Consider the following 239,666-nt stretch of genomic DNA (forward strand, 5'->3'; position numbering starts at 1 on the left):
TTAGGAATTGGCTGGCTGGAAGAAGACAGAGGGTAGTAGTTGATGGTAAAGGTTCATCTTGGAGTGCAGTTACTAGCGTGTTCCGCAAGGATCTGTTTTGGGACCATTGCTGTTTGTCATTTTTATAAATGACCTGGAGGAGGGGCTAGAAGGTTGGGTGAGCAAGTTTGCAGATGATACGAAAGTCGGTGGAGTTGTTGACAGTGAGGAAGGATGTGGCAGGTTACAGCAGGATATAGATAAGCTGCAGAGGTGGGCAAATGGAGTTCAATGTAGCTAAGTGTGAAGTGATTCACTTTGGTAAGAGTAACAAGAAGATGGAGTACTGGGCTAATGGTCGGATACTTGGTAGTGTGGATGAGCAGAGGGATCTTGGTGTCCATGTACACAGATCTCTGAAAGTTACCACCCAGGTAAATAGTGCTGTGAAGAAGGCATATGGCATACTGGCTTTTATTGGTAGAGGAATTGAGTTCCGGAGTCCTGAGGTCATGTTGCAGTTGTATAAGACTCTGGTGCGGCCGCATCTGAGTATTGTGTGCAGTTCTGGTCGCCATATTATAGGAAAGATGTGGAGGCACTGGAACGGGTGCAGAGGAGGTTTACCAGGATGTTGCCTGGTATGGTAGGAAGATTGTATGAGGAAAGGCTGAGGCACTTGGGGCTGTTTTCGTTGGAGAAAAGAAGATTTAGGGGTGACTTGATAGAGGTGTACAAGATGATTCGGGGTTTAGATAGGGTTGACCATGAGAACCTTTTTCCACGTATGGAGTCAGATATTACGAGGGGGCATAGCTTTAAATTAAGGGGTGGTAGATATAGGACAGATGTTAGGGGTAGATTCTTTACTCAGCGAGTCATGAGTTCATGGAATGCCCTGCCAGTAACAGTGGTGGACTCTCCCTCTTTATGGGCATTTAAATGGGCATTGGATAGGCAAATGGAGGATAGTGGGCTAGTGTCGGTTAGGTGGGCTTGGATCGGCGCAACATCGAGGGCCGAAGGACTTGTACTGCGCTGTATTTTTCTATGTTCTATGTTCTATAATCAAAGTGAGTTGCAGTGACTGGTGCCAAACCCAGGTGGTACCAAACGATTATGAATGGACTATCACAAAGTCAATGCAGTTACAAAATCTGATTCATATTCCATTCCACATTTGGCAGACAGTATTGAGAACTGGGACAAGTAACCTATATTTCTAAGTTGGACTTACTCAGGGGATACTGGCTGTGATTCCTTTATCTGAAACAGCAAAGACAGTTTTGGCTTTTGTAACTCTGAATGGACTGTATCAGTTTAAAGTGATGCCATTTGGTATTGTTACAACACAGAGTAAACCCTCCTGTTAAATTTAAACCAGCAACACAGAAAAGATTTATCTTACCCCATGCAGTAATCTGTGAAAATTCAAGAGGCCAAGAACTATTTAAAGTAAAAATTAACGACTTTATTTCTTAAAGTATAACAGAGAATAATTAACAACTATTTACAATTCCTTCCTCTAACTTATTTTTTACCTTCCCTTCTATAATACTAGTCCGATAACATTCCCAATAAGATTTACAGTAAAAGTCAAAGTTTAAAACTAGCTAGCAGTCGAATCTTCTCTTTATCTTCGTTGGTAGATTTGCTCCCCAGGTCAGTGTTGACGTTTTTCTCTGTGCAATCTTCTCTCGACAGGTACCTCCCAGAGAGTTCTGACTAGCAGTCTGCAGCTGTTGGTCTGCTGGTAGTTCCCCTCCCAACTGTTCAACTTTGCCCAGTCTTATAACCCAAAGTATCAGATTATGTCATTGGCTTTTAAGATTGTCAATATAATCAATTCAAATTTGATTGGAGTTTGGTATTTTTCATGGTATAATTTAAACTGATTGGCCAAATTCAAATCTGTTTTGTCGTGTCCAGGCAATTAGCTGCCCCAGTAGCTGGAGCACATGTTACATTGCGTCTTTTAAGAACACTTGGTGCTGTCTCTGCTAGCTTTCACTCTCTTGAAGGTATAGTACACCCACATCTTCAGAACAGAATGAAAAATGCACCAGCCACATTTCAAATATTAACCAATAAAATCATTTCTGGTTTGCCCAATTGTGTGGTGTTCATCAATCTCCTGGTGATTTGTAGTTATACATGGAAGGAACATTTGCAGCATCTATCAGAATTATTTGATTGGTTTTGGGATGTAGACTAGGTGATAAACGCAGCTAAGAATGTGTTCGTAAAAACCCAAGTCACATTCCTGGGCCACGTTTTTGGACATGGATGGATGATCCCTCAGGATGTGAAAACAAAGTTATTGGAATTTCCCATACCTTCAACGAAGACAGGAGTAGTATAATTTCTGCAATTGAGTGCTTCTTATTGGAAGTTTTCCCAAATTATAACTGTGTGGTTGCTCCACTGACTGTCATATTGCAGGATTACAGAAATGTTCAGTGGAAGGAGGACAGTCAGAGGGCATTTGACAGCCTGAAAGCTGTGTTAATAACTGCCCCAGTGTTAGCCGCACCTAAATTACACAAAGCCAGTCAAGGTGGCTTTCGATACAAGTGATGTGTGTGTCAGTGCTGTACTCTTACAAGAAGAAATTAAAAGATAGAAAGGGTATTTTTCCAGAAAATTGAATGATCATCAGCAGAAATATTCCATAACTGAGAGGAAAACCTTGAGCTTGGTGTTGGCGTTACAGTTTTTCAATGTTCCCAGTAATGTGTCTTAGACAATTCTATATATTGATTCTAACACAGTGAAGCTTTTGGAGAAATATGAAGACAAAAAATCCAAACTGTTTAGATGGACCTTATTATTGCAGCCAATCAATTTGAAAATTATACATGTGGTGGGATGAGAGAATGTAATTGCCAATCCATTGTAGCAACTTTGATGAAGAAAGGTGGAGGTATTGAGTGGTAGGAATAAGCGGACTGAAATAGACTGTAGTAAGTGAATGCTTAGAGTCAATGTAATGTATAAGTATTGCAGTGTACTGATAGGGTAAGACTAATGGTTTTTAAAAATGAAGCCATCTTTATATGTTAATGCTTCATTTTTAAAATAAAGGGGGGGGGGGGTGGTGTATCCATACTGCAACTTTAAGAGGTATCTTTTGTCCTTTTGTTTGTAAAGAAGGGGTTTTAACACAGATGTCAACGTATCTACTTCGAAAGCCAGTAAACAGCCTGTGAGACCTTGGGGATATTTTAAATCAAAGTAGATGGGTGTGGCCAGCTCTCACAGGCCAGGATTTATAGGTTTGTTTTAGTTTTTAGGTTTAGCTTTAAGCAGTTGCTCTTGGAATTTCAACAGGGCAGAACCTGTTGGAGTTTTGAAGAAACAGAAGCTAACATTTCTCTCTCTCAGTTACAGCTGGGATTTCTATTTCAGGCAAATCTATTTTCTGAATTTGCCTTTCTGCCAAGGGGGTGTGTTAATCGGCTGTTACTACATTGGGGAGAAAGTGAGGACTGGAGTTGCTGGAGATCAGAGCTGAAAATGTGTTGCTGGAAAAGCGCAGCAGGTCAGGCAGCATCCAAGGAACAGGAAATTCGACGTTTTGGGCATAAGCCCTTCCTGATGAAGGGCTTATGCCCGAAACGTCAAATTTCCTGTTCCTCGGATGCTGTTACTACATTGGAACAGTTAATTACTAATCGTTACTGTATCTATTATTCTGTTAAGGTATCAAATAGAGTTAAGTTCTTTTCTCTTTTGTTATATTTTAACTGTATCATTTAAAGAAATTGTGTTTTGTTTAACGTCGAGTAGTTTGACCCATCAAACCGAATCTGGAACACTGCACGTTACATTTCCCTTTAAAATAAGAAAAAGTTAGTATCTAGGCTATCTTCTAAAAATATTTTTGAGGGGGTCTGGTCTGTAATACATCCAAACAACCAAATCGTCAATCTTCCTTCAATAACACTTTCCAAACAAATAACTTCTACCTCCAAGATGAACAAGAGCAGCAGATGCAGAACACCACTCACCTTCAAGATCCCCTCCAAGCTGAACATCATTCTGACTTGAATGTACATGCAGTTCTTTCACTATTACTAGGCCAAAACCCTGGCTGTTGCTTCTTCACAGCTCTGCAGGTATATCTACATCACATGGGCAGCAGTGTTTCAAGAAAATGATTTACCATTTTCTCAAGAGCAGTTAGAAATGGACAACAAACGCTTGCAAATGACGCCCACATCCCATGAAAAAATACGAGATGAAAGATAACAGTGAAATAAAGGAAATGCTATATTAGTTCAAAGAATAATGTCGATCTAGGCGCATAGGGGTGATGTAACGAATAGCAAATCAAGACAAAAATAGACCTTCAGGAAGACATACAAAAGAACATGTGAGGTTTATCAAGGTTAACATACAATTTTGCAACTAAAAACAATTTGCAAGCAATGTGAGCTCTAAAATTGGATGAGTATTATTACGACTATAAATAAGAAAATGGCAGATCTGTTGAGAAATAGATCATTTTTCTCAGCTTTGAAAACTCTGTTTACAGCGTGTGAATAAGCCTTCGTCTATCCAATACAAGAACACAAGAAATAGCAGCAGATGTAAATCATACAACCCTGCACTGCCATTCAATATGATCTCGGTTGATTGAAGATTTCCCCTTGCCTGCTCATCTCTCAAATCCCTTGAATCCACGAATGATGAAATTCTGTCCATATTGCTGTTAAATGTATTGTATGATTGAACATCTGAAATGCTGTGGGGTAAAGAATTCCAAAGATACACAAAACTTTGAGTGAAGTCATCTCTGACCTAAAAGGTCGGCGCCTTATCCTAAGATTTTGCCTGTGCTTTGGATTCCCTGACCAGCAGACACAGCCTCTCAGCATCAACCGTTTCAAGTCCCTTCAGGTTCTTGATTGTTTCAAAACAAATTCCCCTCAGTCATCTAAACTCAAAAGAACAGAGACCCAATTTAGCTGACCCTTCATCACAGAACCACTCTCTCTCACCTTTGGTGCCAATCTCTTGAACCTTTGTTGTTTTGCTTTCAAAGCAAGTATCGTCTTCTTTAAATATGGAAACCAAAACTGCATACAGTATTCCAAATGAGGCCCCACCAAAATCCTGTACAATCGTAACATGATTTCTTGTACCCCAATCCCTTGTATAAATGCCAATATGCAATTTACTTTTCTAGTTGCTTGCTGTATCTAGGTGCTAAGGTCCTGCGTTTCTCTTGCAAGTACATACAGGTCTATCTGAAGATCAACAATTATATTTTCTCAACTTTAAAAAAAAATTACTGTTTCCCATTCCTACCACCAAACTAAATAATCACATGCTTGGCCACATTGTACTCCAGGTGCCATTTTGTTGCCCGCTCACTTATTCTCCCTGTTCTCTTTCTGTGCCCTTCTCTTAGCTTAGATTGCTGTCTGGCTTTGTATCATCACCAAACATAGACACAGTACGTCATCTCTTCATCTTACTCATTAATAGACGACAAATAGCTGAGTTTCCAGCACTGATTCTTAAAGAACAAGTCCATGTCTGCCAATTTGAAACACCCATTTCTATCCACTCTTTGCATCTGTTGAAAAATCCCTGAAAAATCTTAATGCATTACCCAACTCCGTGGGAATCTTACCTTTTGAAGTCTACCCTGCATATTAGTAGTGTTAGGTGTAGCACCTTATCAAAACCTTTCTGGAAATCCAAATATACCTTATCTACTCTACTATACAAATATAAATGGATATCCCTTCCCAAAAGTCATGTTGATTAGTTCGAATTAAGTTGTGTATTCCTGCACTGTAAGAACTTCCTTAATAAAAGATTCCAGCCATTTCTCAACAATTGCTGTTAGGTTAACTGGCCTTTAGTTTGCTTTGGATTTGTCAGATTTTAGTTCTGTAAGGCTTTTGAATACTCCCGTGCTGATAGTGTCATAGAGTCATAGAGATGTACAGCATGGAAACAGACCCTTTGGTCCAACCTGTCCATGCCAACCAGATATCCCAACCCAAACTAGTCCCACCTGCCAGCACCCAGCCCATATCGCTCCAAACTCTTCCTTTTCAGAAACACATCCAAATACCTCTTCAATGTTGCAATTGTACAAGCCTTCACCACATCCTGTGGCAGCTCATTCCATACCTGTATCACCCTCTACATGAAAAAGTTGCCCCTTAGGTCTCTTTTATATCTTTTCCCTCTCACACTAAACCTATGCCCTCTAGTTCTGGATTCCCTGATCCCAGGGAAAAGACTTTGTCTATTTATCCAATCCATGCCCATCATAACTTTTTAAAACGCTATAAGGACACCCCTTAGCCTCCAACGCTCCAGGTAAAACAGCCCCAGCCTATTCAGCCTCTCCCTATAGCTCAGATCCTCCAACTCTGGCAACATCCTTGTCAATCTCTTCTGAACCCTTTCAAGTTTCACAACATCTTTCCAATAGGAAGGAGACCAGAATTGCACGCAATATTCCAACAGTGGCCTAACGTGTCCTGTACAGCCACAACATGACCTCCCAACTTTTGTACTCAACACTCTAACAAATAAAGGAAAGCATACCAAATGCCTTCTTCACTATCCTATCTACCTGTGACTCCACTTTCAAGGAGCTATGAACCTGCACTCCAAGGTCTCTTTGTTCAGCAACACTCCCTAGAACCTTACCATTAAGTGTATAAGTTGTGCTAAGATTTGCTTTCCCAAAATGCAGCACCACGCATTTATCTGAATTAAACTCCATCTGCCACTTCTCAGCCCATTGGCCCATTTGGTCCAGATCCTGTTGTAATCTAAGGTAACCCTCTTTGCTGTCCACTACACCTCCAATTTTGGTGTCATCTGCAAACTTACTAACTGTGCCTCTTATGCTCGCATCCAAATCATTTATGTAAATGATAAAAAGTAGAGGACCCAGCACCGATCCTTGTGGCACTCCACTGGTCACAGGTCTCCAGTCTGAAAAACAACCCTCCATCACCACCCTCTGTCTTCTACCTTTGAGCCAGTTCTGTATCCAAATGGCTAGTTCTCCCTTTATTCCATGAGATCTAACCTTGCTAATCAGTTTCCCATGGGGAATCTTGTTGAATGCCTTACTGAAGTCCATATAGATCACATCTACTGCTCTGCCCTCATCAATCTTCTTTGTTACTTCTTCAAAAAACTCAATCAAGTTTGTGAGACATGATTTCCCACGCACAAAGCCATGTTGACTATCCCTAATCAGTCCTTGCCTTTCCAACTATATCTACATCCTATCCCTCAGGATTCTCTCCAACAACATGCCCACCACTGAGGTCAAGCTCACCGGTCTATAGTTCCCTGGTTTGTCCTTACCACCTTTCTTAAACAGTGGAACCATGTTTGCCAACCTCCAGTCTTCAGGCACCTCACCTGTGACTATTGATGATGCTGAAAATGTATTGCAGGAAAAGCGCAGCAGGTCAGGCAGCATCCAAGGAGCAGAAGAGTCAACGTTTCGGGCATGAGCCCTTCTTCAGGAGTCCCTGATCAGCTCTGATCTCCAGCATCTGCAGTCCTCACTTTCTCCTGTGACTACCGATGATACAAATATCTCAGCAAGAGGCCCAGCAATCACTTCTCTAGTTTCCCACAGAGTTCTCGGGTACACCTGATCAGGTCCTGGGGATTTATCCACCTTTAACCGTTTCAAGACATCCAGTACTTCCTCCTCTGTAATCTAAATATTTTGCAAGATGTCACCATGTATTTCCCTACAGTCTATATCTTCCATATCCTTTTCCACAGTAAATACTGATGCAAAATATTCATTTAGTATCTAACCCATTTTCTGTGGCTTCACACAAAGGCCGCCTTGCTGATCTTTGAGAGTCCTTGTTCTCTCCCTAGTTACCCTTTTGTCCTTAATATATTTATAAAAACCCTTTGGATTCTCCTTAATTCTATTTGCCAACGCTATCTCATGTCCTCTTTTTGCCCTCCTGATTCCCTTCTTTAGTATACTCCAACTTTCTTTATACTCTCCTAAGGATTCACTCGATCTATCCTGTCTATATCTGACATATGCTTCCTTCTTTTTCTTAACCAAATCCTCACTTTCTTTCCCTATACCTACTAGCCTTTCTTTTCACCCTGACAGGAATATACTTTCTCTGGATTCTTGTTATCTCATTTCTGAAGGCTTCCCATTTTCCAGCCACCCCTTTACCTGCGAACATCTGCCTCCAATCAGCTTTCAAATCAGCTTCAAAAAGATCTGGTCTATCTTTTTCCATCACGATTTTAAAACGAATAGAATTATGATCGCTGGCCCCAAAGTGCTCCCCCACTGACACCTCAGTTACCTGCCCTGTTTTATTTCCCAAGAGTAGGTCAAGTTTCGCACCTTCTCTAGTAGGTACATCCACATACTGAATCAGAAAATTGTCTTGTACGCACTTAAGAAATTCCTCTCCATCTAAACCTTTAACACTATGGCTGTCCCAGTCAATGTTTGTAAAGTTAAAATCCCCTACCATAACTACCCTATTGTTCTTACAGATAGCTGAGATCTCCTTACAAGTTTGTTTCTCAATTTCCTTCTGACTATTAGGGGGTCTATAATACAATCCCAATAAGGTGATCATCCCTTTCTTATTTCTCAGTTCCACCCAAATAACTTCCCCAGATGTATTTCTAGGAATATGCTCCCTCAGTACAACTCCAATGCTATCCCTTATCAAAAATGCCACTCCCCTCCTCTCTTGCCTCCCTTTCTATCCTTTCTGTAGCATTTGTATCGTGGAATATTACGCTGTCAGTCCTGCCCATCCCTGAGCCACGTTTCTGTAATGGCTATGTCATCCCAGTCCCATGTTCCTAACCATGCCCTGAGTTCATCTGCCTTCCCTGTTAGGCCCCTTGCATTGAAATAAATGCAGTTTAATTTATTAGTCCTTTGTTGTCCCTGCCCTGACTGTTTGACTCACTTCTGTTCTCAGCTGTACCAGTCTCAGATTGATCTCTTTCCTCACTATCTCCCTGGGTCCCACTCCCCCACCTTACTAGTTTAAATCCTCCCAAGCAGTTCTCGCAATTTCCCTGCCAGTATTTTAGTCCCCTTCCAATTTAGGTGCAATCTGTCCTTCTTGTACAAGTCACTTCTACTCCAAAAGAGATTCCAATGATCCAAAAGTGTGAATCCTTCTCCTACACACCAGCACCTCTGCTCTACACCAGCATTCATCTGCTCTACCCTCCTATTCCTGCCCTCACGATCTCGTAGCACTGGGAGTAATCCAGATATTCCTACCTTTGAGGACCTCCTTTTTAAATTTCTGCCTAACTCTCTGTAATCTCCCTTCAGAATCTCAACCTTTTTCCTTCCTATATGTTTGGTTCCAATGTGGACAATGACCTCTTGCTGGCCCCTCTCCCCCGTGAGAACATTCTGCACCCTGCCTGAGACATCCTTGATCCTGGCACTAGGGAAATAACACACCATTCTGCTTTTTCTCTGCTGGCCACAGAAATGTCTGTCTGTAACTCGGACTACAGAATCCCCAAACACAATTGATCTCTTGGAAGCCTACATACCCCTCATTGCATTACAGCCAGTGCCTATACAAAAACTTGGCTGTTCATGCTATGTTCCCCTGAGAATCTATCACCCCCTACATTTTCCAAAACAGCATACCTGTTACCTCAATTTCCTCTATTTCTGGTCTACTGTGAAGATGATCATAAACTATTTGTTCAATATTGTGGACAGTTATTCATTCTCCATGATAATTTCTCCTGTACATGCTTCTAAAGCAGCTGCTTTCTCTCTTTTTATATACTTTTAAAAGCTTTTATAGCTATTCTTCTATATTCCTGGGTAATTTGCAATCATGCTTTTCTTCCCCTTACCAACCTTTTGCTGGTCATTGTTTGCTTTCTAAAACATTCTCAATCCTCAGATTTGACATTATTCTTTTGCAACATTCCTCAGCTTCTTCTTTTAATTTAATGCTATCTTTAAATTTCTGTGAGAAATTAATGGGTTTTTCTTGCTGACATATTGTCTCTAAGAATTTATTTATGGTGACCTTCTTGAATTGTTTCCCTCTGTTTATTTGCTGCCAGACTTCTACCATTAGAACTTGTTCATGCTTGTGCTCCACATAGGCCCCTTCCACCAATGCACCCCTACTCCTTCATCCAAGCCCATCAACACATCCTATTCCATTCTCTCTATTGTATTTATCCCAGCACATAAGGGGTCTCCTCAATACCTCTCAGTAGTAGTGAGTTCCATCCTTCCAATCACTCTTGCCAAAGAGATGTTTGCAGAATATCCTATTTGATGTATTCAAAACAATTTTGTATATACGGTCCTGGGTTCTAGTCTCACCCTTATCCTACAAAATCAATTTATAAACTTCAAAAATTTATATCCAGTCTTTTTTCCAGAGAAGAAAACCCACTGTCCAATTTTGCCTGATGGGCCTGGTTCTCGTATCATTTTTGTAGAATGTTTTTGCATCTTTGAGGGTTTGTACCATGTTTTTCATAATATGAAGACCAGAACTACTCATAATACAGAAACTACTCTTAATATTGGAGCTGCATTCATGAAAAATGCATCATTTAAATTAATCAGAGTTTTCCATTACGAAATAAATCTGCAGTTAGGATCAGTGGGATCTTTCACATAAAAATGTAATTAGAAGATTGTGCCTGTAATTTGGAATACTTTACTAAATTTTTCTATTTATAAATGAAATAACTTGAAATAAATTTTAAAATATAAACTAAATATGCTCATTCTTCATACCTCCAGCTCACCCCCCCCCCTTTCTGTTCCGCCAGGTTGTTGATTCATTGGCTTGTTGCTATGCCAGCTCCCCCACCCTCCAGCTTGCCATCTGTCACATGCCCGAACCCTCTGCCGCAGCCTTGACCTTTTAGCTCTCCGTCTTTACTAACTGTGTTCACCAAACTTTTCTTCACGTTGATCATCCCTCTCCTAAACTTACCTTTTTCGATCTCGCCCACTCACCGCTTTCCTCTCTTGAATCCTCACCATGAACATGATGTGAAGCAAGAGGGAGAAAAGCAGCATTGAGTGGCTGGGTTATAGAGTAATTAAGGATGTTGGGGAGAAGGGTCAGATAGAGGGTAGGTCAGGAAGAGGGAACTGCAGCAGTGAGCAAGACAGTTGTGAATGTGTCATGGTCAGCATGTCTTTAAAAGATATGGTCATGATATCATCACTGTATAATAGCATTTGACCAAGGAGTATAAAGATCAAATGTTCCATTATAAATCAGATCACTTGAAACATGACTCACTACTAGAAACATGTTACTTTTTGTCAAGCTTAACATTAACCCAGACATTGATGTGCCTGTGAATGTCATGTTTGCATATAATAGCTAGCCGTAATAAACATCTGCTGGAGTCTTCAATATTACGTTACCCATGTCCAGTTACTCATGCAACAGCTGCTGTCTCAAGGATTTCTGCATCAGAGCCTGAAATGTTCTGCACTTTCAGCTGTGATTCCCAACCAGTGTTCCTGTCTCCAGCAGCTCCTCCTAATGTACTCTTTATTGTGCCACCCTTTCTGTCTGAGGTACCTGGATCTAAGGGCATGCAAGGGTCATGTGGCAGTGTATCTTCAGATTGTTGGTCCTTCTCTGAAGTCTTCATAGGCACCTCCCTCATCTCTTCTGTCAGGACCAATGATGCAAAAATGGTGAAAGTCAGGCATTCATGCTGATTATAGATTATAGGTCAGCATAATGCAAATCATAACATTTAACATATTGCTGACATCGATATGATTGACAGTGAAGTGGAAAGTGTCAGTACGCTAATGCTATAAGCTGACCGAGCTCTCCACTGGCAATGACCTGCACACTATGCCAATTTCCAGGGCTTGCTCCTCAATCAAAGTTAATGTGGACTTAGCTGCAGCTTCTCACTTTGATTCTTTGTCTCTCACTGAAGCTGTGAACGTTCCTTCCCAGGAATGAGGAAATGCTGAGTGTTCGGAGTGTAGTCAGTGAGCTAATGCTGAAAATGGAAGGCAATAATTTCAGGAAGTAAAAAGTGAGGTCTGCAGATGCTGGAGATCAGAGCTGAAAATGTGATGCTGGTTAAAGCGCAACAGGTCAGGCAGCATTCAAGGAACAGTGCTGCTGGATACACTTTCCTCATTCCTGATGAAGAGCTTATGCCTGAAGGGTCGAATTTCCTGTTCCTTGGATGCTGCCTGACCTGCTGCACTTTAACCAGCAACACATTTTCAGCAATAATTTCAGGAAGGTTACTTTAAGGAATAAACATGAGAGGGTAACTGAATGAGCTTAAATATGAACATTTACAGATTTGAGTAGAAAGTTGGAGAAAAAGGAATGTGTTTGATAATGAGATGTGCAGGTCAGAGGTCAGCTGTGCAGGAGACTGCTAGGGAGAGTAATGGCTGCTCAGGCGGGAGAATGATGGCTGCTCAGGCAGGAGAGTGATGGCTGCTCAGGTGGGAGAGTGATGGCTGCTCAGGCGGGAGATGCAGGACTCACCTCACCAGACCTATCGAGATAATTAAACCATTTCTGCCCCAAGATCCAGGTCATGATATCATACTTCAGGTGCTGTTCACCTCTTACAGCCATGTCTGCTTGAGTAAGCCTGGCTGGCTTCATCCTGCTATCCTCAGGGAAGACACTTGGTACCCTCACTTCATCAATTTATCACCTGTGAATCAATTTGAGGGAGGGTGGATTTATTGCTTTCTCATGATTTTCATCAACTCTGTAGGTCTACCTTCCTTCACACTCTTATCAAATAAGCATTTGAATTAATAGCAGGAATAAGTGATTTGGCTGTTTAGCCTGCCCTGACATTCAACAAGATCATGGCTGCTTTGATTGTAAGCTCGGTTTTATATTCCTGTCTACCTCCCGGTAGCTATTGACTTCCTTGTTCATCAAGAATCTATCTACCATGTATACTATAATCATTACATTCACAGGCATAACTGTTACCATTGACAATACTGCTGGTTCCCTTTAAATGAAGATTCTTCGTCATTTGGTGAGCAACAAAGTCCATTCCCCGAGTGGTCAGAAAAGCAAGTGAAATCACTCTGAGAAAGAGCAACTACGAGGCACACAAAAGTAACGTCTTTTTTATGGGCTTTTGTGGTGCACTGGTAGTATCATTCTTTCATCAAGTTCCTGATCTGCAGGCACTAAGTTCACAAGATTCTGCTCAGTGTCCTAGGCTGATGATCCAACAATCACTAATCAGTTATCATTCTGAAACATTAACTCATTTTCTCTCTCCCCAGATGCTTCCAAACTCATTGAGTGTTCCCAGCATTTTCTATTTATATTTCAGCTTTATAGCATCTGCAGCATTTGCTTTTCAAAGAAAATATGTTGACTGCTATTTATGCAATTTTGTTTTACTCTCAGTAAATGAAAATAACTGAAGCCACAGAATTTTATTGATGAAATAAGTTGACATGATTAGAACTGAGCTGCATTTCCGAAAGGTAGTGCAACTACAAAAGCCAGACTCAGTTTGTTGTCTGTTACAGCAGAGATTGTCATTGTTGAACCCTGTTAGTCCTTACTTTTCACAACATACATAACATTCCTGCATTGAGATTTATTAAAATCAAGCATTTCAATTTAGCTAAAGTGTTGTGCAAATATATATTTTTGAGATGCTGGTGCAAAGTTCATGCCTTTCTAATGTTCCATCAATGTATTTTGATGGTTATATGGCATTCATGTAAGTAAAGAACACAAGAGCTGATACCCTTTGTACAGTCATGATAAACTTCTCAGCTCCATCATTATACAATTATAGCATGTTACTATATTGATGGGACAGGTATTTGCTTTGTGGAAGTATCATCCTCCTGCACAAAATCTGGTACTTTTGCCATATGGTGATGAATGGCAATGTGTGAATTTGCAAATTCACAGGTAGAGTTTACCGGCTGCAAACTATTTGGGGTGCTCACTTCCTGGGAAGGACTGCTGTTATAAATGCTGTAGTAAGGCTCAGTCCGTGTGTTGATAGGCGTTGAGTTATTCCGTTCATAATGCTGCTGGCCAATTGACAAATTGGGACTTAACACACTGTCTCTTGAGTGACTGGGGCCACAAGCCTGGTCCACCAATCTTCTCTGTGGCTTGGATGACAACATACAAGCTGAATTTGTTTCATGATGAGGTGATTTGTTTCTGTTCATATCCAGGCTCCCTTTGCCCACTGCTTGCAACCGAGTCTTATGCTTGCAACGCATGCAGCCCAGGGTCACATGCTGTGTATACCAAAGAATTCTTTTCCTGAGTCCAGCACTGTTGCGTGAGTATATAAAAGGATTTAGTCCCGATTTTAAAAATATTAATGTGAACCCACACAGTTTCAGCTGATTTAAAATAAAACTGCTCCCTGGTGTCAAAACATCTTGCATGAGGGAGATGCCCAAAGGTAGGCAGCAAACAAATACTGAGAGTACAATGACAACACATGTCACCACAGCCTTTGAATCTTTTGCCCCAGAAAGGTTCACTGAAGATACAAGTTGCAACCTCTTTGCAGCACTTTGGACATGGGTCAGAGTTTTGCCATAAGGGTGCATTTGCACATGCTGGAGTTTGTTGTAATTCTGAATTCGGTAAAGGTGCTGCATGCCTGGCTGTAGATCATCAATCGCTGTGCTCATGAGAGCCTTAGGTCTTGATGTATCAACCTTAATGACAGCACATTTCCTCACTCGTGCATTCTTGTTCAGTGCATAAGCTATCATCATATAGGAGACTGCCACAGTGCCTGCACAAAATGTAAAATCAATAACATATAGATATAATATGATTTTATCATCTTCCTTAATGCATCCAAAGAGGGGAACACATACTTTGGATCTCTCTGGATATGTCCTCATGGTAGCCAGGGTAGCCAGAGTAAAACTTACTGTCCACAGACTGATGCTTAGAATAAGTGAACAGGGTAAATAAGCTGTTGTGTTGGGTTGATGGCCCAACACCGTCCGCAGACGATGGAGTGCTATTACTGCCACAGATTTGAGGGACATTATTACGAATCCAGCACTAGTGAGATGAAAAGTGAAGCAGAAAGCTTCAGAGACGCTGCTGTCTGAATCAAAAATTAAAATGAAAGCAAACATGGGTGTTGTCACACAACAGATGAATAGGTCACAAAAGGAAAGGTTTAGGACCATAAAGTCAAAGTTAGTCCGGAATTTCCTAAATGCTGGATCAAAGAATGACAAGAAGACAATCAGGTTGCCGTACGTTCCCAAACAGAATACAAGTACCAGCAGCAGTGTGCATGTGACAAGAGTAGTGGTGTGAATGAGCTCCTGGAGATGTGCTACTGTTGTGTTCACAGCAAACGACACAGATGAGGTGTTGACATTTGGAAAATTCTGGTCTAGTGAAGACAAGGTCAAATTCATCTTTCAAAATGTATATTTGGAAAACCTGCTTGGAAAGTGTGAATAGGCAGGTGTCTGTTGAATATTGTTTGCCCTCTTTATGACACCTACATACAATCACAGGCTGTAGGTTAGAAGTAGGGAAGCCATGTACAGGAATGTGCAATTATTCTGGACATAACAGGAAGACCTGGTTCCCCATTCCTTACCAAGGTTCCTTCCTGGGTTCCCATTCTGTGACCGCCTACAGCCCACTGAACGGTTGTAGTGCCAATCAACGGAGTTAAATACAAGTGAGATACCAGGAATTGAAAATGCTGCACAAAATGTGTACTTTATGGCGGAACATCCTCGGAATATTTGAGTCTCTCGGATGGAAACGTGTGGCCGGTTGAAGGGCAGGTTTTTGTACAGTAGGCTCCCCCACAGTGAGAGCCGGCTTCCGTCAGGAAGAGGTTTTTCCAGGACCACCTTCTCCACTCTGATCTCCAGCATCTACAATCCTCACTTTCCTCCCATCAGGAAGAGCCCAGTCACGGCGTCCTTACCTTGCGGCAAACCTCCGGGCGGGATGCTCGGCCTCAGTCTCCGGGAATGAAAACAGATCAGAGAGAGCCGACTGTAAACAGCTGGGCGAATCCCCGACATCCCCCTTTATCAAATTGTGACCCCCCAAACCCGTCCTGGGGCCGCGGTAATTCCTGCTCCATCTTCCTCCTGCTGCCCAGCCTGGTCCCGGCGCAGAGACACCGGGAGGGCGGACCTCCACCCCCACCCCCCCTGGCCTGCCTGCCGCTAGTGGGGGGGGGGGGGGGGGCGTTGATCAGCCTGATCTGGGACGGGGGTGGGGGGGGAAGTGCAAGTCAGCACAGCGGCGCCGCTCTGTCCTTGCTCCGCACTGCAGCAAGCTCCAGCCCCTGCTGCTGCTCCTGCTGCAGTCCGCACTCACTGGACAGCAAAGCGGCCCTGGCCCTGCTCCCTCCCCCGTTAATATTCACAGCGCCTGCAGCAGCAAGTGTACCGACCGAGGCACCAGTTCGGAGCCGGAGGCAAGGGTTAATCCTTGGTATCCCAAACTGCATTAAACCGGCTGGCCGAAAGTACATCCAGCAGAAGGGTCCAGGGGACCGGAAGCTTTAACTCTGGTATCTCTACACAGATGCTGCCAGACCGGCTGAGTGATTTTTTTCAGCAAGTTGTGTTTGTTTTTGTATTTGTTTGTGACACAACACTTGGGCATTAGGCGTTAAGAACAGAGCTTGTAAAAGTACTAGAAAAATGAAGCAAGAGTTAAATAAGTCCAATTTAATTAAATTAAGTCACACCTCAAATTATAAATTCTGAATGATTCATTTCAGCAATGTTATTTCTACTGCCATTAAACCTAATGTTTCTAAACTATAAAAATGGAAAGTCTTATGCTCAGAGCAAGTATTTGATAATAAATCCAGAGTCCACGTGAGACCACCGTAAATGTTTATTCTCCCAATTACATTAGGAATCAATATCCAGTGCTTTGTAGGAATGAGAGAATAGAAAATGCTATCTAACTGATGTGGACTAGAGGTAAATCATCCGGGAGAAAAGTTGGACTCTCAGGTCTATTCCATCTTGGGAAGCGAAGACTAAGAAGGGACACAATACTAAAAACAAACTAGATCTAAGTAATGATTTGGAGATGCCGGTGTTGGACTGGGGTATACAAAATTAAAAATCACACAACACCAGGTTGTAATCCAACAGATTTAATTGGAAGCACACTAGCTTTCGGAGCGACGCTCCTTCATCAGGTGATTGTGGAGGGCTCAATCGTAAGGTTTTTTTGCCATGTACCAAATTCAAGTACCAGGAATTATGTGGACAAATTCATGAAAAACAACAAACATAGGAAATACAAGAGTAACTTTATTTAAAATAGATACATATGGTACAGATTAACAGGGTGGGTGGAAGAGAAATCTTAATGTGTGTCAAGAAGGAACTAGGCAAGTTCTTAACAACAAATCAGAATTAGTGCAGGAATACCTGGCATCATAGCCCTACCAGACCACTGGGCTGCTCATGAGACACAAAACTGGTGGTGGTTTAACCGGAGGGTCACCACATCTCAGGCGAAGGGAGAGTTCGAGGAGAAGAATCCTTCATGGTAACTTCAGCCAGTGCAGAAACTGAACCCATGCTGTTGGAATCATTCTGCATCACCAACCAGCCATTCAGACAACTTAGCAATTTCTATGATACACGTTTTCTGTTTCCTCATAGCAACTGAAATCTTGTGACAAGTCAAGGGATCAAGATGACAAGAAGGGCATGTAGCAATAATGATGCCAGTAGTAAGCAGGGTAACTAGTCAGAGAGACGTAAATTACGGAAACTGACTCTTCAGTCCAACTTTCCATGCTGACCGATAGACAGTCAAGACAGGCATGTAGTAATAATGATGCCAGTAAGCAGGGTAACTAGTCAGAAATGTTCAGCACGGAAGCAGACCCTTTCTATCCAACTTGTTCATGCTGACCACATACCCCAACCCAATCTAGTCCCACCTGCCAGTACTTGGCCTATACCACTCCAAACCCTTCCTATTCATATACCCAACTGGACGCCTTTTAAAAGTTGCAATTGTACTAGCCTCCACCACTTCCTCTGGCAGCTCATTCCATACACATACCATTCTTCACATGAAAATGTTGCCCCTTAGGTCTCTTTTATATCTTTCCCCTCTCACCCTAAATTATGATCTCTAGTTCTGGACTCCCTGACCCCAGGGAAAAGACTTTGCCTATTTACCCTATCCATGTCCCTCATAATTTTGTAAACCTCTATAAGGTCACCCCTCAGCCTCCGACACTCCAGGGAAAAACAGCCCCAGCCTCTCCCTATAGCTCAAATCCTCCAACCCTGGCAACATCCTTGTAAATCTTTTCTGAACCCATTCAAGTTTCACAGCATCTTTCCAGTAGGAAGGAGACCAGAATTGCATGCAATATTCCAACAGTGGCCTAACCAATGTCCTGTACAGCCGCAACATGACCTCCCAACTCCTGTACTCATACTCTGACCAATAAAGGAAAGCATACCAAAAGCCTTATTCACTATCTTATCTACCACTTTCAAGGAGCTATGAACCTGCACTCCAAAGTCTTTTTGTTCAGCAACACTCTCTACAACCTTACCATTAAGTGTACAAGTCGTGTTAAGATTTGCTTTCCCAAAATGCAGCACCTCGCATTTACCTGAATTAAGCTCCATCTGCCACTTCTCAGCCCATTGGCCCATCTGGTCAAGATCCTGTTGTAATCGGAGGTAACCCTCTTCGTTGTCCACTACACCTCCAATTTTGGTGTCATCTGCAAACTTACTAACTGTACCTTATTTGCTCGCATCCAAATCATTTAAGTGATGAAAAGTAGTGGACCCACCTAAATAAATCTAGTCCCATTTGCCAGCACTTTATCCATATATCTTTAAACCCTCCAACTCATATGCCCATCCTGATGCCTTTTAAATGTTGTATTTGTACCTGCCTCCAACACTTCCTCTGGCAGCTCATTCCATACATGCACCACCTTCTGCATGGAAAGATTGCCCCGTCGGTCCCATTAAATCTTTTCCTCTCGCCCTAAACCTAAGGCTGTTTAGTTTTGGATTCCCCCCCCCCACCCCCGTCACAGGGAAAAGACCTTGTCTATTTACCCTATCCATGCCTCTCATGATTTTATAAAATTTCCATAAGGTCACCCCTCAGACTCTGACACTCCAGGGAATTAGCCCCAGCCTATTCAGCCTCTCCTCATTTGAAGCATTCTCACAGACAGCAAACAAGGAAGTTCATATAGCACCCAATCTCTTTTAAATTTAAATTAAATGTAAATTGGAAATATAAAGAGTAATTTTGGAGAAATGTGTAGGATCATACTCTGGGTGCCAGCTAAATCTGTCATAAGAGTGTAGAATTTGCTAATGATAAGTGTGAAAATATATATACTGAGGTAATGAATATGACAGCAGAAAGTTCCTTTAGTAATGGACTGTATGAAAGAAAACATGTTGTAAGAGGTGAAATGGTTCATAAAATTGCAAATTAATGTCCACCCTGGCCTAAGAAGTCCATACAAATGTCACTGCAAATGGTACTGTCCATGTAGAATCATAGAATTTTACCAAAGTTTATTCAACCCATCATGTCTGTATCAGGTCCTGAAAAATTCCTAATTCTGTTCTCCAGCCCTTTCAATTAATCACTTTAAATTATATATCCAACTCTTTTGGAATCTCCTATGGAATTTGCCTTCATCACTCTCCCAGGCAGCGCATTCCAAATCCTAACAACTCAGTAAGAATGTTTCTCATTTTCTGTCTCTCAGTCTCGCTGACAATCTTGAAATTATAACTGTTAGTCTTTCCAACTAGTGAAAAAAAACAAAAATCCTTTACCCTGTCAAAACTGATCATTATTTTGAACACCTCAATTAGGTCACGTCTTAATCCTCTCTGCTTCAAGGAGAATAAACACAATTTCTCTGATCTTTCCTCGTTTCTAAAATCCTTCATGCCAGGAATCATTCTAGTAAATCTGCTTTGCACTCTGCAGGACATTTAACATCTTCCCTGAAATAGGTGCCCATACTGAAAACAACACTCCAAATATGGTCTGACCAATGATCAGCAGAGATGTAGCATCACTGCTTTGCATTTATACTCTACCTATTAACTCAAGGCTCCTATTGGCCTTCCTAACTGTTTCAACTTGCCCAGTCACCTTCAAAAGGTTATGCACCTGACACAGAGGTCTCTCTTCACCTGAATGCCCCTCAATGTTGTACTATTGAGCCTGTCCTGTCCCTCCAAGTTTCTTCTACCGAAATGCATTACCTCACATTTCTGTGCAATGAAATTCATCTGTAAAGTGTCTGCCCATTTGGCCTACTGGTCAATGTCACTCTAAAGTCATTCAGAGTCACCATCACAATTCACTATCCACAAATTTTCTTTTGCATTTTTCTCAAAAGTTCCTTTGGAGGTAAGTGATTGCCCCTGTTTTGGGAAACAATTAGTTCCTATTTTCAGAGCACTTAAATGTTCTGCATGCACAGAGCAGGGCATTCATGAACGAGGGAGAAGTTTTAGGAATTACAAACAAACTTGAAGGTAAATGAATAAAAGGCGAACAAAGTGTTGGGTAACTGAAAAGAATTGTATGTACTGGATATGCCAAGATACGAGAAAATAGCCAGCCAAATTGTAATGCACCTGATGGGTCAGACAAAGCTAAAGCCTGACCAGGTTCAGGATTTTGAAGGAAGATTCAATGACCAAGAGTTTAGACTAGAGTCTATTTCTCAGGAAAAGTGATTGTAAAAATCATCATAGGTCCTTTAGCAACGTACTCATGGAATGTAAGTCAAATGTTATAAAAGCTGCATCTCTGCAGGATGAAAATGTAAAAGGCAAGTACTTTTGAAACCCACCTACAGAAATGGACAATATTGAAGCGAGGCTGTGGAAATTAAACAAATGTGCTTCTGGTTTGAATGAAGCGGGAAGGGTTGGGCATTTCTCAGGTGCCTCTTGCTGAAAACAGATAATATCTGGTTTACAGCAAACTCAGCAATCTTGTGGTCTCTTAAAACATACCTGCTAACTTTATACTACACACAGATGATTTTCTCTGTTTAAATTCCATAGGATTGCCCTAGTGTAATAAATAAAAAGGAAATTTAAGATCGAAAGTCAGGCTATGGGTGTCTTTAAATGGATAGGAATGGACAAAAAGTAGAATAAATCAGGAATGAATTTGGATCAGTAGTTGTACTTAGAAAGTACTCAAATGCATCTCACCAAATCTGACCAGATCCTCAAAGAATGAATTTTTGCATCCTGGGAAGAAACAGACCTGCTAAATCTAAGATGGTTAAACTGGTTGCACACCCAGACTAGACTTGCTGCTGGGTATGATATATTGGAACTGAACACTCTGGTGGAACTTGCTACTGTTAATGAAGTCGAGAGCAAATAAATGTTAAAGAAATGGAGTTCAGAAAAATACAAACTCCGATTGTCCCGTCTTGGGGGACCCAGAAAATATAAAGTGACTATTTTTTAAGTGATATTACACATTCCAATGGTCCAGACTGCTGCTGACTAGGGTTAATTGATTAACTGAGTAAATTTAAGGGGGGGGGCGCAGGGGAGAAGACAAAGTGGTATGTGGAATAAGTTGAATAAATAAACTCTACCCACCAAAGAAATGCCTCGAGTTCTCATCCACCAACAGGTTTAGATCCAAACGAACCTGAGATGCAAAAAAGTACAAGGATTCTGCTCCCCTGTTCAACGCAATGTTTTTCAGAACCACAATTAAGATTCAAAGCCTCCAGCTTTTGTAACTACAAATGCAGAACACAATAGTCTCTAAGAATCATCAGTCTGTCTCCTAAAAATATGAGCAAGGGGTATACCAAATAAAGGAGGTTGTCACTAGCCTCCAGTAACTTCCTACCTGTTAAAATGAGAATATATTCCAACAACTGAATACATGATTTTATCAACATATGGGTACAGATCCATGCATGGAACGAAGGTGAAAAAAATCTGGCTTCCAGCAAACTGTAGGGATGGATGTGAAAGAACCTATTTGACCAAATCCAGAACAATGTTACCAGGTGAAGACTGAAGGAATACTGAAGACCGTTGTCCTCCTACGGAATCTGTTTTAATGTCTTAAAACTTATCTAAAAATAGACATAAATACGTATCTAAGATAGAGACATTCTCACAAAGTAACACAAATTTGTACAAACAATCCATTTATTGGCTTTAAAATAACCAAATAGTACATCAAAAACCACTTCTTTTCAGCACTATCCTATATAGTGGTTAAGTCTTTGACATGTTATAATGAGCAACTGCACAATAATATGATCTGACATTTTACCCATAGTTTATCATAAAGCTAATCATCCAAAGGATACATGTAATGCCTCCACACATCATATGTAACCAATGTTTACTAGCTGAAAAAAGCAAATATAGGTAAAAACAAATTGGATAAAAAAAACAGAAAATATTGATACACATTAAAATTATTTAAACACACCAAGACCGACAGCACAATAAACCCTCTCAAGTTTAGCAAAGCTGGGGCTAAAACATTTTCTCGAAAGCATAAACCATATAACTATGAGTAAAGCACATGACTTGAAGACAAAACCACTATTAAGTTTACACCATTCTACAAATGAATCTCAAGATCACAAGACTATGTCTTTAAAGATTACATTTTGTACAAATGTATTAGCTCATCTCCTGTTTCTACAGTTTTTACATTTCTTACAGCTCTACATATAAGTTATGAAATAGCCACTGGAGCTGTCATAAGAGCAGTCAAGAAATTGAGGAAGTTGAGCCAAAACTGTACAAGAATTTTACAAATTCAGCAGAATGACTTTTGTTTAATTACAATGTTTTTGTAAGTAAGCAAAAAAACTGTCTATATATTAGTGAAAATCTACTAAACATTTACATACGTACACATTTTCTGCTGTTCTGTAAATTTGTATGTATTTGGACTGAAAAAGATCCGTGTCTTTAAGGGAACAAAAAGATTATATTTGCAGCTTCTTGGGTCTTCAGAAGATTGATACGGCTAAAGGGATTCTCAGGCGTATGTACAAAACAAATGTTCTCCTTAGTTCATTAACAGTAGCACCAAGACTCCTTTCCATCTGTGTCAACAGAACTACTATCTACGAAAAAAAACAAAAACGTTGAGAGATCTAAATTGGTCTGATTCAAAGACAGATCAGGTTTAAAGTTGGAACAGAAATTAAATATTTACACTTTTCTACACAGACGTTAAAAAAGAACTGAAAATATACTTCTGAATGAGGTACTATAACAGGGAAGTATATCAGAAGGAACAAATTTGAAATATTAAATATTGCAGCATAGAACATAACAGCGCAGTACAGGCCCTTCGGTCCTTGATGTTGCATCGACCTGCCATATCAATCTGAAGCCCATCTAACCTACACTAATCCATGTACATCCATATGCTTGTCCAATGACAATTTAAATGTACTTAAAAGTTGGCAAATCCACCGTTGCAGACAAAGCATTCGATCCTTACCACTCTGAGTAAAGAAACTACCTCTGACATTTGTCCTATATCTATCACCCCTCAATTTAAAGCTATGTCTCCTCGTGCTCGCCGTCACCGTACTTGGAAAAAGGCTCTCCCTGTCCACCCTATCTAACCTTCTGATTATCTTATATATCTCTAATAGGTCACCGGTCAACCTTCTTCTCTCTAACAAAAACAGCCTCAAGTTCCTCAGCCTTTCCTCGTAAGACATTCCCTCCATACCAGACAACATCCTAGTAAATCTCCTCTGCACCCTTTCCAAAGCTTACACATCCTTCTTATAGTGCAGTGACCAGAACTGTACACATTTGCGTAATACCTCTTTGAAGTAAAAAGATTGCCCCAAAGTGCATCATTAGGGATAATTTAAAAAGAACAGATACATTAGGAGGGTTCAAACAACACAAAACTACAGATAATCTTTTTAAAAATTCAGTAATAAGGGCATCACTGGCAATTGCCAGCATCTATTGCCCATCCTTATTTTTCCTTGAACTGAGTTGTTTGCTAGGTCATTTCAGAGAGCAGTTAAGAGTCAACCAAGGAGTTCGTGTGGTGCAATGGGTTCTGTCACTATCTCTGAACCAGGAGACCCAGGTTCGAGTCCCACTTGTTCCTGAGTGTGCACTGTAATTTTTTGATAGGGTAATTAGAAAAGATTAGGTGTCTACCATATTATAGTGAATCTAGTGTCATATGTAGGCCATAACAGATAAAGATGGGAGATTGCCTTCCTTAAAGAGCATTAGTGATAGGTTTATGAAGAAGAATGATGGATTCATGGTTACTATTACAGAGACAAGCTTTAAAATTTTATTAATAAAGACTGCAATATAAGGTCCATCAGCTACCATTGTAGGATTTGAACCTGTGACCCCAGTCCAATAGTTTTGACCTGTAGATTATTTATCCAGTGCATTACCGCAACCACCATTTCCCTTGAATTAGGAATTTGAAGGAAGAAAAGGAAGCAGAGGGAATACAGAGGAAACTGCAAATGGACTCTTCTACACAAAAGATTTCATGGTCAAGGGAAAGAAGAGGTAGCAGCAGGAACAGTTGAATGGATGATTTCTAACTTTATCAAAAAGTACAAGTTGTCATATTTAATGTTAATGAAAGGAAGGGAAGTCAAGCAGCAACTGTAATGGCCTGCCTTTAGCCTTGTGTTCATTGCAAAATGTACATCAAATGGATGCAAAGATACATAGGAAAGGCAAGTAAGCAAAGAGAATATCTTGGTGAAAAACTGATGAAAGGATGGAGATGAATCATCAAACCTGAAAACTGAGGATGTGTTGGGATAAAACTGACAACAGAAAGCATGGTGCTTTGTTTACATTTAACACAGCTTTCTTTATATTCTATTAAATATTAAGCCCTGATTTTAAAATAGCTGCAACATGGGTTGGTACCTGGGACTTTGATGCTGTGGCCATTTCAGGGGCATGGGTAGAGCAGGGACAGGAATGGTTGTTGCAGTTCCGGGATTTAGATGTTTCAGAAAGAACAGAGAAAATGGTAACAGAGGGGGAGGTATGACATTGTTAATCAAGAACAGTATTAGGATGGCAGATTTAAGGTCTCGTCTACTGAGGTAATATGGGCTGAGGTGAGAAACAGGAAAGGACAGGTCACCCTGTTGGGAGTTTCCTATTGGCCTCCGAACAGTTCCAGAGTTGTGGAGAAAAGGATAGCAAAGATGATTCTGGATAGGAACGAGAATAACAGGTCAGTTGTTATGGGGGACTTTAACTTTACAAATATTGACTGGAAATACTATAGTTTTGAGTACTTTCGATGGGTCTGTTTTTGTCCAATGAGTGCAGGAGGGTTTCCTGACACAGCATGTAGACAGACCAACAAGCAGCGATGCCACATTGGATTTGGTACTGGGGAATGAACCTGGCCAGGTGTTAGATTTGGAGGTAGGTTAGCACTTTGGCAATAGTGACCACAATTCAGTTATGTTTACTTTAGCAATGGAAAGGAATAGGTATATGCCGTAAGGCAAGAATTATAGCTGGGGTAAAGGCAACTATAATGTGATTAGGCAAGATTCAGGATGCATAGGATGGGGAAGGAAACTGCAAGGGATGGGCACAATTGAAATGCGGAGCTTATTCAAGGAACACCTACTGCATGTCCTTGCTAAATATGTACCGGTCAGGCAGGAAGGAAGTGGTTAAGCGAGGGAGCCATGATTTACTAAAAACGTTGAGGAGAATATGGAAACTAGATGGAACTGAGGTTCACAAGGAGGAGGTGTTAGCAATTCTGGAAAGTGTGAAAATAGTCAAGTCCCCTGGGCCGGATGGGAATTTGTCCTAGGATTTTCTGGGAAGACAGGGAGGAGATTGCTGAGCCTTTGGCTTTGATTTTTATGTTGTCACTGTCTACAGGAAGACTGGAGGATAACACATGTTGTCCCCTTGTTCATGAAGGGGAGTAGAGACAACCTGGGAATTAGAGACCTTTTATTTTAAGTAGTGAGCCTTACTTTGGCTGTGGGTAAAATGTTGGAAAAGGTTATAGGAGATAGGATTTATCATCTAGAAAGGAATGCATTGATTAGGGATAGTCACAGTTTTGTGAAGTGTAGGTCGTGCCTCACAAACCTAGAGTTCTTTGAAAAGGTGACCAAACAGGTGGATGAGGGTAGAGCGGTAGATGTTGTGTATGGATTTCAGTAAGGCATTAGATAAGGTTCCCCACAGTAGGCTATTGCACAAAATATGGATGCATGGGACTGAGGGTGATTTAGTGGTTTGAATCGGAAATTGGCGAGCTGAAAGACGACAAGAGGGTAGTGGTTGATAGGATATGTTCATCCTGGAGGTCAGTTACTAGTGGTATACTGCAAGGATCTGTTTTGGGGCCACTGCTGTTTGTCATTTTTACAAATGACCTGGAATGAGGGCACAGAAGGATGGGTTAGTGAATTTGTGGATGACAGTAAGGTTGGTGGAATTGTGGACAGTGCCAAAGGATGTTGCGGGTTACAGAGGGACATAGATAAACTGCAGAGCTGGGCTGAGAGGTGCCATATGGAGTTTAGTGTGGAATGTGTGAGGTGATTCACTTTGGAAAAAGCACAGGAATAAAGAGTACTGGGCTAATGGTAAGATTCTTGGTAGTATAGATGAACAGAGGTTTAGGTGTCCAGGTACATAGATCCTTAAAAGTTACCACCCAGTTTGATAGGGTTGTTAAGAAAGCATATGGTGTATTAGCTTTTATTGGTAGAGGGATTGACTTTCGGAGCCATGAGGTCATGTTGCAGCTGTACAAAACTTTGGTGGGGCCACACTTGGAATACTGCCTACAGTTCTGGCCACCACATTATAGGATGGACATGGAAGCTTTGGAAAAGGTTCACAGGAAATTTACTAGGGTATTGCCTGTTATAGAGGAAAGGTCTTATGAGAAAAGGCTGAGGGACTTGAGGCTGTTTTCATTAGAGAGAAGGCGGTTGAGAGGTGACTTAATTGAGACAGAAGATAATCAGAGGATTTGATCGAGTGGACAGTGAGAGCCTTTTTTGGAGGATGGTGATGGCTAGCACAAGGGGACACAGCATTAAATTGAGGGGTGGTAGTTATAGGACAGATGTCAGAGATAGTTTCTTTACTCAGCGAATAGTAGGGACATGGAACACCCTGTCTGCAACAGTAGTAGACACGCCACTTTTAAGGACATTTAAATGGTCATTGGATAAACATATGGATAATAGTGGAATAGTATAGATTAGATGGGCTTCAGATTGGTTCCACAGGTCAGTGCAACATCGAGGGCCAAAGGGCCTGTACTGCACTATAATATTCTATGTTCTATAATTGCTTAAGAGCTGTATCATAGCACTTCCCCCCCCCCCCCCCCCACTCTTTATTGGAATATATTAATTTGTAACTTCCATCTCCATTCCAATATTTATTATTAATGCAGTTGACAATTTTCTGTTTAATCTGAATATGGCCCCATTAAATTACATGATATATATTTTAATTTCACCAAGCATCCTCATCTTCACTTTTTCTCATAGAACTACATTATGATCACCAATTCCTCAATGATCCTCTAATTTCACTCCTTATTACCTAGAAGTGGGTTGAGGAATCCCTCCTTGAAGGAACAGCAATATTTTAAATAAACAACAGAAACTAGTTCCTTTCCTCACCACAAAATACTCGTTATTCTGGTCCAGTAGCAGATGATAGAAATCACAATTTTGATTTTGTTGCTAATCATAGAAAGACAAATTCATGCAAAGTTTAGATATTTTTTCCCCTATCTCAGAAAACCTCCTTAGTTTGTCTCCGTCATTTTATGGAGACCAGCATTTAAATCTTTACTGCCCTCTTGAGCCACCCCTGTAGTAAGGATTAGCAGGGCAACCAATAAACATCCTGGGAGCATTTTATTGATTTTTATATGCAAATAAGTGCTATGGAAAAGCGGTGGAAGCTGATTCAGAGATTCACATGCTTGAAAAAAAGTATATAGCAGTGGCCAGTCATTAGTGAATTCCACATTTATAAGAAGTTCCTCAAGTCAGTAGAGTAATGCTGATTCTCAACTACCACAATTAGAATGATTAGATTTAGTGCTCAAAACTAGGGTGCAATGAAAATAAAACACAGAATTGACGGTATTAATTAATAGTTTTGAGATAACTCAATAACACGAGATATTTCTCTGAATTCACTGCAGAATTACTTGCTCATTTATTTTAGGACCATACTGACGAAACTCTACTGAGTGCATATGCATCTGATCAGGGAGAATTAATCAAAAAGGCAGTGTGCCATTTACTTTCCCAGCAAAGGCAAAGGTAATCTAATCAATAATCTATCCCAAGACAGTATTCAATTTGTGCAGGTACAGAGATGAGGAAGTAAATACATAAATCATTCAAGGGAAATTACAAATGCATTATTTAACAAAATAGGTGCAGGCTATAGTGATCCACTCGTTTAAGTTTTACTTTGCTGCTCAACTCACGTTCAAGTGAGCCAAGTAAAACTACCTCAGTTCTTGTATTAATATGAAGCTACATCTTCATTCCATTACAGTCTATTGCTTGAGACCAACTGCTATTCCAAACACACTGCAATGCTCCAAATAATTTTGCACAATACAGAATATAATCTTGAAGCCCAATTCGCTGCCTCCCAAAGATTCAGCATTTTTGTATTTGTGATATTCTAATTATTAGCAATAAATTAACAAGTGATAACAGGATGTGACAAATATCAGATTTTGTAAGTATTTGATTTCAATAGCTTTTATACCTTCTCAGGCATAATAACATGGTGACACAAGGAGATCTGCAAGAATCACCAACTGATCATCTGTGAATTGCTGCTTGTGTTCTTGCCAGTTATCGTGGTGAGTTCTTCGAAAATTGGATAAAGTTTTCTTCACTGTCATCTGCAGAAGCAAAAAAGTTTGAAATGTATAATTGCAAATTATTAAGGACAAAATTAATCTAATATAAATCAATACGGAATTGAAAAACATGAGCTGGTGTGTGCTGAAAAATAACAGCATCTGAATAATACAGAATAATAAAACATCGACTAGATTGAGCACAAAGTAGCAAAAAAAATTGAGTGGTGGAACAAATCGGTGTTAGAGAGATAAAGTATGCATTTTGAAACAGAATTCAGGACCAGAAAGGCAATAAAGCTGCATGGAGTCTCAGCAAGAGGCTAGAGTCAAGAAAGGATGCACTTCTTGGGGAAAGTTGAAAAAAAAAATGACTTTGGCGCATCTGATGAACCCACAAGAAAATGATTCGGCAACAGTCGGAGAGCAAACTGATCCTGTGCTCAAAGATACCAGAAGTCGGGGCAAATTGTACATAAAAACAGATGTTTGCATATGGAATTATTTGTGCTAGGAGAATGTTTTACTGAAGATGATGTGCTGGCTAATCCACTACATTAAACCAAGCTAAATGCTGAGGGGTCCACAGGACCGAAGGTTTACATCCTAAGGCCATATGAATATGACAAGCATATGAATTAGGAGTAGGAGTGGGGAATTCAGGTCCTCAAGCCTACTCAGCCATTTAGTAATATCACAGATGTGATTGTGAACTCTTTTCTGTTGATACCCACTACCCTTTGACTCCTTTGTTAGTCAAGAAACTATTTGACTTAGTCTTAAAAGTATTCTGTAACCTTACCTCCACTGTTCTATGGGGAAAAGTTCCACAAACTAATCATCCTTTGGGCACTGCACTCTGTGGTTCTAGTCTCTTCAGCACCTACCCTGTGAAGTCCACTTAGGGTCTTAACGTGCTTCAATAAGATCACCTCTTGTTCTTCTAAATTCATGAACACAATTGGATCCAAGATTTCCTCATAAGACAAACCAATCATCCCAGGAATCAGTGGAGTGAAATTGTCTGCACTTCTCCTAATGCAATTATATCTAAGATTTGGGTGCAAGTATAAGGTGAGAAGCAAATTGGTTAGAGGGGATCTGAGAACCAGTTTATTTCACCCAGAGGGTGGTAGAAATATGGAACTTACTCTCTGAGAAGGTGGTGTACTTAAAATTGTCAGGGCATAGTAGACTATAGATTAAGTGAAGGTAACTGGGATTAGTTTAATGTTTGTTGATCAGCATGGCACAATGGACCTGTTTCTATGTTAACTGACTTGCTGACTCTAAAACGTCATTATCCAAATACAAGGGGGCTAGAACATCTACTTGCTCATGACTTCGTGGAACCATCGCCAGAGACCAGAACATTATAGAGGCAGATGCAAAGCTGTACCATCTACTATCACAATACCCACTGCTACAATGGATAGCATGGACAAGTAGCTAGCCTGCAACATGGCAAAAATATGCTGGCCCATGGAAGAATGTCCTGTGGAGGGAGCATACAGGGCAAGCCCCAATTCAACAACTGTATAAAGCACCTTCTCCACCAGAGAGAAGCTTTCATTTCTCTACAAACTCAGCCTGAACCTTGGATTTCTTTTCCCTGCTCTCTTATTTTTGGTTCCCAACCCTAGTAAACACTATCAAGGTTTGAAATGTTTTGAGATTTTGTAATGTCTTAAAAAAAACTTGTTACTAGTAAAAGTTATATTTCTCTTTAGTTGTTTATGTTCTTATACACTTTCTGCCCATTTTCTGCTCGCATTACTACCGAGATCCCTGCTTATGTGCAAAGCTAACCTGAAACTGCACAATGATGTACCAGCTATGCAAGTGGACAGAACAGCACACTTCCATTCAAAGCAATATAATAGGTTCAAATCACTCAGATGTAAGATTTACAGATACCAGAAAATGTAGTCTATATTGCCAATCTAATACAATTTAATATTGGGTGATATGAATGGAGATATGCAGTTGGAGTTCCTCATGGAATTCGAAATAGGTAATTTGAGGTTTTTGACATTACCATATTCACAATTCAACACAACATCTGAAAATGCAGTGTATTTAAATAATTGTTTCATTTTACCTCGATAGGTTGTGGATCATTAAGGTGAACACTGAGGTTCATCAGAAGTTGTGGCATCCAAGTTGGCACTTCATACGGGCTTGATAAAATGCAGGCACTTAGTCCCAATACTCCAGCATGTCGACGAACCAAATCTACAGGGGTGGGTGAAAACCATTAGACATTTTATCAAATCTGCATCCTCAAAAAAAACTCAGTGAATTTTAACTTGTGCTCATTTATTGCACGTTCGTCTTCCAGACAACCAAAAGGGAAAACCAAAATGTAAAATATTAGATGATTAGCCTCTAAGTAGCTTCTGAGACACAGGCTAATTCTTCTTACCTGCTGGAGGAATTGTATCCACTGCTATGCCTGGGTCTCTCTTTCTCTTCTTCGGAAGTCTGGTCTTGCAGAGCTGTTCAAAATGACTCTGCATGGAGGAATCCATGGTCAGGAAGTTGCACTGTAACAGACCACTCAGGGTGGTGGCAGCCATTTCTCTGGTCTGTAAGCAGAAAACAAAAGCTCATTAGTTGATATCCACTGTTCACACAATGTTCTCAACACACCATCCTGCTTCATGTCCATTCCTTCAGCACAACAAAGACTAAAATTCCAAAACATACAGCAAATTACTAGCTTAATATTGATAACAGACCCATTTGTAAACTTTGCAAAATGCCTAAACATCTTGCTGCCACACTGTCTGAATCCCGATAAGAAGGTTATTTCAAAATAACCCCAAGTTATTAATGAAATTCTGTGCTTGGACAAATGCATTGTGCCTCTTTAACCTCTCTGCAGCTTTTAGCATAGTCAACCATATTATTTTCTTAATCATCTGAGATGGTTTTGTTTGGATCTAATCCTAACCCTTCATGCATTGCCCAAGTGCCTCCAGGAATTTTATTTCTCTTCCCATGCTTCCACCATCACATGTAGAATCCCTCAAGTTACCCCTGCTTCCTTTATCTAATTTACCAAACCCTTGACAATGAGGTGAAGTGACATGGACACTCTATGTCTGACAAACTTGGGCAAGCTGCAACTTCCTCCAGCAAATCACTGTCCCCATCACAAACTCTGTATTTTCTAGTGAAAAGATGACAGAATGATCTAGAGCGTTCAGAACTTGCGTGCACTATTTTGAACTCTAAGCTGTGGTACTGACCACTTTCTAATCATAACAAAGATGTGGAGATGCCAGTGTTAGATTGGGGTGGACAAGCTTAGAAGTCAAATGACACCAGGTTATAATCCAACAGGTATATCTGAAATCACAAGCTTTCAGAGCACTGCTCCTTCATAAGGTGAAGTGCTTTACTTGACGAAGGAACAGTGATCTGAAAGCTTGTGATTTCAAATAAACATGTTGAGCTATAATCTAGTGTTGTATGACTTCTAATCATAACAAATACAACCTACTTCCACTTCTGTAGCACTGGAGAAAGAAGGCAGAACCCAATAATGAAAGAAGACAGTTGAAGATGACAGAGATTACATTACATTCCTTACAGTGTGGAAACAGTCCTTTCGGCCCAACCAGTCCACACCGACCTTCCGAGGAGTAACCCGCCCAGACCCATTTCCCTCTGACTAATGCACCGAACATTACGGGCAACTTGGCATGGCCAATTCACCTGACCTGCACATCTTTGGACTGTGGGAAGAAACCAGAGCACACGGAGGAAACCCATGCAGACACAGGGAGAAAGTACAAACTCCACACAGACACAGTCATCAGAGGCTGGAATCGAACCTGGGACCCTGGTGCTGTGAGGCAACAGTGCTAACCACTGAGCCAATAGGGTCACAAAATCAACAAACATAATCCTGATCACATAAGGCGGTATCTTTACAAGCATTAGCACTGAAATCAGCTGCAAACAACATTAGAAACTTTTGATAGAGGTTAAAAATTCCAGCTCTCAGAATGGATGCCAACACAATGAAAAATGTTAATTTGGCTGTGTTGACCATGAGCTCTGCAACTGCTGTCAAAGAAATGTATAGTATGTTACATAAATACAGAAAGGAATAATTTAAAAACTGCTTACAGTGCAATGTTAAAAAAAGTTCTGAAAGCATCGGACTTGACACAGCACATCACCCATCCCTAGCTATACAGTATAACAAAGGTTGGAGGTGCCGTTGATACTATCGAAGGCTATTGCAGGCTGCATAGACAGGATCGATGCAGCAGGTCAGGAAGAAGGGCTTATGTCCGAAATGTCGATTCTCCTGTTCCTTGGATGCTGCCTGACCTGCTGCGCTTTTCCAGCAACACATTTTCAGCTCTGATCTCCAGCATCTGCAGTCCTCATTTTCTCCTCCTGCATAGACAGGATGCAGAGCTGGGCTGAGAAATGAGAGATGGAGTTCAACCGGGATAAATACAAAGTCATGCACTTTGGAAGGTCGAACTAGATTGCTGAATATAGGATTTAAGTCAGGACTCTTGGCAATGTGGAGGAACAGAGGGATCTGGGCGTTCAAGTACATAGATCCCTCAAAGTTGCTACCCAAATGGATAGGGTTGTTTAGAAAGCATATAGTGTTTTGGCTTTCAATAACAGGGAATCGAGTTTAAGAGATGCGAGGTTTTGCTACAGCTCTACAAGTCACTGGTGAGAACACATTTAGAATATTGTGTCCAGTTCTGGGTCGCCCTACCTTAAGAAAGATACAGAGGCTTTGAAGAGTGTGCTAAAAAGGTTTACCAGGATGCGGCCTGGACAGAAGGGCTTGCCTTATGAAGAGAGGTTGACTAACCTCGGACTTTTCTTTCTGGAAAGGAGAAGGAAGACAGGTGACCTGATCGAGGTATACAAGATAATGAGAGGCATGGATAGAGTCAATAGCCAGAGACTTTTCCCCAGGGAAAAGAGGGGTCAGAGTTTTAAGATATTAGGAGAAGGGTATAGAGGGGATATCAGAGGAAGGTTCTTTACGCAGAGAGTTATGAATGCATGGAATGCGTTGCCAGCTGTGGTGGTGGAAGCAGAGTCACTAAGGACATTTAAGCGACTGCTGGACATACACATGGATAGCAGTGAATTGAGGGGTACGTAGGTTAAGTTATTTTATTTTACATTAGGATTAATCCTCGGCACAACATGGTGGGCCAAAGGGCCTGTTCTGTGCTCTACTTTCCTTTTTCTATGTTCTATAAATTTTATACCATAATTCAACTTTGTCACATACCCAAGTTACAACCACGTGTGGATGGTTGGCATCAGATGCCCTGCGGAAGTATTAGTTATACAACAGGTTTAGGTGATTAGTTATTACAGGACAAAATTAATCCTGACATCAGAGTAACTATAAATTTTAATATTTAGTCTTCTTTCATCGCCAATGTGTCAAGAACCTAAAATAACAAGTTTAGACAAACTGAAATTTCCTGGATTGCCAGAGGATAAAAATTAGCATGTTCCTTGGAGTCTCTGCAACAAAATTGCAAAAGAATACACAGAAAATTTTTATATCAAGTATCAATTAACTTAATCTATTTTCAATGGTACTTTGCATACAACCTTTCAGATTAAAATTTAAAATAATGAACACAATATTCTGATATTCGGCCACATACTGAGCGATGCTTCAAGCACCATGCTAATTAAACTCTATAACAACAGGAATGTGTGGGTTACCAATACACTTTATTTGAAATGGCATATTAAACAAAAAATATAAGAATAGTTATCTGAGTAAATATTGAACCTCTATGTAGAGGTTGCTTCCTGCAGGATATTTTACCTGATGCAGAAATGCTGATATCGTCCCTTATAACGCATAAATCTAGGCATTGATAATGATGATATTGAAGAATCCAGTTGTTTATTATAACTGGCTATTATATACAATTATTAAATTCTCAGGCACAGAAATATCTGGGCTCGTATTAAGCTATTCGGCTACAGAGCAGCATGTTTATGATACGTTGCATTTCTAGCGATCCCTTCATTTCCTCAAGTCACATGCTGTGACAGTGATGGCACCATGAGCGCGCCTCAAAAAGGTAGGCTTTAAATGGGAGATAGACAAAAGATGGGGAATTAAAGACCAGTTAACTTCTGTAGCATGAGATGCTTGAGTCTATTATCAATGAAGAAATAGCAAGGCATCTAGATAGAAACTGCCCTGTTCGGCAGACGCAGCGTGGGTTCATGAAGGAAAGGTCATGCTTAACTCATCTTTTGGAATTCTATGAAGACATTACAAACACAGTGGACAACAGGGACCCAGCAGATATGGTGCATCTAGGGTTCCAAAAGGCATCCAACAACGTGCCGCATAAAAGGCCACTGTATAAGATAAAGACGCAAGGCATTACAGGCAATGTATTAGCATGGATAGAGGACTGGTTAGCCAACAGGAAGCAAAGAATGGGGATAAATGAGTGCCAATGAGTGAAATACTGCATTTGTACTAAAATCAATTAACTACAGTGTGAAATAAATGACAGCAGGCAGTTACATATAGCTATTTGTACATTTTTGCAATTAGGTGAATGCCAAAGGTTACTGTTCATGTATTATGTTTATTCACCGTTATCAATTTTGTGGCAAGATAAAAATTAAGACAACTGACTTTAGAATTTAACCTCAACCCTACCCCCCAACTCAAAGCAGTTACAGAAGATAGCCAACAAAATCAGTCACTGCCTTTGTAAATCATATGAAGCATTAGATAAATTTCATTAAACCAGGGGTTGAAGACGTTGACACTTAAAGGTAGAGTTTCTAGTTTCCATGCTGATGGAAGTAGAGGGCCTGTAAATTCCATACTTTTCTTCACTTTCTGTCTTGCAACAATAAAAGGGCGGCACGGTGGCTCAATGGTTAGCACTGCTGCCTCAGAGTGTCAGGGACCCACATTCGATTCCAGCTTCGGGCAACTATCTATATGGAGTTTGCACATTCTGCATGGGTTTCCTCCGGGGGTTCCAGTTTGCTCCCACAGTCTAAAGATGTGCAGGTCAGGCAGACTGGCCATACTAAATTGCCAATAGTGTTCAGGATTAAATGCATTAGGGGTAAATAGGATAGGGGGAATGAGTCTGGGTGGGTTACTCTTTGGAGGGTTGGTGTGGACTTGTTGGTCTGAAGGGCCTGTTTCCACACTGTCGGGATTCTATGAACTGTGGCGTTTTATTTAATCCCAGGAAGATCTTCCAATCACCACTGAGTGCCTTCAATAACATGGCCTGAGCTCAGCCCTATTTCAATTCCTGAAATTAAATTCATGCTTTCGTTATCTCTAGACTTGATAATTCCAATTCACTCCTAGGGGATCTGCCATATTCTAGATTCTGTAAATGCGAATTTATTCAGAAGTCCACTGTGCGTACCTTAACTCACACCAAGTCTAAATCATATCACCTGTGAGCTCATTGATCTGATTGTGATCACAGAATTCAGTCTTGTTTTCAAATCACTTCATTCCTCCTCATTTCTGTAAACTCCTTCAGTCCACTAAGCCTGATTGCTGCACTCTTGAGAATCCAAATTTTAAATCACTCCACTACTGTCAACAGCACCTTCAAATCTAGTCCCACTTGCCAGCACTTGGCCCTCTAAACCCTTCCTATTCATATACCCATTCAGATGCCTTTTAAATGTTGCAATTGTACCAGCCTCCACCACATCCTCTGGCAGCTCATTCCATACATGCACCACACTCTGCATGGAAAGGTTGTCCATTAGGTCCCTTTTATATCTTTTCCCACTTACCCTAAACCTATGCCCTCTAGTTCAGGGTCAATCCATGTCCATCATGATTTTATAAACCGATATAAAGGTCACGCCTCAGCCTCCGACGCTCCAGGGAAAACAGCCCCGACCTATTCAACCTCTTGTTATAGCTCAAGCCCTCCAACCCTGGCAATATCCTTGTAAATTCTTTCAAGTTTCACAACATCCTTCCAATAGGAAAACCAGAATTGCATGCAATATTCCAAAAGTGGCCTAACTAACGTTCTGTACAACCACAACATGACCTCTCACCTCCTGAACACAATACTCTGACCAATAAAGGAAAGCATACCAAACGCTTTATTCACTACCCTGCTCTCTGAGTTGTCTTTGTTCAGCAACACTCCCTATGACCTTACCATTAAGTGTATAAGTCCTGCTAAGATTTGCTTTCCCAAAATGCAGCACCTTGCATTTATCTAAATAGTCCTACAAACTTATCTCCTTGGTCAAACCACTTGACATTCTATCATGTTTGTTTGGGTTATATCATGTTTTACAATGCACCCTCAAAGTACTTTGGGACCTTTTAGAACATTAGAAAGTGCTACATAAATTAATGTTAGCAGGCCCCAAACTAGAAATGCCAAAACTCCATCTTACATACAAATTGGAATAGAAGGACCCACTTGGTTCTTTCAGGCTGCTCCAACATTTAATGAGATCATGACTGGTCTAATGATGGCCTCAACTGCACTTTCCTATTTACTTCAGATACCCCCTGACTGTCTCCTTGGTCCAGAAACCTCTGTCTTAAATTATTTAGTTACTCAATCATCTTACAAAGAGACTGTCAATTCTTACAACATAATTTCTCATCTTCATCTTAAGTATGAGATGCATTTTTAAAGGTGTCTTCTAGTTCTAGCATCATCCACAACGAATTAGCTTACATGGTTGAGATCTTGTGCAAATTTTTTGTTGTTTCATGAAATTAAGTAACTTGATCATAGTTCACAAAGGAAAGCCACGAAACGACACGACCAGCTATCCCTAGTAGCCATACACTCAGATGACAAACAACATGAATTCGATTGGGACAACACCACTATTATAGGGCAGGCCAAACAGAGAACAGCCAGGGAATTCCTAGAGGCATGGCACTCATCCACAAATTCTATCAACAGACACATCGACCTAGACCCTATATATCGGCCACTGCAGCGGACAGCAACTGACAACCGGAAGCGGCAGATTCAAACCATTATAAATGCCGGAGGAATCAGCACAGAAGCGCTTCACAGGAGGCTCCCAAGCACTGAAGATGTCACCTAGAAAGGGGACGAAACGTTTGCAACAAAAACTCCCAGCTCGGCGAACAGAACCACAACAACAAGCACCCGAGCTACAAATCTTCTCACAAACTTTGAACACCTACGGGCGAGAGACGCTAAGACAAGCCAGGAAATGGGAATCCTATGCTAACTGCCTAAGCGCCACATATGAACAACTCCGATTCCTGCATGAATGCCGAAAGAATCGAATCCTTCCACCATATGTCAGATACAGACCACCAGTCAACAATCCACAAGCCAGGGACACAGCCAGACAGAATGGATTCAGGATGATCCAGATAATGATTACAGATGCTCACAACAGACTCCACAAATACAGACAAGAAATTGCGCGCCAAAAATCGTTAATTTCAAAAACTACCAATCAGAAATGGACCCGGACCATAGAACAGGCTGTCACCATAGGACAGAACAGGACCACACACCGCAAAAAAACGGCACTAAAAGAAAAAAATGGCCAAACTAACACACAACGAAAAGGACACCACAACACACTCCTGGGTTAAAAACCTCTCCCACAGACACGGAAAGAACAATACTGGCCAAGGGACTTAACTACAACCACAGGGACGCCAAGACAGCAGACTTCCTAGCAGCACTAGAATGCACACTCAGGAACAATGGATTGACAGAAGAGACACAACAAACAGTGAGACAAAGTATCATACCTATGATAACAAGGAAAAGACAAACACACAACCTAAACACCAAGAGAAAGAAGCACTAAAATCACTAAGAAACGATAAAACCATAATCATACTACCAGCAGACAAAGACAGAATGACTGTGATACTGGACAAATCAGATTACATTCAAAAGGCAGAACAACTACTCGCAGACACCAACACCTACCAAAAGAGGGAGTTTGACCCCACTCCACAGCTCACCAATAGGATAAACAACACACTGAGGAATCTACAAAAAAAACGGACAGATAACCAGGACTGACCTACAAAGAATGAAACCGGAAAGCAACAACACCCCCAGATTCTATGGACTACCTAAAGTACACAAACCAGACATCCCACTCAGACCCATAGTATCACTACCAGGAACACCATCACACAAACTGGCTAAAGAGCTACAACAGAAACTGAAAACACTTGATCAGCAGATCCAGACACACTATACAGTCAACACAAGAATTCTTGGACATCATCAGAAATATACACTTAGACAAGGAAGAAACCATGGTCTCATTCGATGTAACGGCACGGTTCACTTCTATTGACAAAACCCTAGCCAGAGAAACAATATCCAACCTGCTGGACATACATAACAGACAACAGGACGCGGAACCTATTAACAAAGACGGCATACTTAAACTACTGGACCTGTGCCTCACAACACACTTCACATTCAACAACCAGATATATGAACAAATCAACGGAACACCCATGGGCTCACCGATCTCCGGACTCATAGCAGAAGCAGTAATGCAAAGGTTAGAAAAAACAGTGTTAACGCAATTACAACCCAAACTCTGGGTCAGATACGTGGACGACACCTTTGTAATCATTAAAAACACAGAAATAGAGAACACACACCGGATCATCAACGCCACACTCACAGGAATCCGATTCATGAGAGAGGAAGAAAAGGACAACCAGCTCTCATTCCTAGACGTGATGGTACAAAGAACACCGAATGGAGAATTCACCATGAAGGTATACAGAAAGCCACACACACAGACCAAGTCCTGAACTATGAAAGCAACCACCCCAACACACACGAACGAAGTTGCATCAGGACATTATTCAAAAGGGCCACAACACACTGCAGCACACCTGAACTACAAAACGAGGAAGAACACCACCTATACAAGGTATTCACCAAAAACAGATACCCGCGCAATTTCATCAACAGATGCCTAAGGGAAAGACAACGAAATGAGGACATGCCACAACCCAAAGGACTGGCCACACTCCCATACATCAGGAGCATTTCTGAACTGACAGCTAGACTGCTGCGACCACTAGGACTCATAACAGCACACAAACCAACAGCCACTCTCAGACAACAACTCACCAGGACAAAGGACCTGATACCCAGCATGAGCAAAACCAACGTAGTGTCCAAAATCCCATGCAAGGACTGCACAAAACACTACATAGGACAAACAGGAGACAGCTAACAACCCGCATCCATGAACACCAACTAGCCACGAAACGACACGACCAGCTATCCCTAGTAGCCATACACTCAGATGACAAACAACATGAATTCGATTGGGACAACACCACTATTATAGGGCAGGCCAAACAGAGAACAGCCAGGGAATTCCTAGAGGCATGGCACTCATCCACAAATTCTATCAACAGACACATCGACCTAGACCCTATATACCGGCCACTGCAGCAGACAGTAACTGACAACCGGAAGCGGCAGATTCAAACCACTATAAATGCTGGATGAATCAGCACAGAAGCGCTTCACAGGAGGCTCCCAAGCACTGAAGATGTCACCTAGAAAGGGGACGAAACATTTGCAACAAAAATTCCCAGCTCAGCGAACAGAACCACAACAACAAAAACCTCAAACATAATTCATTAAAACTATCAATTCATTTTAAAGAAATTGTCGACAAGGAGCGAGTGAGTTACATTTCGCTGGTTCAAGGCACCTTTAAGAGTGCAACATTGTGGCCTTTGCTTCACTGCCCTCATCAGTGCTATTTTAGCAACATTGCTTTTGTTACACTTTTGGCCATGTCCATTGGTAAATAACCTGCCTAAACATTTGGCCTTTCCCGTTCATTCCTAAAAGCAGCAAAGTAAGTAAACATTTCAAATTTTATTGAAATATCTAAAATTTAGACAGAACAGAATAAAACACAATTGATAAAACTTTCAAAAGACCACAAAAGATACACATCAAGGGCAAGACAAATTAGCTGCAGATGAAATGCAAAATTATTGAAAACGAATTTAGCTTCCTTGTGTAAAGGAAGAGGCGGCAAGCAAGAGAAATGCATATTATCAACAAGACAAAAAAAGGAATGTCAGCTATTTAAGAAGTGCTACAATGACTACTGGATTAGCAGATAAGTGACCTCATCACAAAATTTCTATTTCAGATCTGGATCAATTCACAATGTTAAAAAGAGTATGTACATATATGTGTGCATACATAAATTAAAATGTAAGACAAAAACTCAAAGACAATTGAAAGGCTTAGCATAAATCTATAATTAATATTAACCATGAAAAATGCCCAGTCTATCTCAAACATCTTGGAAGAGCAAAATATCTCAAAAATCGGAACATTAGGTTAAACAAGCTGCTATTATGCTGTCTGAGTTAATGATTAGATTAGACTTACAGAGTGGAAACAGGCCCTTCGGCCCAACAAGTCCACACCGACCCGCCGAAGCGCAACCCACCCATACCCCTACATTTACCCCTTACCTAACACTACGGGCAATTTAGCTTGGCCAATTCACCTGACCTGCACATCTTTGGACTGTGGGAGGAAACCGGAGCACCCGGAGGAAACCCACGCAGACACGGGGAGAACGTGCAAACTCCACACAGTCAGTCACCTGAGTCGGGAATTGAACCCGGGTCTACAGGTGCTGTGAGGCAGCAGTGCTAACCACTGTGCCACCGTGCCGCCCACAATGATATTGTTGTGGTTCTGTTCTTCTGGTAATACCGGAAGAAACACCAAAGCAGCGCTTCACAGGAGGCTCCAATAGCACTGATGATGTTCCCTAGCCAGGGAACGAAACGTTTGCAGCAAAAACTTCCAGCTCGGCAAACAGAACCACAACAACGGACACCCGAGCTACAAATCTTCAACCAGACTTTAATGATATTTTCCATAAACAGGAAACTGTGATCAATTTGAACAGAAATGCTTCTTTCCACACAATTGAGCAAAGTGGTGTATGAATTTCAGAACTGTTGCAATATAAAGGACAAAGGTCATATTGTTCCAATGACTGCTTGATCAAATCGAACAGTATGCTCTATTGGTTGTTAGTAATATGTAGACTCCCAAGTGCACTCAACCAGGTCACACTTGCAAAACAAACAAAATTTCTGTTGCTTGTAATGTCATTCCACGACTGGACAGAATGGGCTAAAAAAAAAACCCCACATGCATAAATAGCTGTACAAACAACAAATCCATAATAATTAGTTGAGTACGATTGCTATAAGTGACATATGCAGAAATCTACTGTCTGCAAATAAAAGGAAATGAATAAGCCCTACACCTTAAATTACCCAAAAGCCTAAGCAGCTAATAGGGCCCTATAGATTTCTTACGATCAGAATCAGCACTTTTCGCCATAGTACAAATTTTTATGATTGTGAACAATTTGCCACTCGTGTTAATTCTGATGAGTGCAAGACAAAAGGTTTCAACTTCTTACTTCTTCCACAATGTTCATACACTAGAAGACAAAGTGACCATTCAAACTGAATCAATGCTTCCATACTAGCAATAACAATGGGAACAAAATGAAATAGGGAAATTACATATTTTCATAAAATTTTCATATATTTGTCCAAACTTTCCAGCAAATGAGTGCATTGGTGTGTGTCATGTGGCACACTAAATCAGTGTTACTAATTTACTTCAAGCTTTTTTGTGTTCTTTCTTTTTTATTCATTCACAGCATGTTTGCATCATTTATTGCCAATCCCCAAAGGTAACCCTATTGCTGTGTACCTGGAACCACATGTAGTCACAGACCAGGTAAGGACATCAACTTCCTTCACTAAAGCACATTGGTATACCAGATCGGTTTTTCCAACAATTAACAATGCTTTTGTGGTCATCGTTAAACCTCAATTCCAGAGTTTGGTTGAATTCAAATTCTGTCATCTGCCCATTGTAGGATTCGAAACAAGGTACCTTGAACATTTCCTGAATCTATGGAATAGTAGTCAAACAATAATACAATTAAGCCATTGCCTCCCACAACTAGAACATTCTGGGAAAAGTACCAGAAAATTAGACGTGACAAAGTCAAAGACTTTGCAATAACACCTCCACAATTGATTCAATTTCATGATCTTAGAATAAATTTGCTACATTAACCTAACGATTCTACTGAATTTCAATAAATTTTCATAATCTGAAATACTACAGAAAATAAATCTCCAAATGTGTTTGTTGAACACAAGTTCTGTGTCTATGAAACAACCTCCACTTACAGAGAGAGGGCAATATTGTAAAGACTGAGAAGGGGAAAATTGAAAAAAATACATGAACAGCAATTTGAACATCTTTAAATGCCTGCCTCATTTTATCCTTGAAAGTAACCAAGTTAGAAATTGGTACTTTAAAAAAGTGTTGAATAATTTTAAGATGTGTTGAACCTACAGACCTCAACATTGGCTGGTCTGAATAAAGCGAATATGGATTTTGAGTATGTTTATCATTTACAAATTATATCTAGAATAAACAAATTGGTCAGTGATATCTTAGACATCTGTTCCAATTTTTAAAATCTAACACTTGCACAAATACTTACAATTTAATATGAATGGTGCACAGTGCTAAAAAGTAGTCATCAATAAGTCTTGCTATTTTTCATACTTAATGAGTGTTATTTAGTGTTAATGAAACTTAATTGGTATCTGTGGGAATTGCATCCCCATTACAGAAACTAACTGCAGGACACAAAGTACTTGGGATCATATTAAAGGCTAATTTGATAAACTGGAGATATATTGTGCTGCCTAATTGGTATTTCAACAAGAGTTATCAGGGTGACAAACTGACCTGTATTTGAAATGGAACTCCCACATCCTGGCTCCTTTGCTGCTGCAAAAATCTTTGTACAATATTTTGAGATTTACTCTTTGCACTTGGACAGGATGCACCTTCACATGTGAATAGCAGCTTTCTCCCAAAAGCCTGGGTTACAGGATCAGCAGCTTCCACAGGCTTGGCAGCAAATCTTCCCACCTAGCCAGCTGAATCCATACTCAAATTAACAGCCATTGCCACCCAATACTGACCCCGATGAACAAAGCAGCCCTTACCTTTCACCTTTCCTACACACCCTCAAAAGTTAATCACCATGGGAATGATTGTGATACCAACATGCCTTTTACTTCTCATTAATTATATGTTAATAATATGCCCTATTTTATATTTATTTATATATCTCTCTCTCTCTGATTTGCACAAATATTGGAAGGATTCAAAGTGATAATATAGAAAACATAGTTTAAAAGTGAACATATGAACACAGTTACCAATGATGGAATGTTCAGTATAATTAGGAGGCAAAAAGAGAAGTTGTAGTTAAAGGTATAGAGCATTTGATGAAAAGATTAGTTCACCATGAATGCTAATGCATCAACTGAAATTTCTGGCCTTAACTGGGTCTCAATTTGTATATTCTGGAAGAGCACAGCAGTTCAGGCAGCATCCAAAGTGCAGCGAAATCGACGTTTCGGGCAAAAGCCCTTCATCAGGAATAAAGGCAGTGAGCTGGAAGCATGGAGAGATAAGCTAGAGGAGGATGGAGATGGGGAGAAAGTAGCATAGAGTACAATGGGTGAGTGGGGGAGGGGATGAAGGTGATACGTCAGGGAGGAAAGGGGGGAGTGGATAGGTGGAAAAGGAGATAGGCAGATCGGACAAGTCCGGACAAGTCATGGGGACAGTGCTGAGCTGGAAGTTTGGAACTAGGGTGAGGTGAGGGAAGGGGAAATGAGGAAACAGTTGAAGTCCACATTGATGCCCTGGGGTTGAAGTGTGATGAGGCGTTCTTCCTCCAGGCGTCTGGTTGTGAGGGAGCAGCGGTGAAGGAGGCCCAGGACCTCCATGTCCTCGGCAGAGTGGGAGGGGGAGTTGAAATGTTGGGCCACGGGGCGGTTTGGTTGATTGGTGCGGGTGTCCTGGAGATGTTCCCTAAAGCGCTCCGCTAAGAGGCGCCCAGTCTCCCCAATATAGAGGAGACTGCATCGGGAGCAACGGATACAATAAATGATATTAGTGGATGTGCAGGTAAAACTTTGATGGATGTGGAAGGCTCCTTCAGGGCCTTGGATAGAGGTGAGGGAGGTGATGTGGGCACACTTTTTACAGTTCCTGTGGTGGCAGGGGAAAGTGCCAGGATGGGAGGGTGGGTTGTAGGGGGGTGGCGTGGACCTGACCAGGTAGTCACGGAGGGAACAGTCTTTGCGGAAGGCGGAAAGGGGTGGGGAGGGAAATATATCCCTGGTGGTAGGGTCTTTTTTTGAAGGTAGCGGAAATGTCGGCGGATGATTTGGTTTATGCGAAGGTTGGTGGAGTGGAAGCTGAGCACCAGGGGCGTTCTGTCCTTGTTATGGTTGGAGGGGTGGGGTCTGAGGGCAGAGGTGCGGGATGTGGACGAGATGCGTTGGAGGGCATATTTAACCATGGGAGAAGGGAAATTGCGGTCTCTAAAGAAGGCGGCCATCTGGTGCGTTCAATGGTGGAACTGGTCCTCCTGGGAGCAGATACGGTGGAGGCGGAGGAATTGGGAATACAGGATGGCATTTTTGCAAGAGGTAGATGGCATTTTTGCAGGAGGTAGAGTGGGAAGAGGTGTAATCCAGGTAGCTGTGGGAGTCGGTGGGTTTGTAAAAAATGTCAGTGTCAAGTCGGTCGTCTTCAATGGAGATGGAGAGGTCCAGGAAGGGGAGGGAGGTGTCAGAGATGGTCCAGGTAAATATAAGGTCAGGGTGGAATGTGTTGGTGAAGTTGATGAATTGCTCAACCTCCTCGCGGGAGCACGAGGTAATGCCAATGCAGTCATCAATGTAGCGGAGGAAGAGGTGGGGAGTGGTACCGGTGTAATTACGGAAGATCAACTGTTCTACGTAGCCAACAAAGAGACAGGCATAGCTGGGGCCCATACGTGTGCCCATGGCTACCCCTTTGGTCTGGAGGAAGTGGGAGGATTCAAAAGGAGAAATTGTTAAGGGTGAGGACCAGTTTGGCCAAACGAATGTGTGTGTCGGCGGAAGGGTACTCGTGGGGACGTCTGGAGAGGAAAAGCAGAGGGCTTGGAGCTCAATTTGTATATTCTACTTATACCTTATCAAAATACACAATATACTTGTAGTTTCAAAATTTGAAATTATAAACAATCCAGAAAATCCAGTGTAATGAAACCAAATTCTTTGTTCACAGTTATATATGTGACCTTGCTGATAAGTTCAATATCCACTACAGGTATCCACAAGTCTTCTAGACAAAACCAAACAAACCACATTTGTTTGTCATTCCATTTACCCTTTTTAAAAAAATCATTTTCCTATTTATCAGACTGTGCTTTAAATCCTTGATCAATGCGTCATATGAAATGTGCCTAGTAGCTTTAGTAGGTAGATTACGACTGAACCTTACACACACACATATCACCATTTGTGAGCAAGAGTCACTTTAACCCAAATAACAGGAGCCTTAACATTACCACCAGGTGTTAGGCGTTGATCTATGCTTTGTAGACATAAATACATCACTTGCTGAGATAAAAGTCTGGATCATTGCAGCAATAAACACTCTGTTACTGCGTTTTGAGAAGATTTGTAGCGAAGGTTGAAGTTCTGGACGTAGTTTGCTCACTGAGCTGGAAGGTTTGTTTTTAGATGTTTCGTCACCATACTAGGTAACATCAGTGAGCCTCTAGTGAAGCACTGGTGGTATAACCCACTTTTTGTGCTTAGGCTTCCATGGGCTGGTGACGCCATTTCTGGTGATGTTTCCTCCTGTGGTGGTGTCATTTTCTGTTCTTTTTCTCAGAGGGTGGTAAATGGGATCCAGGTCAATGGGTTTGTTGACAGAGTTCCGGGTTGGAATGCCATGCATTTAGGAATTCTCGTGCATGTCTCCTCCTAGGATGGATGTGTTGTCCCAGGCGAAGTGGTGTCCTTCGTCATCTGTATGTAAAGATATTAGTGAGATTGGGTCATGTCTTTTGTAGATAGTTGATGTTTGTTTATCCTGATAGCTAGTTTTCTGCCTGTTTGTCCAATGTAGTGTTTGTTACAGTTTTTGCAAGGTATTTTGTAAATGATATTAGTTTTGCTTGTAGTCTGTATAGGGTCTTTCAAGTTCATTAGCTGCTGTGTTTTAGTGTGTTGATGGGTTTGTGGGCTACCATGATGCCAAGAGGTCTGAGTAGTCTGGCTGTCATTTCAGAGATGTCTTTGACATAGGGGAGCATGGCTAGGGTTTCTGGACATGTTTTGTCTGCTTGTTGGGGTTTGTTGCTCAGAAATTGGTGGATTGTTTTCATCGGGTAAGTGTTCTTTTTGAATACACTGTATAGGTGATTTTTCTCTGCTAATCATAGTTCCTCTGTGCTGCAATGTGTGTGGTGACTCATTGAAATAATGTTCCAATGCAGCTCCATTTGTGAATGTTGGGATGATTGCTTCTGTCGATTAGTTCCGTATGTGTTGGTTTCCTGTAGACACTGGTTTGAAGTTTGCCATTGGCTGTTCGCTCTACTGTGATATCTAGGAATGGCAGTTTGTTGTTGTTTTCCTCCTCTTTAGTGAATTTTATTCCAGTAAGGATATTATTGATGGTCTTGAAGGTTTCCTCTAATTTGTTTTGCTTAGTGATGACAAAGGTGTCATCCACGTAGTGGACCCAAAGTTTGGGTTGGATGGTTGGCAGAGCTGTTTGTTAGAGTCTCTGCTAAGAACCCTGATAACGGAGATCCCATGGGTATTCTGTCGTCTTGTCTGTAGATTTTGTTGTTGAAGGTGAAGTGGGTGGTAAGGCATAAGTCCACTAGCTTGACGATACTGTCTTTTTTGAAGAGGTTGGTGGTGTTTGATGTATGTGCCATTGTTTCCTTAGCCAGGTTGATGTTGATAGATATAAACAGGGCTGTTACATCAAAGGAGACCATTATATCATCCTCTTCCATCTTGGTGTGTTTGATGATCTTGAGGAATTCTTGGGTGGAGTGGATAGAATGGCATGAGTCTTCTATAAGTGTTTTAGTCTTTGTTGTAGCTTCTTGGCTAATCTGTAAGTTGGTGTTCTGGGTAGCAACACTACGGGTCTGAGGGGTGCTCCTGGTTTGTGAATTTTGAATAATCTATAGAAACGTGGTGTGTTGGATCCGTCTGGTTTCATTTTTTGGAAATTGGTCTTATTTATTTCTCCAGATTTCTGAAGTTTTTTGAGTAGGACTATGATTCAGTTCTCTAGTTGTGGGATTAGGTCTGTTGCCACTTGTTGGTAAGTGTTGCTATCTGCAAGCAGTGCGTTCTCTTTCTCAATGTCGACTCTGATTTAAAATGACTGTCAAGTGTCCTTTGCCTGCAGGATAACAATGTTTATATCATTTTTTTGTCCTTCTAGTGCTTTCCTTGCTTGCATATTGAGTGTGTTTCTTCCTTTTCCTGTTGGTGCAATTGTCTGTCTGGTGGTATGCTGGGGTTCTTCTGTGAATTCATTGTCTTTCAGTGTTGTTTCTAATGCTGCTAAGAAATCTTTATTCACATCCTTGAGGTTGTAATTTAATCCTCATACTAAGATGGCTTTTTCAGTGTCTCTTAAGGGTCAGTCAGATAAGATTTTTATCCATGCTTCTGTGTTGTTATTTTGTCTCAGTTTGTCTAGTTTTTTCTGCAGGTCTAGTTTTCTCATTTTCTGTGTTTGTCGCTGTCTAATGTTTAATGCCTTGTATTGTGTCTATCCATTCATGGTCTGTTACATTAGTGAGTAAAGCTTGGTTGTATTTACGGAGTCTGTTATGGGCATCATTAATAATTTCTCTAAGCATTCCGCGGCCATTTTGCTCTGCTATTCTTTTGGCTAGTGAGGTGTTAAAGGGAGGTTTGTATTTAAGACATTTAAGTGATATCTGTTTCCTTAGACATTTGTGCAGGAAATACAGCTGTTCGAGGGTGGCACTCTGTCGGATGGCATTGGTTTCCCATTTTCGGGCCAGTTTTAGCATATTACGCCCACAGGTGTTAGCAAGTTTTGAGAAGGTTTGTAGCTCAGGTTGAGGTTCTGTCACCACAGGATATGACATCACCAACTTAAGGAAACCTAAACACATAAATATCACCAGTGCTTCACGGGAGGCTCACTGATGTTACCTAGTATGGTGACGAAACATCGACAAACTATCCTTCCAGCTCAGTGAGCAAACTTACATCCAAAACACCCTCAATATTTAGGAGGGCAAAGTATGCTCTCTGGTTTCAAAGCCTCAATCATATCTGTAAACACAGCTTTTACCACAATCTTCCACGCGTTGCAAGTGCACTCGGGCAGTGGATCGCCTGTCCTGATACCAAGATGGAGGAAGAGGCTATACTTGTTCATAGGATGTGGGTGTTATTGGCTACATCAGCCCTTACTGCCAATCCTTAACTGTAGTGGAGAGGCACTATTATTAACAGTAATATATTAGCAGACATGAGAGTTTATTAATCACAATACTTGTACATCATCTGCAATCATTCGCTAACGAGTATGATTATTTAGCTAAGAAATTCCATGTCAATAGTTAACCTGTATATAATTCTTGTTTGATTGAGTATCTGTATGCAATTACTTCAAGTGCATGACTATTTGACTTCACAAAATGGGCACAATTTTAATTCTGAATAAAAGGTATAATTTGTTTGTCAAGAAATTACTTCCTCACCTGTGCATTTTAAGCCTTTGATGGTATTTGTTCCAGATCAAAAAAAATTTTTCATATGGTAGCAACAAGTTAAATAAATCAAATATCAAAATCTAAGTCAGATATGCAGGTCAAAACTGCCAGTGTATACCATGTATCCTGTAGGCTACAAATTTTTTCTGAAGGCTATGCGGAAATAAGTGCTCCAGAACATCATTAGGAATTCATTATGCATTAAGAATTGTGCATGCTGTCATTTACAGAGAAGGTAGCATCATTTACTGAAGTGGTTGGTGACGAAAGTTTGATCCTTCAGACTATACTTAGGGACTAGATAAAGGAACATAATTGGCACCTGCAGGTCTTCTAAACATTGAGCCATCAGTCATCGGAGATTTGAAAGACAGTCAAAGGGTTTCAGCAATAATTCAAAATAGCCTTCTGAACAGGAGCTGGGTTGGTGCTAGCTTGGTCAATACAGCCTGGGCCAGCAAGTCTTGGTTGATGCAGTGATTACATTCTCTTAATGCTGCATACCCATGTAGTGTAACGGTGCAACATTTGCAAACTCAGGTAGCAGAGATGCCAGTATCAGTAAAAGTGTACAGGTAATAATTATCATATTCACCTCTCTGTCAACAGATTTGTAACTCTGATATGACAGCCATGTAGCAGAACAATATTTCACTGTACAGCATCACAAAGTTGAGTGCGGTCTAATAAAAGATTCAATTATCTGCTTTTTATGATATATTTAAGATGACCTGGATTTGATATAGGACTTTTGCAGATGACACAAACTTGTACATAATTTGAACTGTGAAGATAACAAGTTACAAAAGGACACAAACAGACTGATTGAATGGACAAAATGAGTTGAAATTTAAAGCAGAGCAGTGTGGTGACACTTTATATTGCTGTAATTCCCACTAAAATGCAAGTGATTTTGTTTTAAAGGAAAGAAGGGAGAGCTACCTTGGGATATAGACATATCAATGAAGATGGTAGGGAAGGTAGACAAAATGGTGAAATAGACATAGAATCTTGGATTTTATAAAAGAGACAGTTTACAATGGAAAGAAAGCTAAAATGAAGCTTTCTAAATCATAAATCCATCCTTAACTGGAGTATTAAGTCCAATATTGGGCATCACAATTTAGAAAGGATGTGAAGGTTTAAAGATAATAAAGAAAATAATCAGGAGATGGGGAATTTCAGTTTTGTCAATAAATTGGTTGAAGCTGGGTTGGTCTCTTTAGAGAAAGTTGTCAGGACATTTGATAGTAGTGTTCAAAATCATGAAGCGTAAACAGGACGAAAATATTCCATGACAGGATATAGCAAGTTTTGAGAAGATTTGTAGTTCAGTTTGAGGTTCTGTATGTAGGTTTGCTCGCTGAGCTGGAAGTTTTGTTTTCAGATGTTTCATCAACATACTAAGTGACATCATCAGTGAGCCTCCGGATGAAGCACTGGTGGTATGGTCCACATTTTATTTGTGGGGAAAAAGAAGAGGAAATGACACAATCACAAGAAACTACGTCACCACAGGAAATGACATCACCAATCCAAGGAAACCTAAACACAAAATAAAAGCAGGCCATACCAGCTTCCAGCTCAACGAGCAAATCTACATCCATAACAGGAAATATCAAGAACAGAAGGTGATAGAAATAGAATGGCAAAAGAATCAATGGCAATATGAGGAAAAGCACGTGACTAGTATCTGAAATGTACTACCTTGGTATGTGGTGGTGGAGGAGATTCAGTTTTGACCTTCAAAAACCCACGAGGAAAGACATTGCAGTACTCTGGGGAAAGGGGGAGGGGGGAGGGAAACTAACTGAATTTCTGCTGCAGAGCCTTCACTCTTCTGTGCTGTAATTATTCTATGACTCTTTTCCCCATGTATATTTGTTAAATTTCTGAACCATGCTAATCTGCTATGTTTTCCTCCCAAGGTTCTGAAAATGCTGTATCTACATTTGTAGAAATAACCTTTACCTCTTGTGCCACAAAAAGGTAACCTCAGAGTTTAGTTTACTTAATTTATGTTGAAGTAGAAATTTGAAGCAATTACATTTTAAGGGTTTGGCAAAAATCACTGTCAATGAAAGTAAGTCCACATGCTCTATAAATCAGTGGCCAGGGTTTCCCCAGTATTCAACAGATTCTCTGTTTCTGAGGCCAAGACCATATCCTCTGCACATTTTCAGGTTTTGCTGAATAATGACAGTCTTCTCACGATTGACTTTATTATGTATAATCTTAGATCACAACTACTGTCACCTCAAAAAGACACGTTTGCTGAAATCTGATTCCCATTGACAAATACAAGTTAAGCAGCTCTCTTGATACTGCAGTGATACAATTTGTTTGAGTTGATTGAAATTTGACTAATTTTATTATTATTTCATTTAGCAAAGCAATGAATGAAAAAATGTCAAGATGCATTTGGTTTTAAAACCGCATTGTTGACTTCCTGGTCATGTTTCTAAAAATTCGGGAGTACCAACCTTTCAAACAGAAAAGCTAAACTGTTGTAGGAACACTCACTTACACAGAAGGAACCTCAATTATCCTGCATTTGATTAACCGAATTTCGGATTCTCCAAACAAAATCACAAATCCCAGATGCTTGGCTAACTACGTTATCCGGCATTCAATTAACTGAACGAAATACTACCCCTCACCTGTGTCCTTCAGATAATTGAGGTTTCTCTGTACTATCAGTTTCTCATGCACATTAGCTTACTTTGAATGTGCCCTTCAGTGATCAATCTGTGGGCAAGTGTGAAAAACAATATGACAACAACAAGAAGTTGTCACATTCTATCTTGGAGGATGAAGAAAGACATGTTCAATATGAATTCCATTATTTAAATTCACCTGAGTAGTGAAACAAGAAGACATCTGTATTTAACATCTGACTTGAAGAATCACAGCTCAACATCACAGCATTCTCCCACCACTGCTCCATTAGAATTAGCCTAAATTTATTCAAGTCTAGTTCAGAACTTGAGTGTATTTTCCAATTCACAAATAAGTGCTCCCAATTAGACCCAGCTGACAAACGAAGCATGGTTTTCAAATTAAAAGGTTACAACATAATGCATTTTATCACAGGGGTGAATATAAAAACTACTGTTACGACTCAGACTAAAATTTATCACCATTTTCCTCTGTAATCTAATTAAGCTTACCTCTAACTGTTCATCTTCCAAGAGTTTTATAACCAGCCATCTCACATCTTTGACTGCCTGTTCATTGTCCAAAAAAACAAACAAATTGTAGAATACCATGGTTTGAAGGTAGGTTAGGACAGTGTACTTTGTATGCCAAGAACTGCTCTCTGATATCTGTGCAAATGAAAACAAATAATTCAAAATGATAACTGATAATAGAATTCTGCAGGTTAAAAAGCGGCAACCAAAATACAAAAGTTAATTAAATAAAAGTAGGTTCCAGTACAATAGTTCTCAAATATCCTACAATGTAACATTTTATACACAATCAGTGCTTTCCACAGTAATCCAATAACTACTAATAGTGCTCCCATAAGTCAGTTCTGCAGTTAACACATCCAGTTGTGAACAGTAGTGGGCAATTAAGTACTTAACAGGAGAAGACTCCTAATTATCCTCAATGTTGAAAATGGATAAAGTTTTAAATTATTTGGAAGTGGCCACTGAATTCTAACTGCAGCCTCAATGATATTTTTACCAGTTTGCTCTATTCTCAGCCCACAATAGATAGAATTCCAATTCATCGTAAACAAATGCAGTTGAATGCTTTGTCTAACTGTCAAAGATTTGACTCTGAACCTTTAGATGTTTACTCTTTAGCTCTTAAATACATGCAAGGGGAGGTGATGACGATGTAGTGGTTATATAATTGAACTGGAAATCCACAGGCCCAGACTAATACTTTGGAAACAAATCAAAAGATATCATAGCAGTTGGTGGAATTTGAATTCAGTTAACAAAGCTGTTATAAAGCTAGTGGCTGTGATGGTGACCATGAAACCAATCAGCAATTATTGTAAATTACACTAGTGCCCTTGTCTTACCAGAACGTAACACCTTGCAAATATCTAAATTAAACTCTACCTGCCATTCCTCAGTCCAGTAGCCCAGCTAATCAAGATCCTGCTGCATTTTCACTTAACAAATCCGTCTCAGCTTTCCTTAGTTAATTTGCATTTACCAAAGTGATAAATTTGTCCCAAATTATTATTTCTAAAAATTTCCTCACTACCACAATAAAACTGATTGGCATGAAGTTTGTTTGCTACTTGCATTGGTAGCAATGGGCAGGGAGAAACTAGACATTGCATTCTCTTTGGCCTTCATTGAGTCATATCTTTCTCTGCCATGAAATTTAATATCACAAGTAAAAGATCTGAAGAATAAATTAGAGTTGCTAGAGCATACAAATTAAAGTGAGACTTGCAAAATTAGGGCTATCTGCATGAGGTTATTCTGAAAGTAGTGTGTGTCAAAGATGATTTTAAAAATAGTGGGGATAAAGAAAAAAGCAATGAGAGAAATGCATTTTAAATATTAATTTTACAAGTAGCAGGTAAAGTCAAGAAAGTTAGGGCCAATCAAATTGTTAAAAAAAATTTTCTTAGAACACTGCGGCTATTTGAACTAAAGAATACGAGAAGGAAGAGTGGAAATAATTAAACTGGATATCCATAAATAAAAAAAAGGCTCCAACAAAATGCATTAAAAGTGTTGCCCAAGAATGTTGTTTCATGGCAGATATTGCATTTATTGTCTAAGTGGAAACTCACATGGTGGGGTACAAAAAAAAACTTCTCAAAGCAAGTACTGCTTTTGCACTAAAACACTTGGCCCTAGGTTTCTAGCTACTAGAGCTTTTGCTTCAAACAAAATGTTTCTAACAAATAGTTATTTAAGAAACAACAGTATATTTCTAAAAGAAATGCAGGACATGTTTTAATACAGGGCTTAATAAAGAACTAAATTAGTTTTCAAATAGAACTATTGCACGCAGTGTTATACAGAACATTATATTATATGAGGGGATTTAACTGAAGGCCAAATTATATAAGTAGAGATTGTGATTTTTTTTTAGCTGCAGAAACGTGAATAGTGATAGTCTTAACAATAATTGGTAAGGTTATCGCATCATATTATCCTGACACCAACAATTAAACATATTATAAAATGCTGAGGGAAAAAAGAATACTTTATTCAGAGATATAGTAAATATTGATTGGTTTGCAAAGACCACAGACATAACTGGTTAATCACTCATGTCACTGATGTCCTTCGTACTAGTTCAAGTCAATTTATCCCATACCATTTAAAATAGTGACAGATGTACAGGCCAAGAAAATAGCACTACCTTTGACTAACCCACACAGCCAAGAGGACAAAGGTGGAATGTGCCAAAGGCAAATCAGTGTTGCTGGAACAGCCCCTTAACTAAAAGTGTTGTGAGAAGTTATTCATCACACAGTCAGAAGTTGAAGAATGTGACTCAATAACACCTACAAATGCAGCTAGGAAAGAATACTGGACATGCAAGCCACAAACATTCCAAAAGAAAACCTAATTAAAATGGTTCTCAAAAGCTAGTTTCAATGAAGAATGCCATATGTATTCTGGCATTTTCCTTAGTTTGTCCTGAACATTGAAGTTTCCTTCCTAAATTCCTTAGTAAAATATATACTTACAATAGAGATATTAAAATGTATAATTTACCTGTTTTATAACATCTAGCACCATGATCACTTGTTCAGGATACAACAATCCCTGAGACATAAGTGATAAACACATTTTTGCATCCCTTTTAAGTTCATCATAGTTCTCATCATTTTCCACAGGAGCAATCTAAAATGAATGAAACAATTGAGAAACTAATTTAAATATTAAGTAAACATAACTCAGAATGCCAACTGGACAGATTACTTTGGCAAGAAAAACGATGAAAATAAAACTGGTACAAATGCAACCGAAGAACCAAGTTTAATCCAAATTAGCATGGACAGCAGTGCTTTTTGAATTTTAAATAAATAATTCAGAAACAGTGATAGGACATCAACCTTACAAGTGGCTATGTCCACTTTAAGCTTCAACCAATTCAGGCACCAAATATCAGACCAGAAACTAGAACACTTGTGAAAGGGAAAGGACACCTAAATTTCAAGCCGAGGTCTAAATTTCATAGGAACCGACAATGCAGATACAGGCTACTCAGCCCAAGACTGCACTGAGTCTTCAAATAGCATTCCACTCAGATTCACATCCCCACCCTAAAATTCCACATTTACAATAATCCACCTAGCTGCACACTATGGGCCAATTTAGAATGGCTAATACACATAACCTGCACATCTTTGCACTGTGGGAGGAAACTGAAGCACCCAGAGGAAACCCACACAGACAAGGAAAGAACATGTAAACACCACACAGACAGTCACCCAAGGCTGGGATTGAATCCATATCCCTAGCATTGAGGGGCTAACCACTGTGCCACAATGCCACCCCAACTTGTTCAGAGGTCTAGATTTATGTCATCAAGCTGGAAACGGATCACTCCAAATAAAGTCAGGTGATTATGACAAGGTTTGAAGTATGTATGTATGATGAGTTGGTTCATTCATTCAGTTCTAGATTTGAACCGACATTCGTTGGGGAAGTTTGATGTTTTGACTGGACAGTACATTTTTCTCATGTGCAAAAAAAAAGCAGGAAGGATCTTGAATTTCAGTGGTAGTGTCCCTAACTCTAGGCCAGGAAGTCTTGGTTCAAGTCACACCTGTCCTGGAGATGTATCATAACACATCCAAACAGGGGTAATTAAAAAGAGAGGAAAAAAAGCTATTAGTGCAGGAAGACTTTTTTGGCAACACGGACATGAAACCAAATATATTCCAAACTAAATAGGATTGCTTCAGTATAATTAAGAAACAGGTTAGAACATGTGCTAATTTATTTTGCACAGTTTAGAAATTCATGTAAACATTACAGTCGCAACATACCTTGAATAAAAGCGGCATGAGTTGGAGCTGCTCTGCAACTGCCGTAGAGAATGACCTTCCTGCGCTTGCCATTAACCATTTCAGCACTGTGAAGCAAAACAAACCATGCAGTTGATTGAGATATCAGTATCTTGACTATATTCACTGAATTTTAATTTTATGTTCCAGGAAGTAAAGGAAAAACCACAGTTCGTTTAAAAAAAAGCTAGTCCTTTTAAATACCCAGAATTTGTTATGCAAGGGAATCAAAGACTATCGGGGGTAGATGAGAATTTGGAATTCAAAATAGAAATAGATCAACAATGATCTTATTGAATAGCTGAGTAGGTTCGAGGGGCTAAATGGCCTACTTCTACTTCTCATTTGTATTCCTTAAAGCTGCCTTTTTAATATTATTTTCCATTCTGGTCTTATTAATGCTTACTTTTGCTTCATGTGTTTTTCCAATTTCACTTCCTCCTTTTCTACTTCCCTTCAATTTTGCCACCTTCTTAGGTTTCCATGCCTCTGCCAGACTAGGCTAAACCCTCCCAACAGTAGCAGCAAACATTGCCACAAGGATATTAGATCCCAAAGACACAATCTACTCACACTGTATGAATCCCAGCTGTCCCAGAGCCTCAGAAATCGGATGCCCTGACATCCACAGAAAATTAATGCAATGCATTCATGAGCTAATTTGACTGCCTACCTGTTTTCAGAAGTTTAATGGCTTGTGTCCTTTCATCCTGCTCCCCAAAACCATTTTCTTCAACAACGTGATTTTGAATTTCTTCGTCAATTTCTATAAGGGGCTTAAGTTGCTCTAAGATACGACTGGTGAATTCAGATACGTGTGGTGACAGAGTTGGATTTGAATTTGGTAAAGTGATGTCGATCATAAATAAATACGTTAAAACGCTGTGGAGAGAACATTTGAGAAGTAACATGAAATAGGATGTCATAAGTTATATTGTAACATGTTAAGTTTTTATCATGAAACATACTTAATAATTTGAGGATTGTGGAATTGCTATTGAAGAGTGTGCAGGATGTTCTACCCTAAAAGGATGCTCTTAAACCAGATTAGTTTTTACAATAATGATAGATATCATAGTTATCACCAAAAAAGAAATCATAGCAACAAGCTCCTGCGTTCCCTGGCCCAAACCCTTGACTTGCCCACAGTTTTCTCATTAATTTCAACCTGCTTTTAATAATCCTTTCTAAAATGCAAAAATCATTACCCTTTGCTAGGACAATAATGCACAACTATCATCTTACTGTCTAATTATAGGGAACAGCACAGACATAAGTCCGTCTTTGCTCAGGAATTGGTTTAATAACTTCATTTGCAGTAAAGTATAGGGGTTATCAGCAATGCATTACACAAGAGGCATCTTTTGAACTGGTCCTGTCAGACCAAATGATTCCAGTTACAGGCACTCCCTTGTCCTGTCTTGGTCCAGTACACATCTCCTTTACACATTTTAAGACAGACACCTCGTTCACATTCCAATGGAACAAAACTGATTCATCTTTTCTTTTATTTTAATTTTCAGTTCAAAAAATTTAAAAGCAAGGCTGTTGCAAAGAACATTTGTGTTTTTACTATACTAGATCAAGTATCCTGGAATCCTTGGCTCCAAAATGTCCCAAGCCAAAGATACCTCTATCTCCTCCCTGCACCGAGCTGTAGTAGCTTGCAAAGCCAAGTAGCTTTGTTTATTTGTGCTAACCACAGAACTACCATTTGTTCATAATACCCACTGACTTTCCTGGAAATCTGTATCCGATTTAAGAATTGGCTCCCTGCTCTCTTTACATTGCAAAATGAAACACATTAACTTTGCATTCAGGTAGAAATTTTAATTAGCTATTCTTGACCCCATCCATTTCCCTTTCATGTAATGAACAATTTACAACCCAATACTTAAAACACCTCTCTGGAATATTGTGAAACTTGGAATCTACTCATGGTAACTTACACTGCTGCATTCTTTCCAAGTGTAAATGCCTCACACCCAACTCCCCATAAAACACTCCAAATATTCCAATGATCCCTCCAATCAAACCATCCAGGAGTGCTGTCCAGCATTAGAACAAGTCCATTCATTTACTCTAAATTTAAAGACAAAGTCCCAAAATAATTGAATCAACCTAATTAAATCAGACTTCCTAAAGTCAAAGATATCCTGTAATTAAACAGTGTTGACAACAAATAAATACTTTTAGCACGAGCTAGGAAAAACAGACCACTCCCCCATGTAGCATTTTCAAACAAATCTTAAGCTGATCATAATCGCTCCATCCATCTGTGATTAACTGGCTGACTGTGTTGCTCACCTATCTTCACCAACCCATGACCACCTACTGTCCCCAAGAATTCCCAGTTCTGTCTTCTTATCAATGGTTTTCCTGTCAGCAGCTAACCAGCCTGTTACTTCAATCAGTTGCTGGGTAGGAAGTAAAATAAATATTATTGTACTATTAAATTGAAAAGGATCTCTAAAGCCCAGACTTGCCAATCTTTTTGCTGTCCAGACCTTACTCCAAGTATTTTTTAAATACTGGGGCATGTTCTCCGAATTACTTTAGATCTCTGACTTGCTAATTTAGTCACATAGTTAATACCACACCCTATTCCAGAATGAGCATGGAAACAAGAAGGACCGTGATACATTTAATTCAGTATGAGCTATATGAAGGTATTATTAGGTTTTTCAGTTCGTTCTGACCATGGACATCTATAAATTAATGCAAAACAAGATGACAAATAAATAGTAAACATTTGAACTGCAATACAAAATGGAAAATAAGCAATTTGCTCTAAAATACCATCTCAAATTATGACTGATATACTCTTGGCCATGTGTTTTAGTATCAACAAAAGCAGAGCTCACAATAAATCTTGAGCTTGTGCAATTCAATACTTAAATTCAAATGTATAAAAACGTCAAATCCACATGTGCATACATTTCATAAGAATAAGAAATCCTAATATTTTAAAATCTTATTCAAATCTCGAACTCTCACCTTCCGATTCTTTCTCGCACGTTTTTATAAACTTGAGTGAGTTTCGGCTCAAGATATTGAAGGAGCCTATGCATTAGTTCAGGCACTCTCCATTCTTGCTGCGCCAAACCACCCTGCAAAACGTAGAGTCGGCTAGCAATAGAACACAAAGAATGGGATTTTGTAGATTATAATGTTTTCATTCCTTACAGATATAGATCATTACATTCACAATTTTCTTTTTAATGGTCACATATTACAGCCGTTAAGTTTGTTACTCCTTTATTGGCGTTAATTTTTCACATTGTGATAGTATCAATATTGAAGGAAGCGAATTGGCCTACTGCATGCGGACATATTTTTTGAATGAGTACCATTACCTTGTTTATTCCCCATAAAAATTTAAATGTCTCCTTTTCCAAGTATATATCCAATTTTCTTCCGTAACATCACTTGAATCTGCTTCCAACATGTTTTCAGGCAATGAAATGCACATGATGGAAAATATTACACTGGATCTGGATGCAGGTTTGCTCACTAAGTGGGTAGGTTCATTTTCAGATGTTTCGTCAACATACTAGGTGACATCTTCAGTAAGACTGCAAATGAAGCACCAGTGGTGTAGCCCGCTGTCTATGTTTGAGTTTCCTAGGGTTAGTGACGTCACTGCTTGTGGTGACGCCATTTCCTATGGTGACATCATTTCCTGCTCTTTTTCCCGGGGGGGGGGGGCACAAATGCGATCCAAGTCAATGTGTTTGTTGATAGTAGCATGGCATTCCAACCGGAACTCTATCAACACATTAACTTGGATCCCATTTACCATATTCCCCTCCCTCCCTCCCTGTGCTCTGATGGCTCTATCCAGTGTAGATAGGAGGTTCAAGATCTGATCCTCAGCATGCCATCTAGCTACCAACACACTCAAAGCTTGGGAGGTATGAAAACAGAAATCCAGGTTTCCACTGGCATCTCCTGTTGCCAAGCATGCATGTGGTTGTTAGGCAAAAATAGAACTGAGTTTAGTGGTAACACTGCCAAGGGCAAGTTTAATTGAATTTGCTCATACATTTCTGGGAAAGTTACCACAGGACGGGTGAAAATAACAAATGTTATTTGTATATATGTAAACTTCGCAAAGCAGCTGTAGTAAGTAGAAAATGAAAGAAAAACTATCTTTCAAAAACAACCTACACTATATTTCTAGTCTGTTGTAAACAAAACTCAATTTCTGAAACTGAGGTTTTAGCAGAGAACTCAAATGGCACAAACTATTACAGCATATAAGAACACTTGCTCCAAATTGTGCCAAATCAGAGTCAGAATTGAACAGCAGAGGACCAAGGATTCGGGGGGTGTAATGTGCTATGTAAGGGCTCCACAAGATGAATATCAAAGATTAGTCTGGAACATTGAAATGTCAAAACATTATTTGACTGTTTTCTAACAAGGCAGCTATACTGCTAGGAGTATTGAGGCATACAGTTGTTTTATTGCATCAGGAACAATTGTGATATGATGATGAATATTGTGGTCCCAAAAATAAGTCTCCACTTTTTTTCCTGGCAGGTCCTGTCTTTTTGAAGAGTGAGATTGTCGTACATTTCACAACCCACTTGGAGGTAATTGTCATCTGTTTGGAAGGTGCTGTCTAAGGATCTTTGGTGAACTTCTGCAGTGCATCTTCTAGACAGTACACACTACTGCTACTGAGCTTCAGTGGGGGAAGGGAGCAGATGTTTGTGGATGTAATGCCAATCAAGCAGGCTGCTTTGTGCTGAATGGTATTAAGCTTAAATGCTATTGGAGCTGCACTTATCCACGCAAGAGGGAATTATTCCATCAAACTCCTGAGTTGTGCCTTGTGGATATTTGACAAGATTTAGGGAGTCAGATGATTTATTTGCTGCAGTATTCCCAGCCTCTGACCTGTTCTTGGAGCCACTATATTTATGTAGCAAGTCCACAGTTTCTGATTAATGGTAACCCCCAGAAAGTTGACAGCTTGGGATTCAATGATGATAATGCCATTGAATGTCAAGGGGCTATGGTGAAAGTGTCTTTTACAGGAGATGTTCATTGCTTGGCATTTGTGTGGTGTGAATATTACTTGCCACTTGTCAGCCCAAACCTAGATATGGCCCAAGTCTTGCAGTATTTGAACATTAATTGCTTCAGAATCCAGGGAGCTGTGAATGGTACTGCAGATCTGCAATCAATCATGAGCAACAGTTGAAACCCCGCTTTAGACCTTATGGAGAGAAAAGGTTATCTTCTGGTTTGATGACAAAGGTTGGGTATATGCTGGGTCTTGGGATTGCAAGTTGGAAAACAATTCTGCTGCTAATTATGGCCCACAGCACTTCATGGATGCACAGTCTTGAATTGCTAGATCTGTTGTGAATGGTGAATTCAGCATTGTGATAGTGCCACACAACACAATACAAGATAATCTCAATGTAGAGACAAAATTGACAAGGACAGATGCATCTGCGGCAGGCTAAATGGCAAGGAGGTCAAGTATATTTTTCCTTCCTGTTGGTTCCTTCACCATCTGCCACAGACCCAGTCTAGTAGTTAGGTCCTTTAAGACTCCACCAGCTCAATCAGTAGTGCTGCTGCCAAGACACTCTTGGTGGTGGACATTAAGTCCCTCACTCAATGCATATTGCACTCTTGCCATCCTCAGTTCTTTCTCCAACTGAGGTTCAACATGAAGGACTGTTGGTTCATCAGCTGAGTGAGGATAATATGTTTCAATTAGGTTTCCTTGTCCATTTTAACGTGATGCCAGGAGGCTTCATGTAATCCAAAGTCAATGTTGAGGAATCCAGGTCAACTCACCCCTGACTATATGTCATTATGCTGCCAAATCTACTGGGTCTGTTTCTCCAGTGGTACAGAATGTATACAGGGATGGTGATTGCTATGTCTGGGAAATGGTCTGTAAATTATGATTCCATGAGTATAACAATGTCAGACTGTTGCTTAACTAGTTTGTGAGACAGCTCTCCCAATTAAGGCAATAGCCCCCACTTTAGATAGAAGGACTCTGCAGGATGAACAGGATTGTCATCTTTTATGGTGCATAGGTCAATACCAGGTGGTCTTGTGGTTTCCTTTCTTTGCTGAGATTTTAAGTGATTGATACAACTGAGTGGCTTGCTAGTTAAGAGTCAACCACATTGCTGTGCTCTAGAGTTACATGTACCTTAGACCAGGCATAAATGGCAGATTTCCTACCCTGAAGGACATTTGTGAACCATGTGGACTTTTCCAATCATTTTGTGGTCATGAGATTCTTGATTTCAGTTTTTTTTAAATATAGAATTCAAATTCAAAATTTATTCAAACCAGAGTTCCCAGCACATGAGCTGAGCTTCTGGAATAATAGTCAGCAATAGTAACTAGGCCACTTTGCCTTGGTTCAAATGAAACTAAACTGTTGAGGTGGTTTTGAATGCATTGTAAAAAGACTCCACAGAACTTCATTCAAGTGATATTTCCTCGAAAGGAGGATTCATCCAGAAGACAGTGACTTTGCTAATAGTTTCCAAAGGTGGGAATTGCAAATTGAATAAAGGTAGATAGGAAATTAGTCCTTTAACCTTATAAATTTAAGATCAAATGCATAATAAATCACTTTTCTCATGGGTTTAAAATAATATTGTGTACATAACCTTGACCACATTTTATGAACTCTTAAATATGCACCTTTTGTGCTACAGGCAAAGAGGGAGAAGGTGGGATAGATCTTTTCTGGACACTGGACCAAATGGACTTCTGCTGTCACATAAATCTTTCTGCACTTCTATGAGGTAGGTGTTGAAACTTATCTGACGATTTTCAGAAGCTGGTTATGTTAACTTAAAAAATACTAATTAGCATAGTGCACAAGGAATATTCTCAACACATGTTGAATATGCCTTATTTTAATACAACCAGGCTTAACACTTTCATTGCAGTACAATAAGGTGATCAAGAAAGAAATTACTTTGACACGCCAACTTCCAATTGTACTTGAAAAAAATAAGTGAAGGAACTATCCAAATATCAGTTTAAGGCACAGTATTTCTTAACATTTATCTTCAAACTACTACAAAGGTCTTTGCAAGAAACGGAGTACTTTAAACTTGAGCAACAAAGCACGTTACAATAAGACAGTCACAACATTTTTAACTAAACTGTCAATCAAGCGTTAAACCTTACAAAAATTACTGAAGAGTAAGCAACTTGGTTTTAAAAAATGTACAATAAAAAGGGCAATAAATACACAGACACACCCGCCCAAGGCATATTGGAAGGAATCTTTCCAACCTTAAAAACTAATGGATCAGTTCAATATCCAGATCTCAACCACCTATATGCTAACAACATTTTGCCATTAGGCCTCATCATTCGTTGCCTGTGTCCTGAACTTTCAAGACCGCAGCCCCACCAGGTATCAATTTTTTGTGTACTGCGACTTATACTGTACCATCTAGAAACCTCTCCAAAGCTTGACCTGCAACAGCAATTGTGTCTGCTGTTCCATCTAGTTTCAGTAAAGGAATGCATGCGCATCTAGCTGGATGCTTCGGCCTCAGTGTAAGGCTCATCCTCTGCCACGCTGATCTGCATTTGCTAAACTACCCACATTCAGGGACTTAATTATGCAGATTGACAAACTGCCGTTACTGGGTAGGTTATCCCTTGTTGCTTCCTCCAAAATCAGCCCCAGGAACGAACTTGTCGGTACTCCCCCATACTGACACTTTCCCATCTTACACCACGCTCCAGTCCAGCATCAAGCACAGCTCTACCGTTACAAGGAAGATTCCACCCATCACATTCTCGTCAGCCTTTATTTCAATTTTATCTTGAACTTAGTAAATATATCACAACTACATTTACTAGATTAATTCACGTCTGGTGAATTCTTTCAGTTTCACAGCTGTACTTGATAATTCCTTACCAATTATCAACCAGAATTAAACTCATTTGTGTGTCGAAAGGCAGATTAATCTGCTATACAGGTACTTGAGAATTCAATGGAACTCAAGTGCTTATTTTAAAAGCTTAATCTGGAGTACATTTAACTCTCACTGTTATTCATGTTTTAATAAAAAGAATCCAACTTGGTGAAATTAACCTACAAATGACAAAATGTTGAGTACTTGGTGCAATGTCATACTATGTGGCGACAGGAAACTCTACATCTTGCAATGACCAAGCAGAGACTTTTTTTTAAACTTTGTGAAGCAAAGGTGAACATATACAAACACGGCAGAATTCTAATATAGATTGCAAAAAACTTGGCATTGCAGCCATCTACATCAGACCATCTTGCAAGTTATCACAATTTTGGTTTCTTTGTGCTCCAAACACCTTTCTTCGGTAATGCAATGGAGTCATCTAAAGGATTTTGCTCCTTTCAGTATATTAACTATCAAGGCTGAATTTGGATATCACTGTTTTTAAAAAGACCTCCAATGATGTTTGGAAGGGACTGAACAAGTATTAATTAATGGTGCGTGCAGCTTTCAAACATTGCTGGCAAATATATCCCTTCACCATATACACAGTCCTCCACATCAGATTATTAAGCACTTTTTTAAATCTGGATACATGGAATGCCTCATAAGAATGGAGAGAGCATTTCAGAATACCAGTCTTAACAAAGCCCACCTGATTTGGAGGTATTAACGTTGCTAGTACTTCTTCCATGTCTTTGCCATAATTTTTGCAAAATGTGTACACCTCCTGCAGACATGGGGTCCATATCTGTTTATAAAAGCTGAGAATGCTGCCCTGTTCAAATTCAGAAGCAAGATTTATTTTTAACTCGCCTCATTATGGAATGTCAGAAGTCTCAGCAACACTTTCTGATAAGAACTAAATTAAGATTTCCTACAATGACAGAGACCAGGGTCAAAGAACAGACTAAGTGGCCTTCAATGTCTCAGTTAAGTTTATGACCTTCCCAATGTGATGTTATTGTCATGTGTAATAGAAAGACTCGAAGTCAATTGAATTCAGTTACTTTGGATTTGGAAATTTTTGTAAGAAACACAAACCATCAAAATACCACTTAAGAATTTTATCGTGAAATCCAATTCAAGCTTTCTTTTGAAAAGCAGACTGAACTACACCCTAATAAAAATTTATCTTTAACAAACATTTCCATTCTGTAATTTCTAGTCTTGGATAAAGTTGCTCTACTTCATCCAAAGAGATCAAGCTTTTTCACTACATTAGCCTGTTAGGGCAGGGACTCATTTGATCTTTTCCCTAGAGACTTCTTTTGATATTAGGATGGAGCATTAGAAAGGTGGATACTGTTTGGAGGATACAGTCAGATTAGAAGAGAGGCAAACAGATGACAAAAAAAAAATCACAAAGAAAATGAGAGAGAGAATATATGTTGAAAGCAAGATAAGGAATAGAAGTACGAATTCAAGTAGTATAGTGATGAAGGGAGGCTTGCAAAAGCAGGTAGCCCTCACAAAGTTCCTGAAGGTACCACTTGAAGGGGAACTTGAAGTGAATCACTGGTTCCCATACAAATCAACTGGTTCCTTCAGACTGTTTCTTGGCCAGAGAAAGAGAGCACAACTTGAAACACTATCATACAAATAATACAATCTGCATTGTCAGTTTAAATAACTCACAAAAAAGCACATAATTAAAAAATATAATGTATACAAAGAAAATACTTTTATGTAGTCAATTTCATCTAGTGGCAGAAATTCAGCTTTTGCAGATAAGAGAAAAGGGCGAGAGTGGCGATGCTGGAAGGAAGCAAAGCAAAAGAGAAAGACAATGCTGGGAGGCAAAGCTTGGGCAAGGAGAGTAATAAGATTAAACTAGAAATGTCAATCGAATTCAAAGAATCAGGCTTTAAAAAAATAAAATGCAATTCAAATAATGCTAAGTAGTGCAACATAAAACAAGGACCAGCACATAATTTCATGAAGGGTCTTTGGGATTTTCGAAAATGTCCGCGAAGTGCATAAACACTAAAATTTATAGAATCTTAGTATCATTAAGGTGCAGAAGACGGCCACTCAGCCTGTTGTGTCTGAACTAGGCCTCAAGCATTTTCATTTGGTGCCAATCTCTTGCCTTTTCATCACAACCCCGCATATTGTTACTAATTAAATAATCATCCAACACCATCTTAAATGCCTCAACTGAACCTGCCCCAATATACTTCTGGGCAGTGCATTTAATACCCTGACTACTTACGATCTTTTTCTCAGCTCACATTGCTTCGTTTGAAAAATACTTTGAAATTACCCCTCTAGTTTGTGATCTGTTTATGAATGGTAACAGTTCTTCTCTATCAACTTTGTCCACATCTCCCATGACTTTGAAAAGTCCTATCAAATCTCCAACTTGTCATCTCCTCTCCAAGGAAAACAATCCCAAAGTTTCCCATCTTTCATCCCAACTGGTGTCACACTCCTGGAAATATTCTGCAAACTAGGAGAAAATGGAAGACTGCAGATGCTGGAGATCAGAGTCAAACATGTGGTGCTGGAAAAGCACAGCTGGTCAGGCAGCATCTGAGGAGCAGGAGCATTGGCGTTTTGAAGAGCTTCTGCTCAAAACTTCAACTCTCAGGCTCCTTGGATGTTGCCTGACTGGCTCTGCTTTTCCAGTACCACACTTTTTGACTCTGATCTCCAGCATCTGCAGTCCTCATTTCCTCCTAGTTTCCTGGAAATATTCTTGCAAACTAGGAGAAAATGAGGACTGCAGATCAGAGTCAAGAAGTGCACTGCTGGAAAAGCAGAGCCAGTCAGGCGGTTTTGGAGGAGCCCAAGAGTCAGTTTTGAGCAGAAGCTCTTCAAAACATCGATGCTCCTGCTCCTCGGATGCTGCCTGATCAGCGGTGTTTTTCCAGCACCACACATTCTGATTCTACTCTTGCAAACCTCTTCTGCAGTTTTTCATGTGTGTGTCCTTCCTATGTGGCATCCAGAACTGGACATAATACTTCAACTGAGGTTTAAACAGTCAAATTATACAAGTTCAGAAATACCCTATCTGCTCTTGTACTCCATGATCTTACTTGTAAAGCCTAGAATAATGTATGCATTTTGAGTATTAGCTTTCTATCTGTACTGCAACATTAATGACTTATGCACTGAGACAGCCACGTTTCCCTGCTCCTGCACACCATTCAGAACAGGACCCTTTGTTTTCTTCTGTGCCTCCATTTTCTTTGTACCAAAGGGCATCACTTCTATGCAGTGGATTTTATCTCCCACCTATTTATCCACTCACCATGTCAATATCTTTTTGAAGATTCAGATAATAATTATTCCACAGCTCTAGATTGTGCAGTGTGTTTTGGGTACCCCATTACAAAACGGATAGTCGTCACAATGATTATATAAGCAGAATCACTACACAAAGTTTCAAAACTACATAGTTATGAGGAGAGATACCAGAAGTATTTCCCATTAAAGTAGAGAAGACAGTATATTTAGAATTATCACTAGGAGAGGAAAGTACTTTTATCAATACAGAGAACAGGTTGAGCATGGATTACTGTTGTTATGTGAAGTCATCTACAGTCACACTATTAAAAGAGAGGGTTTTTTGTAAAAAAGAAAACAGGGAATGTACAGGTTTGTGGAAAGAGTAATCAAGAAAGAGAAGTCTTGGATTGATCTAGCAAAGTGAAGAGACGTACCTGATGAATCAAAAAACCGAGCGCAATCATTTTTAAGAATCATTTATATAGCAACAGTTCCTTAATGTTAAATTGCAATTGTGTACAAAACATTTTAGCCAATCTAGCCAATTGTCTTCCACCAGATTACTCTCCCAGCTAAAAGAATTTGAATACCAAGATATCCTGCATCTTATTGAAATATCTCAGGAAAGATGTACATTTTACCTCTCTGAACACAAGACCAACAGGTAAGTCCCAGTGCATGTTAACCAGCTTTGTTTTTTGGAAATTTATGCTCAAGATTACTGTTCCCTGGCTACTTACTGAATTCGAGAGCAAATATTATACAATAACATCTTTCCCATGAGCAGTTCCCCAAAACAGTATCACTTTATTTAGGCCCAATTTCCATTCTCCTTCACAGAGCAGATAACTTGCTCCCAATTATGGATGAGCAAGAGATGACTAGCAGGTTCCCTAGCTCCAACAACAAATTTACCCTCAATATTCTGAGATTAGAGATTGTTTTGATAAGTCGCTATGAGAAGCTGTATCATAAACTGCTATAACCACCATAACTAGCCCATGACAAACTTACTGTTTTGCATCATATTGGTTTCTGCTTTATGCAATGCAACTATCGTGGAATACGAACATTTTAAATTATGGTTCTGTATGTGCACAGCAGTGGCTGGCAAAGCTAAAGGATTACAGCATGACAGTATTATCGTCTTTACAGCAGATTTCAATTTTTCAACAAATATTTTAAAAGTACACAACTTTGTTAACAATTTTCCAATTTGTGCCAATTAAAGTAATTTAAGTTCCTAAACCGTATGCAAACATCCAAATATTTTTTGCTTGGCTGACAACTCCAGTCAATAAATAAATGTTTTGTTCAGCCTTTTCACATAACACATAGGATGAGTTACAGAGATAGTGAATACATTGGTTCAATTTTCCTTGGAGTTGTACCAGAGCATGGGAAAAATGTCAATGTGACACCCCTACTCAAAAAGGGAGGGAAGGAAAAAGTGGGTAACTATAAGCTAAACTAAAATCTGATGTTGGAAAAGTATTGGAATCAATTCAGAAAGTAAGAGCAGAACATTTGAAAAATGGTAATCTATTCAAGCACAATGCTGTTTCATGAAGGAAAATTAGCATTTAACTAATTTATCAGAGCTTTTTGAGCAAGACTCAACCAGAATGGATAAAGGGGAATGGATAGATGTATTGTATTTGGTCTTCCAGAAGGTATTCAATATAGCATCTCATAAAAGGCTAAGTCATAAGAGCCCACAGTGTTGTAGACAGCATATTGACATGGACAGAGAATGGCAAATGGACAGGAAACAGCAAGTAGGGATTAGGGGATCTTTTTCAGGTTGGTGACCTGTGACCAATGGGTATTCCACAGGGACCAGGACTGGAACCATAACTGCTTACAATATATATTAATAATTTAGAAGGAGGAATTGAATGCAGTGGAGTCAAATCTGTTACACGACACAAAAAAATAGGCAGAAAGGCAGGCTGAGAGAAGGCCACAAATGACGAGTAAAAGGGCAAAAAAGTTGATAAATGGAGTATAATGTGGGAAAACAAAGATATTCATTTTGGAAGGAAGAAAGCTGCAACACAAAGGGACTGAGGGGTCCTTGGATATGAAACACAAACACACTGTTGCAATAGGTAATCAGGAAGGCTAATGGAATGGTGGTCCTTATTCCAGGAGGGTTGGAGCAGAAGAGTAAGGAACTCTTCCTGAAATTGCACAGGGGATTGGTGAGACCACATCTGGAGTACCATGAGCAGTTTTGAACCCCTTACTTAAAATATATTATTTCATTGGAGTTAGTTGAAGAAAGTTCACTAGGATGATCCCAAGTATGCAGGTACTGTCTTATGAGCAAAGTTTAAACAGGTTGGAACAGGAACTCAGAGTTCAAAAGAATGAGGGGTGATCTCATTGAAACATATGTTATTCTTAAGGGCTTGACAGGGTAAATGCTGAAAGAATGTTTCCCCTCATGGAACAGTGAGACCAGAGGGCACAGTCTCAGAATAAAGGGGAGACTGAGATGAGGGGGAATTTATTTTAAGGGTTGATGGCCTTGGAACTCTGCACAGAGCTGCGGGGATACAATCTATGTATATTTAAGACTGAGAAAGATAGCTAAATTCTTCATCAGTAGGGGAATCGAAGTTGAAGGAAGGGAGGAAAATGGACGTGAGGAGTGTCAGATCAGCAATGATCCTACTAAATGGCGGAGCAGGCTGAAAGAGGTCAAATGGCCTTCTCCTGTTACTATTTTGTACAGTCTTATGGAATCCTTTTCTTAGGAACAGAAGCCAACCATTTAACATGCAGGCCATTTAACGTAATATAGCTAATCCGCAGCTCAACTATCTTTTCCTACATTTGCTCCTTAGACTTGGATGGCTTTACCCAACAAAAAAATTTTCAATCTTGAAAGTTCCAATAGCTCTCGAAACCACAGCTGCTGACTGGAGTAGCAAACAGTTCCAAATTTCTACCATCTTTCTTAGAAAAATATTTCCTGATGTCATTCGTGAATTTTCCAGTTTCTGTTTTATCATACAAAAACAGTAATTGCTGGAGAAACTCAGCTGGTCTGGCACACACTATGGAGAGAAAAACAGATAACATGGAGTCTGGAGACCCTTTGTTCGAACTGAAAATAACTGAGAAAGGATCTTATTTATACTTATCTATGTGGGTGTGGCAGAATGAAGAGTACATGGAGACCGAGCAGACAGCACCATGCAAGAAAAGAGAATATGGTAGGGAGTGAGGTGGTAAATGGACAAGCGTTATTCTTCTGCAGTTACATGGCAAGGTGCCACTGGGATATGAAAGGAGTATTGGCAGTGGAGTAGAAGTCGATCAGAGGGAACAGATTGGTGACAAGGTGGCAGTGGCAGCATTTTGGGGGGGGGGGGGTGGCAGGATGTGTCTTTGGTAGTGGTATCCTGCTGGAGGTAGTAGAAATGGCAGTTCATGATCCCTTGGAGAGGGAGGCTTGTAAGGTGAAAACTGACAACTGGGGAACCCAATCTTTGGTGTGGAAGGGAAAGAAGGGATGAGGTGAGAAGCACAGGAAATGAGTCAGACCCAGTTATATTTTGGTCCTCGGCTCTTGAGTTGGTATACAATTTTTCAGTATTTACTCCATTGAATATTTTGAACATGTTAAACATTTTAGTCAGACCATCGTCAACGGCTTGTACTCAAAGAAATGCAATTCAACTTTATTCAACCTATCCTTTAGATAACCATCTAAAGCCATCATTCCAGTTAACCTACCCTGGAGCCTCTCCAAATCTAAAATATCCTTCCCAAGATTTAGTGCCAAATTCAACACAATGCTCCAGAGAGGGTATGACTAAGGCTCTATAAAAACTGAAGCACAACTTTCTCACTCTTCACCAATCATTTTTATGCCAAACCATTTAAAATAAAAGTGAACATTCCACTCACTTTATTGTTCGCGCTTTATACCTGCTGATTGGATTTTAATGGTGTGAATTTAGATTTACAAGTTGTTTTGTTCCTCAGTATTTAAAAAATACTTCAATTTACATTCTTGAAGCCCAAATGAATGACCACAAGATTGACTAAACTGAACTGATTACAATACTTCTGTCCACTCAACCGTTGCAATGTTTTGTTCCTATCTGCACCATCTATCTCTTTTGAATTTTAGTTTTCTTTTCAGGGTAATAGCCATTTCCTCAAATTCTTAAGTCCATTTTTGAAGGGAGAAGGGAATTTATTAATCACTTACCAAGCATCTGCAAATGATCCTCCTTCTCCACTCAATGGGGCTTCCATTAACAATTCAAATAGCCAATGAAGTTTACGAGGGTCCCTACTCTCCTGTGAGAATAAAATTAAGTGATTGTTCTTTTGATAAAAGCAATCCCCTTTTTGATCTACCGGTCTGACAATAATGCAACAGAAAAGCAAATACTTCATCATGAAACTTTTAATATAAACAAAAATAAGTTATGTCAATTTGAAGGAGAAATAGATGATTATGCTGATCAGTCTTTGAGGAACAGGGTTCAAAAGTAAACAAAGACAAAGATCTGTGAATATTAGAAATCTGAAACAAAAACAGAAATTGCTCGAGAAGCTCTGCAGTCTGGCAGCATCCATGGAGAAAAAAAACGTTAATATTTCTGGCCCAGTGACCATTCTTCAAGGTCAAAGGATGTGGGTTAGGGTTCAAAGAGTCTAGATAAATCTTAAACACTAGCATTAAACAGTTGCTCTGAACAGTCTGTACGATGCTGCTCCTTTAACAAAGTTATGTTGTCCTTTTTTTCCCCCTCAGAGTGGTCATAAAGAGGCAGGCTTCAGTATGTTTAGATTTGGAGATTTTTCCGCCCAATTTGATTATAACAAACCGATACCTCCTCATGCAAAAGACTTCCAAGTTTAAAATAAAGCACTTGTACAATGAAAGGGGAGTGCTTGTTCTCCCAGCTCAGTTTCTTTTGTCTGGTTTGGTTTTAGCAAGCAGTCAGTGGCAAAGCTGCTGGACCCAAAGAAGCAGATCCATGTGGATCCTCCCTCTCTCTGACATCTCTCCTCTAAGACCGTGTTTGATTTTACCTTTTCCTAGGGCGTTTATGGGGATTGTTGCAGGAATTTGGAACAGCATCATTAAGTTGGGATAATCTGTTAAGTTTTTGGATAAATTAAGTTATTCTATATTTTGACCTCTTTTGTTTGTATTTCATTCGGTAATCTTGCAAATAAATTCCGATTTGTTTAAAAATCTAAGTGGTTAGGCCAGCCACATCACTCCTGCAATATCCAATTACACCTATTTAAACAACTAACAAATTTCAGATCCGGGCTACTTTCTTGAAATGTTTTGAGGAGGTCTGGCCTGGTTCATAACATGTGTGATATAAATTTCCATGTAATATTGCCTTATAGGTTTACTGCTTTGTACATATTTTCACTTCTCTCAATATATTGCTTAATGTTCATAAGTCGAATAACTATGAGAGAAAAAGTATAGGCAAATTAATAGGATGATAAGTCAATAGGTCCCTAGATTTGATGGGTTATACCAGAGGATATTAAAGAAATTTGCTGTAGAGATAGTGTAATCTTCTCAGAATCCTTAGATTCTGGTAAAGTCCCAGAGAATTGGAAAACTGCTAATCTCTCATTCAAAATGTTATAGAAACAAAATGACTTACAGGCTAGTAAGCTTTAACATATCTCATTCAGAAATGTTAAAGTTTATCATAAAGGATTTAATAGGAGAGCAATAGGAAATACATAACATAAAGCAGAGGTGGCATGGTTTCATGAAGGGGAAATCATGCCTATTAAACTTATTACAGTTCTTTGAAGAGATAGTTAGCAGGATGGACAAAGGGGAGCCAGTAACTATAACATTTTGGATTTCCTAATGTGTTTAATAAGGTATTGCATTTAAACGAATAGCCTGTATTGTTGGAGAGAGTAATAGAAGGTAGATTTGGGACAAATGGGGGAATTTTCAGAATAGTAACCTATAACAAGGGTAGTGCATTTTGGTTCAGTGCTGTGGCCACAATTATTTACAATACATATTAATTATTACTACAATTTAGTTTACAGATGCACAACAGGTGGGCGTACAAGTGGTGACAATGGCAGTGTCTACAGAGGTTAAGAGAGTGGGCAAAACAATTGCTCTATGGAAAATAATGTGGGAAAATGAGAGGTTATGCAATTTGACAAGTAAAGGAACCAAGCATTACTAAATAGTAAAAAACTGTAGAAAGATGCTGGAGTGGGATTTAGAGACCTTGTGCATATATCACAAAAACTAGTATCCATGTTCAGCATGTAATAGGGAAGGCAAATGGAATGATGGCCTTTACTTCAAAAGGAATAGACGATAAAAACAGCTTTCTACCCTGAAAATGGTCCCTTTATCCCAATTCTGTTTCCTTTTACTACCCCCAGTACCATGGACTGTTAGCTAACTAAGGAGCTATACTATAGGGGTCAGGGATGTCTCAGATCGACTGCAGAAAATTCTCAAGGGGGAGGGTGAACAGCTAGTTGTCATGGTGCATATGGCAGCTATGATATAGGTAAAAATGAGATGAGGCCCTACACGAAGAATTTAGGGAATTAGGAACCAAGTTAAAAAGAGGACCTCAGAAGTGGTAATTTCAGGATTGCTACCAGTGCCATGTGCAAGTCAGAGCAGGAATGACAGAATATTCAGGATGAATGCATGGCTCGAGAGATGGTGCAGGAGAGAGGAGTTCAGACTTTTGTGACATTGGGATCAGTTCTGGGGGAACTGGGACTATTACAAATTGGATAGTTTACACCTGGAACCAATGTCCTTGGGGTACTTTCACTAATGCTGTTGGGGAGGGATTAAACTAATGCCGTGGGGGATGGGAACCAAATGGGAATGTTAGTGGATAGGAAGGAAGTAGTAACTAAAGCCTCTAAAGGTAGTAGCTAATGAAGTCAGCGTGACTAAGGGGAAGAGTGTAGGCAAGAAACGGAGGATGAATACAGAGGGACTTGTGGTCTGAGGTGCATTTATTTTAATGCAAGTAGTATAGTAGGTAAGGCAGATAAACTTAGGGCTTGGATTAGTACCTGGGAGTATGATGTTATTGCTATTACTGAGACTTGGTTGAGGGAAGGGCATGACTGGCAACTAACAGCCCAGGATATCGATGCTTCAGGCAGGATAGAGAGGGAGGTAAAAGGGGTGGAGGAGCTGCATTACTGGTCAAAGAAGATATCACAGCTGTGCTGAAGGTGGGCACTATGAAAGACTTGAGCAGTGAGGCAATATGGACAGAGCTCAGAAACAGGAAGGGTGCGGTCACAATGTTGGGATTGTACTACAGGCCTCCCAACAGTGAACGTGAGATAGAGGTACAAATATATAGAGAGATGATAGAAATATGCAGGAGCATCTGGGTGATGGTGATAGGATATTTTAATTTTCCCAACACTGGCACATCGTGAGCTGAAGGGCCTGTTCTGTGCTGTACTGTTCTATGTTCTATATGTTCTATGACTGGGATTCACTTACTGTTAGAGGTCTGGATGGAGCAGAAATTGTAATGAGTATCCAGGAGGGTCTAATAGACCAGTATGCAAGTAGTCCAACTTGGGAAGGGGACATACTGGATCTGGTGTTAGGAAGTGAGCCCGGCCAGGTGGTTGAAGTTTCAGTGGGGAACCACTTGGGAAATAGTGATCACAATTCCGTACTTTGTGGATACGCATGGACAAAGACGACAGTGGCCCTAAAGAAAAAGAGTGCTAAACTGGGGGAAGGCCAACTATTCCAAAATTCAGCAGAAGCTAGGGAATGTGGCTTGGGTGCAGCTGGTTGAAGAGAAATCCACATTTGATATGTGGGAGGCTTTTAAAGAGAGGTTGATTAGATTTCAGGAGAGATATGTTCCAGTGAAAATGAGGGATAGAAATGGCAAGATTAGGGAACCATGGATGACAGGTGAAATTGTGCGACTAGCTAAGAGAAAAAAGGATGCATACAGAAGGTCTAAGCGACTGAAGACAGACGAAGCTTTGGAAGAATTTTGGGAATGTGGGTCCAATCTGAAACAGGAATTAAGAGGGCGAAAAGAGGTCATGAGATATTCTTAGCGAGCAGGGTTGAGGAAGTGTTGTATATTCTAAAAGACATTAAGGTGGACAAGTCCCCAGGACCAAATGGGATCCTATCCCTGGTTTCTGAGGGAAGCCAGAGGGGAAATAGCTGGAGCTTTAACAGATATCTTTGCAGCATCCTTGAAAATGGGGGAGGTCCGAGGGGACTGGAGAATTACTAATGTTGTTCCCTTGTTTAAGAAGGGTAGCAGGGTTAATCCAGGTAATTACAGCCCTCTCTGAGCTGGACATCAGTAGTAGGGAGGCTCCTGGGTAAGATATTAAGGGTTAGGACATATATCCATTTCTAAGAAAATGGGCTTATCGCTGATCGCCAGCATAGTTTTGTGCAGGTAAGGTCATGTCTTACAAACCTAATAGAATTTTTTGAAGCGGTGACAAAGTTGATTGATGAGGGAAGGAATGTAGATATAACATATATTGACTTTTGTAAGACATTTTATAAGGTTCCCCATAATAGGCTGATTAAGATGGTGAAGTCGCATGAGGTCCAGGGTGTTCTAGATAGATAGAGAACTGGTTGGGTAACAGGAGACAGAAAGTAGTGGAAGGGAGCTTCTCAGAATGGAGACCTGTGACCAGTGGTGTCCCACAGGGATCCGTACTAGGACCACTTTTGCTTATGATATACATAAATGATTTGCAGGAAGGTATAGGTTGCCTCATTAGCAAGTTTGCAGATGACACTAAGATTGGTGGAGTAGCAGATAGTGAATGGGGACTATCAGAGAATACAATACAATATAGATAGATTGGAGAGTTGGGCAAAGAAATGGCAGATGGAGTTCAATCTGGACAAATGAGAGGTGATGCATTTTGGAAGATGCAATTCCAGAGTGACCTATACAATAAATGGAAATGTCCTGGGGAAACTTGATGTACAGAGAGATCTGGCTGTTCAGGTCCATCATTTCCTGAAGGCGGCAATGCAGGTCAGGAGATTGGTCAAGGTGGCATGCTTTCCTTCATTGGACGTATTGAGTACAAGAGTTGGCAGGTCATGCGACACTTGCATCAGACTTTGGTTTGGCCACATTTGGAATACTGCTAACAGTTCTAGTTGCCACATTACCAAAAGGATATGGATGCTTTTTGGAAGAGGGTGCAGAGGAGGTTCACCAGGATGTTGCCTGATATGGAGGGTGCTAGCTACAAGGAGAGGTTGAGTAAATTAGGATTATTTTCATTGGAAAGATGGTGGTTGGGGGGGGAACCTGATGGAGGCCTACAAAATCCTAATGGGTGTAGACAGGATGGATAGCAAGAAACATTTTCCCCCAGAGTGGAGGACTCAATTACTAGGGATCACGAGTTCAAAGTGAGAGAGGAAAAGTTTAGTGGAGATATAGGTGGAAAGTTCTTCACGCAGAGGGTGATGGATGCCTGGAATGTGTTGCCAGCAGAGGTGGTAGGGGCAGGAATGATAACATCATTCAAGATGTATCTAGACAGATATATGAATGGGCAGGGAGCAAAGGATACAGATCCTTAGAAAACAGGCAGCAGATTTAGATCAAGGAAATGGATCGACACAGGCTTGGAGAGCCGAAGGGCCTGTTCCTGTGCTGTAATGTTTTTTTTTCTATACATGAAACCTCAACCTACACAAGGCACAGATGGAATAACTTCAGTCACCTTATTAACAGGAAGATTCACTGTCATTGGAGACAGTGCAGAAAATGTTTACAAGGTTTACCCCAGATATGGAGGGAATTTCTTCTGAGGATAAGTTGAGTATATTTGGCCTGTACTCATGGGCTAACCAGAATAAAGAGAGACAAATTACTAAAATACAACATTTTCAGGGTGTTTGATGAGGTAGATGTTGAGAGGATTTTCCCCTTTTGGGAGAATGTAGGACCAGAGAGCATAACCTCAAGGTAAGTGTTCACCCATTGAAGAGGAGGAGGAGGAATTTCGTCTCTCAGAAGTAAGTGAATCTGCAGAATTCTTTACCAGAGAAGGCTGTAGAAGCTGAGTAATTAAAAGCATATTCAAGGCTGACATTGGCAAATTTTTAACCATGAATAGTGTCAAGGGTTATGGGTTAAGGGAGGAAAAGTGGAGTTAAGGATCATTAGATGAGCCTCGATTCTTGTTGAACCCCAAAACAGACTGATACTTCTGCTCCCATGTCTTATGGGGGCCAACATTCAAACCTCAAACATCAAAGGATGGCCAATTATTCATCATATACTGTTTGTTGAAGTTTATGCAATTTCCTGAGTAGACAAAGAAGCTGGAAGAACACAGCAAGCCAGGCAGCATCAGGAGATGGAGAAGTCGACGTTTCGGGTTGAGACGCTTAATCAGGACGAAGGATCTCGACCTCCTGATGCTGCCTGGCTTGCTGTGTTCTTCCAGCCACTGTCTCTACTTTGGATTCTAGCATCTGCAATATTTTTGTTGCTATACCAATTCCCTGCCCACCTTTCTTACAAACTATCAAAATATTCCAAATGTTATTCAGTGGCTACGAATTACTTGAGCATTCAGACGGTGTGTAAAAAAAGATGAATTTCAAATTTTTCCTTCACATATAATTAATATCAATTTCTTTGTAAATTGCTGAATACATTGATTCAATACATTTTGTTGATAAAAATCCTCCAGAAACTGAGAATGCACACAGGAGCATACAATGTTTGTAAAGAAGTTGTAACTGTATTTAAAATTGTCTCAAATATTTGCAAAAAGCACGATATGAATAGTGTCATTTCACAATTAAGTTTATATACTGGCTTTCTTGTGCATAGAATTAACATGCAGAATACTACTCAGTTTCTTACACTATAATGGTTTACACTTTGCATCAGAATTTAATACATATACCGAAGCACCAAATACTCCAGGCAGTTATATTTTAGAATTACTTAACTGGTAGTTAATTTAAGTAACACACCAATTTAGAACACAATTTTGATTTCACATCAAAATCAAAGCAAGGGCAGATGTTAAATTCAAGTGTATGCATGTGTCACACAGTTTAGGTAAATAATTTGCTTTTACTTACACAAGCCGTGGCAATGCATGTTCCCCAGTCACTGTAGGTCTCTACTGTGATGTTGGACAAGGCAGTTCTCAAAAACGGACAGAGAATTTTCCATAGCTGTTCCACCTAAAATCACCAAAAAAAAACTATCAACCTCTTTTCAGGGGTTGAACATAGTATAAAATTCAAAAGTCCATTTGTCAACAAAAGGAATATTGCAAATTAAGACTGGATGGCATAAAATTCAATTTCAATTTTCCATCATAATTTAATTTGCACAAACTGTACAAACAAATTGCTAAAGTATTATTTGCTAATTACAAAGTCTATTTTTGTTGAATACAATAACTTGTTTTGGAATTTGCATCCAAAAATAGAGCTAGAGATAGATTTTTGGTTTTCAATTTTGTGCATGTGATTTTTTTTAAAACTGACAGAAACTATTTCATTTTAAATGACCAAATAAACTGCCTCTTGAGACAATTGTTTATCTTAACTGAGATAACTGAAGTATTCATTAAGTTGAGCTTTTATAATACAAGAGAGACCAGAAGCAGATTCACTTCAGAAGAAAAAATGAGGGGCTATCTAATTGAAACTTGCACAGTACTGAATGGCTTGGACAGAGTAGATGTTGGGAAGATGTTGCCATTGGTAGGAGAGACTATAGGACCAGAGGGCATAGCCTGAGAGTAAAGGGAAAACCTTTTAGAATGAAGATAAGGAGAAATGTCTTCAGCCAGAGAGTGGTGAATCTATTTGATTAGATTAGACTTACAGTGTGGAAACAGGCCCTTCGGCCCAACAAGTCCACACCGACCCGCCGAAGCGAAACCCACCCATACCCCTACATTTACCCCTTACCTAACACTACGGGCAATTTAGCATGGCCAATTCACCTGACCCGCACATCTTTGGACTGTGGGAGGAAACCGGAGCACCCGGAGGAAACCCACGCAGACACGGGGAGAACGTGCAAACTCCACACAGTCAGTCGCCTGAGTCGGGAATTGAACCCGGGTCTCAGGCGCTGTGAGGCAGCAGTGCTAACCACTGTGCCACCGTGCCGCCCACTATGGAATTCATTGCCAGAAAAAGTTGTGGAGGCCAGGTCATTGAGTATATTTAAGACGGAGATAGATAGATTCTTGACTGTCATGGGGATCGAGGCTAAAATGGTGAAGAAGTAATTATCAGCCATGACTGAATGGCAGAGCACACTCGATGGGCTGAATGGCCTAATTTCTGCTCCTATGTCTTATCGCCTTACTAATACCAGATGCGATGTTTAACAACCTAAAATGTTTGCAAAAAAAAGGAGAAAACCTTGCAGCTTTTTCCTTTCAGAGTTCAGTGAGAACCCTTTGAGATAGCCTGTGTCTGTGCTTCTGAAGACTAGACAGAGAATCTCATCTGGTGAATGTGCACAAACTCACAAAGTAAACACTTGTGGTCTTGTCAGTCAATAAGAAATTAAATAGCAAAGATAGGGTTTATACTTCAAAGAGAAAGGATTGCTGACTATGATGCGATCCTTATAAATTATCCCATATGTAGTTATTTTTGTAACATACTAATGCTGTTTACGTGAATATATTCAGTCACTGACCACCATGGTAACGAAAGTGCAAAATAAAATTGGTGGTGCATCGAGTAAAGTTTCACTCTGGAATCTGACTTGTCCAGTATCAATTCAGCTGGGATCATACGACTCCGTGTTAAATGCACCAATTATTTTCGACAGAAATGGAATTCAGTTAGCTCAATACCTTGTATAATTAAAAGGGGAACATATTTATTGAAATAGTCAAGCTTGTTGAGAAACAAAATAAATTTGCAAGTACAATAGAATCTTATTATATCAATGCTTTTGGTTGTCTCAAATAATTGAAGGCAACTAAATTATAATAAATCATTTAATCCAAAATTCAGGCAAATCACATTAGCATGGAACATTTTCTATAAGCAAACACTATACCTGTTTTTCTTTTCAAGCACCAGAGCCAGTTTGTACAATTGAAATTGCAGCTAGCATAACAATGACAGTCAAAATTAATCAACTATCCATTTAAAATGGATATGAATACAACTGACAATAAAAAAGTAAGTCAGGGAATTAAGTCGGATCGTTATTAAAAGTGTAAATTCTGCAGAAATTTAAATATTTATCTCACCTCAGATTTAACTGTCTAGAGTATAAAACCAATGGTATTACCTCTTCATACCCCCAGTGTTTACAACCTCGGATTAGTCCAGCAATGATTTCAGCGACACACCGCTGTGCACTTTCATGAGAATCTGAGACAAGACGTTCCATATGTGGCTTTAACACTGATAAAAAGGCCATATCAAAGTTTCTGAACAAACCCTGTCATGGAAGAAATTAACAAATTTATTCAAAACATGATATTGAACTTCAAATTTATTTCAAGTTTAGTTTGCTTTATTTTACATGAAAATCACAATCTAAAGGTTAGCAAATGTAATCACAGTCCTTATAATCAAACTTGAAAACACCAAAACACTGAAGAAATGATTTTGCTTCATGCAGTTTTCATTTCTCTTCATGCCCCCCGACTCAGCCACAAGCAGTAAACATACAGTTTGACCCCAAGCATAAATCCACAGTGCGAGTGTCTATTAAAACTGGGAATTCAGCTCAGAAACTGCAGGTTGAAAATCTAAAAATTTCCTTTTCCTGCACTGAACGAAATAATACATGCAATTAGTTCAGGTGATTTTCTTTTCAATTACCTTTCTGCTTGGATCCAGAAAGACTCCACGTAGACGAACTCATGCAATGATATCTTAAGACTTAGATAATGGACTTACAGCAATCATAAGTATTTTCCTTTGCATTGCATATGACCTTAATCAGTGATAAGCCAAATGTTTAATGAGTTCAGGCATGAGTGGCCCTTGTGGAACCAAGACACAGTATCAGGTCATCACTGAGCTGATGCTGCTTGATGGTACTATCAACAATCCCTAAAACTTTGCTGATGATCAAGATAATGGATAAAAGTATAATGGCACATAATTGACCAAGTTTGATTTGTCTTACTTTTTGCGAAAAGGGCATGTTTGGCCAGTTTTCCACATTGTCAGTAGATGCCAGTGCTGTATTTGTACTGGAATAGCTTGCTAGGGGTGTGGATGATGTTGGAATCTTCAGTACAATTGCCAGAGTTCTGTCAAGGTCCATAGCATTTGCAGTATTTAATGCCTTCAGTTGTTCTTTGATATCATGTAGAAGTAATCACATTGGCTGAATATTGACATTTGTGATGCTGGGGTCATACACTTCTGGCTGAAGGAGGCTGCAAATACTTCAGCCTCATCTTTTGCAATATGTGCTCATCTCTCCCATCCTTGAAGATGGTGGCATTTGTGAAGCTGCCTGCTCCTCTCGATTTCTAACCATACATTACAATTCATGGCTGGATGTAGCAGGACTAAGTTCAGATCTGATCCAACAGTTGTGGAATCAATTGCATGTAGCTTCTGCTGTTCAGCAATCTAGTCACCCTGTTTTGTAGCTTCACCATATTGATCCCTCATTTTTAGTTTAATGGACAATTTAAAGTACAAATAGAGTCATAGAGGTGTACAGCACGGAAACAGACCCTTCAGTCCAATTCTTCCATACTGACCAGATATCCTAACCCAATCTAGTCCCACCTATCAGCGCCTGGCCCATATCCCTCCAAACCTCCTTATTCATATACCCATCCAAATGCCTCTTAAATGTTGCAATTGTACCAGCCTCCACCACTTCCTCTGGCAGCTCATTCCATACACGTACCACCCTCTGTGTGAAAAGGTTGCCCTTTAGGTCTCTTTTATATCTTTCCACTCTGACCCTCAACCTATGCCCTCTAGTTCTGGACTTATCCCACTCCGGGGAAAAGACTTTGTCTAATTATCCTATCCATGCCCCTCATAATTTTGTACACTTCTATAAGGTCACCCCATAACCTCCAATGCTCCAGGAAAAACAGCGCTAGCCTATTCAACCTCTCCCTATAGCTCAAATCCTCCAACCTTGGTAACATCCTTGCAAATTGTTTCTGAACCCTTTCAAATTTCACAACATCTTTTCAATAGGAAGACGACCAGAATTGCATGCAATATTCCAACACTGGCCTAACCAATGTCCTGTAGAGCCATAACATGACATCCCAACTCCTGTACTCAATACTCTGACCAATAAGGAAAGCATACCAAACGCCACCTTCACTATCCTATCTACCTGCGACTCCACTTTCAAGGAGCTATGAACCTGCACTCCAAGGTCTCTTTGTTCAACAACACTAACCATTAAGTGTATAAGTCCTGCTAAGATTTGCTTTCCCAAAATGCAGCACCTCGCATTTATCTAAATTAAACTCCATTTGCCACTTCTCAGCCCACTGGCCCACCTGATCAAGATCCCATTGTAATCTAAGGTAACCTTCTTCGCTGTCCACTACATCTCCAATTCTGGTGTCATCTGCAAACTTATTAACTATACCTCTTATGCTCACATCCAAATCATTTATATAAATGATGAAAAGTATTGGACCCAGCATCGATCCTTATGGCACTCCACTGGTCACAGGTCTCCAGTCTGAAAAACAACCCTCTACCACCACCCTCCGTCTTCTACCTTCGAGCCAGTTTTGTTTCGAAATGGCTAGTTCTCCCTGTGTTCTATGAGATCTAACCTTGCTAACCAGTCTCCCATGGGGAACCTTGTCGAATGTCTTACTGAAGTCCATATGGATCACGTCCACTGTTCTGCCCTCATCAATCCTCTGAGTTTTTTGAACAAATAACACAATCAAGTTTGTGAGACATGATTTCCCACACATAAAATGTTGACAACCCAACACTATCACTGTTCCTCTAGGACATTGCAGTCTCAATCAATCCAGTACTAGAATGTAGCCTATTGCTATTGCCTCCGGATAAAAATATTTTGCATCTTCTTCTCAGTAAAATAACCTTCAGGCAAACTGCAAATCAAGTCACAGGATGCTTCATTTTACCTTAACTCTAAACACAAAGTACAACCTTGCACCTGAAACAATCTTGAAGCTGAAGAACAATGGAATTGGCCCAAGAATAGGAACAAAATGGCCAGAATCTCTTCGTGAGACAGGAGAGCAAGGAAAAGAATGTTTCCAAATTACGTAACAATTGGAACTAGAATTTCTACTGAAGCAGAAGAGAGGCCATGGTGAGACAGATGTTACAAAGATTTGATCTCATGTCAAAGTTGTTAGTTTATAGAATGTACTACAGCCCAGTGCTGAGAACTGAATCTTGCAAAATATTAAATGGACATCATCAGCATTTATGAAGGAGAATGATGGAGGAAGTGTGTTGAACATCAGGTGATGCGAACAGGATTTGCCACTAAATTAAAAAGCAGAAGAGAAAAGAAACATCCCATAAATTTATATTATGCGGAAGCATCCATCACACTGACTGAGGTTATGCTAGAGAGCTGCATGTCAATAGTATTTATCAAGCTGCCACATTGCAGTGACCTTCAAATATTTATTGAACATGAATGTTTAGATTTGTCACTTGTGGATGATAATTGTTTAGGAATAATGTTCCTGCAGAGGTCACTCATGCCAAAAATCAAATGCATTAAGCTGATGTTTCATTTTAGTTTACTAATACTATTGCATACCTTGAACAGACAAAATCTGCGTGGATTAAATTTGTCCTTCCCTTTTCGGTCTTCCAAGGATAAGAATTTAATCAATTGCTCCATAAATTGTGGGTCAGAGAAATGGTCATAAATTACTTGTTCTGCCTATAAAGGTAATTGTTTGGAAGTCATTAGCAATGCCTGTGCAGAGTTTTAGAATCATACATGTGACAAAACCATAGTAAATTAAACATAAATAATGCCTTTCTTTGCAAAGGAAAAACATCTTCAAATGGGCACTAGTTAAAATTAAACTAAATCATAAAAGATGTACGTAAATATTAAACTGATTTTCACTCTACCATAACTTTAACGACAACATCAGTACTAATAAATAGTTAACAAATAGTGCGTACAGATATACCAATTATGGAAAATTTCAATTACATTGATTTCAAAAGTAGCTGAGTAAGCCTGTAATACATGATTGAAAGCCGACAAGATATGTTACCATATTCCAGACAAAGGAAAATATTTGAGGAGGTATGGGGGGGGGGGAAGGAGGCAGAGATATTTAATATAAACAAAGTATCAGTGTGGGAATCAATATTCTTCTCAGTATTGTTATGAAGTTGAAGGTGTGTACTGTTACCTTTAAGAGAGAGTAAATACTGTTTTTCACAGACCTTACAAGCATGTGTCATATGACTACTGTCACAAAGCTAGTCCCTTTTTTCCTAAATGTTGTTCTTTGGATCAAGAAGACTCTGTCCTTGATTTTTTCAGAGGGGCAATAAACTGGGCTGGACTCCGATCAGTCTGGTTTGGTACAGAGATGAAAAGGATTTTAAGAGGCCTTTTGTTTCTATGTAGTCAGATGAGACTGCAGGCCAAAGTGGGCATGCTTTAGAAATGACCTGTATAAAGAAAAGGGTGTGGGTCAGCTCTCTAGCTGAGCTGAGCAGTTTTAGTTCAGTCTTAAACTGGGAAGTTCAACAGGGAGCTGTGTGGAAAGTCTCTCTTTTCTGCCCTTCAACATCAACTTGTAAGCATGTGTTCCATTTATACTGGGTTTTAAACGGAGTTTGCTTATTGGAACTTATTCGGAACAGCATAATTAAATCTAACTGGATAGTTTGAGTTCTTTATTCTGTTATTTGTGTTTCATTGTGTAATTTTGTGAATACATTTTTGTCTGTTTTAAAATCTAGTAGTCAAACTAGCTACCTCCAGGTAATTTTCACTGTACACTTACCAAAACAAATTGCCAAGTTAGGTCTAGGGCTGCCTGCTTAAGAAAGTTTTGAGTGGTCTGGCCTAGTCCATAACACTACCTAGCAGTCTCAGTGTACTGGAAAATTGAAAATATGTAACATTTTGTTGTGAAATTATTACGTGAGTTGGTTGCTGTTTTGACAACAATTCAAATTTAACCAATTTAAATTATGTCCCAGGATACTAAAACCTACTCTAGTTTGAATTTATTGTTTTTGTCAACATTGAACCAATGAGACAATCCGACGTCAAGGTAATTAGGAAAACTGCTAAGGAAACTTGACTGGCATCCTCAAACCAGAAAAAATTAAGTGCTGCACTACTGCTTTAGAGTTGCTTGCTGATAAAATCATATTTGACACTAGTCAACTGTCTTTTGTATGGATTTCAGAACTGATTTCTGGAAAAAGAACAGATTTACCCAGGAGACCCTTGAGCTCTATAGACTCTTTCTTCATAACAAGATACTGAAGAGGAAGAAGCTGTATTGAACTGAAGGTGCTCTTTCATTACAATAAAACAAAGTTCATAAAATAAAGTAAAGCCATTGCACAACTATGCTGCTCTCAGGGCACGTAAACAGCAATGCGGGTACTGATCGGAGATCCATGACCAATGTTGGCAGCATTCAGGCAAAATTATTCGTAAGACTTAAGCTAAGATACAAATTATACAGTGCAGTTACACAGTAGCCTTGCATAAACTGTTTGTTATACTTTGCTATTAATGTTCACTTCATTGGGCTTTCCTACTTTGTCTTCTGAATCTGACAACAAACTTGAAATATTGGTTCCCAATATAAAAACAATGTTAGTCCAAGGTCCATACAGGCCAATGATGTGCAATACTAGCATATTAAGGAAAGTGGTGACACAACAGCAGGCGAAATAGTAAATACAGTTCTAAAACTTCATTATTTTTCAAATGGGATCATACACTCTTGCTTTGATGAAGATTGCTCACTTACTTCAACTCATGCACTCTTATTATTTCAAGCTCATCAAATAACCCTGAATTGATAACTAGAAAATGCTAAAAAAAAAACTTTTGACAAATAATTTTTACCTCTGACATTTCGCTTTGACTTCTTCCTAGTTTAGGTTGTTGATCCACTGGGGCATAAACAAGCAGCTTCCTAATTAGGAAAAAATGTCATTAGATTTTCTCTTGCATCTATGCTTCAACTGTTCTTTTAAGAACACTTCCCAAATCCTCACTTTCTTTACAACCTATTATAATACTGTCTATTAACATACTAGACATAAATTAATTACATGACTAAAATAAAGTCAGGACTACAGCTGCTGATAAAGAGCTTAAGCCTGAAATGTCAAATCTCCTGTTCCTTGGATGCTGCCTGACCTGCTGTGCTTTTCCAGCGCTACACTTTTTAGACAGTTTAACGATGTACATTATATGCATGAGCAATGCTTCTAATAATAGAATATTTTGACCCAATTCGCTGGTCTTGAAAATATTTCTAATTGCTTAAATATTGGAATTACAAATCACTCGTCATTTGTTCCGTTAATCAATAGACAATAGGTGCAGGAGTAGGCCATTCTGCTCTTCGAGCCAGCACCACCATTCATTATGATCATGGCTGATCATCCTCAGTTAGTATAGTGTTCCTGCCTTATCCCCATAACCCTTGATTCCACTATCCTTAAGAGCGGTGTCCAACTCTTTCTTGACAGTATCCAGAGACTTGGCTTCCACAGCCTTCTGGGGCAGAACATTCCATGCACTCACCACTCTCTGGGTGAAGAAGTTTCTCCTCAACTCTGTTCTAAGTGATCTACCCCTTATTTTTAAACTGTGTCCTCTGGTTTGGGACTCACCCATCAGCGGAAACATACTTCCTGCCTCCAGTGTCCAATCCTTTAATAATCTTATACATCTCAATCAGATCTCCTCTCAGCCTTCTAAACTCAAGCGTATACAAACCCAGTCGCTCCAATCTTTCAGCATAAGATATCTCGCCATTCCAGGAATTGACCTCGTGAACCTATGCTGCACTCGCTCAATAGCCAGAATGTGTTTCCTCAAATTTGGAGGACAAAACAGCGCACAATATTCCAGGTGCCGTCTCACCAAGGCCCTGTACAGCTGCAGAAGGACCTCTTTGCTTCTATACTCAATTCGAGAAGAAAGTGAGGACTGCAGATGCTGGAGATCAGAGCTGAAAATGTGGTGCTGGAAAAGTGCAGCAGGTCAGGCAGCATCCAAGGAGCAGGAGAATTGACGTTTCAGGCATGAGCCCTTCTTCAGGAATGAGGAAAGTGTGTCCAGCTTGCTAAGATAAAAGGTAGGGAGGAGGATCCCTTGGGGGTCTGGAACAGTTGAGGAACCCAGAGTTTGGGGGCAAATACATGAAAGTGTTTGGTACTTACTGTCTTTAATTTCTGATATGGCTAGGAAGAACTGTTTGTTTAGTGTATAGCCCCAAGGGATCCTTCCATATCCGCCACAAATTCACCTGCACCTCCACACACATCATTTACTACATCCGCTGCACCCGACGTGGCCTCCTCTATATTGGGGAGACAGGCCGCCTACTTATGGAAAGTTTCAGAGAACACATCTGGGACACCTGGACCCACCAACCCAACCACCCTGTGGCTCAACACTTCAATTCCCCCTCCCACTCCACCAAGGACATGCAGATCCTTAGACTCCTCCATTACCAGACAATAGCAACACGACGGCTAGAGGAAGAGCGTCTCACCTTCCGCCTCGGAGCCCTTCAACCACAAGGGATGAACTCCGGTTTCTCCAGTTTCCTCATTTCCCCTCCCCCCACCTTGTCTCAGTCAAATCCCTCAAACTCAGCACCGCCTTCCTAACCTGTAATCTTCATCATGACCTCTCCGTCCCCACCCCCACTCCGGCCTATCACCCTCGCCTTGACCTCCTTCCACCTATCACATTTCCAGCACCCCTCCCCCCAAGTCCCTCCTCCCTACCTTTTATCTTAGCCTGCTAGACACACTTTCCTCATTCCTGAAAAAGGGCTCATGCCTGAAAAGTCGATTCTCCTGCTCTTTGGATGCTGCCTGACCTGCTGCGCTTTTCCAGCAACACATTTTTAGCTCTATACTCAATTCCTCTTGTTATGAAGGCCAGCATGCTATTAGCTTTCTGCATGCTTACTTTCATTGACTGATGTACAAGAACACGTAGATCTCGTTGTACTGCCCCTTTACCTAGCTTGATTCCATTTAGGTAGTAATCTGCCTTTCTGTTCTTGCCACCAAAGTGGATAACCACACATTTATCCACATTAAACTGCATCTGCCATGCATCCGTCCACTCATCTAGCCTGTCCAGGTCACCCTGTATTCTCCTAACATCCTCTTCACATTTCACCCTGCCTCCCAAGCTTTGTCATCAGCAAATTTGCTAATATTACTTTTAATACCTTCATCTAGATCATTAATGTACATTGTAAAAAGCTGCAGTCCCAGCACTGATCCCTGGTCACCGCCTGCCATTCCGAAGGGGAGCCATTTATCGCTACTCTTTGTTTCCTGTCAGCCAACCAATTTTCAATCCCATGTTAGTATTTTACCCCTAATACCACGTGCCCTAATTTTGCTCACTAACCTCCTATGTGGGACTTTATCAAAGGCTTTCTGAAAGTCCAGATACACTATATCCACTGGATCCCTCTTGTCCATCTTCAGAGTTATATCCTCAAAAAATTCCAGAAGATTAGTCAAGTATGATTTCCCTTTCATAAATCCATGCTGACTCTGACCTATCTTGTTACTACTATCCAGATGTGTTGTAATTTCATCCTTTATAATTGACTCCAATCATACTGAGCAATCTCCAAGGATTTGAATGGAATTACTCTGATGGCTTACATTTCACCAATCCCATACTTACTGAGGCCATGTATAGTACCCCCAGTGTGTCTTTTCCACAAATAAGCAGGCTTCCCATTCATCCTTAGTCCTTGGCAAATTGGAGCTATCGTAATGAAGCCACTTGTTATCAGGCCTGTCTCCTGGCTGGGTTATTGCTGGACGAGAGCCATCTAGTTGGGAAGTTCATACAATTAAAAATGTGGAATATTTTTAAGGGCTTCAAAAAATAATAAAGCAGAAGGTTCAAAAGACTTGTTTAAAATTTTCACTAATAAATAAAACTGTAGAAAATGAACTTGAAAACAACATTCGAAGTAAAGATTAATTACTTACAGTGTGGAAACAGGCCCTTCAGCCCAACAAGTCCACACCGACCCACCAAAGCGCAACCCACCCAGACCCATTCCCCTACATTTACCCCTTCGCCTAACACTACGGGCAGTTTAACATGGCCAATTCACCTAGCCTGCACATTTTTGGACTGCGGGAGGAAACCGGAGCACCCGGAGGAAACCCATGCAAACACGGGGAGAATGTGCAAACTCCACACAGTCGTCGCCTGAGGCGGGAATTGAACCCAGGTCTCTGGCGCTGTGAGGCAGCAGTGCTAACCACTGAGCCACTGTGCCGTCCACATTTACACAATAACGTAACATACTTGCGAGAAGTAACTAACTTTAGACCTATCGTTTCCAAAGGTTTCCAGCAATGGATTTTGTGTTAACTCATGTCTGGATTTGACAGATTTCTTGATAGATACCGATTGCTAATAAGTAGCCAATTATGTCATTATTATTCCATCATGTCTACCAGGATGGCAGACAGTTGTGTTAGAGCTTTGTCTTTCTCGTCCAACATTTCCTATTTTCCACCAGAATAATGGAACAGTCAGCATATCAAATCACCACCATGTAATTTTTACTTTTAGTGATGGAAACATCTTTGTTCACATTTTTAACGTCTTGAGTGAATATAATAATGCAAAATAAAAACTTCTGAGAGGTAAAGTAAAATGTGTTAAGTAGTGAAAATGTTTGCAAAGAAGTAGTTCAAATGTCTTTTTGGATCATGGATATAGTTATTATGAACAGCAATGCCAAAATATCTGACTCGCGCCAAGTACAGTGATCACAGGAATACAGCAAGGAATGTTAAACCTTTCAAAGGAACACGCAAAAACAGGTATTTCGACTAAGTGTCATTTCAAAAATGTCTTAACTCTGTAATACTCAGCCCTCAGAGGAAGATATTAAAATCAAGTGCCAGTCAAGTCATATGATGGAAGCATTTCCAGAGATTTGAATGTGCCCAAAGACATACCATATGATTTAACTGTACTGATTATGACCATGGTCTTTTCAGTGAATGCCCTACACAAGTGAAAGCAAATTCTCCTCCTTGCAAGTTTTGTCTTAAAAACAATGAAAAATAAAACATTGACAAATTTGAGGGGTTTCCAAAATTGCTTGAACTTAAGTTTCACTTTAATGAGCAACCCAGGTTCGAAATAAGCAATTTGTTCAAAAGGTTTGCATATTTAAAATTACTTTAAGTGCATTAACATTTCACTGAGAATATGATCAAGGAAATAATCACTGAAGGTCAATTCTACTTACAAACAGTGTATGGATCAATCTCTATTTTTCTGTGAGGTCTCTTCAGCTGCTTCATGATGCCAGCCACAGCAGATATTGCCATCTGAAGATGAAATTAATTTAGCAATGGTCACATGTGCAATTTTGGGGACATCATATTCTGCTTGAAAGTTCGAGGTCCCAACAAGGTTTCACCACCTGCTGCATGTTTTAGGTGGTGGTAAATTTATTTTGCATTTTATCTGCACAAACAGGCAGACTGCAGAGGCTGTGGATGCAGTCCAGGCAAGCGTCCTTGCTCAAGTGACAGAAATAAGTCTGCCAAAAGACAAGGTGATTTTTGAAATATGCGGCAAAGCTGCTCAGCTAAAGCCTTTCCTCTGCCTGCACTTGATCAACAGCAAAGGAGGATAAGATCAGGCCTATCACTGGATGAGCAGTAAATAGCTAAAAAGCATGCAGCAACTACCATTTTCAAAGGTTTGTTGAATAGGGGTGTGTGTGTGTGAGAGAGAGAGAGAGAGAGTGCGTGAGAGAGAGCACGCATGAGGAGGTAGTGAGGCCAAAAAAGCCCTACACCCCCAACACTAGACAGGTTCTTCGGTGCGTGACAGCACCAAGCTCACCATATTCCCCCATCCCTGCAGAACCAGGTGACTTGAGGTGTGCTTGGGAGATGAGGAGAGGCTCCAAGCTTCACCGTAGAGACACACAATAGGTTCAGATGTTGGGCAGAGGCCATGCTGTGGAACCCAGCTGCAGGAACTTAACATGGTAAATTTCATTGTTACACTAAACCTTTCTATCCAGGGCTTATCTCATTGCACTTAATGTTTGCAGAATGAGCAATTCAGTTGAATGATATTTTTACATCCAGACTGGAAATTATTTATTATCCGTAGTACGTGAAGCTACTGACCCCAGACAGCTCAGGCATGAAAATTAACAATGAACATTCATTCTTTCAGCCTTCAAGATAATATTTTTGTAAATATCAGCTCAACACAGCCATGCTATGTCTCATGTCAGGAGAAGATAGCTTTTTAAACAGTACAATATCATGTGACATTATATAAAACATGCTGGCAAGTTTGCCAGATTCCAAAGTCAGGTGAGAATTGATTGAGTGAATTCACTGAAACAGAGCCCTATCAGCTAACAATTCTTTCTCAGGAGAGAGGACACTTCTCATATCATCCATGAGCACTGTAAAGTGCTGGTGATTATATTTTTCTTGCAGCTGGCAAAGTACACCACACAATGACAAATTAAGCAGTAAACTTCCAATTCTTCTCTTTGATTGCTAGGCATGTGAAATTTAACAAAGAAAACTTACCTTCCGGACTACTAAAGCATCATGATTAAGACTCTGAATAAAGAACTTGATTCCTCTTGTAGGTAGTGGGACATCATCTCTCAGTAACAGGGAGAGGAAACCAATGGCTATTTGTTCAAATTTCCATGGTCTAAAAAAAACAAACACCTGATCAAAATTTAAAGTCTTTTACAAGATTTGTTCAAGGATTTGTTGGAAAACATCATAATTAATGATAATAATGCAATGCTAAAATTTCCATATTGGTGTTCCAGCCAAGGTTGCAGGGCGTTAACAGTCACTGTTTATATCTGAACCGAGCCAATGAAGAAGTGCAGGATGAATGACTATTCATCCAGGCAAGACAGATGCAATCCTTAGCCATTGATCACATTCATGCACATTAGCAATGATCATTAGACATTATCAGAAGTATAATAAAGAAGCAGCTGTAGCTACCAATCAACTTGGTTATGATCTACTTGGGAAGGTGCGTTTTAGCCCGGTTATTTTGACGAAACTTCCCAGTTTTCCCATCTGATTGAATCATATTAACATGTCCCTGTATTTAATGAGAACTACAATTTATTGAAAATAAATACATTTCATCGTAGGTAAACTGTTATGGATTCAACCAAACCACTGAAAACATTCTTAAGCAGGCAGCCCAGGCCATAACTTTGCAATTTGTTTCGATAAGATTAGATTCCCTACAGTGTGGAAACAGGCCCTTCGGCCCAACCAGTCCACAACGACCCTCCAAAGAGTAACCCACCTTGACCCATTTCCCTCTGACTAATGCACCTAGCACTATGGTCAATTTACCATGTCCAATTCACCTTCATCTTTGGACTGTGGGAGAAAACCAGAGCACCTGGAGGAAACCCACGCAGACACGGGGAGAACATGCAAACTCCACACAGACAGTTGCCCAAGGGTGGAATTGGGACCCTGGTGCTGTGTGGCAGCAGTGCTAACCATTGAGCCACCATGATAAGTGTACAGTGAAAACTACCCGGAGTAAGTTAGCAAGGTTGACAACTAGGTTTTAAAACACAAAAATTTATTAACAAAATTACATAATGAAACACAAAGAACAGAAGAAAGAACCCCTACAGAACTTAATCTATCCAAACTAGACTTAATTATGCTGTTCCGAATGTACACAACAGTCCCACTAAGCAAGCCACCTGGAAACAGTTATCAAAAAATGGAACACATGCTTACAGGTTGAGGTTAGAAGGGCAGAAAGAGAGAGAGCTCGCCTGTTTCCACACAGAACTCCTAACTAGTTCTGGACTGAACTGCACAGCCAAAGAGTTGACACACTTTCATTATACAGGTCACTTCTAAAACATGACCGCTTTGGCCTGAAGTCTCATCTGCTTACATATAAACAAAAAGGCCTCTCAATACCCTTTAATCTCTGTACCAAACCAGTCTAATCAGAACCGGGAGCTGGTTTATGACCCCTCCAGAAAAAAAAACAGCTTTTAGAAAAAAGGGACCAGCTTTGTGATGAACAAAACTATGAATCACAATCTATAAATATAACTTAGTCATAGAGATGTACAGCATGGAAGCAGACCAGTCTGTCCAACCCATCAATGCCAACCAGATATCCCAATCCAATCTAGTCCCACCTGCCAGCACCTGGCCCATATCCCTCCAAACCCTTCCTATTCATATACCCAGCCAAATGCCTCTTAAATATTGCAATTGTATCAGCCTCCACCACTTCCTCTGGCAGCTCATTCCATACACGTACTACCCTCTGAGCGAAAATGTTGCCCCTTCAGTCTCTTTTATATCTTTCCCCTCTCATCTTAAACTTATGCCCTCTACTTCTGGACTCCCCCACTCCAGAGTAAAGACTTTGCCTATTTATCCAATCCATGACCCTCAATTTTGCAAAACTCCATAAGGTCACCCCTCAGCCTCCGACACTCCAGGGAAAACAGCCCCAGTTGGTTCAGCCTGTCCTCATAGCTCAAATCCTCCAACCGTGGCAACATCCTTGGAAATCTTTTCTGAACGCTTTCAAGTTTCACAACATCTTTCCGATAGGAAGGAGACCAGAACTGCATGCAATATTCCAACAGTGGCCTAACCAATGTCCCTGGATAGCAGCAACATGACCTCCCAACTCCTGTACTCAATACTCTGACCAATAAAGGAAAGTATACCAAATGGCTCCTTCACTATCCTATCTACGTGAGACTCCACTTTCAAGGAGCTATGAACCTGCACTCCAAGATCTATTTGTTCAGCAACAATCCGTTGGACCTTACCATGAAGTGTATAAACCCTGCTAAGATTTGCGGTCCCAAAATGCAGCACCTCACATTTATCTGAATTAAACTTCATCTGCTACTTCTCAGCCCATTGGCCCATCTGGTCAAGATCCTGTTGTAATCCAAGGTAAACTTCTTTGCTGTTCACTACACCTCCAATTTTGGTGTCATCTGCAAACTTACTAACCATACCTCTTATGCTAGCATCCAAATCATTTATATAAATGAAAGAAGTAGAGAACCCAGCACCAATCCTTGTGGCACTCCACTGGTCACAGGACTCCAGTCTGAAAAACAACCCTCCACCACCACCCTTTGAACCAGTTCTGTATCCAAATGGCTAGGTCTCCCTGTATTCCGAGAGATCTAACCTTGCTAACCAGTCTCCCATGGGGAACCTTGTCGAATGCCTTACTGAAGTCCACATGGATCACATCTACTGCTCTGCCTTCATCAATCCTTTTTGTTACTTCTTCAAAACACTCAATCAAGTTTGTGAGACGTGATTTCCCATGCACAAAGCCATGTTGACTATCCCTAATCAGTCCTTGCCTTTCCAAATACATGATACATCCTGGCCCTCAGGATTCCCTCTAATAGCTTGCCCACCACTGACATCAGGTTCACCGGTCTATAGTTCCCTGGCTTGTCCTTACCACCGTTCTTAAACAGTGGCACCACGTTTGCCAACCTCCAGTCTTCCAGCACCTCACCTGTGACTATCGATGATACAAATATCTCAGCAAGTGGCCCAGCAATCACTTCTCTAGCTTCCCAGAGTTCTAGGGTACACCTGATCAGGTCCAGGGGATTTATCCACTTTTATGCATTTCAAGACATCCAGCATTTCCTCCTCTATAATATGGACATTTTTCAAGGTGTCACGATCTATTTCCCTACAGTCTATATCTTCCATATCCTTTTCCACAGTAAATACTGATGCAAAATACTTGCTTGGTAACTCTCCCATTTTCTGCGGCTCCACACTAAGGCTGCCTTGCTGATCTTTGAGGGGCCCTTTTCTCTCTCTAATTATTCTTTTGTTCTTAACGTATTTGTAAAAACTCTTTGGATTCTCCTTAATTCTATTTGCCAAAGCTATCTCGTGTCCCCTTTTTGCCCTCCTGATTTCCCTCTTAAGTGTACTCCTACTGTCTTTATACTCTTCTAGGGATTCACTCTATCTATCCTTATCCTATCTATATCTGACATACGCTTCCTTCTTTTTCTTAACCAAACCCTCAATTTCTTTAGTCATCCAGCATTCCCTATATCTACCAGCCTTTCTTTTCACCCTAACAGGAATATACTTTCTGTGGATTCTCGTTATCACAGTTATTGCCTTTGCTGTTTGAATTCATGTATTGCTGGACATCGGAGTGTGTCTGGGAAAATTAAACAGTGAAAATTCACAACTGATCTTGGAGGAACTGTTTGGGCGAAGTTCACAGCACAGAAACAGATAAGTGAATTGTTTTAAGTGTGTGGGTTCTTTCTTGATTATACTTAACTAGAAATATGTCTTTTGATTAAACTTAAAATATAAGCCATAACTATTAATTTAACCTGGTGCAGTGTTTTATAGAGGAATAAAATGGTGTTATTTTCTGGGTCTGTAGATCACGAAGGAGCAAAAATGTCCTTTACTAGAGTGACATGGGCTTGTCAGTTGTGGGAGTTCAACGAGAATTTAAGGGTTACTGCTGATTATATTTGCAATAGATGCTGTTGATTGAGAATCCTATCAGATCGGATGGATTGGTTGGAGACACTGTTAGAGGCAATGAGGAATTTGCAACAGCAACAGTATGTGATGAATGGCAGTTATAGGAAGAAGGAAAAGTCACAGATACAGTCACATAGATGGGTTAACTCCAGGAAAGGTAAGAGAGGTAGGCAGCTAGTACGGGAGTCTTCTGTGGCTATCCCCATTTCAAACAAGTATGCAGTTTTGGAAAATGTAAGGGGTGATCGATTCACAAGGGAATGTCGCACAAACAGGAAAGTTTCTGGTATTGAGACTAATTGTAATGCAATGAGGGGTTTGTCAGGTTCCAAGAGATCAATTGTGGTAGGGGACTCTCTAGTCCAAGACGTTTCTGTGACCAGCAGCGAGAAAGCAGAATGGTGTGTTGTTTCCCTGGTGCCAGGATCAAGTATGTCTCAGAGAGGATGCAGAATGTTCTCATGGGGGAGAGGGGCCAGCAAGAGGTCATTGTCCACAATGGAACCAACAACATAGGAAGGGAAAAGGTGGAGATTCTGAGGGGAGATTACAGACAGTTAGGCAGGAATTTAAAAAGGAGGTCCTCAAGAGTAGTAATATCTGGATTATTCCCAGTGCTATTAGCTAGTGAGGGCAGGAATAGGAGGATAGAGCAGATGAATGCATGGCTGAGGAGCTAATGTATAGGAGAAGGATTCACATTTTTGGATCATTGGAATCTCTTTTGGGGTAGAAGTGACCTTTACAAGGAAAACGAATTGCACCTAAATTGGAAGGGGAGTAATATACTGGCAGGGAGATTTGCTAGAGCTGCTCGGGAGGATTTAAACTTCTAAGGTGAGGGGGGTGGAGATAATGAGGAAAGAGATCAGTCTGAGACTGGTACAGTTGAGAACAGAAGTCAAACAGTTATGGCAGGCAGAGACAAAGTAGGACTCATAAGTTAAACTGCACTTATTTCAATGCAAGGGGCCTAACAGGGAAGGCAGATGAACTCAGGGCATGGTTAGGAAAGTGGCACTGGGATATCATAGCTATTACAGAAACATGGCTCGGGGATGGGCAGGACTGGCAGCTGTAATGACAGCATTACAGTTGTACTGAGGGAGAATATTCCAAGAAATACATCCAGGGAAGTTACTTGGGTGGAACTGAGAAATAAAGAGATGATCACCTTATTGGGATTGTATTATAGACCCCCAAATAGTCAGAGGGAAATTGAAAAACAAACTTGTAAGGCGATGTCAGCTATCTGTAATAACAACAGGGTGGTTATAGTAGGGGATTTTAACTTTCCAAACATAGACTGAGACTGCCATAATGTTAAGGGTTTAGATGGAGAGGAATTTAAGTGTGTACAAGAAAATTTTCTGATCCAATATGCGGATGTACCTACTTGACCCACCCTTGGGAAATCAGGCATAGCAGGTAACTGATGGGTCAGTGGGGAAAACTTTAGGGCCAGTGACCATAATTCTATTAGATTTAAAATAGTGATGGAAAAGGATAGACCAGATCTAAAAGTTGAAGTTCTAAATTGGAGAAAGGCCAATTTTGACGGTATTAGGCAAGAACTTTCAAAAGCTGATTGGGGGCAGATGTTCGCAGGTAAAGAGTGGGCTGGAAAATGGGAAGCCAATTCTAAAATGTAGAATCCCTACACATACGGGTGGTTGAGTGGACAAAAAATATATCACGAAACACATTCCAATAGCATCAGTTCACAGGCTTCAATGAGGTGTTCCTTTCTCTTCCCAAGCAAAACCATCTGCTCTGATACCCTCCTTTCAGATTTTCAGTTCTTGTTAAGGAGGCAGAGAACTTACACATTAATTGTTCAGTTTCAGGCATTGGTTAGATGCATCAGCTGATAGCAAATGGTGGGAGAAAACAACTGACCATCTCTACGTGTGAAATTCTTTGCTGCAGAGATATACAGAGTCAAGTCCTATTTCTTCCAGTCTGAAGACTCACTGTATTATTCATACACACACTGAGGATATCATAGAGACGGGACGAAGCGTCTACAACACAAATTCCCAGTTCGGCGAACAGAACCATAACAACATACACACACTGTTCAGCTTCCCAAGATCCAATTAGAGAACTGTTGTCAGGTTGATGACCTCTGGTATCCACAACTGGTCACAATTGCACAAACCAGTCAATCAGCAATTTGTTGCCAGCCAAGTCTTACTCTCTGCACTCACAATGTCTTCTCTCCCCTCCCCAACTGCTTGAACAAAGCAATGTAAACACAATTCACAATGAATTCCAGAAACGTTGTTTTAGTTTTTATGAAGTTCTTTAAACAGGGCTTAATTTTTAAAACAATCCTTTTCAATGCTCAAAGAAAAATAAAAAGATTAAGTTATTACAGGACTGTAAATCCGATTGCTTGCCTGTGCAGACAGACAGTCTGTGCAACCAGGGGCTGGCATTTAACCTTTGCCACCAGCACATCTTTTGTCTGAACAGAGGGAACAAATATCTTTTCTCATCATATGTACTGCATCACTGCTGTGTACTTCCCATGAAAATCTGTTGAGCAACTCCTTTTAAGCATTTCTCTCATAGTCCAACATTTTTCTGCACGAAAGTGTCAACTCCATCTCAAATCTAGCTAGGGATGCAAATTTGATACGTCGCATACTGGAAAGCTACAAGATGACAGACTGAGCTATCAAGCTGAAACAAAAATACATAATTTTTAAAAACTTACAAGTTCCGCTGGTCAAGCAAGTCCAGTAAGGTATCTATTAGCTTCTTATAATTCCTAAACAACAAAGAGAATTCTTAATTATGGGCAACATTGAACACAACCCTCATTTTTCATTTACAGGCAATCCCACTAAAGTGCTGGCGTCATTTCTGAAAATCACTACTTTAAATAAAATGATTAAGTGAAACATGGTTTCCCATAAGAATTAATTAATACCAGGGTTATGTTCCTGCAAATTCTGTGAAGTATAAAACAATGCCCAGGTTGAAATACTGTATCACACTATGTATTCCTTGCTGAATTAACTTACCAACTAAAATAAACCACTAAATCTAAAAGGAAATACCATATACAGTTACCAACATGGTATTGTATAAAATAATTACACACCAGTATTGTACATGAAGATTCATAAGGTTCCAATAAGTGGCAGATATTGATCAATACAAGCATCAGCTCACCAAGAATATCTGCACTGTCCAGTCTCAAATCTAGCATTTCAATGCACAACAGAAGGCTACAGCTATGAGTTGAGAAAAACCTTGGTCCAGATAAAAACAGGTTTGGGACAGGAACTGAGGGAGTCAGGGTGGGAGCTTGTGGGAAACTAGGCAGAGTACCAGGGCAGATAAAGAATCTGGCTTAGGCAGGTGGAGAACCAGAGCAAGGGGCAGCTGAAGACACCTCAGAATCCCGACACTGTAGAAGCAGGCCATTCGGTCAATCAAGTCCACATTGACCCTCCGAACAGCATCCCACCCAGACCCAACACTTTACCCTATCCCTGCAACTCATGGCTAATCCACCTAGCCTGCACATCTCTGGACACTATGTGCAATTTAGCATGGCCAAACCACGTAACCTGTACATCTTTGGACTGTGGGAGGAAACTGGAGCACCTGGAGGAAACCCACACAAACACAGGAAGAATGTTCAAATTCCACATAGTCGCCCAAGTCTGAAATCAAATCTGGGACCCTGGCACTGTGAGGCTGTAGTGTTAACCACTGAGCCACCATGGCACCTCTGGTCACAATGGTCAACAGGGGCCTTATAAGCAACAATGGAGTAGGAGCATTAGGAAAATGGTCATTAGCACATTGCAGGCCACATAGGAGGAAATTGGTAAACAATGTTAACATGAAACAATGTTAAATGAATACATGAACACAAATTTATTACGCAATTCTTTATCCAAAACACTTGGGACCAGCTGATTTTCGGAATTCAGAATTTTTCAAATTTCTGAATAAGTGCCAGTTCAACGATGAAATTTTAAAAAATATTACTGAACAGCAGACTCACTGTGAGGAACTGGCCCTGAGAGAGAATTGAGGCCTGCCAATGCTGGGTCACCCCCCCTTCCCCCCACCCAATCTGAGTGACACGCATTGAGTGGGTGTGGAGTTGGGTTAACTGTCTGCATGCCAAACAACCTTGTTAATGAGATAAGAATTTCACAAAAAAACCTTTGGATTTTGGAGCTTTTCAGATTTCGGATAAAGGGTTGTCAACCTGTACTAATGTTAAAACAGCTTTGAGTGGGTCGACTGTTCTCTACTTGCCTTAAGGACTCATTATTTCTTGCTACTTGGTTCTGAATTCCATTTTCAATCTCTTCAGCAGTGAGAAGAGGCATTATAGAACTTGGGTTATTTGCCTGGGACAAGGATGCAGCTATTTCCACGCAACGATCTGAAATCTGAACAGATGAGCTACAGATTAATTACTGAATAACCTTTTTAAATCACAAGGAAATTAACAAATTGTGCAAAATATTCTGTTCAAGTTCAAAATAAGGAGCAGTTTTTATGTAATGGGCAATGTCCCTGACGTAGTTTTCCCATTTTTTTTGCACATTCACAAATTAAAATTTGGCATGTGAAATCAACAGAAATTGCAAATCAAGTTGCATCTTAACACCTGAAAGAAATTCCTCTTTCCTAAACCCCAAATGACTTGACATGAAATCACATGATTATAGGTTCTAATTAAAAAGGCCAGATGTTATTCTTGCACAACCCTTCCCTTAGTAAGCTCTTAAACCAGAAAGTTTGATCGAAATCCAATTTTTTGTTTGACAGAAATCTAGAGCAGTAAAGTTGTCATCTAAAAATAGCAACAAGAAAGACTTGAACCCCGAAGATTGTGTTTGCATGTGCTTTCACTTTCCTGGTTCCATCTTGTTGTTACTGACTCTCCCTTCGATCTGAAAGCAGCTGAGCATTGACCCAACTCCTTCTTCTCTGTCTTTCCAAAATAAGCAGCCTCCAAGCATACAGGAGAGAAATTACAGTCTGTCTCATTAACTTTAAACTGTGTAGACCATACTAAAGTCCTCCAACTGGCCTCCATTATCAGCTCCTAGAAGTTGACACAGCATGAAGAGGAGAGAAGCTTGATTTCATGCTCAAATGTTGAGCATTTTCTTACATTCAAATGAGAGGAAAAAATATTCCCAGAAATTTGCCTGACGAGAGCATCAATAATTACTTACTCCAAAATCTAGGCCGATGGTTTCATACTGTCGATGTATCTTCTCTGCAAGGTCATCAAATAAACGTACTATGGAAGGCTTCTCCAAAAACATTGCTTTGCTGAGTCCTGAGGAGACTATTGCTGGCCATGTAGCAACAATGCAGTCCCAGTCATGAAGATTGGCCAGGCAGACTCCATTGTGATTACCAAGAAGACAGTACAAAGCACCCTGGTTTGAAATATATACAGAAGAAATATTTTAGTCTCAAATGTACCAGTCTGTCATTGTCTTTGGGTACAAAGTACACCACTGACATATAGAAAGATAACATCAAGTCAGATGGGATATTTGTTAACAGAGGAACCATATACAAATTGATACAATAGGACTGATATTGGTACTATGATAATGCTTCAAGACATATCAAAATACTTACTTTCAATTGTTGTTGACTTATATTCTGTCTGTCAGGATGCAAGTATTCCAGCACCAGTGGAATAAGATCTCGACAGCAAAAATTGTAAGTCCCCAAGGCTGTGAAGAAAACTTGCTGGGCTTTACTACGCACCTGCAAATGCATAGAACCATTGAGAAAAGGCAGGACAATTTTTCCACGGTTTAAATTACAATTTCTTATTCAGGAAATTATTTAAAGAATCATTTAACGAGTGATGAATTGTAAATCTGACATTTTAATAAATAAGTGTATCCAATGCCAAAATTCCGAATCGCTTTAGCTGCTCGGTAGGATTTAAACTAGTAAGGTGGGAGTGGGGGTGGGGGTGGGAGTTGGGGGGGGACCCAGGAAGATAGTGAGGAAAGAGAGAAAGAGATCAATCTGAGACTGGTACAGTTGAGAATAGAAGCAAGTCAAACAAACCATATTAGCAGGCAGGAAAAGGTAGGACTAATAAATTAAACTGCATTCATTTCAATGCAAGGGGCCCAACAGGGAAGGCAGATGAACTCAGGGCATGGTTAGGAACATGGGACTGGGATATCAGAGCAATTACAGAAACATGGCTCAGGGATGGACAGGACTGGCAGCTTAATGTTCCGGGATACAAATGCTACAGGAAGGATAGAAAAGGAGACAAGAGAGGAAGAGGGGTGACATTTTTGATAATGGATAGCATTACAGCTGTACTGAGGGAGGATAGTCCCGGAAATACATCCAGGGAAGTTGTTTGGGTGGAACTGAGAAATAAGAAAGGGATGATCACCTTATAGGGATTGTATTATAGACACCCTAATAGTCAGAGGGAAATTGAGAAACAAATTTGTAAGGAGATCTCAGCTATCTGTAAGAATAAGAGTGTGGTTATGGTAGGGGATTTTAACTTTCCAAACATAGTGTTAAGGGTTTAGATGGAGAGAAATTTGTTAAGTGTGTACAAGACAATTTTCTGATTCAGTACATGGATGTACCTATTAGAAATGGTGCAAAAATTGACTTACTCTTGGGAAATAAGGCAAGGCAGGTGACTGAGGTGTCAGTGAGGGAGCACTTTGGGGCCGGCGACCATAATTCTATTAGATTTAAAATAGTGATGGGAAAGGATAGACCAGATCAAAAAGTTGAAATTCTAAATTGGAGAAAGGCCAATTTTGACGGAAGTCGGCAAAATGTTTGAAAGCTGATTGGGGACAGATGTTCGCAGGTAAAGGGAAGGCTGGAAAATGGGAAGCCTCCAGAAAGGAGATAACGAGAACCCAAAGAAAGTATATTCCTGTCAGGGTGAAAGGAAAGGCCGGTAGGTATAGGGAATGCTGGATGACTAAAGAAATTGAGGGTTTGGTTAAGAGAAAGAAGGAAGCATATGTACAGTATAGACAGGATAGATCAAGTTGAATCCTTAGAAGAGTATAAAGGAAGAAGTATACTCAAGAGGGAAATCAGGAGGGCAGAAAGGGGCCATGAGATTACTTTGGCAAATACAATTAAGGAGAATCCAAAGAGCTTTTACAAATACATTAAGGTCAAAAGGGTAACTAGGGACAGAAGAGGGGCCCCTCAAAGATCAGCAAGGCACCCTTTGTGTGGAGCTGCAGAAAATGGGGGAGATACTAAATGAGTATTTTGCCTCCATATTTACTGTGGAAAAGGATAAGGAAGATATAGACTGTAGGGAAATAGATGGTGACATCTTGCAAAATGTCCAGATTACAGAGGAGGAAGTGCTGGATGTCTTGAAATGCATAAAAGTGGATAAATCCTCAGGACCTGATCAGGTGTACCCTAGAACTCTGTAGGAAGCTAGAGAAGTGATTGATGGGCCTCTTGCTGAGATATTTGTATCAATGATAGTCAAAGGTGAGGTGCTGGAAGACTGGAGGTTGGATAACGTGGTACCACTGTTTATAAAGGGTGGTGAGGACAAACCAGGAAACTATAGACTAGTGAGCCTGACGTCAGTGGTGGGCAAGTTGGTGGAGGGAATCCTGAAGGACAGGATGTGTTTGGAAAGGCAAGGACTGATTAGGGATGGCCTTATGCATGGGAAATCATTTCTTACAAACTTGATTGAGGTTTTTGAGCAAGTAACAAAATGGGATTGATGAGGGCAGAGCGGTAAACCGTGATCTATATGGACTTCAGTAAGGCGTTCGACAAGGCTCCCCATGGGAGGCTGATTAGCAAAGTTAGATCTCATGGAGTACAGGGAGAACTAGCCATTTGGATACAGAACTGGCTCACAGGTAGAAGACAGAGGGTGGTGGTGGTGGAGGGTTGGTTTTCAGACTGGAGGCCTGTGATCAATGGAGTGCCACAAAGATCGGTGCTGGATTCTCTACTTTTGTCATTTACATACATCATTTGGTTTTGTGCATGAGAGGTACAGTTAGTAAGTTTGCAGATGACACCAAAATTGGAGGTGTAGTGGATAGCGAAGAGAGTTACCTCAGATTACAACAGGGCCCTGACCAGATGGGCCAATGGGCTGAGAAGTGGCAGATGGAGTTTAATTCAGATAAAGGCGAGGTGCTGCATTTTGGGAAAGCAAATCTTAGCAGGTCATGTCCTAGGGAGTGTTGTTGAACAAAGAGATCTTGGAGGGCAGGTTCATAGCTCCTTGAAAGTGGAGTCGCAGGTAGATAGCATAGTGAAGGCAGCATTTGGTATGCTTTCCTTGATTGGTCAGAGTATTGAATACAAGAGTTGGGAGGTCATGTTGCTGCTGTCCAGGACATTGGTTAGGCCACTGTTGGAATATTGCATGCTATTCTGGTCTCCTTCCTAGCGGAAAGATGTTGTGAAACCTGAAAGGGTTCAGAAAAGATTGACAAAGATGTTGCCAGGGTTGGAGGATTTGAGCTATAGGGAGAGGCTGAACAGGCTGGGACTGTTTTCCCTGGAGCGTCAGAGACTGAGGGGTGACCTTATAGAGGTTTACAAAATTATGACGGGTATGGATAGAGTAAATAGGCAAAGTTTTTTCCCTGGGGTCGGGGAGTCCAGAACTAGAGGGCTTAAGTTGAGAGGGGTAAAATATAAAAGATACCTACGGGGCAACTTTTTCACACAGAGGGTGGTACGTGTATGGAATGAGCTACCAGAGGAAGTGGTGGGGGCTGGTATAATTGTAGCATTTAAAAGGTATTTAGATGGGTATATGAATAAAAAGGGTTTGGAGGGATATGGGCCAGGTGCTGACAGGTGGGACTAGGTTGGGTTGGGATGTCTGGTCGGCATGAACTGGTTGGCCGAAGGGTCTGTTTCCATGCTGTACATCTCTATGACTATCTCATTTGCTTTTTATACATCGAGTGAATAATGTGAGTAAACATGTTGCAAGTTAATTATACATAGTTACACATAAAATGAAAAGCATTCAGGTATATTTCACCAAACTGCCTTTTTGAAAGTTTTGTGGAAAAGGTTTGTCATACAAAAGCAAGAACAGAATACGTCAAATGCGGTCCACATAATTCAGCCGTATTGTCTAATTTACTTTTGTCGTCATTTGTACCTTTTTTTAATACTATTTGTTTACTTAAGGTCATATGGATATTTTTAGATCTTCATAGATTTTCTTTATCAATTCTCCTCTCACCTTATGGGAGGAAAAAAGCCTTAATAAATAGAAACGCTGCCAAAACTTACAAATATATGAATTAAGAACAGACACAGACCATTCAGCTCGTGCCTGCATGGCCATTCAACAAAATCACAGCTAATCTGTTTCTGTTTAATTCCACCTATCCCTCAGATTCTTATTATATGAGGGAACTGAACACTACCTACACTGTCTTAAAAATTTTAAAATGACTAAGCCTCCAGCATCTTCTGTGACAATACCAGCCCTTCATCTCGGCCTAAAACAATGACTCCTAATTAAGGACTTTGAGGTCCTTAGTTCTGGACTCATCCACAATAGGTAACATCAGAACTCTTCTAAACTAACAGTTGAAGTAAGCCCAGTTACCACTTGTGGTGTAGCATAATGTACCATCATTTATTACACCATGGATTTCCAATGCTCCACAAATAAATTTGTTAAACTCTTAAAAGACTATTTACTTTCATAAATATAAAGGAAGGAAAATGAACATAATAAAAGGAGGTTAAAAAAGGAATATAAAGAAAACATGGTATAATCGTGTATGAGATTCTAAATTCAAATTTTATGATTATGGCTACTTTTTACTTGCCAACCGGTAGTATGATTTTGAGTTGGCTAGTTTGAGGGGCATATGGACACAGTTGATGAGAGTTGGGAATATCTGTTAAATACTATGGCTTGCTAAGCAGAATAACAAATTTTGAAACAGTGGAAATAGTATGAGTTTTCATGGACAAGTTGCACAAAAAAGTATTTTTTTAAATCAAATTGAAATTTAATCTAGCTTTCTTAATTCAATGAAACTGCAAGCAGTTTAACAGTTAAATCAATCGTAAGTGGGTCCTTGGCTAACAACTGTAATTGGCAATTGGCTAACTGGTTGTAACTCGTGGTTCTGAAGGATACATATTAGCAAAAAGAAGAAAAGGGAAAATTTGTGCATAGGGAGAAGTAGATGCTAAGTATTTGAAACCACGTAGCAACAATTTAAATAACTGAAGTCATAAGTTAATGCAGCGCTATGATAGCCAATTTGCTATGGGAGGGTGATGAGCTGATGGTCTCTGTAAGAGCTAGATTCCCCAAGAATTTTAGATCACATTAAAAAGAACAGTTGGCTACCAGTCTGGGAGATAAATGATAGGACAGCAAGAGGAATCAATAGGCTTCTCAGGGTGAGTCTCTATTTAAACAGCTTAATTTTAGGTTCAAGAACATTTTGACTGCAGAACAGAAAACATTTCCCTCAAACAGCTCATTTGAAATTGTGCATTTTGATGAAAGGGGTTTAAAACTTGTGAAATCAGGGACTTTTAACAAGTTTTAATACCAGTGAATAACATTCGAACCAAGAGACCTCTAACCTGAGATGGCTATGTATAAGATACTAGAGTCCTGTGTTCAACATTAGGATAGTTAGAGGAAATTTAAAGGAATAATTTTGCCTGAAAAAGAGGAAGCCACAAGAAATCTCAATTTTTGTAAACTATAAAGCAGTACTCAGATCAATCTTCTAATTTCTGATAAGAAAATGATGCGGGATTTTGCACAAATGGATGCAAAAGGAAAAAGAAAAGTTGGTTGAGATTACAAGTAACTGCGTTAATTGCATCTTTCAAAATCATTCAAATGATCTTGAATGCAATGAGAATGAATGAGAGAGTCAGGAAATAGACACTTCTATCCAACCAGTCCATGCCGACCATAATCCTGAACTAAACTAGTCCCACCTTCCTGTGCTTGGTCCATATTCCTCACAACATTTCTCATTCATTTTACACACCCAAAAGTATTGTAAACATGCTAACTTTACCTGCACCCACCATTTCCTCTGCAAGTTCATTTCACACAAAATGTCCCCCTCATGTCTTTAAATCTCTCATCTCACCTTAATACCCCCAGCCTTGAAACCCCCATCCTAGGAAAAAGACACCTGTCATTCATATCATCAATACCCATCATGATTTTATGAACCTTAACAAGGTCACCTCTCAGCCTCCTATGCTCCAGTTAAAAAAGACCCAGTACATCCTTAAAACTTAAACTCCACTCCTGGTAAATCTCTTCTGAACCCACTGCAGCTTACTAATATCCTTCCTGTAACAGGGCAACCAGAACGGGATACAGTGGTCCAGAAGTGGCCTCACCAATGTCCTACACAACCTCAAAATAATGTCCCAACTCCTATACTCAAAGATCTGAGTGATTGTTTAAAAACCAGTTGTCTTTTGATTTAGCTTTGGTAAAAATTCTTCTGACATAAACCACAAATATTATGGATGCATCCATTTCATTAATTTTTCTGATTCTAAAAACTAACATTACTGGTCTCTACCAATATCATAACAGGGGTTAAATAACCTCTTAAGAGTTAAATAAAAACCTGAAATATGTAAATAATGAAGGGAATAATAAACTAGATCCACTCATTCCATATACTAGCATTTGTCATTTGGCGACTTCAGGATGCCATGCATCTCCTAGATATAAAACACAGAAAATGCCATTTTTGCTTCCTTGAAAGCTAGCTCAGGGTATCTGGAGTGACTGCAGAATGTATGCAAAAAGACAGAATTTCCTTAAGTGGATATTCCAACAGGTGGTCACCCTATAACCAAATGGGGTCCAACAAAACATTAAGTGCATGAGTCTGGAATTATAGTTTTCAGTAATGTTACTGGAGGGTGGTGTAGTTGAGAGAAAATCCATGACAATGTGGGAAAATGGATGCACAGGAAGCAAAATAGCATACAAAGTACAATAGACCAGATGAACAATCAATTTCTGCAATGACCAATTTGTGTCTTGCATGGTGTGCTGCTTTCCCATGTTGCTGGGTAAAGAGATGTCACAACAGACCACACCATGGAAGAAAAGGAAGACCTAGACATCATGGTCCAGACTTTAACTAATGGCATATGTAGGAAGAGGTTAAAATCCTATATATAAATTTCAGGACCTACAAACAAAGTTTAAAAGCACAATTAAGTAATAGTGATCTCTGGATTACTTCCCATATTACAAGTGCCAGTAAGAGCAGTAGACTAAAACAAGTGTGGCTATAGTATGCGGCTAGATAAAAGAATTAGGAGATTCTACAGATTTCTGGGCTTTGGAGATCAGATTTCTAACACGAGGCAATAATGCAAAATCAACGGTAACAAGGCTGTGACCAATGCCATTAGAGGGAAGTTCATTGATGCTATGGAAGAAGTTCAAACCGATTTCACAGGGAACGGACACCTAGGTAAAACATGTGAGGGGCAAATTAGGTGGGACAAGTGAAATATACATCATGGCAAGCATTTGAAAACAGTGATAAGTAAGTTCTGAATAATTATGAAAAAAGACAAAGGCAAGTCAAATGTGAAAATACTTCCAATTGTAAAAGGTTTAATTTCAATGTGTTAAAATAGGATCAGGATGAGTCGAAACCAAAGACTAGCAGATAAAGCTATAAAAGAGGAATTTGAAGCCTTAAAAGGGAGAAGGTAGGAAACGTACTGGGAAGGCTGAGTGTGTTTACGAAACAGTGCAAAGCATCCAAAGTTGCCTGGATGATTAAAGAAAAAGGAAGCTTATGATAAATGCCTAGTTCATTGTACAGTAGCTGAATATGAAAACTCCAGGAGAATTGTAAAAGAAAACCGGTCAGTGGAAGATCAATAATCAAATAACGCAGATTCAAAGTAGTGCAGAAAGGAACCAGAGATGACACAATGACAAACAAACAACAAAAGTTGGCCTCATGATCTGGAAGGTGCTGCCTGAACTTTTTATTTCTTTATTCTTCTAACTTACCCCAAGATTCTATACTTAAAATGATGTGAAGGTCTGGAATGGGGACTTCTTGTTATTTCTTTATATTTCTAATTTATTCCTAAAAGAATCCATACCTAGGTACCCTTGTACCTAAGATGGCGCCATAAGCGGGAACTTTGCAAACCTTTCACTGTCCTCATGTGAGTACGTGACAATAAACTTCAGTTTACTTCCACTGTTAGAATTAATAACAAGTCTCAAAATGGCACTGGACAAATAGTTGAAGTATTACAAATTCAAGGGCTCGAGCAAAAGGAAAGAACAGGCAGACTCATTGGATAGCTCTTTCAAAGAGCTAGCACAAGCATAAAGAACTGAATAGTCCCTTTATATATCATCCCATGATTATAGTTTTGAATCAAACTTGGCACATGGAAATGTCCTGAATTCCGGTCAACAATGTTAGTAGGCATGGTTCTAGAATACGAAAACATGCCAAGGAATGAACAGGAAACAAATTCCAACCATTTGAATAAATTATATTAATAGGATTTGTTGCACACTAAACCTGAGAAAAAAAGAGAGAGGCACCACATGAAGATATACAGCAAATATAATGACATAAGGTATTATATACATATGGCTTTACAGACAGAGATCTATAAGTGACAAACAGCAAAAGCTATGAAAAAGCAGCTTCTTGGACAGGATAGTGTGTTACAGTGACAGCACTAATAACAATACATACATATTTGAGCTTAGGAATATCAAAAAATTATGATAAATATTAAGGGAAAGGGCAAACTACAAGGAGTCCTGGGGAGAAATAACATTGCTTGTAAATTACATTGCAGAAAAACTGCACTGGAGGCAGTCCACAGAAAGTTCATCCCAGGTAGGGAGATGTTGAGTAGATGGTGTTCTGACTCTTAGAATACTAGAAAGGGTAGATTAGATTAGATTACTTTGATGCAGACAGATTGTTTCCCCCTGTGGGGAGTTAAGGACCAAAGGGCATAACTTTGGAGTAAGGGGATGCCCATTTAAGAAACAGCTGAGGAGAATATTTTTCTTTGCTCAGAGGTTACTGAATCAGTGGAATTCTTTACCACAGAGGGCTATCAAGGCTGGGTTATTAAGCATATTGCAGATTTTTAATCACTAAGGAAATCAAGGGTTTCAGGGATAAGGCAGGAAAAATGAAATTGAAGATGATCAGATTAACTATGATCTCACATGTTACACACAAGTACAAATGGAAAAAGGTCAATTTAAATGGAAGTAGAGGAATTTCATGCAGCTGCATTAAACATTGAAAGTGTGAGCACCAGTACGTAAACCATACAAGTGGCAAACAAAATTCTTTGCTTGGAATCAAAAGCATGGTGGCTCACTGGCTACTACTGCTGCCTCACAGCACCAGGGACTGGGGTCCAATTCCAGTCTCAGGTGACTGTCTGCATGGAGTTGACACATTCTCCCAGAGTCTGCGTGGGTTTTCTCCAAGTGCTCCAGTTTCCTCCCACAGTCCAAAGATGTGCAGGTTAGGTGGATTGTCTATATTAAATTGCCTATAGTGTCTGAGGATATGCAGGCTAGGTGGCTAAGCCATGGAAAATGCACAGTTTCAGTGACAGGGTCTGGGTGGGTTGCCCTTTAGAGGATTGGTGTTGACTTGATGGGCTCCTTCCACACTGTAGGAATTCTATGATTGTAAAAGCAATGAAAATAAATAAAAGGTGGTAACGTTTCCCTTGTACAAGACCACAGTTAGGCTGCAATTAGCCTAATATATAGTTATACTCACATCAATATGGGAAAGCAACAGAAATCTGCATCAATGTTATCAGAGAATATAATGTTGAGAAATGTTGTTAATTCTATCCCAGTGTAGCCAAGGGGTGGTCAGATAGAGATCTGTAAGATTATCAAGGGATGGCAGACCATCCAACATAGCCTTATATAAAACAGAGCCACACTAGAGTTTTCAGGTGAGGGCTGCTTAGAATGTGTATGTGCATGCATTTGGGCGAAAGGGCGGGGAAGACAGACAACAAAAAAGAGTTAAAAGGGAAAGCAACGCCATAACTAAATAGAATGTAGAATTTCTTACAATAAACAAATACAACCATAAGACATAGGAGCAGAAATTAGGCCATTTGGCCCATCAAGTATGATCTGCCATGATTGAATAGCTGTAAATTCCTCAACCTCATTCTCTTGCCTTCTCCCCATAATCTTTGATCCCCTTACCAAGAACCCATCTATCCCCGTTTTCAACATACTCAATGACGTGGCCTCCACAGCCTTTTGTGGCGAAGAATTCCATAGATTCACTAAACATGAATTCCCCTTCCATACAGGCAAAGGGGAAACTAGATACGTGTTTGAAAAAAGATTATAAATAAATGGGCAGGGAGACACATTCAGTCGAGCACAGGGAACAAGACTTCAAATATTAGACACAATAAATTCCAAGAATTAAAATGAGTCACCTGACTGTATGTGCTGGTTGACAATAGCAGGAGATCTCGCATCAGGTCACTGTGTATTGTTTTGTATTCACAGCCTTCAACAGTCAAAGTTCGCAGCTGTACACGAGAAACAAAATAATGATCACTTTATGCAAACTGGAATGGGTTAACATTTTGAAATTATAAGAAGGTTTGAAGTTTTGTGAAAAAAATGTTGAATTAAAATTTATTCAAAAGTTTAAATCCATATAGCTTGAAAAATGTATTCACATTAATTCCAGAATAAATGAGACCAAGTTATGTAGTCTACACAAACCTCGTGTTGCAGCATAACTCGATCAATCAGCAGTGCTCGGATATGCTGTTTCTTTCCATGCAGCTGTATATTAAAAAGAATTGGAAAATTAATTTAGACAATATTGCAAAATAGATTTAGTGAATTAGCATAATATCTACATCACTAAGGAATTACCTGAAATAGATGAAAAAATTTTCAGGAATGGCAAATCTGCAAGTAGTACTGAGTAGCATGTAACAAGAACCAATGTTGTGCTCTAACTGCTCTGATGTACATAAATGATCACAATGCAAAAAAAGAAAAGAAAGTGGTCATAAACACAAATGATACAATGTGAATTTGATAAACTGAAAGGGAGAAGCAACCCAATCTATAGGTCACACACGTACAGAATCTTAAATACTGGGGGAAACCAAAGAGAGCCATGCTTCTATAATGTTAGTTAGAATTATCGAAGAGACTAATACCAAACTCAATACTGACCATTTCCAATCAATAGCAAATAAAAGTAAAGCAAACATAAATAAATGGTACAGCTGAGGTTGAGGCAAAGCTGTACAGATAGCACTCTGATCAGGTTCATTATCATATAATGGTTAACTCTTATTGAGGTATAATGGAAATATCCAAATTCCAGCAGGACCACAAATCCTAATGTCAGTTGTGAGGACAGCTCCATAACCTTGAACCTTAAAGGCTGGCAAATGAGAAGCTACACGTTAAAAGATAAAAACATACATTTATACGGAATCTTTCATCTAGAAAAATATCCAAAGGTGCTTTTATAGATTTTTTTAAAAAAGGAACAAAAACCAAGGTGGAATTGTTAAAATAACAAACCAAACGTTTGATATGAACAAAGAGCAGAGAAACAACAGGAATACTACTATTTAAGTAATGCCATTCCATAGAGTCAAACAAGTGTTCCACCACAAGAACTCCCATACCATAGGCTGTATCTACCATCAGAACTAGTTTCTATCTACCCCATTAGTAATTTGCAAAATCCTAAAATCTATGAAAATCAACTGTGGTAAATGATTTGTCACCCTGCCAACCAGTGACAGGCCCACAAAAGCAAAATCGACCAACGGCCAGAATGCCCCAGTAAGCTGACAAGCCAAACTAGACAGCACTCGCAGTCAAGTGAATACACTTCAAGCTCCCACTAACAATGTCAGAGCAACACAACTACCCCAAAGCCCAGAGGGCTGTTTCATAACTCAGCAATACCGAGTTAAAAATCACACAACACCAGGTTATAGTCCAACAGGTTTTACTGGAAGCACACTAACTTTCGGAGCGTCGCTCCTTCATCAGGTGATAGCGGATCCTAACACAATTTATAGCAAAAATTTACAGTGTGATGTAAATGAAATTATAGGTGTTAGGATTGAGCCCTCTACTATCACCTGTTGAAGGAGCGACGCTCCGAAAGCTAGTGTGCTTCCAATTAAACCTGTTGGACTATAACTTGGTGTTGTGTGACTTTTAACTTTGTTCACTCTAGTCCAACACAGACATCTCCAAATCAGCAATACCAAAGCCACACTAACAGCAGGTGAGACAGAAAGGCACCAGTAAAAGCAGTGCTCCCAGGACAAGACAATGGAAGCACCTCACCACTTCAGAGGAGACATTGACGCCTACCTGTGAAACCATTGATACTGTCAGGATGTTGCATCGTGTGAAGGAGCAGAACATTGCTCTGATAACTATTTTCCAGTTGGCATCATTTTAACTAGATTATTCCATTTCCAAATACATTGTATTTTTCCCATTTCTAATGAGTCTTATTACAAAAACTGGTCTCATCCTCAGCTTTGGGAAGAGAAATTCTCATCTCCCTGTACAGACGGTCAGTTCTGTGTCAGCCTAGTCAGTTTCTCTTCCAGCGATATTGCTTGTAATAAACAGCATGTCAATTTCACCCGATCTGGTTTGTGTGCTCTCTACTTTATTGGGCAAATTTCTGACATCAACCCATAATCAATATTCCAGGAAATATGCTTAGGTTAATTCTTCCTCAATAATTTAACGTCTTAAGACTTGTAAGCATTCTGATGAATCTATCTTGCACTCCCTTCAAATTATGAGTTTTGGAAAAACGTTCATAGATAAGATACTAAGTAAAGCAGAGTAGGCTGACTTAGAGCACTATCTCAAACTGATCCATAACTACATTCCAATGGGATGTAGGTGCAAATTGAGTTAAAAGCAAGCTCAAATATAGAAGTGGAAACAGAAACTTTGCAGGGAGCTGCTATGAAAAAAACCACAGTTTGTTGCCTAAGCTTTTCATCTTGCACTGATCACAAACACAAGAATGTCACATTTTAAACAACTACAACAACTTACAGCACAGCATAAAAAGATGCCTATTGACCAAGCCTATTGCTGCGAGTAAACAAAAGTAAACTATTGGCTCCCTAAATTCCTAGAGAATTCAAAAAGGGTGCAAATTGAACACAGTAATTATCTTTGCAGAGAAGCAGTCCACGTATGAACAAGTGTTCCTGGCAGCAAGCTTAACTAAGCCATGTTATGAGCTCAAAATTAACTTAATTTATCAATATAATTATTGCTCCACTCACTATTGTCAGGGAGGTGATGGCCTAGTGGCATTATCACTGGACTGTTAACCCAGAGATCCAGGTAACGTCCTGGGGACATGGGTATGATTCCTGTCATGGAGGAATATGAATTCAATGAACACCTGGAATTAAAAGTCAAATGACGACCTTGAATCCACTGCCAATTGTCGGAAAAACTCATCCTGTTCATGTGACTCCAGACCCACTGAGATGTGGTTGACTCTTAACTGGGGATGGGCAATAAATGCTGACTTAGCCAGCAATGCCCTCATCCCAAGATTGAAAAAAGCAGCCTCGGGATTATTTAGCACATGCTGCTCATTCGCAAAATCACCAATAGTAAACATCTTATTTCGGGTTGTATAAAGCACAGGCTGTATGTAGGGAAGTCCATGGTAAACAACATGTTAATTTAGTTATTGTGGCCTCATCCAAGCGAAAGCACAATGTTAACATAACATTGTTTATGTATGGTTGAAGACAGACACTTACTGCTGCATGTTAGAATATCAATAAAGATATCCGGAATTAAGAAACTAGGAAACCACTGTTGATTGTTAGAAAGACCCATCTGGTCCACTGATGTCCTTTGATTCCCAATCCACAGCAATGTGATTACTCAGAGGGCAGTTAAGAGTCAATTTGGGATTTATTACTGGCTAAGACAGCGTTGCCAACATCTCATGACTTAATAAAAAGTCCATATGGATCATCTCAAAAGCAAAGGTCATATTCTGATGGTTTACTCCCATTTACATGGCTTGATTGCAGGAAAATGTTTGAAGAAGCTTTGAAGTAAAACAGCATAAACAGGTATCTGTTCTGCATTTAGTTTTCTTTTCACCATTTTGAACTTTAATATGTAGTGATTGAATGTATTATGTTGATACAAGTCTATTTTGATACTAACTTTATAGGTTCAGCATAGATTTGTGTTGCAGCAACTTGTATTCTTCTGTTATTTCTGTTCACTGCAGCTAACAGAATCATGCAAATGTTGGTCATGCATTGACAAATGGATTTTAAAAGTAAAATATATTGATGGGCTCTAGAACGCTCCAGATTTGGAATGATATTAATCGCTGGGATGCAACATCACATGTCCTCTTATCTCAAAAAGAGAGACACAAGTTACTTTAGGGAAGCCCATTATCTTAACAGACAAAGTCAGTAAGCTAACCGAGAAATACTGCAATGAATGGATGATTCCATGAACAGTTAACGTCTTGGGGAATCAGCCAGAGGACCACAGAAAGTAAAATCAATAAGGTGGTCACCTTAAAGAAACTATTAAAAACAGAGAACACACTTAAGAAACAGAGACTGATCACGTTTAGTACCTGTCTTGGCAGGTCAGTTAGGAGTTTCAACAAACCACTGATCAGGTACAACGGATTGTAGTTAACAAGAAATAAGCAGCAGACTTTAGCAGTCCAGTGCATAGCAGGAAGAGGAGAAAGAAGATGCCCTTCGATCAACACAGTATTGCAAGAGACAACTGCCAGCAAGATGAGGATCAATATTCCATTGCCAATTGACAGAACTGTTTTATTAAGTATTTTTTCTTTCATACGTATTTTCATAAACAATAAATTCTGTGAATCCTTTTTGAAGAATTTTCTTCCCTGGATTGATCTTGTACTTAGCTGCATTACCACAAGACATAGGTACAGGAGTAGACCACATGGACCATCAAGCCTATTGTCATTCAACATGATAATGTCTGATCCTGGGCTTCATTTCCACTTTATTGCTCGTTTCCCAAATCTTTTGATTCTATGAAACATCAAAAATGTGTCCATTCCAGCATTAAAACGTACACAACAATGTAGATTACCTAATCCTCTGGGGCACAGAATTCCAAAACCTCAACCTTTAGAGTGAACAAATCATTCATCTTAATCCTAAATAATCGTCTGTAATCTGAAAGCTGTGGGATTACCCAGCAGAAACTCTTTCAGCATACACAATATCAAGCCCCTCCAGATTCTTGCAGAGGTTATTCTGCTATATTACAACAGTTGCACTCCTCTGCAACCTTGAGCTATTAGAAAGTAGCACGATGGAAAAATACCACAGAAAAAAATCACACTGTAGGAGATCGGTAATATAAAATCGCTACAGCCGTTCACTAGAAAGTTCACATTATACAAACAGCATCCACATTTCGATAATGCTGTCTAGATGACTCTTCATCACTTGAAACTCGCTCTCCATGGATGCTGCCTGACCCGCTATGATCTCCAGTATTTGTTGTTCACTCCAGAATCTTGTACATTTCAACACAAGATCACAACTCAATCTTTTAAATACCAGAAAATATAGACATAATTTTCTCAGCCTCTCATCATAGAGAAACACCGTCAACCCAGGGCTTCATTTAGTGAACCTTCACTGTATGCCTCCAATGCAAGTATATTTTTCTTAAACGTGGAAACCAAAAGTGCTCACAATATTCCTGATGTGATCTCATTTTTGATGTCCTTTGGAAAAGGACATGGAAGACATAGAATGTAGGGAAATAGATGGTGACATTTTGAAAAATATCCATATTGGAAAGGAGGAAGTGTTGGATCCCCATGACCTGATCAGGTGCACCCTAGAACTCTGTGGGAAGCTAGGAAAGTGATTGCTGGGCCTCTTACTGTGATATTTGTATCATCGATCATCACAGGTGAGGTGCCAGAAGACTTGGAGATTGGCTGACTTAGTGCCAATGTTTAAGAAAGGTGGTAAGGACAAGTCAAGGAGCAACAGACCAGTGAGCCTGATGTCGGTGGTGGGCAAGTTGGTGGAGGGAAACCTGAGGGACAGGATGAACATGTATTTGGAAAGGCAAAGACTGATTAGGGATAGTCAACATGGCTGTGTGTGGGGGAAATCATGTCTCAAACTTGATTGCGTTTTTTGAAGAAACAAAGAGTATTGATGAGGCCAGAGCAGAAGATGTGATCTATATGGACTTCAGTAAGGTGTTTGAAAAGGTTCCCCATGGGAGACTGGTTAGCAAGGTTAGACCTCATGGAATACAGGGACAACTAGCCATTTGAATACAGAACTGGCTCAAAGGTAAAAAACAGAGGGTGGTGGTGGAGGGTTTTTTTTTTCCAGACTGGAGGCCTGTAACCAGTGGAGTGTCACAATGATCTGTGCTGGGTCCACTACCTCTTGTCATTTATATAAATGATTTGGATGTGAGCATAAGAGGTACAGTTAGTAAGTTTACACATGACACCAAAATTGGAGGTGTAGTGGACAGCGAAGAAGGTTACCTCAGATTACAATGGGATCTTGATCAGATGGCCAATGGACAGAGAAGTGGCAGATGGAGTTTAATTTAGATAAATGCAAGGTGCTGCATTTTGAGAAAGCAACCTTAGCAGGACTAATACACTTAATGATCAGGTCCTAGGGAGTATTGCTGAACAAAGAGATCTTGGAGTGCAGGTTCACAGATCTTCGAAAGTAGAGTATCAGGTAGATAGGATAGTGAAGGAGGCATTTGTATGTTTTCCTTTATTGGTCAGAGCATTGAGTACAAGAGTTGGGAGGTCATGTTGCGGCTGTACAGGACATTGGTTAGGCCACTGTTGGAATATTGCATGCAATTCTGGTCTCTTTTCTATCGGAAAGATTTTGTAAAACTTGAAAGGGTTCAGAAAGGATTTACAAGGATGTTGCCAGGGTTGGATGATTTGAGCTAAAGTGAGAGTTTGAATACGCTGGGGCTGTTTTCCCTGAAGCGTTAAAAGCTCAGAGGTGACCTTATAGAGGTTTACAAAATCAAAAGCATGAGGGGCATGAATAGGATAAAAAAAACAAGTCTTTTCTTTGGGGTGGGGGAGTCCAGAACTAGAGGGCATAGGTTTAAGGGTGAGAGGGGAAGTTATTAAAGAGACCTAAGGGGCAATCTTTTCCCTCAGAGGGTGGTACATGTATGGAATGAGCTTCCTGCACATGTACACCCAAATCTCTAACAAGACTTCTAAGCTTCACACATTTATGACCAAGTAACTTCACATTTCCCTACCTTGTAACCTATCTGCTGTCTTGTTGTCCAGTCACTTAATCTGACGGTGTCTCACTGCAGCCTCTGTGTTGTGCCAAAATCCCACTTTTTCACCTAACTTTGTATCATCAGCATGTGGATACATTTCTTTACACTTAAACAATAATGTAGATTGTAAGTACCTGAGGCCTAACCAATGACCTGATACACCATTAATCACTGCCTGCCAACTTTAAAATATCCAGTTTAGTCCACTCTCTACTTACTCTCTGATAATATGTTACCTACAACTCCATGAACTCTTTTCTTGCTGACTAACTGTTTGTGCTGCACCATATCAAACGCCTTTTGTATAGTTACAAATACTGCATCAGCTGACTCCCTTTATCTAACTTAGCAGCTCTGTTCTCAAAAGACTCCCAAAAATTTGTCAATCAAATTTTCCTTCAATAAAACCATGTTGACTTATTCTAAGCATGCTGTTTTTCTCAGAACATAGTTAAAACTTCCTTAACAGATTCAGCTGAGTCCAGTTAAAAAAATTCACATTTATTAATACAAATTAAAATAGAAAGAGCAGGCAATCTGATGCAGCTGCAGCAGGTAGCAACTGGTGGATGCCAATAAAATTCAGAGTGAACACATTTGCTCCTGGGATGGTGGGACTGTTCTATCAAGGGATTGAGAAATCTTAGCCCAAACTGGTTTTGAGGAATCAGATGTGATCTCATTGAAAGTAACAAAATATGTACAGGGTCAGAGAGGGGAGATGTAAACAAAATGTTTCCTCTGCCTGTGGAGTCAAGAATGAGGGCACAGAATTTAAAATAAGGGGATGTCATCTAGGTCAGAGATGAAGAGAAATATTCTAACTCGGAAGATTTATGAATTTTTATAATTCTCTACTCAAGGGCACTGCGGAAGTTCACTTTTGAGTATTTTAAAGTAGAATTGATACATTTCTGATTACTAATAATGTCATGAGGTTATGGGGATTATCACTACAATTGTATTAAGTGGCAGAGTAGGCTCAATGGGCTGAATGGCTTACTCTCATTCTAGAGTTCCTAAATACTCATATTGGAAGAAAGAGGGTTTGCAACAATGTCATTCTTACCCTGTTCTCCATGGATTTTTTCACAAGGTTAAAGCTTTTCCACCTAGAGTCAAACTCATGCTTATAAGAACCACGAAACTGCAGCAAATCTCCCATGATCTGAAATTAATAGCATAATTATTTTTTAAAAATAGTAACAAGATGCAGCAATCCCCTTTCTTTTGAAAGTATCAATTCATAAGACCACAGCTGCGATCCACCATCACATGGCCATTTTTCATTCAGTGAGCCTCACTGGTGAAAAACAGAAGTCTATTTAGGTGTGCAGCATACTTTGTGACAAACATGACTGGACACAAAATACAAGGAAACTAATCTCCCCTCCCCCAATTTAAAGGTATTGAGACTAAATATAGCAGTTTTAAGATCAATTAAGTCATCAGGTGTAAATATACCACCTCCTAGGATGGCTCAATTCCAAAGTGGTTCATGCTCTCAACCGAACCATCATGACATCAAATGAATAATTTTAAAATGCTGCTTCCATTCTCACCTTAATTATTACAAATAAAGACTTAGTGTCATCTTCAGAGTTATCTAACATGTAGTCTAAAAAGATAGAAAAAAAGTTATATTTTTCAGTGTTTCATTTATGAATTACATTTGCATGCGCTAACTTGTATTTGCAATAACTACATCTTCAGCAAAATTGTTTCACTACATCTACAGCATTAATATATATTCCACATTAGGAAATGTTTCCCACGTGTGTCTTGTCCTCAAGGGTCAGCAAATCTAAACCATCCAGTTGATATGCATACAAAAATTAAACAATGAAACAAACAGCATAAAACACAGTATTTACATTTCTTGGTAAAATAACTCAGCAGCTTTAAACTGACCCCATCTAGTGAAAGATGTCGATCAGTGCATGGAGTAGCTGACATCAAGATAACCTAGTTCAACCAACTTTTGCCACGAGATGGAGCCCAGGACTTCAGTGTAAGTGATTCCATTAAACCATTACCTTGGGGGTGGGGGGGGGGGGGGGGGGGGGGGGGGGGGAAAGAACGGACAGACACACAGTGGCAGTACTTCAATCTGGACTTTGCCAACAGGGAAGAATTAGGACACATTGTGTATAGCCTGCTGAGGACAGGATTCAGGGTTTGATTCTTTTTCTATTTTCCAATTTCCTTGCATTCTGCTAAATACCAGATAATAATCATTAAAACAAAACAAAAGTCTTCCTTCATGATACTTACGTAATAGTTTTCTTATTACTTGGGCAATTATCTCCCTGTAGTTTTCTCTTGAAGTATCTAACAACCAGAAATTACAGGGCAAGTCAAAGATGACTCCACGGTTTATACCAACATCTCAGCAGCCTTTGTTTAATTTCAGAAGCAGTACTACTGTAGGCCTCAGTAAACAATCAGGAATTTTTGATGTTTAATAATCAAAGATTTTTTTTGGCTGGGATACAATTCAAATCAAAATGAGCAAAATACATTCATTTTGTTGAGTATAGCAAGTGTAAATTTGGAGCCAAATTACACCAGAGTCCTTGCACATTGGATAATCACAAATGGGAAGAATTCCATCCTCTTAGCTGCCAAAGGTTTACAGCACAGGAAAACTACACAACACATTGGTGTGCCTGTGCATCTTTCTATAAATACTTTTTTGCCAGTCGGTATATCTGAATTGATGCCTCTTCTTCCTACAATGTGCAAGTCTCAGAGGAACAATTCCAAACCACCCTAAATTTACTTACTAATTAATATTGCATGAATAAATTTTTAAAAAATAAAGCCAATTCTTATGACTTTTCACTTATCGTGCAAAATCATTAAATGAACTAATAAAAGAACTTAAGCTATTTTTAATCTGTGCATGAAACAATTATTTTTTAACAGATGTCATGGTTAAATGAACTTCGACATATTCACATTTGCAATGGGCAAAATGAAGATTATCAGTGGAACTCTGACATTAAAAAGGTGTAATTTTACTCCAGTATTATTTTCTTAGAAGTTTTAAATGAAGCATTTCTAAATATGGAACTTAAGGAATAATTCATATTTGGAGTCAGGAAATTAAAAACTAATGTACATCTATTTCTGCAACATACCATAGTTAATACCAGTGCAGAGTTTGGTCTCTTCCAAAGACATCAAAGTTGGAGCCCTGCAAAAAAAATTGCAAGCTTTAAAAATAGGTAAGGTGCAGTGTCACATTCAAATTAAACATCCAAGATAAAAGTACATTTCATATACACTGACACTGAAAATATATCATATTTGGGAAACCAAGGATAGAATCAAACATTACCATTATTAATTCACTACACACAAAGTATAATGAACATTATTTAAAAACTGCAGTGTAATTTGCTGATTTTCCACACATTCCATCACATCAATTGTTCACTGTAAACAGCTGCTTTCCAGCCTGAAGTGCAATATTTTTCAGGAATGAACACTGAAGTTGGCACTTTAACAAAAATATTTTTGATCATCAAACGACCTCTGATGAATCAAAAAGTGAGGCAATAATGTAATTTTAAAATAAAATACACAGCAATCCCAGTGAGTAAGATACTGAAGCCAGTTTCCATCCAGAGGGAAAACAAAGTGGAGGGTGCATCTCAAGGAATGTGAGGAATAACTATGTTAATATTGAAATCTGTTTCAATGCACAGTATCAAATCATACTTTCACCCATTTAGTCATATCTCCATGTGAGAAATATTGAAAACATGGTACTGATAGTTAGAGACAGTGTGAAAAATTTAGCTTTGGGAAGAGCATTCTCTTGTTTTTTTAAAAACGACTGTTTAAAATTCGCCAAAAATGCTACCATATTCAGTCATGAGTTAAAGATAGGATACCTTTCGTCACTATTATTGAATGCTTAGTGTTGTTTCCTGGTCCTTTCAGGAAAGATGAATGGCATATTGTTCAATTTTTGTCATTTTACCTGGGTTATATATGATGGATCAGACCAGACACCTCAAAATTATATTAAGGAGGTAGCCTAGATGCTAATTTTTTCTTATTTCAAAAAGGTAAATGTAAGGTGTTGTGGTCCAGATGCAATTCAATTGGTCAAACTACATGACATGACACAAAACACAATTTATTCAATCACTATAATTAAAATACAACAAACGAAGGGGGGGGGAATCTTGGAATAATAAAGTTCTTGGAAAACTGGATACAGTAACTATTACTAATTAACTGTTCCAATATAGTAACATCCCATAAACACACACATGGCAAAAAGGCAAATTCAGAAAATCAGATTGTCTCACATACAATCCTATAAGGAAGAAAAGGGACACAAGCAGTAGCACCCCAGAGAAAGAATGTAGCAGGCGGGAAAGATTCACTACCTTTCAACCCTGCTGAGGTGCCAGCAACAACTGCTGAAAGATTACTAAACATTCTGAACCATTGAGAGTTGACCTCATCCACCCTGTTTTTATTGTTCCAACTTTAAAAGATCCCAAGGCCCCTCAAATTATTTTATCTTCTCAGCCTGCTCGTCACCTGTCCCCAACCTCTCTCCCAAAAAAAAAGGACAAAACAGTCCTCAAAGCCACAGCATAGTCACACACTCGGTACCTTTTATGTACTTGCTATGGCAGTCAACCTTGGAAACAGGAATATACCATTCAACACCTTCAATTTAAATTAACCAATTCTACTCGATATCCTTCCCTAAAAAAGGTGCGATCTCCATCTTTAAAAATTCAACTCAATCCATCACTGTTTGAATGCAGAGTTTCAGATTTCCATAAGTAAAGGCTCTTCTGAATTATACTCCAAAATTACTTTAAGATTAGACCACCTTAGAAAGAGCTTTGAGGAATTATGAACAATAATTAAATGAATATCTTGCTATCCTTCTCAATCTCTTGAGCATGTTCCACCATCTAAATAGATGACAGTTGTTTGTACATTAACTCCATCCATCCACATCAATTCAGTAATCCTCAACACCACTGCCAAGATCTATCAATCCCAGTTTTGAAACGTAGTTATCAGCTGGTCGCCTTTTGTGTGAGAAAAGGGCTGCGGGAACGAGTACCCAGACTAACATGACATTGAGTGAAGAATTGTAACCTGACCTCATTCCTGAATAGCCTAACAAACATTAATGGCATGTCTCTTCAGCGTGACTCTCCCATTAGAAGTGTTAAAACAGGACCTGCAGAGGGGTACCTTTAAATTGCCTGTACTGATACTTCCAATATTTCACCTATGCTGATAGGATTTTCAGAATAAATACTTTTAAATGAAATTATTTACGTCATGCACTAATTTTGCTTACAAGCCACGAATGGGGTCTCCTCCCAAGAAAGGCAACAGGCTCCCTGAGCCCATCAGGCAGTTCTGCACGATACACAAACTCTGATGTACATCATCTCTGTTAGAAATAAAAGACAACAAATATTTTTTTCCAGAATTTCTGAATTATTTGCCTTTAAAATTCTACTAGCTTGATGCATGATTTGGCACACATCTGTTTAAGCATAAAATATGGTATTCTTTTGATTCTACCTGCTCTTAAGAACATTTACATGCCTAGTTTTTCATCAGGATAACTGTTGATTCAAATATTAATGAGAGAGATTGCAGCAGCTTGGGCCAAACTAATCCTTTTCAGACCTTTTTTAAACAAAGCAACAATCAAAATATCAATAAATAAATGGTTTTAAATTCTTTTTCCAGTAAAAGAGTAAATTACAATAACTGAATGCAATTGTAAACCAGCTATTGTTGTGCAAAAAATTTTCTGAACCTGTGATATAGGTTCATAACACGTTATCAGTTCTAAAGTGGAGAAATTATATGTTTGACTAAGCTGGTTTTCTATGTCTAAAACTGTCTTTCCATTCTTAATGCAGACAGTATAGTTTCACTTCAGATTTGTTCTAATTGTGGGGTGTCTGAAGTTTGTTGATACATACATTTTTTTAAATGAGATGTTACAGCCTTACAAAAAAAAAAGAGTTTGAGATGAACAGCTCGGTATATCAGGAACAAGAGCAGAAGAGTGAACAAAAAGTGCTATAACCTAACAATAAGGTGCCCCGTGACAGGAAGACAGAGGAAAAAACAAATTCATTTGGAATGACAGTGCATACAGGTTAGTAAGAGGCAAAAGGTGTTGCTCATTTATCAAGGCTAAAGAAAAAGTGGCATAGGAGAAAACTGCTTGAAGATGATGACATGGAAAATCCATGTGTTTGGTCTGAAAGTATATAAAAGTCATTAAGAAGAAAGCTTTTGAAACCAGAATTGTACCAACTGATATAGGACTTTAAAGTAGAAGCAGGGTAAGATTGGAGTATGTGTAAGGCTGGTGTTGAAGATGAATCTTTTATTTCCGATATTTGCAGTAAGATTGTTTCAAAAGAGTCTTGCACAGTGTAGGACAGTTTTGCGTTGCTTTCGTTTTGTGTGTAATGAACTTTGATGTTATCTGTTAAAGGCACAGTGGCAGTCTCTTATCAATATATTTAGTAACTGACCACCATGGCAAACAAATCGCAGGAATTAAATTTATAGTCAATCAAGCCTGGTTTCAGTTTGGGATCAAACTTGTCCAGTATAGCCATTGTTATCCTTGGAAAATAATGTAAAAGTACTACAAAACAATAAAAACATCATATGAGTGATCTTACAAAGTAAAGTGTTGAAGGTATAAAATTCATTTACATGCAAGTTTTAATGGTATCGGTTAATTCTACAGAGACAATAGTGTGATTATTTTTTTCTGAATTTCATCAGCTACATTTTGTGTCTACCAAAGCAATGGTGTTTGCCACTGGCCTTGAAGAAAGCTAAAGTCAGTCTGCAAGTTGCAAGTCTATTTGTGTGGAAGTCTGAATACAATGCAGAACAAACAAAGCAGCTACAAGTGCAGGGAATATTTATATCTCTGGACTTAGCAAGGAATTCCTCTAATTCTCAAATGATTGAGAGGAGCACAGCATAGATAAATTAGCAAAGGTGCTTTCCTTAAGGTGGGGGAGTTCAAAACTAGGTGGCTTTTGTTCTTAACATGAGAGAAGACCTTTCTTCTTATTGACCGTTATGTACTTTCAGACCATACACATGGATCTTCCACCTCGTCATGTTTAAGCAGTTTGCTTCTATGCCACTTTTGTGTTAGCCCTGATGTCTATGGAACCTGCTAAATCAACAACACCTTTTGGCTCTGATTAACCTGTATGCAGTGCCACTCTAAATGAATTAGTGTATTCCTCTATCTTCCTGTCATGGGGCAACTTATTGAAAAGGACGAGAGGTGACATTCTTACACAATGTGGCTAATGTATGGAATAACTGCCAGAGGAAATGATGGATGTACAGTTAGAACATTTCAAAGATATTTGGATAAGTACTTGAACAGGAAAAGTTTGGAGGGATATGGGCCAAACACAGGCAAGTGGAACTAGTTTAGTTTGGGACATCTGGTCAGCACGGACTACAGGGTAACCTCAATTATCTGAATGACACACGCGAGGAGTATTTTGTTTGGATAATCGACATTCGGATAGCACAGTTTAGCCAAGCATCGGGACCTTGAGATCTTGTTCAGATAATCTTAATTCGGATAATAAATGTTTGGATAACCAAGGTTGTTCTGTAGCTAGACCAAAGGGCCTGTTCCCATGCTCTATGACTCATAACTAGAAGCTGAGAAGTAGCAGATGGAGTTTAATTCAGAGCTGAAAATGTGTTGCTAGAAAAGCGCAGCAGGTCAGGCAAGTTTAATTCAGGTAAATGCAAGGTACTGCATTTTGGGAAAACAAATCTTTGCAGGACTTATATACTAAATGGTAAGGTCCCAGAGAATGCTGCTGAACAAAGAGACCTTGGAGTGCAGGTTCATAGCTCCTTGAAAGTGGAATCGCAGGTAGATAGGATGGTGAAGGCAGCATTTGATATACTTTCCTTTATTGGTCAGAGTATTGAGTACAGGAGTTGAGGGGTCATGTTGCGGCTGTACAGGAAATTGGTTAGGCCACTGTTAGAATATTGCGTGCAATTCTGGTCTCCTTCCTACCGGAAAGATCTTGTGAAACTTGAAAGGGTTCAGAAAAGTTTTACAAGGATGTTGCCAGGATTGGAGGATTTGAGCTATAGGGAGAGGCTGAACACGCTGAGGCTGTTTTCTCTGGAGCATCGGAGGCTGAGGGGTGACCTTATAGAAGTTCACAAAATTATGAGGGGCATGGAAAGGGTAAATAGACAAAGTCTTTTCCTTGGGTTGGAGAGTCCAGAACTAGAAGGCGTAGGTTTAGGGAGAGAGGGGAAAAATATAAAAGAGACCTGAGGGGCAACGCAGAAGGTGGCACATGTATGGAATGAGCTGCTCGAGGAAGTTGTGGAGGCTGATACAATTACAACATTTAAGAGGCATTTGGATGGGTATATGAATAGGAAGGGTTTGGAGGGAAATGGGCCGGGTGCTAGCAGGTGGGACTAGATTGGGTTGGGATATATGGTCGGCAGGGATGGGTTGGACTGAAGGCTCTGTTCCCATCCTGTACATCTCTATGACTCTATGAGGGGCATGTGTAGGGTAAATAGACAAGGTCAAGATTAGATTAGTGCTGGAAAAGCACAGCAGGTCAGGAAGCACCTGAGCAAGAAAATCAACATTTCGGATAAAAGCCTGGGAGCCTCAGGGGTGATGAGATAATGGGAGGGGAGGGGGGTTGGACTGGGGAGAAGGTGCAATAGGTGGATGGAGGTGGGGGTGAAGGTGATAGGTCGGTCAGGTGGGTGGAGTGGATAGGTGGGAAGGAAGATTGACAGGTGGGAAAGGTCATGAGGACTGTGCTCAGCTGGAAGGTTGATGCCATGGGATTGAAGGATCCTGAGACAGAAGATGAAACATTCTTCCTCCAGGCGTCAGGTGGTAAGGGAGTGACAGTGGAGGCTGCCCGGGACCTGCATGTCCTCGGCAGAGTGGGAAGGGGGAGTTGTAGTGTTTGGCCATGGGGCAGTGAGGTTGATTGGTATGGGTGTCCTGGAGATGTCCTCTGAAGTGCTCTGCCAGAAGTCACACGGTCTCCCCAATGTAGAGGAGACGCATTGGGAGCAAAGGATACAATAAATGAAGTGTGGAAGTGCAGGTGAAACTTTGGTGGATATGGAAGGCTCATTTGTCCCTTAGACAAAGGTGAGTGGGGAGGTGTAGGTTATGCAATTCCTGTGGTGGCAGGGGAAGGTACCAGGAGGGGAAGGTATGTTGTTTGGGGTAGGCGGGGATGGACCTGACCAGGTAGTCGCAGAGGGAACAGTCTTTACAGAAAGTGGACAGGGGTGGGGAGAGAAATATATCCCTGGTGGTGAGATCCGTTTGGAGGTGGCCAAAATGTCGGTGGATGATGCGATTTATGCGGAGTTTGGTGGGGGTGGAAGGTGAGGACCAGGTCTTTCCCTTGGGGTGGGGGAGTCCAGAACTAGAGTGACACCTGGTCTCACCTTTAGGGAGAGAGGGGAAAGATTTAAAAGGGACCTAAGGAATACCTTTTTAATGCACAGGGTGGTGCATGACTGGATTGAGCTGCCAAAGGAAGTGGAGGAGGCTGGTACAATTACAACATTTAAAAAAAGCATCTGGATGGGTGTATGAATAAGAAGGGTTTAGAGGATTATAGGCCACGTGCAAGCAAATGGGACTAGATTAATTTAGGATATCTGGTCAGTATGGATGAGTTGGACTGAAGGATCTGTTTGTGTTATACATCTCTATGACTCTGACTTTAGTCCAAGTAACTTCCATGCTAACTACAAAATCCTATATTACTTTGCCCAGTTTGGAATAACTTTAGCAAAGGAATGTGAAATATCCATTTTTTAAAGGATTATTTTACTGTAGCCATCCATCTCTTTCCCTCCCACCTAACCTTTTCATTCCCAAGCTGCTCTCAAAAGATAGTCATTGTCACGGATGTGACAACAAACCTTGACATTTCTATATCGCCACCGGCATATTGCTGCAGCTTGCGCAGCTCTGGCTGAAGAAAGTTGTCCAACAAATAGTATGCAAAGTTGATCTCCTCGGGAGAAGCCACATGCCACTGAATTCCTAACTTCCACAGGTCTCCAGGTCTTCCCCAATCCTACAAACATGTTTTGGAGAAAGGGAGAGATGGAATGTAAAATGTACATTGTTAAATTCAATGACTCAGTAAAGACATTCAAATTGATCAACAATACAATACATATATGCAATATTGTATTTTGCTGTGGCATAATCAAAAATAAAACTAAATGGATACATCTTTATCATATTTTTAAATTATAAATGTATACCTTAATTGGCAAGTACTCTGTGAAAGCTTTATCAAAACCACCTGGCACACTGCAGTACTCTGTCGGATAGATTAGTGTAGTTGAACGAAGTAGATGATGCAACAGGTTTCCAGCGAGAATATATCCCTGCTTACATTTCAGGTGCAGTGTTCTTTGCAGAATCTTTATAAGTTGGTCCTTGTAAGGTAGCAACTTATCACCATCTACACGTGTTATCTGAAAAAAGTAACCGTCTATCTTGAAGCCATGTAAATTCAAAATAACTTTAATTTGGAAAAATAAAGTCAAGAACATTTAACTAATATTTATGCTTTTGACTGTGTTCTCTTCCATTTTGGTTCCAAGTTACCCAGATAGCTAGTATTGATATACTCATCACATGATATAATTTAGTATTACCAGATGTTCTAACACATAATGGGAGCCCAAGTTCAGTTCCTACATTTTCGGAACTCAACATTATAAAAAGGGAGTTAACAAGAGAGTCCAAACAAAGTGTCTAAAACAGAACAAACTGAAAGAGAGAAGCAAAAAAAAAATTTAATACTGTCATGGATGTAACACAGGACAATTACCATTATCATCTTTGAGGTACGTTTCTTCACCTCTACAGGTTATGATTCATTTTTAATATTTACCTCTGATAACAGTTGGAGATTCCAAAGCAGTTCCTTATCTAACTCCTGTTCCTGGAACACATCATCATCTACAAAGAAAAAAAATGTGTTACATGTTTCATATTTTATAAAGCCCCCTCCCAAACAACAGATTTACATTCAAACTCTCAAGGAAGATGAGAAAAGCAATGTGATAAGATTTAGACCATCTGTCCAGGAAAAAAAAGCCCTTTAATTTCTCCAACAGGTGGTCCAAGTTCTTAAGATTTTGTTCTGCTTCCATTATCATTGCAAGGAGGTGCAGTTCATTTTTCTCATTTCTAGAAAGCTTGTATGTCTTCACACCACATATCTCAATAGCGATTTGCATCTGACTACTTCTAGCAGTCCTGTTAGCCTGTCAATGACCTCTTAGACTTCTAGGATATTGTAAGCTGTTATGAGACCTCAACTTATGCCAGATAATTTTTCGGTTATCTTTTTACTCCCACGTTCAGATTTCAGGTGAAAAGCAACAGTCTCACCAGACACTACCAAAAGAGTACACATATCTTTACACTCTAGAAAAAGGCCATGCACCCTTATCTTTTGTTTTCTAGCCTCAAACCAATTTTGTGTCATATTTTCCCTAATTCCACAGTCCAAACTAGATCTTTACTAGAGACGGCACGGTGGCACAGTGATTAGCACTGCTGCCTCACAGCGCCAGAGACCGGGTTCAATTCCCACCTCAGGCAACTGTCTGTGTGGAGTTTGCACATTATCCCCATGTCTGGGTGGATTTCCTCCGGGTGCTTTAGTTTCCTCCCATGGTCCAAAGATGTGCAGGTTAGATGCATTGGCCATGCTAAAATTGCCCGCAGTGTTAGGTGAAGGGGTAAGTGTAGGAGAATGGGTCTGGGTGGGTTGCTCTTCGGAGGATCGGTGTGGACTTGTTGAGCCGAAGGGCCTGTTTCCACACTGTAAGTAATCTAATCTAGTCTAACTAATCTAATCTAAACCTCTCTATGATTGCTTAGAAAAGCATTTAAAAGCTAAAGAACCAAACCAACACCACTTTTTCACATGTCCTTTCTGTACATTTTTCTCAGAAATTTGATGTCGTTTTGGGCACAGCCTTCCATTTATGAAACAATGTTGAAAAACTTGGGTCAATTCAGATACCAGATATCAAGAGACAAGGCACAATCATATTTACACGTACGTAAACATATTTGGAATCACATCCTTCCATTCTGAAATTTGTTGCCATAATATATTAGCCACTCCAGTTTCTAATCATGTGCTGCTGCCCAGGGTATATGGTAGCACAAACCTTACAGATCAGACAGTTAGAAGAAACAAAATTCGTGTGCACAATGTAATGGTCATTACCTAACATTGTGGCATACTTATTTTAGAAAGAGAGACACAGCTGACGATTTATTCTGATATCACATGCTTATCAGAGGACACCTCACCGGGTGTTTAAGCACCTGTCAACTTTATTTTTTAAAAAAAGAAAAAAAGTCTTTAAATCATGTGGATGCTAGAAAACAGAAAATGCTGGGAAAACTCAACAGGTCTGACAGCATCTGTGATGAAAAAGCAGCGTTAATATTTCGGGCGCAGTGATGCTTCTTCAGAAAACTTTAAGGAGAGCCATTGGAACAGAAATGTTAACTATGCTTTCTCTCAAAAGATGCTGCTAGACCTGCTGAATTTTCCCAGCAATTTTTGATTTTGTTGCTTTAAAGATTCATCTGGTTTCCTGGACAATACGTTGATCAGACCAATCTTTAACTTACTCAGAGAGGGGTACTTTTTCATTTAAAAAAGTTCTGGTTTTAGACATAGGAAGTCCATTCTTACAGCAATAAGAAATTGCTGAAATTATTAGAAATTCTGATGTAAATAGGAAATTGAGCTTTGTGTAGTCAAAACTGAGTCAAATGGATTGGTGTCCTTCCTCAACATCCATTATCATTGCAATACTTAGAAATTTCAGCTCTTTAAACAGAGGGGGTTCGGTATTTACTTATACAGTGGAGCATACTAAAGTTTTAAATCAATGTGAAAAAAACATAAGTAACTATAAAAATAAAAACAAATAACTAAAAGGGCTGGTAAGACAGCAAAAATAATCTTCAACTATAATGTTAAGACTAGAAATGACACTCAGTCTGATGTTGACCAACTTTAATAATTCAACTTAAGGACTTAGTACTGTCATCACAATACTAACTGAAGTCTTGAGAACATTGAAAAATAAGGAGTGGAATTGTTTGGTCCTACCAGGTTTGGAATAGTTAATATATTCACTTAATATTGCAACAATGATGCCTCATACATTGAAAATAAGGGAATGAATTATACCAAAGATACTGCAAACACCTATGCACATCTGAATTGACATCTAACCCTCATACAAGTTGAAACAACTTGCACTGAAAACTCAGCGTAATCTTTATCCAGCATCCTCCTTCCAAATATAAATTCGTTCTGAACAACTTCTCAGCACTCCAAGGTACACGTTCAAGTTCATAATTACCACATAATTAGTGTCATCGATTTGTAGTAAAACATTAATACTTACTGATGGTTAGTTGGGCTATTACATTACAGCAGTGTGGTACAAATCGCTTTAGAGCAGCTGCAGGACGACACTAGAAAGTAAATAAGAAAATTAACTGCATTTCAGAGATGTCAAAGCAGACGTTTTTTTATTGCAGTTTTTAAGTGCAGTTAATAGCAAACATTCAGTATTTCTCCAGACTCTCATACATGCAATTCAATCTTATTCCAGTAAAAGCAGACCATTTTGCAAACTTTCATCAATATTACAGACAGCTGCTACAATGATGCATCATTTGTCTAAATGGAGCAATTATAAAGGCCATCCAGATCTTCCACAACACCACCATTTTAACAGCAGAATGTTTTTCTAGATAAAGTGAACATTACAAATGGTACAGAGGCACTCTTACAAAGCTGGATCAGGATTATAACAACAGCTTTTGTTAATGCCAACAGAGAGCAAGAAATCAAGTAACTATCAGCTTGTACAATTGAATGATTGATACCCCATCCCATCCTGGAGTAGATGCATGACCATGTCATAAAGCAGGGCTTGTCAATCAGAAACTGATGCAAAGCGCTGCATTTTAAAAAAAACATGTTACACTGTATGAAGGTGACCATAATTTCAATGATTTCTAGGTGAAATCAATTTGCAATCCTTCATCTATTACAACAATTCTAATAATTACAAACCTTAGAAGCTGCCCGACACATGTCTGCCACCATTCTGCCAGCAACACGGGTTTCAAAAATATTGGTTGTAGCAAAGTTAAACACCTTATCCAAAGCAACCTACAATTAAATAGGATAAACCAATTACAACATTAGATATGCTTGTTTTGCTCAAACAAGTTCTCTTTTCCTTTGTTACCTTCTACTCTTCCAGAAAGTATGATAAAGAACCAGCATGGTTTTAAGAAAACTAGCATAGTTACACTGAGTGTTCTTGCTGATTTGTGCATAAAATGCTCAGATCATCTCACACCGGCATATACTAACATTACATTTATAGTTAATCAAAACTAATGGTCATAAGTACTGTGAAAAACTGGAGAGCATTTGGGACATTAAAAACATCTCTATGTTGGTGTCACTTGGGCAAAAACAGGCAGGTGATTAATGAAACCAACATCACCTCAATCTTTTCTGTTGAGCATGACCTTGTATTTCAATGAGACACTAACTTATTTGGCAACTGTTGACAAGAACTAGTGCACAAACCATGCTCTCAACTTCAAATACTCAATTTAGTGCCTTTGCTTTTTTTTGTCAATTGCAAAACACATTCAGATCGTAATAGAATTTTTTGAAATTAGAGTAATTTAATGAAGGCCTTGAGGGCGCAAGCATCATATAAAATTCAGATTTTCCAACCACATAGAACTAAGTTTATTTCTGCAACAAAACTAAATTTACATTTTAACTAAACTAATAAGTTTTGTTGCTAAATAGCATTGTAACTAGATAACTAGTTGTTGCTTCAGAGATAATCTTCTACATTAAAGGACAGCAACAGAAACAAAGCTCTGGGTGAAAGCAAATAATTTTTAGAAACCACAATACAACACTTCCTTCTTATAGATTTACAGATAACTAACTAGGTAGGATTGGAATCAATATACCAGAAAAATCTCTTTGGAGCACTGTGTGAGAACTGTACTAAAAGTTGAAGAGAGTCCCAATTCCACCAAGCTTTCCAAATGAGTCATCTTCTCAGTTTCTGTCTCTTCTCTTGTTTGTTCCAGTGTACTAATTTCAATCAAAGCAAAACATCTAAACCCAAACAAAACAGATGTAAGTACACTAAAGTATTCAGCCATTCAATTCTCTATACACTGAAGAAAATGCATCTTTTGGTTAATCACTCCTGTAGAAAAACAGCTCAAATGGAGTTTAATCAAAGCAAAATTGTATGACTGAGACTTGGAAACTATGGAAACATGATACAGTAAAAAGAAAAATTGCAAGAGACAGATGACACTTATCCTTAAATTGTTTAGAAACATGGAAAGTGACTTCATACAACGAATCTCAGAACTCCTACAGTGCAGAAAAAGGCCATTTGGTCCTCCTAAGAGCATCCCACCCATACCCAGCATGCTACCTTATTCCCATAACCTCACATTACCATGGCTAAAACCACCAATACTGCACATCATTGGACACAGATAATTTAGCTTGGCCAATCCACCTAAACTGCATGTTTCGACAGTGGTACAAAACCACAGAACCCATTAGAAACCCACACAGATACAGGGAAATTGTGCAAAGCTCACACACAGACAGTTGCACATGCTGGAATCAAACTCTGGTCTCTGGCGCTATGTTAAGCGGTGCTATCCAGTGAGCCATCGTGCCATCCTATTTTGTGACGCAGTGATTCTCATGCAGATGATCACTGAATACTGGAGTATGTTGACTTTAGGGATAAATTCATAAAGGATCACCAAACATGAAATGCTAACTTCTCGCTTGACAGTTGCGGTCAGATTTAAAAGTAGTATGCTGTTTTGATTACATATCCATTGGTCTTTGCTCCATTTGCTTAAAATATTTGAATAAATCAGGACAAGTCTGATTATCTGTATAGTCAACATATTCCTATCCAAGAAACTGTTTTGACAAGTGACAACCCACTTGGACTTTGTTTTTATTAATTTGTGAGCCAAGGACTTTCTGGCTAGCCAGTATTTATTGTCCATCCCTAGTTGCCTTGCGATGGTGGTAGTGAGCTGCCTTATTGAACCGCTTCAGTCCATGTGCTCTAAATAGACCCACCATGCCATGAGAGGGGGAATTCCAGGAGTTTGATCCAACAACAGTGAAGAAACAGCAATATACTTTCAAATCAGGGTGGTGAGTGACTTGGAAGGAACTTGCAGGTGGTGTTCCCATGTATGTGCAGCCCATGTCCTTTGAGATGATTGTGGGTTTGGAAATTGTTTTCCAAGGATCTTTGAATTTCTTCTAGACACGGTGCCAATACGGAGCAAGGGGAGTGGATGCTTATGCATGTGATGCCAATTAAGTGACCCGTTTGGCCCTAAATGGTGTCAAATTTCTTGTGTATTGGCAGCTCCAACCATCCTGGCAAGAGGGGAGTATTCCATTACATTTCTCACTGATGCCTTAAAGATGGTGGACAAGCTTTGGGAACTCAGATGGTGAGTTACTCACTACAGTATTCCTAGCCTCTAACCTGCTTCTGTAGCCATTATGTTTATGTGGTGAATCCAGTTGAGTTTCTGACCAGTAGTAACCCCCAGGATGTTGATTTGGGGAGGTGGGGGGGTGGGGTGGAATTCAGTGATGAATACACCATTGAATGTCAAGGAGTGCTGGCTAGATTGTCTCTTATTGGAGATGGTCATTTCCTTTCACTTGTGTGGCACAAATGTTACTTGTCATTGGTCAACCCAAGTCTGGATATTGTCCAAACCTTGATGCATTTGAACACTGACTGCTTCAATAACTGGGTCATCATGAATGGTGGTGAGCATTGTGTAATTATCGGTGACTACTTCTTATGAAGAAGGAGGGTCGTTGGTGAAGCAGCCGAACATGATTGGACCAAGCACACTACTTCCGTAGAGATGGCCTGGAACTGAAATGACTGACCTCCAACAACCACTTTCCTAAGTTCTAGGTATGACTCCAGCCAGTGGAGAGTTTGCCCCCGATATCCAGTGATTCTAGTTTTGCTAGGACTCCTTGATGCCACACTCAGTCAAATGCAGCTTTGGTGTCAATGGCTATCACTCTCAGCTCCCCTCCAGAATTCAGCTCTTTTGTCCATGCTTGAACCAAGGCTGTCATGAGGTCAGGAGCCAAGTGGCCCTGCAGGAACCCCAACTTTTGGTCACCTTTGGTCAACTTTTTGTCAACGTCACCTTCTATCACTTTACTGATGATGGCCTAGAAACTCTGAACATGCTTCTAATAGTAGATGAAAAGTGCTAAATAAGAAAGGAATTAATAAAAAACAATTAGCACTCATTAGAAGAGTTCAGTGTTGAGGAAGAGCTGAGTGGCATCAGACACCTGCACCACTGCTATTGCTAATTTAAATAAATGACAAGTTCATAAACTTTATGGCTCAGCAGTTGCAAAAAAAAAGTGCTAAATGAAAACATGTGGCAATGAAAACAAATGTCCTCTCATGTGTCAACCATTTCTGGCCAGTTTTACATTCTCTGCCATCTGCCCAGGAAAATCAGTGTTGCGTCCTGAACAACCCAAAGATTTCCATATATTGCTGAGTTTGCACATTCAGAACTGATACAAAGAAAATTACATCGAGCAACCAGTAGAGAATTAAACACTTAATGAATATTAGTTGCATAAACTAATATTTATGGAGTTTCCCAAATCAAGCAGGTTTAGAATGACAATAACTACTTAGGGTAAAATCATAATATTTCCTGTGGGAAGGTAATTCGGAACAAGGAGACAGTATCTTAAAATTAGGACTTGGCCATTTGGGACAGAAAATGCATCTTTCTGAATATGCAGGACAGCAAAAATCTGAAATACTCTTCATCCAAAAGGTTATGGAGTATCTAAGTGACTAAACATCAAAGCTAAAATCAATAGTATTTTTTGTGAAATATGGTATCAAGCGATATACTGTAAGTCACTGAGATGTACATTTGATCATGATATAATGGAATAGGCTACATGGTCTATTCCTGAGTTTTTTGTTTATTTTATTAGTCTACTAACAGTTACTTACACAGCTCATTCTGAAATCATGAACTTAATATCAATTTCCTTATTATTCAGTATGACACATACAGCTACATTTAACATGTTTGTGTTCATGTTTATTTCAGAGGACACTTCAGAGGATATTTGTTTTCATTGCCACAGATTGTAGGCTTTTTGCAACTGCTGAGCCACTGTGTTTATCTGTTTGTAATTATAATTGAGACAGCAGACGGATCACTCATTATCCAACCTACCCAATTGCTCAAGACTTTAATGAATTGATAGACTTTTATTAAAGTGATTTCAACTCTGATTTCACTTATACAAACATTAAAAACAGCAATGGCTTAAGATGGCAATTCACCACCACCTCAAGGCCAATAAAGGACAATAAATGCTGAACTTGGCAAAGATACTAAAGTTAAAAAAAAGCACTGTGCAACTTAGATTTGTTTAGAAAATGATTAAAACAGTCAGCAAGAATGGTCATTTGACTTTACACAATATCTGAAACATTAATGTATAACGTTGAAAATGCTATCATCTAATCTAATTGGCAATTGATTCACATTTGAAAAGTTCATTTTTTGTGAATATGCAAATTAAGATGCACCCTCTTCCTGGTTCAATTGCTGTGACTAATTACATGTGCATCTGAGTTGATAATGTCTCCTTAAGGGGATGGACCACTTTGATAAAAAAAAACACCAACTGGCACATAAATGGAATCTGTTTATTCCAAAGGAATATAAAAATAATTTAGACACTCTGCTTTGTTCGCCTCCGCAAGATCTGCATAATTCAATATACAAGGAGAAGTGAAGTGTGCAGATGCTGGAGTATCAGAGCTGAAAATGTGTTGCTGGAAAAGCGCAGGTCAGGCAGCATCAAGCTTATGCCCGAAACGTCGAATTTCCTGTTCCTTGGATGCTGCCTGACCTGCTGCGCTTTTCCAGCAACACATTTTCAGCCATAATTCAATATACTTCCATTTAAGCTTAATTTCTATGTTATGACAAACTGGAACTGCGTACATTGTGGTCCATGTCTAAAGGAGGGCTCTAATTCTTTATTTTTTTCCACTTTATACTGAAAACAACTATAATGTTTGACTTGTAACTTATTTATTTTTCTACATTGTACCTAAGATGGCACCAGAAATGGTGACTTCGTACATTTTTCACTGTACTCCTGCATCCCTGTTCTTAAACATGACAGTAAACTTAATTTTAATTCTATTTGCTTGCATATGTTGACATTTACAGTTGTTAATCTGAAACAGATATTTGTCAGACTTTTAGGAAGGAGTTTATAAATTTGCTACCAATCTAATTTAGAATTTATTTAACAAACAATATGTGAACTGTTACTATAATGATTCATAAATCTTAGATGTACCTGTCCATAAATTGAAGAACAAAATCTTCAAATTCAGCTGTGGCTGAGCAAAGCTCCCTCTCTACCTAAAATAGAAGAAAAAGTATGCCATTTCAGGTAAAAAAAAACATAAATTTAAAAGATTTTATAAACACAGTTCAAGCAGAATCACAACAGAACAAAGTAGCCCACTTAAGTGGCACCCCGCCAAACACCTTCAACATTTGCACTCTGCACCGCTGTTGTATGTTGGCAGCAATGTACATCACTGGCCATTCCATTCACTCCTGCTCCTTCCAAACCTGTGACTTCTGCTTAGAAGGACAAGGTTAGATGGATGAGAACAGCACAACCTATTTGTTCTACTCCAAGCCATATTCTATCCAGAGTTGAAAGTATACTGGTGGTTCTTCACTGTCACTAAGTCAAAATCCTGGAACTCCCTCCGAACAACATTGTGGCTTTGATCAACCCCCAAGGACAATGGCTGATCAAGAAGGTAGATCAAGTACATTCAAGGTCAGTTAGGGATGGGCAATAGTGCTGGTCTAGCTAGTGAAACCCACATCCCACGAATGAACTAAAATTTTTTTTTCATATTAAGATTTTTGTGTCCCCTCACTCTCACTTTATACCCATTTTCCTTCTTGAAAGGGGTGATTTTTTTTGCTATGGGACAGTTTTATTGGGTCAGGGAAAACAGTTGTCCCAGACAAAATGTAATTCTTTGGCAGGGAATTTTACACTGCATTGACATCCCATACTTCTACTCAAGCCCACAACTAATGAGGAGAACCACACCTTGCTTCAACTTAATCAGTGGTCAGTTAAAGTGACTTCTACAGGGCCTACCATTCCCAGTCATACGGTCAGCTGCTCACTGCTCCCAGCAATACTGCTGTGACTGTATTCAGTCCCCAGTGGAGATGACTGCAGAAGCCAAACACCAAGGCAAGTTGGAGATGCGTCAGAGAATTTTCAGGTCCAGGCTAGACAAACGGAAACAAATGGTCCATGCAAAGCTGGGCTACCCAAAACCATTCATATGCAAAAATGGAACAGGGGCTGAGGGTATTTGCATTGTGCCCAATTTTACACCATCAACCAACTGTAACTCAGACCCAGGGAAATGCAAAATTCAGCCCTTGCGCAAAAGATAGAAGAGTGCTTGTCTGTAAGAGGTATCACACCTAAACCACTGTCAGACACGAACAAAATGACCTGCCAAGCAGAGGTGGCTTTGTGATTAGTGCCTCAATGTTGAGAATATTGACTTGGGACAAGGGGCTGCTTTTGACCTCCTTTCTTGCCACGAGATTTGGAAAATTGTGTGAAGTGACTTAAATAAAAAAAACTTTGATGTATCTGCTCTAAATTGTCTAAGTTCCCAAAGCAAAAGTGTTGGAATTAATTGTTGCCTTGTAAGTCATAACTTCAGTTCCAGGTTTGACAACCTAAGAACAAGATAGCCACCTGATGAAGCAATAGCAAGGAAAATGGTCCCACAATCAGTTCTGCTGTATCCAGTTATGAACTGCAGTGATCTATTAGAAACTGAATGAGGGGGTTCCACAAACATCCCCATCCTTTAGGATGGGAAAGCCCCATGTTAGCCCAGAAAGCAAAGCTAAATGGTGCATTTGCAAACAAGTCAGTAGTGCTTAGCAAATGATCCATCTCGGCATGCTCGTGAAATCCCCATGAAGACAAATGCCAATCTACAGACCCTTCCATTCACTCCACATGAAAACAAGAAATACCATATACAGAACAACCTCAATTAGCCAAACGAGACAGGCGGGGAGTATTTTGTTTGGATAACAGTTTGGATAATGGGTAGAGTTTTTACTGGACCTTGAGATCTTGTTCAGATAATCTGAAATTCAGATAAGTGAGGTTCGGATAATTGAGGTTGTTCTGTATATTTTAGTAATAGTCAATCGCGTGTAAAAATCAACTCCTATGTTTGGTCAAATAACCTAGAATTTTCCATATATCCCATGTAAAAGTTGACCCTAGTTCTTCACAGATAACAGATCAACATTTATGAGTCAGGTGTGCTGGCCGTCACATCCCACTCCAGCTTTCCAGTCTGCCAGATGTTCCGCTCCACTCCTGATTTTCCAGTCCACTGGCTGTTGTGTTCCACTCCAGGTTTTCCGAATTACCGTAATTCATTTTTTGCTTTATTTGTTTAAAGATCAATTGAGCTTCTGCTGACAATACAGTATGAATTTTGACAGGCATGATTTTCAGCCTTTCAAAAGTAATAATAGTCAACCCCATAGATTTAACCAAAAAGTAGTCAAGAAAATTTGACTATTACTCAAACGTCTCAGGCAACTGACTGAGTGGAGTTTGCACATTCTCCCCGTGTCTGCGTGGGTTTCCTCCGGGTGCTCCGGTTTCCTCCCACAGTCCAAAGATGTGCAGGTCAGGTGAAATGGCCATGTTAAATTCCCCGTGTTAGGTAAGGGGTAAATGTATGGGTGGGTTGCGCTTCGGCGGGTCGGTGTGGACTTGTTGGGCCAAAGGGTCTGTTTCCACACTAAGTAATCTAATCTAAATAAAAGTACATATGGTAGCCGAAAGCATTTGGAAACAACAAGGGCTGTGGTCTCTGGTGACAATACTGAAGCTGTAGAACAGAACATATGCTCCAGAGCAATTTATGGCCTTCGCGAAATTGATTCAAGACACATCTGCAAGACAGGCATCTATCTGGAATACTATTTCTAGATGCATGACCCAACAAGTTTGAGAGATGGGAGGGGGGGGTTGGTGGCAACAGACTTCCAGCATCATAGCAGCAGGCCAAATGCCACTTACAATGAGTTTCAGTCACTTGTTCTCTACAATCCTTGGTTTTCAAACATATCTGATCTCAGTCCACACGAAATTAAAGAAAAAATTTACACACGAACCACCAAAGGACAGGTCGTCCCACTGATTTCCATTTTGCTTGATGCCACAATTCTTGAATTATTCAAGCCATGGGAAGGCTACTTCAAACCTGCCGTCATCACAGGATGTGTTCAAAGAAATATTTGCTGGGCAATGTCTTGCAGACCAATTGTAGATGACAAAGCCATCAACCTCACAACAACTATCTGACTGGTTCTGGAGTTGTTCAACAACTTGCGGGTATACAAGATACTAGCAGCCTTCAGAAAGCTGCAAAGGCAGATAGTGCATCTTTTTCTCCAATAAAATATTCAAAGCTTGAAGCATACCAGTTTAATTTCCCCCACTAGTCGATGTAATCTGTGTCCTTTAACCATTAACTAACAGACTTTGCAGTTAACGTAGCAATCACTTGTACCTCATGCAAAGAGATGAAAAGAATCTAGTGACATGAGATTGAAGAACATCAAGTCCTGGAACAAAAGGATTCTCACCAACCCTGCAGACTGGGTCATTTAATTGCTTCCCCACTTTTATTTTACCCCTTCCACCCATAACACCTATGCAATAATAATCTGACATAAAAGCAGTTGGATAACCATCAACGTGGTGAAAGACCACTTTTCATCAGTTCAAAACTGGTTGGTCTGCTAGAGTTCTCCTTGACTATGCATTTTAGACTGCAATGCTACAAGTACTGGGAATACAATTTTAACTGGTGCTCTGAGCCACCTGCCATTTAGAAAAAATTAAGTGATGTTGGAGAAAAGGCAAGCAAAGTTCTGAAGGCAATGGCAGACTACATTAATGGCCCTTAAGTGTCATGTTGCAGAAACAGTTGCCTTTTGATACTGGAGTTGGTCTTCGTTTGGGATTAAAAGGATTTTAAAATTGAATAATTGATTAGGTGTTAATGAGTGTCACTTGTTTGAAGAGTAAGTTTTTTTATATAATAAATGGATTATTTTTAGTTAATTAAGGAAGCCTGGTGACAGTCTCTCTTATTCTGGGTAGAAGAACAAAAAAGAAACAATTCGGCATTTGAGTGACTGAATCAGTACATTAATACAAATGGTGTAACTAGTATAGTTGTGGGGCTTGATCATCAGTGTATTCCACTCATCATTGTCACTACACAAGGTCAGATTACATGCTGAGGAATACAATAATGCTTTTTAAAAAAGTCTGATCACATGCTGTGGGTATCAATGATGTGTTTTATTATCTGGCCCTAAATGCCCTTCACAAAGCTGTGGTGTGACCTATTTTTTATTCATTAAGGTTGTGTGGGCTTCACTGGCTAGACCAGCATTTATTACTCATCTCTAATTGCCTTTCAGAAGGTGCAGATGAACTTCATTTCATGTGGTGTAGGTACACTCACAATGCTACTATTTCCAAGATTTTGACCCGGCATAGAACAAATGCCGGAGAAGCGGACTGAGTATGGTCACAGTTGAAAGCCTTCTGTCATAGCACACCAAAACGCTGAAAACTGTAGAGCCCCTCAAGGCTGCATGTCCAATAAGAAATATGATCAACAGTATTGAAACTATATTAAAGTGCCTCAGTGATATATGTTGAAAAAGGTTTATTTCTGCTGCACTGTCATTTACAATTTGCCTCATGTTGGCATGGAATATATACTGTAAATATTAGTTATTACAATCTATGAACTCAAACACTTTTCGTACTGCTGCGCAGTTTTCAAGATCTGTGCAAAACAGCGACTTTTAGAGACTGAGTCAACGGGTCCAAATGCCAGATAACGTACATTTTTGGGAAAAGCACAATAGTACGCACAAGTCAGAAGCAGTACGGAATACTTTCTCCTTTCCTGTATGAATGGAGTTCCAACAATACATGATTCAACACCATTCATATCAAGGTAAGTTGCTTCTAAAGAAAGGTAGCTAGACCCAAACACCGACTCTGCTTTTTGTTTTCAGTGCAATTTGCTTGATCAGCAATCCAAAGACCACTTTAAATATTCGTTCTTTCCACCACTGGTGGCAGCAGGATGCATCATAGACAAGATGCAGTACAGCAACTTGCCTAGCCTCCTTTCAGTCCTAAATACCTAGAAGGAAAAGGGGGCAGTTGGATGGTAAGAGACAAAATACACAAGAATACATATTGGTATTTTCTTCTGAAAACCAGTGCAAACATGATAGTCATATCCTGAGCTATAAAATTACAAAGCTTAAAAGTTATGTTTTCAATCATTTCTTCAGCCTTCCTTAAATTAACTTATTTTTAAGGAAACAAACACTTTTGATGACTTTTAAATGAAATTACCTCTGAAAGATCATTTCTCTCTTGCAAAACTGACGAACAGTCCACCAAAGGCACAAGAGTAGAAAATGTAGCTATAAATTGGAATGTGATCTACATGGAAGTAAGAACAATTTTTTTTAAATGCAAAATTTTACAAAAATTAACTTAAACCAGAACTATACCTTTATTAATATGTTTGTATCACATTATTTTTCAAGAAACACAAATAAAACATCAAGATATTTCCAATGTCCACAATCAGCAGTCCGTAGGCTTTTTGCAGTATTATTTTCTATCAATTTAGAAAACATAGTTGGACAAATATAATAACCACCAGTATCTATAAATAACAAATAATGAACTTCCTCACCTATTCTGGGACATGTGCCTCCATACTATTACTTGACTTCTGGATTAGAGTTTTTCAAACTCAAACACAGTTTACGGCGTAGTTTTATCAATTTCTTAACAACTTATATTTATGCAGTACACTGATCATAATAAAACATCAAGGATTTTCACAAGGGCATTCAAAAAACATGACATCAAATCACATATGATGACACTAGGACAGATGCCCAAAGTCTACTCAAAAAAGGCAGATTTTGCAGATTGCCTTCAAGATAAGGAGGTTTCGACAGCTGAAGGTGTCAAGCAAAAGTCAAAACATTAAATCAGGAATTCTCCTCAGAGCAGAATTAGAGCAGCAGTCATATTGGGAGTTGTAGAGCTGGAGGAGATAGCAGAGATAAAGAAGGGACAGGTTATGGAAGGATTTGAAAACAAGGATAAGAATTTTAAAATATTGGCATAATTTATCTGGGAGCCGATGTATGTCCGCAAGAACAGGTGTGATGGATAAATGATATACAGTGAGAAAAAAAATTGAGAATATTTGACTTAATTCCATAAATGTCTAGTCACACATGTAAGAACATGCTTATATACCATGCACTTGCTGAAATCATTTGGGTCCACTCCGGGTAGGGCTCTCATTAATAGAGGTAGCATGTGTGTTGGGCCTTCAGGGAACCATTTTCCTCCAGAAACCAGACTGCGAGCAACTCCTATTACACAGCTTAGGGTCGCTGTGAGTTGGTGAGGTTCTGTTAAAGTTTGCAATGCAGGATATGTTCTAAGATTAAATTCAAAACACAGAAGTTACATTTAAAAGATTGCTCTCAAAAATAATGTACAACTACGATAATATACAAATAAATAAATTTATCTATCACAAAAATAAATTGAATTATAACAATTTGTATTTATTGTCTCCCTTTTCATTAATCTTTGGGAGTCACCCATTTTCTAGTAGTCAATGTTATTGTGTAAACGCAGTGTTAAAAGCATCAGTCTTGTTTTAGATATTTTCGTTCTAAAGAGTCATTTCTATAACAAAGGATCTCATGCCTTGTACAACACTGCCAAATACAATACAATACAAACCCTCCTAATTTGAAGATAGTCCTTTTCCTCGTGTCACATTGGATACCACTCCACTGCTTTGGAATGCACCACATGACCCAAATAACAAAACAAGGCCTGACACAAACGGCGAAGTGCAAGAGAAAAATAAATAGAATAGTTATCACTGTGACAAAGTACTTCGAAAAATACTAGGGAAGCTGATGGGTCTGAAGACCAATAAGTCTCCTGGACCTAATGGGATGCATTCTAGGATATTAAAAGTACTCACTACAAAGATAGAAGCAGCACTGGAAGTAATCTTCCAAGAATCCTTAGATTCTGGAAAAGTCCCACAAAATTGTTTGTCATTTATTCAAAAGGGGCAGGAGACAAAAAGCAAGTGACTATAGGTCAATTAGCTGAACATCTGTTATTGGAAAAATGATAGAGTCAGTTAGAAAGGACATAATAGCAGACATTATAGAAATATCAGGTATGATCAAGCAAAGTCAGCATGGACTCAAAGAGGAAACCACGTCTGACAAATTTATTGGAATTCTTTGAGGCGGGAACAAGCAGGATAGGTAAAGGGGAAGTTGCGGATATAATATAATAGAGCCCAAGGTGTGGAAGTAGTATATTAGCATAGATGGACAACTATCAAACTAACTAGGACAACACAGAGGCTCAGTGGTTAGCACTGCTGCCTCACAGCACTAGGGACCTGGTTTCAATTCCAGCCTTGGGCAACTATCTGTGTTTGCACATTCTCCCCATATCTGTGTGGGTTTCCTCCAGGTGCTCCCGTTTTCTCCCACAATCCAAAGACATGCAGGTTAGGTGAACTGGCCATGGTAAAATTGTCCATAGTGTTCAGGGATGTGTTGGTTAGGTGCATTAGTTAGGGGTAAGTGTAGAACAGGAGGGGAATGGGTCTGTGCACTTTACTCTTTGGAGGGTCGGTGTGGACTTGTAGGGCCGAATGGCCTGTTTCCACATGGTGGTGAGCCTATGATTAACGATTCTAATCAAAGAGAAAAGGTAGAATAAGGAGCTGCATTCCAGGATGGTGACCTGTCATTCGTGCAATCCCTCAGAAATCAGTCCTGGAGCCACAATTATTTACAATATATATTAATAACTTAAATGACTAAAGTGAATATATGATCAAGTTTTCAGATGGGACAAAAATAGGTGGGAAGGTAAGTGATGAAGATGACAGTCTGCAGTGGAATCAAGATCAGCATTTAACTTTTTTTTGACTTTCTACTTAACAGGTTAAGCAAGTAGACAACTTGGCAGATGGAATAGAATACGAGAATGTGAGGTTATGCAGAATAGCAGGAAGAGAAGCTGAATATTATTTAAATGGAGAAAGACTACAAAAAGCTACAGCATAAAGGGATTTAGGAGTCCTCATACACGAATCATAAAAAAATTAGCATCCACATTCAGCTGGTAACATGGAGGAAAATGGAAACGTTGGCTTTTGTTTCCAAGAGAATGAAGTCTTGAAATAAGGCTTAAAAAATTTCTTCTTAATACTAAACAAGGCTTGAGTCAAACCACAGCTGTAATACTGTGAACAGTTTTGGTTCCTTTATGTAAGGAAAGGCATATTGGCGTTGGAGGCTGTCTAGCAAAGGGTCACAACGCTGATCCCAGCGAATGAGAAGCTTGAGGAGATGTAATATAGTAGCATTTGTGAACAAACATGTTTCCTGACTATGGCTAAAAATAATTGCATATAGTAATGCAATTACAGCAGGCTAGGGTGCGAACGAACATTTATGATATGCGATTAAATGCAAGATGTCACAGACCACAAAGATTGGGAAAGCCAACCCACCTGAAAAGGTTTCTGAGAATGTCATGAACCACCTGTCTAAATTAAGCTCCAACACCCACCTTTCTTAAAACTCCAGGTGGGCCCTGAAAATTTCACCCACATAGCCCCTCTAAAATTGTATCCTTCAGTTGTTGTGTTTTTATTACTTTCTTCTGACCAAAATGAATTACTTCACATTTCTTGACATTAAACTTCATCTGCCACTGGTTCCCCCCACCCATCACCCCATCCCACCAACTTGTCATTTTTAAGTCTACATTAACATGTGTGTGTCTGTGGTTCACATTATTTCCAAGTTTAATAATACTGCAAATTTTGAAATTGTGTCCTGCACATTAAGCTGAAAATGTGTTGCTGGAAAGGCGCAGCAGGTCAGGCAGCATCCAAGGAGCAGGAGAATCGACGTTTCGGGCATGAGCCCTTCTTCAGGAATCTGCAGTCCTCACTTTCTCCTGCACATTAAGGACTAGGTTAATAATAAAAACCTGAAACCTTTTCAATGGAACCATGTCTGAAACAAGATTCTTCCTTGCAGTAAAAACAACATTTTGGTTACAGGTCAATCTGCTATAATGTGCATTTCATTAACACAAATTTGCTGTAACATGATTAACAAATTGGGGACACTTTTTAATGCCCAAACTTTTAAAATGTACATTGACTGTAACACAATTACATCGCTAATACTTTAAGCACTGTTTCTAAAGCATGATTTTTCTATAATGCAGAGCTGCACCAGAATGCAACTACTATGTTGTAGAAAAACCTTTTGTATTTATTCCCAGCTAATTTAAGAACTAAATTATAACAACTTTTACAAAATCTGTGGCATGCTATCTTTTGACACAACCACGGAATCACTTGGATATTTCAAAAGGAAATATTTTGTTAACAAGTTTTAAAATCCATTCTAAATATGTTGAACAGATTTAAACCATTATTTTCAGAACTGCTTACAATGACACTAAGTTATTGGCTTGCAGATATGTTACAGAAGTAATTAAGTGATGCAAACATTAAAAAAGGCAGGCATAATTTAAGACTTACTTTTCAAGTACAGGTGGGATGACCAGCTCTGGCCGCATCAAAGCCAAATTTTGAAGGGCCTGAGCAGCCTCCAGACTTCCAGTCTTACTGAACATAGCAAGCAATACAGGTTGCTTGATGCTTTCCACAAAATCAGTAATGTCCTGCTCTGTCAGTTTGTGGCTATCTGGTACAACATTTAGCCAACTTTCCTTTTTGTACCGCTCTCTGTGCAATCTTCTCACAACACTAGCAGGCAAGCGTTGTAACAATTTCATTAGTTTCATCTGTTCAAAAATAAATCAATTCCAAATCTATTAATTGAGAGGAAGGAAAGAGGAATTTACATGAATCGTGACAGATTATGATAAAAATTAGTTCTAAATATGAGATATTACACATGCAAATCAAATACAATTCTTGATAGGTTTTCTCAGAATACAATGGGACTTTGATCAGGTGGACAAATGGGCCTAGGAATGAGAGATGAAGTTTCATTTAGGTATATGTGAGGTGCTGCATTTTGGTAGGGCAAATCAGGGCAGGGATCATACACTTAATGCTAAGGTTCTGGGCAGTGTTTCTGAACAAAGAGACCTTGGGTTGCAGGTTAGTAGTTTCTTGAAAGCGGAGTTGCAGGTAGACAGGGTAGTGAAGACATGATTCCTGATGAAGGACTTCTGCTCAAAAGATCGATTCTCCAGATCCTCTGTTGCTGCCTGACTGCTGTGCTTTTCTGGCATCACACTCTCAACTCTGATCTCCAGTATCTGTGGCCCTCATTATCTCCCAGTGAAGGAAGCATTTCGCACACTTGCCTTTATTGGTCAGTGCACTGATAATAAGAATTGGGAGGTCAACTTGCAGCTATACAGGACACTGGTAAGGCCACTTTTGGATGACTGCGTTCAATTCTAGTCTCCCTGCTATAGGAAAGATGTTGTGAAATTTGAAAGGATTCAGAAGAGATTTACAACGATGTTAACAGGGTTGGAAGGCTTGAGCTGAAGGAAGAGGCTGAATAGGCTGGGGCTATTTTCTGTGGAGTGTCACAGGCTACAGGGTGACCATACAGAAATTCATAAAATCATTTGGGGGCATGGATAGGGTGAATAGTCAAGATGTTTTCCCCAGGGTAGGAAGTTCAAACGAGAGAACATAGGTTTACGGTGAGAGGATAAGGATTTAGAAAGGACCTATGGGGCAACTTTTTCCACACAGAGAAGTGGTGCATGTATGGAATGAGAAGCAAGAGGTGATAGTGGAGGCGGGTACAAGTACAACATTTAAAAAGCATATGTATATAAGAAAAGGATGGGTTTAGAGGAATATGAGCCGAGTGCTGGCAAATGAGACGAAATTAATTTTGGATATCTGGTCGGTGTGAATGAGTTGGACTGAAGCATGTGTTTCCTTGCTATTCATCTCTATGACGCAGTGACCCAAGTCAAGTGCAAGACAACTGGGAATATATAAATACACAAGTATGAAAAGGATGTAAAAAAAGAGAGGAAAGGAAGATAGAAATGATAGCTCCATGCTTGCATTAATAAAAGCACAATGAATAATTTCCTGCATTTAAAATTTACCTTTATTATCCTTATATAAAATCTAATAACTGACATGTTTATTACATGTAATTTCCTCCTTTGGATTTAATTGTCAATTTAAAAAAAGCATGTAGAATAAAATGTGTGGAGTAGAAAAAAAATTCAGTATCAAGGAATGTTAAAATACCAATAGTAGCAAAATATAGGTGCCCTAAAACCATCTAAAAGTCTGTTTTCAAATTGTGCATTGTGGAAAATTGGCACTGCAAAAACTTTGGAAAAGCAATATCAGTTAGGCAATAGGAAAGTTATATAGAGCAAAATTGTAAGTAACAAATTAAAAACAAAGCTGGGGCAATGATATAAACTTTCCATACATAATCTTTAAGGTCCCAAATATAAACATTGGAAAAAAATAGTAGGGAGAAATAAAAAGGAAATAATTTAAGTAACTTCTGTTTTTATTTTAATAAATGGACGAAAACTAACATTCAGTTATGACAGTCTTTTCCCTTTGAAAAGGACAATTCATTTTCAGCTAATTTTTATACATGTTTAATTATGTCCCAATTTTACAACAAGTAGAAAAGTTTAGCATTAAGGGATGAAGAAAGAACGTTAAACTATTTATCCAGTTGGGGGTGAAAGCTACGGTATGACAAACTCCTGCTTTGATAAACTCCACATTTATTTAAAGTAATAAAGTCTATAAGAAATGAGACCAAGTTACTGTGAAAAACATTAAGCAAACTCTCTGCTATGCTCCAAGTACTCCTGAAAAATATTATATTCCATATCAAATATACCCAGCTATGCGCATTGGCATGCAGGTTTCTGAAATCTGCAAAATCCATTGGACAATTTAGGGATAGTCAGAATGGTTTTGTATGAGGGTAGTAGTGCCTCACAAACTTCATTGCTTTTTTTTGAGGAAGTAACCAAAAAGATTGATGAGGGCAGAGCGGGAGACATTGTTTCCATAGCATTTCAGCCTTTGACAAGGTTTGCACAGCAGACTAATTATGCAAGTTAGATTACATGGGATTCAGGTTGAGCTTGCTAACTGGATACAAAATTGGCTTGACAGTATAGGACAGAGGGTAGCTGTGAAGAGCTGTTTTTCAGACTGGAGGCCTAGGACCACAGACATTGGTACTGGGTCCTCTTTTGTTTGCCATCTATAGAAATGATTTGGATGATAATTTTGGAGGCATGGTAAGTAGATTCGAGGATGACACCAAAATTGATGGTGTTGTGGACAGTGAATGTTATTTAAGATTACAAAGAGATCTTGATCAGTTGCAGCAATGGGCTGATAAGTAGCAGATGGAGTTTAATTTGGATAAATATGTGATATTGCATTTTGGGAAAATAAACAAGGGCATGACTTATACAATTAATGGTCAGGTCCTGGGTAGTGCTTTGGAGCAGAGACCGAATTCAAGCACATCTTTCTTTGAAATTTGAATCACAGACAGACAGGATGGTTAAGGAGGGACTTAGAATGCTTGCTTTCATTGCTCAGACCTTGGCATACAGGAGTTGGGATGTGATGTTGAGGTTGTACAGGCCACAGGTGAGGCTTCATCCAGAGTACTGTGCACAGTTCTGTTTGCCCTTCTATAGGAAGGATATTATTAAACTGGAGAGAGTTCAGAAAAGGTTTATTTAGATGTTACCAGGAATGAGGGATCGAATAATAAAAATAGGCTGGAGCAGAAGAGGTTGACGGGTGACCATATTGAGGTTTATAAAATCATGAGGGGCATAGATAAGGCAAATAGTGACAGTTTTTTTTTCCTTAGGGTGGCGAATTCAAAACTAGGTGACATATCTTTAAGATGAGAGGTGAAAGATTTAACAGGGCCAACTTTTGCTTTTTTAGAGTGATTCATATGTGGAATGAATTGTCAGAGGAAGTGGTGGATGCAGATAGAGTAACATTTAAAAGACAATAAATACATGAATAGGAAAAGTTTGGAGGGATAGGGGCCAAACGCAGGCAAGTGAGACGGGTTTAGTCTGGGAATATGGTTGGCATGGACTAGTTAGATCGAAGCGTCTGTTCCTACGCTGTATGACTAGAACTCTAAGCTTTATCCTGACAGCAGGGCTGCTTTACTGGCAATGCATACAAGTGAATTTAGTTTCTGTCTGGATTGGAAGAGTAAGCCATGTGGTACAATGGTAGCGTTCCTACTCTGGATCAGAAAGTCTGAGTTCAAGCCCACCTCCCCATGAGTGTATCACAAGTTTGAACGTAATACTTAAAAAAATTATCTGCCTCATCCAGAAGATACAGGCATTTAAAAAGACAAAACTTTTCATGCCTAGGATTGAAACAACTTGGGTGGTGGCCCAAAAGCAGTATTGGATTGGCTTATCAAGAACAGCTGTATTCAATTCCATTGCAGTTAAAAGAATTAAATACCAGAATTAAATGTGGCCAACTGGATATTACTTGTTTTGCATCACTGCCAGATACGCTGTTTTTATCCAGCAAAGTGTCAACTGATTCTGCTCCTCCTTGAATCGAATGTTCAGTTATGTTTATGTAGCCTTGCTCAATGATGTTTCAAGCTACTGACTTTGAGACAAAAATGTACAAGAGTCATAGGAGTTATTCAGGGTTCAGTTTTGAGATACTACAACAGGTCCATTGAGATATGCATTAGGTATAGTTTGAATATTTAATTCACACTATTGGTACTGGCAGTCAAGAAAATCCATTGAAATAAGTAAACAGCTAAACAGGCATAACAAGAATCAGAAGTACCTACCAACCATCTCCCATTATTAGAAGGATGATAGAAGGATGCAATGCTGTTAAAAAATCCATTCAAATGCTTCTGTGCTAATTTACTGGGACCACCCTAACAAATTAAAAGATTTGAAAGTTAATCAAATTGCGTTTCAGAGTGACATCCAATGACACACCACATTTTAATTCAAAGCGGAAGTCATTTTCAGACAAAAACATTTTGCACAATATGAAGACGTTACTTTCTCCAGTCTAAGTACGTGCCTTAATAGATAAATTCACAGTTGAAAATTACCTACAGTTTTAACCGAATAACACTATTTGAGGAATTTGCGAAACAAGATCAATAAGCGATTGGGGCTGCAAAAGTGAGCAAAATGAATCAGAACAGTTTAGTAAAAATAGCTGAATCATCAACACATCCTTCTCTTCATTCACTAAGAACATAAGATATTGGAAAAGGAGCAGGCCATCGGGCCCTTCAAGCCTGCTCCACTACTCAATAAGATCAAGGCAGAACTTTGCGTGGCCCCACCTCCACTTACCTGCCTTCTCATCAGCTGACGATGATGTCACGATAACAAATCTGATTGGACACAAAAAAAAGCAAAGTAGGGCAGGGCAGGACTTAGACACTTAATGGCAAGGTCCTGGGGAGTGTTGCTGAACAAAGAGACCTTGGAGTGCAGGTTTATAGTTCTTTCAAAGTGGAGTTGCAGGTAGATAGGATAACGAAGGCAGCATTTGATACGCTTTCCTTTGTTGGTCATGAGAAAGTCTATAGCCTTAAAACTTGTCTTTAAACATTTAGACCAAAATGTAATGCTGAATTATAGAACACATTTACTGCACTAGAAAATAGACAGGTAGGAAGGCTCAGAAAAAGGGGGGGAACTTAAGGAAAGCAAAAGATAGGGACACCTGTGCTCACTATGTGATAACAGGATGCTGTAAAACAATTAAGAACATTTGCCTTAGCATCAGTGAATCTGTGTGAACACGACACCAAGTGATAGCATTCACAGCCATTCCCTTGTGAAATTAATGACAGTGTTTGATTCTGACCCTGAAACAAAACTTGGTACTACCAAAACCTTTGTAATTAATGATCAGTGGCTGCCAATTATAATGGATTCTTATTACTCCTTGCAAGCGGAGCAGTCAGAGAGAAAAAAAATCTTTGCTGTTACAAAGCTCTGACTTGAGACTTGAAAAGGACACTAGAGAGAGATAGTGATAGAGATAGAGATAGATAGATAGATAGATAGATAGATAGAGAGAGAGAGGGAGAGAGAGACCTGTTTAGTGCCGAGGCTGTTGAAGCCAGTAGAAGATTAACTCTTGGATTGAATTTAATTGCATTTTGGGACTTTATGAGATTGAGTAGCCACTACCATTTATTAAATACAAACTCTAAAAGATAATATTGATGAAGCCTTAACTTACTTGCTGTTCTTGCAGACCACTCTACAGACCTTATGGGCTGTTCCACTGTCAATTCTAATTAATCAGATCTAATGTCTCATTTGAATGTGAATCACAAACTTGAAAAAAAGGCATGTTTAATTCAAGACTAATTAAATCACTTTAAATACAACCTTGCAGTAACATTTCAGCCTCCAGGACAGAATGATTCTGTGCTTAAGATAAAGAACAGGAATCTGCTCCCAGCTTAAAAGTATTCTAAACCCAACATTGAAGAGAATCTGACACAATCGGTCAGGAAGCCATTTTATAGTCAAAAGTTTGCCCTTCTTGATACGAAGCCATTTCGTAAAACAATGTTATCAGACATGCGAGCTGTGCAAGGTTACCTTATGACTTCGCCCACTTAATTTAGACTGGTACTTCTTTATAGGAACTTATCTCGCCTGCAGATGCCTAACTCAACTGGGTATGTTTTTCCCACCTGATGGATAGCTCAAGGCCTGTAGGAGTGATCAGTTAAGCGCACACAATCTGTCAATTAACTTTTCTTCCTTATGAATTACTGTCTTTCACTGTAATTTGTCTAATTAAGAACATGCAATGCTTTTGTAAACTTTTGTATAAAGGAAGCCACTTTGTATCAGTATATCGGAGTAGCCTGCTAGAGCGATTGAAGAGCTGGTACCCTACTCTCCTAGGTTCTTAGAACTTAATTTAGCTTATAGGTATCAGTGCTATGTTGTGACAGTGATGCTATTAGTGAATAAAGGGGATGACTAAAATTAAACTAATCTGTCTGTAAGAGGTTTTTAATTCCAAACTTCCAAAGAGTATGATCTCCGGGTTGAACCAAGAGTGAGGCTTTATAGGTATCAGTCCACAAGGGATTCCCTGGGCTCTCGCAAATCTGCACTTTAACAGTCAGAGCATTGAGCATAGGAGTTGGGAGGTCACACTGCAGCTATACGGGACATTGGTTAGGCTGCTTTTGGAATACTGCGTGCAATTCAATATGCAAATGGACTGGGTAAATGTTAGGTAAAAACAATGACTGCAGATGCTGGAAACCAGATTCTGAATCAATGGTGCTGGAAGAGCACAGCAGTTCATGCAGCATCCAACGAGCAGGGTAAATGGTGTTCCCATTGGATCCAAAGAAAGGAAATTCATGGAATGGCTTTTTGGAACAGCTTGTGATGGAGCCCAGAAGTGAGCAGGCTATTCTGGACTTAGTGCTATGTAATGAGCAGACTTTATAAAAGATCTTAAAGTAAGGGAAGACTTAGGAGACAGCAATCATAATATGGTAGAGTTCAGTCTGCAGTTTGAAAGAGAGAAGGCAAAAGCAGATGTAATGGTATTACAATTAAATAAAAGTAATTACAAGGCATGAAAGAGAAACTGATGAAAATCGACTGGAAGCAGAGCCTATCAGGAAGACAGTAAAGCAACAATGGCAGGAGCTTCTGGGTGTAATTGAGCACACGGTTCATTCCAAAGAAAAGAAAGATTACCCGGGGAGGATTAGACAGCCATGCCTGACAAAGGAAGGCAGGAAATGTATCATAGAAAAAGAGAGCCTATAAAGTGGCCAAGAGCACTGGAAATCAGAAGACTGGGAAGACTACAAAAGCAAATAGAGGATAACAAAGAGAGAAATAAGGAAGGAGATGATCAAATATGAAAGTAAGCAAGCCAGTACTATTAGAAATCATAGCAAAAGTTCCTTTCGATACACAAGAAATAAACGAGGCGCAAAAGTAGACATTGGATGCTCCAAATTGATGCCGGAAGGCTAGTGATGGGAGGTAAGGAAATAGCTGAAGAACTTAACAAATACTTTGTGTCAGTCTTCACAGCGGAAGGCATGAGTAATATCCAAACAATTAACAAGAGTCAAGGGGCAGAGTTGAGTATGGTAGCCATTACAAAAGAGAAAGTGCTAGAAAAGCTAAAAGGTCTAAAAATTGATAAATCTCCTGGCCCCAATGAGCTACATCCTAGAGATCTGAGGAAGGTGGCTGAGGAAATAGTGCAGGTGTTGGTTGTAATCTTTCAAAATGATCACTGGAGTCAGGGAAAGTCCCAGATACTTGGAAAATTGCTGTTGTAACCCCCTTCTTCAAGAAAGGATCAAGACTAAAGATGGAAAAGTATTGCTCAGTTGTAGGCAAAATTCTAGAATCCATCGTTAAGGAGAGATTTCTAAATTCTTAGAATAAAAGGTTCTTTTTTGGAATGGCAGCTAGTGACAAGTGTGTCCCACAGGGTTCTGTGTTGGGGCTGCAGCTGTTCACTTTATAGATTAATGACTTGGATGAAGTGACTGGGGGCATTCTGGCAAAATTCACCGATGATACAAAGTTACGTGGCCAGGCAGGTAGTTCTGAGGAGGTGGGGAGGCTGCAGAAACATTTAGACAGTTTAGGAGAGTGGCCCAAGAAATGGCTGATGAAATTCAATGTGAGCAAATGCAAGGTCTTGCACTTTGCAAAAAAGAATACAGGCAAGGACAATTTTCTAAGTGGTGAGAAAATTCATAAAGTCCAACAACAAAGGGATCTGGGAGTGCTAGTCCAGAATTCTCTAAGGGTTGACTTGCAGGTTGAGTCTGCAAGAAAACAAATGCAATTTTGTCATTTATCAAGTGGGTGGGAATGTAAAAGCAGTGATGTGCTACTGAGACTTCATAAAGCTCTGGTTAGGCCCCATTTAAAATACCGTGTCCAGTTTTGGGCCCCACGCCTCAGGAAGTACATACTGGCACTGAAGCATATCCATTGGAGATTCACATTTACGATCCCTGGAATGGTGGGCCTAACATCCAATGAACGGCTGAGGATCCTGTGATTGCATTCATTAGAGTTTAGAAGGTTGAGGGGATAGAAACTAAGATAATGCATGACATACAGGATGGACACTGGGAATTTGCTTCCATCAGGGTGGGATACTAGGACCCCTGGGCATAGCCTTAGAATTAGAGGGGGTCAATTTAAAATGAAAATGAGGAAACATTTCTTCAGCTAGAGAGTGGTGGGCCTGTGGAATTCATTGCCATGGAGCGCAGCAGAGGATACGACATTAAATATCTTCAAGGCATTGATTGATTAATTCTTAATCTCGCAAGGAATTAAGGCAAACGGGGAAAGTGTGGGTAAGAGGCATTGAAATGTCCATCTGCCATGACTGAATGGCACAGTGGACTCAATGGAATGAATGGCCTTACTTTCACTGCTATGTCTTATGGTTTAATTCAGGTCTCCCTCCTATTGGAAGGATGTTGTGAAACTTGAAAGTGTCCAGGAAAGATTTACAAGGATGTTGCTAGGTTGAGGAGTTTCGCTATAAGTAGAGGCTGAATAGACTGGGGCTGGTTTTCCCTGGAGCATCAGAGACTGCAGAGTGAACTCGGAGGCTTATAACATCATTCGGGGCATGGATAGAGTTAGGTGACAAGGTGTGCACCCATAACTAGAGGGCATAGGTTTAGGGTGAGAGGGAAAAGATTTCAAAGGAACCTGAGGGGCAACTTTTTCACAGAGGGTGGTGCTTGTATGAAATAAGCTGCCAGAGGAAAGGATGGAGGCTGGTACAATTACAACATTTAAAAGGCATCGAGATGGGTACATGAATAGGAAGGATTTAGCGGGATATCGACCAAATGCTGGCAGATGAGACTACGCTAATTTAGGATATCTGGTCGACACGGACAAGTTGGACTGAAGTGTCTGTTTCCATGCTGTCTCTCTCTATGACTCCACGTATACTGAGAGATTGAATAAAACTTTAAATAATATAGCTTCTTCACCACAAAGATAATTCAAACAAAATACTTAAAATAAAACAAAGAATTTGCTATGAATTGCAATAAATCCATAATCAAATACTAACCAGCATGGAAGTGATCCAAACCACCACATGGCCAATATCATAAGCACTTGACAAATATTTGGAAATTAAAACTTGGCTACTTCCTACTGGCAGATTTAAGCTTCTCAAAAATCTGGTGAAAATCTGGAATATACGTAAATTATTCAATAAACAATTTAATATAAAACACAACTTTAATTTTATTTAAAAAACAATGAACACACAAAGATAGGATAAAAATTGTAACAGCATCTTTTCTTGTAATAGATGATCACTGATAATCAACTACAAAATAGGCAATAATAAAATTGATTAAAATGTTTTGACAATTACAACTTTCAATTATTTATACTGTCAAGCTCCAAAAACACAAGCTAATATACCTGAAAACAGCAAAGTAATTTACCTTTGGAATGTATTCATCCCAATCTATGTACCCAATGTTATCCATAGCCAAGCGTGCAAACAGGTTTACCAGATTCTATCAACAGAAAACAAATCTTCAAGTTCCAATGCATTAACTTTATGAACAAGTAAATATCAATTAAGAAAAATCTCCTTAAAATTATTGAACATTTAGTCCATGATCAGAAAGCATACAATTAGAGCTTTTTTTTTCAAAATTTCATTCAGGTGATGAAAGATTTGCTGGTCAGGCAGATTTATTGCCCATCTACATTTCTCGTGAAGGTGGCAGCTAGCTGCCTTGTTAGAGCTACTGTAGTCCATTTGGCATGCAAAATAGTCTCAGACTAACTTCATCTTTAGGCTAATCTGGTGCCAATCCTGGCATGTCCTCTTGCACTCTTCACTGAACCAGAGTTCACCCCAGTTCTGAAGGATCAGTGGACCCAAAACATTGGCTCTGCTTTCTCTCCACAGATGCTGCCTTATCTACTGTTTCTGAGCACTCGGCTCGATGATAAATGGTAGAGTTGGGATTAGGCCACAAGGTTACAGTTTGAGTGGGGAGTAAAATTTCACTAACCCTTAGCCCACACACAGTCTCATGGATGCCCAATTGAATTTGCAACATGTGTTTGAAATCTCTCTCATTTAGCATGGCGGTAGTGCCACATAACATAATGGAGGATATTCATAAGGATAACAGATGGTACTGATACTGTTATGGACAGATGCATTTGTACGGATGAGGTCAATTATGTTTTTCCCTCATTATTCTCTCAAATATTGTTGCAGACCAAATGTAGCAACTTTATCTTTAGGTCCTGACCATCTTGGTCAGTAATGGTGCTGTCAGATCATTCTTTGGAATGAACATCAATGCCCCACCAAGAGCACATTCTGCACCCTAGCCATCCTCAGAGCTTCCTCCAAGTGGTGTTCAATATGAACATGCACCAAATTATCAGCTGAGGTAGGGACAGCAGTCAGTAGCAGTTAAGGTTTTCTTTCCCATGTTTGATCTGATGTCACCACAATACATAGGGTCTGAAGTCAATAGACGATTCCTAGAGCAATTCCATCCTGACAGGATACTATTATGCCGCCATCTGTCCTGCCAAGATTTTTTAGATAGCAGTGTCTAGGAAACTGTATCCAAAGTATGATTCAGTATGGTTGTCAGGCTGTTACTTAACTGTCTGACAGACAACTCTTCCAATTTTGTGGTTTGTCATTAAATGTTTACAAAGACAACTGTGCAGGGTGACCACCGCCAAACGTGCAATTGTCATTTTTTTTAAATGGAAGGATTAACAGCTTGATATGACCAAGTGGCTTACTAGGCCATTTCAGAGGGCAGTTAAGAATCTATCACATTCCTGTAGGTCCAGAGTCAGACATAGGTCAGACCAGATAAGGACAACAATGGTTTCCTGCCTTAAAAATCCAGTTTTTTAGAATTCAAATTCCATATCTGCACAAGTGGATTTGAACCTACGTGCCTAGTGTCTCTGGATTACCAATCCAGCCTTAATATCACTATGCCATCATCTCTCATGAAGCCGACTTGGGCACTTTTAGAAAATTTAAGCAAATAAAAAGTACACTGAACTCAATAACTACAGCTTTTGGAACTATAATGCTTTCATCACTTTATGGATGATCCCAAAAACATTAACTCTAATGACATGTTCCAGAAATGGCTCTGTAGGAAGGATATTATTTGTAGGAAGGTTCAGAAAACATTTACCAGTATGCTGCCGTGTATGGAAGGTTTGAATTACTGGATAGGCTGGACGTTTTTCACTGGAGCAGAAGAGATTGAGAGGCGACCCGAAAGAAGTTTATAAAAGAGAGGTATAGACAGAGTTAATGGTAGTTGTCTTTTCACTCGGATCAAGGATTTCAAGACTAGGGGGCACATTTTAAAGGTTGGGGAGAGAGATTTAAAGATGACATATGGGGCAAATCTTTTCCACAGAAGGTGGTTCGTGTGACATGAACTTCCTGAGGAAGTGGTGAATATGGGCACAATTATAACACTTAAAAGACATTTGGTCAAATACAATATGAAAGGTTTGGAGGGACATGGGCCAGGAGCAGGCAGGTGGGAGGAGTTTTAGCTTGCGATTAGGAATGGCATTATCAAGCTGTATGAATCCATTACTCTAAGCTTAAATTCATCTGTAACAATTCAAACCTTTCATTTGCAAAATTCCAAACAAAAACTGCTTTACAATGATGCTAGTAATTTGAATTCTATGTGCTGCAACACTAGAGAAGGTTACTGAGATCAGATGGAGCGAGGCCATGGAGAGATCTGAACAACTTTGGGAATTTTAACTTTTGAATCTCTGGTAAACAAGGAATAAGTCAATAGTTTCCATGTGCACCTTGGTGCTGGGATAGGAAACAACATTTTAGAAGAACAGATACCATCCAGAAGAGTTCTGGAATAGTCAAAGTTTAGCAGTGATGTTTCTTGTCAGCTTGTGGGATAAGGTAGAGGTGGATGGAGGTGAAGGGAATCGATCTTTGAGATGCAGAGGACACAGGTTAACCGTAAAACAGAAAATGCTGGAAATATTCAATATCATCAGAGCGAGAAGCAGAGTTAACATTTTTGGATAATGGTAATTTTTAACTGTTTTCCTGAGATTTAGACTTGGATACTGTCAGCTAATCAACATCTGCAGATGTCTTCAAGGGACTTTCATTATTAGACAGGTGAGCTGTGGCTCCATTGGGAGCTCTCCCATCAGAGTCAAAAGTTCCACTCCAGGAGGACAAAATTAAGGCCAAGATTACAGCCCAGTAAGATAGGAAGGCTCCATTGCCTAAGGTGCCATCTTTAAATTATATAATAAACTGAAGCCCTCTGCTTCCTCAGCTGGTTAACCAAAATCCCATTCCATAATTCTGCAAAAGAAGGGGAAGGTTACTCCCAGTGACCTGGTCATTACCTATCCATCAAATTAACCCTGACAGTTTCTGGTCAGTATTGCATTGTTGTGTTAGAGTTTGCCATGTGAATGTTACAAGACTACAGATTTAAAGCCCTTCATTGACCATCAAGCACTCTGCAGTCGTGAAAGGCATATGCAGAGGAACCTCGATTATCCAGCATTCAATTATCTGATTTGCAAGATCTTGATGCTTGGCTAAGCTATGCTATCCGGCATTCGATTAACCAAACAAAATACTCCCCACCCGGTGTCCTTCAAATAATTTCCTCTGTAAAGGAGTGTCAGTTTTTTTTAAAAAAAAATTAATGGAATGATTGGCTTACCCCTTCCCATTGAGGGAGGTTTTGAACAGTGATGTAAAGGTGTATTAATTCATCAAACCAAAGCCTGCAGGAAATAAAAAAAATTCAAAATACATTATTGAAAACAGATCAGCAATTGCAACATCAATAAACAATGACTGCCCTTGAGTTAAGATACATGTAGATTCCTGCACATTTCCATTCAATGAGCTGATCTCCTGCAATTGATCACATGGGGCGTAAAGAGCAAGTGTAGTCGTTAAGTGACAGAGGTTTGAGGGTAGGAAATATTTGAACTCAGGACAACTGAAGGAACTAAGCTCCCATTTTAAAGTGATATTCTATATTTCTATAGTAAACTGTTTTCATTTTTACAATGCAAAGTACTTCAATAAAACAAGCACAATGCAAGTTCACTCTTTCATAGTGAAACATGACTGTGACTCTACCAAGAGAATGCCAGCACCAATGATAAATAGACAGATTTTATTACAAATAGCACAAAAAGCTGATAAATGTGCAGTAAATGAATTTTGAATGCATTAAATTAGTTTTCGATAGGGTTGCTATCAAATTGAAGAATGTGAAGATATACCATTTCTCATTATATCTCTATGTTTCTCTCTGCTTCAACCATCAACTCCATTCTTGGATTCTGCTCTGCAGCACTCAGTATTAACAGTTTCTCTTGCACTCAGTCCTAAATCACTTGAAATTAATCTGTGTCACTTCATTCTCTGTTCTACTACGAGAAACGTTTTTTAATCATCAAATTTCATCCCAAAATAACATCACTTTCCAACAATTCATTTCATTTTATTTTCTGCCCTAACCATTGTTAAACATTACGATCTCAAACTATGAAATATGATGCTTTTAAAATTTGTGAACTACCTCCAAGGATCTCATATCTTCTGTATATTCTTCCAGAGTTACTGTAGATTTTTATGTCTAGTCAACTTTTGAAGCTTCAAAAACCCTATCAAAAATGGAGGCTGACTTACATTCAAAACAAAGCAGTAAATCATCAGAAGAATGTGGATGTTCACGATCTCTCAGATTTGCCATGCAGGAGGTATCGGCCATGTGTGTCTTATCCTATCGTGCATCTTTGTAACACAGCCTGCTTTACCTGTTTGATCCTTTGCACCCACCTATAACATGTTGACTATAAGTACAGCAGGTCACAGCATGCAAGCACGTATGAGTGGGATTGGTGGGGGGAAGAAGAGTTGCAGGGAATCAACTTATAAACCAAGATATGCTGCTTGTGGCTGATAAAACTGGGATTTCCTTACACACCATAATACTTTTTTAAAAAATGTTAGAACAACATTCAGTTAAATCCTCAGTTGAAATAGTGTCCACATTCTCAAACAGCGGGACTTGAAAGTGAATCCAAGGTTCTCAAAAGAATTCGATATTAAAACTGGACATTTGGACATTTCTTGACCAGAATACCCAATGGAGAAGTTACAGCACTGTTCTAAACAAATGCAATACTGTGTGTTCACAGCTGAAGTAACTTCCTAAAAAAGGAATAAATAGGAAATAAATACTGCAACATTAGGAATTTTAGTACTATTTTCAGCTAATAAAAGTTTGTTAAAATGCTATATATTTCAAAATACTTATATTCAAATAAAAACAATTGTGAAGAAAGAAACAATTTACAGTTAATGCTCAAATTAGTCAGCAGTTTTAAATGGACCCCATCTGGTGACAGATGTTGATTATGTAGGTAGCAGCTGAAGTTGCAAAACAATTGACACCAATTAACTTTTCCACGAGATAGAACCCTGGGCGGCACGGTGGCACAGTGGTTAGCACTACTGCTTCACAGCGCCAGAGACTCTGGTTTAATTCCAGCCTCAGGCGAATGACTGTGTGGACTATTTCCTCCCGCAGTCCAAAAATGCGCAGGTTAGGTGAATTAGCCATGCTAATTTTCCCGTAATGTTAGGTGAAGGGGTAAATGTAGTGGAATGGGTCTGGGTGGGTTGCGCTTCGGCGGGTCAGTGTGGACTTGTTGGGCCGAAGAGCCTGCTCCCACACTAAGTAATCTAATCTAATCTAAACTTCAATCAAAGTTTTTTGTCCTCATGATTCCATTAACGTTAAACCATTAGGAGATGGGGAGTGGCAGGATTTGAAACACTGCAGAAAAGGGAAATGTTTACTTTGCAGGTTACAGAATAGCAAATCTATGACAAATTTGGTTCAAGTAAAACTTGCAAATTTTAAATGGATAAATTGAGATTATTTTATTAATAGTGTTAAATTGAAATGATGTTGCTTGGCAATGCTAAGCAGAAGCTCATTGTATATTGACATGGCATTTCATATCTGACTTTTTCACCCATTCCATCTTCTTATTGATTCTTGCAGCTGGAAGAGCTGCTCAAAATAATGGATTTATGAAAATGGACAATAAATGAGGCAGGCTGGGAACTTGAGACAAGCTGAAAATGTGTTGCTGGAAAAGCGCAGCAGGTCAGGCAGCATCCAAGGAGCAGGAGAATCGACGTTTCGGGCATGAGCCCTTCTTCAGGAACACATTTTCAGTTCTATTCTCCAGCATCTGCAGTCTTCATTTTCTCCTAGAAGAACTTGAGACAAGCCTTGATCAAAGTGCTGCAGAATCCAGATAGGTTGCAGCTACAGACACACAGTATCCAACTGACCCAACAGCTGTAGACAATACAACTTTCCATGCCATGCCCAGGACAATCACAAACACAGGGGCACCTCATACCTTTATTTGGAGAGGGCTACTTGACCCATGTGCACCCAATGCGTCCAGAAATGGATGCTTAAGGACCATCCTGCCATCGACAGGTCAAGGCCTGGTTGGGTCCTGATTGATGTATTGGAGGACATTAAAGACCCTGCTAAAAGGGCTGGAACAACTACTAAGTATAAGAGCTGCAACACCATCCTCAGAGGCAGTAATTCAAGACCAATCACTGAAGACACCCCTGAGACCACCAGGAGAAGACAACCAGACAATCATCACCACATGGATCAAGGCCAAGATCTAGTGTGGTGGTATATGATCATCCAAAGTTAAAGCACAAGATAGTTGATTAGATTTATAGTGTAAATTGTCAGTTTGCAGTGTATTTTGTTGGAATAGTATTAAGTGCGGTTAATAAACATTATTGTTTATTATTATTCCTTTACTAGGTATAAGAGTTAAACACACTGTGTGGTAGGCACAACATCTGTAACCTTGAGTTATTTAGTGACTATTATTGCATGATCTGTAAACTTAGCCCACTTAGCCAGACGTCAAACTTATCATAAAGTGAACCTGAGATTCCCGAATAGAACCTTGCTGGATATTATCGATCATAGAGTCAAACAGCATGGAAACAAGCCCTTTGGTCCAACTCATTCACAGTCACCAGACTTCCCAATCTGATCCAGTCCTATTTGCCAGCATTTGGCCCATATCAGAGTAAAAAGTGAGGTCTGCAGATGCTGGAGATCAGAGCTGAAAATGTGTTGCTGGTAAAGCGCAGCAGGTCAGGCAGCATCCAAGGAACAGGAAATTCGACGTTTCGGGCAAAAGCCCTTCATCAGGGAAACGTCGAATTTCCTGTTCCTTGGATGCTGCCTGACCTGCTGCGCTTTACCAGCAACACATTTTCAGCTTTGGCCCATATCCCTCTAAATCCTTCCTATTCACATACCTGTCCAGATGCCTTTTAAATTTTGTAATTGTACCAGTTTCTGGCAGTTCATTCCATATATGCACCATATTCTGCATGAAAAAATTGCCCCATGGATCTCATTTAAACCTTTCCGCCATCTTGAACCTAGACCTGTAATTTTGGATGCCCCCACCCTAGGGAAAAGATCTTTGCTACTCACCCTATTCATGCCATTCGTGATTTTATAAACCTCTACAAAGTCACTCCTCAGCCTCCAACGCACCAGGGAAAAAAGCCCCAGCCTATTCAGCCTCTCCCTGTAGCTCAAACTCTCCAATCCTGGCAACATTCTTGAAAGGATTCAGAAAAGATTTACAAGTTTCACAACATCCTTCTTATACAAGAGCAATCAGATTTGTAAGCAGTATTTTAAAAGTGGCCTCACCAATATCCTGTACAGCCACAGCATGACATCCCAACTCCTTTGCTCAATGTATTGAACAATGAAGGCAAGCGTGTCAAATGTCTTCAGCACCCTATCTACTTGCGATTCCACTTTCAAGGAATTATGCAGCTGCACCCCAGGTTTGTTTTGCAACACTGCCTAGGGCCCTACCCTTAAGTGTGTCAGTCTTGCCCTGGTTTGACTTATCAAAATCCAACACCTCACATTTATCTAAATTAAACTCCATCTGCCACTCCTCAGCCCATCTGATTAAGGTCCTGTTGTACTTGGAGAAAATCTTCTTCACTGACCATTACATTTTCCAATCTAATTTGGTATCATCTGCAAATTTACTAACACACTTCCTTCATTCACATCCAAAACATGTGGACATGCTGTTGTTATCTGCAAAAAAAAAACACTTCCAACTTTGAGAAAATAAGCTTAACTTCTCACCCTTCCTCACTTCTATTATTAAAGAAAATGTATTTTCTTCCTTCAATTCTATATTCCATCAGTGGCTCCATTAGTTTTCATTGTGCGAAACCTTATCAAAGGCTTTCCGAAGATTCATGGCTACATTTTCCACATCCACAATATCATCAAGAATTCCATTAAACTCATCTGCAATCGTCTTTTCTGAAATTTATATCTGCTGCTTCAGAACAATTTTTAAACAAAGGGTTATCAATGTTGGTTAGTCCATCACTGGAAAGTGCTAGACAAAAATATCTGCTTGTCCAACAAAAATGAACAAATCTGGATTGAATTACAATTGCCTGTGCACCTCCAGTCACTTTAAAAGAGAGAGTCTTAATACAGAGGTCCAAGAAATTAATCTTTTAGAGCCTGAGAATGCTATACAAAAGAGGGAGAGAAACCAGGGAAGAAAAAAAATATAAAAGCAGTATACTAAAAGATCTGCATACTCACCTGAATCCTTTATGATGCAGATGAGGGGGGAGCGTGGTAGGAAGAAACATTTCAAAATAGCTGACTGCTTTCTGCATAGTAACATCAAAAGGACACATCAATGGCTTCCATTCATCTAACATCTCTGCTGTAGCTTCATTTGGAAAATACCTGAATAAACAAAAAATTTGGTTACAAAAATCCATTCCTAACACAATATCATTAACAGTACTCCTCACACAATTTAAAATATTTTAAAATGTTCAAAGCCAGACACTACTTCACAATAGAGCTTAATCTGTCCCTTAATAATTGTTCATAGCAACTTCAAAGAGCTGCAGAATTCAGATAAACAAAAGAATGTTTTTTAAAAAATCCACTGTCCATTTGACAGAAAGAATATCAACAGTTGAAATCAATTAGTTGAAAAATAAATACATATATACTCATCTGGGAGTTAATAGTTCATGAATATTTACTGTGCCTAAATAAGTCATCAATTTCTTCAGAACAATCTTTACCAAATGTTTGTTTTTGTACATTTGGACCTAGGATAATCTCGCTTACACAATCAAATTCTTGCCTCTAGTAGCATTTGTCTAGTATCACAGCTTTCTACACTAACCAACATTTCACATCCAGTAATTCAAACAAGAACTTTATTGTACTCATGCAAAAAACATAAAAAGCAAATGTTATGTTGATTTTCATTGCAGTAGGTGTGATAAAGATGTCATACCATGAGACTTTGGGGAGATCACATCTGAAATATAGTGTGCAACTTTAGTCGCCATATTTATGGGTAGATTCACATTGGAAACAGCGCAAAGAAGGTTCACTAGGTTGGTCCTAGAACTGAGAGGATTGTCCCAAGTGAGAGGCTGCGTAAACATGCCTATATTCTCCGGACTTGAGGATTGAGAATTGATATCATCGAAACACAAAATTCTGAAGGAGCTTGATATGGTAGAGGTTGAGAGATTGTTTCTACTCGTCAAGAAATTTAAAACACATAGTCAGAGTCGCCCAACAAGGGCTGATGAGTTTGAGATCAGGAGAAATTACTTCACCTGATGATTATGATTTTTAAAAAATCTTTTCTTAGCAGGTCAGCATCAATTGCCCGTGTGCAATTGCCCTTGAGAAGGTGAAACACCCTCTCTAACCAGTACTGACCTTGATGTACAGATATTCCCAATGTGCTGTTCAAATTGAAGCACAGGATTTTAGCCTTACGATAGCAAAAAACAGTGACATAGTTCAAAGTTAGAATAGTGTGTGTCTTGGTGGGAAACTTGCAAGTGATGGTGTTTCGGTGCAACTGCTCTCCTTGTCCTCCTAGGTTGCAAAATATGTTCGAATGTATGATTGAAGGAGCCTAACTGAGTTACAGCAGGAAGTTGTGTAGCTCGATCCAGTTCAGTTTCTGCTGAATCTTTAACAAGTCTATTGTGAAGGATTCGGTGATGGTAAAGCTATTGAATGTAAAAGGGACATGGTTAAATCCTCTCTTTTCTAAGACAGTCATTGTCTAGCATTTCTGATGCAAATGGTAAATGCCACTTATCAACACAAGCCTGTATGTTGCCCTTGTCTTTTCATACATGAACACTGACTATTGGGCATCTCAGCAGTTGTGAACTGCACAATCAGCAGCAAATAACGCCCACCCCTTCTCAACGGAAAGTGGTTGAGCCTTAGGCACTCTCCTGAAGAAGAGTAATATACTAGGACTGAGTGATTGACCAACAATAACGAAATGATCTTCCTACATGTTAGATATAACAAACTTGCAGATAGATTAACCCACCCTTCTCCTTCAATTCGCATTGATCTCAGCTTTATTAGGGCTTCTGAATATTATATTTGATTAACTGCTGCGACACACACTTCACCTTCGGAGTTCCATTCTATGGTCCATGTTTGGATCAAGACTGTCGCGAGGTCAGGTGGCCCTTCCAGAATCCAAAAGCGAGCAAACAAGTTAATGCTAAGCAATTGTCTCTTGATAGCACTGTCAGCCCTCCACTCACTTTGCTATTCTTTGGCATACTCAACCGCATAAAGTTGTGGGAGTTCCATCATTGCTGAAATTCCAGGCTGAGACACAGGTATTTGGTCTCTCAGGGAATCAAGGGATACAGGGTGTCGGCAGGAAAGTGAAGCTGAAGTCCAAGACCTGCTATAATCATATTGAATAGCAGTACAAGCTTTAGGTGCTATACAGTCTACTCCTGCTCCATCATTTGCTCTTGTAGTGTGGTAAGAATAAGATGATAGGATGGTAATATAAACAACTGTTACTTCAAACATTACTAATATCAATATCTAAAGGTGTAAGCTCAGATGCATCAATATTGGGATATCATCAAAAGAAATGGTAAAATGGAACTGGCATTAGTGATAACCAAATAGAAGTCCAACCATAGACATAAGCTGTTTGGAGTACAGTCGGTTCTGCTTTAACGTGTGCTTCTTCAATATGAATTGGCTTTAATATGTTTGAAGAATTTGGACTTATTTGTTGAATGCAAACGTTCCTTACATGTATTGGCTATAATGCGATTCCAACCTCATTAGTTTAAATGGCACGGCTAGTGCACGATTTTCTTATGGCGCAAGAATGGAACTATCGCGTTAAATCAGAACCGACCGAATGCCTCAGCTTTACCTCTCCAGAAAACAGACGGATAGTCAAAGATTCACTCATATCAATGATTGGTGGAATAATCGTACCAACTCTACCAAAGTGCACTGAGCAAGGTATTATGCCTCAGCTGAGAACCCCAGCTCAGGTCATTCTACTGTGTAACAAGTGTGCATGACTGTACCATTAAGATCACAGTTCCTCACTTTGGTTTCTCTGCACCTGAAATGTTCTGTATTCTACCCTGTCAAAAAATTTACTAATTGTAAATACCTCAATTTGATCACCACTGCCTTAATAATCAAAGAAATGTAAGACACATTTGTGCATAATGTCCTCATAATTTATGCATTCAAGCCATGATATTGTTCTAGTGCATCTGTGCTCATATCACATAAGGAAAATATACAGACAAAAATTAACCTAGCACATCATGTTCCAGCACCCAAATTAGTCTGGCATATTCTGCCATTGCAAACCCACCAGTACTTTCAGTTTTCTGAAGAACTCGCAGTAATTTCAGTTTTTTGGGAATTTTAATGACAAGGTAAATAGAACGTCTATATTTCTTAAAATAACTGGCTTTTTGTCTCATTTTATGATACACCGTACTTTTAAAAACTCCTGTGCTGACCCTGACTGATGACCTCCCATGGTCTGGCAAAGGTCCGTCTCGAGGCTGCCAGATTAAAAGGTACAATCTGTATACTAAGGAATGATGGTTAATACTAATTGCAGTTCTCCAGGTGATTGATGGTCAATACTTTATAGAAACATCAGGTCTACACTTTATCTATTTGAGATAAAGGCCAACAATGCCTTTGTATTTTTGATAACATTTTGACCTGCACAATAACTCTTATTGCTGTGTACAAGCATATCTAAATTACTTTGTTCTTTGCTATCTCTCAGTTTAAAAAATTTCTATTTATCCTTACTTGATCAAATTGCCTAACTTAATGACAAACTTCAGCTGCCATACTTATCCCACACGCTTTATCTTTATAGTTTTGACTTTTTCTGCTACATCTACACAAATTGAGACTCCTAACTTAGTAACAGTTGCAAACATGCATATACAACTCACTTTTTATTGAGTATAGGAACAGCACTTCTTTTAGCCCTCAAATCAGAAACTAAACTCTTTACTGTCTGCTTTCTATCCGTTGGGAATTTTCTAGCCAGTGAGAAAGTTCTCTCCATCCTACTGCACTCTTATTTTGCTAGTCTCTTTCATGAACTTAGCAAATGCTTTCTGAAACTCCAAATGGATACTATTCATGAATATCCCCTATTCATTGTACCAGTGACCTTCTTAAATAGCCCAGCTACATTAGTCACTAATCAGATTAATTCATTTCATTCCAAGTAAAGCCTGATTAAGTGCTCAATCTCTTGAATCTGAAGACAGATTAGAGTAACTTTGCCACACTGAGGTATACTATTAATAGCTTGCCAAACAAGTTAGTATGCCTAATTCAAGTGGAAAATTATTTGGTAAAAAGAATATGGAAAGACAGTACAAAGTAAAGGATACTTAATTAATCAGTTTAAAGACCAAAGAGATGGACTCCTGTGGTGCAATAGTCATGCCCCTGCCTCTAGTTCAAAAGACCTAGTTTTAACTTACACCTGCCCCCAGAGTGTCTCCCCAAACAGCTCGATTAAAACTAAATGCAAACTAAAAGAGCTGAAAGGCAATTACGATGCATAGCAAATATTGTCCTAGCCTATGGGGAAATACCAAATGAGTATTTTGCATCAGTATTTACTGCGGAGAAGGACATGGAAGATATAGAATGTGGGGAAATAGATGGTGACATCCTGAAAAATGTCCATACTTTAGAGGTGGTGGTGCTGGCCAGGATCTAAATCGGGTGTATCCAAGAATTCTGTGGGAAGCAATGGAAGTGATTGCTGGGCTCCCTGCTGAGATATTTGTAACATCAATAGTCACAGGTGAGGTGCTGGAAGACTGGAAGTTGGCTAATGTGATGCTACTATTTAAGAAAGATGGCAAGTAAAATACACTTATACACAATGGTTAGGCCCTGGGAAATGTTGCATAACAAAGAGACCTTGGGATACAGGTTTATAGTCCCTTGAAAGAGGAGTCACAGGTAGATAGGATAGTGGAGGCGATGTTTGGTATGTCCTCCTTTATTGGTCAGACTATTGAGTACAGGAGTTGGGAGGTCATTTCGCCTCTTGTGGAATATTGCGCACAACTCTGGTCTCCCTTCTATCAAAGAGATGTTATGAAACTTTAAAGTGTTCAGAAAATATTTAAAAGGATGTTGCCATGGTTGGAAGATTTGAGCTATAGGAAGAGACGGAATAGAATAATACTATTTTCCCTGGAGCATTGAAGGCTGAGAGGTGACCTTATGGAGGTTTATAAAATCATGAAGGGCTTGGATAGGATAAATAGACAAGAGTCCAGAACTAGAGGGCATAGAGGGCAAATGGGACTACATTAGGTTAGGATATCTGGTCGGCATGGACAGGTTGGACTAAAGGGTCTGTTTCCGTGCTGCACGTCTCTACATGACTCTATGCTGGCAAATTTTCACATCCCAAGAAGGAAACTAACCTTTTACAAAGTCAGCCTGCATTTTCCAGCAAAGTTAATATCTATAATGAATCATTACGTTCAACAGCAAACTATCAATTCAGTAGATATCCTGATCAATGGAAAAGGTGGTCTGAAGCAGAACAGGAGTGAAGGGGAAACAGCTGAATTAAGTCACGAATGGGAAACAATGAATGCATGAAGGCAGTGATGGATCATAGAGAATTCAGGAACGGATAAACAGCTTGAAGTCAGGAAATATCTGTGCTATTTCATAAACCAAACTGCTAAAATACTTCATAAACTAACAGGACTGTAAATGTTTGAACATGAACATTCACAGAGAACCCAATAGCTCGCATTGGATACACTTTCCATTGCATTGGAATCTCTCTTACCTACTTGATTGAGATGCTGCCTAGAGTAAGGCGGAGAAAAGCTATATCAAGAACACTCTTCTGTCACTCAACCATAACCTTTTACTGTACCAATATATTCAGTAAGCAATTTTACTTCAAAACAGTATATGGAAGTAAGTCTTAAGCCAGCTGCAGATAATGACTACAAATTATGAGAAATAATAGTCGGTCATTTGACCCTTCAAGACGACTGCACCACGATTTTCGATCTCAGCTCCACATTAAAGCATTAGTATTGCATCTCGTGATTCCTTGGCAGAATCACCAAATTTCACGATGCAGGAGACAGGAGACTGTGTCTACACTGACTAGCTCTCTGAATGAGCATGACCGAAATTTCTGTTAAAGCAAAAAGTACCATGGTATAGTGCAAATTGAAGAAGGTTATCTAAGATTACAGAGATATTGCTCAAGGGGAGCTTAATTTGGATAAATGAGAGATATTGTATTTTGCTAATACAAAGTATTGATAAAACAAGGACAGGACCTGTCCAATTAATAGCAGGACTGAGTAGTTTTGTAGAACGGAAAGATCTACGGGTTCAGGAACATTATTGTTTGAAATTTGCCTCATGGGTAGACAGGGTGGTTAAGGAGGCCTTAAACACACTTATGGGAGAAAGTGAACAGACCCTTCAGTCCAACTCATCCATGACGGCCAGATATCCCAAACCAATGTAGTCTCACTTGCCAGCACTTGGCCCATATCCCTTCAAACTCTTCCTATTCAGAAACCCATCCAGATGCCTTTTAAATGTTGCAATTGTACTAAACTCTACTACTTCCTCTGGCAGTTCATTCCACACTTGTACCACCCTCTGCGTGAAAAAGTTGCCCCTAAGGTCTCTCTTATATGTTTCTCCACTCACCCTAAACCTATGCCCTCTAGTTCTGGACTCTCCCCCTCCCCCCTCTCTCCTCCCCCCTCCCCCCTCTCTCTCCCCCCCCCCCACCCTCCCCCCTCCCCCCTCTCTCCCCCCCCCCCACCCTCCCCCCTCTCTCCCCCCCCCCCACCCTCCCCCCTCCCCCCTCTCTCCCCACCCTCCCCCCTCTCTCCCCCCCCACCCTCCCCCCTCCCCCCTCTCTCCCCACCCTCCCCCCTCCCCCCTCTCTCCCCCCACCCTCCCCCCTCTCTCCCCCCCCCCACCCTCCCCCCTCTCTCCCCCCCCCCACCCTCCCCCCTCTCTCCCCCCCCCCCACCCTCCCCCCTCCCCCTCCCCCCTCCCCCCTCTCTCCCCACCCTCCCCCCTCTCTCCCCCCCCCCCCACCCTCCCCCCTCTCTCCCCCCCCCCCCCCCCCACCCTCCCCCCTCCCCCCTCTCTCCCCCCCCCCCACCCTCCCCCCTCCCCCCTCTCTCCCCCCCCCCCCCCCCCCCACCCCCCCCCCCCTCCCCCCCCCCCCCCCCCCCCCCCCCCCCACCCCCCACCCCACTCCTCCTCCTCCAGATAATACTACCCTTGAGGACCTCCTTTTTGAATTCCTACCTCACTCTCTGTAATCTCCCCTCAGAGTCTTCCTTCCTACGTCATTGGTTCCAAGGTGTACAATGACCTCCTGCTGGCCCCTCTCCCCCCCTAAGACATCCTTGATCCTGGCAACAGGGAAGCAACACACCATTGTGATTTTTCGCTGCTGGCCACAGAAATGTCCGTCTGCAACTCGGACTAGACAGTCCCTTAACACAATTTGATCTCTTGGAAGCTGACATACCCCTCATTGCATTAGAGCCTGTCTCGATACCAGAAACTAGGCTGTTCATGATACGTTCCCCTGAGAATCCATCACCTTCTACATTTTCGAAAACACTATACTCGTTTGAAATGGGGATAGCCATTCCTGGAGTTTACCCATCTACATGACTGTATTTGCGACCTTCCCTCCTTCCTATAACTGCCATCCATCACATCCCCTTGCTCTTGTAAATTCCTCATTGCCTCTAACTACCTCTCCAACTGATCCATTCAATCCGATAGACAGATTTGCAACCAACGGCATTTATTGCAGATATAATCCTCTGTAACCCGTAAACTCTCCCTAAACTCCCACATCGAACAGGAAGAGCATATCACTCTACTGAAGGCCATTTTTGCTTCTTTTAATCCACAGACCCAGAAAATACCACTGTCTTGTTCCTCTACAAAACAGGTTAAATCAATAGCTATAGCTTATATTAAGTTTAATCAAAATACATAACTCAATAAAACAATCAACAAAGAACCCACTACTGCAGACTTACTGTAAGGCCACACTTAAAATATCTACTTATCTGTTTCTGTGCTGTGACCTCTCCCAAACAGGTTCCTCCAAAATTTGTTATGAATTTCACTGTTTGCTCATTTTCCCAGATGCACTTCTATGTCCAGCCATACATGAATTCAAACAGCAAAGGCAGTAACTGTGTAGTTTGAAAGCTCTGTCAGTTAGCAGTGTGGGTTTCTTTCTGTCTCCTGCACTGATGTCATGTGCTTCCTTTGTCTATTCCTCTCCTTTTCAAAAGTGCTGTTGTTTTGACTTCTTTTCCTCCAAATTTCCAAAACAATGCAACAGCATATAAGACAGTAATTGCTGCTCCTGGAATTTGAGGAAATCACCACCAACACCTAAAATACCTCAAAAAAGTAGTAGCTGTTACAGCCAGACATTTTTCCAGTCTTCCACCTTGGATTCAGAGATTATAGTCAAGAGTGTGGTGCTGGAAAACACAGCAGGTCAGACAACATCCGAGGAGTAGGAGCATAAGCCCTTTATCAAGCCCTTAAACACACATCTTCATTACTCAGACCTTTGAGTCAAGAGAGTTGATATACCATGTTGAGGTTGCACAGGATTTGGTGAGGCCTCTGAAGTAGTATGCGCAGTTCTGGTCACCCTGCTATAGGAAGTGTATTATTAAACTTGAGACGGTTCAGAAAAGAGTCATTAGGATGTTGGTTCAGTAACAAATTTTTCAAGATATTTGGATAAGTTCATGAACAGGAAAGGTTTGGAGGGATATGGACCAAATGCAGACAAGTGAGACTTTAGTTTGGAAGCACATTTGGCATGGATTGGTTAGACTGAAGGCTCTATTTCCAAGCTGTATGACTGGTTTTATAAAAGCATGGATGAGTTTCAGCAGTCAATGAGTTGAAGCAAAAAAGGTTCTGATGTTAGAGGTGAAATAGGTGGCATTAGCAACTGTGCAAAATGCGGTAAGTAGGTCTGCACTAAGTCAGGGTCTGGGCATCTAAGGCATCGGAGGGAGGTGCAATTTGTTAAGTATTTTCTGAAGTGCAGCAGGATTCTTCAATTTCTTAAATATATACTTTTGTAGGGTTTCAGACATAGAAATTTTGCTGGGCAATTTCCCTATTTCACAGGCACATCCTTCAGAGTCTATTACAATGAGGACTCCACAGGGTTCCTACTCACACCTCCAATCTTTGCTTCAGAAACAATTATCTGTCCATCAAAATATCTGGGCCATATCTGGAAGGGAAATGATGGGAATGAGGGTTGGTGGTGGTGACATTACCAAGGATAAATTCTGCTGTGGAATATATAAGCAATAGATTAGATTAGATTACAGTGTGGAAACAGGCCTTTCAGCCCAACAAGTCCACACCGACCCGCCGAAGCGCAACCCACCCATACCCCTACATTTACCCCTTACCACTATGGGCAATTTAGAATGGCCAATTCACCTGACCCGCACATCTTTGGACTGTGGGAGGAAACCGGAGCACCTGGAGGAAACCCACGCAGACACGGGGAGAACGTGCAAACTCCACACAGTCAGTCGCCTGAGTCGGGAATTGAACCCGGGTCTCCAGGCGCTGTGAGGCAGCAGTGCTAACCACTGTGCCACCGTGCCGCCCACAAAAGTGAGAGCAAGAAGAGAAGCAGCTACAAATGAAATACTGGTTATAATTGGATAATGATAGAAAAAGGATATTTAAAATGAAAGCGAAGAGGCAAGTCTCACAACCCAATCCGATCAACTGGAATAGATCCTAGCCTACCCTCAAAACTAGGATTACTTTGAATGTACTTTCTATTCCAAATTTTTTGAGATATGGATGGAAATGTGGCAGTCTAACAGGTATTGAAGTATTAAACTTCTGGATATTAGCAATTCAAGATTTAAGTATGATTCCTCTTTAACCTGGTTGCCCTTTTTATAAACTGCACTCTCCAAGCTCCAACGACGTTTACTGAAATTCTTCCTCAAGTCCTGTTTAGCTAAATATTCTTACAAAAACAGCCTGAATCCACCTATGTGCTCAGCTCATGAAAATCAAAAAGTCTTAAGTATTGAATTGTAAACATTCTTTAACTACTGATATGGAGAGGAATAAACAGACAGCTGTCGTAACTCAAACGGCAAAAGGAGGAAATTAAAACAGACATTTAAAATACATTGGCAATATTGTAAGAAACTCTGCACTTACGGTCGACAGCACTTCACCAGTGTCTTCAATACATTTTCTATGGAGCTTGAGAGAGAAACAGAATTAATATTTCAAGCCTCTGCAATATTCAAAACAGTTCATCAGTAGCTTATGTTGTATATGAAATCTGAAAACAATTAAAAATCAGTTACTACTTCCCCAGCTACCTCTTCATAACTACAGCTACTACTTGCACATAAATTAACATAGCAGACATTGTTAAGCATTCAATTTAAGATACAACTCTACTTAGAATGCAAAGGACGCTCTAACACAAACCAACAGGATTATACATTCATACCAACTTATATACTCCGTTTGTGTTTCTTTATAGTTTAGTTTGAAAAGTCATTCCCTGCTTCATTTTATCTTCTCCTGATGTTCGGAACTACAAATGTCAAAATAAATGACAAAAAAAACTGCCAAAGCAAGTATGGAGCAAATTTCTTTTCTAAATGCATGAAGAGAGAATTTGCTTCACAAGTTAAAAAAGTTAAAACAAAAGATGAAAGTTCAAATAAATGTCTCGAAAATTTCATATCAAAACATCTTGAACAATGCAGCTATAATTGGATGTTAATTCACACTCTAGTTTCTTGTGAAATATCACTCCAATAACAAACAAATGCAGTTTTCTGGTCGTGGCCTTGAATATGACAAGAGAAACAAAAAAAAATCACATGACTGCACATATGCAAATAGATGATTTTGCACTTTATTTCTGTTACATTTAACCAAATATTTTAATCTATGTAAGATGCTTTTAACAGTTCTTCACAACGGTACTCCACTACACTATTAGTATTGCATATATGGCATTTATGCAAATAGCAACCCCAAACCATCTCAAACAGAAATTTAAATGCAGTGCAATGTTCTCAATAGTGGTGTAATGTTATCATTTTGTTTTTAAACAAATGATGCACAACAAAAAGATGCATTTTAGTAAAAATGTTACATCTGTGTGATAAGCACCACATTTATAAAAACATGCATTATTGATCGGGCAAACATATAAATATCTTCCTTACCACCTATGCAAAACACTAAGCACACACGATTTAGGGGAAGAGAAGCCTTGTCGGAATGAACTGAATAATAAAGAGAAATAGGTCAGACAGGGCACAGAAAATCAATAGATTAGAAACACTGCCATATTAGCACTCAATATGAGTACATGACAGCCTTTGACATTTAAGTGGTGCTCACACAGTCATTTCTCACCTCAGCTTATGTATTTTTAAAAGTATACTTGAGATGAATAGTAAAGCAAAATCAGTTTAAACAGCACCATTGAGAATAGATCGCACTGCACATAAGTAACAACAATTTTGCAACTATCAAGGGGAAAAAAACTGAAGATTTGTCACAAAAGATTGTGCTAATTGAATTTGATGTCAGTTATCAAATTGTTGCCAAAGAAATTCATCATGGAAAGTAAACAAGTTCAAAGTAATCTTTAGTACACTTGCAATTAATTAAGAAATGCAATGACAACATTCAACAGCAAAGTTTGAACAGATTTGATCTCTTAGACATTAAGGAAATGGGGTTGCAAAATGATCAAGATTGGAAAATAAATATTCTGATAAAATTTATTTTTGCCCCTCGCTTATAAAAGTTGAGAGGAAGAGCAATCCTGATGATAAACAATTGGATAACAGACAAAGGAAAAGATCTTTGTATCGAAAAACAAGAGAATCAGTTTAGGTGAAGGCAAGAAGAAGCAAGTACACAAATCTTTGATGTGAGCCATTTATTGATTCTATAATAATAATCAACGTGCAGAAAAAAAAGTATGAATCAGGAAATTAGTAGCACATATAATAAGGGAAATATAGTGATCATGGAACGCTTTAATGTTCATGTAGTCCAGGGAATCCAAATTTGGAGGGATATCTACATGATAGTTTTATTGTGTCCAATTAGAATGTTGAAGAATCAACTACGGAACAGGTTATTTTGATTTCTGACTTGGGTAATGAGAACAGGTTGATAAATAATTTCATAATACATGGGCCTTTATGGAGAGCGCCCATAGGATGGTCAAATTTTGAGGCGCCAAAACATGCAGCAGAATATGCAGCTTATCTGAAGGTGGACACTGCGCTATCGGGAGCAAAAGGAAGGCTCTCTTGACATGTTTTCTGCAATAACTGGTTTATGTTGGTGGAATTAATTAGATGGGGCCTATATTTTACACGCAGGTTAAAAGAATGAATGAGTTAAATCAAGACTCCAAGAGGGCATGAAAGGAGCAGCACCAAACACACCTAAAAAATAAGGTGCCAACCTGATAAATTTGGAAAAAAAGAAATAAAATCCTGCAGATGCTAGAAATCTGAAATAAAGACAGAATGCTGAAAAAATCCAAGAGGTCTGGCAGCATGTGTGAATACAGAAACAAAGTTAATGTATTGAGTTCCATGACTACTCTTTGGTTTTGCAGATGACTGCTTGTGTGCCAAATAGCAAAAGCCAGTAAATGATAGACAAGACTAAATGATTTCACAATCAACAGATCAAAGCACTGCAATCTTGCCAGATCCAATCATGAATGGTAAACAATTAAAAAATTCACTGGAGAAGGATTCACACACATCTCTATACTCCAAGAGTGAGGAACCCAGCACAGTGAAAAGACAAAACTGAAGCATTTGCAACAATCTGCAGCCTGAATTGCTGAGTGAACAATCCATCTCATCCTTCTCCATAGGTCTCCAGCATCAAGCATGCAGTTTACAGAATATTCAATTTATTCACTGTGGTATGAAGAAACAGGTGAAGCTACTGTGTACTACCAAAGCTACAAGCTCTCAACGTTCCAGTGATAGTACTCAAGACTTGTGCTCTAGAGCTTACCAAGTACCGAGCCAAGCTGTTCTAGTACAATTACAACACTGGCATTACACAACAATGTGAAAAATTACCCAGGTATGTCTATACACGAAAAACAGGACAAAAACAAAGAACTGGGGATACTGCAGATCTGAAAAACAAAGTGCTGGAGAAACACTGCAGATGCTGCAAGACCTGCCAACTTCTCCAGCACTACGTGCATTTCTAACAATACTGATTCAACAGTCTACTCTCGTTATCAGTAAAGCATCAGAAGGGATCATCAACAGTGCTATCAAGCAGTACCTGCATAGCAATACCCTGCTCACTGATACTCAGTTTGTGTTCTGGCAAGGCTACTTAGCTCCTAAATTCTACATAGCTTTGCTTCAAATATGGAGAAAAGACAAGAACAGCTAACCTTAACGTCATTGCCTCATTTGACTGATTTTTGGTATCAAAGAGCCCAAGCAAAACTAGAGTCAATCAGACACCCAAAAAAAGCAAGATATATGTGGTTGTTTGAAGTTTGCCATCTGGAGTTCTGGTAGTGTCACAAATCCAACCAACTATTTTCATCTGTTCTATCAATGACTTACTGCCCTTTGCAGAAGTGGATACGTTCACTGACAACTGCAAAATTTTCTGCACCATTTGCAGCTCGCCTGATAGCAAAGCAGTCTATGTCCAAATGCCATAATACCCGAATGGTATTCAAGCTTTGACTGACAAATGGCAAGTAACATTCTGCACACAAGTACGAGGAAATGACCATCTCCTGGATAGAAGGCAAAAACAATGACTGCAGATGTTGGAAACCAGATTCTGGATGAGTGGTGCTGGAAAAGCACAGGAGTTGAGGAAGCATCCGAGGAGCAGTAAAATCGACATTTCGGGAAAAAGCCCTTCATCAGGAATACAGGTACTATTCCAGCACCCCTAATCCAGAGTCTCCTAGATAGAATCTAACCCCTCGACATTCATTGTCACAACCACCATTAAATCTTCCACTATCAATATCCTTGGATTTCCATTAAGAACACAAGAACTAGAAGCAGGAACAGACTATTCCTCAAGCCCGCTTCGCCATTAAATAACATCACAGATGATCTCAACATGGCCTCAACGCCATTTTCTTGTTCATTCCCATAATCCTTCAATCAATGCAGTTAACACTGTTCTGAATAGTTCTGATTGCCTCAATGTATTAGCTTCATATTTCATAGATTGTGCAGATAGATTCTTTAGAGTGCACAGTGCCTGTTATGGGCCTTATTTTGATCATGGTCAGCAATTTATACTCAGAAAAAGATACCAACTATTTATCATTTCCATGCAGTCAAATACATTTTTTTTTGGGTTTCAGGGCAGTGTTTTGAGATTTCAAATATGTATTTAAAATTTTTAATTTAGTGGTTTTCTACGTTATAGTTATAGCACATAGAACAAGTAACAGATAGTATTCCCAACATTCCCCCGAGCATTTCAAATGAACAGAGTAGTCAGTTCTACACAGGTATACTAAAACTCGGTAGTGTCTACTCACTTTGGGGAGAATTTCACTTTCTTTGAAGGGAACAAACTTGACCAAACAGGTAATGAATAGTACCTAGGGTCTCTCAGTGAGTCTGCTCTCAGTTTTCCATTAGTGAGGATGACAGTTTTCCTTCTAAGAAAATACATCCAATTTAGTTTGCAAGCCAATTGCAGTAACATACTTGCTACAACTGCTGGAGACCCCACTTCTGCCTCACAGATATCTATCTCAAACTGCAGCAATGTTGTCAGTTATGCAAGAACAGTTATGAACCTGTTCATCCTCATGTCGTTGCGCGCTCTGTGAAGAGGAGAAGTGCATTGTATAAGCTTAAGAGTAAAATCAGAGTCACGCAACTCAAGGAAATCCACTTTACTAGCTGGTCATTGCAAAGTAGCCTGCATGTCATCAACTAGAAAATATAAAAAAAAACTTTGTGCAATTATGATTGTAAATGATTCACTTTGCCACACCTCTTATAGAATAAAACCAGAAGCAAGCTTGACTTACCTCATTACCCCTTACCCAAAAAATGCTCTTTATTAATCAGGAGCCAAATAGCAGAAATAAAATGCCTTTTAAATCAATACAGTCAAATTCTAATTCAGTAATACTGCAGCAATACATAAACATACGCTTACTTTGGAAACCAATTTAGTCCAAGGTGTTCTGTCTTTGAGTACAAAATTCTTTCCATCATTTCATACAATGGTCTCCATGGCAGCTGCAAGTCTTCTCTTGATAAGAGTTCTTTTTTTCTAGGTGAAATAGACAGGAAAAACAATAATTTACAAACACATAACTGAACGTGAACAAATACATTGCAAAGATAATTTTTAAACCTTGCTCATACTGCTTTTTTTTTAAAAAAAAACTTTTTTGCACTTTCCACGTTTGTTGTTTCTCTTCAGCTTACCTACTGCTGTTTTGGCAACCTATTCTTCTCCAACAAATGTTTTGTTCTCCTTAGTGCTGCCTGTATCACTTATTTTATGTTGATCTGATTTCAAAATCAGATTTCCCCTCAGAATATCACTTCTAAGCAACTGCACACCCAAGCCCCTTCAGCTATCTATTTTATCTGCTCTTATTTTAAAAAATGCAAAATATGCATCATGTGGATAATGACAAAAGGTGGCCTTAATCAGGGTTACCAATTGTAAATTTAAACAAGACTAAAACAACTGAAGAAAATATAAAAGTAGTGCGGATCCTAGAGACCAGAAACAAAACAGAAATTCTGGGAAAACTTGGGAGGTCTGGCAGCATCCGAGGAGAAAAGATCAAGTTAACATTTCGGGTTCAGTGACCCAATTCTGAAGATGAACCCAAAACATGAACTCTGCTTTCTCTCCACAGACCTGAAGATAGTGAGAACTGCAGATGCTGGAGATCAGAATGGATAAAGAGTGGAGTTGGAAAAAGCACAGCCGGTCAAGCAGCAGCAGAGGAGGAGAGGAGTTGACATTTCAGGTCCAAACCTTTAATCAGTCCCCTCCTCTGATTCTGCTTGACATGCTCTGCTTTTTCCAGCTTTTACCTTCTTTTCCAGTCTTTATCTTTCTCTCCACAGATGCTTCCAAACCTGAGTTTTCCAGCAACCTGTTTTTGTTGTAGAATACATATCGTACACTATATGATAAAAATCTACAGAGAAAAGCCCGAGACGGCCTCTGTTTTTTGCAGGCTGGATGCAGAAGTAGCATTCTACATTTTTAAAAAACGTTTGCAATCTTTCTTGCCCTGAATATGATCCTGAAAGACTGAAGCGATTTGAATTATAGGTGGGACACACAATATTGTTGAAGAAATGTTACCCTGATCAATCTGTGAATACAGTCCACAGTTTAAAGATGCAGCCGTGTAAGTGATATTAAAGAAATAGTTGATTAAAAATCATTAAGCCACTTGGAGAAAAAGAAAGAAATGGAAGGAAAGTGATAAACAAGTTAAATGTAACAGTCACAGGGATGCAATTGAGGTCAAACAGGATCAAATTTGAAAAGGTTGCAAATAGCTTCTCCCAATTGGAGATAATTGTGGAGATTTGAATGTAACTTTTAGTCATACAGATATTAAATGCGTTTAATGGAAACTAGGAGCAGTAATTGTTAGAGCATTGCTTTCTACTTAATTTGAATTTGCATCTCCACAAGAAAAATGTAAATTGTGCACTTTTGTTTAAAAATGTGAATCGAAAATCAAGTTAGAATGTGATCTGAAGGATGCCAAAAATAGCTTCCCACACACACAGATCACAGCATTGTTGCAAATGCAGAGAATTGAGGAGAGAAAGAAGTTAATCATTAGAAGCTATACCTCCTATCTGCATAAAAGGTTTACCAAATCTGTGTATATGTAGACTGTGTTCTTGGAATGTCTGAATAACAAACAGAGGAATCACTAGTGAGATTTTCAGAAACAAATTAAAGCTGACTTCAAAACAATCTTTAACACTGAGAACTGCAAAACAGCAGTTTGTTTTTTTTAAATAGATATTTTTATTGAAAATTTAACATGTTTTTACAAGTTTGTAAACTTGTAAAACACAAGTACAAACACTAATATACAATTAAATATTAAATAAATAATAGCCAAAATCTGTCAAACAACAAGAAAAGATAGAGAAGAAAAAGAAAAAGACAAAACTCAACTAACTACTAATCTAACCTATAACTAACCAGAGTGTATGATCAAATATCTTATATTACTCAAGAGAAAAAAAGGATAACATAGTAATTAAGTAGTGAAGTACATGCTCGGAACGAGTTAACATCAAGTTGTAATAAAACCCGTATTCATGCGGGATTCCTCTCGCAAGAGGCCCCAGATCAGCCAGAACCGTTACCTCAACTAGATGAAAGCCCTTGATAGAATGGCTGAAATATCTGGTATCTATGTAATTCAAGAAGGGCTGCCATATTTTACAGAATAATTCAGTTTTCTGGTGCACCATATTTGTAAGGAAGTCAAGGCAAATACATTCCATGATTAATCTGGGCCAATTCGGAAGTCCTGGAGGGCCCTCAGCCACCCAGTTTACTCAGATATTTTTCCTTGCACAGGACAAAATGGAAAATAATTTCCTCCCATGCACATCCAGAGAAGATAAGCTCAAGAAGCCCAGAAGAGGAGATACTGGATCTACTGTAATTTTCATTCAAGATTTCTGTCAGGGTGTTTACTACTTTGATCCAGTATTTGCAGATCTTACGGCATATTCATAAGCAGTGTGTCAGAGGGCCCACCTCTGATTTACATTTGGGACACACTGGAGATGCTCCTGCCCTAAATTTTGCCAATCGTTCCGGTGCCATATGGGCCCTATGAAGTATCTTTAACTGAATGGCCTGGGTTCTGTTACAAATGGAGATTTTTCTGGCATTTTCTCCAAATGTCATTTCACATTTCTGTATAAATTTCCAGCCCCAAATCCTGATCCCATGTTCTAAGCAGACGGTCCATATCTTCCGACACTTCATCGTGTAATAAATGATAAATAGTGCTGACCGAGGGTACACCCACTGGCCACAGCACTCTACGTTTTCTATCTAATAGTGTAGTCTTCTTCTGTACGTAATCTCGAATTTGGAAGAATCGAAAGTGATCTCCGTTAGGTGATCCAAATTTCTGATGCAACTGTTTAAAAGACATCAGGACCCCCTCCTCAAACAGATCCCCCAAACAGGAGATACCCCTAGATCTCCAGGATTTGAATGTGGCATCTGTGAACCCCGGTTGAAAACCCCATGCCCCCATTATAGGAGTATAGGGGGACAGGGGGATGTTTTACGTGAGTTACCCTCGTTTTTCCACATTATATTCCAAACTTTAATTGTATTTAGTACTATAGGATTTTTACAGTGGTCCGTAATGATTTTCATCTTATCTAAAAATAAGAGGTTAATAAGGAGGGCACTTTACTTGAGAAGCCTCAATGTCCAGCCAGATTGATTGCGGGTCATACAAGACCCAATCGGCTATGTAGCTTAACAAGGAACTTAACTGATACTTCCTAAAGTCTGGAAAATCCAGCCCTCCCCTTGCCTGTGGAGGCTGTAGCTTCCTTAATTTAATGAAGGGCCGTCTATGATTCCAGATGAAAGAACCCAGCCAACCAGTATCGGCCTCGGCAGCATCACCGGGAGCATTCTCATAGCGTATAAGACACGGGGCAAGACATTCATTTTAAATTAGGGCTATTCTGCCTAGCTAGGAAATGGGAAGGTCCTGCCTCATCCTTTCCAATAGATGCACAAAATTGGCCTTGTATAGCTGGCCAAATATTGGGGTGATAAAAATGCCTAAGTATAAGATACCCTGCAGAGACCACCGAAAGGGGAAATGGAATCCGTCCAATAAGTGGGACCCATCAACATGGCCTCCAATTTTGAAAAATTAATTTTGTAGCCTGAAAATGCACTAAATGTATTAATAACTTGGATTAAACGAGACACGGACATCAGAGGACTACTCAGAAAAAGATCATCATCTGCATAAAGGGTAATATTATGTTTACCTGTACCAACCCTCGGGGCCATTATATTAGTCAGCCCGTATACCCTCCGCTAGTGGCTCAATTATTAGCATGAATAGCAACGGTGAGAGAGGACATCCCTGATGGCAGCCCCTACCCACGCCGAAGCTATCCGAGCCTAATCCATTGGTGATCACAACTGCTTTGGGATCATTATACATTGTTGAGACCCATTTGACAAATACCTTTCCAACGCCAAACCTTTCCAATGTATTGAACAGGTAGGACTATTCAACCCTGTCGAATGCCTTCTCCGCATCCAATGAGACTACTATTCCTGGTATTTTTTTCCTGATGACAGATTTGAATCACACTCAAGACCCTTCTAATATTATTAGATGATCTATGGCCCTTGATAAACCCCATCTAGTCCTCTTTTATGATATATGGCAGTAGCCTCTTTAGCCTCAATGCCAATGTTTTAGAAAGAATTTTAAGATCTAAGTTTAGCAAGGATATTGGTCTGTATGATGCACAATCTTCTGGATCCCTTACTTTTGAGAATAAGGGAGATATTCGCCTCTTTCAGCGAAGGTGGGAGGCAGCCCCGACTATATGAGTAGTTATACATGTCCATAAATGGGTCAGCAAATACACCTGTAAACTCTTTGTAAAATTCAACCTGAAAGCCATCTGGGCTAGGTGCCTTACCACTCTGAAGTTGCCTGATTGCATCCAGTATTTCCTGAGTTGTTAAGGGAGCATTCAGGACCAATACCTGTTCTGGGGTTAAATCGGGAAAGGCCAGGCTTTTAAAAACATACTGCATCCTCCTGGCTCTATCTTCACAATCCTGCGATTTATATAAATCAAAATAAAACTTTCTGAAGATTGTGTTGATCCTTTTGTGATCGTGAGTCAGAGTACCAGCACTTTCCCTGATAGCCATGGCCTTTTTTTACCTTGCGAGAAATGCTAAGTATCTATCAGGTTTATCGCCAAATTCATATCATCTTTGTTTTGCAAATAGTATTTTCCTCTTTGCCATTTGGGTGAGCGCAATATTCAGAGCTGTCCTAAGGGCCGTAATACTTTGTGCTTTGCCAATAGAATGTCTGTCAACGGATGCTGTTTCAGCTACTTTTAAGCGAGCCTCAAGTAGACGCTGTCATTCTCCCTTTAATTTTTTCTGGGTCACCAAGTATGAAATGATCAGACCTCGATAGTCTTCCACATCATTGATGGATCACTAGCCATACCTGAATTAATTTCCAAGAAAGTTTTAAATTCTTGAGAAAAATATTTTACAAATTTATTGTCCTTCATTAAGAAGGAATCCACATGCCAATGTCGGGGGGGATGCCTCATTGTTCCTAGCCTTGATTTCCATATACGCAGCAACGTGATCAGAAATTACATTAACTACTTTACAGGATGATATTGAATTTTAAGTCGTCGAGAGGACAAAAAAAATGTCAATTCTAGTGTGACATTTATGTGGATTAGAGTAAAAAGAGAAATTTCTGCCTTGCGGGTGGCACCTCCACACGTCTATTAATCCTAATTCTTAATTGAAATCCGCCAATTGTCTGGATCTGGGGGACACACCCGCAGTACTCTTGGGTATCCTGTCTATATCCGGGTCCAATATGCAATTAAATTGTATATAATTGTATGACGAGCACCAAGAGCCGTCAGTTTGGAGAAGGCTTTCCTTATAAATTTGGAAGGATGCGCCGGGGGATAATACAGATTTAAAATCCCATATTCCTCTCCGTTTATAAGGGTTTTAATTAGTATATATCGTCCAGATTCTTCTTTGATCTGACTTAGGATTTTGAAAGGGAAATTCTTCTGAATAAGAATGACTACTCCCCTACTTTTTGAGCTGACGGAAGAAAAGAAGGCCTGATCAAATCCACCTTGTCGTAATTTCAAATGTTCTTTATCCAATAAATGTGTCGCCTGTAGGAGAGCTATATCAACCCTTTCTTTTTGGAGGTTTGATAATATTTTCTTCCTGTTGATTGGTGAATTACCTCCCTTGACATTCCAGGTGCACCATTTAATCGACTACAAATGTACTACAAAGCTAAAGTTCAGTGAGTACCCTACCGCCCCCACCCCCCACCATCACCTGGATATATTTAGTGATGTTAATATCATACTTCAACACATAAAACTAAAAAAATTACAGTCTCAGCAGATAACAATTAAGTATAGTAATACAAAATAACAGGGGGAAACAGCCCCTCTTTAAAAAGAAAGAAAAAATAAGACAAGGTAGAGACCCCTCCTCACCCAAATCGACTAGACCACCTGGCCTATATTTTTTTTTGAAAAAGGGGAAAATCGCAGAGTGGAGAAGAAATAAGCACCCCTCCCTACCCCCCCAGAGATAATATTCAGCAATAAAATAATAAAAGAGAAAAAAGGGTGAACTGGGGAAGAAGGGCAGAACAACATCATTCACCATACGAGTTAACTCTCACAATTTATCTAAGAGAGTCCAAAAATTCTTTGGCCTTCTCCAGCGCTCCGAAGTTATACACGGACCCTTCGTGGCTAAAACATAGCATCGCTGGGTAGCGCAGGGAGTACTGAATGTTTAAATCCCTTAAACGCTTCTTCATTTCCTCAAACGCCCTCCTCTTTTGGACCAGAGCTGGGGAACAGTCCTGAAACAGCATAATCTTGAATCTTTTGTAAGTCATGGCTTGGGAATCTTTCCCAAGACTTCTGGCAGCTTCTAGGAGCATCTGCTTCTCCTTGTTCTGGCTGCAGTGCTACAAGACCGGGCGGGGGCGCTGGTCCAAGCCGGACCTGTGTATTGCAACCCAGTGGGCCCATTCTACCCTTACCTGGCTTGATCCAGCCTCCAGATTCAACAACTGCGGAAGCCACTGCTCCAAACACGTTATAAGCTGGCCTTTCTCTTTCCATTTGGGAAGACCCAGCAAAAGAATATTTTTTCGACGACCTCGAGGTGATCTTCTAAGGCCCAGACTCGCTGTTTAAGAATCTGGACCGGACCCACAGCCGATTCTGCAGCAGCCTCAGATTGCAGTCTTTAGCTCCGTCCCTCCAACTCGATGTTCGATCTTTTCTATGTCTTGGTCATGCTTCTGCAGCGTAACTGACAACAATTCCCATCTGCTCCTGGACTCTTCTATGAAGACGTCGATCTTCACTTCAAGCTTAGAAATCACTGCAACAAGGCTCGCCACCGTAGGTAAGTACCCCGGGGTGGCTGCAGACGCCTCTGCTGTAGCTGGGGAGGGTGGGGAAGGGGTTCCTGTCTGCTGCGAGCATTCTTTCCTTTAGTCATTTTAATGGGGCACTAAACTGCTCAAGTTTGGTGCAAAATAATTAGCTGTATTAAATAAAAGCTATTTTAAATGATTTGATAGGTGTAGTGGAGGCAGCAGCCCATTTTGCCCGAGTCTTGGGCAGAGCACTACAGAGCTTAAAAATGTGTTGCTGGAAAAGCGGAGCAGATCAGGCAGCATCAAAGGAGAAGGAGAATCGACATTTCTGGCAAACGCCCTTCTTCCTGAAGAAGGACTTTTGCCAGAAACGTCGATTCTCCTTCTCCTTTGATGCTGCCTGACCTGCTGCGCTTTTCCAGCAACACATTTTCAAGCTCTGATCCCCAGCATCTGCAGTCCTCACTTTCTCCAGATCACTACAGACTCAGACTTGCTGGGTCGCCACCATCTTGGATTCCCAGTTTGCTTTCCTTTTATAAAATAAGATGTAAACTAAAAAGCAATGTATATGAGATAGACCATGGAACATCAGATACGGAAATATAAATGACCACAATCAAGACAGAAATTGAAAGAATTATCTTGACAGACAGACAGTCATGGGACTAGACAAGCACGTAAGCAGGAATTGCCACTGGTTGCACAAACTTAATTTCCAGGTTTCAATGGTGGCTGGTGCATCCATGAGACAGAAAATAATATAGATAGCCCATTCAGAGATGGTCATATTGCAGATTAGAGGCATGTAGACAAATAGATTATCCAAATTAGATGTCTCACTCACTAACTGGCTTTACATTCTGGATACAGAGGAAGGTGAGCCATGGCACCATGTGTGGTCCAGCACTACGAAGGACTAAGTGGGGCAGCTATAGTGATGAGATTCACTAACTCAGGGAAAACACAAGGTGTTTCTGGGGCATGTCAGAGACAGCCGTAGATCAGTGTGAGAGCACGTACATAAGCAAGCAAGAATGCGTGCAGTGAACAGCCAAAGATCATGGCCCATATTGGTACCAATACATGGGGTGGAAAGGTAATAAAGGTCCTGCAGTCAGAATTTAAGGAGCTTGGTACAAAATTGGCAATCAGGACCTCAAGAGTAGTAATCCCAGATTGCTTCCAGCCCCACATAAAAGCAAGCACAGAAATTGTAACATTAAAATAATTATCACCAGAGAAAAGAAAAGCACAAGAAAAACTAATGGGGTGAAAGGTCCTCTGGACCTGATGGGCTGCATCCTAGGAATTTTTTTAAAAAGTTGCTACAAAAATTGTAGACACACTGATATTGTTCTTCCAAGAATCCTTAGATTCTGGAAATGTCCAAGAGGATTGTATAACTACCCACATAACACCCCTTTTCAAAAAGAGTGGGAGCCAAAGAATAGGTAACTATAGGCCAATTAGCTTAACATCTGTCATTAGGAAAATGTTAGTCATGAAGTACGAAATAGAAGAGCGTTTAGCAACACACAATTTAATCAAGCAGAGTCAGAGCAGCCTCGTGAAGGAGAAATCATGCCTGACGAATTTATTACAGTTCTTTGTGGTGGTAACAAGCAGAGGAAATAAAGGGGAAGCACTGGATGCAATACACTTATGTGAAATAGGTTTATTGAATACCTAAGGTTACTTAAAGTAAGAGCCCCTGGTATCAAAATAGTATATTAACTTGAAAGCGGATTGGCTAACTAACAAAAGTCAGAATTAGGATCAGTGGGAATTTTCAGGACAACCTGCAACTAGTAAATGTCACAGGAATCAGTGCTAAGGCCATAAGTATTCACAACATATTTTCATGACTTGGACAGAAGTAAACATTTTTCAACTGATAAAAATAGGTGCAAAAACAAGGTGAGAGAATCATAGAATCCCTACTAACCCTCCAAAGAGAATTGCACCCAGACTGATACCCCTACCCTGTCCCTGTAACCCTGCATTTTCCACGACTAATTCACTTAGCCTGATCATCCATGAACATGATGGACAATTTGGCATGGCCAATCCATCTCTGGGCTGTGGGAGGAAACCAAAGCACCCAGAGAAAACCCACGTGGATGCGAGTAGAATGTGCAAACTCCACACAGACTGTCACCAAGGTTAGAATCAAATCCAAGTCCCTGGCACTGTGAGGCTGTAGTGCTAATCACTGAATCACCATGCCACCCTTAAATCAGGATCCACCCTTAGGATAATACAAAGAAGCTACAGAGGAATATAGACAGGTCAATGAAAATTTGGCAGAAGGGAAAAATGTGAGGTTATGCAGACAGAAAGAATAGAGTATGTAGTTAAGTAAAGACTGCAGAAAGCTGAAGGAAAGAATGATTTGCAAGTCCTTGTGCATAAATCAAAAAAATTAACATGAAAGTTCAGCATTAGATACAATCTTTTATTTATATACTATATCGAAACTTCATCTAAAGTTTAAAAAAAGGTCCATTCGTATATCTCTAAACCTGAAGAACAATCCTAACTTTCCAGCCTCCAATGATAAATTAAGTTGCTCACCCCTGATAAAACCCCAATACATCTCCCCAGTGCTCTTTCTGAAGGTCTTTACACTTGATCTGCATTGTCACATTCTGAATTGCCAAATTAGTGATTACAAGTCTTATATCGGATGCCTTTATTGTTTATTGTCATTTATGTGTCATTTACAGTATACTGACTTTTCTTATTAATCCACCCAAGTTCATAACTTCACATTTCTCCCCATAAACTACATTTGCCATGCTTCTGCATGTTTAATCATTGTCACCTTGAAATCCAAAATAATACTCTTCACTATCTACTCCATTCCCAAATGTCATTTGCAGCCATTCTCAACACAGACATCCTAAAAAGTAATGACTGCAAACGGATTCCTGAGGAGCATCACTGCACCAGTTACCTGACTGAAAAACATTCACTACCACACGTCCACTAAAACATACTCACAAGAAAAGTAGTTTAGAACTTAAATGCACTTATTAATGGTTGGCAATTGTTTGCAGTAGCACATCTTCTCGTAACATAAACTAACTAACTTTAATAAATAAACTAACTTACTTGAGTAAACTGATTAACAATCGTGTGAATCCTTGCATCATGCTAATTTCAAGTTTAGGCATGACAACCAATTCATACACCTGCTTAACAAATAGAACGTGATCTTCTTTACTGAATTTTCTTCCATATAATCGGATATATCTGGAAAACAAAATACAAATTTGATAAATATTCCACATCGATAACCACGAAATTTTAGAAATAATACTAAATACTAGGCAGTCATCACATTTTTGTAAGGGTTACAAATTCATGGACTCATCAACCTGAAATATAAATAATCATATTTGGACATGGACAGCTGGAGGTTTGACTGCCAAGAGTAAGAGAAATAAATATCAGGGATGAACAATGGGCTATAATTGGAGGAGGAGAAAGTGAGGTCTGCAGATGCTGGAGATCAGAGCTGAAAATGTGTTGCTGGAAAAGCACAGCAGGTCAGGCAGCATCCAAGGAACAGGAGAATCGAGGTTTCGGGCATCAGCACATCTTCATTCCTGAAGAAGGGCTTATGCCCGAAACGTCGAATCTCCTGTTCCTTGGATGCCACCTGACCTGTGCGCTTTTCCACCAACACGTTTTCAGCTATAATTGGAGAACTATGGAAGAGAGTTATTGGATGTGAGGCCATGACAGGATTCATGCACAAGGTTAATAACTTATATTGATATAGCCTCTATCCTAATAAAGCATTCTAAAGAATTTCACAGAGGCCTTATAAAAAAGTTAGACAAGGACAATTAGGTCATGTGATTTTAATGCACATCTTAAAGAAGAGCAACAAGGTACAAAGGAAGAGCAGCAAAAGTAGGGTGTTCCTTGCTTTGAGGTCTAAGGTTGATAGCACACCCATGGAAGTTGGAATGATTGAAGATACTCAATGAGCCAGGTTTAGAGAAGCACATACATATTAGAAGGTTTTGAGGCTGGGACTGGAGGCAATTACAGAAATCTCAGAGGTGCCTGAAAATAAGCACAAGGAAGATGAAGGCATTACTGGGCCAGGAGTCAAAATAGGTCAAGTTACCACATGGGTGATAGACAGGATTTAAATCAAGGTAGCATAAAAGTGATAGAACTTTGGCTGGATCAAGTTCATGCAGAACCTAAGATCGGAGGCCACCAGGATAGTATTTGAATAGCTCAGTCTGGCAGGAACAATGGCAAAGATGTTGGCTTGAGCACTATTTCGACTGAAGGAAAGTGAGAGAGGGTGATGTTACGGAGGTAGAAGAAAGCAGTCCTAGTAATGATAAGAGCATGAAGTTGGGTTCAGAGTCAAATTAATAATTAAGATTGCGAACAATCCAATTGACTCAGATAGTTGACAGTAAGAGACAGATTATGAGACAGAGTTCATGTAAAAGCTTTGAGTTTGCCCAATATTTCACTGGTCAAATAAGAGGCAAAAGGTGAGGTCATGCCTGATACATGTGCAATCTGGCATTGCATTTTCAGATGGTGTCCCTAAAGGCTGCATGCACATTAAAAATAGGAGAAGGAAGATTAGATCCTTGGGGAACTTCAAAGCAAACCATGCAAGAGCAGGAAAAGCAGCCATAACAACAGATTCGCTGGCTACAATTGGATACTTGAGAGTGAAGTTAGGTAAGATGGTTTTGAACTAGAAAATAACGGAGTATTGTCTAAGACTGCAGATAGATCAAGGAGTGATGCTCATAATCATAGAGGATATCATTCATCATTTTGATCAGTACCATTCCTGTGGGAAGAGACAAAAACCTGATTAGAAGAGCTGTGGGAATAATCCCAGAATTAAAATCCTGTGCCCATCAGATATGATTGAACTTGCTGGGGCTTTTTTCGGTCAATAGGAAGATCTGAGTACTGACCTGTTGCGAGGCCTTTATCATTATGAAAGAGTTTATGAGAAAGACACAGAAGATGCTTCCACATGTGGGCAAGAACAGCTTGAGGAGCCATCAATACAAAACAGTCACTAAAAAATCCAGTTAGAATTCAAGAATAACTTCTTTGCTGACAGAATGGAATGCTGGACTCCACAGGAATGATTGAGATGCATTTACAAGCTAAACAGATTAGATGCATTTACAAACAGATTAGATGCATTTACAAGCTAAATAACCATACAAAGGAGAATAGAATCCAAGAGTAAGATGATGGAAGAAAGCTAATGTGGAGTATAAACAGCAACACAAACCTGTTGGGCCAAATTACCTGCGTTTTTTCACTGTAAACAGTGATACTAGGCATTTAGGAGACAATAACATGAATCAATCATGTATTTCTCTACACTATTACAAAAACAAAATCTTTGCTCATTGATGGCTTGTGCTTGACATGCACAATAATTCATGTTTCAGTTTATTCCAAGTTAGCACTGGACTCTGAATATTAGTTTCACACCTACTCTTTAACAAAACCTGAACTCAAGTCATGGGATGGGAAGTGGCTGTCAACAGCATATGTACCATAATCAGTTCATTTTCCATGACCTATTTTCCAATCCTGGATTTCTGTTTTATTGTTTCTTGTTGACGCGTGTGTGGGGTGGTAAACAAGAAACAAAAAAAAAACAGAAATCCAGGATTGGAAAATAGGTCATGGAAAATGAACTAATTATAGTACATATGCTATTAATAGCCACTTCCCATCCCATGACTAGGAAATGCCTGAAATGTTTCACACTGTCTCTTTCCAAGTCATATGCGACCATATTTTCAAAGAAGCACGTGGTCATGGTAACATATACTAGAAGCAGGCAAGGTTATGCCAGATTTTTCCTCAACACTCATTACTACATGTTCATTTCTGAGCTTCTCTGCTTTAAAAGAAAACAAACTACTGCAATTGAGAAATTCAAGCATCAGGTTTTACCATTCTCTATCTGGGCCATTAAGTTTCAAATGTTGCTCCAAATTCCTTAAAGGTGTTTGACTGTAGAAGTTCCCACAGAAAAATGAGAAAAAGCCTTTTTAAATTATTTCTACATAAACTGTATGTACATTACTACAGTCATCACCTCACCCTTCAAACTTACTCCCCAGACAAACTGTCCTGTATCATCGTAAAATTATGGAATAAATGCCAGTTCTTGTCAATTCATTCATTCATTGTCACTCCCTTTGTAGGGCTGTTGGCATCATCTCATTTCTTCCCGTGCTTTCTTCAAGCCTCCCTCGGTCCAGATTTCAACATTAAATCACAACTGATTTTCATTTTTGCTTTTGTTTTATTCCTCAAATTCTTTTTCAATTGCAGCCAGATAAGAGTATGGTTCATTACCTGGATTATACCTCTTCCCACCCTACCTCTTGCAAAAATGCCATCCCGTATTCCCAATTCCTCTGCCTCCGCTGTATCTGCTCCCAGGGGGACCAGTTCCACCACAGAACACACCAGATAGCCTCCTTCTTTAGAGATCGCAAATTCCCTTCCCAAGTGGTTAAAGATGCCCTCCAACGCATCTCGCCCAAATCCCGCACCTCTGCCCTCAGATCCCACCCCTCCAACCGTAACAAGGACAGAACATCCCTGGTTGCTCACCTTCCACCCTACCAACCTCCTCCCTCACTTCCATCCAATGCCCTAAAGGAGCCTTCCACATCCAAAGTTTCACCTGCACATCCACCAATATCATTTATTGCATCCGTTGCTTCCGATGCGGTCTCCTCTACATTGGGGAGACTGGACGCCTCCTACCAGAGCGCTTTAGGGAACATCTCCGGGACACCCGCACCAATCAACCACACCACCCTGTGGCCCAACATTTCAACTCCCCCTCCCATTGTACCGAGGACATGGAGGTCCTGGGCCTCCTTCATCGCCGCTCCCTCACACCAGATGCCTGGAGGAAGAACGCCTTATCTTCCGCTTCGGAACACTTCAACCCCAGGGCATCAATGTGGACTTCAACAGTTTCCTCATTTCCCCTTCCCCCACCTCACCACAGTTCCAAACTTCCACCTCAGCATTGTCCCCATGACTTGTCCTACCTGCCTATTTTTTTTTCCCACCTATCCACTCCACCCTCCCCCCGCCTCCGGCTATCACCTTCATCCCCTTCCCCACTCACCTATTGTACTCTATGCTACTTTCTCCCCACCCCCACCCTCCTTTAGCTTATCTCTCCGTGCTTCAGGCTCTGTGCCTTTATTCCTGATGAAGGGCTTTTGCCCGAAATGTCAATTTTACTGCTCCTCGGATGCTGCCTGAACTGCTGTGCTCTTCCAGCACCACTAATCCAGAATCTGGTTTCCAGCATCTGCAGTCATTGCTTTTACCTCGTTGGAAATCATGTCCATACTTGGCTCTTTCTCTCTGCAACTCTACATAAAGTTTTATTTTTTATTCTTGATCTTGCTGGACTGACATCTTGAATTAGGCATCAAAATCTTTTCAGAGACTTGAGTTTTATTGTAAATTTATAGCTTCAAACACTAACTTCCGTCTTTACCTTCCAGCCAATTGGGTCACAAGTTTCCCATCCTCAGGATGCATTCTGCACCAGTGCCAATGCCCAGATGACGTACAGCCCTGCCCATCTCATGTTTTTATCCTCCCTCCCTTTCACGCACTCTCTCTCTAGATCATGCATTCCTGACCCTGGATGCTTCATCAGGTTTTCAGTTACCAGGGTATATGAAGAGCTTGGCTGAAAACTCATGGCCAGTAACTGGCACACATTATGGTGTATGTCTATTTCGAAGCACTTTATGTTCAAAGCCTGGTCTTTGACTGTGAACCAAGTAGCCATTCCTCTACTGCCAAACTGCTGCCAGGGGCCAACGCCAACATGCTTTGCTTCTACAACAACTGGTCTCCCAACATGAGACATCAGATTCTCAACCTGCACTTGCAAACAATTTTTCAAACTGGTATGTAGTATAAAAAAAACTGAACATTCAGCGAACATTACTATGCTGCTTTGCAACAATTTTATTTTGTGGGCATCTATGATTGACTGTTAAAATGGGGCTATATTAGAAAATTTGGTTACTGCTGTACAGTGTACACATTTATGAGAATTGTCTGTAAGAACTTTCTAGGCACTGGGCTCTGCAATGCCCTTATAGATGAGGGAAATATCAGTGAAAAGATAGCACCAGACAATTAAGGAGATATTTTCTAACATTAAATAAAAACAATCTGAGTAAAGACAAAAGATTCTCAAAAGATGCAGCATCCATAACCAACTAAGGAAGTTTAAGATGGTATTGAATTGAAAGAAAATGATTCAACAATAATTCAGAAGACTAGACAGAACTGGCAAAAAAAAATTTAAAATGTAATAAGCAGGGAGAAATTAGAATCCTCACAAAGGTAGTTATGAAAAGAAGAACAAATAAACAAATTCTAACATCTCGTGTAGAAAATGAGTGAACATGCGTTTGGGGAATTAATAATAAGTGGCAATAAGGAAACGGTCAAAGTGTTAAAAGGATAGAACATGTTTGTCCTCATTGAAAACAGCAAAGGATTTGCAAAAAATATTTGTAAATCAAGAGTATAAAGGAAGGGAACAATTACAATCACAACCAGAAGGTTACGGAGAAAACTAGAAGAACAAAAACGTGGACAGAGAATTGACTAATGGACAGGAAACAGCAAGTGGGAATAAAGGGTTCTTTTTCAGGTTGGTGACCTGCGACTAGTGAGGTTCCACAAAGATCGGGACAGGGAGGGGATTGATTATGGTGGCGAGACACTCTTCAGAGTGTTGGTGTGGACTTGTTGGGCCAAATGGCTTGTTTCCACACTGTAGGGATTCTGTGACCTAAACAGGTTGGAACTCTACTCACTGGAATTTACAGTGAGAAGTGATCTAATTATGACAAATAGGATTCTGACAAGGTAAATGCAGAGTTGATGTTTCAACGCATGGAACAGTCCAGTACCAGAGTGTATAGTACCAGAATGGGTGCCAATTTAACAGAGATGAGGAAGAATTTCATCTCGCAAAGGGTCGAGATCTTTGGAACTCTTGCCAGAGAGCTTTAGGGGCAGAGTCCTTCTGAATATTTAACACAGATAGATAGATCCTTGATCAGTAAGTGAACCAAGGGTTGAGGAAAGGGGTCCTACTGAATGGTGAGAGTTGCCTAGAGGGGCTGATTGGCCCACGCCTGTTCCTATGTCTTATGCAAAGGCTGATATGTCACAAGGGCATGACTGACTTAACCCTAAAACCCCAAAAGAAATGACTGCAGACATAAAAAGATGCATTAAAAAACAATTTTCCAAAAGTGTCTCACTTTTGGAAAGGTTCCATTAGATTTGAAATACTAAGTGGAATTTCTATTCAAGGAGGAAAAAAAGCAGGTAACTACATACCAGTTGTTATCTTGACATCTATCAAGGAGAAAGACCAGAATGTATTCTAAAGCTCAGGTTACACACAGTCATAGAAATGTACAGCGCGGAAACAAACCCTTCGGTCCAACTCGTCCATGCCGACCAGATATCCCAACCCAATCTAGTCCCACCTGCCAGCACCTGGCCCATATCCTGACAGGGCATTTAGGAAACCTCAACTTAATTAGGCAGATGCAATATGGTTTTGAGAAGAAGAAATCATGTTTGATTAAGTTGAGAAAGTAACAAGTAATGTGGATAATGCGGAACCTGTAAAACATGATGTCCTTGGACTGACAAAAACAAACACTTGATGTGACTCAAAACTCTATACAAAAGGTAAGAGTCTATGATGCAGGGGTAACATAATGTAAATAAAGAACTAGTCAAATAACAGGAAACAGAAGTGGGATAAATGGGTTACTTTCAGGTTGACAATGCTAAATAACGGAGTGTGACAAGATTGACATATGGGACCTCAACTATTTACACCTTATAGTAATGACTCAGATAAAGGGACCAAATGAATACATGCTAAATTTGGTGTAGACAAAAGGTTGGTAAGAAATTAAATTGTAAGGCATTTTTGCAGACAAAGAGTCTACAAAGGGATATAGATAGGTTAAGTGGGTAGGACGATAAGGTGTATATTGTTTAAATGGAGAAACATTTCTGCAGTACAGAAATGGATTCAAGTGCCCTGGTTCATGATTAAAAAAGGTTAGCTTACAGGTACAGAAAGTGATAGGAAGGCAAATGGAAACGTTTATTGCAAAGAGAATGGAATGTACAAGTATGAGAGCTTTGTTTCAATTACATAGAATGTTGATGTGACCACATCTGAAGTACAGCATAGTTTTTAAAATCCATTTTGAGAAGGTATATTAAAGCTTCAGAAGCAGTTCAGAATTTGATACTTGACCAATAACTGGGATTTTTATTTCCTTGCAGAAAAAAGTCACAGAAATTTGAGGGTGCATACATGAGGATCAGAGGTAGGCACAACATTGTGGGCTGAAATGGCTGTTCTGTACTGTACTGTTCTATGTTCGATGTCCAAAAAAGGTTATCTTATGGGAAAGACTTGGTCAAGTAGAATGAATGTAGCCCTCTGGTTAGTGATTTAACACAAGATTCCACAGAGAAATAACAGGATGAGTACGGAGAGAAAATTTCCCGTGTGGTAAAGACTAGAACTTCAGTGCACAGATTCAAAATAAGTGGCTCCCTTCAATTAAGAGAAATGAAATTATTTTTCTGAGGAATTCTCTTCCCCAGAGAGGCAGGATTATTGAATATTTTAAGGCAAAGTTCAAAAGATACTCCAATGACAGGAAATCAAAACATATATAGAATGGAATTAATGCAGTAATCAGATCAGTCTTGGCATAATCGAATGCCAAACCAGCTTGGGGATCAAATGACCTATTAATCCCCTTAATTTCTTTGTCCATATGCTCGATTAATTTAAGTTTTAGAAATTTAAAAAGGTTGCTGACATATAAGTTGAAAGTGAAAGAAAGATAGAGTATGTGACTTCAGTTACAGCAGCATATTCTGGTTTAGGTACCCTTTACCCATTTCAGAATAATCAATGTCACTGGAGATCAATGAATGATTTATTTTATAAACAGTTGGGTGACCTACTCCCTCATATCAGTGATGTATATACCTACATACACAAATACAGTGTACAAGGGAAATATCCAGAAAGCATAATCATATAGATATGGATACCACGACCGTCTCCCATCTTTGAACTGAAAGCTCAGTTGCCTAAATTTTTGGAGGGGGAAATAAGACGACCTTTACAAAGATCTTTTAATCAGGAAAAATATTTTTAAAATGTCAAATAGAATTCTTCTATTGAAATGGAAAAATTACGCAGCTACAATTTTATTACCACTGCTGCTTCACAGCGCCAAAGACCCGGGTTCAATTCCCATCTCAGGCGACTGACTGTGTGGAGTTCTCCCAGTGTCTGCATGGGTTTCCTCCGGGTGTTCCAGTTTCCTCCCACAGTCCAAAAATGTGCAGGTTAGAAGAATTGGCCATGTCAAATTGCCCGAATGTTAGACGTAAGGGAATGGGTCTGGGTAGGTTGCGCTTCGGCGGTTCTGTGTGGACTTGTTGGGTCGAAGGGCCTGTTTCCATACTGTAAGTAATCTAACGTAAGTAATCTAATCACACAATAACGTTATTCTGTCCAGGATCCTTCTGAAGTACGTTTTAGGAAACTGAAATTTGACAAGTTTTTCTCTGTTATTAACAGACAATTGCTGTAAAAGTATAAGTTCATAAACTCTGCACTTCATGCTAAAATTGCAACTATTTTGAGCAAAAGGAGCTTCAGTTTACTAACCAATGGTTTGAAACATTCCAACATTAGTTTTCTCAGAACCAGTTTCAAGTTCCATGAAGGACATCCTGAAAAAACAAAGGTTCCAAGTGTATATCAAAGTCAGGATGACAGTGGAAGTTTCTCATTTTACCAACAGTATACTTAAGGAAAAGTAGCATCAAGAACCCATAGCAAACTTAGGCAATGTCAGTGATCTACTAGTGAGAATGTGTATCGGGTATATGCAGGTAGGGAGAGAGTTAAGTTCTGAGTTTTGTGAAACAAGAGGCTCAGCTAAGCATGACTCAGATAAGAACTTACAGTTAACAATGGTGTATTGGAGGCAAGGGTAATGGGCTAACAAGGTGGAAAAGTATTCATTATGTAGAGCCATTTAACAATATTGGAAGCATTCAGTATGTACGGTCAGTTTAACAAGGTGAAAAGTATTCTTTCTGTGAAGCCAGTTAAGGTTAAAAACATTCATTATCTAAAACCAGATGGCTTAATCTTTGCTATTGACACTTGCTGATTGTAAAAGCCACCCAATCAATATGCATGCTGCCTTTTCTGGATGCTCCTCCCTGTAAAATGACAATATAATTCATTACAGGCGACCATTCGCTCTCCCGCCAGGGCACAGGATAAAGATGAAGGATGTAAAGCTATACTATGTTTGAGCGTTTTGCTATGACTGAGTGGGGAAACAGGACGACACTAGTGCCTGAAGAAATGGTTACACTACCAACATTTCATACTCAACCTGAAAACTGGCAAAATCCAAAATCTCCACCAATTTAGCCCCAAGCTCTTTGAGACAACTATATCTGCATGGGTTTAATCCAGGTTGAACTAGAAGCCAATATTGAACTTTCCGGTTCAATCTGAGTGACCTGCTGAGAAATATGGTAGCATTGGTGACTAAGATGGTTTTGTTCCAGATGATGCACAGATGAAAACATCTTTTGCTGAATTTGAGACTTGACTGGCCGATTGAACACCATAGCGGCAATCATGAAACTGAAGGCAGTGATAGAGAGTTAATGAGGACTGCTGCCAGTCTACCCAAGAAATGTTAACCTACACTTTTGGATAAAAGTACCAAGAAGCAGTCTTGATGAATACAAGGATAGAATGGAAATGGAATCTTGGAGATCACTGATAATGCAGGATGAGCCATTATAGATGATGTGACAGTTATATTAAAACTAACTGAATTGGAACTAGGAAAAGGGGATTAACACCTGGTGGAGTAATCAACCAAGTTTGCAGACAGGTTGGGGGGAATAACATAATGTACTGCTGTTGCACCAATACTTTTCACTGGCATCTGCTGTGAGCATAATATATCCTGAACGGAAGGCCTTCAGACAATGAAGGAAGCATTCAGTATGTCAGGTCAGTAGGGAGGCTGATATTTTGATAAAAATGTATTTTGAATGTTTGTTGAAGAGGTGAAAATAATGTGGAATTTCTGCAGCAATGTTATGACCTCAAGATGCCCAGACTGCTTTGCCACTAATGAACTTCGCTTCAAGTATACTCAACTGGAATGTGGGAAATGTGACAGCTGATTAATGCATAAGAAGCTCCAACAAACAGCAATGTGATAATGGCCAAATGATCTGTTCTGCTGATCTTGACACAAGGAAAATATTTATGTGGATTCTGAGAAAGAACTGCCCTATTCTTTGAAGTACGGTCTTGTGATGATTCACATCTACATTAGCAGCATGCAGCTGAGATGTTATCAAAGAGCATGTAAGTTGGCATTCAATAAGATAGTACTGCACTGAAGTGTCAAGTAATATGGTTTACTTAAGCATATGAAGTAGTTGTGTTTAATGGTGAACTATTGGCAAAAAAATGGACAAAGGCTATCAAGAGAAGGGTATAATTCCTAATGAAGTGCAACAATTGGTGAGCATTGAACCAAACAATTAGTTAACAACATGTGAAGTTGTGGATAGTGAGGAAGTTTCTCAAGGGTTGAAGCAAGTTATTGGTTAGTTGGAAAGTTGGATGGAGAAATGGCAGATGGAGTTCCACCTGGACAAGTGAGGTGATACAATTTAAGAGGTCAAATGCAAGAGGAAAGTATACAGCAAATAGCAAGACCCTTAGGAGCATCGATGTACAGAGGGATCTTGGGACGCAAGTCCATAGCTCCCTAAAAGCAGCAACGTAAGTGAATAAGGATGTAAAGAAATGAATGACATGCTTGCCTTCACCAGTCAGGGCACCGAGTACAAATGCTGGCAAGTCATGTTGCAGCTGTATAAAACTTTAGTTCGGACAGGTTTGAAGTATCACATGCAATTCTGGTCACTACACTGTAGAAGGAAGCAGAAGCTTTGGATAGGGTACAAAAGAGGTTTATAAGGATGTTGTCTGGATTGGAATTTAGCTGTGAAGGAGGGGGTAGGCAAACTTGGATTGTTTTTGCTACAGCAAAGGCTGAGGGGCAACCTTATTGAAGTATATCAAATTGAGAAATAAGGATCGCTGGAGTCTTTTTCCCAGGCTGGAAATGTCAAATGCTCGGGGGCACAGGCTTATGGTGAGAGGGTGCGAGTTTAAAAGAGGTGGGTGGTAGGTTCCTGACAGGCACTGCCAGAGAAGGTGATGGCAATGTATAAGGGGCATTTAGTCAGATACATGAGCAGGCAAGGAATCAACCATATGCAGATAAGATTATTTTAGAATGGCATTACAGTTGGTACAGACACGATGGGCCAAAGGACCTGTTTGTGTGCAGTACTGTTCTATGTAAACCAGATATTTCTCTTCATAATGTACTTTTCTTGAAGAATAAAAATGATAATTCAGGAAACCTTGAATATTCCTAAAATCAGAGCTGAAAATGTGTTGCTGGAAAAGCGCAGCAGGTCAGGCAGCAACCAAGGAGCAGGAGAATTGACATTTCGGGCATGAGCCCTTCTTCAGGATCCAGATCCTGAAATCAGTAAAGCAAATGGAAGAAAATGCTTCTCTCCTTTCACACCTTTTAGCTACTCGAAAAAAAGCAAAAGCAGGAGATCATCACCCAGCTACTGCAGTGAAGAATCAATATTTACAGTTTTTTCGACAACTGAAGTAGTGAGTAGCTCATAGATTTTGAAGTTCTCTGCCCATAGCTAGCAAAATATTGAAAATATATTGTGACGAAGCTGCTCCTTTAACATGGTTATTTGTCCTTAAGTTTTATTTTATTCAGGGAGGTCGTAAAAGACAGACTCCAAGAACTCTAAGTTAAAGGGTTTTAGGGCCAGTTTGATTATAACTAACAGAAACTGCCTCATGCAACAGGCTTTCCAAGTTTTTGAAGAAAAAAACTAGTACAATGAAAGGGGAGAGGCCAGTTCCCCCAGCTCAGCTTTTCTCTGGCTTGATTGAAAAGGACTGCAGGACCCAAAAGAAGGAGGTCTGTGCTGATCACTCTCTGACTTCTCTCCTGAAAAAGAACCTGTGTTTGATTTTGCCATCTGTGCCAAACAGTGTTTCTGGGGATTGTTGCAAGTACTGAGGACAGCATCATTAAGTTGGGATAATCTGTTGGGTTTTCAGATAGGTTAAGTTATTCTGTATTCTGTTCTCTTTTGTTTGTTTTTCATTCAATAATCTTGTAAATAAATTGCTTTGTTTAAAACTACATGGTTGAGCCAGCTGCATTTCTCCTAGAATATCCACATTACTAGTTGTTTTAAGCATGTGTAAAGTTAGAGTCTGGGCTAAGTGCTTGAAATGTTTTAAGGGGTCTGGCCTGGTCCATAACAATATTACATTGAATCTTTTGCAGTTCTGACAATATTACAATATTAACCGTCTCTACCAACCCATAGGTGGTATCTGATCTAAGTATTTTCAGCATTTTCTGTTTTAGCTCAGATTTACATTATTGTGCTATTTTAATTTTCTGCCAAATTTCCACAAGAGCCATTATACCCAGGAAAATTTCAAGCTTTTTAAAACTTTGAAATTCATGAAATTTATATTGCAACTTGACACACACTGAAAAATGACCAAGCACAAACTATAAAATAGTCACCATCAAGTCAGCAAAAACATGGCAACCATTATGTACACTGAAATATTCCATAAGCAGCGCTAGGTAATTGATCCACTTTAAACATGGCACACAAAACATTTCCTTAATGTGTAGCCTTACCCAATCTACCGTGTATAATACTATCATAGGGAAATACACTCCAGATCACAGTTCTGGAGACCAATTCAGTTCAATAAAGTCACGAGACCAATTCACTTCAAACAAATAGCAAACGGAACTGCAAGCAATGAAATCATCTGGCATTCAAGCTCTGATAATAAATTTCAAAGTGAAGCACAAGACAACATATGTACTACAGTTAGAAGTGAAACAAAACACAGATTTCTGCGTGATTTCTGTTACAAACACAACACACCTGTGCCAAAGCACAGATTTCTGATGACCAGTTTATTTTTGATTGCACCCTCAGTCAAATGAATGACATGATAACTTGAAACTTGCCCAGAAACCCATCATGGCTGGTCACCACCCTACACTGAATAGCAGAGCAGACTCAAGGTGTCAAATGGTCTACTCCTGTTCCCATCTTCTATGTTTCTACCAGTCCACTTTCATTCACCAGTAATATGAATGGAACTGGTCACCACCAGTGTTATCAAGCAACACTTGCTTACCAATAACCTGGTCACTAATACTCAGTTTGAGTTCTGCCAGGATCATTTAGCTCCTAACCTGAAGAGGAGGTTTGGCTCTTTTGAGCTCAAAGAACACTCAAGAGGCTTAATATCATTCAGTACAAAAATCTGCTTAATGGGCACCATATCCACAAACACCCATTCCCTCCACCACTAACATATGATCAGCAGCATGTGCCACCTACATGATGCACAGCAGAAATTCATCAAGGGACCTCGCAGCACATCCAAACCCACAACCACTACCAGTTGGAAGGGCAAGGGAGAAAACACATCAGTACATCACCACCTGCAAGTTCCCTTTCAAACCATTCACCTTTCCAACTTAGAAATATATCAGTTTCCTCTGCCACTGCTGTTGGATCAAAATTCTGGTACTCTCTACCTCAAGGCATTGTGGGTGTACCTACACCAAACAGATTGCAATGGTTTAAGAAGGCAACTCAAGTGGAACTAGAGATGAGTGATAAATACTTATCTAGCCAATAGTGCTGACATCCCACGAGTGAACAAAAAAAAACTCAATTGCCAGGAGTTGCATTTCATATTTAGATGAAACAAAGCTTGATTGGTACCATCCAGCGTAATGACATTATTTACCTGCAGCTTTAATTGAACTATTGAAATGTAAGAGATCAAATTTTTAAAAAAGTGCCCTTCAAAATTTCTGTGCTAGAATTTTGGTTCAGAATGAACTTACTACCTTGATGTTGTAATGAGTGCATTAAAATGTTTTTCCTCCAGCACGTATTTGTCTGAAGTTTCATTTCAAATATTTGTCATCAAATTTCAGTATTTATCAATTCTAGAAATGATACTGGAGATCAAGAGTATAGTGTCAACCACATTGCCAGATTATGCATAATGTGTATCACAATCATCAGGCCCAAAGTAATGGCACTTGAAAAACTGATTTTCATATTTATATATTGATCAATAATAAACTTTAATTATACACTGAATGTTACAGCATTATTTTATTATTAGTTGAGTTTTGGTGGCATCGGGGAGTCAATTTCCATACAATCCAAGTTTAACATTTGAAATAGTTTAGGAAACACTGACTGAGATAGCTCTTATGGTCAAGATATCTACATTTAATGTAAAAAATTAAGAATTTTATCTAAGTGCACTGAGAATACCAAAGGGATAGGATACACAATTTTGTAACACTGAGTAAGGAAGACTAGATATGACTGTACCAGGAAGAAATAATTTGACAACTCTGGGCACTGTTACATAGGTTTCTTCTGCACAACAGCAGTGTACTGACAGGCACAGTGTAATGGGGAGCAAACAGCTGGTGTAAAATAAATTCCAAGCAATTAGATGGATAAAGCAATTTGAATGCAAACCAATGTGCAGTGATATTGCTCACAGATTTAGGTCAATTGGATAGGGACTAACCTGAAATGATTCTGGTCATTGATGGTCTTCTGCAAAATTCGATTCTGAAATTTGACAGATTGTCTCAACACAGACAGACAGACAGACAGACTGTCAAACTAATTTGACAAAATGCCTCATTGCCGAAAGTTCTAATCAAGCAGCAGAACAGACTGTCTGGTGGTGAGCAAGGCTTTTTGCCATTGGATCCTTCCTACGAAGGTCTGCAGAAAGATGCCATTTTTTTTAAAAAAAAGAATCACCTGAGCAATTGTGCCACAAGACTCTGAGCTCTACTAGCTACTCCAGGAATACACATTAAAGATATGCATTGTCTGCACCTAGAAGATCAACATTGTGAAATCAGCCTTTATCTGCTCAAAATGTGCTGGCGTTTCAGTGCAAAGGGTTACCTTTGACCGAGTATTGCAGACTGGAATATTCCAATACCCATGATTATGTGCTAAGGGATATACCAATGCTGGGGTAAAAACCACAGAAATGCAATGCGATAGGTCTCTGTTTCAGGACACATATAAGGAGGGGCTGGAAACGGTAGAAACTCTCAGGCTCTGTGTTTTACAATAAATATTGTGAACATTAACAATATTGAAATTACATTGAGATACCTCAGAGCCAAACATAGCACAAAATGAAAAGTTTATTTACAAAGAGAACAAAGAACAAAGAAAATTTACAGCCCGGGAACAGGCCCTTCAGCCCTCCAAGCCTGAGCCAATCCAAATCCACTGTCTAAACCTGTCACCCAATTTCTAAGCATCTGTACCCCTCTGCTCCCAACGTACTCATGCATCTGACCAGACGCAACATTTCTATTACATTCTATATAATTTTCAATTTGAAATGCTTTGCTCTCAGGCTACATACATGACAAGGAATACAATAGGACACCCAAGAATGTAACATGAAAAATGGAGACAAGCTGAATTTTATTGCTACTTATGTAATATTCAAGATGAAATGTCTCGTTATGCATTTTTACAAAAAAAGGCATAGTTTGGGGCATAAACATTACATCCACAAGACTGATGGAAAATATACACAAAATATAGCAAGTGCATATCCTTTCTTATGAGGGAAAAATAAAGTCAATGATCAAAGGGTCTGTTTCCATGCTGATTGACTATGAATAAAAAGTGGCCAAAAAAATCCAGTGTCTCAAGTGCTGGCTGTAAAAGGAATAGACTAATGGGGCAAATACAGGAGCCTCCTTTATGTGCTGTATGGAGCTATATTATTTAAGGGCAATACATTTCTCCATTACATCCAAATAGGATGGCTGGTACAAGTCGAATACTACTTTGTATCACAATTCAATCCTATTAGAGTTTCAAAGTTCACAGTCATTTGGTGGAGGACTTTCCACAGCACATTACTTAGGATGAATACTGTATGCTACTCAGTCTATTATTAGTACTGAAGTCATATGATTAGTATCTAATATGCATTTTTCACATTCATAAAATTGTCAAGCAATCAAAGCCATCACCACAAATGACTTGAGGTCACCTCAGAAGTACTATGCCAGCACTTTGTTTTATTGAATACTTTACACAGCCTAACTTACAACATCAACAGAAGGAATTCTATCAGAAATCCACAAAACAGCTTAAAAAAATCTTCCATTTATATATAATGGCTTACAATCCTTTGAATGTCCCCAAGTTGGTTCCCATCCATTGAATTACATTTTGGAAGTGACTTAATCCATCCAGAAGAAATGCACACAATATTATCTATGAACTTTTTTTTAAAAAAAAGTCAATCCCTCCTTCCTCTGTTTATTTGTTCATTTTGACCCCTTTATATTTGATTCCATTGAGTTTCTATCATTTCCCCTTGCACTTGGTTTCATTGGCACTTGCTTAATTCTCATATCATCATCAAAAAGCACACTATTTGTAATAACTTACACAATTAATTATTGCACAGCATAAAAGTGTCAGCTATTTTTCATTTATATTAGATTACTTCATAACTAAAAGTATTACAGAAGGGCAAGGGAACCAGAATATGGAGGAGGCACAAATCTCCAGCTACATCACTTCAAAGGGAATTTCTTAACGTTCTGTCCTGCTACGTTTAATGGAAGCCTTTTTCCGTATTATTTTCTAGATGTTTTCCTTATTTACTATTGGATAAACTGAGAAAACAAATTATTTGGCAGATTATGCTAGGATGGCAATGTCTCCAGAGGGCCATACAAGTTCAAACTAACCATAGAAAATGGTGAAATTAATAAATTTAGAATTTAAAGCTAGTCATTAATTGTGGCAATAATTTATTGATGATTGTTTGAAAAACCCAACTGTTTCACTCGTTCTTAGGGCAGGAAATCTCTCATCCTTACCTGGCCCAGCCTATTGATGATTCTAAACTGTGATTTTGCAACTGTGTGTTTGATTCTTTACTGCCCTCTGAAATGGCCTAACAAGTCACTCAGTTGTACCAAACAAATAACTGAAGGATTGAAATTGCTCGAAAATGTGATTTTTCACCATCTGCTCAAGAGCAAATAAGAATGGACGATAAATGCTGGACTTGCCAACACCACCTACATCTCATTTAAGATTTTTATGCAAATATGCACAAGTAAATCTTTGAATCTGGACCAAAGTAAAATGTGTCTCAAGTAATTAAAAGTGTTAGGTTTCCTGTAACAAGCTTTATCAAAGGCTTAGAAAAAGGTTCCCAAATCATTTAGAAAAGCAAAATCAAAGAGCCAATGGAATGACACACAAAGCTTTATGTTAAAAGTCTACCTTTTATTTGGAACAACTGTCTATTAATTCTTCGTATAAACAAAGCCCAGGCACTAATCATCTTTTGGTTGCTTCTCACTCTTCTCATTTATGCTATGGTTATCCCTTTTGTCTCTAGTTGTCATATTTTTTAAGCAAAAAAATGCAAGTTTTTTTTAAAATGGGTACTACTTACATTCATATAGTACCTTTGACATGGAAAAATGTCCCAACATATTTCACAAAAGATGCCATCAAAAGTGTGGGGACTTAATCCAAAATGATATTAGGAGATATGGCCAAACTCTAAAGAGCTGGGTTTAAAAAGGTTTTAAAAATGAAACTAAAGGTAGGCAGGCATGGGAAACCAGGAGTGGATACCGAGGGTTGGGTTGAAATGGTAAATGAACAGAATCCAGTACAAGATTGGAATAAATTTCTCCAGAGATTACCAAAGCACAATGGAATTTATTTGGATAAACAAACTCAAATCTAGTTATAATGAGTAAACAACTTCTGAAACATAATCTGATATGGAACAGGTTTCTCCTCAACACAGACTCAACCCCACAGCATCTTCAGAACTGCAAAGAAATGAGGTGAAATACAAGTAGATATAAATAACGTTTCCACTGACGTGATATTACAATGACAGTGACATCACAAAGCACCAACTGACTTTTATGACAATCACCAACTTTTCAATTTAAAAAGCTTGAAGTTTGAGATCATTTGACATAGCAGTTCAAGAAAACCCCATTTATCAGCCTCACCAGTGGAGATGCTGAACTGATTAAAATGGATCACAGTCTATCCTTACACACTGAAGCATAAACCACTGCTGAATTTACATAATTTTACATAATTACAAATTATTTTTCACTTGAAAGCTATCACACAAACTTATCATCCATGAGAACAACACACCAAGATGATCACAAACCATCAATAGTAATTTGCAAATATTACACTTCCAAGAAACATTCCAAAAGTCAATTGCTTCATGCAAGAAATAAACTATCAATAGAGAGGTGACTTCATTTAAAATCTCAAGCAGTTATCCCCCAAATTTGAAATCCTATTTACTCAATTTGAATCTGGAAGGGAGATTGAACAGGGAAAATTTAAAAAACTAAGTACATCCATTAACATTTGTCATGCAGTCACTGTCATGGAGGCAGCGAAAAAAAAATCTGCACACAGCATAGTCTTCAAAGCACTTGCTGCTTGAGGGGCACTTGTTGCCCAGAATGAAAGAAAAAAAGTTTGCTCATTAAGTCGTGATACAGAATCTTTTTAAACAGGGTAGTAAACAAGCTGACATTGTGTAATCCATAAAAATTTATTTCAGAACATGGTGAACAAATGCATGCTACATCGTATCTTATTTCAATGTTATTCAAAATAACACTTTGCTGGCACTGTATCAAATAAATTTTGCAATTTTAAATGGTGCAATAACAAAAAAATTAAGTGATTATTTCATTTGGAAACAAGATTTACCAAAGCAGAAATTGAAATCTGTAACGCACAATGATGGCTCTGAACAAAATGAAGTTACCAAAAGTTAAAACATTTTACAAACGTTAGTGCCTTTTTTTTGGGGGGGGGGGGGTGAGTAACACCAAGGTAAGAGTATATTTATAAAATTACATTAACTCTCTACATATCATTTCCCATCTCCAACTTAAAACAGTATGTACCCATTTTACATCTAATTGGACAAAAAAATTCTCACAATGCTGCAATGTAGTTCTTTAGCTGGTTATTAACAAGTGCACAAGATCGACTCAAAAGATTAAAAAAATCACCTTAATCTTGACCTAACAGCTTCACAGTGTGATTTATTTGTTAAATGCTCTGATTTCCCCCCGCCAACAAGGCAAAAACCAGGAACACATTCAAAAGTTTCTCTCTCTGTTGGGTATCAAAAGAATCCTGCAGATACAGTAGATCTCCAATAAATAGAAACTTTTCCCAGATTAATTATGGGTTAAAGTATTCAAACATTTGTTTACAATTTTCAAAGGAATCATTTTTCGATAATATACCTTATGCACCTCCAAATAGTTTTTATTGGGAAGAGCTTAAAAGTCAAAAGCACGGGTGCAATTAAGCATACTAAAGTAGAATTCCCCAACTAGGTTTTATTTGCGTTTTATTATTTTTAAAAGTACATCAGCATTGAGCCGGGCAGGAGTTTTGCTAAGCCAAGACAACCTGAACCAGAGACGCTGAATTTTAAACCTAATAACTGCAGTACTGGCAGCGCTTCCTTCCCTTATCAAAGTTTGTCGACAGAGAAAAAAGTGTCGTGTCATAGTCAGCTGCATCTCGAACACAAGGCAATACATTTCAAGTTGGTGAAAGGTCACATGAAGTAAGTTTCTTTCTGAAGTTAATTTTCACCTTTCCTCTGCCTAGTCGCATTTTCAAACAAGATTGGCCCGGTGGTAACAAAGAGCTGCGCTGGTTCCGGAGGGATTTATTTCTATTTTTAAACGTCAAGTGTTATCACAAGCAGACTTACGGCCTGGGGAAGAGGTGGTGGCCCTGGCTCAGCCCGGACCTTTACAAACACCACCGGCCACATTCCGTCCCAGAGAGGGCTGGATAACTTGGGGGGAGTGAGGGAGGAATGGAGCCGGTCCACATTGGGGGGGGGGGGGGAGATAGTGGAGCTGGTCTACAAGCTTGGCGGGTGGGAGAGTGAAGGCCGCGCCGCGCGAACACACTCCCTCCCTCTCTCCCTCCCTCCATCACTCACGTTGACAGCTTTCTTGTCCAGAATAAAACTCCAGGCCAGAGTTCCCGGAGCTGCACGGCCCGGCCCAGGTTGCCTTTGATCTGGCCCAGGATGTAGTTGGACTCCCGGTCCAGACGCTCCGCGTACGGCAGCAGCTGGTTGTACAGGATCTCCTTCTGCGGCCTGAAGCCCAGCGCCTCCTCCCGTCTCCGCCGCCGTCTCCACTCGCTGCCGCTCTCCTCGCTCACGTCGAGCATTTCGCCTGATCCGGGATGACTGCCCGGCCACGTCTCACCGCCTCCCGACCCCCGATCCATCTGAGGCGCCGCGGCCGGCGGATGTGAGGAAACGGCAACGTCCCCGTCACCGACTGACACACTTCCGGTTTCTGATCCTCCAACCGCCGCTGGGGGGAGGGGAGGGGAAAGGTGGGAGGAGCTGGGAGAGGGCTAGAAGGGAGCATGAATGGGTGGGTGGGGGAGAGTAGGGAAATGGGGTATAGATGGGAGGAGTAATACTGTGTAGTAGGAGGGGGCTATGGGTATAGAGGGAGGGATATGGGAGAAGGGGAATTGATGTATAGGGGAGATGGAAGGGGAGTGGTGTATAGTAGGAGAGGGATGTGGGAAATGGGGTGTAGATGGAGAGAGGGACCGATAGGGAGGTTGGCGGACGAGGGAGGAACAAGAGTGGGGAGATAGGGAGAGTGAGCCTGAGACTGCATATGTGGAGCAGGGTTAAAAATCACACAACACTAGGTCATAGTCCAACAGGTTTATTTGGAAGCACTAGCTTTCACAGCGCTGCTCCTTCATCAGGTGGTTGTGGAGCAAGAATGAGCAGAGGCAGGAGTGTGGAGGAGTGAGGGAGCAGAAGGTGGGTGGGAGTGAGCAAAGATGAATGAGGAAGATTGAGTGAGCAGAGATTAATGTGGAGTAGACGAGAAAGGGGATGGAATAGACAGGAAGAGTAGAGAGGTAGGGGAGGTAGTGGGAATGCAGAGGAAGGAAAAGATAGTAGAGGAAAAGGAAAGGAAGTAGAGAAAGTCGGATTGGGAATAAGAAATAGGGAAGAGAAAGGGGGAGTGTCTGGAGTGAGGGGAAGATGGAGGGTGTGTGGCAGCACAGTAGCTCAGTGGCTAGCATTGCTGCATCACAGCACCGGAGACCCAGGTTCAATATGTCTGCGGATTTCCTTTAGTGTTCCAGTTTCCTCCCACAGATCATAGATGTGCAGGTTAGGTGGATTGGTCATGCAAAATTGTCGATGCTGTTCAGGGATGTGCAGACCAAGTGGATTACCCATGGTAAATATAGGGTTACAAAGATAGGGTGGGGGTCAGTGTCTGGGTGGGATGCTGTTCAGAGGGTCAATGCAGGACTTAATGGGGCAAATAGCCTCTTTCTGTGTTGTAGGAATTCTATGTTTTTTTCCCTTCATTCTACATAACTGTAATTATCTTTTTACAAAAGCTGTGCAGATTGATCTTAAAGAGAGAAATTTCCTTATGACTGTGAATTCAAGTAGTAGTGCACTTGGAAGATTGATGTAATGGTTGGAGGTCAGTCATTTCAGCTCCAGGACATCACTCCAGGAGTAACGGAGATTAATTTATTTGGCCAAACCATCAACAGATGATTCACCAATGACCAATCTACACCATGACATCAGAAATGGGATGTTTGCTGATCATTGAACATCAGCACTATTTAGAACTCCTCAACTACTGAAGCAGTTCATGTCCAAATGCAGGACAAGCTGGACAACTTCCAGATTTGGGTGACCATCAGCAAGTAACATTCTTGTCAAATGAATGCCAGGCAACGATCATCTCCAACAAGATAGAATCAAAATGTTGATACTCAAAGAACAAAGAAAATTTTTACAGCCCAGGAAAAGGACCTTCAGCCCTCCAAGCCTGAGCTGATCCAAATCCACTGTCTAAACCTATTGCCCAATTCCTAAGCATCTGTATCCCTCTGCTCCCCACCTACTCATGCATCTGTCCAGACACATCTTAAATGAATCTACCATGTCTGCCTCTACTACCTCTGCTAGCAACACGTTCCAGACACCTACCATCCTCTGTGTAAAGTACTTGCCACAAGTTTCCCCCTTAAGCTTTTCACCTCTCACCTTGAAAGCATGACCTCTCGTTATTGAATCCTTCACCCTGGGAAAAAGATTATCTCTATCTACCCTGTCTATACCCTTCATGATTTTGTAGACCTCAATCTGGTCCCCCTTCAATCTCCTTTTTTCTAATAAAAACAAACTTAATCTACTCAACTTCTCTTCACAGCTAGCACCTTCCATACCAGGCAACATCCTCATCAACCTTCTCTGCACCCTCTCCAAAGCGTCCACATCCTTTTGTACTGTGGCAACCAGAACTGTACACAGTATTCTAAATCCAGCCGAACCAATGTTGTGCACAATTTTAGCATGACCTGCTAGCTCATATACCCAATACCCTATCCAATGAAGGCAAGCATACCATATGCCGCCTTGACCACTCTATCCATCTGTGCAGCAACCTTCAGGGTACAATGGAGCTGAACGCCCAGATCTCTCTGTTCATCAACTTTTCCCACGAATCTTCTGTTTACTGGATAATTTGCTCTAGAATTAGACTTCCCAAAATACATCATCTCAAATTTGCCTGGATTGAACTCCATCTGCCACTTCTCCAACTCTAGTGATGGAGAGGGATAAGTGTGCACTGCAGGGCAAGAGTTATAGCTGGGGGCAGGGAAATTATGATGCGGTGAGGCATGACTTGGGATGCGTTGATTGGAAAAATAGGCTTCAAGGGAAGAACACAAATGATATGTGGAGATTGTTCAAGGAACAGCTAATGGGTGTCCTTGATAAGTATGTACCAGTCAGGCAGGGAGTTAAGGGTCTTGTGAGGGAGCCTGGTTTAATAAGGAATTGGAATCCCTTGTGAAAGGGAAGAGGGCGGCCTATGTAAAGATGAGGCGTGAAGGTTCCGTTGGGGCGATTGAGAGTTATAAGGTAGCCAGGAAGGATCTAAAGAGAGAGCTAAGAGCAGCGAGAAGGGGACATGAAAAGTCCTTAGTTGGTAGGATTAGGAAAACCCAAAGGCTTTCTATAGGTATGTCAGGAATAAAAGGATGACTAGGGTAGGTATCGGTTCTGTCAAGGATAGTAGTGGGAAGTTGTGCGTGGAGGCGGAGGAGATTGGTGAGACACTAAATCAATACTTTTCGTCAGTATTCACTCAGGAACAGGACACTGTTGCTGATGTGAATATTGAGTCACAAGTGATTAGAATGGATGGCCTTGAGGTATGTAGGGAAGAGATCTGGGGAATACTGGAAAGGATGAAAATAGATAAGTCCCCTGGGCCTGATGGCATTTATCTTAGGATCCTCTGGGAAGCTAGGGAGGTGATAGCGGAGCCATTGGCCTTTATTTTTATGTCGTCATTGTCTACGGGAATAGTGCCAGAAGACTGGAGGATAGCGAATGTGGTCCCCTTGTTCAAGAAGGGGAGTAGGGATAGCCCTAGTAACTATAGGCCAGTGAGTGTCACTTCTGTTGTGGGCAAAGACTTAGAGAGAATTGTAAGGGATAGGATTTATGAACATCTGGATAGGAATAATGTAATCAAGGATAGTCAGCATGGTTTTGTGAAGGGCAGGTCGTGCCTCACAAATCTTATTGAGTTCTTTGAGTAGTTGACCAAGGAAGTGGAAGAGGGTAAAGCAGTAGATGTGGTGTATATGGATTTTAGCAAGGCGTTCGATAAGGTACCCCATGGCAGGCTAATGCAAAAACTACGGAGGTATGGCATTGAGGGTGCATTAGAGGTTTGGATTAGGAATTGGCTGGCTGGAAGGAGACAGAGGGTAGTAGTTGATGGTATAGGTTCATCTTGGAGTGCAGTTACTAGCGGTGTTCCATAAGGATCTGTTTTGGGACCATTGCTGTTTGTCATTTTTATAAATGACCTAGAGGAGGGGCTTGAAGGCTGGGTGAGCAAGTTTGCGGATGACACGAAAGTCGGTGGAGTTGTGGACAGCGAAGAAGGATGTGGCAGGTTACAACGGGATATAGATAAGTTGCAGAGCTGGGCAGAAAGGTGGCAAATGGAGTTCAATGTAGCTAAGTGTGAAGTCATTCACTTTGGTAGGAGTAACAAGAAGATGGATTACTGGGCTAATGGTAGGCTACTTGGTAGTGTGGATGAGCAGAGGGATCTTGGTGTCCATGTACACAGATCTCTGAAAGTTGCCACCCAGGTAAATAGTGCTGTGAAGAAGGCATATGGTGTACTGGGCTTTATTGGTAGAGGAATTGAGTTCCGGAGTCCTGAGGTCATGTTGCAGTTGTATAAGGCTCTGGTGCGGCCTCATCTGGAGTATTGTGTGCAGCTTTGTTCGCCATATTATAGGAAGGACGTGGAGGCATTGGAACGAGTGCAGTGGAGGTTTACCAGGATGTTGCCTGGCATGGTAGGAAGATCGTATGAAGAAAGGCTGAGGCACTTGGGGCTGTTGTCATTGGAGAAAAGAAGGTTTAGGGGAGATTTGATAGAAGTGTACAAGATGATTAGGGGTTTAGATAGGGTTGACAGTGAGAACCTTTTTCCGCTAATGGAATCAGCTGTTACTAGGGGACACAGCTTTAAATTAAGGGGTGGTAGGTATAGGACAGGTGTTAGGGGTAGATTCTTTACTCAGCGGGTTGTGAGTTCATGGAATGCCCTGCCAGTAACAGTGGTGGACTCTCCCTCTTTATGGTCATTTAAGCGGGCATTGGATAAACATATGGAGGTTATTGGGCTAGTGTAGGTTAGGTAGACTTCGGTCGGCGCAACATCGAGGGCTGAAGGGCCTGTACTGCGCTGTATTTTTCTATGTTCTATGTTCTCCACCCAACTCTCCAGTCTATCTATATTTTCCTGTATTCTTTAACAGTCCCCTATGCTTTCAGCTACTCCACCAATCTTCGTGTCATCTGCAAACTTGCTGAACATACTAACAGTGCCCTCTTACAGATCATTTATGTATATTACAAACAACAGTGGCCCCAGCACTGATCCCTGTGGAACACCACTGGTCACCTTTCTCCACTTAGAGAAATTCCCTTCAACTACTACTCTCTGTCTCCTGTTGCTCAACCAGTTCTTTATCCAGCTAGCTAGAACAACCTGAACACAATGTGACTTCGCTTTCTCTATTAGTTTACCATGGGGATGGGTACATGAATAGGAAGGCTTTGGAAGGGATGGGTCGGGTGCTGGCAGGTGGGACTAGATTGGGTTGGGATATCTGTCGGCATGAACGAAGGGTCTGTTTCCATGCTGTAAATCTCTATAACTCTAAACGCCTTACTAAAGTCCATGTGTTTGACATCTACAGCCCTTGCTTCATCTATCAACCTGGTCACTTCCTCAAAGAACTCTATTAAGTTGCTAAGGCATGATCTCCCCTGCACAAAACCATGTTGCCTTGCACTGATAAGCCCATTCTTTTCCAAATATAAATAGATTTTATCCCTCAGTACCTTCTCCAGCAACTTTCCCACCATTGACGTCAGGCTCACTGGCCTGTAGTTACCTGGAATATCCCTACTACCCTTCTTGTACAGGGGAACAACATGAGCAACCCTGCCGTCTTCCAGCACCTCACCTGTGTTTAAGGATGCTACAAAGATATCTGACAGGGACCCAACTATTTCCCTTCTCACCTCCCTCAGCAACCTGAGGTAGATCCCCTGCAGTCCTGGGGATTTGTCCACTTCAATAACCTCTAGCTTACCCAACACATCTTCCCTGCTTATGTTAATGTGATCCAGAGTAATCAAACTTCTATCTCTAATCTCAACATTGGAGTTGAGCAATTATGCAAAGCTGCAGACTGTGACAATAAATCATGAAACAAAGAAGGCCACATTAAGAATTGAAAACCCATAAAAAGTGCCCTCCCATCAGATTCAATGTGGAACTGTACCCAATGTTTCAATGAAACAATTGGATACTTTTAAGATTTTGAGTATCCTATCACCATTGACCAAGCCATGCAACCAGTGTTTCATTCGCCAAACACAGTACCCATACAGCTAAAAGTAACACTTGAAAGTCAGACCCAAAGATGAAAGAAATTATTATGCAGAGTCTCATGTCACAGAGCCTACAGATTGGGTGAATTTCATTGTGGTGAATGAGAGGACAACACTTTTTTTTTAGTTCCCAAACATCTTAATGAAACTATAAAGTGGGACCATTGTCCTTGTATACCATTTGCTGCAAGTAAGCACACAGGTGCAGCAAGCAGTAAAGAAGGAAAACTGTATGTTGGCCTTCAAAGTGAGAAGATTAGAGTATAGGTTCAACATCATCATAATACAACCCTCAGGGACATGTCCAGATGGTCAAAAGAGGCTTGTGGATTGTTCAATGATAAAGGAAGACTGGAACCTTACTTTCCTGCCACTTCAATATACAGCCTCCCTGGCTGACATGAAATGTCAAATCTATGTAAATAGGAACTAGTTCAGCAATGTCCTAAGCCAGTCTCCTAGCCAGGCAGCAAGGCAAGTGATTATTTCAAACATCTGGGCACCAAACATTAATGAGAATATATAACTATGGAGATAATGCAAAGAAGCTGCTAGGCAATTTGGACAGGCTGAATGGGCAATAACATGGCATATAGAATATAATATGGATAATTGTGAGGCTATCCACTTTGGTAAAAGGAATGGAGACACAGAATATTTCTTAACTGGTGAAAGATTGGGAAGTGTTAATCTCTAAAAGATTGGGAAGTATTGATATCTAAAAGGACTTGAGTAACTTTATTTATGTCACTGAAAGCCAATATGCAGGTACAGCTAGCAATTAGGAAGGAAATGGTATGTTGGCCTTTATTGCAAGAGGATTTGAGTAGAGAAGTAATGATGCCAAGCATCATTGTATAGAACCTTGGAAAGACTTCATCTGGAATATTGTGTGCAGTTTTGATCCCTTTGCCTGAGGAGCAATATGCTTGCCAGAGAGGGAGTGCAGTGAAGGATTAACCTTTTAACACCTGGGATAATGGTACCGTCCTGTGATGACAGATTGGGCCTGGATTCTTTCAAGTTTAAAAGAATGAAAGGTTTTCTTACAGGATGTTGCAAAATTCTTACAATTCTCCTTTCTTGGGAATGTGTGCTCTTTCTAAAACCAGGGGACACAATTCAGAAGAAGAAGCAAGCAATTAAGGTCTATGATGAAAACCTTCTTCGCTCAGAGGGTGGCAATATCTTTGGAATTCTCTATCCCAGAGGGCTGTTGAAGCTAAGTCATTAATTACATTTCAGATAAGGATTAGTAGATTCCTCGTTACTAATTATATCAAGGGCTATGAGATAGCTATGGAAATTGGTAGAGGTAAATGATCAGCTACAAATAGACAGGTACAGCAAGCTTGAGGGAATGAATGGCCTAGTCATGCTCCCTTCTTTCTCTGAGTTCTGGCCAGACAGGTTTTCTGGAAATCTTAAATGAGGAATTCAGTGGAAAAATTCAGGTAAGGAATTCCAAAACTTCATGATTTGGCACAGAAAACACAACCATCAGTGGTAAAGCAATTAAAAGCTGAGGTGTGCAAAAAGGCAGAGTTGGAGCAGTACCAAGATATTGGATGAATGTGAGTATGAAGAAGATATTCAGAAGAGGATGGGGCAAGTTCATAGAAATTCTTGAAAATTATTCGATGGAAACATTGCAAAACTGGGAACCAAAGTTCATCAAACACAGCAGCAATGGGTACACCAGACAGACATAACAGGACTCAGTAACATTTTCCCCAATAGTGACAAGAGTCATTGAGCAAGGAGCAACCACCACGTTAACCATGATGTGTGTTACGTGAGTTGCAATGTATGGAGGTCGACTCCAAATGGAAAGCAGCAAGAGTGGAATCAACAAGATCATCGACATTCAGATGTCAACCATTCAAGACATTTCTGCTTTTGGACATCACTTATTAAATAATCCAGATCATGCTAAGAATTACACCACAAACCAATTTAAGATTATCAGTTGAGTTTACAGTGTGATGAATTTGCATTTTCTAGAAGCTACATATAATAATACACAGAATTCTATGTTTTGTAAGCAAAAGAATTCATACAATTTTGTTTTTTTTTATTGTAAAAAGAGAAACTGACAATCTCTTTCCTGTATTCTTGTGGCAACATGCTGACAAATCAGAGTTTGGCTAGTCTGAGAACTAAGATCGAATGTTAACTGTTCCTGTTGCATCTCCATGCCCAATCATTTAGCACCTTCTTCTCATGCAATATAAATTGGTGTCAAGTCTGTTTCCTGTCCTCCAGTCCTGATGAGTACAAGATCAAAAACTTTGGCTTCTTCTTATCAAATGTTTAAATCCTTTGAGAAATATTAAATAGGAAATATCTTTGGCACACCAGCTGTTCAGTACTTCTCAGGCTTGTTGACAGTCATCCAGCAGCATCATGAACATCCATTGTTATGGCCATGTCTACCTCCTTGAATGAACAAGATGGTTACTACTAACAATTGGGAGCAAATATCTTCATAGACAAGCCGAAATGCTTCTGCATAACATGGTTCATTTACAGAGCAACAAAACTGAATCAAGAAGCTATCACTGCAGCCATCATGTCAGCCATTCTTCTCACTAGAATTCACTAGATTTTGCTGACTGCTTGATGCTCACTGGAAGCTACAAGGATTTTCATACATTAGGTTCATTGCAAAACTGTTGAATGTTTTTCAGATCGGACACTGACGCAGCACACTTGGTGAGTTTCTATGCAGAAATTTTGAATATGTATTTGTGCTGAAGATACAGGACATCAGGGTGGAAGACAAACATTGAGATGCATTCCTTCATGGATCAGGAGGAGTTTTTAGGGTATGTTTAATTTTGTCACCCTCTGACTTATTATTTGTATTATTTCTAAATGTTAGGACATTTCTTTGAAAATATAATTCTCACTTCTGTGGTTGCAGTTTATAAGTGAATTACTCTACAGGAAGCAGTAGAAATGCCAATACTTTTGAAATATATTGTTAATTGCACCTTCAAGGATACACAAAACATGTTGCTGCAATCCATAAATAATTGTTGCTTCTAACCACTGTCCATTGTCTAGCTGTAGGATTTCATCCTCATGCTCAGCAACATTTGGAATTGGAACAGGAGCATCATGACGACTGGGAGGTGTTTCTTTAGTGTATTCATCTTGTTCATGGCCTTATCAATAATTGTCATCTTCACCTGATCAATGCAGGATCCTGTCATTCCAATAAACACATCCATGATCTCATTCGGTATCTCAGACTCAGCTCCAGAACATAACCATTGTTACGATTTTGGATGTTCCATCAATGAGCAGCAGTTCAGAGAAGTCCTCCAGATTTAATTATTGGTGTTTTGAATTCATTGAACGAGATGTGGTTTGTTTGCCTTCCAACACCCATCATCATCCTGTTCTGTTGAACCTATCCAGTGTGTCACAAAGTCCACCCATACTATCATCAACGGTTCTGAATAAGTCAGTGCCAAGATTGGTGTGCCGACACTGATTGCCATGCACAGAGCCTTGGAGTTGTGCAGCTTAGAGGGAACTTTGACTGACATCATGCGGTTTGTATCTTTATAATTGTAATGGCACTCAGGATTACTATATTATTAAATGTCCTCTGAATGTACTTTGTCAGGTGCTTGTTCCCACTCACCAGTTTAGCCAAGTCTTCCTTCTTCTGCATTTAATCCCAGTTGAGTTGTTATTTTCTGGTATATTAGTTATACATTACACACTTGGGACATGCTAGGTATGTACAATTACAAAGAAGTGATAGCAACCTCTTGGTTGCATTGAATTTCAATGTCATAATGGCTTTGCAGTCCTTGACAAGATCTCCTGTAAAATGAAGTGAGAAAATTCCAGTTTCCCAACTGTGAGCTGACCTCATCAAGAAACATTCACAGCAGATGTTATCCTTGATCATGATGACCTCCGCAAAAATCTGAGCATGCTAAACCTATCTCTGTTGGATTCTGTTCTTCATAAGCAACCCACTCAGGGATATTACACACAGGAGTGGGTGGGACTTCAACCCAGACCTCTTGACTCAAAGGCAGGGATTCTATTACTGCACCACAATTGCTCACAGTTGTTGCTCATCCCTACCCTTGCTTTGTTTTCTTAGGTAACTAGAATCCATTTTAACTTTTGCGGCTCTTTTTAAACTGCTCTGCTTAGTGGTAATTTAAGCTGCTTCCATGCTTCTTGTTTGTGTCTTAATTCCTCCCTTTCATTATATACTCAATCTTTACTTATTTTGTTATATTACATAAAGGCTGTGAATTAAGACAATTTCAGAATCATTTCATACCGGACCCCTCCTTTGAATAACAAAGACTTTAAGTTCTGAAGAAACCCAGCAGTTTTGGCAGCATCTGTGGACATAAGAACAGAGCTAACATTCCAAGTTCAATATGACTCTTTTTTGAGTTCTAAAATAATTCAGTAGTCACCTTTTGTGACAAATAAAGATAGTGCACTTTTATAGATTCAGTTTCTAATTTACAATTTCCAGTGCCCTACATGACAGATCTGTAGTTTCTTGAAAGGGTTTGATGGTTTTAAGTTTAGGTGAAATTATTGTAAAGTGAATGTTTGTGATTTTTGAAGCTGAATATCTTGGAGGTTGCTTCTCAGGAATGTCCAAAATGGAAGGGGTTAATTACTTTGGCTGCTTGATGACTTGCAGCCAGTTTCAGAGTCTGCTGGCTGATATCTGATGGTTTCAATGAATCTGTTGGATCTTGTGGAGTCTATGAAACCAGTTTTGAACACTTTGTTAACATTTTCGTTCAGTCTGAAACATGGAGACAGTGGAAATTCCATAGCCTTTAGGTGTTGGCACATCCTTAAATAATCAGGTGTATGAATTTCACAGTTTTTTTTGCAGTAACTTCACTTGTTTTCCTATTTAACTAAGTGTTGTCCAGAGACTTGACCATTTCTGTAGTCATATGCCAAAAATTACATGATATGTAAGCAGCTTCCTTAACAGTTTGTGTGTACCTAATTTATAGAGTCATAGAGATGTACAGATTGGAAACAGACCCTTCAGTCCAACCCATCCATGCCAACCAGATATCCCAACCCAATCTAGTGCCACCTGCCAGCACCCGGCCATATCCCTCCAAACTCTTTCTATTCATATATCCATCCAAATGCCTCTTAAATGTTGCAATTGTACCAGCCTCTACCACTTCCTCTGGCAGCTCATTCCATACACGTACCACCCTTTGTGTGAAAAAGTTGCCCCTTAGGTCTTCTTTTATATCTTTCCCCTCTCACCCTAAATCTATGCCCTCTAGTTCTGGGCTCCCCGACCCCAGAAAAAAAGACTGTGCCTATTTACCCTATCCATGCCTCTCATAATTTTGTAAACCTCTCTAAGGTCACCCCTCATCCTCCGATGCTCCAGGGAAAACAGCCCCAGCCTGTTCAGCCTCCCCCACAGCTCAAATCCTCCAACCCAGGCAACATCCTTGTAAATCTTTTCTGAATAGATCAAATGTTTATCATATGGCATGCCTCTGGGTATGGCACTAGATTATGAAATTTCTTGTGCATCACCTCAGCTCTGTCACTTTTTCAGTTAAGATTTTGTCAAAGGTTCTCCCCTAAGTCAAAGAGGAATCCTCCTTCCTGCTGCACTCAATTTTTGGTCATTCCTCTCATGATTTATGGCTGCCCCATTATTCCCCTTACAATATACAGTATCTTCATTATTGGTTAGTTACATGGTTATTGTCTTTCCAACTAGTTCTTCTGCATTCAAGTTTCATCCAAAAATGAAATATCTGGAGTAGTATGAGTCCAGGAGCTTCAGGTCCGTGTTTCATTGACTTTTACAACAATGCTAATTTCACTTCAGGCAAATTATTGTTCACTGATGGTTTCCTGAACTTGGTTCGACCTGGTCAGTGATTACAGCAGCCAGTTTGGGTCCGTACTTGTCCTTTTTTAAAAAGTCACTTTAGTGCACTAAGATCTCTGGTATTAGAATCAAATGATGAAGTTGGATGTTGATTGTCTATTTTTACAATGATTGTAAAAACTCATAAGTGCACATATTAGACAGAAAAGGTTGCTTACAACTATCTATCTTGCAAATGCAACAGATCCTTAATCTACAATACATAAATGAATCATATTTCTGAAGGCACTTTAACAGATGGAAAGAAGCAAAATCAATTGCTGACAGCAAGAAGTGGTAGACTTTCTGACTCCCTATTCTTCCTTTAACATCTCAAAAGCATCAAGAAAGCAAATGGAGAAATATCCATTCACTGACAGCTATACAAATGTAATTACTGTTGAGGATACGAGACATCAGTTAAAACAGCTCTGGTTTTGGGTTCAACTATTATAACTCAAGGACATTAAGAACATTTCAAACTGTGTATTCTTTATTCTCTTATTGGTCTAGAACTTCCTTTTTAAACTTTATACCTGCATTTGTGTGTCTGTATTGGACGTCACAATTTATTGTGTTCTCAGGGTTAGTAAATCATAAAATTGTTCTTTATTTCACTCAAGAAAAATTGGCTCATTAATTCTGAAATGGGGAGTATGTTTAATTGAAACATGGTACAACTGCATATGAAGAGAGTTAAAAGTCTTTATTGCAGGCATCCAAGAATGTTAACAAAGGGGAGCTGATTCACCCCTTTTCAACTGGTCATAACAACCCCCTCCCATATTCTTGCCTTGTGAATTATGAAGACTTGTGGCTTCTAGCTCCATTCACTCTTTTGGATTCTTTCAACTCAACCTGTGTTTGACGTTCAGTGCTTTGTTTTTGGAAAGTATGTAACTCAATCCTTTCTATATCCTTTTCCTCGAAAGCCTGTCTCCATGACAATGTGAGTCATGTGCTTCCCTGTATTCAAGTAAAAATACTACTTAGTTAAATTGAGAGTCGAAAGGATAGTGATGTGATATCTCAATAGATCATTTGAAGTATAACCTTTTACAAAACCCTGATGTTTTGGTCATTATTTAAAGATGCGCATGCTTGCACTTTCTACCTGGTAAAACCATCTTTGCATGGGGACATCAAAATTCTTTAACACCCTCTCCTGTTTGCTGTCAGCAAAATTCACAACAGGGTCATATGACTGCTTCTTTCCTTCATTTTAGTCAAATACACCCCTCCCCCCCAAAATATGTCAATCCCATAAATCCTCATATTTGTAACAGTTTATTGAAAATGTAAGGAGGACTGTCATTAAAACAATCAGTAGCAGTTATATGTTTAGATTTCCAAAAGGCATGTGGCAGTGTGGTCAATATACCAGAATAAATAGAGGATTGATGAAGGAACAGGAAACAATGTCCGGATATACGGATGTTTTTCAGATATGGAAATAGTAAATCAGACTGTAACAGTACAATTATTACTGGGTCTTCCGGTTTTTGCAATCCACATTAATGACATGAATAAAAGAATTACTGCATCATAACCAAATTTGCTGATGATGCTAAGGTAGACAGGAAAGCAAATGCTTTGTAATACTGTGTAAGAGTCAGCAAGGAGATATAAATAGGTTAAGTGAGCAGGCAAAAAATTGGCCAATGGAATGTAATACATGAAAATGTGAGATTGCTCATTTTGACATGAATAATAGTAAAGCAGAATTTTACTGAGATTACGTTTGTTGACACCCAAAAGCATATGTGGGCAGAACAAAATTTCTTAAATTGAAACAGAGGATGGTAAAAGCCGAATGAACTCTTAAAATGAAAACCTTAACATACTTTAAAAAGGTGAGGAGAAAAAGAACTTAAAGAAGGTTTTTTTAATTTAAAAAAAAGCTTTATATTGCACATTCACATTTAAAAATCAGAGATAAGCATGCACAGACAGAATTTATTATAATTAGATCATTGGTGTCAGCAGACTTTTAAATAGAAAGAGATTGCAGAATAATGAGGTACAAAGGGATATAGGTGTTGTAGTGGTTGTAACAAGGTCAGCCAAGTGGCCCTCAAAGAATATGAGTTCCCTGATTGGGTCTGTTAGCTTGGTCTAATTACATGGCCCTGGTTGACAGATATAAACAGGAGTGTTACCTTACTCTGTTTCTAGTTGCACTTAAGTCCCACACTCCTGATCTTCGGATATCCAGTACAGAGGGGGGAGGGAAGGTCTGAGGACCTCCTCGTGGATCTGCTCCCAGGCCTGGCAAAACCGACCATAAACAGGTCCTGGCAACAGGCCATGGAAGGGGTCGTTAGGGCCAATTGCCTGCCCCTCTTCCGCGGTTATGCTAGAACCCGGGTGTCTGTGGAGAAGGAGCACGCGGTGTCCACCAATACCCTGGATTGTTCAGGGAGAGGTGAGCAGTACAGGGAGTGGAGTGCATTATTTTCCCCTCCAATTCTACTTTGATTTAATCCCTGCCCTGCCTTTCACTGTTTGATCACACAGCATTGCCCTTTGATGTGAAGGGCACTGCTTGTCACTGGCCACTCGGGTGTTTATCTATCACTTGGGCTGGACCAGTGGCAGTGTGTAGCTGTGCAAGAAGAGGAAGACAGAGAAAAGAAGAGAGAAGGAGGTGGAAGGAGGCGAGAGCTTGGAGTCCTGGGCCTAGTTTTGGAGCTGCAGCCTGGGCCTTGCCCAGGTCAAGTCAGTGTTGCAGCTGACCTGGGGCCCACACCCACTGCTGGTCTCTGAGACCCCACACGGGCCTGCCCCCACCACCGCTGCCTGGGACTTGCCTGAGGCCCCTTCCCACAACCTCCACCACTGGTACGACCTGAGGCCCACCTCCACCGCTGCTGCCTGGGACTTGCCTGGGAATCCCTCCCCAACAGGTCTGCCTCCACTGCTGGGACCGAGGGCCAGCCTGGGACTTGCCAGAGCCTGCCTCAACTGCTGCTGTCGCCTGAGGCCTGCCTCCACCACCACTGCCTGAGGCCACTCCCCAACCAAGGGCCTGCCTGGGACTCGACAGAGGCCTGCCTCAACTGCTGTCGCCTGAGGCCTGCCTCCACCACTGCAGCCTGGGACTCGCCTGAGGCCACTCCCCACAACCTCCACCACTGCTGCGACCCGAGGCCCACCTCCACCGCTGCTGCCCAGGACTCAATTTTGGGGCTGCCTGGGACTTGTCTTGGGGCCCCCCCAACAGGCCTGCCCCCAACACTGCAATTGAGGGCCTGCCGAGGACTTGCCTGAGGCCTGCCTCCACCACCGCTGCCTAGGACTCGCCTCGGGTGACTGGCCTCGGGCACCTCCCCAAGGACTTCATCGCTAATACTGCCAGAGGCCCACCTCCACCGCTGCTGCCGGGGGCCGACGGAGTATGGCGAGCCCGAAGGTCGCAGGGCCCAGCCGGACCTACGCCGGGGTAGCCGCTGCCTTGGGCTCGGCTGGCCCAACCCCGGCCGCAACCACATCCCCCTTCAGGCACCTGACCAAACGCCTGGGGGTCAAGGCCTATCCCCATCCCAACATGACCATCGAGGCCTGCAGTAAGGCCATGGCTGGTGTGGTCGGCCCACTGGCCATCGTCGCTGCGGCCCGCATGTACGGGAAGGCCGTCTTCTTCCTTAAGACCGAGCAGGCGGTCCACCTGGCCGTGGAGAGGGGGCTCACTGTGGGCGGGACATATTTGCCAGTCGACCCCTTGGAGGTCACGGCCCAGAGAGTCGTGATCTCCAACGTCCCGCCTTTCATTGCCAGCGAGCTCCTTCTTCCCCACCTCAACACCTTGGGGGAGATCCGGTCAGGTGTTCAACCGCTCCTGCTCGGTCTTAAGGACCCCACCCTCCGCCATGTATACTCCTTCCGACGCCAGGTGTTTATTTGCCTGGCCCGGGAGGAGGTCACGGAGGGATCCTTCACCATCCTCCACGAGGGCGCGGCCTACCGCGCCTTCTGGACGGCGGACGGCGTGCGGTGCCACCTGTGCCGCGAGGTGGGGCATATTAGAAAAAACTGCCCCACCCAGAAGGCTGCCCAGCCCACACCAACGGCTGCGGGTGGTGCCGCCGCACCCACTCCCCCTCCCCCAAAGTCAACACCACAAGCCCCGGCACCGGGGGCTAAGCCAGAGGCTCCCAATGCCTCAGCCTCTGGCAGGGAGGGGGGTGAGCGTCCGACCGAACGGAAGGCGCTCAGGAAGACGCAACGCGTCAAGCCCGCCCACGGGGAGACCACCCTATCCCCATCCCCTTCCCCTTCCCCTTCCCCTTCCCCTTCCCCTCCACGTAGCCCACGACCTGCCCCGCCCCGGCACGACAATGCCCCTGCGGCCGTGCCAGCATCGCCCCGGCGCGGGAACCCTGACCCCCGAACCCCCAAACCCGTACCTGATCCCGGTCCCACTGACCCCGACCCCAACACCGACCCCCACCTCGTTAAGGAAACTCCTGGGGCTTCAACCCCCCCCCCTCCAGAAACTGAGCCCCGCCCCACCCAGCCACCCCCGGCACTAACCTGGGGGGAACCATCGCTGCTCCACTTCCTGCAGCGACCGTGTCTCTGGGCCCCGGAGAGGGAACTGGGCCCCTGCCCCGCCCGCCATCACCTGATATACCAGGGGCGGGGCAGGAAGTGACACGGCTGACCCTCCCCACCCTGGCCACGTCCCCTGCCTTCCCCCAGCCAATCGTATTCCGGGAAAGGTGGGGGGGAGGGACCTCGGGCCCCATGACCACCAAGGCGGGCGGGGAGGAGAAGGCTCATAAATTCCCCCCTGTCTCTCTGGGGAAGAGGCACTGGCCCTTGGAGGGGGGAGAAATCCCATCAGTGCGCCGGCGGCGCTGCCCCTCTCCAGGGGATGAGCCGACGGTGTCTCCCCACTGTCCTGCACCATGGCCTGACCTGCCCAAACCCCCAGGGGCGACAGCCGGGCCTTCCACCGCCATAACTCCTCCAGCCCCTGGGGAGGATTTTAATAACAACACGGGCCATGGTGCAGGCGACAGATTTTTATTCACTGCTGGGTCGTCGAGCGGTGGAGGCGAGGAAGGTGTTATCCTCGCTCCTCCCTCCCAGACTGTTTTTCCGGGGGCCTTGGCCCTTGGGGGAGGACCTTTTCCCCGAGGAGCCGGGCTTCCCGGTGTCGGGAGAGGAGCGGGGCCCCGAGCCTCTGCCGCCCGGCGACCCGAACTCGGGGCGTTCCGGGAAGGGGTGCGCCGAGGAAGGGACTGAAGATGACCCTGGGGGTGGGGTCACTGGAGGTTTGAGGCCAGTTGGCGGTGCCGGACCAGCCCCCATCCTCTCGGTGGGGGAGGGGTCGGTGACCGAAGGCGACCTCCCGGAGGAGGGTTCTGGATCGGTGGCGGACACCGGGGACGACGTGGAGTCCGTCTCCAGCGACATTTTTGAGTCCCAGGTGCCCCCCACCGATCTCCCCCTCATCCCCCTCGAGGAACTCCGGGAATTTGTCGAGGAAACTCGGAGTCGCCGGGATAGAGCCCAACTGGCGCTCGACCGCTGGAGCTCCTTCCAAAGAGTCTACTGGTCGGCCCACGCTGCGCGCCAGGCGCCCGGGCTTGACGTCAATGAGCGAAAGCGAGTCAGGAACTTCCTGGGAGCACTCCTGGTGAGGGCGAGGGACTTCTGTGCCCCTCTCTCGTCCTCCCAGTAAATATGTACATAGTTTAACTGTGTGTACTGGTGGTGGTTGCACTATACTTCCGACATGGAGACAACTATAGCCAGCCTCAACATCAACGGCAGCAGGGAGTCACAGCGCAGATTCCAGACCCTCTCGGTCCTTCGGGACGGGAGGTATGCGGTGTGCTTCCTGCAAGAAACCCACACTACCCCGGGAGACGAAGCCACCTGGCTCCTGGAGTGGCGAGGGGGGGTCTACATGAGTCACCTCACCCGCAGATCTGGCGGGGTGGCTATCTTGTTGGCCCCGCATTTTCAGCCGGAGACCTTGGGGGTCAGGGAGCCAGTGCCAGGCCGTTTGCTTCACCTGACGGTTCGGCTAGGGGGCGCGGTGATTCACTTGGTGAACGTCTACGCTCCCCTGGCCGGGCCGAGGCAAGCGAGCTTCTTCGAAGAAGTGTCCGCTCATCTCGCTTCCATCGACGAGAACCAGTGCGTCGTCCTCGGGGGAGATTTTAACTGCGTCCTCGAGGACAGGGACCACGGCGGTGCCCGCACGAGTTCGGCGTCGGGGAGGAGGTTGGGGGACTTGGTCAAGTCCTTGGACCTGGTGGACGTCTGGCGGAATCTCCATCCTGACTCCATCGCCTTCACCTTCGTGAGGCCTGGGGTCGGAGCGTCCAGAATCGACCGCCTGTACGTTTCGCGGGCGTACGCCTCCTGTTTTCCGAAGGCCTCCACGCGGCAGGTGTCGTGCACGGACCATCACCTGGTGTGGGCGGAACTCCTTCCGTTCGGCGCCAGGTTGGGCTCCGCGTACTGGCACTTTAACAACCTGCTGCTGGAGGACGAGCGGTTCCGGGACTCGTTTCGTCGTTTCTGGGCCGGCTGGAGAAGGAAGCGGGGAAGCTTCCCCTCCCTGAGGCTATGGTGGGACGTGGGCAAGGCTCACGTCCGCGTCTTCTGTCAGGAGTACGCGAGGGGGACGACAAAGAGGCGGAAATCCAGGATCGGGGAGTTGGAGAGGGAGATGCTCGACCTGGAGTCACGCCTCGGTCAGCCTGACGCGGACCCGGCCCTGCGCGGGGTGTACGAAGAGAAGAAGGCCGCGCTCCGGGACCTGCAGCTCGTCGGGGCTCGGGGCGCGTACGTGAGGTCGCGGCTCCAGCTCCTCCAGGACCTGGACCGCGGTTCCCCCTTCTTCTACTCGCTGGAAAAAAGGCGCGGCACCCGTCAGCAGCTCCTTGTGCTGCTGGCCGACGACGGGTCCCTCGTCTCGGATCCGGAGGGTATCAGGGCCCACGTCCGATCCTATTACACGGCCCTGTTCTCTCCGGATCCGTCCAGCGAGGATGCTCGCAGAGTTCTGTGGGAGGACCTGCCGCAGCTCAGCCCGGAGGACGCCGGAAGGCTCGACGCTCCTGTCACCTTAGAGGAGCTGACCGGCGCCCTCGACCGGCTCTCGAGGGGCAAATCCCCGGGGCTGGACGGGCTGACTGTGGAGTTCTTCAGGGCGTTCTGGGACGTCCTGGGGAGCGACTACGCACAGGTCCTGGGGGAGTGTCTAAATGCCGGAGAGCTGCCCCTTTCTTGGCGCAGGGCGGTCATCGTCCTGCTGCCAAAGAAGGGGGACCTTCGTTCGTTGAAGAACTGGCGTCCGGTCTCCCTCCTCAGCACGGACTACAAAATCTTCGCCAGGGTGTTGTCTTCTCGCCTGGCTTCCGTGCTGGCCCACATGATTCACCCGGACCAGTCCTACACGGTCCCGGGCCGGAGGATACAAGACAACGTCCATCTGGTCCGGGACCTGATCCATTTCTGTCGACGGGCTGGTCTGCCGAGCGCCTTCCTGTCTCTCGACCAGGAGAAGGCGTTCGACAGGGTCGATCACGAGTACCTGCTCGGGACTCTGCGGGCATTCGGGTTCGGGACGCAGTTCGTCGCCCGGATCCGACTTTTGTACGCCGCCGCAGAGTGTCTGGTTAAAGTTAACGGGTCCCTGACGGCGCCCCTTCGCTTCGGAAGAGGAGTGCGTCAAGGCTGCCCCCTGTCCGGCCAGCTGTATTCCCTGTGCGTGGAGCCTTTCCTGCGCCTCTTGCGGAGGAGGTTGTCGGGGCTGGTTCTGCGCGGCGCGGGCGCGGGGGTGGTCCTCTCGGCCTACGCCGACGACGTGCTCCTCACTTTCACCGACCCGGCTGACCTGGGGAGGATGCGCGAGTGCCAGGCCGTGTACTCGGCGGCGTCTTCCGCCAGGATCAACTGGGCCAAATGTTCCGGGCTACTGGTGGGTCCGTGGCGGGTGGATTCCCTGCCGGAGGAGTTCCGGGGGTTCAGCTGGAGTACCACCCATCTCCTCTACCTGGGGGTCTACCTCAGCCCGACCGAGGAATCCTGGCCGGCCAACTGGCAGGAGCTGGAGGCCAAAGTCTCGGCTCGCCTAGGCCGCTGGACAGGACTGCTCCGAGTGCTATCTTACAGGAGCCGAGTGCTGGTCATAAACCAGCTGGTGGCCGCCATGCTGTGGTACCGGCTGGTCACTTTGGTCCCTCCTCCTGGCTTTGTCGCTGACATCCAGAGAACGTTGGTCGACTTCTTCTGGGACAAAAAGATGCACTGGGTCGCTGCGCAGGTTCTGAGTCTCCCCATTGAGGAGGGCGGTCAGTCGCTGGTGTGCGTCCGCACCCAGGTCGCGACCTTCCGCCTTCAGACCTTGCAGCGATACCTTTACGTCAAGCCTCCTCCTAGGTGGTGCGCCCTGGCGACGTATTTTTTCCGCCAGGTGCGTAACCTCAACTACGACACGCAGCTCTTGTTCGTCGACCGTGACGGTTTGGAGGTCGCCCTCAAGGTGCTGCCTGTCTTTTACCAGGGCCTGATCACTGTCTGGAACATGGTCGAATCGCGTCGCGCCTACCCTCCGGCAGGAGTAGCGGCTGTCGTCAGGGAGCCGTTGCTCAGGAATCCGCACCTCCGTGCTCGCGGGTTCGAGTGGCTGTCGGAGGGGAGGGCCGTGGCGGCGAGGGTGACCAGGGTCGGGGACGTGCTGGGTGCCGGGGGGCTGGGCTGGACGTTGCCGCAAGACATAGCGAGCAGGGCAGCGGTAGACGTCCGGTACGTGGCCACCGGCATCCGACGCCTTAAAACGGCGGTGCTCGGACCCGACGTAGTGCACCAGTTGGAGGACGCTCAGGTGTGCGGTGGGATCCCGTCCGCGCTCACCCCTGCCCGGACGGAATTTCACATCGGCCCCAAGGTCCCGTACTTCCCGCGGGAGCCTGTGCCCCACAACCTGAGCCGCCTCCGTAATTTTAGTTTTGTCCCGTTCAAGGACGTTAAAAGGCGGGTCCTGTACAGACTGCTGCTGCACACCGTCCACCTCCTCTCCCTCATCCACCGCCCGGACACGCCCTGGCGTGCCCATTTGCCACCGGGCGGTGGGGATCCCCAGTGGAGGGCTCTCTACGCAGGAGTCCTCCCCCTTTCTCTCGGGGATCTGGGGTGGAGGGTGCTGCACGCAGCAGTCCCCTGCAACCGCAGATTGTGGTGGTTCACGGACTCCCAGCCCAACTGCTTGTTCTGTGGCGCTGTGGAGTCCGTGGACCATGTGTATGTTGGGTGTGGGCGTTTGCACTCCCTTTTTGATTTTCTGAAAAACCTTCTCCTCTGCTTTTGGTTGCACTTCAGTCCCACGCTCCTGATCTTCGGGCACCCGGTGCGGAGGAGGGAGGGCAGGTCTGAAGACCTCCTCGTGGGTCTGCTCCTGGGCCTGGCCAAACTGGCCATAAACAGGTCCAGGCAGCGGGCCGTGGAGGGGGTCGTTAGGGCCGAGTGCCTGCCCCTCTTCCGCGGTTACGTTAGGGCCCGGGTGTCCTTGGAGAAGGAGCACGTGGTGTCCACCAACACCCTGGAGTTGTTCAGGGAGAGGTGGGTGCCGCAGGGAGTGGAGTGCATCATTTCCCCCTCCAACTCTATTTTGATTTAGTCCCTGCCCTCCCCTTCACTGTTTTGATCACACAGCATTGCCCTTTGATGTGAAGGGCACTGCTCGTCACAGGCCACTCGGGTGTTTTCCTACTTTTCCTGGTGGTGGAAATTAAATAAAGATTTGTGCACTTTATGTCTCTCACTGTGTCTCACAGCTGCACACACACACCATGGGTGCTGGGGTTAAAAATAATAAGCACTACCGCAGTTAGGCGGTAGTGTGGGGGTTAATAAAAAAAAATTAAAAAAAAGAAAAAAAATATAAAAAAAGGAAAAAAAAAATATAACCAGGAGATGGGGCACTGCTTGTCACTGACCACTCAGGTGTTTATCTATCACTTGGGCTGGACCAGTGGCAGTGTGTAGCTGTGCAAGAAGAGGAAGACAGAGAAAAGAAGAGAGAAGAAGGAGGTGGAAGGAGGCGAAAAAAGAAAAAAAAAATAAACAGGAGTGTTACCTTACTCTGTTTCTAGTTGCACTTAAGTCCCACACTCCTGATCTTCGGATACCCAGTACAGAGGGGGGAGGGAAGGTCTGAGGACCTCCTCGTGGATCTGCTCCCAGGCCTGGCAAAACCGACCATAAACAGGTCCTGGCAACAGGCCATGGAAGGGGTCGTTAGGGCCAATTGCCTGCCCCTCTTCCGCGGTTATGCTAGAACCCGGGTGTCTGTGGAGAAGGAGCACGCGGTGTCCACCAATACCCTGGATTGTTCAGGGAGAGGTGAGCAGTACAGGGAGTGGAGTGCATTATTTTCTCCTCCAATTCTACTTTGATTTAATCCCTGCCCTGCCTTTCACTGTTTGATCACACAGCATTGCCCTTTGATGTGAAGGGCACTGCTTGTCACTGGCCACTCGGGTGTTTCTTTTCTTCCTGGTGGTGGAAATTGAATAAAGATTTGTGCACCTTGTCTCTTTCACTGTGTCTCACACCTGCACACACACAACATGAGTACGAGGGAAAAATAAGCACTACCCCAGTTAACGATAGTGTGGGGTTAAGAAAAAAAAATGAAAAAAAATTAACAAGAGTGTCATAGGTTCTGTTCACTCTGAGAGCTGGCTCTGAGGGAGCTTGATCTGTGCAAAGGACTCTCCGTGTCTAAATAAAGGATATCTTGGTGATGGGATGTTAGCCTCTGTGGAGTTATTTCACCTCCCTTGTGGCCTCTAAAACCCACTCCCAATCTGTTTGCCTTCTCACTAAGATCCCCAATTACAAAAAAAGAAAAATAAACAGGAGTGTTACCTTCCTCTGTTTCTGGTTGCACTGATCTTCAGATACCCGGTACAGTACAGGGAGGACAGGTCTGAGGACCTCTGTCTGCTCCTGGGCCTGGCCAAACTGGCCTTAAACAGGTCCAGGCACCAGGCCATGGAGGGGGTTGTTAGGGCCAATTACCTGCCTCTCTTCTGCAGTTATGTCAGAACCCGGGCATCTCTGGAGAAGGAGCACGTGGTGTCCACCAACACCCTTGAGCTGTTCAGGGAGAGGATGGCACCGCAGGGAGTGGAGTGTATTATTTCCACCTACAACTCTATTTTGATTTAATCCCCGCCCTCCCCTTCATTGATCACACAGCATTGCCCTTTCAGAAGGGCACTGCTTGTCACTGGCCACTCGGGTGTTTCCTTTCTTCCTGGTGGTGAAATATAAATAAAGGTTACACACTTGTTGTTCTTCATTGTGTCCGAAACCTACACACACACACGGCATGGATGCTAGGGGAAAAAAAGAAAAAAAACAGGAGTGTCAGAAGTTCTGCTCACTTTGACAGCTGCCTCTGTGGGAGCTGGATCAGTGCTGATGCTGGAGATCAGAGCTGAAAGTGTGTTGCTGGTTAAAGCACAGCAGGTTAGGCAGCATCCAAGGAACAGGAAATTCGACGTTTCAGGCCAGAGCCCTTCACCTCACACTTTTCCGCATTAAACTCCTCAGTGGACAAGTCCTCAAACGTCTTTTCTGCCACCATAATATTATCCTTGACTAAAAGTGCCACACCTCCTCTTCTTTTATAACCTTTCTTGACTTTACTGAAACATCTAAACTCCAGAACCTGCAACAACCATTCCTGTCCCTGTTCTATTCATGTCTCCGAAATGACCACAACATCGAAATCCCAGGTACCAACCCATTTCAGATGCTCCTGGCATTGAAGTAGACACACTTCACATGACCTTCCTGCCTGCCAGTACCCTCCGGAGACCTTGAAACCTTATTCATGACCTCCCTACTCTCAGCCTTCTGTATAATGGAGCTACAATTTAGGTTGCCATCCCCTTGCTGAATTAGTTTAAACCCTTCCAAAGAGCATTACCGAATATCCCCCCAGGATATTGGTACCTCTCTGGTTCAGGTGTGGACCATCCTGTTTGTAGAGATCCTACCCCAGAATGAGCCCCAATTACTCAGGTATCTAAATCCCTCCCTCTTCCAGCATCCCTGTTGCCGTGTGTTCAACTGCTCTCTCACCCTATTCCTTACCTCCCTATCATGAGGCATGGGCAACAAACCAGAGATCACAACTCCATTTGTTCTAGCTCTAAACTTCCACCCTAGGTCCTTGAATATCTACCTTACATCCCATCCCTTTTCCTACCTATGACATTGATGCTTATGTGGATTACGATTTGGGGCTGCTCCCAAAAATACGATCGGAGACATCACGGATCCTGGCACCTGGGAGGAAACACACCAACTGCGAGTCTCTCTTGTTCCCACAGAATCTCCTTCCCACTTCCCTTCTGAGCAACAGGGAGAGACTCTATGCCAGAGACCTGTACCCCATGGTTAATCTCTGGTCAGTCATACACTGCCCTCACCCCAAACAGTATCCAAAACTGTATACTTGTTATACAGGGTAACAGCTCCAGAGGATCCTGCACTGACTGCTCCACTCATCCCTTCTAACAGTCATCCAACCATCTTCATTTCTAGGAGTAACTACCTGCCTGTAGCTTTTAGCTATAACAGTCTCTGCCTCCCAAATGATCCTAAGTTCATCCAGTTCCAGCTCCAGTACCCTAACATTGTCTCAAAACAGAGGGAGTTGGGTGCACTTAGTGGAGGTGTACTAAGCTGGGACACTAATGGCATCCCTTACCTCAAACATCCCACAGGAGGAACATTGCACTGCCATCCCTGCTAACTTCCCCTACTAAGAAACAAAAAAGAAAAAAAACTTACCTGATTTCCCTCTCATGGTGTAAGGTTCGAGGAGTTGGGTGGGTAGTAGGTCCTACAGATATGATTGTAACAAGGTCAGCCAGTGCAGCTAATAGAATGAGTTCCCTGATTAGGATTGTTAATCTAGTTCAATCAGAGTCTGGCTGACAAAAATAAACAGGAGTGTCACTACCACAGTAGGCGGTAGTGTGGGGGTAAAAACATATAATAATAAACAGGAATGTCAGACATCCTAAAAAAAAACAGGAGTGTCACCCGAGCCCAGGTGTCTCTGGAAAAGGAGCACGCAGTATCCACCAATACCCTGGAGTTGTTCAGGGAGAGGTGGGCTCTGCAGGGAGTGGAGTGTATTATTTCCTCCTCCAATTCTATTTTGATTTAATCCCTGCCCTGCCCTTCACTGTTTGATCACACAGCATTGCCCTTTGACGTGAAGGGCACTGCTTGTCACTGGCCACTTTGTGTTTCTTTTCTTCCTGGTGGTGGAAATTGAATAAAGATTCGTACACTTGTTATCTTTCAATGTGTCTCACACCTGCACACACACAACATGGGTGCTGGGGAAAATATAAAAAAAGGAAAAAAAAAGAAAAAAATAACCAGGAGATTTAGAGTCTCCTCAGTTTTAAGTATTGTCTCTGTGCGGGGCTCGTGCTACAGTCAGTGAGTTACTGCTGCTGGTGAGGAGAAGTGGAGTTTCTTTGTCTTTTCCCCCTTTGTTTAGGGAAGAAAAAAAAACAGGAGTGTCATCCGAGTCCGGGTGTCTCTGGAGAAGGAGCACTTGGTGTCTACCAACTCCCTCGAGCTGTTCAGGGAGAGGTGGGCACCACAAGGAGTGGAGTGTTTTATTTCCCCTTTCAACTGTATTTTGATTTAATCCCTGTCCTCCCCTTCACTTTTCTGATCATGCAGCATTGCCCTTTGAGAAGGGCATTGCTTGTCACTGGCCACTCAGGAGTTTCCTTTCTTCCTGGTGGTGGAAATTGAATAAACACTTGTAGACCTGTTGTCTTTCACTGTGTCTCACACCTGCACACACCCAACATGAGTGCTGCGGAAAATATGAAAAGAAAAAGACAGGGGATTTCGGGAAAAAAAACAGGAGTGTCAGCGGTTCCACTTACCTTGAGGGCTGGTTCTAGGAGGCTGGACCTAGTGTCAAATTTTAAGGGCATGTGAATACACGGTGCCTTACTAATGGGATATTGGCCTCAGTGGAGCTACTTCAAGTGTTCTTGTACATGAATCTCAAAAGATTAGCACATGGTTGCAGCAAGTAATTAGGAAGACAAGTATTATATATCTTGCAAGGGAGATGGAGCATAAAAAAGAAGTCTTGCTAGGATTGTATAGAGCGTTAATGACATCACAACTACAATACTGCAGGCAGTTCTGTTTTCTTTATGTCAAGTGGAATATCCTTGTATTAGAAGCAGTTCAGAGAGGTTCACTCGGTTATCTTATGTGCAAAGATCAAACAGATTCATTCTGTACTAATTAGACTTAAAACAAATGGAAACAAATGCAGTGAAGCTTATGGGGGTTTGACAGAAAAGATGCCTTGAGGACTTTCGCCTTCCTGCAGAAATCCAGTATAAATGTGATATTTCCAAATGAGAGGTCACTTCTTACAAATCAACCTCTATTTGAGATTCCCACCATTCACATCTCGTTAAAAATCACACAACTCCAGTTAAAAATCACAAAATGCCAGTCCAACAGGTTTATTTGGAAGCACTAGCTTTCTGAGCTTTGCTCCTTCATCAGGTGGTTGTGGAGAATAAGATCATAAGACACAGAATTTACAGCAAAAGTTTACAGTATGATGCAACTGAAATGATATATTGAAAAAGATCTGGATTGTTTGTTAAGTCTCTCATATTTTACAATGACCATGCTGGTTTCAAAGTTAAAAATCACACAACACCAGGTTATAGTCCAACAGGTTTAATTGGAAGCATTAGCTTTCTGAGTATTGCTTCTTCATCAGATAGATGATGAAGGAGCAGCGCTCCAAAAGCTAGTGCTTCCAATTGAACCTGTTGGACTATAACCTGGTGTTGTGTGATTTTTAACTTTGTGCACCTCAGTCCAACACCGGCACCTCCAAATCATGTTGGTTTCAATTCTTTCATATGTAAACCCAGAACTTTTTAAAAACGTTACATTCTCAAGTGAACTTTAACAATAGGTGTCATGCCAGCGTAGATAATGCATTGAAGGTATAAGGTTAAAGTCTGTCTGTCTGTTTCCCAATGTTCAGACTGATTGTATTCTAAAAAGAGGATTTACAGAATCTTACATGGATCAATGCAGTTTTTGAGCAAAATAAAAAGTAATTCTGCAAGTTCAAATTCGTATGTTTGTGGTGGGGGATGGGGGATGAGTGTCTGTGAGACAGTGTACGTGTATGTGTGTGAGTGTAAAGGGGTAGAAGTCTGTGAGAGGGTGTGGGTGTGAGTATTGAGGGAGGTGTGTACGTGAGCGTATGAGAGAGGGTCTGTGTGAGTGTATGTAACCTTATAAAAAAGTTCTGAGATTTACATATGAAAGAACTGAAACCAACGTGGTCATTCCAAAAGATGAGAGACTTAAACAATCCAGGTCTTCTTCAATATATAATTTGTTACATCACACTGTAAACCTTTGCTATAAATTCTGTGTCTTTCTATCTTATACTCCACAACCACCTGATGAAGAAATAACGCTTCAAAAGCTAGT

At 40.6% G+C, this 239,666-nt stretch overlaps 2 protein-coding genes across 2 annotated transcripts; both read right to left on the reverse strand.

The window, feature by feature from the left end:
- Positions 1 to 13,812: 13,812 nt before the first annotated feature.
- On the reverse strand, positions 13,813 to 16,137 carry LOC132819432 (probable G-protein coupled receptor 75). Its single transcript, XM_060830932.1, has 2 exons — positions 15,964 to 16,137; positions 13,813 to 14,790 (listed from the first exon to the last, which is right to left on the reverse strand). Exons 1-2 carry the CDS (start codon positions 16,061 to 16,063, stop codon positions 13,826 to 13,828), a joined length of 1,065 nt encoding a protein of 354 aa, XP_060686915.1. The 5' UTR covers positions 16,064 to 16,137; the 3' UTR covers positions 13,813 to 13,825.
- A 6,107-nt stretch (positions 16,138 to 22,244) lies between these two features.
- Positions 22,245 to 212,454, reverse strand: LOC132819766 (proteasome activator complex subunit 4-like). The gene is made up of 47 exons (XM_060831502.1): positions 212,132 to 212,454; positions 191,836 to 191,976; positions 181,677 to 181,793; positions 176,661 to 176,705; positions 166,614 to 166,763; positions 161,601 to 161,664; positions 158,313 to 158,387; positions 157,928 to 158,050; positions 152,628 to 152,720; positions 148,319 to 148,584; positions 144,964 to 145,150; positions 144,037 to 144,126; positions 138,856 to 138,920; positions 134,373 to 134,523; positions 133,444 to 133,542; positions 132,767 to 132,836; positions 130,213 to 130,280; positions 129,575 to 129,790; positions 129,224 to 129,381; positions 124,569 to 124,664; positions 122,365 to 122,420; positions 121,496 to 121,552; positions 120,784 to 120,839; positions 120,291 to 120,389; positions 112,589 to 112,651; positions 112,294 to 112,389; positions 102,409 to 102,540; positions 101,991 to 102,200; positions 101,059 to 101,195; positions 99,494 to 99,547; positions 92,773 to 92,902; positions 91,458 to 91,539; positions 89,861 to 90,011; positions 87,035 to 87,104; positions 84,734 to 84,859; positions 81,266 to 81,418; positions 79,072 to 79,176; positions 72,163 to 72,254; positions 59,707 to 59,838; positions 57,383 to 57,591; positions 56,692 to 56,777; positions 55,412 to 55,540; positions 52,880 to 53,035; positions 31,375 to 31,537; positions 31,051 to 31,184; positions 28,853 to 28,991; positions 22,245 to 23,163 (listed from the first exon to the last, which is right to left on the reverse strand). Exons 1-46 carry the CDS (start codon positions 212,425 to 212,427, stop codon positions 28,857 to 28,859), a joined length of 5,583 nt encoding a protein of 1,860 aa, XP_060687485.1. The 5' UTR covers positions 212,428 to 212,454; the 3' UTR covers positions 22,245 to 23,163; positions 28,853 to 28,856.
- Between the last annotated feature and the right edge of the window lie 27,212 nt (positions 212,455 to 239,666).

Source organism: Hemiscyllium ocellatum, chromosome 10 (genome assembly GCF_020745735.1).
Source record: "Hemiscyllium ocellatum isolate sHemOce1 chromosome 10, sHemOce1.pat.X.cur, whole genome shotgun sequence".
NCBI lineage: Eukaryota > Metazoa > Chordata > Chondrichthyes > Orectolobiformes > Hemiscylliidae > Hemiscyllium > Hemiscyllium ocellatum.

Excerpts from the sequence above, each read along its gene's own strand:
- LOC132819432 (XM_060830932.1), bottom strand. The coding sequence starts at position 16,063 with ATGTCGGGGATTCGCCCAGCTGTTTACAGTCGGCTCTCTCTGATCTGT. Across the intron at positions 14,791-15,963 it reads GCCCGGAGGTTTGCCGCAAG|GCACTGTGGCAGTCTCCTAT; the intron begins GTAAGGACGCCG and ends CATTTTGTGCAG.
- LOC132819766 (XM_060831502.1), bottom strand. The coding sequence starts at position 212,427 with ATGGATCGGGGGTCGGGAGGCGGTGAGACGTGGCCGGGCAGTCATCCC. Across the intron at positions 101,196-101,990 it reads CCATCGGCCTAGATTTTGGA|ATTTCAGATCGTTGCGTGGA; the intron begins GTAAGTAATTAT and ends TCATCTGTTCAG. Across the intron at positions 57,592-59,706 it reads GTGCGAGAAAGAATCGGAAG|CGTTTTAACGTATTTATTTA; the intron begins GTGAGAGTTCGA and ends TTCTCTCCACAG.